The 288,358-nt window shown below is 39.9% G+C and overlaps 3 protein-coding genes, 3 long non-coding RNA genes and 1 other non-coding gene across 17 annotated transcripts; 4 read left to right on the plus strand and 3 right to left on the minus strand.

The window, feature by feature from the left end:
• The first annotated feature begins 778 nt into the window (after positions 1–778).
• Positions 779–4,273, plus strand: LOC125320286 (translation initiation factor IF-2-like). The gene is made up of 4 exons (XM_048292421.1): positions 779–831; positions 2,697–2,778; positions 3,397–4,077; positions 4,196–4,273. Exons 1-4 carry the CDS (start codon positions 779–781, stop codon positions 4,271–4,273), a joined length of 894 nt encoding a protein of 297 aa, XP_048148378.1.
• EPB41L4A (erythrocyte membrane protein band 4.1 like 4A) lies at positions 3,916–123,133 on the plus strand. Of its 2 annotated transcripts, XM_048292722.1 has the most exons (24): positions 3,916–3,934; positions 4,196–4,508; positions 51,054–51,158; positions 57,929–57,980; positions 59,066–59,144; positions 62,770–62,867; positions 65,369–65,489; positions 69,583–69,670; positions 71,744–71,832; positions 72,218–72,281; positions 83,032–83,123; positions 84,065–84,142; positions 85,392–85,504; positions 91,678–91,759; positions 96,031–96,114; positions 98,346–98,459; positions 100,840–100,887; positions 105,369–105,446; positions 109,807–109,926; positions 115,206–115,253; positions 115,848–115,916; positions 116,801–116,911; positions 117,936–118,017; positions 119,050–123,133. In XM_048292722.1, the coding sequence occupies exons 2-24, from the start codon at positions 4,410–4,412 to the stop codon at positions 119,176–119,178; spliced, it is 2,043 nt and encodes a 680-aa protein (XP_048148679.1). In that variant the 5' UTR covers positions 3,916–3,934; positions 4,196–4,409; the 3' UTR covers positions 119,179–123,133. The 2 variants fall into 2 exon arrangements, with proteins under 2 accessions (XP_048148679.1, XP_048148680.1); XM_048292723.1 differs by lacking the exons at positions 3,916–3,934; positions 100,840–100,887 and having other exon boundaries at positions 4,101–4,508.
• Positions 123,134–125,446: 2,313 nt separating this feature from the next.
• On the minus strand, positions 125,447–127,792 carry LOC125320414. The gene is made up of 4 exons (XR_007201101.1): positions 127,489–127,792; positions 127,330–127,400; positions 126,466–126,583; positions 125,447–125,812 (listed from the first exon to the last, which is right to left on the minus strand). It is a non-coding gene; the product is annotated as an uncharacterized LOC125320414 (long non-coding RNA).
• On the minus strand, positions 127,048–127,180 carry LOC125320591. Its single transcript, XR_007201210.1, has one exon. It is a non-coding gene; the product is annotated as a small nucleolar RNA SNORA13 (small nucleolar RNA).
• A 908-nt stretch (positions 127,793–128,700) lies between the features above and the next one.
• LOC125320415 lies at positions 128,701–154,056 on the plus strand. Of its 2 annotated transcripts, XR_007201103.1 has the most exons (4): positions 128,701–131,366; positions 142,414–142,604; positions 150,047–150,316; positions 150,618–154,056. It is a non-coding gene; the product is annotated as an uncharacterized LOC125320415 (long non-coding RNA). The 2 variants fall into 2 exon arrangements; XR_007201102.1 differs by lacking the exon at positions 128,701–131,366 and having other exon boundaries at positions 131,435–142,604.
• A 78,743-nt stretch (positions 154,057–232,799) lies between these two features.
• On the minus strand, positions 232,800–240,834 carry LOC125319780. The gene is made up of 6 exons (XR_007200891.1): positions 240,526–240,834; positions 239,417–239,575; positions 238,430–238,696; positions 237,024–237,232; positions 235,690–235,773; positions 232,800–233,163 (listed from the first exon to the last, which is right to left on the minus strand). It is a non-coding gene; the product is annotated as an uncharacterized LOC125319780 (long non-coding RNA).
• Positions 240,835–240,847: 13 nt separating this feature from the next.
• LOC125319779 (neuronal regeneration related protein) lies at positions 240,848–260,964 on the plus strand. Of its 9 annotated transcripts, XR_007200889.1 has the most exons (8): positions 240,848–241,101; positions 242,572–242,634; positions 243,245–243,355; positions 246,569–246,673; positions 252,895–253,007; positions 253,537–253,696; positions 255,821–255,898; positions 259,299–260,964. XR_007200889.1 is itself a non-coding variant. In XM_048291339.1 (7 exons), the coding sequence occupies exons 4-7, from the start codon at positions 243,299–243,301 to the stop codon at positions 259,413–259,415; spliced, it is 357 nt and encodes a 118-aa protein (XP_048147296.1). In that variant the 5' UTR covers positions 240,910–240,949; positions 241,054–241,101; positions 242,572–242,634; positions 243,245–243,298; the 3' UTR covers positions 259,416–260,964. The 9 variants fall into 9 exon arrangements, 4 of the variants coding, with proteins under 4 accessions (XP_048147297.1, XP_048147298.1, XP_048147296.1 ...); XR_007200890.1 differs by lacking the exon at positions 246,569–246,673 and having other exon boundaries at positions 240,849–241,101; XM_048291339.1 differs by lacking the exons at positions 252,895–253,007; positions 253,537–253,696 and having other exon boundaries at positions 240,910–240,949; positions 241,054–241,101.
• The last annotated feature ends 27,394 nt before the right edge of the window (positions 260,965–288,358 follow it).

The following is a 288,358-nucleotide window of genomic DNA, read 5'->3' on the forward strand; positions in this document are numbered from 1 at the left end:
ATCTTACTTTAAGGACTCTAAATATATTGTGTAGAGCATAACGTCAGCATTTTTTCAGGAAATGTTAAACTGATGAATATCTAAATAAATTTCCTTCCACAATGTTTTTGACCATAGATTCTAATGATGCAGTGGGTGCATACATGTCTAATGTGTAGTAGTAACATGGAATCCAGACAAATCAGTAGTTGACAGCATCCTTGAATGTGTTTTAAGTAAAGCCTTCATTAGTAAAATGAGAAATGTCAATTCATGCACCATTGTAACATACTCAAACTCTTGCCTCTGAATGCTGTAAAATGCTACGTGGAAAGTATTCTTTTTCCACTGCATGCTTTGATCCTCTTTTGGGTGGAAGAAAAGTAGAGTTCCTAATAGCATGTTGAAGCTCTGCAGAACCCCCGTCGCTGAGGACAGTTGTGTATGGGCAGGTGGGCAGTGCCAAACCAGAGCAGGGCAGTGCTGCTGAAGGAGTTGCACCTTATTTTTCCTGAAAAGACCACAGACCCTACTGTACAATAACTATTGTACAGTTGTCTCAGTAAGAATTTTTTCTTTAATGGAAGATACATTCAGCGTTGTACATGTAGGCCAAAGAGTATGTGCCGTTTCTCTCTGTTTTCATTTTAATCTTTTTGCATTAGATCTCAGTGCTTTTTCTCTGCTCATTGTTTGAGCAGAGAACTGAGTCCAGGAAACTTGTCTTTACATGCAAAGAAAGATGAAGAGCTTGTTTTGTGCTTCCCTTAAACTTCTCACTCATTCCCTGGAAGCCCACATGGATAAGATGCAGGAATTGCATCCCTACATATCCATGAAAAATAGTGATAGGTAAATTATAGTGATAACAGCTAAAACAATTCATCATGACTCTTGTTACATGATCAACTTCCGGACAGCAAATGTTTGTGAACAAAACTGTGTAAAAATGAGGGAGAAAGCAGATATGCCGCCCTGAGTCCTTTGAGGAGTCTAATTGCTGGTACGTTAGAATATGGATATGGGTCACTTCATGTATAGGAGTCTGTGGAGAACTAAAAGAGAGAATTGGGTTGTGAGCTGTAAAACCTGCCTGCAGAGGCACATGGCAGCACAAAGGAGCACACGGCGGCACACAGAGGTTTGTCTCCACCGGACCCTGGGGGGAGGAGGTGTCACACAGCAGAGCCTGCCGGGAGCTGACGGACGGGTGAACAGCGAGTGATCACCCCACAGAAGGACATTTGGAAAGTGTGCTGTTGATGTAGCAACACGGGATAGGTCACGCCACATAAGGAGATACTGTGCCTTAGAAAAGTGTACAAAACCAACTCACTCCTTTGAATAAACGATTCAGGCTCCCTGCCCATCTGGATCTGAGATTCAATCGACGACAGGAGTCCTGATGGTACCATGTCTTGTTTACACAACCTCATTGAAAATACTGCATTAAAGCTAAAACCGAACATTTTAATGAGGGTGTTCTGCATGACAGAGGCTGCAGTGAATTCTGCTGGGTACTTCATCAAACAGGCAATAGACAAAAATGCCTTTATGCCCTAGTCCTGTACTTACATGCCTGACTTAAACGTGTCCATAAGTGTTTGTGTGATGAGGGCTTATGTCAACAAATTTCGCTCTGTGGTGCTTGACCTGTGTTTTTTCTTGTAAAGAGAAGTTAAAAGGAACTCAGTTTCCTAATGGATTTGGAAAACAGATGGCTATCTCAGGATCTTCACGAGATGTGAGCTGGTCTTGATACTTGAAATACTGAGGCAGGGCTGGTCTTCTGTAACATGGAGCTCCAATGAAAGATTGGGCCCTACATTTTTGGCCCCTAGCTGTTTTGATTTCCTGAGATTCTGAGGGCTCATAACGGTTCATAGTGTAGATCCCATCTATTCCATCCCCTCTTCCTCTGCTCCCCTGACTGATTTTCTCACTTCTTAAGTTCAGAATCCCCTCCCAGGCTTTCAGCTCAAGTAGCAGGTTCTGGTACTGTTGCTTTATCAAGTGCTTAGCTGTAGGCAGTAGCTGGCTAGGGAGACGAGTTCATAAGTTAACTTCTCTGTGTTCTAAATACTAGCATCAGCTGAACATGAGTGCATATTTTATATTTTCCCCATGGGCCAATCAGCTAATATACAGCAGCACAAAATGGATCTTCAAAAAGAGAAGACCTGAAAGAGTTCACTTGGACAGCTTATAGACAACATATAACCCAGACTAGTATTGACTAAATTGCTCAGCTTTGGGATTGTGATTGTAGCTATATGAACACTTAAAAATTATAATTAAAGATTTTGAAGCAGTTTTGGGTTCACTGAGCCCTCCCTTCCACTTGATTAACCAGTGATTTATGCATATATAATGACTTTAACTGACTTGGGGGGTAATTTATGTCACAATGTGCATGATACATGGATCTAAACAGACTAAAGAGAGGGGAAAAAGGAACCATCTGTTCTCTAAAAAATTGTCTGCTGTCAGAGGGGCTCAAGAACTGTTTGAAAAATGTGTTTAGAAAGCCATGAATAAATTTCCTAAATTTTCCGTGCTTTCTGGATGGCATTCTCATTGGGTATATATTGCCCAGGAAAAAAGGTTAGGAACTCGAATTTTTAAACTTTTGCTAGTTTTCATAAGTCTTTCATATGTTTTTCGAAAGGCTTTATTTTTATGAACGTATACAGTGGGTTTTGCCCTGATCTTCACAGTGCTCATGGAGTATTGCTTTTGCAGCTACAGGATGGATATGGAGATCCCAACACCCCAAAGTCCAAGTTCAAACATGAAAATGTGAGTGGCATTTCTTGGGAGCAGCAGGGTTTTATTTAGGACAGGTGTTTAAACGCAGACTTACCTACATACCCAGTAGAGTTTGTCAATATAATCTCCTTGTGCCCCACTCTTATGCTACATGCACAAGTTAACAACTATAAGAAAAACACTTCTGCAAATTCTTAAATTTACACATGCAAACTTTGTATGTTCTCCAGTAGGACTACTCATGCATGCAGACTTAAGTAAATGCACAGGCACTACTTGTGGGAATGGGGCTTAACTTGTGGGATCCCCCTTCTACCCGAGAAGGAAAAATCCTGGAATATAGATATATGCAGCAATGAAAGCGCAGAGGTGGATTGGTGTGTGCTGCAGAAAATATAGACAGCAACTGCAAAGGCAGTTGGAGGTTCTTCTGTGTTCCTCCTTTTCTTTGTTGGTTGGGTTTTGGTTTCGATTTTTTAAATTGATGTAAAAAAAAATTATTTGTTTTTAATACTACAGAGCTGTTGCTTTGTAAGTTGAATACACCTGTAGCTAGCTCAGGTGCATCATGGAGAATACACTTCCGACCAAGGACACTTTCAAAAATTCAACCTCTGTTCGACCCTTCACTCATGGTGTCTCCTGAAGCGCTTCTCCTTCAAGCACAGAGACAAAACCCGCTCCCCGACTTGTGGCCCGCCGGAGCGGAGGCGGCGCAACCCGCAGGGGTCAGTGCTGCTGCGGAGACCGGGGCCGCGGCCGCCGGGACGGGCAGCTATGGCCGGAGGCGACGGGGACAGCCAAGGGGCGCGGGCCGGGGCAGGGATCATAGCCCCCGCCCCACGGCAGAGCTGCGGGAGAGGGCAGCGACGGCCCGGCTCCGGACCTGGAATGCCGGCGGGGTCCCGTGCGACGATGCGTGCCGGTGCCGGTGCCGGGCAGGTGCCGTCCGCCACTCTCCGCCCCAAAGGAGCCCCGGGGGAGCCCTGCCCGGCGGCCGGCAGGAGGCGGCCGGCGCTGCCCGGCCGCTGGGTCTCTCTTCTCTCCATCCCCCCGCCCCCGACGGGGAGGAGGCGAGCGCTGCCGGCGCCCCCCCCGCACGGCCGCGGGCAGCCGGAGGACGGCAGCCCCGCGCCGGCCGGGCACTGTCGCCGCCCCGCTCCCCCCGCAGGGTCCGTGGCCGGAGGTAATGCGCTGGCCGGGCGGGGACCACCCTCACGGCCCGGCTGCGGCAGCGTAGAGCGCTCCCGCGGCCCCTCTCCTGCACACAAAGGGGAGGCGCGGAATCGTGCGCGGACGGGGAGGAGGACGGGGCGGGTGGGCGGCTCGGTACCTCCCCGGGGCGGCAGCGGCGGTGGAGCCGCCGTGACAGCCGGGCGCGGGCGAGGGCTGTGGGCTGGGATCCTTCCTAAAAAAGCTGCTGGTCTTTTCTCCCCCTTTCCCGCAGAGAGCGCCCGGCAGCCCCGTCCAGGCTGTTCCGCGGATGGCGGCGGACCGCCCCGCGGTGCTGGGCGCTGCGCCCTAGCAGCGGCCGGGCTCCATCCGCGCAGCCGGGGCGCGGAGCCGGGCGCGGCCCAGACCCGGCTGCGCCTCAGCCCCTCTCTGCCGCCACCCGGGGCTCTTCTCGCCTACCCGCCCCGTCCCCGGCCATCGCAGCAGGCATGGGCTGTTTCTGCGCGGTCCCGGAGGAATTTTACTGCGAAGTTTTGCTCCTGGACGAGTCCAAGCTGACCCTAACCACGCAGCAGCAGGGCATCAAGGTACGGACGCCGGCGGGGCTGCAGAATGCGATGCGGGAGAGCCCGCAGGGCTGCCCGGCGGCGGCTGCTTCCCGACTGCGCTGCGGTAGCTGGGAAGGGAGCGGCGGCAGGAAAAAGGGGTTTCGGGAGGCGAAGGAATAACGTCGTAACTTTGCTTACGGTCGCGCAAAGGACAGATGGATCGGGGTGACACGCGCTTGTGGGGCAGATGTGGCTTTGGGAGGCTTTACATCGAGATAGTGACTTAAAGCGAGCAGGTGCCGACCACCCCGTGGCACTCGGGACGCTCGGCGCAGAGGTATTGTTCTGTACCTGCCGCAAAAAAAAAAAAAAAAAAAAAAAAAAAAGGGAAGGAGAAGGCGGCTGTGTGCACGGGGTGTTGCGCACCCGTGTTGAGTCACTGCCCGCTCCCTCTGCCTTGGGCCGTGCCCGCCCTGGGACGCGCTCTCCCGGGAAAAGGCCGGCGGCAGCTTGTGCGGGGCGGGCGGGCAGCAGCTCCCGAGCGCAGGGGGTGAAGGTCCAGCCGTGTCCCCAGCCCGGTGTCCCGTCGCCTGGCTGGTGGGAACAGCTCCTGCGCCGCTGGAGCACGCTCGGCGCGGATGAACTCCTCAAAGTAGTCATCTGCCAAGCACTAATGAGCCCTGACAGAGCATGCGAAAACTGAGATTTTTCTAAAGGCCCTTAACTTGGTCCTGTTTTGTTAAGCCTAATGACAGCGAATGGCATGTCGCAGACACTTGAAGTCCTTGTTCGAAGAGCCGGGAACTTGAATTTATTGGCAACATAAGAACATGGTTTCAGTGTTGAATCAGAAAAAAGAAAGAAAAAGAAAAAAGAAATCACAACGAAAGAAAGAAATTAGTCCTTTTAAAATTTATTGTTGGAAAGGGCTGTATGTTTTAGCTTGAATGATTAAAGTTTGGTGAAGCAACTGGGAAATGAGAACCTGAAGGAGGGTAGCGAGGAGAGTGAGTTTACATTTAACAATGTGTTTTTTAACTGTAATCAGTGGTATTACCAGGTCTGCATGTATTGAGAATTGTCAAGCTTTGCTGAATCAACTGCCTGCAGATCGACTCATAAATCCATGCTTAGCACAGAGGAGTAAGCAAATCATAGTGACGCTGGAATTCAGTATCTGTGTAGGGTCTTTGAAGTCTAAGTTTAGACACTTCCGAAAAACCTTACCTTTCTATGTGCAGATGTATGTATGTATGTATGTATGTACATCATGCATGCATATGTGCTTTTGTGCAGTAAATGTGCAGTCACAGAAGTAGTGTGTCAAAAGAGTAATCTGCAAAGATAGTCCTATGGTTAGTCTAATAAATCTAAACCCTGAAAGTGAAGGGTTTGTGCAGTGTCTAATAAAAAGTAATGTCCCATGGGGGACATTAACTCAGCAAAACTCAGAAAGAGTCTGAAGATGTAACTTCTTTCCAAGAACGCATGACTTGCAGTGTTGGGAGCTGTCTTTTTTAACATGAGGGTGTGGTTTCCTGCCATTCTTAATGTGATCTGAATGTGGTATAATGCTGAACATTTCATCCCTTCCACCTGCTCCTTCTGTGTCTTTAACCTAACTACAGAGCAGTTGTGGAATCAGCTGGAAAAGTGTGTGGATCTGAGAAGAAAAATAGTAGTTCGTTAACATTTTAGCATAGGCACTCACACTGCACAGCAGGAAACCTTAGGGAAGCCAGAATCTCCCTTTTTGTAGCAGCCTGTTTTCTGTGTTTCCTTAAGATTAAGTTTGTACACGGTGAAGCCACACCCCAGTGCTGTAGCTCCATGAGCCTTTGAAATTCCAAAGAGAAGAACTGCAGAGTTCTCTCCTGGTCAGTGGTTTCCACCATGGTGCTGTCCCTTGCCTTTGTATCTGCACAAGTATTTGTGCACCTCATGTCCAGCTGAAGGGTAACCACTGATTTGCCTTTTGTGGGTGAGTCTTCAGCTGGATCTGTGTCCTGGTCCACTTCACATCTGGAGGATGGCAGAAATGGCTTTTTCAACTGAGTCCTGGCTTCTGTTATTTTAAACTGCCCAGGGGACATTTGTGTTGGTATTATTCTACAGCTTTCCAGGGAAGTTACATTATTAATTCTTAGTGAAACAGAACATAAAATTTGTCATGTCCTGTCATGTTCCGTCATTTGGCACTTTAACCTTGAAATATAAATGTTTTGTTTTAAATCTTTTAAAATGTATGCACATGAATGCAGAGACTTGTATTTTTAATTTTTTTTTTTTAATAGTGGCTCAGCTTTGGCACCTAAGTGTAGTTTGTAGAAGTTCGTATGTGTTTTATTTTAAAACAAACATTTCTTTAGAACTACAGATTCTGGATGGGATCTTCCTTTCGTCATCTTCACTTTCAATTTGGTTCAGAGCTACACGGGAAACAAGCTTTTGGTACTCTTTAACAGGTTTTGAATTGTTACGGGAGCAGGGTTTTTAAATGGTTATACAAGCAACTTTGTTCCCTTGTTTTCCCTGAGTGGATGCATGTCTGTTAGAAATAAAAATCACAGACATGCATCCACTCAGGGAAAACAAGGGAACAAAGTTGCTTGTATAACCATTTAAAAACCCTGCTCCCGTAACAATCTTTTTGCTATCTATGTATATTAGTGGATATCGTCCCATTTGCTTTGGAGGGTGGAAGGCAGTGCCCCGTAGGAGTCTGAGGCAAGTTTGTTTCTTCAGGGAATTTGAATTGAAGTAGATACTTGTGTCCAGAGAGTTTTGAAGATGCATTGCTTAGTTTGTAGTGGTTATTTCTGGGTTGCTATGCTTGGCAGCAATTCTACACATCAAAACATGACATTTAAAAATTACAGTTTCATTAAGGCATTCTTCATACTGCAGTGGTCTTCAAATTGTACTTCCCATTAAAACAATGAGCAGAGGTGACAAGGCTGAGACTTTGAGTGCAATTTAGGGGTGCTTTTCTCTGTGGACTTCAAAGAGCTTGTTAGGGAAAGGAAAGGATTCGTTTTCTTCTGGCTCCCAAGTGGGGAAGCTGAGATGGAAAGAAATCAAGGTTGTACAACAAGGAAACCCCTTCCCTATTAGGCTGGTAGCAACTGACCATTCTGCTATAGGCCATGCTGTCTGGAGAGGTTTGTGAGGATCTCCTCCTCGTAGTTCCTCAGACTGACTTTTGCTTCTCAGGTTTTTTCCTGTTTTTTTTTTTTTACTGTTATCAGCACTGTGTTGCTGTTCTTGCCTTTCTGTCTTCATGGTTTAAGGACAGAGCACTCTGAGCTCTATGAAAATGTGGAAGCTTGCTCTCCAGCACTGAGGCTTACAGCAGGCTGATAATAGTTAGATAATCAGGAGAGGCCATCAGGTGTCTCATATCTTAATTTTTATGTTTCCTTATAGTACATTAACAGTTAGAGATATTTTGGAGTGTACATGCGTTGAGGTAATAAAGATGGCAGTTGTTAGTCCCAGCAATTTTGGGATGGAAGAGGCTATTCACCAGGTTCTGGTACAGTTTGTCTAGTCAAGGTATATGGCATCAGATGGGGACTGCTTTTCCTCTTATGAAGATGTTCAAGTTTCCAGTTAGGAAATGAGATTTTGCTAAAAAATAGGTAAGAATCAGCTGCCAACCGAAAAATAATCACTTTTCCATGACTGGTACTTTGTCTTCTCTTTACACAGGCTAAACAATAACTTAGGCATTTTTATGGTACAGTACAAGTTGTAGCTTATTTGTTGGTGTCACAAGACATGTCAGTGGTCTTTTGATGTGCTACCTGACTGGTTGTGGGCATTACATATTCTGGCTCTGTTGAGAATTGGGCTAACTGGCCTTGTAAACAAAGGTGTGCCTTATTGCACAGATTTTTTTTCGGAGGTTAAAGAAAACCTGTGTGGGCCTTTAAAAAATAAAGACTTGAAACCTATTTGTGATCAGCTGTTTCGGAAAGAGTGCTCATCTTGTAATGTGTGTGCTACAGAAACCTAAGAATCTTTTTTTTCCTCTTCAAAACAGTATTTAAGGCAAATATTTGTGGGGTTTTTTTTCCTGAAGAAGCTGAAAATATTATGAAGCATCTGTACGTTATGTTTGCATCTCTTTGGTTGGAATAAAGATCTCAAAAAAAAATGTTAGCTACTTCTGCAGTGAAGAAGCTCTCTAATTATTAGTCTTAAGCCATCTGGTCACTGCACTTTTGAAGTATTCCTTGAAATTCCTCTCTGATCACAGATTTTATGTTCTGTTTAGATTCACATGTGTGATGGGCCAACATGTATTTCATTAGGAGAGAAGTGATGAACAGAAAAGATATACAAGGTCTTCCTGGGAGAAGTATATGTTCTGTAATTTCATTTTATTAAGTGGTACCATTTAATAGTGATATTCTGGCCACCATACCACCTACTTGATGATTTACTGAGAATTTAGAAAAAGAATGGTTTAAAAAACCCAAAACTTGCCTCAAAGAAAAAATGCAAACCTGAAATAGAGAGTTACAGATATTAGGAACTGTGTTAAATGACTGGATATGTAAAAAACATGAGTGGGTTCATCAAAATATGATATGTATTGTTAAGATACTTAAGGATACTAATTGACAGAAGGATTCAGTGTGATCTATAGGTAAGTAAACACACCATTTCTTAGAAAGTTTTCTGGGGATTAGTCTGGTATTTTTTTTTTTGTTGTTGTTTTTGTTTGGTTTGGTTTGGGTTTTTGTTCGGGTTTTTTGTTTGTTGGTTTTGGTTTTGGTTTTGTTTTCTTGCCTTTTTTTTTACTCCCCAGTGAACCTGAGCAGTTCCAGATTTTGTGTCTTTATAATGTATACAGAAAATGTGGGGTGCAGTTTTGGATCAAGCTATTTTAGCTCTAGGGACACCGAGGAGTCAGTCTGGGAATGATGGGGTTCTATTTTTTTCCCCCAGTGAAAATGCTTAATGAATGCATTTGTTAGCAGGAAATAGAATCCTATGAATAGAAAGGACTTACATTGTGTTAATTATTTTAACTGAGAATTGGCATTAAAAGTCAAATTGGTAGTCATTTGCTGTGAATATGGAATGTATTCTTTATGAAAGTGATTCCTGCTGGTTTACTCTTCTGCATTTTACGAGGAAAGGAAAGCATCTTTTTGTGAGAAATTTTAAAAATTTCCTAGTTACAGTACTTCAGAAATCTGAAAAACCTTTTTAAAGCTAGATTGCAGTTGCATTCCACCTATGGTAGTTTACCACCTACATTAATTACTAAACTGTAATATCAAAGTTCAAGCATATTTAATCATATTTTCCTCTGCCCTCTTTGGTATTGATTACTGAAGGCTTTCAATGCAGATTCTTCTAGATATTCAGCATATTGATTTGAAAAGAATAGTTAATAAAAAGTGAATTGATTAAGAGGATGCACCCTAAGTCTCATTTTAACCTTGTAATTTATTTTCTTAATAAAACAGAAATTTCTGTTACGTGTACATATTCTGCATAGCAGCAGGAAAACTAAAAAGGCAATATCATCAAGTTCCAAGTGTAAACAAGTACTTATCTTCTTCTGTAATGTTGTAGACACCATACATGTAGGGATTGTCTGTAGCAAAATCAACAAAAAAAAGTTAACAAAAAAGTAAAATATTGATAGTCCATAGCCCTCCCATATCAGAAAGATGCTGGTGCTTCTTAAATTTCTGTTATGGGTGTAAAATGGTCATCTGATTGCACACTGAGCACCAGATGGTTCATGTGAAATTTGCACTATTTAAGTCCTCTTAAAATGGACTGAAATAGTGCACAATTCTAGTTTAAAGAGAATGAAAGGAACAACAAGGCTTATGAACATTGCTATGAACTGCTCTGCAAAAATTACTGTCACAAATTTGAAACAGATTACTTATTTCACCAGTATCTTTACAGATGAGGCCAACAATTTTGAATACCCCACAGAATAACCATGAAATAAATTAACACTGAGACACTTTATTTTCCCTAGGTGCACTTAACTAAATTAATGAAACCAGCATGACAACATGAAGGAAATCCATTAACTTCTAAATGAAGTTACGTCTTAGTCAACCTGAGGTTTGAGCAATAATATTGTCAGAGGTGTCTGTTCTTCTGTTTTCATTGAGCAGTAATTTCATAATATGACCAGGGCAAATGTAAGCTGTGTGAGGCTGCTTTTTTTATTATACAGTTTTGGATTTATGTAACTTGGATTGAGCATTTCTTCTATGAGAGTATTTAGTATAGTTAAGTATAATCTCTTAATATGTTATTCATTTTAGTTCATGAAAATTCTGAAATAAAATTCAACTACAGAATTGCAATCCTTTCTCTCAAAAAAGAAAACTGCTAAAAAGTATCACATGATAAGAGGGCAACTCTTGAGGAGACTGAATTGAAAAGGTGCTTCAGAAAGAGAATGTCTTTAAAAGCTAAAATTTTATATCACTTCATGCTGTAAAAATACCTGTTTTCAAGATGATACTGATCACATATGAGAAAAAGAGAAATTATGTATTGGTTATGTTGCATCCTTACTAATATCCGTATTTTTGGTAGAAAGATGAGAGATTACTTGCCAGTCTTTTTTATCTTATGTTTTTAAAAAATTTATTTTCCAAAGGGGGATTAACTTTGTAATGATAGATCAGCTATATTACTTTCCTTTTTTCACAACTGAGATATTTGCAAGTAAATAATCACATTTCAGTATCTGGGTACAATTTGGCAGACTGTGTTTTTAAGTACACGTTTTAGATGCTGCTTTTTAAATCAGATCTTGTGCTTGCTGCATACCAATTTAATCGCAGAGTTTAAAATGAAGGTTGTCATTTCAGTATTGATTGAACTTTTGTTCCCACGTCTTCCGTTGCATCCTGAGTTGTGGATGGTTGAACACTGTAGGCACTAAGGTCAAAAGGACATGCTTGAGGTCAACCCGTGCTATTATTCAGAAGTGGAAAACCAATAGAAACATTGCAAAATGAGAGCTCTGCTCCTTTGGTTTTGCTGCAGCATGAAGAGGGGAACCTGCCTGTTTTGCCAAGAGGGAAACGTGCTTTATCTGCTCTCCTTGGCTTATGACCACAAACATTGATACCTTTAAAGGGAAGAGACCTTTTGTGAATGGTAATTCCAGCAGTACCTTTCCAGAGTCAGAAAAAAGACACCTCAGAACTTTCTTTGAATTGATAGTACAAATCATCTTTATTGCAAGTAAAAACCAAAATTTAATATACCGGCATAGGCATTTTTGATCATTCTGGATGGAAATCTCTATTGGGCTGAATGTACCATTAACCTATAGTATTAGGGGTGTTATGATAAAGTTTGGTTGCTGAAAGTCTCAGAGGTCTGTAACACCTCCTTTTAAAGAAGCCTTTCTTCTTGCCCCTCATGATTTCTTTTTAATTCTGTCTTGGTGTGAGGGAAGTGCATACAAATGGCAAACTCTCACTATCAGTTGGTTGTATTAGTTATGCTTAGTAAGAGGAATCCTTTATATTCAGTGAAATCCAACTGCACCTGCTTACATTTAAAATAAATAATGAAGTCGTTACAGTAATGGGTTACAGTTACTAATGTGAAGGAAAAGGGGATCTAATTTGTATGGGCCATGTACTTATTTATTTGTCAATATTTACGTGTTAAACTCTGCAGGGCTACAACTGGCTCTTCATAAAGCAGAGAAGAAGACAATATATCTTCCTGTAGTTCTTGAAGTTTTGGGTCTGTGGGCAAAATCTGTTTGTGGTTGAGTGAGCCAGTGTGATAATAAATGGCTCAGCACTTTAATACCTTTCCTGTGTTCTCGGGAAAGTGAGAACTGAATGCACTGAAGAGTAAATTCTCTGTCTGTGTGAGAGACAGAATGCCTTTTAGTAATGGAAAGGAAGGATCTTCTATATCTCAATTCCACAAAAAGAATTTGGAAGGCAGAAAAGGGCATTTTTTCTATATAATTAGTGGTAAAATTTGGCATAACTACTAATGTAGGCAAGCACGTGATTTAACACTTTGCAGAACTAAAGGCACTTGATAATCTTGTAGAATTGAGCCAGAAGAAGGATCATCCAGACAAAACCCACTGGATCTGGTTTTTGTGTTCCACATACTATATACTTCACTGAAAGTTCTCATTGAAGTCTGAGAATAGGTTATTTGTAGTGTTTTGGAAAATATTTTCTGTCTATAGTAATACTCTTTTGTGTATTAAATATTAAATATCTAGTTTATTTTATTATTTGTCTTTTAAATACATTAGATATGGGAAAAAAAGTACAGTTCTTGTTTTGGTTCATCGGTTTTATTCAGATTCTTAGTGTCACAGTGTGAAAGAGTTGTGACAAACTTCTTTCTTATTTGGTGGATGAATGGTAGCTGGAAGGAATTGTAATGGGGTTTTGTTCTTTTCCCCCCTTAGAATACCAGAGCAAGAGCTGTCTTTATAAGAGACTGCATTGAGAACCATAAGGGAAAGTTAATTTTCTTTTATGCTGTTTGTCCGCCACAGGAAACTGGTGGAACTAGCAGTTCAGAATTATAAAAGTGAGGAGGAATATGTAGGAGACTAATGAGGAGTGATTTCTGTACTGACTTGGGACTTGAAGCAAATTGTTCAATACCACTTGCAAAAAGAGGTAATCGTAATGCTGGTGTGACAGGTAACATGGAAGCAGATTCTCCACATCTCTCTCTCAGTGGTGCCTCAAACTGTCTGCAAAACTTGCTGTTTTGAAGTGAGTTTTGCTTTGTTTGTGTGGCCAACACCAGATACAGAAGAATGCTGCACTAGGCCCTGTCTCCGCTCTAATTCTGTGTTGGTGGTGTTTGCTGTGGTAGAGAAGGTGGCTGTTGTTTATAAAGTGGTGTAATCTCATCACAGCTCTTGGAGGGAAAGGAAGTCACGTGTCAGAACCCAGTGGGACTGGAAAGTCATGACTGCCAGTACATCTTCAGTATTTGTTCCCACTGAGGAACTGTGAGGTCCTCATTCCCCGTGGTTTTCTGTGGCTGTGGGAAGTGTGGGGGAGTGCAAGGAGCCTGTTTCAGCCTGACACACCCACGCTGTGTCACACAGAGCCCAGACCTCCCCCACAGGGGTCCTTTCAAGTGTGCTTCAGGCTGGCAGGCACTCTTTTGTCTGTGTGGTTGGTTTGTTTGTTTAATATGGCAGAACAAAAGAAAGCTGAATGTCAGAGTCTCCTAATTCTGATTGTCATAGCATGGCTGTAAGGGGTGAGTGATATGTATCAGGGTGCCTCGGAGGGGACCAGGCAGCAAATAATTCTGAAGGCTGTGCCTGGATCTCCCTTCAGAGGAAAATAGGACACCTCAGGAGGGATCATGGGAGAGAGGTAGCTTAACTTCAGTAGTGGTGATTGGGAGAAAAAGTTCCTGGGCAAATGAAGGAGAGATGCAAATGGACGGAATGGTTATGCTTGCAAAAACCTTTTCTTGTACCACAATTTGCTTTGTGAAAGAAGGAAAGAAAGCCACAAGAACTTGTAGAGGAGACTTTTGATGAGGTGTGTGAATATCCTGACTTGCTTTCAGCTTTTTAGGTTTAATTTGCATTGGCTGCTTTGGGTAAGGGGGGAGGGACTGGATTTAAAGGTGGTTTTAAATAATATTTTCAGTGTGGAATAAAGCTTTTAAGTTCAAAAGATCCAATCTTTTTCCTCTGTTTTGAACTGATGTCAGATTCTTCAGCCATATTCTTCCCTCTATTATTTTTTACTCTCTCAAAGTCCCTCAGCGGGACCCGCATGTTCCAAAACACGTGCCCATCCACCTTTTCTTTTGGTGCATAACACGCAAGTTGGCCAAACATTTCCATTCTCTTTTCAGTGTGTGTATTCTTCTTCTGGAACATAGCAAACTCTACAGCTGTGGGAATCATACCCACAAACAAAAGCTTCTGGTATCCTTCAAAGCTACTGCATTTATTCTGGATTATTTTGAGTAGTCTTTTGTTCTTCTTGACCAAACACATTTCTGTTGATAAATTATAGTGCCTTTAAAATCACCTCTGATTGAACTGTCTTTCTCCCAAAAAGGGGGAGTATTCTGGAGCTCCAGGCATTTACTAAGAAAATGTTCTTGGCCTTGAGGTTCCTTCATCTGTGTCTTCAGTGTTTCCAAAAGCCAATTCTCTTTTTTTCAGGCAGCCATTTAGTAATAATGTTTATTTTTATTTTTCTGTGAAAGCAATAGAGAGTTACCAAGGTCTTTCCTTGGTTTGAGAATGCTTGAAATTGTGTACCTGGTTTCAATTCCAGTGACGACTACCTGTATTTTGGTGTGCGTAGGCACCAACTTCAGTAGGAGCCAAACTGAAACCCAATTTTTCTGTGAGCAGGTTCAGTTAACAAATGAAAATTTACTGGAAAGAACAAGTGTTATATTTTGTATGAAGGTGATAGATGCTATTCACATAAAATAAACATACAAATTTTCTACCTTTTTAACAGAAGTCATATATTTTTCTTAGTCATCCTTGGCCTTTCATCAGTATTCAGATCCTGAGTCTGACTGTTTAGAGCATGAAAGCCGTGTTCGTTGCTTTCATGAATGACTCTTTATTCTGTTGTTTCTTTTTTCCTACTTTCCTGACAAACAAATATACAGAAATGGGTTTCATGAACTGTCTCCCGAAATCTTTGTTTGAAGAAAAATTGCAATGCAATCCATGTTTGTTTATGATGTCTGATGCTTTTTGAACAAGTGAACAAAAGTCAGAACAGATGATCAGAAAAAATAGCAGATTTACGTGTGTGTCTGTACAGAAATTGTGGGGGTCTTGGTGAAATGAAGATGTTTGGGGAGAGGAATCTCTAAAATGTCAAAGCCAAGATTTTAAAATTTTTCTTTACAGTTTTTGTGGTTTTGTGAAAGCTGAAAATTTCTCCTGTAGTATGGAGAAGCTCCAGAAGTAGGCAGAAGTCTTGCAGGAAAGCTTCATTCCAGCTTGACATCCTTTGTTGAGAGGAAGGCTTGACTGGGAGGGTGTTAAACCGCTTGCATTGACTTGGCTGACAATGAATCAAACCCAATTTTTGTTATAGATATATTTTCTTTTTCCTGTTGCTTAGTCTGTATCTGAGATCATGACAGATTCAATTTTCTTGATATTTACTTATTTATTTATTTATTCTAATTTTTTATTTTGTTCATGAGTTTTAGAACAGCATTGAAGCTCTGCAGTAGGGCAGGATACAGGAATATTTCTGTTGCTGGGTGGGACATACACACATAATGTACTTATAAAACCCTCCCTCCAAGAATATTAACCCAGAACTTTTCATAAACAAATAATGCCCCCAAAGAAACTTCAAAATAAAAAGGGTAAGTGATTGTTTCTTCAGTATTATTTAGTGCTACTGTGTGTCTTACCTTGAAGAGAGTTCAAACCAGACAGATTTTTTTGTGCCTGCCATACTAAGGTATAAGCCTTCACTTCAAAAATTACAAAAGTACAATCAGTGTACATCACAGCATTCACCTCTCTTTGAAAGTTATATAAATCTGTGCTCTGCCCATCTCCATGCTCAGCTGGAGGTGATTATACTGAGTGTGTTTGTATTTAATCCACCAGTGGATTCATGCAATTTTATTTAAAGTGGCAGTGCTTTTGCCTTTGCCTACAGTGGATTAAAGGTTCTTCATCTTAATACTCATTTTTTTCTACATATTCTAGCCACACAGAGCAGATGGACTTGGTATTATTATCTATTAGATGAAGAGCATCTAACAGGATGCTGCTTATTATCTTGTTTTTAAGCTCGCTGTGATTCATATTCCTTTTCTTGCATACAGAAGGAATATGGGATAAGAAAAATCACTTGAACTGAAGAAATTGCAGTGTAATTGAATTTTGAACATTGATTTCTGAGTGTACAGAAAATGAAGCGAAAGAATGTACTCGAGCAGCAAATTACAGGAGGTAGCAGAGTGTACAGTGCCTTTAAGAAGCAGGTGTTTGCTGTGGAGTTCACTGTGCATACAAATGTGCTCGCATTTTGAAGTTGGTTAGGAACCAGTACAGGGGAACAGGAAACCTGACTGGCCTAATACAGGCTTTTTCTATTCAGTACAGGCTTGAAAAAAGGGGAAAAATATAATAATGCAGGGAAAATCTGGGTTTTGTTTGCTTTTTAAAGTGTGAAGCATGAGGGGGGAACCAGAAGCATGATTTAAAGGAAATTGCAGTAGTCGTTTTTTTAAATATACACAAAGGAAGCTTTGCACCATTTTCAATCTGGAAGGAGGAACTGAACATTTAATTAAACAATGCCTTTGACTCAATTAGTTTATGCTCCAGCATTCTTAGTACTTATAGTTTTAGGTTATTTTTCAAGTGTACAGCTGTTTCCTCCTGCATAACATCTGGGAGGGAGGTACACTGTGGTTCCAGGAGCAGTGTGAATGGAAGAAGGTTTCTAGGCCCCTGAAAATTTTAGGCATCTCTAACTCAAAGCTGCAAAGGTAGCTCATCTGACAAAGGCCTAATGGGCAATTTCACAGTAAGTACTGTCCTTATCAAAATCTACCCATCATCTATTGAACCCCTTTGATTTTCCCATTAGGCCTGCCAGCCCATCGAGCCCCCAAACCTCAAGACTTTCTCTGCATGCAAAAATGGTCTTTCTGACTAACTGGATCTGCTTTCATGGGGAAAATAAAATACAATCCACCTGTAGTCTGTTTGAGTATGCATTATGATAGTGCTCATGTAACGTTACCCACTTGTGGGCAAGGGAATATGTTGGAGAAGGTTAAAACACCTTGAAACATATTTATGTATAGAATTATGCTAAAAATTAGCAGAAACAGGATTTTGGTGAAATAACAGACTTATTGAACCATGTCACAACAGATGACTGTTGTGATTTTTTTCCCCTTGATCTACTTCATTTAGATAGAAGGCTGAATCTGCTTAAAAGGACACATTATTTTAAACAAGGATTTGTTCTGGTTTTGGGCTCTTGTTTCAATGGGGTATTATATCCTCTAATGACACTTGTTTAAGCCAAAATAAGTCAAGTCAGTTGTTGGAGTTTGGTCATCTCACACACGTTCTGCTGCGGGGGGAAGAAAGAATATACTGTCCTGTGTTGAATTGTATCAAATTTCATTTAAGCTATAGTATATCAAAGCAAATAAAGTGCAGTTCAAACAGAAGAAAATAATGCATATTAAAAAGAAGAAATTGGAAGGATCTGACCTTGGTGAGGAAGAGCCTGTCAGTTTCAGCAGGGATTATAATGTATCACATAATCATAGGCAGGATTGCAACAAAAGACACGGGCATTGGAAGTTATTTTCAAAACTATTCAGGTGCTTGTATAAGAGTCTTTCAAAAGTCTTTTCTAAAGGTTGCACTGAGCACTCAGGCAACTCTGAAAATCTCTCAGGACTGAATTACTGGTTACAGAGTAAATATCAGGACAGCAGTATTACTTACATCGAGGCACCAAGTGTATGAGAGCTTGACCCAGGAGCTGAGACTGGGAAGCAGCATCTCAGCTTTATGAGCTGGCATTTTCTTACTCAATGCTAGAAACAGAAGATAGAGAATTTTATGCAGTTGAGCCTGTATTTTTAATAAACAAGCAACCTCAGATAATTATGTGTGGACTTAACAGTTTTAAGGAACAACTGCTGCTGAGACAAAGAAATGCTTGCCCCGTAGCAATTCTTCACACAGGAAGATATTAAAACTGTATTTCAAAAGGAAGGTTTAGCTGTCATAGAGTCATTTAGGTGGTGACATTGAGCTGAAGGTTCTGTGATTCAGGTGGGTGTGTTACCCTATCTGAAATTCAGGTCTCCAGAGGGACTACAGTATCTAAATATTTTACTTTGTGTGCAGTATTTGTGGACCCTGCTGATTCTTACAAGCTTGTATGGAAAGGTTTGGACATGTGATCAAGCTGGTAAGTGCTCAGTCTGGTAGCTGTCCATATGCATGAATATTTAGTAATTCATTTTATTTTAGATTGTGGTAAGAGGATTTAGTTGCATTACCTTTCATTTGCTGTTGGCTAAGAGCCTTCACTCGTGGTGGTGGTGGTTCAGGCTTACAAATCTTGAAAGGACTGATTTCTCTGGGAGGTTCAAATCTGCAGTGCTTCAGTCTGATTCTTATGGCAGATTTCACTTTGGTGTTTTTGTCAATGCAAAGTCTTGAATTTCTTTCTTGCTTTCATTTGAAATAAACTTTCTGTTGTCATGGTCGCAGAGAGGAACTCAAAAGCATGAACCCTGCTGACTCCTAAAACCAGTAAGCCTGCATATTTCTGTGAGGAAGCTCATAACTAAAGCAAGTGCTATATGCCTTTTTTTTTCCCCCCCAAGAAGGTAAAGTCATCGTTTCTCAATGGCCGGGATTGCTTCTGTATAACAGCAGGGACAGAAGGGAATTAGATGAGTAGGATATATAGTCAGTTTATAGTGAATTACATTACACAAGGGCATGGCCACAAATACGTGGCTGATTCTTTACAGGTTCTTTTTGTGTGATCTGTTTTTGAAAACCTCAGCTAAAGGAGCCCCCCAGGAGCTCAGCTGCAGCCCTTTGTTACTCTTGTAGTAGAAAGCTTTCCCTGACATCTCACCGGGTCATGTTTGTTTTCTGTTACGCTACTTTCATGTTTTCCTAACTTCGGTGGGTCTGTATACAGAGTACATTTGATCCTTAACCTTTTTTTCATGTGCTTTTTTATAGTATGTTAGGAGACTCGATGCTAGGAAATGCTGGAAACTTTGACTGAGCAGGGGCAGACACCCAGGCAATTGTCTGACAGCCAGGATGGGGGAGATTACCCGAGTATGGGTTATTAAGTTGTGGGCAGAATCTTCCACCACCATCTCATATTCATGTACCTAAGGAAAATATCGGGATTTGGGTTTGTTTTACCTCAGCTGTTTCTCTCACACTCAGTGTTCCTGGGTACCCCTAGGAACCTTCATCTTTGTTCCTGTAGTATGTCCTCACTGCTTTGCAGTTTCCTCTTGCTTTTCTTGAATAGCTCCTCTTGTTCTATTATTTCCTTCCTGGATGATAAGGAGAGAAGACTAACTTAATCTAAATATCCTTCTTAATCTCTCCTCACTTACTTCAATGTGTTTTTTCCTATACTGGTAAAAGAGAGAAATAAAGAGAACTCTCAGCAAATAGATGACAACATATACATTACTCTTTAAATTATTCAAAAGCAAATTTGAGCAGCAATTTCATCTATAGGTAGAAGGTTGCACGTGGATTCCCTTTCTCACTATGTGCAGCAAGTCAGTTAATGTCATTAGCACATTTTGAACATCTCATAACTTCATGCTTCTATATGGATACTCTTATCTGAGAGGTGGAGCTGCAGTGGTTCTTAGGCTGCTGCCTCCAAGGGTTATTGCTCTGTTGTGTTTTTCTGAGTCTCCATACAGAGAGGACTCAACCCTGTGACTCTGCAGTAGTCCCTCCCCTCAGCTTGTCCCTCCCCTGCTCCAAACCTCAACACCCTTTCCAAACGTGTATCAATATCTCTGTGCCTCCTGTTGGCTGTCCCTGGATCAACTTGCTTGGCAGAAGGTTGCCTGTTCCAAGGGAGTTTAAGCTTAGCCAGGATGGGATCCAGCAGAAACACAGAAGTGATATGAAACTGTCTTTTGAAGAAAATGACAGGGAGACTAGTAGCATTGGTCTGCTGGCCAAAGGTTTGAGATGGCTTATAAATGAGCTGAGTGCAGTTCTTGTGTCTAGCAGCCCTTGAAAGAATTTGGGCTTCATATCTCTGCACTTTAAAAAGGGGGAATGGGGAAATCCTTTTTTGTTTGTTTGGTTTGTTTCTTTATTTTGACTTTATGTTTTGGGAATCAGGGATTAGTAATTGTATTTTTTACAATCCATACCACAGGGAACTACAGTATTTTAGCATTCCTTTTTGTGTCTCATCTCTGTAAATCATGGTGACAGTAATAAAGCAGGAAGGGCAAGTAACATGAGGGGAAATAAGCACTGCAGTGTGAAATGTATATTTTACATTTTAATTAAAATTGATCTTCTCAGATATAGGTCCTTCTACCAGATACAAGTTCTCATACAGTTCTTTGTTAGAAGATCTGAGAGGACTCTGAAGACTGGAAATGTGTGAAGGCAAAATCTGGGATTTTATTTAAACTAAAAGAAAAAGGGTTGACTTAAAACAAACCCACAAAACAGAAGCAGAGCAAAAAAATATGCAAACAAACCTAACCTACCAGCTCTGCCAACTTCCTGGCCCCTCTCACTTTAAAAAATGCCTACAGCTATAGACAGATTTGTTTCTGCAGAATTAATTTTTAAATTTAAGTTTGCTGGCTTGATATACATCTCATATTCATAATTTCCACTACACTGTTGCATCCAGTGTCCCTTCCCATTTTTAAATGTTTATGCATTTACTTCCCAGAGGTAAACCCCATGATTTTAGAAAGATTTTAGAAAACTCATGGTTTCTAGAAGAGCCCTCTGCTTCGAGGTATCTAGCAACAGGACAAGAGGACAGCCTCAAGCTGTACCAAGGTTGGACATCAGGAAGAATTTCTTTATGGCAAGGTTGGTCAAGCATTGGAATGGGCTGTCCAGGGACGTGGTGGAGTCACCATCCCTGGAGGTGCTCAAGTAATGACTGGACAGGGCACTGAGTGGTACGATCTAGATTGGTCAGAGTTTAGACTTGATAATCTTGGAGATCTTTTCCAGTCTAAAAGATTTTGTGATTCCAGGAAGTTCCTTGAAGTGAACTCATTGCTATTTGGTCTAAGGCTTTGAAGAAGCCATTTGTAATGGCTTCTTATTAGATTAGTTCTGATCTTTCATATTTGAAAAGTGCTTTGGAGTCTTCGTGGTCATTTTGTTGTTCTGACAGTGAAGCATTAGACTGAAACTCGAAATGGTATTAACCATTCTTGCCAACTGCTATGCAAGCAGCAAAATTACAGAAACAGGACAAGGACATTGAATCAATATTTTCCTCTGTTGCTGGGTTCAGTTTTACTGAAGGACTGTAGAACTTTAGGGTAGAAGTTGGTGTTTGTCTCCAGTTTGGCACTCGGCTTGCTGAGATGCTTGATGTCAGGAACACCGTGTTTTGAGTTACACACCTGATGCATCTTCTGGGCAGGAGGAGTGCGATAGCAGCTCTGGTATTGCAGTTGAATTTTTGACTCTGCCCCCTTTTTTTAAGATCCAGAAATCCTGAGCGCAGTAGAAATAGGAATGACACAGAAGAGGAGATGTCCCTTCCCATTCATGCTTCTTCCAGTCTGGAATTGCTGGTATTTGTAAGAGTGTCTGTGGAGAGGGGTAGGGAAGGAGATGGGCTAAGCAGACCTTTGTAAAACTGTTAATGCTCAATGAAATTAAGAGGAAAAATATTTTTGATCAAGAGTGCTTCTGGGACTCTGTCCTGATTACAGCTGTGTGTTTCTCCTCTCCTGACTTGTCCCAGCCCTCTGTAAGATTGCCTGAGGTCTACTTTAATTTACTCCAGTTGGCAGTGGTCCCTGAGGATTTGTGTGCCACCTGGCTATGGCTACAACAGGGCTGGTCCCAGCCACTCCTCTTCCCCGCCCTACAAAGGCGCTGTGGGCAGGAGGGTGTGGGAGCTGGATCTCTTGGATCAAAGCCCACCAGGTTCCCTCCAAGCGAGGAGCCCCCAGTGGGGAACTTGCTGAGACTTTCCTGTTTAAGACGTATGAGGTGCCTGAGAAGGACTGAACCTGCTGACTTCCTGCAAAAACTCCTTTGTCCCCACAGTGAGACGTTTGAATGCTGCAGTGCAAGCCCTGTAATTTGAAAGACAGGCACATGGACCTCTGGCTGAAGTCAGGGGGTCTTATCAAGGACCTTCTTTAGAAGCCCTCTTAGAGCAACTCTGCAGTTTGTTAGTTCAAGATACTAATGTTTTGTCTCTGCATCTTTTGCAAAAATGTTACTTGGATGAGCAAAAGAGGACTAGTTCAAAGAAAATTTAGTTGCCTTAGTTAATTTACAAAAAATGAGTTTATTTTTCATCTTGCTGAAAAGAGTTTTATCATCCTGTTTCACTTAACAGGGTGCATATGAATAGTAAATGCAATAAATAATTATAGAATACAGTGTAACATGATAAAGTGAGGTCATAATTCATCCAACCTGTTAAGTTTTTCTTCTCACTCCTCTGCATGAGATATACTTTAATAATTGCTTTAAAATCTACCCTTCTTCCCTCACTCCCTTAATATATGCCATGTTTTGGGAGTTGTTATTAAAAATGTCTGTGCTGAAGTGTAGGAATTGATTCCTTGTCCACAGTAGAGCTGTTGTTTCTTTAAATAAAAACAAAAAGGCACATCCATGGATTATGTTCTATCCCCAATACATTTCTAGTGTTTCTTTCCTGCTTCATGCGTTTATTTAACCTTGTGATTTATAGCTGGTCTCAGTATTGACTTTCATCTTCATTGATGGGAGATTTAATGCAACAATGCTTACATTAGGAATTGGGATGTCATTGTAAGAGTTTACAAATAAAAATTGTTGCTCCAGTGCATTGTACCTGTTCTAAGAGCACTGCTTTTTATTACATGGGGAATTGTACTCTGCAGCTTTCTGAACAGGCTTATCATCCATCACAGAAGACGCATCCTGAAATGTGTAATATTATTTTGACATAATGTTGTCAGCAGAAAAAATATGTTTTTTTCTTTTTCCTATATTAACCTTTAACTTCACCTTCATGCTGCAGTAGCCTGTTGTCAGCAAGAACAAGTTCCACTTTAAAGTTCAGCAGACTAATTAGTTGCAAAAAAAAATTCATTATCTCTCCGGTTTACAGAACCTGAGCTGGTTTGAGGTTATAGTGAACCGGAGTATGTTAAATTGCATAACTGGAAATCTGAAACCTTGAGTAAATATTGATTGTGAAAATGAATTTTCAGGATTTTTGATCATCTGGACAGGTTCTGTGCAAATCACCTGCATAGTTTTGTAACTATTTTGCTTTGCTGAGTAGTTACTGGAAAGATTAGCCTTAAGTTGAATAAAAAAAATACACAGTGTAAAAATGCCTTTCAAAAATTTTTTTATATCCTTTATATAAAAGAGTATACAACACATAAAAATAGAAATGTAATTTATGCTGGTGTTTCTCTGTCTACCTGAAAAAGTAGTTGAAAAAACAGAGCCTTTTCCCAGGAGATTGATGGCTGAAAAGTGCAGTGTGCTAAAGAACTGCTGAGCTGCCATTCCTAAAAGTCTGCAAAAGGGTTTTGAACCCCTTATAAAACAGCCGAAGGTGCTCAGGTTTGTTGTGAGTTGGTTGGCAATGGGAAGAAAGTTACAGATGTGTTGTCCATGTGATGTACAGTATCAGTGACCTTTGCTGACTAAAATGATGTAAATTTGAAGAATTGGAATTGTATCTAATCACACAACTTAGTTAAATGTCACATTTTCTACTGATTTCAAAAGACTAAAGGTCACCTTTTGTCACTTTCTCCTTTGTTGAAAAAGACCTTTGATAACCTTGACAGGGGCCTGGAAAAAATGTGTGTGTGTGTGTAATTTTCTCAAGATATTTAGATAATTTAAAGACCGACATAAATGTTCTAGCAGAACTGCAATTGGTGGTAAAAGCTTCAAAACATTGGTGTTCAGTGGAATCTTTTCATTTTAGAGGATATTGTGCACACACATGTACCATAAAGTTCACTTCATGTTTCAGTATTTTTTGTCAAGAGACTTATTTAACATGTAAACTCAGTATTAACATAAAAAATCACAATTTAATATATTATGTGATCATATGAACTCACATTTTTAGTCACTTAAATCCTAAAAGTAGTATGTTGTTTCAGATTTCTAAGTTTATTTTTCTGAAAATGTAAGGCCAGGATTTTCAGGTATGGTTTCCTGGTGGCATATTTCCTATTTTATATAACTTTGTAGATTTCCATTGGCCATGCATTAAATTTATAAAATGTGGAGTTTGAAAATGTTCCAGGAAGTTTCGCCTGAACATGAGGAAGAACTTCCTTACTGTACAGTGACCGAGCACTGAACAGATTGTCCAGAGAGGCTGTGAAGTCTCCCTCACTGGGAATATTCCAGAACCTGGACACAATCCTGGGATGACCCTTCTTGAACAGGGAAGCTGGACCAGATGACCCCATTGTGGTTCCTTCCAACCCTACCCTTCTGTGATTCTGTGATTCCAGCTGTGCATTGTTAATATTGACCTGCATTTCCAGGGGTTTCTGCCTGTGACAGAAAGGGTATCTGGGAAATCAGGTCAGTGAAGACAGAGTTGGTTGTCCCAGTGACACAATAGCAGGGAGTAGAGAATCTCCCTGGAAGCAAAGAGCTCGTTTAATTTTGGTTTTCTGAATCATGTTTGCAGTGCATTGTCTGAGTAGGCCAGGTGTATTTTTGTGCTTTGTGTGTGGTGCTGTGTTTTGAGCTGAATTGGGGCCAGACTGGGAAGCCTTTGGATATGATCTGAATATTCCCAAAGTTTCCACTAGTACAATGTTTAGAAGTGGCTTTATAGCTGTTGTCTGGACTTTTAAGCAGTTTGTGGGCTTGTGAAGAAAATAGCAGTATTGCAGTTCTGGTTCATGACAGGTTTTGTGGAGCATCCCTGTGGAAATAATCTGTCTTGACAAGACTGCAGGGTGCCAGTTGTGGTTTCATAAAGCCAGGTATGCTTCTTGCAGTGCCACAAATGAATACAGAATTAGCCAGTTCTTAAAAGTGAATAAACAACAAATCTCAACAGCATGTCTGAGTCTGTTTCAGAGAATTTTGGAGATTATGCGTGGTTACCACCATGTTAGTAAGTTTCTGGCAGAACAATTAATTTTTTTCCTTTATCCCTACTTGGGCCAGCTGGGACTGCTGAAAAGCCTCTGTTTCGAGATCACTTCTCTCAATTACTCTGCCCTGTATTCTGCTTGTGAAATCCTAAGACTTCTTATGCTTTCACCTGTGTAACAGCAGCAAGCCTTGGAGTAGGCAGGGACTGCAGAAGGCATTGGATTTTTGCCTGGTAGGTGATAAATAGTGTGATAGGAATATAAAGCCAATCCAGGCTGTGTTCTATATACTTCACCTGCCTGGGAGTGTTCTGTAATTAGAATTACATGCAGTACCCAAGGGGAGATAAAAATCACGCTTTTAAAACCAGATATGGATAAACCTGCACAATAAATTGATGCCTGACAGCCAATTTTCTGAGCTTCTTAGCAGCACAATTTGATTGCCTTTTGGTTCCTATTTCATCCTTGCTCTCTTCTTACCTTTCCCCTTTTTTTCTGTTTTTATGAGGTGTTGTGAGTGTAGGGTTTTTTTGTTCTCTCTCTTTAGTTGCTTGTACGGGCTTGTTAGGTAAGCTCTTTCTCACCACGTTGTGCATGCTCAGGTGATGGTTCTGCAGAACCAACATCTCTCAGCTGGAGTCTCAGAAGATGGTGAGAGTAGGTGGATGGGGCACAGGGGGCATGGAAAGCTCGTGTGCTGCTTCCTGAAGGCAGATGTTTGTGCTGCCCTCCCTGTTAGGCAGGAGAAGGCAGAGCTGGAGAAGGTGTTTGTTTCACTCAGGGCACAGTATTTGCGGTGGGAAGAAGAAAGGAGCTGTGCTCTCTGTCCTTCTACTTCTTTCTACTCTTTTGCTCTGCCTCCATTTAATGCATTTTTGGCTTTCTCCTCCCTGAGTGGAGCTCCAGGGACACCCATCCTTCCAGTTACTACCTACCTTTTCTCTGTTTTGTAGCAGGAATAAAAGAGGCTTACTTTAAGAAAACAGATTATAAGGTTGAAATATTTCTTTTTTTTTTGTTGCCCAGCTGTGTTGAAAGCAGACCTTTACTGCTGTGTCTTATGTTGCTTATCAGTACATGAAGCCTAATGCACTACTGCTTTCACTACAGCTAGAGATGTTTTGGTCTCAGGCACGTGGCTTTGAAGCAAGAGTTCATTTTCTCTCTCACTCAGCCAGAGAGATCCAGAAGAAGGGTATTCTTCATCTGAGTCCTTTCAAAATTTGGAAGCAACTTAAAGCTAATGGCTGTTGACAAAGCCCCCTGTCCTAATGAATCCAAATAGTATTTGTACAGTTGGTTTCCATCCAGTTTGAAACAAAATCCATTCTCTTCCTGGGAGTTCTTCCTTCTCTTCACTTTTTCTTGAAAGGAAAAACTGAAGTGCAGTTTTAAAGTACCCATTATCTATTTTTGGTATAAATCACATCAGTTGTGACAAGTTAGGTTGCATCTGTGGCTTGCATACGGAAGTTAAAGTGTGACACTGGGGATCTCTGTGTGCTTTGTGTCTGACTTACAAAAATTACCATTAGCGTGAGTTTTTGGTTTCAGGTAGTACACAGACAAATAAATGTGAGTGGAATACAGACACCAAAACCTGTCAGAGAGGGTCAAGTCTGAGAATATCAGCTCAGAAATTGCATCTGTTTATTTCATCTAAGTAATTCAGTAATTCTTTACATTCTTTAAAAAACCAGCATCCATAAGAAGAAAAAGCAGTGACTTTTTTGGCAGATTGTGCCAATTGAAGCAAAACCCACCCATCATCTTGTGAAGGAAAAGGATTTTATTTCTGCTTTAAGTGCTAGTTTCAATGCAGCTTCAAATTTGGAGCAATCATTATGTAAAACTGCCCATACTTTAGCTCATTTTTACTGGCTTATACAGTTTCATAAACCTGCAGAGACAGATATGACAGAGAAGCCTGTCTGGCAAAAGCACAGCAAGAAAGCTGAGTGCTTAAAAATTGGCATTAATCTTCTTTTAGACAAAATACATTAGAATATTCCTTTATACCTGAAATGAAATTATTGCTTTCTTAAGCTGCTGTCATGTTTATTCTATTATTTTGCCCTTCACTTAAGGAATCCCAGAGCTTCAGGATTGCTATTGACATAGCAATTGCAGTTGAATATAGAAGTAATTTTTCCAACCTTTTCACACTGTACCTGCTTATTTGAGAGCACTTTTTATCCATGTGTTTGAATCCAGTACTGCTTTCTTGCTATAAACAAAAAGACTAATGAAGCGATGTATCTTCTCAGGAATAGACAATGGTCTCTGGTATCGAAGTGGGAGACGGGGAAAAAGTGGCCTAGTGTATTTACTGAGTAATCACCTCTACTTTGTCTGGTAGTATGCAATATATCTATAAGACAAAGCCCAACAGGTGGTATATGTTTAATGTAAAATTTAGCTTAAGCTTTCTCATGAGAGAACTATGGAAGTTTCTGTAGGTTTTGCTGCTGCCTGATACAGTGAGAAAATCTGAGTGCCACCAGAGGCAATACTTTAATTTAGAGGGAGTAAAGTTTTACCGGCCAGTAGTGTCTTTTCACCCCTCTGGACAGAAAAAGAAAAAAGAAATGAACTCCTCCACCACAAGAGTCTTTGGCTTCAGAACTGCACTGCCCTGAGCCATCCCCCTCCAACATGATAATTTGGATCCTTTGCATGGCTATTCAGGAGGATTATGGAGCGTTTCACTGGCAGTGAGCACTTCTGCTGGCAGTGCTCTGAACTGGAAAGATGAACATGTGAGTCAAGTATCCAGGCTTTGAAATATACATTCTTCTGATGTGTTTGGAGACAGCCACACATCCTTCACTGCAGCTGTGATTAGTCAGTACAGTGAATGCTTAATTTTGGGTGATACCCTGTTAGCAGTCTGGACCCAGAAATCATTCTGTCTTCCTTAGCGGGTGATAATTTAAGTATATGCAGTATTGCCTCTCTAGAAATTTGTGCTCAATTTTTTAAAAGGCAGTGATGAGAATGTAAGGTTTAAAATCAAGTCTTACTGTATCAGTAATCTGTTAGGTTGTTTGTTGTGTTTGTAATTTTTGTTATTGTCACTGTTAATTTTTTTTTTTAATGTTTACTGCAAATTTGTGTAGATATCTTTCATCCACTTCAGCTTACTCTGTCTTTTGTTCTTAAAAGCCCTCTGTCAGAGGCCATAGTGTTGATACTGGGAGGCACGGACCAAATCACCTTTATCTTTAGTGTCTTTCTGATAGACTGAATATTTCAACATTCTTTGACCCCTCCCAAATGACAAGATTTCCAGAGTTTATCTGTTTGTTTTTTAAAAATCCCCATCTGAACAAGTTTTAATTTCTTGAAGCACAGAACTAAAGAACTAGTTAAATTTCTTCAATTATGTGAAAGTATTGCCACCTTCCTACTGGGATACCTGGAACAGAAGTTCATGGGGTTGTTGTATTCTCTCCCTGCCCCTGCTTAATAACTGCATCACTGTGATCTCATGTTCACTTGCTTATTCCTGGTGATGCCTAAATTCCATTCAGAGCTGTAGCTTTTCAGGACACAAACCTTACTTCATAAAATTGGTTCAATCTTCTTGCTATAGATGATCTTGCCCTTTGCAGCTGTTAGAATGCATGTTTTCAGAGAGCTTGTCTTACCTAGAGATTCAGGTTATTTTCACCAATAACTGGCTTTTCTCATTACTTGTCACTTTAGTGATTTTTGGAATGTCTACAAATTTTTCTAGGGTGGGGTCTTATATCGAAGGTCATAGAAAAACTGTTGCAGAGCCTTCCTTTGAACCTGGAAGACAGTTCTCTACTAAAAATTGTACTTTAGGATCTATAATTCACAAAATTTTTATTTAATTTAAGTAATAGTTTGTTGGTATTTTTTTTAGCATTACTTTTAAACATTATTTAGGGTAGATTTACTTATAACTGCCAGACATTGAAGACATGTCCAGTAAAGTGTTGCAGTTATATCAGGCTCCAAATTTTGAGTGTGTGTGTGTGAAAAATAGACCCCTGTCATAACACAAACTTATTTTACACAAAGGAAGTTGTTGGTTTAAATTATTTTTTTTTTCCCAGACTGTGGTTAATTATCTTGAGGAAGGAAATTTTACATATGATATTTCTGCTGCTGGAGCTAAAATGTCATGAAACCTATAAACAGAGCTTTTCCCTGCCACCCTCTGGAAAAACGCAATTATGGAACATGATCATCAGGCTCTCAAAGGCTTATTCTGTAATCTATGTGCACAATGTCATTGTGTTTACATGGCAAGGTTTTTGTGGTGGGGTCTGCAGGGGTCGCCTCTGTTAGGGGAGCAGGGGAAAAGTGGAAAGGATGGAGTGGCTGCAAGGAGCAGTTGTGGATTGAGCACAACCCATGTTCCCCATCCTTCTGCACTGCTCAGGGAGGAGAAGGAATACAGGACTCAGAAATGAAGTGAAATTGAGCCTGGAAAGAAGAAATGGAAAGCGTTTTAAATTTTCCTGTTCTTTCTTGCCATCCTTCTTGTAACTGTCAGCAAATTAAATCGCCTGTCCCCAAGCTGGGTCTGTTTTGCCCATGACAGTAACTGATGAAACAATTTCTCTGTCCATATCTTGACCCACGAGCTTTTAGTCTTGTTTTCTGCCTTTGTCCATCTGAGGTGGGATAGGAGTAGCTGGGTGGGCATTTGGAAGCCAGCCAAGTCTACTCACTATAACAATAAATATACATGACACAAAATATTAGCGACACAAAATATTAGCATTCTGGTTTCCTTGAATTAGAACATGAATATGTTATTGTAAAGGGTTATGATAATGTTGTGCACATGCATGAAGAATGGTATTGGATAAATTGAAATATTAAGGCAATACTAAGTTATACTTGAGCTTGGCAATAGTCATGGTGGATGATTGCTCTCCTTCACCAGTTGTAGCACTGAGTTTTGCATTTAGTTTTTTTCTTTTACACTTTATGTACTACAAAAATATTTAGCTGTATTTTAAAAAGGTGCTAGTTATAAGAGGTATTTATGCTTGTTTTAGTAATCCTTTTTCAAATTTTGTTGCTTTTAATGCATTTTCAAAATACAATTCACCTTAGTTTGACTGCAGAAGGAGTAGATTTTTGACTCTTCTGATAATTTAATTTTTGAGGGTTTTATAAGGCAGTTTAGCCTTGGTGTAAAACACCTACTCATTTATGTTTTTTACTGTTGGTGCATATTAATACTATTCTTCCCTTAATGAAAATAAAAAAAAAAGAAGAAAGGAGGAAAACCTGCCAATATTAATGGAATAGCTTTGTAATTGTTTCTTACTGCGGGCTCCAGTCAGTGGATTTTGAAACAGTATGGGCGAAAGTAATGTTGGTCATGAATTTCTGATAGTTTATTTTGGTATGTGACCAACATGAAAGTTCCACAATTAAAGTGCGTATGTTGAGATATGTTCTGCTGCCAAATTGTTACTAATTATTTATAGTGAAAAAGACTACTTTTAGTATAACTGTGAGGATAGAGAGTACCAGGATGAAGACATCTCCAGGTCTCTCCAAGGGGTTTGAGGAACATGCAGTTGTGAACTTATTGCCTGCCCCCCAGAGCAGTATGTCTTATTTTTGTATTTTCTTTGATACCATGTATGTTGCATCTCAGGTTGGAGATTTTCTGTTCAAGTGCCTTTCTAGAGTGTGGGTTAGTGGAAGGAGACATAGTATTGTGGCTTTAGTTTCATACACTGGAGACTTTGTTTAAAATACTGTGGTGGTTAAAGGCCAGCAAATTTGGAATGAAACTGCCATTTACATAATGTTTACTTATTTCTCTGAGAAACAGAAAGTTTTTAATTGAAAAACACATTATTGTGTCCTGGAACCTCCAGTGGTGGTTGTTTTTTTTTTTTTTTATTTCAAAGAAATGAAATGTCTTAGGATCAATTTACCTGTCCTTCTGGGTGGATGATGTGAGCACTGGCTGAAGTTAAACCAAATTTTGCATACTATTAATGAGAATTTCTTTTTCTCTGCTTGCAACAAACTTGTCTGCTAGGACACCTCAGAACTTCCCATGCCAGAGGCTACTGGCAGGCACAGGTGCATGGCCATGGCCTTCTCAAGCTGGCAGCAGGTTTGCTGAAAATTCCTCAGCCTCAGGATAGCTCTGTGGGCTGCCAGTACCTGGCAGGATCTGGATGGGTGGACATGGGGGACTGGTTGATCCCAAGATGCACCCAACCTGAGATGATACTGTGTGGACTGGATTCCAAAGAATTTGGGAAGTCTGAGCGAGACAGTAGTGTTGTGTCACCACATGGATGAACAAACCAACAATGTTAATAATCCTTGTTAATGACAGTCTTCTGAATTCTTCAGCTGAGTTGGTTTGAAACACTTGAAATAAGTTCTTGTGTTTAAAATATGTTTTTCTTGTGGAACCTGCCCATGGAAAATGGTGTAACTAACAGGTGACCTTCTCATCCACAGCATAATTTCTTGATTGAGACATGATTCAGTTCTCCTGTTTTATAGAGGAATTGGACCAATGCCTAATGCAACAGCTTTAAATCAAGATTTGCTGGCACGTCTCTGTGGGGTCCAATTATCACAATATTCCTTTCCAAAACAGAGCCTGGGGCTGCAGTACCACAGTTTTGGGCTGGAATTTTGAGTTAATTTATTTTCTTTCAAACAGCTTCATAAAGATAACAGAATGAAGGACCAGTAGGATAAATATCTTTCCTTGCGCATTATTAACACAAATGTCTTGCATGCTAATTGATTGCACCTATTTAAATCAGTGTACAGGTGTAATCTGAAGAAGCCATCAATTATCTAGCTGCTTAGATAGTGGAGGTTATGAAATAGTATTTTGCCTTGGGAAACTATCTTGGTGTCTTGAGTCATGAAATTACGTAAGCTCAGAATGTTTTATTTCATTTTTCTGTATAAAACAGCAAAAGAAGTAGTATGTTAGAAAAGTTCCCTGAAAGGTATGTAAGTATAAAGTTTTAAGGAGTACACTGGCATGAAAGGAACTTTCCTTTAACATGCTAAACTTACACAGTTGTGGTGGTGCCTAGCACATGATTAGCTGAGCTAGGACTTTGCTTGTTATAACTAAGAAATCTCTTGCTTTTGAAACAACCAGCTCTTAATGAATTTGTGATTTAAAATTTCAATAATAATTAAATTACTTGCAACTGTTTTGGAGATGCCTTTTGAACTGTGAGATACTATATTAGTCTGCCTGACTTTTATAGGCAGATAGCACTTGTTTCTCCCTTGCTGGAAGAAAAGGAAAAAGAAAAAAAATACAGATTAAGATCCTTGGAATTTAGTATTCAATGCTGCATTTTTTCAGACACTGTCTTTCTCATTTCCATATATAAATGAAAGATGAAGAATAATCTTCAAGAGAAATGAATCTACAGATTCGGCTGTGAGATGCTTGAGTTACAAAGCTCTAGTAAGAAAATTGTCTATGTCTTTTAATTAAAAGTTGTGTGTAAGAAATATTTTCCTCTATCACCATAATGTTTCAAAAACATAGCAAATTTGACTCTGTGACATAGATGGCAGAAATTACATCAGTAAGTTCAGTGCTAAGTTCTGAGGTATCAGCTGTATGTAATGGCAAGGCTCTGTTTTAATTTTTGCCAGTTCATAAACAATAATTGCTGAAGACTGAAAGATTGATTTCCAGTTTCTGTTGGGACTGGGTTTCTTTCCTCATCTAGTTGGTAAATGTAAGCAAATTCAGTTTGGTATTGCCTTTCCCAGAGGAAAGTCAAAGGATTGTCCTGTTACGATAGAGGTGATTATAGCTGGCCCTATTTAAGCTGTCCAAAATTTTCTCTTTTCAACAGTAATAATTCATAGTAGTACATAGAGCTAAGTTGGTTGAATAAAACCATGAAAGACAAAAGTAAATGTAAGAATTGCAAAGTCAGTCATCTTATGTTATAGTTAATTCTGAGCTATCAGATCATGCTATGACCGAGATCGCTTTAAGTGGGTCACTGAGATGCTTGTGCCATTGTTTCAAAGTGGCCCTGTTAGCAGCACAGTAATTTATTGAAAATAGTCTGCTTGAACTAAGAGTCTTCTGTTAATAATTACTGAAAAGAACTCATGGCAAGTGCTGCTGGCCTAGAGTTTCTAACTATTCTCTTTAGAAAGTCCTCAGAGGCAGCATTTCTGGAAATTTTGCTATAGGTAAACAGAGCTGAATTGTGTCATTGACTCTATGTATAACCTATCTTCTGGCGTGTTTACTTTTAATGTTAAGCTGACTTGATGGTTAACACTAGAATATCTCACTGCAGTTAAGAGTTGTTAATATCTAAGAGATTTTTGTAACTTCTTTTAACTCCTGCTTTCCTTTTATAAAAACATAAGCGGTATAAAAATGAACATAAAGTATTTTTGTGGGAATAGTCATTGTGAGAGTGTCCACTATGAATTAATCATATGCTGTCACAATTACATAAAAATATTTTTCAGTTTGTGTATTTATACTTTCAAAGTATTTTCGAAGTTACAATGAGTAGCATTTGGCTAAACAATATTCTATTGTCTTGGAATAGTAAGTGTACTGTTTATAACCTATTCAGTAAAAAAGTACTGATAATGCCTTGTTGACTAGAGGTCTGTACAAGCTCTGTTAGGACTTGGGAGTTTTACTGACTACTTCCCATTTTCTCCCCCATTTTTATAGTTGTATCAATTATATACATTTCTTTTAATATTTTCTGCATGAGAAAGGTTTCTTACAACATCCTTGGAAGCCAGGGATATGGGCATCCTTACCCCAAACTACTATTTCTGTGTATTCACGCTGAAGTCTAATTTCAGGCAAGTGCAGATAAAGTGATGCAGCATTAATTGGCTCTCTTCTGTGGGCTGTGTTAAGTTGTGTGATAGGATCATTAAAGCTGGAAGGAACCTCTGGAGATCATGTAGTTTATCTTCCTTCCAAGTTAGAGCAGGAACTTTCCCAGAAGAGTTTTGAGTCTCTCTAATGGCAGAAGCTCCATAACCTGTGGGCAGCCTGTTTCTGCACTTACTCCCTCTCCAGTGAGGGATTTCCTTTGCTGCATCTTGAGGTCATTTCATTTTCTTACTGTGCCTCTTTCATGAGACTCTGGCTCTGTTGTTTCTTGCTGTAAATACATCCTCCCGTGACTCCTCTGCAATGTAGATAAGTTCTCCTGGATAGTTAAGTGTCCATGTGCTGCACCCCATTAGCCGCCTTTGTGGCCCTCTGCAGAACTTTATCCCAGTTTATCTCTGTATGGAACTTGGATGAACTCACATTTTTATAGAAAGGAGGCTTAATCAATGTGATACAACTCAGGTAACCAGGAGAGAGTGAGGAGTAGACATGGCTTTTCTCATGTCGGTCCATAAACAATATAAAAAAAGTTGCAGTTCATCCCTGTCTACATATGATGACTATAAATTAACAAGACTTTTGGTGCGTAACTTCTGATCCCAATTAGCCCAGAATTTTCCCAGGATGGTGGGAGTGTGAATGTGCCAGATTAACTGCAACTGATCTTAGCTTCTTTGGGTCTGGCTTCTGAGAGCAGGCAAAAATAGGTATTATAACGGCTATAAAATGACTTAGAAGGAAATATTTGCCCTCTTCACACTCCTAGAGGCAATGTATTCTGCTTGCTATTTTAAATGAGCGTCTGTTTCTCAAGTAAACTACTGAAATAACTGGACTCCAAAAATTGCCTTTTCCATAAAACAGAAATCTTAAACTTCCCAGTTTGTTTGTTGGGTCTTAAATTTGCACTTACTTTGGTAAATATTTTATATATATATACATATATATGTATATAACATTTTTATATAAAAATGTACATATAATAAAATATATAAGCCCTTCTGTGAAATACAGTTGTTCTGAATAGTATCTTGCTTGTGCAGTGAATGCAGGATTAGGACACAGTGAGTTGAGTGCTGTCAAAACAGCCATGTCACCAGTTGACTTGTCAAACAGTGAAATATTTGGAGCCTACTTATGCCACTTGGTTTTGACAGTGGAGTTGCACACCTTTTCTCCTTTGTAACAGATTTAAGAGCAAACATTACATAGGGGAATGTAGTAAGGCCTACAGTATTCTGCTGTTTGGTGAACCAACAATGTCTTTGACTTTCAACAGCTGTGCATCTAACTTATTCAAACATTTTCTTCAGTTTTGTCACCTGGAACAGTGCAGCCAACTGCTTTGTAACAGTTGTTTGAACATTGGGTGTTTACAGGTCTCGTGAATTGCTCTGTGAACCCAACTGAGGCTCTTCTACTTGTATCAGCTGAAGATACTGAAAGGTCTTGAGTCTCTAAGACTTGTTGCACTCATAAAATTAACCAGATGGAGATTGGTTTTTTTGCCACTGTTCAATGTGCAATGCACTTATGATCTCTAGAGAAAGAACTTAAAACTGGGTTTCATGACTAGGATTGTAATTTTTATTTTTTTGCTTCTAACTTGAATGAAGAGCTGCACAATGAATAGAAAATTCACTGATGTATATTTGAAGTGTAGGCTTCTTCAGTAGGATTCTGGTAATTAACCTGTTTTAGCTACTTGGATCTTGATATTGTGTGATGATATTAGGTTTAGGAATAAAATGCTGAAGTTTCCTTGGGCATATCTCAGCTGTATTGATTTTAGTGGATTTATGCAAAAAAATAAGAGGTAGATAAATACACAAGTAAGCATTTTTGTAACTAGCATTTAGTTTCTTGTAACAGAAAGGATGCATGATAACGCAAATATGGAGGTGAAAAATGGAAAAAAAATTGATGCTTACTGTGGGAATAAGTATAGAGAAGACTTTCCTATGAGATCAGGAAGAGCTTTAATACTACTAAAAATACTTGTGGACAAAAGGAGGTCAGTACAAATGTGCAAGCATCTCAGTTCTTGAATATTAACATACTTTTGCCTTCTTACCTTTAGTGCTAGGTGTAGTCTAGTTTCTGTAAAAACATGCAATGATTTTGTTCTTGCTAGTTGCTAGAGATTTTTTTAAACCAAGTTTTAGTCATGTAACAATAGACTAAAGTAGAGTGATACAGAGGGCATATATAAAGCATTACCTCAGGGATACAGTAATGAGAAACTGCCATCTCATCTCCAAACACTATTAGCCAGGTAATTTGACCTATGTGATAATTGTCCCCCTATCCAAGACAGAAGCTCCAGCATTGTTTGGGTTATTGCAGCTCTGAATGGGATAACAGATGAGTTCTCTTCATCTAGAAAAATAGTAATGTTATTTCTGCTTCAACCAACACCTCTGAATTCAGCAAAATGTGTTTCTTGGCAGCCTTCATGGACCATTCTCAATCTAGCTGGGCAAGTGGGGGTGATTTCACTTGCTTTCAATTGCCTGCCCTTGCTTTCAAATTTCACTTGCTTTCAATTGCCTGCCCTTGATTTTTCATGCTGTGCTGCCTCTGTGTCAAAATGTGACATCTTCAAATCCATCAACTGCCTTTCTTGAGGAAATGTCAGCAGCTTATTTCAGACATGATAATATTAAAATCCTGAGTTCAGCTTTGAGTCCCTCGCAACAAGAAAGTCACTGAGGTGCTGGAGCATGTCCAGAGAAGGGAAACTTCTCTGGGAGCTTGGAAAGGGTCTGGAGCACAAGTCTGATGAGAGGGGTTGTTTGGTCTGGAAGAAAGGAAACTCAGGGAAAGCCTTATTGCTCTACAACCACCTGAAAGGAGAGCACTGGTTGCTTGTCCCTTTAACAAGTGATAGGACAAGAGGAAGTGGCCTCAGTTAGTGCTGGGGAGTTTTATATTGGATAATAGGGAAAATTTCTTTATGGAGGGGGTTGTCAAACACTGAAACAGGCTGCCCAGGGAAGTGCTTAAGTCACCACCATGGAAATATTTAAAAGATGTGAACATGTAGCACCTAGGGACATGGTTTAGTGTCATGGATTTGGCACTGCTGGGTCAGTGGTTGGTCTCAATGATCATAAAGGTCTTTTCCAACTTAGACTTTTCTGTGATTCTCTAATGGAGTCAGCGTCACCTTTCTTCTCAGTGTTCCCAAGAGAAGTCTTTGCTCTTGTGGCAGGGAGTGACAGCTAGGTAACAGCTGAGTTCACAGAAGCTGTCAGACAACTGTAAAGGAGTGAGCAGTTTGACTGTAAAGAAGTGAGAACTACTTCACTCTGGAAGGAAGTGAGGGTGCGTAGGACCAGGCAAGCCTTCAGCATCCAACTTGTGTATTTTCTGTATTTTCTTAGTTATCCTGGATAATCTTTGGTCATCCTTCTATTAGTGAGGGTTTGCTGCCTGTTCTGTGGTTTTACTTTTATTAAAATTTATATTGGAATACAGGGAAGATACTGGGGTAGTGTTGTCCACTCATCCATGAAAGACCTCAGTCACTGACTTTGGTGGAGTGTTGCATGGCAGCAGGTCCAGGCTTTGCCTTAGAAGTGTCAAAGCCACTGACATTACTCCTCCTCAATTAACTGGATGAATGCCATGTGCATCACTGGCATAGTGTTGTAGTCCAGCCAGGCCCAATCTAGATGTGAGTCGTGTATTTTAACAGCATAACTGTGTCTGGGAGTTGGCCGATTTCCTGTTAAAATCTCATGTGTTTTGCATAACTGGATAAACCAAATGCCCTTGAGCTCTGTGTTGTGGCTGGGGTAACTGATCACTACTCCAGTGCAACTACTGCAATCTGGGGGACTTGTTCATTTTCATACTGATTGGATACCTGCCTAAAATTCCCAGCAGGTTTCTGACTGAGACATCAGCAGATTATGGCAAATCAAAATCAAATTTGATTTGTGAGGTTTAACTGAGAGATCTGTGCTATCCTGGTTCCTTTTCATTGAAACCAGATGACTTATGCTCCCAGGAGCAGCTGTGTAGGCTGGCATCCACCCTCTCTTCAGCAAAGGGATGGGGATGTCAAGCACTTTTGGCATCTTGGTGAGAGCTGCTGGATTTGTTATAACTGGGAAGTTGGGTGAGACTGTCCTTGAGGACATTTGTTATATGGGTATTTCAGATAGAGCTAATAGGGCAAATAAGTGAATGCCTTGGTCCTCAGTCATGCCTCAGACATTGTAGTACAACCTGGGGGCTGAGGAGCAGAGCCTGGGAGGAATAGTGCTGGGATGAATCTTTAATGTGGTAGATACTGGGCTGACACCTGTTAGGAAATAAAATGGTTGGTTAAGACTTTTATGGTGGAAAAGATTTGCTGAAACCTACTTTGACTTAGAGAGAACTGCACCTTTCAGTGGAGAGGGACAATCTTGCAGTTTTACTGTCTGTGTTCTTTTTATTAGCTACCTGGGATGAAGTTTCAATTCTCACCTTGGTTGGGAAGCATCAGTATTCTGGGGGATGCCTTAAATAATAAAACAGCCTCCTCCACTTCTAAACAAATACAGTTATTTAAAAAACATTTTACATGCATATTGTAACATGTATAGAAAGAGATATATATTCTAATATGGTTTTGGGTGTTGTCTCATGTAACAGTCCTGATGTGGTTGTTGTCAGCAGAGAAGTTTTGTGAGCAGGAGTTCATATCACCAGAAAAGAAAAGGATGCAAAAATTAAAACCTTATATTTTACAAGGAAGGGTGCTTAGTCACAATTAATTCTGGAAAATGAGAGTCACTGACTTCGCCACAGAACTTCAAGAAGCACTACTTTGGTATATCTCATTTAGCAGCCCATTGCCAAAGTGATGAGTATGGGCAAGGCTGAGGTCCACATGAAGCGTCAGACCTTAAAAATTTACAGAAATGGTGCCTCTTAACTAAAATGCAAGGGGAAGCCTAGGGGCTATTACTTTATTAATTTCTGCTAAATATGCTGCTGGCTTTACTCTAAGCAAGCCACATTATTTTATCCTCAACCAATCAGATCAAAACTGAAGGGTGTGAACCTCCTGACTTCAAACAAAAGTTTTGTTTTGTTTTTTTTTCTTTTACTTTTGAATTTCAGTGTGAACAGGATTTTGTCCAAATCACCCAATAAGCTATATTTATTGTAAACAATAGTAATGCTGCCAAAGTCTTGTATTCAACACAGATCAGAGATGAGTGATTTTGGCTTCAGGTTTTGAACACAACCAAATACATTTTGAGCAAGTTAAAAATCAAAGTAGTGATCTTCCATTTGAAATCTAATGGTCTAGTCTGCAGAACATGTCGTGACTTGCCTGCAGTGAAAGAATTGTGTTTGGCATATGCAGAATTTTAAAATAATTCACTTTAAAACATGATCGTTTGAGGCTCATCCAGTGCTCTGTGGCAGGGTACAGCTGTAACAGAACTGGAGATTCTCTGCTGGAGACTCCTGACAATACACCAGTGGCTTGCCTGCAAGCTCAGGATTTAAAGAGAGAAGTTTTTACAGTCAGCCTTCAGTTTCATAGTTTATTTTGCTTTTATTGCAATCATCAGTTTTTAACTCTGATATTTGGAGGTAGCTGGGACCACTGTGCTGTTTGGATCTAAAGAAAGGTGATTAAGCTCATGAGTAGCTCCACTTTTAGCAAATTTTAGGCTGAAGACTTAATATCTTATTTCTAACATTAATCTAAAATTCTCTGCCTTAGAATTCAGTAATAAATTTCCCATTTACTTAAATCTGAATGAATTATTTTCACATCACCAGTGGATTCTAAACAGATATTGTTGTCTTCTGGTAATAATCAACTCCTTTTTTTCCCTAATGTGAAATATGTTTGCGATTTCATGTCTATAGTCAGAAAGCTGTTTTAAAAGCTGTTTTCCTTCTTGCTTGAGATGTGTAAGTGGGGTCATAGAGTATAGCACATAGGAAAGGATGGCATGCCTGGGGCATTTCATTAACTAACCCCTTGAGTCTGATGCTGGAGATGCTGCAAGGATGCCTTTTTTTCAGCGGAGTCACAATACTTAGACTATGAGCATTAAGGGGTTAACTGCTTACATCTCTGCAACTTTTGTTACTGAACAGATATATTTGTTAGTTTTGTACTAAATGTAAAGAAAGAAGGATCTGGTTCTGCAAAATTATATGTGCTGTGTTTGTGTATAGATCTTTATGCTATGCGTATCGCTAATCCGCCTATCAGCTGGTAGTAAAGAAATTAATCCAAATTTGCACACGAATATAATTGCTTTATATTCTCCTTCATGGAGATGTATTGTAGAGATGCTAATTAAGGTGGGTGGGGGTTATTTTTTCATTATATGGAACATTCTTGTTAACATAGCTAAACAGCAACCGGATACAAAAATGTAACTCTCATATATATAAGTATCTATCATACATATCATATTATACCACGTTTAAGATGTTCAGTTTCTTGAATGTTCCATATCAAAGAATAAAAACCTTCTGCAGGAATAGGTTTCAAACCAAGGTATAGCAGTTACTTGGTTTGTAGCCTTATGTTAAAAACATCTTTCTCCAACAACCTTGATACGTTAAACATCTCTTAAAAATAAAGAGATTGTGGTAATTTTATTGATGAGTACGTGAACAGGTAAATTGTGTTTTCTGGTTTGTGCAGTTTTCCCATATCATATACAGGCACTTCAAAATATGCTACCCATTTTAGGGATCCAATGAAGACTAAGTAGTGAGAAAGTAGTGTCCTTGCCTGAATCACTGTGATTAACATTGAGTTACTACTTGAGAGGTTTACTTGCTAAAAGGGAAAAAGAATGGAGGTCACAGGGAAAGAAAATCTCACTAAAATATGCCACAGTTTCCCTTAAAACCACACAGAATATTTTGTGCATTACCTTTTCATAGGGAAATAGGTGTGTTATCACTAAAGTTCCTTGCCCAAGAACTTGTTCAGAGTAATACTGACTTTTTAATTTTATCTCTGAGGAAATAGCTGTAAATTCAGTGTGAGAAGCTTGTGGGACTTTCCTGAAAGGAAGGTGCAAGGGAGAGGGTTGTTAGCCCTACTGGAGTTGGTTGTTCTGTTTGTAGGTTTTCTACTCACCAGCTTTCAAACTTGGCAAAGAATTATTTCACAAAGTTTTGTTCAAATCAGTTTAGGTATTTCCAAGAGTGAAACAAGGAGAAAAAGGGCTGTCAAACAAAAAGAAAACCGGACAACTTTTGTCTGAGGAACAAAAAGAGGTCTTTGCTCTTGGAGCAAAGAGCTTCATTTATTATTGCTGTCAGCATGGTCACTATGCCAGAGGTGTGTTGTTCTCTGTTTTTTTTAAGATATGCCTACAATAAGCCCATTTAAGATGCTGGAATCTCTCTCTCAGGAGAGATTTCCTCAGACTTTATCAGTGAAGTCCCATAAAGATGCTATCTCACACCGGCCCTATCAGGTTCTGGTGTTTCTGATGCTTGAGTTTGGGCACCAAAACTGAAAACAATTTTCTTGCATTTGGAGCCGTCGAATGTGTCTCTGCGTTACCTGTCCCACAATACAAGAGTGTGGAGAAATTTCCTGTCTTGATTCACGTGGGGTCAAGGGCAAAGTTGGCAGGAGAGAGTGAAGAAATGATTTGGAGGTGGGTCAAAGTAGTGGAGTAAGGATTCAGTGCAATACACAGGAGCCAGTGGGGGTGTCTGGCTGGGGGAAGCAGCACTGTCTGTGACAGGGGGTATGAGCAGGGAGGATGCTGTTAGTGCTCTGTGGAATGAGGCAGCATGCGGGAAAGGGCAAGGAACTGGGAAGTGCTTCGGGAAGGCACACAATAACCCCTGGATTACACGACGGGTAGATCTAATTAAGGAGCATAGGATTGGCAGCCAGGGATGAGCAATGATGCCAGGGAGAAGACAGTGATAGTCCTGTGTGAATTGCGGGGGGAAGGTGAAACAATTCATGGTGACACTGCCACATACACACAAAAGAATGAATTAATGGTTTGCAGGTTCCGTCGATGCTTTCAATTTAAATGTGTGTCACTATTTTAACTTAACACTTCTGTTTTGTTTTTATTTATGTGCAGGGGTATCATTCTACAAAAAAACCCCCCTCTGGCTTGGATTGTGTTTTATCTGAATATGCAGGGCTGGAATCTGCAGTGATTCGGGAACTGACTGACAGCTGAATGATTTGGGAATTGATTGACAGCTGAATGGGGCACTCTTGCTGTGAGTGTGGGTGTGAGGGGCCAGGCAGCACTAGTCAGAGGGTGACAAGGAGCTGGGAGCAGTGATGGATACTTCCTTTTCATCCCCCTCTGCTGCCGCGGCTCCCTGAGCGTCCTTCCTTTCCCATGCAGGGGCTTTTATGTTGTTTTTTTTATCTTCAGTCAAGCCTGTTAAAGTTGAATGCAGCCTAGCACCAGTGAAATGGTAATATGAGCCCATGAAGTGTGTGGCACTGGATAGCATCTCTTCAGGACAGCCAGAAACTCTAGAAGGGGAAGGAGAGAATGCAGGTGTATAAAGTTCCCCATTAGCAGCCATTATGCCCTGCTAATGGGTAGCTTATTCTTGTCCTGGTGGAAACATGTTGACTGTTTTTTTTTTTGTTTGTTTGTTTGTTTTGTTTTTTTTTTTTTTTGTGGGTGGCATTTGCCAACGAGGATATCTGGAAAACTATTTTTAGAACAAAAATACTTGCAGTTTATCCTCCATTGCTCTAATGGGGAATGTCTATAAAACAAAAAATGAAGACATTTTTAAAAAGTCAATCTTCAATTTTATTTTTTATATGAAATTCCAGATGTTTATTATGAGACATTTCAATGAAAATTAAGTCTCCAGTAGAATGAAATCAGTTTTCTGAGAAGCACCATGGCAAAGATGTACAGAAAATGTACGTACATTTTTCAGGGTAATACATGTATTCCTTTGCCTTCTGTCTGTCAGCAGTGCAGAAGTAAGTAACTTGGTGGTGTCAGCCCAAATGAGAAACTGAACTTCATCAAACTGGAAATAAAACTTTTAAATATTAAAAATGATCAAATGTTTGGAAAAAGCTTTTTGGGATGTGAGTGGCTCTGTGTTGGGGCAGGACTCCCACAGGTTTGTGGTGGAAGAGGAAAGTTCCAAAGATCCTTGTGCTTTGAAAGGCTTGTTGAATGGAGAGAGCTACTATTTTTGTTTTTTGTCTTTCTTCCCTGAGTCTCTTAGTGGCTCTTTCTATGCCAGAGCTAGGGAGAAAAAGTGTCTCTGTCCTTTCAAGAAATATATCCTCTCTTTGTCTTTTCCATTAGTTTTGCATCTGAGAAGATTCCACTGTTTCTCTTGTAACTTCTGCTCTTGTAATATCTCTTGACTGATAATAAGACAGTTCAATTAGCAGAATCAAATGATAAACAAAATCATGCTAACACCACTGCTTTTGAAGAAGGAAAACATAAATTATTACATTTTTTTTTTAAATTGAGCTTGATAGAGGCTTCTAAGGGTGAACTGACTTGAAGATGAAGATTTAAGCCTCTATGTTGCATTTGTTGTAGCCCTTACTCTTGAACATGGGGATTTGGAAATACAGGGTTAAAATTTAAATTGAGAGTTTACTTGGGAATATCCATCAAAAGTTGCTGACTTCATGACCAGAATATTGAAAAGACTTCAAGAAATGAAGTGCAGACTAAAGGAGGGGAAATAGAAAATGGAGGGGATGACACAGGTAAAGCCAGAGAGTAGCAGAAATAACTATCCTAAGAAAAGCAGAAGCAACTTGAAGGCAAAGAGGTTAACAAGGCTGAGAGTGGGTGGTAAGCAGGGCACCAAATTTGGGCTTTGCTGAGGTAGAGAGAGCATGAGAAGGCGGTTTGGTTTTTGCTCAGTCTAGTGGAGCTCTGTACAAACAAGCTTCTGCAGGTATGCTCAGCTCTGACAGTACAGCTATTCATTCTGAATGAAAAAACATCAAAATAAAGGATTGGCAAGAAGTACACTGACCTTTCCTCCTTCCCATTCTTCTTGCTCCTAAAACTTCCCAAACAACACAAAAAACCTGCTCACCATTCTACCAGCTAATAGTTTGGGCCAACTTCTTGTAACAAGACAATAACTTCATTACTTCTTTGTTTAACAGCTGCAGTAATAGTAAAATCCCTGAGCAGTTTGACAGAGTGAGTGTCTAGTCTTTAACTGTCAACATTTTCTCTTTCTGAAAGCCTTTTAGAGTTCAACTCTTCACTGACACTCCCTTGTCAGCCTTGCACTTAAAGCAATTAAGCAAAGCAAGTGACATATTTAAAGTCCCTGTGCTCTAAAACTGCTGTGCATAATGAGTTTAATATATGCTCCATGAAAAAGCATGCAACACCTAATTTAAAAGAGGTGTTTAAAATGATGGCTATAGGAAAAGATAGAGATATTAGAATAGAGGCTTTGGTACCTCAAGTGCCTCCCTTCGGCACAAAGGCAGAAATCACAAATAGGAGGAATAGAACCAAACATACCAGGACTAGATGTCTGACACAAAATAGATTATACCTATGTATTTATTCCTCAACTGATATTTTGTATGTACGTTGACAAAACTAGCATGAGGAATATTGCCATAAAGAGCATAAGAAATACAGGAAGACAAATAAGGCAAAAGAACTGAAAAGGGGAGAAAACAGAAATCAAGAATGCCAAAATGACCAACAGCAAAAATGGACTTTAAAAATTGCAGCAAGATTATATGAGAAAGGTTTCAAGAAAGACTTCAATGACTGGAAAAAGATTTGCAGAAACTATGTCATGAAAATTACCTAGAAAACAGGGGGTGCTTACTTTATTTAGAATGAATGTGCCAAAAATAAGTACAGCATCCTTTCTCTGCCAGGGCAATACTTCCACCAAGTGCTCTACCATGGGTTGCTCACTTCCCTCTCCTGACAAGAAGGTACACCAGGTCACACATCTGAGTGTGAAGAGCATCTTCAAAAAGTGGAAAAACAATAGTAACTTACATCTTCACCATTCCCAATGGGTGGTTGTATGCTGTATTTTCAAATTTCTTTAGTATTGTCATAGTTCCTTTCTTAGGTGTAGAATTATTCAAAGTACATGAGAATGATGGAAATGCTCATTGGTATTCAATTCTTCAGAAAAGATCTTTTCTGGGAAAACTTGAAATGCATTATTGTTGATATCTTAACTCATCTGTCATACGGTGAATGTAGATGCTAATGAACTGGATAATGTTACTATTAGGGGATAGATTAGTGAATAGATTTTAAAATAAAATTTATACGGCTAGAATTCCTCCACACAGAACTAGTTGCTGCCATTTTGTACATTACAGAGGAGAGATCAAATTTAAAGCACTAGTAAGTATTTAATTAAATTCCCAAAATTTAGTTGTCTTCCCATTACTTATTTGCTTGCTCTGCTTGCTCTGCTTGCTCTTTGTTGTCTTCAGTGGACTTTGATTCCTGCTTAGAGCATTCCTTTTAATGTGAGTGCAGATACAAATTGCATTGCTATACCATGTAAATATAAATATACTTGCTTATATCTTCTCCCCAAAAAGGACCCCACTGAACTGAATTAATTTCCCATAAGCCAAACATTTTTAAAGCATCATTTCTTTAACTTTTTTTCTTCTATATTTCAGAGTCAAGTAAATCAGTTTACATCTATCTGTGACAGTGCCTCAAAGTGCACTCCAGCCAGTAGTTACAAGGGGAGATGGTTAACTGGCTGGAGCCCACGCTCCTAGGAATGTATCCCTCTCTTAAGGAGTTTGCTCCTAAGCATATAAATTTGCGACAGATACAATAATTGCAAAACCAGGAAAATATGGTGCATCTTCAGATATTTTTTCTAGAATAGCATTTTATGACTGGAATGCAATGGATTGACCACTAGTGAAAGCTAAACTAGTCTACAGATATCTTAATATACAGCATTTAGAATTCAGTGTCATCTGTTGTATGCAGGCAGGTCAGACACTGTGTCAAGTTCTTGGGAACAGTGATAAGGAGGTCTGTGCCTGTGTCCATAAATCTGGGGAATTCTCAGACAAAAACCTCTGAAAAGAGGTTGGCATGTCTGCTGCCAGTGAAATACAAGCAGAGAGGCAGGGATGGATTAGTACATTTTGGATGGTTCATTTTAATAGTGTATACTTAGGGCAGCCTGTGTTGTTTCATTTGTAATTGTTAAATTCTTAGTTCCTGAAAGTATTTATTTCTGTTCTATGATTGTGCTGGGGAATGCCTTGCATGTATAAAATAACACTAATGTAAATTCTTCTCTGGACATGCATTCTGGAAATTAAGGTTAAGCTGTTTTGTCTAGGTGAATATTTGTAAATGTTTATTAGCATTTTTAATTTAAAGATTTTCCTCTGCTTGAACATGTGGTATGCAAATTGAGGCCTGGGTGGCTGACTGCCTTGGGGTAAAGGGGTCCTTATTCTGTGTTGTTAAAAACCAAGATCTTTGATTTCAGAGCTTCATGCCTTGCTGCTTTTGTCAGGGGAAGATGATGAAAAACTGCAGTAGTGTCTAGTCTTTTCTGAGCTTGAGGTAAGGGGCAAGAATAGGCCAAAAAGAAAAGTGAGAAAATGCTGTTTGGATACACATGTTTCTGCTCTGTATCTGTTCACTCTCATGTGTGATTGTGTGCTGCCTTTGTGCATAATTTTAATCTCTCCTTAGTAACCTTTACCTAGGGCAAATACTGCAGTTTGGTCTCTGAGGAGGCTGCATTGCAGGGGGACTCTCTGATGGGGGAAGGCATCTCAAAAGGCAAATGTTATATTCAACCAAAGTTCTAAGGGTTTTTTTTTTGGGCAAAGGCTCATGAATTCTTCTGCATCTTCCTTATTTTTTGGGGGGGTTGTAGGAGGTAGAGTGTGTGGATTGGATTACTTTCAGGAGAAAAGCTTCATGATGTCTGTTCGAACTAAAAGGGACAATGCATTACACTCTATTCTAATAACAAGAGGCTTCACTACCCTATAGCACTTTTCCTTCAAGAAAGGGACTAGCATCCTACTGGGGCAGAGATTTTGTCTTTAAATTCAGTTAACGTCAGTAGGTAGTTCTGATTTGGCCTCCACTGCTCTGTACAGCACAAGAGAGAAAATTAAAAAATACCCAACAAGAAAAACCTCATTGGAGCAAAAAAGCGGTGAGCTGTGTGAAAGATAAGAATTTCTGGTGTCTAAATATAGAGTAATATGAATATGTTAAAACACAGTACTCTGTGTACTGCTTTTAAAAGAATCATTTCTATTTGATTAAGAAAACTACAATTAAATCAGCTTTCTCCTGAATGGTCTGGCTGTCATTTTCTTTAGCCAGTATAAACCTGCCTTTCTGGTTTATGAAGCCACAGTGCTAACATGTAAAGCAAGATGTTATGACTCATTGAAACAATTCTTTGTTCTCTCTTGAAAGCATTGCTGATGGTGTTTTCAAATGTACTTGGGTTTACCCCTAAGAATGCAAACCTTTCGCAAGTCTGAGCTTAATGCAAGGCAGATTATGTAACTTTTGCAATGCCATATGATGTGAATGTAATACTTTCAGCGTCTTTGACAGTTTTGGTTTCCAGCTTTGCTGAATTTTCCTGTAATTTTACCAGGGGAAATAAGATGGCTTCTCTTAGTTTGCAAAACTTTGTACAAATGCAGTAAAAATGTGTTTCAGGACTGAGAGGTAGTTACTAAGGGATTCATCAGCAAAACTGCTTTCTTGACTCATCTTGAAGACGCAAATTACTTGCATGAAACCCTGAAATCATGTGGCTAAAAATGAGAACTTCAATTGAAAATGAGGCTGTGGTGGTTTCTCCAAGGGTCAGTGTTTTACCTGGACAGTGCTCTCCAGTGTTGGGAAAATACGAGGTTAAGGAAGGTGAGGTTAGAAGGATGTGAGGATAGATAGGTCCTGGCTCACATCCTGGATGTTCCCTTGCAAAGCACTTCTTTGTGTTCATGCAGGCTTTGCTGAAAGATGTGAGAGGGATTGGCAAAGAGGGCTGTGGAGACTACAGCATGCTGAAGGTAACCGAAGCACTGAGCACCTTGTTGATGTAGAGGTGGAGAGCCCCCAGCCATTGTAAGCTGGATGGTTTTGCTCAGTCTTTCCTCACAGCCAGACCACCTGTTTCTGCAGGACCTGCAATTGCTGAAGTGTTAACTGAGCTGTGTCAAAAGAGAATAGATTAACAAGCATTTATGTTTTCTCTCTGCCTAGCAGTATAAGTAAAAAGAAGTTAAAAAGCCTTTTATCTCTGAAAGGAAAGAAAGGAGGCTTTAATTTCAACCAAAACAGGTCTGAAATGTACGTATTTCTTGGGGATGACACACCAGCTTTAGTGTCCATGGAAGGAAAGCTGTCCCAAAAACTCTTTGTGCAGTCCTCAGCTGAATGAAGCAGAAGACTTCCAGCCAAGAAGGGTAGTTGTATTCTAAACTGGTGCAGAGTCATGTAAGTTGAACTCCTGTAAGGCTTAAGCTTCTTTGATTACTCCCAGGATTGTGTACTATTATTGTAAGATGCCTGAATGGAAATTGACAACTTCGTCTTGGTGGCTCAATCAGTATTTCTTAGTGCTGTTAATAAAATCAGCTGACACTGTGAATAACGATACTGGTCAGACAAGGAGTGGAAAGCTCATTGAAAGCAAACAGATTTGAACTTCACACAATCACAGAAGGTGAGCAAGGCTTGGGTGGGCACCACGCGATGTGTCCTGTGAACCATGGTGCAGGCAACTCTTTTTATACCTTCTGCAAGGGTTTACTGACCTCACTGTGGTTAACTGTGTCAAAAGCCATTGACTCTGAGTGGCTGATGGTGGAGATCCTTTAGTCTAAAACGTTCTCTGAATGTTTAGTACCCAGCTGGAAGTGTTGCCATCATTTATCTGCAAAGGTTGTTTGGAGTCAGGACTGCTTGTTTATTTTGAACTTTCCTCGTGTCTGTTTCTGAAGATGCCTGTTCAGTCCTAGGTTCCCAAGACATTGCTGTACTGCTTAAATGATAATGGAAACAGCTACAATGGTGAAGGTATTTGCCTTACATGACATAGAAACATAGAACATTCCAGTTGGAAGGGTCCCATCAGGATCATCAAGTCCAATATATGAATGATGAGATAACGATGTCCATTTTAGTGGGATGTCTCCTCTGCTTCTTTTGAATAACAACTAATCTAAAAATAAAACGAGCAAGGACAATTACATTTCAGTCTTAAATCCCCACTGTCTAGTAATCAAACCTGTATTTTAAGTATTTTTAAGGTGTGTTTTGTTTTGTTCCATCTTTTTGCTGCAGTGCTCCTGATGGTCACTCTATAGCTTGTCTTGCCTTGTTCTCACAACCTAAGTTCAGTTTCTTGTTGATGAAACTGATGATAAAATCACTGTATTGCTCTGTTTTATCCAACTTGATAAATTGAGATTTAGTGACTTTCTGCTTAGCTTAATCATGTTTCCCTCCAGATTGCCCTCTGTTTTGTGGCTGATCATTAAGGCTCACTGTACACGCTGAGGGAATATGTAATTGCAGTCGCTTGATGTAAACAACCACTGTGATGGATTTAGACAAAGAGAACCTTTCAAGTACAACTCCTGCTTTAAGCAAATATATAGTAAATCTGGTGAATAGCATGGATATGCAATTTCCAGCCTACCAGAGATGTTTACCTTGTCATGGCTTGCTTAGTGTGTGAGTGGCTACCTGAAATTGTTTTATTGTCCCTGCTCATGGGATTACTTATGAATCCTGACCAAATGCACCTGCCGAAAAAAAAATAGATCTTCACCATTGTGATGTGATTGATATTTCACCAGAAAAGATAAATTAAAGGATTTTTAAATCAGTATTATTTGCCATTTTGATTTTGAAATTATTTGCTCATAGACTAGAAAGTGAAACAGCACAAACAATATCCCACTAGAAAGTGAAATAGCACAAACAATATCCCACAGCTTCCACTTTCTGTTTCTTTTCTCTGTGGTGATTTTACTACAATCTAGTAGTTTACAAAATATGAAGCAGCTAAGCAAAACCTAATTGTGAGTTATGTCTGTATTTGCTTGTGGAATTTAGGACTGTAATAGTCAAAGGCTCTGACTGATTCTGAGGGGAGATCATTCTGTGTAATTATTCTCCATCTTCCTCATCTGTTTGTTGTTCACTGCCAGGCGAACCGACAAATACGAGGCATTCAGGTGGAAGTGAGCTTTTTATAGAGCATTCTCAACAGCACTGTTGTTTGCAATATTGTCCCCAGCATTGTTTGCAAATACTGTCGTAGATACTTAATGAAGTGCTATTCAAGAAAACAGCGGGATTATTTCAATTCAGGGTGTTGGACTGCTCCCCCTTCTACTATCAAAAATATTTTACAACAAGTAAAACCTAACCTTCTTTACAAAGATTAGTAACAGAGAAGTTAATGATGTATAATTTAGGTCTTAAGGGCAGTTTTGCCTCCTGATCTCCATTGTCAGAGTTTGAGTGACAGGTCTGTACTGGAAGGGTGAGTGTGATTTGAAAAATGCTATGTTCACCAGAACTGTGGAATTTTTGTTTGTTTTTTTTGTTTTTCTTTTGGTATTGTGTAACTACTACCTTACCAGCTTCCTAATAGTATTTTACAGAATTATTGTTTAAATGTGTAAAATATTTTCATCTGTACTGCTGAATTGTTAAAGGCACTGGGAACTTCCTCAATTTTTTTTTAGACAAAGCTAATTGAATGCATGAATGCCACTGCATATAGCTGACAAAGGCAGAGCATCTTTGTGAATAGGCTCTGTAAATTCTTTCCCACAGAAGTCAACGAAAGGGTCGGTTGTCCTGGGCTACGTATTTCGTCACTTAAACCTGGTGGAAATAGATTACTTTGGACTGCGCTACTGTGACCGAAGTCATCAAACGGTGAGTAAAAGACACAGCAGATTGGATTTGCCATGTATAAAATTTACCTTGTTGTGCTGTTTGCCTGTAAAGCATTAGATTGTCATATTTCCCCTAACTTTCACTGTTTCCTGGCTCAGGTTTCCAGTAATAATTTCTTTTGTTTGTTTGCAATAAATAGCTATTGGAATAGCTATTAATGTCTTAGATAGGAACAGAATCAAACACTAAATGTTGTTGAAAACTAAATCAAGAAAGTAAAAAGAGTAAAAACGTATTCTATGCAAGTAGGATTGATATTTTTTTCCTCTCTAATACTGTGCCCTGCAGCCAGTGCCTGGTGCTCTGTGCCCTTCAGCCTCACTTGGCCCTGCAGTGCCTGGGAAGAAGTGTCCCTGAGTGCATCACAGTGCAAGCTTCACTTGCAATGCTCCTGAGCACCTGGTTCAGAGTGTGTTGGGCCATGCCATTTTCACTCTGCCTGAACCATCTCTGTGCCCCTGAGCCCATGCTCTCTAGAGCCTCTGAGACAGGGACTCACCCACACATCTGAGGCTTTTTCTACTGGGAGATTACCATCCTAAACAGACAAGAAGAAGGAAGCCAGGCTGAGATGTTTCAGCCAAAGCAGGCAGTCTCTTGCAGCGCTGGAGCAGCCCCTCCAAAGGCTTGTGCCGGATTGCTGCTGGCAGAGGTGAGGAGCAGGGAGTGCTCAGCAAGAGGAACCAGTGCTGTATTCACAGGGTGGTCTTCATATTACCTTAAAATTATGAAGGTAATATTGCCTGGCCTATGGCTAAGTTAAGTCAAACCTTTACAGTTTTGAAGCTAGTGTTTTGTGATGATAGCACTGCACAAGACCCTGTTTCATCTAAATACAGTAATAACTTATTGAATTGGCTAAATATTTGCCAATTTCTTCTGTTAAACAGAAGTTGATCATGTAAAGACTGAATTCAGAACAGTGTTAAGCAGAAGGTTACTGATTGCTACTGAGAGCTACAGACTGCCCCACTTGCTGTATCTTAATTTCTGTGCTGTAGTCCAAACATTTATGAATTCAGTTCCTTGATAAGCTTCTAACCAAGTTTCATTCCATGAAGATGAAAGCCAGATTCAGCTGTGAACCAAAGGTAGACTGCTAAAAACTGTAGTTTTAGTTTCCTGAGGAATTTGAGGTGTGAATGAAGAGCAGGTAGGTATTTTTTGCTCTCCAAAGTGTTTTCCTTTTTCCTGTGGTTGCAAATAAAGTAAAAATGGCTGTTTGTGGGAATATTTCCAGAAGCATACACAGGGTGTATTTAGTGGTATATATGACAATATGTATATAAAAAGGATTGCATCTCTATTGTGAAAGGGACACATAAAAGCACATTTTAGTGCACATCCTTTTGTTCTACTTTTTCTCTCATGTGGTGCTCCAGTGTTGTAAATTTAATGTTAGCTTTAGGCTTTATCCTCTGGCTAGCCCAAGGTCAGGAAGCTACCATGATTCTTGATTTTTCCCATGGATTAAGAAGGTGTTTATCCCACTTCTGTCATTCACCTGCTCTTGCACCAACACTGGACTTGCCATGTGGATACGGGCCCTCAGCTGCATGCCAGCCTATGGAGTGCACCTGCCCTGCCATGTAGATGCTGCCACAGTGACTGGCCAAGTTTGTGCTGCTGCCTTTGCACCTGGGCCATTTTGTAACCAGCTGTTGTGAAAAAGCCTGTTCCTGTTGTTTGGCTGTGTCACAATAACGAAAAGTTGATGCTCTTTCATCTAAAAAGTTCATAAATGAGCCAAACAATGCTACTGTGTGTAGTTTTATGTGTTTTGTGATGTGTGGTTTTATGCTGCTAGCTTGCTATTTTTAGTGAAATCTTATAAGCTCATAAGAATGGACAATATAATGGAAAGTTTTCATGCACCAAACAATACCTTGTGCTTTAGCTGTAAACATATATTTAGTTGCATGCTGACTATGGCTAGAACTCTTGGGGCTGTTGTGGGAATTAGCCCTGTAATGGCTGGCAAGAAGCCTGGATTTAAATTTTGGATTGGATATTTTTTGGATCGACCACAGTAGATTTCCTAAGGGAAGAGGAAAAAGGTTACCTTGCTAATTAGTTTTAAAACCTGAGTTAGTCTCAGAGGAGAAAAGTATTTGGGGGTTGGGCTACCTATTAATACATTGCTTGTGGTAGGGAAAGTTTTATTTGTACTGTCAGGTTTTTTTGTCACACTATATATTTAACTGAATGATGAATAAAGCAGCATAGACAAAACTTACGTATTTTAAAGAACACAAACCAGTCACAAAAGAAACATTTTTATTATTAAGGGTTTGAAAAGGCTTGTTTAGTTATTTTCCCCATTACTTTTGCAAGCCTGAGCACTTCCAGGTGGTCTTTTAAGTGCTGTGTTGGTGAGGTACCTCTTCTGTGGGTGGTATCATAATTATTTTAGTACTACCAGTAGGGCTCTAATGAGTGAACAAGGTTTCACTGTGCTACGTAGTGTATATGAATGTGTAGCATTAAAATGGTCTCTTCCTGAACAGCCAACAAACTAATTAGCCTGTGAGAAGAGCTGGATGCAGCAAACAGATTGACAGAACTGGGTGGCACTGGCAGGGCCACGAACAGTAGGATGAAGCATAAACTGGATGGCCCTGTCTCCAGGGTAGTTATTTGGTCATATTACACAAATTTCGCTTTACTGACATTCCAGGTATCCCCAAACTCTCCGCAGTAAAAGGAAAGTATTCAATTTGAAGAATTATGCTCTGGAAGATTACAAGTTGCTGCCAGAATAGCTTTACCTATATTTATTTAGTGCTCTGAACAAGACAGGTCTCCAAAAGAACAATAAAATGTACCTTCTAATAATTAGTTAAAATACAACATTTAATAATGAATTTAAAATTCTGTGATATAAAACTACACCCCAGTGAACAGATGGGTTCAACTAATGCTGTGGGTTTTCAGTAGTGTTTCCTAATCTCTTAGTGCCTTTGTTGACAAACTACATGGTACTTCTTTTCATGCAGTATTTGAGTACCTTTAAAAGAACGACCAATTTTCTTGGAATGACACTGAATCTCTTACTGTGCTTCATCATGTAGCCTTCACCTGAGCCTTTTGCATTGCTGCAGAGTGCTGGTACCCAAATTACTGTAAGCTGACACCAGATACTGTCCTCGTGATTCTCAATGTGAATCATCAGCTGGCTCTTGCTGGATTTGTGTCTTCTGCCTCATCTGCCAGGACTTTGTGCCCCATCTGGTATTTTCTGATGAGACACGATCACCAGAATATGTGCAGCAGAAGCTAGGGGTAGGTTAGGAAACTGTCCAGCCTCACAGAATCACAGAGTTGTTAGGGTTGGAAGGGACCTCTGGAGATCACCCAGAGCAATCCCCTGCCAAGGCAGAGTCACCTGGAGCAGGTGGCACAGGAACACATCCAGGTGGATTTGGACTGTTGCCAGAGATGGACACTCCACACTCTCCCTGGGCATCTGTTCCCATGTTCTGCCACCCTCAATGTAAAGAAGTTCTTCCTCACTGAGGTGGAACTTGTGTTTTAGTTTTGGCCATAGCTCCTTGTCCTATCACTGGCACCACTAAAAAGAGTCTGGCATCATCCTCTTGGCACCTACCTTGGAGATATTTATGGGAATTACTGAGATCCCCTCTCAGTTTTCTCTTCTCCAGCTTAAATAGGCCCAGCTCTCACTTCTCCTCCTAAAAGAGAGGCTCCAGACCCCTCATCATCTCTGTGACCTTTCGCTGGACCCTCTCCAGTAGCTCCTTGTCTGTCTTGCATGAAGCAGCCCAGAACTGGACAAAGTTTTCCAGATGTGGCCTCCCTGGGGATGAGCAGAGGAGCAAGATCACCTCCCTCGACCTGCTGGCTACACTCTTCCGACTACAGTCTCTCATTTCTTTAGTATTTGGGCAAAACGGTGGCCCAGGGATATATTTCTCCAGGGGCTGGGTAAACTGGTGCTGGGAGGGCTGTCCTGCCACTCTCACTGCTGGTTCCTGCTGTGCTCCAGCTTCCAGGGGTTTTCCATGTGGTCCCTTTGCTACTGCCTTATGGCTTTGCCAGAGGTCTGTAGGACAGCCAAGCTAGTTACTGTTCTGGAAGAGGTCAGTATTTTCTTGAGGTACTCAAAAGGCAGAATGGAGATAGCAATTTTAATACATGATATGTCAGGAGAAGCTGAGCAGAATTTGATGAGGGAAAGGGTACTTCTGAAACCTAAAGGGTGTTCCCTTGTCAAATGCCAAAAGAATGGTGCTATATACCAAAAATTGTACAGCATGCTGTGATGTAAATATTCTTTTCTCACCTGAAAATGCTTATTTGAGCTATCATAATCAGTGTGTACCACATACTGATACCCTCTTAGGGCTCTAAGAGGAGAAATAAAAATACAGAAGGACATATCATGCTATTCATTCATACTGCACCATGCCCCCACCCTGTAGGTGTGTTTTCTCCTCTGCTACGAGGAAGCTCTGTTTGAGCACACAAACCTGAGAACACAGCAGGTAGGAGGTAACCCATGGCAAAATAGGGAATTAATCTCATACAATGTAGAGCATATTTTGTCCTCAAGATCTTAGAAAAACAGTCGAATTGTACTTAGCTTGTGTTTTGTTGAATGGATTTTTGTTCTTTTTATGGATTTTTACACTCATCCCCAAGCACGGTACACTAAATTATCTAGGAAGAAAGAGAACTGTTGTGCGTGTTAAATTAGATGACATAACCAGTGGAAAGAATATGGAGAATGATAAAGTTGAGTAGAAACAAGAAATTTTAAAGGAATATTAACGGATAAAAAACAACAGACACAAAGGTGATGGTCAGGTGAGTTACAGGTAGTAAGAATACACTTTTAGAGTGCAGCAAGATCAGTACACTGATGATATGATGCTAAATATAATCTATATAATTTCAGATTCTAATAATGAAGACAGAAGCATTAAATACATACTTTTAGGTAGGAATTACTTGAAAATTTTTACATTTCTTATATAATAGCGATGTCCTGAACTCAGCAGATTGATGTTCTTTGCTCTGAACATTTGCAGGAAAAAACTGACACAACAATTCCAATTCTTAGTGTTGTCTTAGGTTGTGGGAAAACCTCGATAACTGGAGACTATAATTGAAAAATGATACATTTTCTTTTCAAAATTGTATTTCTTTTGTAAATGTGAACAAAAACTGACACATGTGGCACGATAGCTACAGGTTTGTAAGAATCTAATTAAGACAGTCCAGCATTTATTTTGAAGTTGATAGATCTTTCTGCACCAGAGACTTCATTGATTAATACCACAGCAAACATTTCAACCAAGTTAATATTTGTTTCAAGTAGGTTTATGGAATTTGACCCACGTTTAACCCTATGCAGATACAAAAAATTAAGATTCCAGATTTGTGGTAAAGTGCTTGCAGGCACTTAAAAGGGCTAAATATGAAATACTGCATAGAGCTTGGATGGATGCTGCTTACAAATCTGGCTTGTATGGGAGCCAGATTTGTCGAAGTACAAAGGACAAAAGAGCCCATTTATTCTTTATAATGTAAAACATCTTTTTTTTTTTTTAAACGTCATTTCTACCTAAAATTTAAAAGGCAGTTATTTTCTTTAATGACATTGTAACTTTTAAATCAGTCATAGTAATAAATAAAAAATTATTAAAGTCACACTAAATGTATTTGTAAAGAACAAATAGTAAACTAGTCACTTTAGTAATTGGATAGTTTCATTGGTTAGGACTATTCAAAAATGATTAATTTTTTTCCCATTTCTTCTGTAAATGTTAAATACTTCTTTTAGATTCACAACATTAATCCCTTGCAGGTAAGTGGGTAGGTGCTGGGTCCTCCACTTCTCGGCAGCAGGGGTGAGCCGCTTGTAAGCCTGTGCAGGGGAGATACAGGTGGGGAAGCACTGGGGAATGTCACAGTGGCTGCCAGGAGATGAAAAGGGTGAAGGTGGTGTGTCGGAGCTGCCTTGGCATTTCCGACTGTGGGGTTTGTTGTCAGCAACTGCTGTGCAAGTGCACTGGATTAATGAGACACTCGTTTTTTTGTTCCACTTCTCCCAGCACTGCAGCCTATCAGCCTGGAAGTGTAACTATACGTGACACTTTATCCATCTATACAAGCATTTAACAAGTATCTACTACGCATTACTAAGTATGTGTGCGTAGGTGTGCCCACAGGGCTGTGGTGTTGGGGTTCTTGGATCTGTAAATGTTCTCATCTTCATTGTTTAACTTTGGCTTGAAAAATGCCTTTTCATTATCCATGAAATTCCATTCATCTTTGGCTTGCAAATAAAATGTTAGAAATCTCCTGCTCCTCCCCCCACCTCTTGCATTCTTCAGGAAAATTTTGGCAGCCTTTGAAATAATAAATAGTTTCATGGTGATTTTAAGTGTGGGTTTGTGTCATGGCCACAATGCTAAATACTCACTGGAGAAATGAAAAGGCAGATGAGATTCTTGTCTCTTCACCACCACGCTGAAGTGTTTGATCTCACCTGTGCTGAGCTCAAGACCTGTGGCACCCACAGAAAAGAATATTTTCTCATGCTAGCTGATATTTATTTTTACTAGCATAAGTAGCAGCACACTCTCTTCCAGAGATGAGAGTGCAGTTCCTCCTCTCAGCTCAGTATGAGGGAAGAAGAAAAGCTTAAGTGATATGAATAACCAATTTTTCTGTGTTCATTTTCCAAGTTAAGTAACTGATCTCCATAATTATCTGTCTTGCAGTACTGGCTGGATCCTGCCAAGACCCTTGCTGAACATAAAGAATTGATAAACAGTATGTATTTAATTTGAACTTCAAAGACATATCTGAAGATGAAGTAACAATGTTCCATCTATACAGTCTGCACATTATTTCTATTCTAGTCACAGCAGATTGATAGTTCTTAACAAGTTTGTTATTGTAGTTCTTAATGGTATTAAAATTTTACACATAGATTGCACATGGTATCATTTGGTACTATTCTGTGTGGTTATTGTCCAGAGATTTCTGTGTGCTTGAATTTTGTTTTAGGCTAATAAGTGGTGCTATTCTTAATTCGTATAATTAATTCTATAAGAGCTGTGATGCCTCTATCACGCTTAGCATACCACAACCAACTAGGATTCCCTTCTGCTTCTTAAAGTAAAAGCAGTGCCTCCTAATGATAATAGATTTTCTTCTATTACTGTCAGTTTTCAGATATTGCAGATGCTAGATCTGTTATATTTATTACAATTAAAGAATGGGATTTGGACATGTTTAAAAAAAAGATGTAGAAGTGGAGCATGCATGAAATAAATATAGCTGTAAGGATTTTGGTACTGAGTTATCTGAATAACAGAAGAGTAATATGTTTAAAAGGTGTATTAGAGGACCTTTTCCAAGTATTTCTAAATTTAACATAATTAAAGATGCTCCGTAAGATACTTGGAAGTGTGGAAGGAATTACTATTCAGTATTATTAGTTATGACAGACAATCACATTTCAGGCACAATTACATTTTTCAGATAGCTTCAGTGGAAAAAATATTTAAACATCAAAATCAAGCAGCAAAAAAAAACTATCTTGGGGAAGTAACAATTTAGCAATGAAGGCTAAAGTGAAATTTTCAAAATAAGAAAAAATTCCAAGTAGACAAGATGTGAATAATTAAAAGATTAAAAAAAATTATAAAAATCCTTTTTTTTTCTGCTTATGTGTAATGAGTGTAGATGTATGGACTTCCGGTGTGGATGTTACATTTTTTTCAGAAAATTTCAAGTTTCATAAAATGTTAATATAGACTTCTTAGTAGCTGTCCTGTAGTCAGCTAGTAACAATTCATACCAATTAGCAGTTCATGATTACTCACTTCTACACTAAATTTTTTTTCCCACAGCTGGACCACCATACACTCTGTATTTTGGCATAAAATTTTATGCAGAGGATCCATGTAAACTTAAGGAAGAAATAACAAGGTACAGTATTTCATAAAAGTGTAGTTTGTTGATCTCAGGCTAGCAATATATTTCATCCAGGTGCATATTGTTATGGTGTGTCTGGATTGGGTTTGTTTTTGCTTGAACATTGGTGTGTAGGAAGAAAATCGTGATTAACTTCACAGTGGTTAGTAGTGACAACTGTTTGGAAGCCCAAGAAGAAAAGATGTTCTCTGATGCATCAAAAATCAAAGGGCCTTGATGTGCATTTTTGGGGGTGGGTTTTTATTTTCTTATTTTCACTAATGCATTGTTACAGCTGAATTTATATTGTGCTATAACCAAGTTTATAGTTTACTTGGATATCAGATATAAATACAGGGAATTTTCTTCTTTACTGGCCATAGTTTAAATTCCAGAACTGCTTTTCTAGGGGATTTCTTTTGGTCTTGCTAAAAATATGTGAAGGAAATTGAAGAGTTGCATGCCTCTGATTCTTTTACCTAAGCTTGTCCTCTGCAAGGTATGAGGATGCACACAGTACCACATGCTTGCACACAGACACACACATGGTTATCTGAACTCTCTCACAGTTTCGGGGTTTTCTGTTTGTTTTATTTATTAAATGTCTTGGACAATTAGTTTTAGGTTCAAAAGGAAATTTGAGAATTTGGGTAGGTAGGCAGACAAAATTAGTGTGCTGGCTTGCATTAACAGATGCCAAAATACTTCTTTTGATGTCCTAAGAATGTGACACATGAGGATTCGTTAGAATGCATGCAAGCTTTTCATTTTCCTTAATCAAAGATTGCAGCACAGCCAGAATATTTTTCTTGTTCCAGAGTGAGAAAATTCTTTTGTTTCCATACTGGCACAACAGGAATGAAAGTATCCAACACAACAAGACCCAGGCTAGGCTGGTAAAAATAATAAATGCTGTGAATTGGCAGGTGAAAGAGCATAAGCTGGCAGCAATGGAATGCCCCTGTACTATGCAAATTTGGTGCAGTTTTCCTGCACTTTCCAAGCAAAGCTTTAAATCCTGCTCACAGGGAAAGACAGGTGTCCCTGGGAAAGGGAACTTTGGCCACAGAACCTGTTGTGACTGCCTCCCGGGAGGCAGGGGGCTAAATTTTCACAACTTCTCCCCTTGCCCTGTGATAAGGCCAGTCAGTGATCTGCACTGCTGATCAGGTGTGTGAATCCAGTCAAGAAATGTTGCAGTGTAATTAGGAAGCCTCTGTTCGTGACTTCACAGTGCTTGGTCATGTAGAACTGTCACCTTAGATGGTACAAAGGGAGGGCCAAGGGATATGATAGTATTGTGAGTCTGCTCTGAAACATATTGAATAGTCAAATACCTTCAACATCTATGAACACTTATTCCCAAAGGCTCTTAAATCTTGGAGGGAAGGTTGTGGGTTTTTTTTTTTTTTTTTTTTTTGTTGTTCAGGAAAATAACAGTAATAATAGTAATAGTAATAATAATAATATTATTATTAATAATAATAATGATTCTCCTTAGAATCATTTGGGTTGGAAGGGACCCTTAAAGGTCCTTCCACTTAGGAGGCATTAAAGGCCCTCTTTTTATTTATTATAATAATAATAAAAATAATAATAATTTTCTGCCTAAGTGTGTAATTCCAGTGATGTGTTAACTGCCTTGTGCTAACCGATGGGTTTCTTTGGAGTATGTATTTATTACTTTAATGGACATGAGAGCTAACTCTGTTGTTATTAGATTCTGACGATCTGTGCCATTACATGATTACTCTTTGCAAATAATGAAAACCTGTCAAATTTGTAATTGCTTTGCAGCAGAATCTGTCTGGCTTGTAGGCAAAAGCTAACACTGTGGTGTTTGCTGGATGTGTTTGCCAGAGAAAACTCGCAATTAGGCACTCTAATATATGCATGACAAACATGACAGCACACAAGATGAGAGTGCTTTAGCTATAGGTATGGACAAAAGGCCTGGTTTTGCAAGGAGTTCAGCGGCTTCAGTGGGAATTGAGATTGTTCACCTTACAGGAGTCACTTTAGCAATAAACAGTGCAGGATGCAGGTGTATTTTGAAGTTTCCTCTGCTACTTTATTTTGAGACTACAGAACTACAGCTACCTGCTCCATGGATAATATATTTATAGCATCCTCTCCTTCTAAGCTCTGCTTTGTAGAGGTGGAGAAATGCTAACAGAAGTATGGGTGTGCATCAGAAATGCATTTCATGTCAGAAAGATGATGTTGTGTATTCCACAGAAGATGTAAAATCATCTTTGTCATTATCATAATTCATACAGGGAAGATTTGTCTAGGTATGACTGCAGGCATAAACTGGAAGCAGGACTCAGGTACTGCTTAGAGTGAAGGAACACTGAGTGTCTGTGCTTCGTGTTGCCCAATGATATTCCCAGAAAATTCTTTGGCAAATGCCCTGTTGCTTTAAGGTAGAGAACATTAACCCTTTTTTAGACGATGGACATTTCTACTACAATATCTGTCACAGCACAAATTCTGGGGAATCATTAATCAGAAAAAACATGGATATCTTTATTCAGAGGCTCACGTGATAAAGTCTAGAAAATCTGGTTGGACCTTAAGTTTTCCGAGTCAGCTATCATGTAACCTGAAGTTTGTAAACTTCCCTGAAATCAGTGTAGGTGCACTTTGAGCTTACAGATCATTCCAAGGTGCTTTCATAAATAACTTGTACTAACACAGAATAAATTATTTGCAGTGTAGCTGAATAGGTCTATGTAGATAAAATTGAACTAGTGAATAATGAAAAAGCTATGTGTTTGTATGGAAGACCTTTTTTTTTCTGTAAAAGTTACCTTCTCTGTATTTTTTCCTTTTGTAGGAAATCAGTGCAAGAAATTCACTTAGGATTATGTGAAACACTGCATAAATCTGTTGTAATGAAACCAGACAAAATCCAAACAGTGTTTAAAAGATTTCTTATAAATCATTATGGGAAGTTGCAAAACTGCAGGTCCTTTATATAATGGCTTGTTATCTTGTCTTTTCCATCTGCTTTGGGCATATTGATTCATTCTAAGTGGTCTCAGCTTTACCAAGTGTTGAAGCAGGTTATGACTTTGAAAATTACATTTTCATCCCTGCTATTGCTATTCCAAGCAGGAGAGCACCCTGTGGTATGACAGATACAGTTAATTGCTGATGGCACACCCCTCCATCTTCTTCATGGACTCCATCAAAGCTACCTGCTGCATTGTAGTCGATCCTCTGGTATGTGCAGAGGAAATATTTGCGTAAAGAAGCATCCAATACCCAGTTCTCTTTTGCTCTGATCCAGTGATGAGGTCAAACTTTTGCCCATTGATAGGTTTCTTTTTCCATTTTCTGATTCCTTTCCCCACTTCCTGACTGCTCTATGAAAGTCAAAAGAGCGAAATGACATTTTAGGGAGATAATGGATTGTATCTGCACAACATAAGCAGATTGGAAAAGCAGGGAGTGATCCTTTACCTAGGTTCTTTCACTGGATTAATCTTAGTTGTTATTTCAGGGTCAATAGGGGAAGTAATTTAGAGAGGAATACAGGCTCTTACTGTCACACAGTTGTGGTACAATAAACTGCATGATTTTGAAGTATTAATTGGACTTGAAATAACAACTTTATTTTCTCTCTGTGTTTTAGGTATCAGTTTTTCTTGCAGGTAAAGCAAGATGTTCTACAGGGCCGTTTGCCTTGTCCAATCAACACTGCAGCACAGCTGGGAGCATACATAATTCAGTGTAAGTTCTCCTGGCCCACTGAGAGCTTATTTCTTTCCATCTTGCATTGTGATTATTAAGTGGTGACTGAAGGCATCATTAACACTTTATGCATTCATTTCAAAACAGAACAAAAGTAGTGTCACTGTTTCACTTCAAGAGCTGTAAATAAATGACCATTTTGAACAAATAGTGCAGGAGCAATATGAAGTTAATGTAAAGAGGAAACTTCAAATTCAGTCTGAAGACTCTGCTAAACATTCTTTACCTTGCTAGAGAATATTTTATCATGTACTCAAGACTTTATGGCTTGGATTACAGGTAGAGTATGACAAAACCTTCATCAGGAAATCTACAGATTTCAAAAGGTATTGGCAGCCTCCAATCACAGTCTGCCAAATTAAAGATTATTTCAAAAATAACATTATGTCAATATGACTGCATGTTTGCTTGGAGGGAGGATATGATCTGACCTGAAGTGAAGAATTTTCACTTTTTTTAGCATTTGTCTACATTCACCCATCAGTACAGATCTTTTCAGAAGTGGATGCCATATCCTGCATATGTAATAGAACTAGCAATCAATTAGAAAGGAGCTGCTGTCTACTGGAGCTGTTATTCTTTTTCCATTACAGATCAAGATCTATATTCAAACACAATTGGTAACCAAAAATTGTGTGAAGAGCCATGCTGGGACCTCCATCTGTAATTTCTTCTGTGTTAAATTTAGGTTGTCTAAAGTGATATGTATCAAGGAAAGATTATTTGTATTATTGGTGTTACAAGTGTGACTCAACAACACTTAATATAACATTAAAAATAGTCCTCCTTTTATATCCATTTTAGAATGACAAGGCAGAATAACTTGTGTGTGAAATGGGAATGGGCATAATACAGGATTTCATGGGGGATCATATGTGTATCTGAAAAGCTAAAATTTCAGGCAGTATTTATTTGTGTACAATTATTTCTGACTTAATTTTGCCATCTAAGAAATATGACGTCATCCTCTGAAAAATTTTTTGCAATGCACATTTCACTTTGCTGGCACACATGCCTTCCCTGAAAAAAATACTGCAAGGGTGAAGCAGGAAAATATGCAATGATGGTAGCATTTTCATTTTATTATGAGAAATGAGTAAAAAGAGTAAATTCATGCCCTTTAGTAATTTTGTAAGGTGGTGAGAGTGTTGTTTTGGTGTAGTGTCCTGTTCCTGTAATTCTAATCTCAAATACTCTCTTGGAAAACAATGAGGAAGTTTATGGGATAGAGAAGAGTTAAAGCACAGCCAGGGTTACATACAGTGGGTTAAAGTTAGTCCAGGCACGAGCAAGCATACATTCCCATTGGCTCTATAAAAAGCTTTATCCTTGTGTTTATGGCTTGCAGTTGTTCAAAGTATGTAAAGACACCTGAGAAATGCCTGTGTCAGACACTGAACACATAATTTTTATGGAGGTTTTCCAGTGAAACTTCTCAACGTCCCTACTGAGCAGATCATTGTCTTTTTCTAGCAATGTCGTTTCAACATTTTGGAAAGAAACATCAGTAATTAGAAGAGTCTTTTCCTTCTTGGCTCTCGAAGCCTTCTTTTTGCTATGTTTTTGGCTTAGTGGGCATTGGATAGAAAGCTCCTGTGAAGTCTTTCTCAGAGAAACCCAGCCTACAGATATTACCCAGGGTTATAAAAAAAATTGAAATATGAACTTTTGCAGCATTTCTCAGATAGATGCAATTACAGTTAAGATCAGTAGATCTGAGTTCTGGCCAAGATGCATATTTATTTTCTAATTATGTTACGACGTATTAACAGACATGACTAATGTATACAAATTCAGGGTTGCTTCAGAGAAAATTACATTGGCTCTTCATCATGTTCTTTTCTTTAGGAAAAAGTCTTTTGAAAGTTATTTTTACTTGAAAACTGAATTTGATGTTCAGGGAATACACTGATATTTTATTGAAAAAGGAAAGCTTGTGATTCTTCATGAGAAACACCATTAGTAGACCTTCCCTTTAGGAGTCTCAAGATACTTACCTGCATTTGTATTTGCAGAAGTTTATGTTAAAGTCCCAGCAATAATACGGATCAGTTCTACTGGTAGTATTGCAGTTTATCATGAGAGCACAGATATTACAAAACTAGACTTTTCTTCTACACTTGTTTGCCTATGTTGCCAAATAATTGATGTAATTGAATTTAAACTTTGCTGGCTCGGTCAAAATTTTATCTGGCCTGTAGAAGGATTAGGTTTCCTGTCAAGGCTTCTAGTTCTTTCTAGCTATAACCCCCTATATATCTTTTAAAATATGCGAAGACAATTTTTTCTTGGTTTTATGTGTGCTGATGTGAATAGTTCTGTATTCTCTTCCTTTTTTCCTTTTTTTTCTTATCTGACTGACAATTAAATTGGCCGTCAGCTGGAAAGGGGTGGCTGGGCACCAGTAGGTGGATTATATAACATGTTTTTTGGTTGAGAAAAGGCACAAGTGACCTTTTCCTTCTCCTTGCATCCTCTAGCTGAGCTGGGGGACTATGACCCATACAAGCACACTGCAGGCTATGTCTCCGAGTACCGCTTCGTTCCCGACCAGAAGGAAGAGCTGGAGGATGCCATAGAGCGGATACACAAGACTCTGATGTAAGAATTCAGTACTCTTGGGAACTTGGCAGGTAATACCAGACTCAGGGATGCTTGGTAGGCAGGGAGGAACAGCTTGTGGTGCAGAGTGGAGGTTTCTAGACTTGGGGAAAGCACTCAGGGAATCCAGTTATACTTCTCAGAAGCAGAAAAGATTTTACATAATTGAAGCTGTTCTTTTAGGAACTAAGTAGGACAATAACTGGAAATGTGAGGTTTGTCAGAGCTAGATATGGGTGTTTCAGAACCAGTAGTTTTAATAAAACATATGCCAGAAATTCAACCATACGTAGAGCCAAAATAAACATTTACTTGCTTATCTCCAAGTTCATGTTCCTGGTAAGTGTAAAGAAGCTTGTTCTAACAAATCCAAGTTAAGTACAATTGTGATATAACCATTTGAGAAGATGAGAGCAGTAAGGAACCTTTCATGAGTGTCTTCATCGTATTCTTTGTCAAAGTAATGCAAAGACAATCAGTTACCCATCTTGTAGCAGATCTAAATTTCTTGATTCTCTTGCTGTAATGAAGCCACAGTCTGGATAAAGGTTAAGTAATTTTTGCCTGTAGCGTTGTGTGTTAATGTTATATGTGTCTTGTTTAATGAGAATAGGTATTAACTCAGGATCACAGCTGTTCTCTCTGAAAAGTTCTCCAGTAATTGGAGTCTGTGCCAGCTGCCACATTGACCTGAGCTTTTGCTTCCAGAGAAGAGAGCCTGTTGTCAATAATTATTTCTGTGTGGTTGCATGACAGCTTTATACTAATTGATACATTTCAGAGAACTTGCTACAGGTAGTTCTATGAAATAAAAAAGTATTGTTTTTTTCATTCCAGAGAGAGGAAACTGAGTCACAGATAGTTAGTTTGGTTCAACATCACAGAATTGGTTTGTGAGAAATGAGAGTTGCGATGAATTGCTGTGAACTAAGCAGCCTTCATTTCTCTCTCTCAAGTTTCTGTAGTCATTAGTGTAGTAAATCAGATTAGTTCCCATTTGCCTCAAAAGGTTTGCAGCCTTGACAATGAAATTCAGAAGCCAGTGGTTGTGAAGGGGAGTGATCACTGTCATAACACGTATTGATCCAGAGCTCTAGTACTGTTTTGCTGCTTGGCTGCAGTTGGGTGTCAGGGATTTAGCAGCATCAGAACAGAGAGGAAAGCCAAGGTGTATTCATTGCTACTTCAGCCCAGCTGTTACCATCAACACTGCCAGCTTTCACTTCTGCACAAGTGACCACAGTCTCTTTAGTTAAGAAGTTTGAAGCTGTAGTGGCTGAGGGCATCCCAAATTGTCTCACCAACTAGAAACATTTTAGGGACAGGTTTGTGATATGGTTTGGAAGAATTGTTTTATTTTTTCTGGATCCCAGCATGGAAACACAGGGCTTTTTTTTTTTTTTTTTCCCAGCACAGCTGTGGCACTGCATATACCTTCCTTCTCCTGGTTATGTCCAGAAAAACTGGTTTTTGTTGCATATTTTCTTTCAGTTTTTTTTACACATCACAATAGCTATTTAGGGATTCAGTAAGGATGTGGTTTTCTGAGAGAGTTTATAAATCAAGGAAGGTGAGGGAAGAAGGTGGAGGGGATTTCTGGCTGCATGGAGTCTCTGCAGCCTGCCTATTGTAATTGTTGTCGCATCTATAACCAGCATGACAGCCCCAAGGTCAGAGAGCAGTGTGAGGTGACCTGATGTTGTCATGCACATCTGGAGGATCAAGCAGTGACTTTGGGGCTCACACATAAGAAAGCAAACACTTGGTGCTGGAGGAGAGACAGAATCCCTCAGTGCAGACAGGAGAGCTGGTGTTGCACTGCTGACAGTGCCCATTTCAGACTGTGGGAGATCTATCACTGACCGGTGCTTGGAAAGTCAGCTGCTGCTGTGTTTTGAATCAACATTTCATGCTGTCAGTAGGGCACAAGCAAAGTGTAGCTTTTGATGTTGTTTAGGGCCTCAAGTGGCACTCAGGTGCCCTTTGTCCATCCAAAGGAGTGTGTGTGTGTCAGCTGCATGGCTGTCACTTTGCCAGTGGCAAAGACTGCTTTAGTTTTGGGATGTGTGATGCTGAGGAGAGTTTGTATTTTCACACACGATGAAAATGAAACACCCTTTGTATTAATGGGAATTCTTTCAGTCCCCGAGAGTCCTTCATCCCTTCACATTCTGGCTTCTCCCTCTGCTTTTGGGAGGACTTCTTTCTCTGGCTTCCATCTGCTTCCTTCAGAAGCTCCAGCTCACATCTTTGCTTCCTTCAATATTTTTGCAAATTCAGTTTCTAATACATGATGCATTACTGTGAAAGTATTTCTAAAAACACACTGAAACATTTATTTGACATTGGTCCTTCCAGAGGCAGGTGAGAACCGAAGAATTCAAGTGCATCAGCATTTTTCTAAGCATGGTCAGTAAGGAAAGACTAACAGCAGCACTTAAATTGGTGTTGTATTCTAGCACTAATTCAGTAATGGGGTAATCCACTTTGCTCAGGACTGGTATTTAGCCTGCTTGGGAACTCAGTGAGACAATACAGCCCCTGTGAACATTTTGCTGACATTTCCAAGAGCCACTTGCAAGACTTTAAATTACAAATCAAGCTGCAGAGTAAATTCTTACAGCAAAAGTGTATAAAAGACATGACAGATGTGACATTACTGATGTGCCGAATATCCAGTGTTCTGCGTGTTCTGAATACAGATAATGAATGACACATCTACTGGGATTTGAAGAGAGGGATTTCTCTTACAAGCTTCAGGTCTGCTGCTTTTTCAGGAGTCCTTGGAGAGAAGACCACCTGAAACAGTGGCAGTGCTGCTACATGGATAAGATGAGCTGAAGCAGTCCATCTGCCAGATACAAAGAAGGCATTTTAAATACCTTTGAATACCTTTAAATACCTATTGCATTCATGCTAGCACTGCTGTTCCACGTCTTTGACCTTGGAAGTGCTTTTTACTTTGTCAGTTATAACTCAAAGTTGGGAAAACCTGGATGGTAGCTTTTAGGCTAGAGAGAACAGAGACAAGAATCAAGAATTTGCATCTTGCAGGACTTTTACAGATCTTTGGTCAAAATGTTGAATGTAGAATGCTCTACTTCACACCTTGAATTTGAAAGGCAGCACATCCAGTGAAGTATTTCCCCAAGAAAACCAACAGGATGGAGCAGGATATGCATCTTTTTGAGCTGATATTTTTACAAGACATGTTGTACTGTCCCAATAACAGTCCAGTTGCTTTCAGAGAATTATTGAAAAGAAGTGAAAATGAAAATGCAGCTTCAACTATTTCAAGCTTACAGAAGAGTATCTTGCTCTTGTATCAATGACAGATATTAAGGGAAGAGCAAACTAAATTCTGAGGACAAGGCTTTGAATTTATTTAGTTGTTTTGTTCTTCTTGAAAATAAATCCATTGTCACTAATGTCAAATATGTTCCTACTAGCCAGGATTGTTCCTTCACTAGTTTTCCCCAGTTGTTTCCTGCCAGTGGTACTTTTTAACTGATGGATTGATATCTGTAGCTAGGAAGGCAGGCTGAATCTTTGAAATGGCTAATCTCATGAAACAGAATCCAAACGTTGTTTTCAATGTAGCAGACTTGGGAACTACCAGTTGGTGTGACCTACCATAAGCAAGATTTTATGAAGAAAGTAATAGTTTGTCTGAAGTTATGAACCTTGCTTTCACAAATTTGTAGCTTCAGCACTGCTATGGGGAAATAGTACCCCAGTCAGTCCTACTGTTCTTGCTTTGTTAATAATCATGTAGTTATTGGGGAAAAAAGTTATTTTGCATATTGAAGCCTAAAAATGAAATGTCTGAAGTGTGTTTGTGACAGCAAGGAAAAGGTTAGCCACTGTATTACGCAAATATTATATATATAAAATAGCATAAGGTCTGTGGTAGGAGACCACTAGAGATCTAGTCTTACTTGGAATAAGAAGTTCAGTGTTGAAAATACAATGACAGTCTAAAAAACTGGTAAGAAGGGCTTCATATGTGTCCAGAAAACTGTATTTGTTAATATGGTCTATTTTTATATGTTGATTGGAATTGCAAGGTTCTTACAAATAATTGTGTTTACAGGGGCCAAGTTCCTGCTGAGGCAGAAGTTAACTACTTAGGTTTGGCCAAATCTCTGGAAATGTATGGAGTGGATCTCCATCCTGTTTATGTAAGTGGTAATCGTGAAAAACAATTACTGCACCAATGTGTGAAACAGTATTTATACAGTTTTGTTGCCACAGGATAACTGGAAAGGGAACACTACTCAAGAAATGCAAAGGAACACATATTTACAGATGGAGAGGATTCGGTCATTCATACACACAAAAGCCTAATGATTTTCAGATTAAATGCTGTGATTGTGTTACGCCTATAAAAACCAATCAGTTATACTCTGGATAAAAACAATTCAGATAGAAAAGAAGTAATTTGTGCAAGTGTCAGGAGACATGAGTGAGGGTTATTGCCTTTGTCTTTGACAGAAGAATTTGCACATTATTTTTGTTTAAAGAAAGAGTGTGTCCTGAAACCTTTTTAACACCATTGCAAAAATCAGGGTGGAGTAGCAGTAGCATGTCTGGCTTTTTAAAATATTTGTTGTGAAGGTTTTAGTAAAGATTCCATTTTTTCCCATGTTGTATCATGCAGCATTGCAAGTTGTCTGTATTGCCTCTGAAAACCCCTCTATTTCTTTTGTCTGTCAGCATGTATGTTGGGGTTGGATCCAAGTCAACACCTGGAGGCTATATGCTCCTGGTGGAAACATCATTCTATCTTGTTTGAATTATTCTGCTTGTGGCAGGTTTTTTTTGGTTTTTTTTGAATGAAAGAAAATCAGGAGTTCAAATGGGGAGTTCTTGTATAGATAGTTCACTGAGTTAGATGTCAGTACTTTGTAAAATTACTTGAAAGAAAATAAAGAAATCAAGATGCTACCTAAAGATTAAGTATCTATTTCCTGCTGAAAAATGTGTAGCCTGCAATATAAAGCACCTTTTAGTGCACCCTGTGGCTTAATTGTATTCATATCCCAGGCTTTGTTCCCCTCCCACCCATAGAAAGCTGGGGAGTTACCGGAACAAGATTCAACATGATCCAACAAAATCATGTTAAATTAGTACAGCCTGGAATTTTTTTTTGCCTCATAGCTTGCTTTTGTTGTGCAATAAAATCCCTGCCTGGGTAACCTGTGAACATCATTGTTCCTACTTAGATTACAACAGCAGCAGAAGCCCTCAGTTGAGACTGAAGCGGCACACATGACGAGATGTAGCTCTTTTCCTCCTTTGGTCATATTAAAAGTAAAGTTGCCTTTAGCAGTTGATTCACTGAGGAGCACAGGCAGAGCTTGGCAGGTTGACCTTGTCAGCCCTGTAATCACACAGGACACTTTCCCAGCATCTCAAGTCAGTCCCGCTCACAGTTGATAATTCTGCTGCTCATGCTCTGCTGGTTTAGAGCTTGTAGGGCTCTTCCTCATTGCCTCAAGTAGGTAGGTGAATGAGCTTTTCCAGCTGACTTTCTTTTAACCTCATGCAGGAGGGTTTGCACTCCTTCAGCTGTAAGCTGCTTCTGGTTTTGGTTACTGACTGTAAACTGGGGAGGTTGGGGCCTTCTGCCACTCAGCAGTGGAGTTTTCACCCTGTTTTCTACCAGTGCAGTTTGAGATTTGTATCCTGACTTCAGGAATAAGTTTCCTTTGGAGGAGCTGGTGCATGTGGATGTTCCCTGCATGTGATTGCCCTTGCTGAACAACAAAAAAGCTTGATTCTCCCAAAGGAGCTACTTCACTTGGAGGCAGCAGCTGCTGACACTATTTTAGCAGGGGGAAGGCAGCTGCATGGTTATATTATAGCTCAGAAAATCGCTATTTACTTTCAGCTGAAAGTTGGGATATCTGTTGCATTCATGCCTGAATAAGGAGTTCAGTTTCTAAATTTGGCCATTTGCCAAATAGCAAAAATTAATTCAGTAAGAAAACAACAAAAAAGGTATTTTTATTTTTCACAATGGCATGAAATTCCCATTCTTTCCCTCACTGCCATACTTTCTTGCCTCTTTGCCCCCAGAACTACAAATTTTTCTACAGCAGTTTTCATCAGGTAGATCAAGTACTATTTTCCCATTTGTACGGATTGTGAAACAGTATATTCAAGTCACCAGGATTAATTCCTCACTGAACCTCACTGCTACTGTGATTCTACTTGCAACTGTGTGAATGACACAGATTTTTATTTTCTAGGGTGAAAACAAATCTGAATACTTTTTAGGATTAACACCTGTAGGAGTTGTTGTCTACAAGAACAAAAAACAAGTAGGAAAGTATTTCTGGTATGTATTATTTAAATGTGCAGTCTGTGCTAAAACAATAACAATGTTGTATGGAAAAGTATGATTTGTGTTATCTATTTGAAAGGTTAATTATGGCAATATTAAAAAAGTATACACAGAATTCCTAATATTTCTCTGGATTATGCAGATTTTTTATTCTTTGATAATCCAAGTATTGAAAACAGTAGATCACCTTTACCATACTCGTGCTGAAATGTTTACATATCACTAATTTTCTGCTGACATCTAGGGCATACCTGAAATATAAATCTACCTGTGTTTTTTTTTTGGTCTTTGTGTGTAAGCATATACAACTTTATATTTTATAATGGATGAAATGAAAGGCTAATGAACTGCTGTCTTTCTTTTTTTCTCAATATTACAGGCCTAGAATTACAAAAGTTCACTTCAAGGAAACTCAATTTGAACTTCGAGTCCTGGGAAAAGATGTAAGTTTTGAACTAAGCCTGAAAAGATAGAAAAAATAATCTCAGGTCTAATGAAGTTGGAAATTTAGTGTGTCTGTCAAAGTCTTATTGGTTTTATTGAAATTTATTGTAAGAAATAAAATGTAGGTGAAAGGAACCTCACAAAGCTGTCAGGCACAAAACAGGCAGCCACAAGCAGCTTGAAACCCATTTATCAGAGTTTAACATCACTGTGCTCTTACACCATTTGAGAGAAAGCAGTGTTGGTTCCAGTGGGGCAAGGACAGCAGGCTGATAGCAAAAGAAGAGGATTTAAGATATAGTAAGTAAAGAAAGAAAGAAAAAGATATTTATCCCCTACAAAGCATGTGGAGTAGGGAGAGGAAGAGACTGTTGAGAACGTAGGAAAAAATAATAAAATGTAATAAAAAATGTAGTTGCAGTCAGTTCGTGGTTTTCACTGTCTGGTTTTGTTATAAGTTTAGTTTGCGGAATTATTTTTCGAAAATACTTTGTATGTCTTTTTGGAACATGAAAGTTTATAGTTTCATAAGGACTGATAGTTTATAGTTTTAAATAGTATTAACCCGCTGGCAGTAATCCCCTTTACTGTTTATCTATGTGTCTTTGTTCATCTATGTAATGGTTGATAGTCTCATCCATGATTTTTCCATGAGGATATTTGTGTTGCTCCTGTCATGGACAGCATTTCTTGTGTCTTTGCAGATGTATTGGCAAATCTTTCTTTTGTTACTCCCAAATGGCTTGTTTATATTTGGTGTGGTAATCTATGGGAATTTCATTTCTGAAGGTGCGTTTGTTGAAATAGGAGAGTTGTTTGAAGGCTGGGGTAAGGTTGGGAAAACTTTTCACCATGTTTCATGTAAAGGGTGAGTGACAGTTCATGTATAAACAAGTCTGAGTTTGACTTGGAGTGAATTGCTTGGAAGTGGAGCTGATGCCACATTTCTACAGTTTTTGTTTTAACCGTGTGGAATTGCAAAGGCTTAACATGCTGAGTAGAAAACCTGGAAGGTTTTGGAAAACTTGAGGCTGTGAATGTAGATGACTGGTGAACTCTTACGATCATAAGACAAACATTTTGACAGAACTTGGTAGTTTCAAGCCTCAACAGGTATTTCTAGGAAATTGTTGAAGAGAACAGTAAGTACAGGGGTGTGTACCTTCATTAAATTCGCCTTTGCAACTAATACTAGTCTGAAGTATTTCTACAGCACTTCATATCCTAACAAGATCAGGAAAGGCCAAAAAAATCTTCTTTTGCCCTTTTTTAGCAGTCTGGGGTTACTTTGAACAAAATTATGTATTGGAATAAGCAGACAGTAAACTCAGTCTCTGGATTAAAGTTGCCATAACAATTTATGCTGTTTTACACTCAGAGGAGGAAAAGCTCATCATTGTATTTGTATGAATGTATGTTCCAGAACTCTCAAAAAATTTGATTCACAAATTTATTTTATTCTTGTTTATTTGGAATAAATGCTATAGCTTCGTCCTCCCATGTGACACATGAATATAAATAAATTATATTATTACATGTGGCACTGAATAAATACAGGAGAATAAATATGCCATTTTCACTCCATCCTGGAATATCACTTTATAGCCCAGGGAATTAAAACTTTTGTTGTATCCGATGTGGTATACCAAGTCTGAAATGTTTTGCTTGTTTCCAGTCAGCCATAGGGAGCTCCAGAAGAAATTCAGGAGAAGTAGAAATAATGGGGACTGCCTCATGTCTTTAAATTGAACTTTGTGGCATAAAGGGAAGGAGCTAGCACCATGTAATGAAGCAGATTGCTTATGAGTGAACCAAGTGCTTTGTGTGAATCATGTTTTCCATATGTTGTAAAAACTCTCTGCAGGGTGGGTTTTGATCATCGTTTCCACACACACCAGCTACCCTTATTCACACCGACTGTCACCTTTCACTGCTCATAAAGAGGACGCTGTTGGTACCTTTAGTACCAGCGAAGTGGTACTAAAGGCTCTTCCCCTGGATGGAGTTACTTGTGGTAACTTCTTTATTGTTTCTTGCTGAGATTGGTGTGAAATTTTTTCAACCGTGCCAGAAGAATCTGTGTATTTCCCACTAGAGGGGTGGAAATGGACATACTGATCTTCTTGACAGATGACAGTCTAAATGTCCAAGTCCATGTCTTTAGGCTAGCTAAACCCCACATGGTCGTGTGTCTATGTCAGCCAAACCTATGGCTGCTCATTTTCTTGTTTACATTGCTTCACTTTTCATAAACTTGATGCTTACTGAGCAGAAGATGTTTATTGCTTAGTGTCTCATAATAAAGTAAGTTGCTTTGGTCTTTCTGTTTTGTAGTGTAACCTCTTGTACTTTTTCATATCCCTTCCATGAGAATAATTCCTGTATATTTAGCTGCCTCATATTTTTTCCTGCATGCCTGTCGCTATTGTGTACGAGCATGACCATCAGTATTTTGGTTCTATCTTCCACTACTTTGCTTGTATTATATGTTTTCCCCCAAAGGCCATTGCTGTTGCCTCTTCATGAACAAAATACTGCCTTTAATATTTGGCCATCCATGGACGAGTGAGACTGAAGCTCTTTTTCAATGGTGTTAATCATTAAATCAATATTTCATTGTCCCCTGTGTGAATCCATGCTGTGAATTCTGAGCTATAAACTTGTTAGGTTTTCTCTGGCACCTCTAAGTATCAGCATGAAATTTGGAACCCCTCCCCTGCAGGAGGAGGGTTCACATTCCCTGAACGTGACAAAAACTTGAAAAGAATTTTTGAAGATTAAAGAAGTTTATTTCTGAGAAAACTGAGAAATCCATCTAATGCCTGTGCAGCGTTCCTGGTAGCATGTCTGTTGAGCAACCTTGCTGGAAACAATCCAGTAACACGTGGCTGCCAAAGCCCTCCCCTCACCACCAGCAAAACAGAGCTTGATCACAATGGATGCACTATGTGGAAGTGAGCAGTGGAAGGGGTGCCCAGCATACCTCCTGTGTTTCCCCATGTGAGGAGCATGGCCTGCTTCCTAGATTTCTCTCTCAGCTAGGGACATGAAAGGAAAAAGAGAAAAACACGCTTTGATAGACTGTGTAGGCTGGGAATGTAAATGTAATAATAGGTAGGAGTGAGAGATGTGGAGATTTTTTGCCTGTAGGTACCAAGTACTTTTGTGCTGCTCCCTGCAAACCAGTGCTCTTTTGTGTAACTGCACCTTTTACTTTAGTTGCTCTGTGTCTGAACATGCACGTGAATGATTTCATTCCTTAGCAGGGTTTATGCAAACCTTCTGTTCTTCCTACTTTTCCTGTTCCACAAAACAGAAGGAATTCAATGTGCATGTCATAGGTTAGCAAGCATAGTCCCGGAGATGATGTCCTTGCTAAGGGGTGCTTACAGCTTCCTCTATGACCTGACAGAACCTATCAGCTGGCCAGTTTGAATATGGACAATTCTTTAAGCCACTTAAAGTTGTGACCCCCTCTGTGATCCACACTTAAGAATAGACAAACTCCCCCCCAAGCTCTGTCTCGTTTCCAGTGCTGGCACAGGTGGCTGCGGGCCCAAGTGGGGGCCAGCGGGCCCGGCCAGGCCCTGCTTGGGCCAGGCCGGGCCGGGCCACAGCTCCACACAGCTGCAAGGCCGAGGTGAGATTAACCCTTTTATTGCTGTGAAGAGCTGGAAACCTGAGGGAAGAGAAAGAGGAGATGCTTAAAGCTGAAATTCTGTTGTGAAGCTATGATATATCAGAGCACCCATTGTAATTCCATGAAGATATGGGGGGTGGAGTGTTCAGCTCGTAAGCAAAAGCACCTGAGCTGAGATAGGCAGATGCTGACGCTGCTGTAATTTCATGAGAAGTTTGGACAGGGAGAGATGGAAGCGATGAAGACTTTTGCTCCAAATGGGAAAGGAGAAACCTCAGTTCCTAGAGATGCTCCCAGAGATAGTCCTAACGATGAAGATGAGGAAGACCCTTTGCTCCCAAGGAAGGAGAAGGGCCTCTGTTTTTTGTTTCTGAACAGCTCAACCTTAAAATTGTACCCCAAAAAACTTCCAAGAGTGGACCCTCGAAAGCAGTTGCAGGAAAAGCTGAAAGTTGGGGGAAGGGACTCACATGCAGGCAGAGAGGGTCCTCTTCCTAAATGGACTGAACAATATTTGGAAGTGGGCAGCTGTCTCGTTGTGATAATGTTTTCATAGCACGAGCAAGAAGAGACTTTCTAAATGGACTGAACAAGGTTATTATGGAAGTGGTAAACAGACTGAACATCTTAAGGGTTGTCTTTTTACATTGTCAGTGGGAGAAGGGAGGGAGGTGGGGGGAGGAGGAGAGTTCTGAAGGTGTGGTATAATTTTTTTTCCCCTTCTTTTAGGTCTGTTAATAAACTTCTTTATATTCTTTCAAGTTTGGTGCCTGCTTTGCGTTTCTCCTAATTCTCATCTCACAGAAGATAAACAGTAATGAGTATCTTGGACCAAACCACTACACTAAATTGGTGTTTCTGCCCAGTTACAAACCCAACCCGCAGCAATGCAAAACACTTGCTTTCCTCATTTTTGCTGAGAGAGAAAGATCTTTTTAAATTTTGAAATTTTTATTTCAAGAGATCTTGAAATTTTCAAGTTAGACCATACTCCCAAACTGTGCAGTTAAAATTTATTTACATATTTTCATGCCTTCCTCTGCAGTCTTCCATATTCAGATGAAGAGGCCTTCCTCAGCTAAATTCACAAGCGAAACTGGTAATGACTCTTCAGGAGCAATACCAACCACTGGTGCAGGTCCAAAGTACATAATACTCCTAATTTTGGGTGGCTGAAACTTTTTTAAATACAATATTTTTTTGTTTTTTTAAATAGTCCAGAAAATACTGTAAATATGCTTTGTCTTTTTAATCTGCTTTTTGTAAGTGCCAGAAGTCTGAAAAATAATTATGTTAATAAGGTACTTCTTCTCCTATCAAATGCTGTATTCCATCTTGAGTTACAAGTTCCAGCCAGGAACCTCTAATTTGATTTATTGTTCCTGCAGTTTCTTGGAAAGACTGAACAGGGTTTGAAGGTATGTTACTCTCAGTCTTAAGTCCAATTTATCTTACATGTAATTTCCAATCAAAAATAGCATTTTGATCTTTCTTATGGTTTAAGAATTGCAAATGACTTTTGTATTATTTGCATTTGCACCCACTTAAGTCAGAGTGATAGTAGAGGGTGGAGGTGAGCAAGCACAGTGATATTAATATGTCATATTAAACAGTTTTGGCTTGTTTTGGTTGCTTGGGGGTTTTCTTGTCTTTTCTTAAGCACTTTCTGAGCCACCATAGAAGGACTGTAAGATTGGTTCAAGGCCTGCATAAAATAAAATTCACTGACACTAAGGTGATACTGTCAGCTTTTTTCCCCCTAATTCTTCCTTAGTATTTTTGAATAGCTGTAGTATAAAGCTGAGATATGTTTGTTTCAATCTTGACATGCAAACTAGCACAGCTTTATCAATTTTAGCTCCCAACTTGGTATGATGCTTTTAAAGATTGACCTTGAGTAACCAGTAATAGTACATTGTTTGTTACATAAGCTGTTATTTGTCTGCATTCTGTCAATATATAAAGAGCGAATATTTCCTATCAGAATTAACAGCTGATGGTACCCAAGTATGTGCCTAACCTGGCAAAGAAAAATGTTCTGAAGTAGTAGCTTCAGAGCCAGTGTTAATAATTCTGTTCCATATGCAGGTGTAGTATGTATACATGCAGTGTGCCCTGTAATGGGGCAAGATCTCTCCTTACGTTACATTAACACTCACTGTGACTAGGAGGAGTGGTGTGTGTGCTGGCAGGGTTCCTACTGTGATTTTGGGGTTTTCTTCTTCATTTTCTGAGCCTGCATTGCTGGGAGCCTGTTGGGGTCCCTCCCCTGCCGTGTAGCCCTGGGAGAGGCACCCTGAGAGCACAGACACGGGGCTTCCCTGTCCCTGCTCAGCCTCGTTCCCATTGGTTGGTTTGTGTTCCCTGCGCGGGCAGAAGGACCCTTGGTCCCGTGACTGGGACAGTTCCTCGGCAGAGCCCCGGCCATGCGGCTGGAGAAATAAACATCTCTCTGAAACAGCTATCAAGAATCTGTCTGTCCATATATATTTCCTTTCCACGGGACTCCTGGTTTGATATATGCGTGTTGCAGTATCCCCACTGCAACAGGAGCCCATATATCTCTTGTAAATTAGGGTAGCTAAAGCCTGCTCTGAATCAGTGGTTCTCGAATAATTTTTGCTCTGTGGGTCCTCCCTGGAATGGGTGTAAATCTACTGAGAGTGGCCTTTTATCTTGGGAGTAATCCACGAACTCCAAGAACAAGGGATCTTCTGGCCTCCAGAGGGAAGAGCTGTCATTTTAAGTGTGCATTTTCTCTTCCAGGTCGAGCTGAGCTTGCCCTGCCTGGGAACAGAGCTAGCTGGGTGCAAAGCAGCTCTGAGCCTGAAAGCTGTGTAATCAGGCTGGCGTGGCAAAGCAAGCAGGGAGCTGTTTGCCAAGCACTCCTGGACTACTGGACTCCAGAGGTGTTTTGTGCTTAGGCAGAGCAATGACCCCTCTGACTCCTTTGAAGGGTTTTGTAACACGCTTTCAATCTTTCAGGTGGGTGTGGGTGTAACGGTGTAGCACTGTACCAATTCCCAGCTCTCTAGTGGAGAACTTAAAGGCCCTGCCAGATCAGTCTTCTGGCTGGTCTGGGAGGCAGCATAAAACAGGGAAGGGCTTCAGTGTCCGTCTGTGTCTCTGCCGGTAGTGTAGACAAGCTATCTGCATGCACTGTGCTAGTCTCTCTCTCCTCCTGTGGGTAAAAGTGGTGGTGAGGTTCCAGCAGTATGAATTGTAGCATGTTTTGGAGACTGCAGGACAAGTTTTAAAAGCACCTAAAAGGAGAGGGATATTTAATGCTCATCCTGACATTTTTCAGTGTGTGCCTTTGTCAGGGTTAGGAGGAGGCAGTCCCACAGCTCGACAGCTGGTTATTGCTGCAAAGGGTCCTTTTGCAGCCTCTGGTCCCATCGTCCTGCCCCTCCCTTGCTCCTGCCAGTCACAGATGGGATTGAAAATAACCATACAAAAATAAGTGGTTTTCTGTACTTGTCTGGTGAGCAAAATGAGCTTCCTGAAAGAACAGCCAAACACCAAGATGGTTCTAGAGGAGAGAGATCTCCAGAGTGTGCAGAGAGCTGGGACTGCTCTGGAAACAGTTCATGACTTACAGTGCCTTACCTTCAGTGTGCCGGGCAGTCTGAAAGCAGCAGGATGAGTAGCCAGAAGAAGCTTGTGAAGCACCAAACAGCACTGAATGAGTTTGGAATTGTCATTTCCTATAAACTATCAGTAAAATTACAATAGGTCTTTGTTTCTTTTGGTTCAAATATATGAGAATAATAAGGAAACCCCCTGGCTAATACTAACTACCTGTAGGAAATTGCAATGTTCAAAATGCTAAAAATGTTGTCTTTTATTGGAAACAAAAGGTTTAACATGTAATGTCATCCTTGCTTTAGCTATACAAATCAATTCATTCCCTTGGGCCAGAAAGGTTAAACCAGAAAGATATTGCTGTTTCCAGTACTGCTTACTTTTTATATATGCATTTATAAATTTTCAGGGTAATCACAGTACTCTTGCAAGCCTTAAATAGTCCTAAAAAGAACAGGAGGAAGTCCTAAACCTGTCTGTTCTGTAAGCAGTGTCTGTCATACTGGACTTAGTTGCAGTAAGTTACAGAATCCTTCCCAGATAAGATGAGAAATGGTGGAAGAACTATGAATTATTTCCTGTTTGATGAGGATGAGTGTTTTAGGCTTTTTTTCCTCTCTCTTTAGTAAGACTTAATTGTGCTATTGAGTTGTTGCAAGCATCAGTTTTGAGGCCATAGTTTTCAGACATGTGGTTTTCCTTCAAATTCAAATAAATAAACTTGGGTGTGTTATCAGAAGGCTTGTTGGTCTGTCCCATGATTTTACGGCAATTGTTTCATTTTCCAGATCTGAGTTCCATAACTTTTTAGTAAATTGGATCTATAGGGTTATTTGCCCCCACCCCACCTTTTTTCTTCCCCCTCCCTGAGTGCCTTTGATTGCTGAATACTAAGTTTAGATGTTTCAGCATCATCATTTTTCTTACCAGTTAGGGTGAACTTCCTTCTACCTCAGAAAATAATGCCTTCATATGATGGAATCAGTAATTTTTGCTGGTCAGATCTTTCTATCATGTGGCAGTGTAAATATTTTGTCCCTCTTATAGTCACTTACTTATTTTCATGTGTTTTCATGCTGTTTGTTCTGTGTATGGGAAAGTTCTGAAACTGTAACTTAAAGAAGAAAAAACAGGCAAACAGAACTTTTTCCCCAGCAGGAATCTTTCACTGAATGCCAGTGGCATTCAAACTGGTCTAACAGTAAGATATGGCAGAAACACCTTATTTAAAAAATTCTCTTTAAAAAAAAAATTTAAAAATCATATCTGGTGTCTCTCTGCCCCTCCCTTCCCACATCCAAGAAAGTCCTTCCTTTGAGATTATGCAATTAAATAAATTTAAGTATGACAGAGAATTCTTCGCCTAAAAGTAGGAATGGACAAAGAAAGGAGCAAGACCCTGCATATGAAAAGTGACTCATTGAGTTTTTCCCTAACAGAAGCTAAATTGATTCATCATATTGCATAGTTTGCAATTCTACAGTCCAGTTTGATATTATTCTTTCAAAGATGACTATAATTGTGTGGGTTTATATGAAATTATATTAGATGACAGTCTCATATAGAAATTGTAATGTAAATCAAATAATGAAATCCAAAGCTACTTTTCTGCTATGTGCAAAATAAGCAAATGTAAAGTACCACTATACATGTCTTCTTTGAAAGTTTTAAAATATAAAAATGCATTATGATCTTTCAATGGGTAGACTCTTGTTTCTAGTCATCAGGGGAGAAAGAGCGATGTTTTTACTCTGGAAGACTCCAAGAAAAATTGATTTTTCTCCTTGACTATTTTCAAGGTTTTTCAGGAAGCCTTTACTTTTCATGAATTAAACTTATTTTTGCTGTAAGTTAAACCACTTGTGAATCTTGCAGTGAGATGATGATTCCTATCAAACCTGACATTGTATTTTAAGGGACTTTGGGACTATATTTATGCTATCAATGTACTACAAAGTCTTTTTACGATATACACAGCAGTATCAGATGAATCCTAGGTTTCTGCATTCTTGGTGGCCATATGTCTTACTGTACCACATGTGTTGTTCTCTCTTGCCCTGGAGAATAAAATGTGCTTTTGATGGAAGACTGGAGGATGATTTTAATTCCTTGCCTATTCCATGGGACTATTTCGGCCAGACATTTAACTGAAATAAGGCATGTGATAAAATAAGCTCATGTGTATGTTTTCAATACTTTTTTTTTTTTTTTTTTTGTTCAGGGAATGAAATCTCTCTTACTCTAACCACAGGTGTAAAATTCTGTCATTTTTACTGTTGTTTTTTTCAAGGTGAAGAAAAAGCTGCTTGAGGAGATAATTTGTGGTTTTGTGAGGCTGCCTGACAGCTGTTAATAGAGATATAACTGGGTTTTTGTTACAGGTGAAATTTTGAATTCTAGAGAACATGCAGAATTAATTATCAGTTTACAAGGTGCTTGCAGATAATAATTAATAATAATGAATGAGGAGGGGTAGAAACTTGCCTGAGCTCTTTACTTGTGTACGCATGGCGCTGGAGAAGTGGAATTAATGCAAGGGCGTACATAGATTGCTTGAAATTAGCTGCTGAGGGTGGTGTGAACCACACCCCCTTTGTAACTCACATGTTGGTGAAATGTTGGTTAGACTCAGTTTTGTTACAGGGGGTGTCAAGCCACGCTGAGCTCTCACACTGACATCACTGGGACTACTCATTCTTTGTGTGAATCACAGCTGAAACACCAAGCACTTGAGTTCACCAAGTGACAGATAGATGGAAGGGTATTTTTTGTGAAGATATTTGAGTGTTTACCTTGTTGAAAACAAGCAGTGCGATGTGTCTGTTGCTTCTCCTTGTCTGTTGGAAGTATGTTACAGTTTGTATGTGTCCCACTTCTCTTTTCTCTGCCAGTTTCCAGAAGTGAGCTTTCAAGCTTTGAATATTCTGTTGTTGTTGTTGTTGTCTTTCTCAAGAGATTTTAAGGTGAATTTTATGACTTCTACCTTTTTCCTAGTGTTTTGAATTATTCTGAGGTTAGCTTTTATTTAAAAAAAACACCCTTCCTTTCTTCTGTTTTTTTCTTCCCCAGGTTTACCTTGGTCCTTCTCTGCATGTATGTTTTGTGCTTTTTCTGTGTCATTGCTTCATATTAGTTTATAACAGATCTTGAGTTTCTTTTTTTCTTTCACTTATTCTTGCCTTTTTAAAATACTGTTAACCAGAATATTTTTGACTGACATCTGACCTGCAGTTTCAGAAAACATCAGAAAAATAATTTTTGAAAAAAAAACCTTGTGTGTTTTATTTAGGAAAAAAGCTGATGTCTATGAGCAAGAATGAAGGAACAGAAGTGTTTCAAGAATCTCTTTTCTCTGTTTTTTCAAAAGGAAGAATTCTGCAGGATTATAGAACCTGCTTTTCTTCATGCTGATTTCTTTTCTCACATGGACTGGCAATGGGATGGTTGGTTCTTGTGTTCAGTAAATGCGATTCACTTCCATGCCGGGATCCCTCATAAGAATATTCGTTTTGTTTTCTCTTCAGTGCAATGAAACGTCCTTCTTTTTTGAAGCACGCAACAAGGTTACATGCAAACATCTCTGGAAATGCTGTGTAGAGCATCATACATTTTTCAGGTGAGTGATGCAGAAGTTAAGCTGTGTTTTCCATAGGGCCACCACCCTGAGCAGGAGCCTTGTTGTATCTGCAGAGAGGTGTAACAAAGGCTTGCTGCCTGGAAACACATTTTTGCTCGTGGTTACGGAATGCTTTTAAAAGCCAACACTTTAGAGTGATGTGAAACAATGTTTTTAAAATTGGGTAGTTTGGTGGTTTCTTTTTGAATGTCTTAGCATTCTTTTCTAAACAGTACTTCAGGTTGCATACAGTAGGTTTTAACAGAAATATTCACAAAAGTATATGGCAGGATTTAAGTTGCCATATAGGTTTTGATGTATTTAACCATCAGTTTTTCTGTAGCAGCATTGGCTTGAGTGAGGCCTTTGGAATTCAGACATTGATATTTTCTACAGTGCACAGAATTATTATTTTTTTCTAATAGAAATTCATTGAATTTCTGTAACATTTGGCTTACTTACTGAGGTGTATAAAATCTTCCCAGTACTGCACATCTCAAAGCACTTGAATTTACTGTTGCAAAAAGCACCAAGAGAAATGTGCTAGGGTGTCCAGTTGGGAACTGGTGGATGGAATTCTCAGGGCTGCCTTTAGCAGTGCTGTAAATGAGTGACCTGAGAATCCCTCCTGCAGTCTCACTGCTGTGGCTTGGTGGGTTTGCCTTCTCCCAAAATTAAGTGAAAGACTGCTGGTGCCAGCAGTTTACAGTTGACTCTGAATTAGAGAGGTGTGTAGTCAAAATAGGAGGGGACAAACAGGTGACTTTGGGACACTTTCAACCCCATAAGAGTCTGTCCAGAGGTAGGGATGAAGAGGAATGAGCAGAAAAAAAAAAATCCTTTTTTGAGCCCCCATTTGCGTTCTTTTTTCTTGACTTGGGAAGGGGACTATCATTCAGACATCTATGCTACTTTGTTGTTTTATTTTTCAAACTGCACAGGGTGCCAGAGAATGAATCAAACTCTCTGTCAAGAAAAGTCAGCAAGTTTGGATCCATAGGTTATAAACATCGGTACAGGTGAATTTTTTTTTTATTGTTTTAACTTCATTTAATTCCTTCTTTATTCCTTCTTTTTTCCTCTTTCCTTCCAATGAAAGAAAACCCCACCTAGTATAGTTCTGAAGACAAAGGCCATTTTAACAGACTCTTCTTGGGAGTCTGGCAGTTTTGGGACAAATATAAATTTTTTATCCTTCTCCAGATCACCAGAATTGGTTGAGGCCTGCCATACCCTGTAGTCAAAGTGGGACCAACTTTGGCAATTCTTTAAATCCCTATCTCCTTGTAAGTCCTGAAATTATGTTCATGTCCTAAAGGGGTTTTTCTGACAACTGGGGAGTACCAAAATGAGGGTGTATCTTTTCTGACTTGAATAGGTGACAACACTGGATGAATGCTCAAGGCTCTAAGCCTTGAAAGATGCTGTAAACTTGAAATTAAGGGTGGATAAGGAGCACTGTTTCCACTGCCATGCAAGAAACAAATGGATCATAATGAGTAAGGTTGATAATCATTAGCTAGGGAGATCTTTATTACTTTGCCTGTTTCATAATCCAGATTATTTGAGTTATCACACTCTCTAGAATGATCTGGATTCTCCATGCTGTGGATAACAGGGAAATTATTGCCCTGCCTCTGTTATGAACACTATATTCTGCTTAGTCATAGGAAGAGGAACATTAAAGTGAGAATAAAATAATTTATTTAAACTTAATAATTTACTTCAATTGTGCAGGGAAGAAAAGCCTAATGAGAATTCGGACTTCTACTCAATTTGTTGCCATCTGGGGCTGTGCTAGTGAGACTTCCTTATAACAGTTTGTTTTAGGTTGTCATTCTACATGCCAGAGGAGTAGCCCCTCACTGACTGGAACTGAATAATATTAAATATGTGTGAACAATATTAAATAAGTTTTCCTGGGAGGAAAACTTACAGAAAAAGTTCAGGAAGAAATAATATTACTTTAGAAAGTCATATGTCAGAATAGTCTAGGTTAGAAAAGGTCATGCTATCTTAAGCTATTCCTAAGAAACCAGCATTTTGTTTCAGTGGCTTATCTCCACTTGAAAATGCCAAATATAGGAGTGGTTGGCACAATCTTTTGATGATTTTGCCAGTGACTGATTCAAAACAGAATTCAGGGTAGTGCTACTCAACAGGAGAACCAGAGGTGGGATGACAAGTTAATAGCATTTTTTTTCAGTCTATCAATCCTCTTTGATAACTTTTCAAAGTGTTTTCTCATGATTTTATTGTGTTTTGAAGTGGCAAAACATCTTTGCGAATGACCAGAGACCCTTCTGTGCAGCTTCCGCGGCCTGACCAGAGCATTGAAAGGAGTCGCAGCAAGACTTACCCCAAAAGAACACAACAGACAGGTAGGTCCTTCTGTGCTGACCTGGGGGGAGATGTCTTCTTTTCTTTGGTTCATCTTGTCATCATAAGGTGACTCAGAACTGCTGCAGTGTCCTCGAGGATCTCTCAGAATGGATTCTGTGTTTTGCCTGAGGTCAGTATTTATATCTAAGCTTTACAGGATATAAAACCTCCAGCTTTCCAGATAAAATAAAAGAGTTGCTGTCGATTAAAGAGGATAAAACCCCATGTGTGTAGGTCTAAGGTAAAGGTTGAAAGGGAAGTTTGAAAACAGGCTGTGAGAACTTGTTTTTTTCTCAGGAGTTCTCTTTCTTGCAGACAAATTTTATACCTATATGTCTTGGTTAGTATCTCATTGTTTGGGCTATTTGACCCAAGGTGTCACTTACGCACATCCTCTTCCCATTTCAAGGGCAGTATCCCTTTATTTTGATATTAAGTGGAACAGAAGTTAGTGCCATGCAGTTTTAACATGCTTCAGATGTGTGAGCTGGAAATCTATTCTGCATGCAGAAGCTGTTGTGGCAAGCTGGAAGTTTTTACAGGTGTTAGAGGGAGTAGGATTAAGCATGGATCACAGAAGTCATGGCCTGAATAGTAGTAGATGCTTCCCGAAATTTGGTAATAGAGATGGCAAGCTCCAGGTCCGCGTATGATTACGTGGGTATTGCTTAGCTTCATCTGTGACAGAAGGCACACACAGCTTAGTCAAACTTGCATGTGGAGTTAAGTGTGTGTGTGTGTGTGTTTGCTATTTGTCTGGGCTTTAAAATGTAAACAGTATTTCTCTTTTATCATGGTTTAATATGCCACTATAAAATTTGAGAACCTATTTTTAAAAAGAGAGTAGATATCTTCCTCTGGAAACCTCCAGTGTTTATCCTGAATGCTGTATTTTGTCTCTTGACTCGGAAACAAAGCTGGTGTGCTCTGCCTTTTAGCTGCGGTGGCTCTTGAAATGTAAGATGATTAAAAGCATAGCCTTGGAAAATAGAGGCAGTTTACAAAATTTTTAAAAATTTATTTTTTTTATTTTATTTAGTGTAAAAAGAGAAGAATTACTTTGCTTTCTTATTCTGATGTATTTCACTGTGTCTGCAGTTTTAAGTGGGTGTCTGAGAGGACAAGAAGCTATTCACCCTTGAACCTAATGATTTAAACTTTTTTGTTCAGCTGGACTGTCCTGTTCTTAGGGCAGTAGTTCAAGCCAAACAGCGTTTCCTGCCTCATTAGTCCCTGGTTCTGTTTGTGGAAATTTGTGTGGCTATTTGTCAACTAAAACTCGGCTCTTAGTTGAAAATAATGTTTGCCTTAGTCCAGGCAGTGAAAGTCAGTGTGTGTTGCTGCAAGGCTGTGCATGTGTTGTGTTTGCTCATTTTGATTTCAGTCTCTTTGGCTGGAAGCGTGAGGAAAAACTGAAACCTTCCTGTATCCTCTCCTGCTGATGTAATGTGATGCAGAATTCTCTGGGCAAAATGTGTTTGTTATTTTGGTGGCTTTAAACACTTTGTCTCACTTTAAAATAAAATGGCTGTTTTTTCACCATTTTACTTACGTGTAGTTGTGTAATCGCTATCATCTGTTTTCTTTTTTAATTCAACTTAATTGATTACCCATGTGTTCCAAGTGTGCAGTCATATTCCACTGGGGCAAATGTATTAACTCAGATGATACTAATGTTAAATGAATTTGTTTCATTTCCCGCTCAAAATAGGGGCTAAGGGAAGAGAGCTATGTCTTTCAAATGCCATCTTCCCCTATGAATAAGCATATTTTCTCCTCTTTCTTTTTCCTCTTATTTTGTCTTTGGCTATTCACAGTGATAAACTTTGAATATTCTTTCTCCGTTTAAACAGGCTTTCAGAAGCTGAATGAGGACTCATGCTGCTTCTCCTCCCTGTCTCAGACAACATGTGATAGTCTATTGCATAAAATAAATCTACCTCTTGTCACCTAAAATTGTTCTTAGATATAACAAAGTGCATTTCACACAAAAATCAAGACTATTTGGCATATTTTAAGCATCATTTGCTTCAATGTATTATGTAGATTTTATTTTGTAGAATATTTTTGTCTTGGAAATTAACCTGATAGACTAATACGTTTTATGAGTTATGTAAAAGTTTCCCTGACTAAAATGTTTGAGAAAATCAAATGACATTTCTTCTTAAAATAAATATTCCTTTTGCATGACATTATGCAGATGGTCATCATTGATATCTAGTCCTTTGTTCTTCATTTTCTGTTTGTAGTATGATGTAATAAGATTAAATATGACTTGTCCAACATTTTAAACAGGGTGATTTTAGTTTGCATGTATTATATCTTAAGGTATTTTCTGTCAAATACACTTTAGTTAGGATTCAGCTGAACAGAGTCTTATAATTTAATTTTTTTTGAATGAAAGTCAGGTTTCCATTTACTTTCCCCAAATCCAACAGCAGCTCACAAATAGCTCATATGAAATAACTTCCTTCCACCTTCTCTGAGTTCAGCATCTTTCCTCACCTGCTTCTTTCCCTTTCTATCTTTTCTTAAGACTGAGAAGTGAAATGTATTCAAGGCTTCATTTTTGCAGCCACTGCAGTTAGCCATTCTGATTTTGTTTTATCTTTTTTTATTTTTTTAATCTATTGGTACCAGTGATGGTACCAGCCACAGCAGTGGTTTTGGGGACAGTTAGAACGAGTGCATGACCGCAGCATATAAAATTGGCATTGCCTCCATCAGATAAGTGTGTGTGAAGTGCTAAAACCTCTAACCTCTGACATAGTATTAAAATCCTTTCCCTTGTTTCTTCTTTTTGTATACGTGTGCTGGTGTTATAAACATAGTATGTGCTTTTTATATTCTTTTTCTGTCACCTGAAGGCAGAGGTTAGTTATCTCTAGCAGAGCTGAGCAATAATGTTTCTTTGTCTTATTGGTCCATTAAAGTATGCTAAAGTCCTTAGGACTGCAGACACTTGGTGATCTCTGGGTTAAGAGCTGGAGCAGGTGCCCGGACAATCTGTTTTCAGTAAAAATATTTGTGGTTTAACAGAGAGATTGAAGGAGATGATACTGCGAACAGAGAGAAACTGTTTTTCATGTATAAAAGCCACTGCCATTGATTGCTTCCCCTGATAGGATGCACAGCTCAGACCTTTTGGCTTTAACATGGCAGATTATTTTCCTAGAATACAGATAGCAGTGGTTTAAAATGCAGTAACCTGCATTTTGTCACTTGTTTGATACATTTAATATCTTGTTTGTTCTAGGGCTAGTGGACAAATCCTATCAGGAAACTTTAATGGCTATGATTTGATATTAGATTTAGGCTGTGTTTTTATATTGGTGCATGGGGGTTTTTTTTGCTGTGTGTTTAGGCTGGTATTCAAGTTGGGGCTCATTTAGAGAAAGGGCTTTTTTTGTTTTGTTCTGTCAAACCTTGTGAGTGAGATAAGTGTTACGTGTTTCATTTGCTTATTCCTCCTGTTTCAGCTAATAGAGAATTACAGTTGCATTTTGCTCTGGATTCAAATAATAAACTCAAACATGGAACAGGATCTCTTACTATTCTGTCTTACTCTCTTAGGGCCAGACCGATAATGTTCAGCTTTTGCTACATAGGGTGAAAGTATTCATTATTCTTTTGGCTGAATGCTGGATGTGAAAATCTCCTTGAGAACATCCTCTCAGGACAAACACTGATGTGACCAGACCTGTTGCTGTGGGTCTGAGTTTGTTCAGCGGTGGAAAACACATTGCTTAGGGTTTGTTGTTGTTTGGTAGCTGAGGACTTGGTTTGTCCCTGCCTTGCACACTGGGTAATTGAATAAACCAGGGCAAAATAAGTGCTGCCATTCTGATTTAGAAGCCAGGTGGAGAACTGGGTGTGGGTATTACAATTACAGTACTGTCTGTGTTGTGGTAATCCCTAAGCAATCACATTTTGCCACAGGTGCCTGTCACTACCCTGCTTCTCCAGCCTCAGCCATGGTTGAACTCTTGGTCTGGCCCAGTCAAAGTCTTCTCCCAGAAAATTGTGAGATTGGGTTTGAAAGTTAGAATTTTGAGAAAATTTATCTTGAGGTGATTTTAGCTATTTCCAAACTCATTTACTTTGAGCTTTATACTTTAAAGTTTACTTAAAATCCAATGTTTTGTAAAAGGATGGGTGTGACTGCTTCCGCATTTCAGTCATGGGGCGTGAGATGAACAAACTCTTGAGGCTACAGACTTAGAAACTAGTAAGAAAAACAACCATTATCACAGAGTAGGCTGTGCTGGTGTAGACATATGGAAGTCCATTCATTTTTGTAGGCTCTTAGTAGCCCAGGATGCAAAGCATGAGCTCTTACTGTATGTTTTCCATTTGATCACGCTATCTGCTACTCTCATGACTTGGTTTAAATACAAACTCTACTTCCAGATAACGTCAGTTAAGTGGCTTTACCTGATAACAAACAGGCACGACAAGCTAACTACCTTCCCAGGCTGATATGGTTTTGGACACTTGAGTTTTTAAAAATGTAATAGTTGGCTTGAATTGAATGCACAAATCAGCATCAAGATGGCTGTAAAAGGGAATTAAGTGCGTGCATTCACCTCGTTGGAAAAGTTCAGTGCAGTGCAGTGAATGCTGAGAGTAACTTATCCAGCCAAATGTAAACAACCAGGGAAGCCTTCCACGAATGAGATGTTCAAGATTTCTGGCTGTCTAAGGTACTTTTGAGAAGCCTATTGCCTCGGCATGCAAGAAACAGTGATACAGCTGAGTTTTTGCAATGGGGTTAGTGTTTGGACAGTTTTTTTGGAGTCTACTCTTTTATATCAGTTAATTATATTATACAGAGGTATAAGTTGGTAGAACAGTACTGTAGTCAGTAAAAGAAACACCAGGTGGAACATAGTAGGAGACAATAATTACAGTTTATGTAAGTGTGGACAGAAAGCTCTTGATTGACCCACGATGGCCTGACACCCAGAGGTGACTGGGTGCCTGCAGAATGGTAAGGATATTACCAAACACAGCAAAGGATCAGTTCTGGAGGTATCTGTTTCTTTTATCTCATTTGTCCCTTGGTTATTTTTCTGGCAGTTGTTTCACTGCTATGATATGTTTTGGAGCACAAGTTTTTATTGCTCCATTAAGTTACAAGCACTTTATGAGGCTTAATCAAAAGCTACCTCACAGAGGAGTATGTTAAATACTGAGATTAATTCCTTTGTTTGAAAATGTGATATATTTGCTGATTTCTGCAGAAGACTAGCAGATCTAACCTGTAAGAGAACCAGTTGATGAGCAGACAAAATGCTTTAGAAAAATATCTCAAATGTTTGTGTTGAGGTAGGGTCCAGAGACTTTGTATGCCAAAGGGGTGGTATAGGAAGTTGAGGGAGATTGTGAAGAAATCCTTTCTCTGAGGCTAGGGAGAAAACTTATCATGTAAAATCTTTTCACAGCTTAAATTAAGACATCCCATTTTTGTTTTGGCCAGTGAAAATGTCTTGGGGTTTGTACCACTACATTAAACAACACTGTGATGCTGTTGCTTGTGTCCAGAGGACATAGTATTGTAATCTTCAATCTATTTCATTATCTTCAATGAACATGCTCAGAATCCTGTCCAGAGGAGGTCTGCATCAAAAATGATATTGTTTTGTTTTTCTACTTGACATCTGTTTCTGTAGATGGTAACAGTTCTGTAAGAAATGTCTGAAACTGCCAATTAGGTGGAAAGACAATGTGTGAACTGAAGGAGGATTACAGATTAATATTAACAGCATAGCATGGGAACTAAAATCATAGCACCAGCAGGAACCAAACTGTATTCTCCCCACACCTTTATTCTCATTCTTGACTGAGCAGGGAATTTCCTTCTGTTGACAGTGACAGAGTATTCCTTTGAGAACAACAGCTTCAGACTTTTCTGTTTTATGTGGAAGAGTAATGAATGTGCTTCATGTTTAACTTTATTTATTTATTTATTGTGTCCTGGTACAACTAGAAATAAGGATAAAGCACAAAAGTGAGGTCCTCACACACCCTTAACAAGAAGAGCATGCACCAGATATCTTGTGTGTCATTTTATCTCTCATGCTCCCCTGTGTTCAGGAGGTGATTATGCTGAATAGGTGTGCAAACATTTGTGCTACAGGACTCATCTGTTTCGGGCTTTTTTTTCCTTCAGGTTCTAAGAACATAAGCCAGATTACAACAAATGGGGAAAATGAAGGAACTACCAAAATTATTGCACCTTCTCCAGTGAAAAGGTATGTGGACCCACAGTTTCCTTACAGCTTTTAAGAGGTTGTACAATGCATTGGATAGAGGAACATGTTTAGTAATCATTAGTACCAGTTTATCCTGCCCTTGAGTTCAGGACCATCTGATCTTCTGCTGACAAAGGTCAGAGAGTGTTTCCAAGTAATTTGTTTTATAAAACCCTGCTCTTCCAATCAATGTGGAACAGGGATTTCAGGTGACACATGGTTTGAAAACCCGTAAATCAGCAAAAGTTAATGGGAAGGCAGACAGTCTCAGGTTTAAATAGGAAAAAAAACCAGGTAATGACCCAAAGGGCACTGGGCAGGATAGTCCTGTGAAGTCCTGTTAGTCTCTCCCCTGGGAGCTGTGGGCTGGCTGTCAGAGCCCTCAGGGCATGGGCCTTCTGTCTCTGAACAGGGCAAGCTTGAGGTGTGTGGGCAGAGAGAAGCTGGGCATGGGCTCTCTCCCAGCAGGTTTGTTAATCTTGCAGTGATTTCCCATTATACTGTTCAATTTGTAATAAAAATCAGGAGTTTTTGTTCCTGATCTGTAGGAGTAGTGAATTGCTAGGGCTCTTCTGGACTTGTGTGGTCTGCTGTGTCTGATTTATCAGTGCTGAAGTGCGCATCTCTGGTTATTAAGTATATCTGAAAGGAAGAGGTAAGGCTCATATTCAGAAAGGGATTTATATCTCCACCCCTAATTTTAGGTGGAATTTTTGTGCCTGAATCAGAAAAAGAGTGATCTGACAAAAGAATGAATCAAAAACGCAGCACTTAACTTTCGTTTAGTTGTCTGGATATCTGTCTCTGCATGCTTGGCAATCCTGACAGCTGGGGTTATTTGTCTTAACTGAGTAACTCTTAACTGGACTTATGTATGCATTGAAGCTGTGGGCTTCACCTACTAGGCATCTGGACTGAGGTCTGAAAAAGGATCTAAAAGATTTACTGCAAATGCTTGGTGGATAGTGTTCTCTATTGCCTAATATTTGGAGCAGTTGACCTCCAAAAGAAAAGCTGAGTTAAATTGCTTTCTCATTTTGAGGGAAATTGAATGCACTATTCTAGTCCTTAGAAAATAATGCTAATCATGTGTTAAAAGAAAGTTTATGATTTTGCCACTTGGTCATGCTGAAGCTAAACCTTTAAGTAGAAAACAATACAGAGGTAAAAAAATACATGAAGGGAGGACACAAAGAGGATGGATTCAGGCTCTTTCCAGTGGTTCCCAGTGACAGCACCTGGTGGGCACGCACTAAAACACAGCAGGTTCCCTCTGAATGTCAGGAAACAATTTTTCCCTGTGCAGATGACTGAGTACCGGCACAGTCAGGTTGTGCAGAAATGTGGTGGAGTCTCCATCCTTAGAGATAATTCCACAGCTGTCTGGGAATAGTCCTTGGCAGCTGAATCTGGGTCACCCTGCTGAAACAGGCAGCTGGACCAGATGACATCCAGAGGACACTGACAACCCCACCATTGTGTTGTTCTGTGATTTGTTAGGAGAGAGAAAGATACAAAGCAAAAGGTACCATTATTCCATAGTTCAGAGATCATAATTTTGGGGGGGCAGACAGAATTTGTGACAGAATTTTTAGCAACGAGCTGTTAAAAAGAAATGGATAGGCAGGTTTAAGAGGAAGAACCAAAATAAGTGGCTCTCAGTATGAGAGCTTCAAGGTTTCTGAGTTTAGTTTCTTACCCTGACAGTTTAAAAGCAGTTCACAGGCAGGTTCTTACTAAGTCATGTTTTAGACAGTCTTAGTCATTTCCAGGAAAAAAAAAAAAGGTGTTGGAAGTTGTTTTTCTGTTTAGGATTTGATTTGGTTTTCTCTGTGTCTCTGTCTGCACATGTAAAACATCTTTTGGGTCTGCCAGGCTTTGTATATGTGAGAGGCAGCGCACAAAATTTATGCAGCATTTACAGTTCAGAAGTTTGCTCCATCCTGTGTAATTCTTGCATTAGTTGTCAGTGATGCTGGCAGAGCATCTTTCAGTAGTGTTCACGAGCTGAGTTTTCATATTTAACATCTCATCCACAGTTGAGATCTATAGTTAATTACTTATGATAAGTGGTATAAATTCAAATCATAACCCCCCCCCCCCCCCCCCCCAATGACAGTAATCTCACATGAAATTCAGATACTTAAAATGAACTCGGTACCTTTTGCAACTGCATTCCTGGAGATGCTGCTGGTATTTGAAGAGCTGCCACACTCTAGCTTTCTGTCCGTAACGTGTGTGTCCGCTCCAAATGAATAATCACTTGGGAATTTAATGCAGTAAATTCACCTCCCAGGTACTTTATCTCTTGAAGATTTGAAAACAGTATTCACATTTCTCTAAGTTCAACCAAGGTATTGTTCAGTAGTTCATGCTGTGCAAATCAATTCCTTTGTGCAATATGGGACAGATATATATTTATCTGAGTTACTTGCTCACTCTGTAGTAAGCACATATTTTTAAGCCTGGGAATAGATTGCATGCACCTATGAGTCAATAATTAATGGGTGCAATATTAAGAAAATGATTTACCTGATAAAGTGTAATTTAATTTCTTTTCTTGCTGACTTACTGTAGCTTTGCATTTTGTTCACTCTGTGAGAATTAAATGATTAACTCAGTGACCTGTAATATCCAAAGGCTGAGGTTAAAAGTGGATTAGTGAGTTAAGTAGCCACGATTCCTTCATAAAGCTGGGTCTGTCACCTCCTGCTCTGGGAAAAGAACTCCCAGCTTACATCCCCCTCTCTGTAAGCAACTGTAAAGCTTTTATTTTTTCTTCCCGAGTAGCACTTTATAACTATATGATGTATTAATGATTGTATGGGGTTGCTGTCAGTAATACTTCTTGACAACCTGAGTGGAAATCAGTGTGGCTGCCTCATTCTATCTCAGGTGAACTGCTTGTCCATGGAGGAAGAGAGCTCTAGGGATGGTGCTGCAGGAAAAGCTCTGCTGAGCAACTGACAAGGACAGGAGTGTGCTTCAGCTAAAAGCCACTTCCCAGCATTTGAAGTGGCAGTTATCTGGGAGCTTTAATGGGTCAGAAGCTGTAAAACCTGACACTGTGGGAATGATAGGAATAAAGGAAGAATTGGAGCATCCTGCTTTTTTCCCCCCATCCCTGTACGTATGGTGGGAGACTGGTTACAAACACTGATACAGCTCTCAAGCCAGGTGACTCTCCTGGTTTGCCTTGCAGCAGTCAGTGAAGTCAGCTCTTTCACAAAAACATCTTCCTGGTGAAAATAAAACCCAAGGCTCTACTGGGGATGGTATGAGAAGGATATGCTGCCCTGTGAACCTATGAACCTGTGATCTGTCATACTTTGAATAGTTTTCATCACCCCTGCCTTTGTTGCTCCCATTTTAAAGTAGGTACTGTACACCTGGAAAAATGGTAGGGAAATACGATAAGGATAATCTGAGGTATGTGGTGACTCCCATGCTGGGAGAGATTAAGCAGTCTGTGGTTCTTTCCCTTGGGAAAGAGATTAGACAGTTATAAATGTGTAAAAAAATATTAAGGGGTGGAGTTTTTTCTTAGGGAGCCATTGTTCATAGGTGTTTGTTTTTCTTTATTTCTTTCTATAATCACAGAAACAGTCAGGAACAAGGGATGGAAGTTTTGAACCAGGTGGAAGTCTTAAAATAAAATTAAGTAATTGTTTATGTCATAGCCAGATACTGAAACATACTCCTACCAGGCACTATTTATGACAAAAATTTTAAAATATTCAAGAAGTATTTAAGTAAATCAATGGAAGAAAGTTTCATTAAGAGCTATGTAAAATAAAAAGGAGGTAAAGCCTCTGGTTCAATAATCTGTTAACTGCATATTATGGAAGATTATGAGATCATATTGTATGTTTGCCCTATTGTTAGACTTCTTGCGTAAGTATCTGTTCTTGTTTATTTGGAGACAGGATTGACTGTTTTTCTGACTCAGTGCTGCCACAATTATGAGCTTGCAGAGATGATTTTTTTTTCCTTTTTTCTTTTTTTTTTCCCTCTTTTTTTTTTTCCTTCTCTCCCCCTCCCCTTATGATTGCTCTTTTTAGGAGAAATTTTTCAACATAGCAGGTCTTCACCCTCTTTTGTATAATAAATAAGTAACTATATGCCAGGGTGGGTCTCTGTAATGTGTGTATGCCTTTAAAATTAAATTTTTAGTGTTCAGGATAAAAGAAAATGTGATCTGTGTACAATGGGTTTTTAAGAATAAACAAATAAATAAATAAATGTATGTATATATCTATACTCTTATTTAGCTTTAAAAACATGAAAAATGAAAACAGTCCAGAAACACAAAGAAGTAAAACAAGTGCTCCATGGGAGGAAAATGGCCCCCAGAGGTAAGGCAAGACTTGATGTCTCAGGTATTGTGCAATGGTAAATACCATGCCACAGCAGTAGGTTGAAGGATATTCATATAATATATTATTGTGTTATTTTATTCATAATATAGGTGTATTGCATGTGTGCAGATAGGTTCTTTCATGGATAAATAAACAGTTAAAAATTAGGAAAGTATGTGTAGGAGGAGGTAGCCAGTGAATGAATGTCAGCAGTGGCTTTCTACAGAGATCTGCTCATAGACCTCTGATATTTAGTATATTTGTCAAAGAACTTGAAAAGGGGTAATAAAGTTTGGTGATGATACAAAATTGTTTAGGATAGTGAGAAATTTGTCTGTGAAGGGTGGCAGAAAGACCCCTAAAGTGTGACTGACGGGTAGATCCTATTGAGTCAAAAAATGTGAAGAGAGGTACATGAGGACAAAAAAAATAACCCTAAATTTCTGATTAATATGTAGTGCTGTGGAATTCTGATGGATAACGAAGAAAACATCAGCTGTGTAGCAGTCAGAAAAACAATTAGCAATTATTAGTAATAATAATTAGTAATAATTATAAGAGAACAGCATTATGTCATTATGTAACTTGGTGGATCACATATGTGCTCCATGAATTTTGGGAGCAGTTCTGATGTCCTTATCTCAGGAAAAGGAATAGGCTTTGAGAGGGGCAGCAAAAGTAATCAAAGATGTGAAAGGCTCTGCAGTAAATCTGACAGGGAACAAGGGCATAGGCCAGACAGGATCCTCCCTTCAGTCAGTAAAAGAGGCAATTTCAGGGGTTAACATCTAGAAAACACAAGTTGTACTGAGAAAAGAGAAAGTGATCAGGACTGTATTCTTCCAGCAAAAGAGCTGAGGATCTCCAGGTGAAGCTATTGAAGGTGGTTTAAAAATGTTGAGAAAGGCAGTGAGTAGTGACTCACCATGAGTGGGAGACTTGTGGTCCTCCTTTGCAAGGGGTGCTGCAAGCTGATGAATTCCTGGGGGAAGCTGGGTGAGTCATGAAACAAAAATTCTGAAGAGCTTCTGAAGGCAGAGGTGCAGCAGCAGGCTCAGCAAGCCTCCTGGACTGGGAATGGTATGGGACTCAGGGAGCACTGGGAAGCTGTCTTCAGGGTTTTGCTTCCTGTAGGTGGTTGTTTACAGCTGACGTTGGAAACGGGCTACTGAACCAGACAGCATGTAAAGTGTAATCCAGAATGGTCCTGCTTTTCTGTGACAATTCAGATCTATACATGTGTCGTTTGGGGCACCCTGATGATTTACCCCTTGTGCTCCTCCTCTAAACAGAGTAGTTTTCAGAGTAAAGACAGAACAGTGAGCAAATACTCTCTTTCTAAGACAGACGTTTCTTTGGTTATTTTTAGAGAAGTGGTGTCATCTTGTCACTTTATGGCTCCAGTGTTTAAATTGCTCTCAGGACAGCAGAAAGTTTAACCTTTCAGGAGCTAAAGAACACTAGGATTGAGTTTTTGCAAATCTATTCATTCTAAAGCACTCTGCAGTTTTAGACACATAAGCAGGCTGGATGTTGCAGAGAGGTTTTCACAGCTCTTAATAATAATTCTCATTGCGATGAGCTGTGGGAACTTTTCACCTGTGCAGAGCAGTGCTGTAATCAGCTGTCTGCAGAAGTAGATGAAGAATGGATTAAATTTGAAGGCCAGAGGCTTTTAGGAAAGCAGAAGGAAAGCTGAAACTTGGAGCACCTCCACACCATTGGCAGAGGTTTGCATGGATGAACAGAAGAGAAATGGAGGTAGAATTGCTTCATGTTCCCAAGCATCAGCTCTGTGATGAAGACATATGTCATGACATGACAAGGAACATGGCAAGTTTTCAACACTTACATCCATGGAAAACATGAAGAATGCCTAGCTCTGGGTTGGATACGCCATACTAAAGCATGGAAGTTTTATTACGGTAAAAGAATAAACTAAAATCTCTGTTTTGTAGGCTTAGAGTTGTTGGCTTAAAAATGCTGAGGCCTCTCTCCTACATTTTTAAGGTTTAGTGTGAAAAATGTATTGCTAAAAAGCAGTACCATCTGCATTTACATAACACACACATTAACACCCACAAAAGGATGTATAGCCAAATACTCACCTGTGCGTGTGTGTGTGCATGCATGAATATTTTCATTTTTGTATGCTGAATCTCAGTTAGCTGGCCTAACTGTCGTGGAAATTTTAAAGCTGATTCTTTGCTCTTCCTTTTTAACCTTAGTGGACTGTATAATTCTGCCAGTGACCGCAATAAATCACCAAAGTTTCCTTACTCTCGCCGAAGGAACCCATCTGGTGGCAGTGAGAATGAGTCTGGGCAGCCAGTTCGGAGGAGGTAAGAGCCTCAGGGTTAATTACTGTCAGCTTCTCAGTGTAGAAACTTGGGCTCCTGCATGCTCGATGTCCAGCTTGTGCAGGCACAGCTGTGTCCTGGGAAAGGGGGTATTCCAGGGGCCAGTTGTTAGTAAAAAAATACACCTGAGCAAGAATACCACAGCTGTTTTTGGAAAGAAAGCTTTGATCAGGTTGTTTGCTTGTGTGCTGTTGTGGGAAAATGATGTTAAAAATGTGAGAAGTTGCATTATTGGCACGTGCAAGATTCCTTTGGTTACTGGAGCTCTTTTTGCCTGGTGAATGAAAGCACTGATGGATTTGTTTGCTTGACAATGAGCTTCCAATGCAGTGTTATAAGTACATTTCTTTGCTTTAACTGCCCCAAGGATTAAACAAATGAGCCATATAGCTGTCTTTGACAGTCCTGTATGTGAGCCATTTTGCATTAGAGAGGACACCAGCAAAAATACAACTATGTGACACATTCAGTTGGTACAAGCTGAATTGAGTGACTTAGAGAAGTAAAATAGAATGGATGGAGGTTCTGTGCTGCATGTCCTTGAGCGTGTCCAAAAAGAAAATTACAGGGGCAGCTCTGACGTGATGGAGTATTGAGAGATTGTGTGTTACCTGGGACAATTTGTCCTGCTGAGAAGCTGCTTTCATCGCTGGAGCACCCTGCCTGGTGCTGTGATTTGTTATGAAGTATAAACAGACACAGATACCGTGCCATATTCATTGCAGTCTTCTAAAACTGCCTTAGGAGCCAGCACATGAGAGTTACATCTCTTTCTGACAGCTCTGGAATAATTACCTGTTTGGCCTTCAAAGCCAGAGTTGCAAAGGGGTCTCTGACAATGCAGCTATATTGATGAGGAAATCTAGTTTGATGTGGAGCTTTTATCCTTCTCAGGTTTCTGAACTGTTTCAGACCTTTTATCTGCCATTAGCTGTCTGGGATAGGAGAGAAGAAACTAAGAAACTCACCCATGGTGCCTGCTTAGTGACCTCAAATAAATGAGTGTAACTCTTGGGCAATGGAGTTGTGTTTATTTGCTCTGTTGGATAGAGCCCTCATAGACGTTAACAGCAATGTGTTTCCTGAATGGGTTTTGTCATATTTTAACCTCAGCCCAGCCCCAGGCAGCCCCTCACTCACTCCCCCACCAGCAGGATCAGGGGAAGAATCAGAAGGGTAAGAGGTAAAAAACTCATGGGCTGAGATGCAGACAGTTCAATAGGGAAAGCCAAAGCTGTGCACACAAGCAAAGCAACACAAGGAATGAATTCACTGCTTCCCATGGTTGGGCAGGTGTTCAGCCATCCCCAGCAAGGCAGGGCCCCATCACACTGATGGTGACTTGGGAGGTCAAACCCCATCAGTCCAACATCCCCTCCTCCCTCCTTCTTCCCCCCGCTTTATACACTGAGCCTGATGTCACAAGGTCTGGAATATCCCTTCGGTCAGCTGGGGTCACCTGTCCTGCCTGTGTCCCCTCCCAGCCTCCCACGTACCCCCAGTCTCCTCCCCAGCGTGGCCTTGGCTCAGTGCAATCCCCGCTCAGCAGTAACAAAAGCATGTCTATATCATCAACCCTGTGTTCAGCACAACCCCAAAACACAGCCCCAAACCTGCCACTGGGAAGAAAACTAACTCTACTGCAGACAAACCCAGCACAGGTTTTCTGATGCATTGCTAGCTTAGTTGTCAGAAGGACTTGTTTGGCTTTGTAAAAACAAAAACTAGAGACGTGCAATGCAAAGCTCTCTCATATCAAGAAAAGAAAAGTGTTTGTGCACTGTGCAGTAGGAAATCTGGGATTTGCATTGGGCTGATCTAGTCAGTGGACAGACAGTCATGCCAATACCAAGTTTTCTCTTGGGCTACCACATGAACAAAATTTTTTTAGAAGTTTTATCTTGAATGTGAGACTGTGAAGACTAACAGTAGGTAGGTTCTAACTTAATTATGCCTTCCTGAGTCTTGGTTTTATTCATGCACTTTCCTTTTCCAACTGTTAATAACAATAGCTGTGTTGCTTATGCACTCTTTACTGGAGTTAAGAGGAAACCACCAGGCTCTGGTGTGTTGCAAACAGTAGGAAACTCTAAAGGCCAGCATGCTATGCTTAATTTTGCAAGTCAGGGGTTTGCAATGAGAGCTTGAATGGAATCATGCCTTCACAACTTACTGTAAAGGTGTCCTGAAAGGTTTAAAACAAGCATATGCCCTATTTTCTCTACCTGAGATCATATTGAAAAAAAAATTTATCAAAAAACTACAACACTTTGTAAAGTTTTAAGGTTTTTTTAAGGGTAGTTTTGTGTATTTGTATTAAGTGACTCAATGATATTTCATTAAAACTTCCTTAATGTCACAGGAAAAATCAAAACAGTGGTGAAGATTCAGATTTAAAGCAAAGGAGAAGGTAAATATACGATCTATAGCAGGTATGAAATGATAGTGACGATACTGGTCATATTTTGGTTCACTGCATCCCCTCCTTTCCTTCCTTCTCCCTAATTTTCTTAAATGTATGAAAGGTTTGTTATGTTATGACCATTTAATTTTTTATTTCTTATCTTTTGCTAAAATGCTCTGTGGCACAGCCTCATCACAGCACAGAGTTTGCAGCACATTGTTACTATCTCATGTTAGAAGCAGCTTGTGAAAGTTTCCTGAGGGCTTATCTGCAACTTGAAAGTCAATTGCAGAGGTTTTAGCTTTTGGAGTCTGAATCTGCAGAATTGTTTTTACTTCTCCAGCCTCCCTACCCACTTTTAATTAAACTGTTTTGCAAGCAAGTGTTCTATCATCTGAGATGAATTGTCCTGCAAGAGGTAAGTGCAAAGCCATCTGTAACTCCTGGTGGTCCTCTTGCTGTCTTGCACATTTTTTGTTGATTTTTTCTTAAGCTTCTTCCCTGCCCCCCACCCCCATCTGCCATTTCACACGTGACTGGTTGTCACATTTCAAATAAAATGCAGGTGTGAATTTGGGTGTGCCCTTCAACAGCTTCAGTTTTTGACAAATTTTTGCCACATCTGCCTGTCATGACTCTGTTCAGTGCTTCTCCTCTCTCCTGTGTTCCTGCTTGCACTGCTGGAATGAGAGAGTGTAGTGCATTTCAATGCCAGAGGCTCCTGGAGCTTGGGAAGGAGAGGAGGCACTCCCAGGATCTGAATCACTGCTGCAGCACGGGAAAGGAGCTCTGGCAGAGATACAAACATCTCAGGGACAATCACAGGAAGCCAGAGAAAGTGCTCACATACTTTGTACTTATTATAAGATAACAGAATATTTTTTGGAAGAATGTTAGCGTTACAAGTTGCCAGCGGTAGTCCTGTGATAGATGTCCAGCACATAAAACTGAGAAGATTTAGTTAGGCATCTCAGTTGGAAAGCCTCAGTGCTCAGAAGGGACCTCCTCCCAAAGGCTGTGCACAGGTTTGTTACTGTACATTGCAAAAGACCTTCTCCACTTCCTCACAATTTGGCTATTCTCCTCTCATTTTAATCAGAAAAAGACTGTGCCAGGCTGTGAGCTTTCCTCAGCTCTCCAAGCCCTCTCCTAGACAATATTGGTTGTATCTCTTGTAAAACTGACTATGACTTCTTTCCTGCTCCTTATGCCAGACCATATAGGTATTCTACCCGCAAAATATCAAATATATTGCATGACAAAGAAAACGGGAATAAAGGACAAAAGGTACCCTAAAATTGTCAGAGATCAGGATGATCTCATGTGTTCTTGCACCTGATTTAGGAAATTATCTTTTTTCCACACCATTTTTGGTATTTCATTCAGTTCAGTAAAAACTGATATTTAATATTCAGTGAAAGTTAATATTCTGACAAAAAGCATGAGCTGCTGCCACTCAGCTGACAGCTCAGGAGCCCTTCTGTGTCCCCACAAGTGCTTTCCTGACAGGGAACACAAGGTAATTTGATGTGCAGTATCCAAAAGGTGGATCAGATTTCCATTCCTGAAAAGTTAGAGAAAGGCTTGTCTTGAGTTTGATCACATTGGATGTTTTATCTTGTACTTTGCCTGCCACTCTGTGATTTTTGGCTGTTTTGGTACCTTATGAGATAAATTACTTAAATCACAGTAAGAAAATTCTTGTCATAGTGAAAAATGTAGAAGAAAAGTGTCATGCTAATGACCTGGAACTGTGAAAGAACAGTGTTGCTCAAATGACTTACTAAGGTTGATGTTAGTGGAATATTTATTAAACATCTGATAAGACTGGGGTGGGGAAAGGTATACTTTTGGCTGTGTAAGGTCTGCTGCAGTTCTAGAGCATTTATTGCTCTTAACTCTTCCATTGTGCTCTAGTGAATTTTTTTGACACCATCTTTTAATCTTCCTTCTTCCTTTGGGGTTACAGTTTTTGATAGTAACACACATATTTTTATCCTCACTTTGAGCTTCACCCAGAAAGGTGTATTTTTAGCTGGCAATCCGGCTTTAAATTATGAACATGAAGTTTGCGGATGGGGAGAGGCTTCTTCTCTGGGGGAAATTTCACTTTTCCAAATTTATTCCCTTCAGGCAAGCTGGGTTGAATTGATTTTCTTAGACTTTAGCTGTCCTGTTATTCTAAGACATATTTGTTTGAATGGGAGCTATTTGAGCTAATGATTTCCTAATTTAGGAGGGGAGAACGGATTCCATAGACTGAAGCATTTAAAAGCTCAGGAATTTGATGAAGGCAACCATAATTCACTGGTATTATGGAGAATTTAATGAGGCTCTGAGGTGTGTCAGAGTGACATCTGCAACAGTGTCCTGGTTATGCAGTCATAATCCTGTAGGAAGCAGAGTAATGTGTCCCTCACCAGACAGTGCAGTTCCATGCTGCATCTGTTCTGTTCCTTAGGAACAATCTTCTCTCATCCTGTTTGGGCTCTTCCTCCTAAGCCATTAGAACATGCAGTGAGTAGGTGCTGGTCAGCAACTTCCTACCTTGTCGTGAAATGCTTCTCCTTACACCTAAGCAACTGCTTTCTCTCCTTGGCTTGTTTGAGGTGTAGCTTAACACATCTGTCCTCTTACAAATGTCAGCTATCAAAAAGAGCAAAAGAAAAGCTGGGAGGCATACAAAAATATGTATCTCTACCAGCATCATCAGGAGTTATCCTCTTTAGCTCTTATGTCATGGCCAGAGACCTCAGAAAAAAAAGTTCTGTTCTCCATTGCAGCAAAACCATCACTGATTCTGACTCCAGGCAACCTAAATCCTTGTAGACCAGCTCCTGTTAATATCAGTCAGCCTTCTGCATTAATCAGCTGGGCTGTCAGTATAGCAGAGAAACACATCTGTCTTTGGGGGCATTCATGGAATCACAGAAGTGTTCAGGTTGGGAAGGACCTTTTCCAGATCATCAAATCTAACCATTCCAAGACCATCCTCACACTAAAGAATGAATGGTCCAAATCAGGTTTTGATGAGAGTGGCAGTCTTTAGGACCTAGCTGTCACCAAAACTATGGGAAAAACAAAAACCCTCTAACACTATATTTGAAGTGACAGAGAATCAGGCATTACTTTATTTCTGGCCAGGATGTGCCATGGAAAATATTCCATACACACATAAGTTTTACTAGATTTTTCCTAACACGTATACAGCCCAAAACCCATAGAAATCCATTGGTTTATTGTTCATTGGTCCCAAGTTGCGTAGTTCTTAGTATCTGGCCTCCTATGGGATCTGGATTTCTTCACCTCTGATGTTAATAAGGTCCTCACTCCTTGGTTTCCTTGTCAGTCTTTTCCGGACCAGTGTCTCCAACCGTGCCGGGGGCAATGTCTGGGGTAGATGTTCATTGATGTTTGCTGATGGTCGTTATCTTTCTGGATATCTTTAGGGCTACTCCCAGTCTGTTGAGACGTTAAGCTTATCTCCGTTGAGTGGTGCAAAGTCCCCCTAAAAAGCTCTTAGACTTGCCTTCCCCAAGGCAAAGGTAAACCAAGCCTGACTAGAGAAATAAAATTAAAAAGTTTTAAAAGTTACATTATTTCCAACATAGTCAGTGGTACAGTGACAGAGTCCTGGTTTCTAGGACCAAAGTCCTGATAGTTGGTCTGTCTGCTCCAAAATCCAATCATGGGTTTAAGGGTCTCCGGTAGTAGAGAAGAGTTTGCCTGTAGGTAGTTGAGCCGCCTTCTTCCATAAAGAGCAGCAGAATCCCAGTGTTACTGGTATTTCTTCCATGCTGGCTAACATTCCCTTCAGACAAGCTGGGTTCAGCTGATTTTCCTAGATTTTAGCTGTCCTGTTACTCTAAGACATTTTTGTTTGAATGGGAGATGAGATATGTGAGCTAATGATTTCCTAATTTAGGAGAGAGAGGAGAACAGACTCCATAGACTGAGGACTTACGAACTTACAGGATGGAAGTTGAGGTGAATAGAAAATACAGATCTGTGAGCATTTTGTTTTGCTTGCAATCCCAAAATTCTGTATAATTTCTGTTGGGCGTACCACAATGTACAAGAAGAAAAGAGCCAGAATACATGCAGATTAGAGATGATACATTTCACACCTCCAAGAAACACATTGATGTGGCATACACAAAAAGAATGCTGAATTATAAAATGAAATAATTTTTAAAAAATAAAACAAATGAAACAATGAAATTATTCGAAATGAAAATAGCACTCACCTTATACTACACTGTGGGTGCACTACTTTTGAAGCAGTTCTTCCCAATCAATTAATGAGAAAAAGATAATATGACTTGCAGGTGTAGACAAGCCCTCCAGAGTCTTTTAATTCTGATTTCTGAGAATGAAAAACATCTGAGTGATGTTTTTGCAGTGTTGTTCCTTCCTCGTTTAGCACTGCAATAATTTTGGTGATAGTAGATAAATTAATTTTGAGATGTTGCTTTTCTTTTCTCCAGGTCACGGTCCCGCTGTAACACCAGCAGTGGCAGTGAATCTGAAAATTCCAACAGAGAGCATCGGAAGAAGAGAAACAGGTGACAATCTATTAAATATTTTAGACAGGGAGACATGAAACACAGACAAGTGGAGATGGACTTTTCTCTGATAAACCTAGTAAGAAGGGATCTAACATGTTTTATGTGTATAGAGTCCTCCTGAGGCAGTGTAAGACCCTTTTCTAAATAAGAAGAGTGATGATTGCCAGAATACATCATTATAGTTGTATGCAATGAATGCCTGCCCTCCTGTTGCTTAGGAAGAGCTCAGTAATGAACCACATGGTCAAATACAGGGCACACTTAAAAAAACTTGCAATATAAATGCAAATAAAGGGGATAATACCTTGATAACAATATTCTCAGCATATACTTCAATACCTCACAAATTCAAGTGCAGACTTTTTTAAGCAGAAAATAAGCTTTTGAGAAGTAAAAACATTTTTAATGGCTATGAATTTCAGTGCTGTTTTTAAATCCATGCATTTAATGATATTACTGTTTTGTTTTCCAAAATGTCAGGTGTGGTCCCAAACCCAAAATGTGTACAGCATCAAGTTTTAATAGGACAGCAGTAGTTCATATCAAGTGATGCTAACAAGTCCTGTATTATATATCCTATTTTTCTTGTTGCTGATATGAAAAAGATGGCATAATTACTGAATTCCTATAAATTCCCTTTAAAGCTGTATCTTTCATGTTGCACTGGAGATAACAGCATCCATATATAATTTAATAATATTCAAATATATTCAAAAATATATTTTAGAAAATACATTTTTAAAAGCACATAGAATTTCTTCATATTGCATAAACACAGTGCAAGAGAAATGCAACTGGTCAAAAGAGGAACTGTTTTAAGGCAAATTTTCTAAATTGCTGCCTCCATGAGCTTCCATCATTTCTTCATGTCTACTTTGCAGTGATAAATTATTTCCAGATCTCTGGAAGCTCTTGGAAATAATCATATTCTAGGTAGTGCTGTGGGAGTATACAGTGTAATTACGTTTTAACCATGACTTGCAGTAGTTAAAGAAATACTAAAAAATCATTGTGACACTCGCATAGGATGGCATAAAGCGTATGTGAGACATAAAATTTCTTTGAAGCTTACCTAAATTAGAGTGCAGTGTAGTAAGATACTTGGTTAACAATAACCTAGTGTGCATGGAAGGTTTGTTTTCCAGCTGAAGTTGAAATGACATGCCGAGTGTAGTTTCAGTGATCAGCAGTAAGTGGTATTTTGTATCCCTTTCTCCTAGAAGACTCTTGCCAGGTTTTTTCCCGCGTGTGAAAATCCTTGTGCAGGGAGCTCCACAAGCAAATGAAAGAAATTAGAGACTGACCACAAGAATGTTTTTAAGAACTCCTGGCAATATAAAGACTGAATTGTGAGAAGGAATAAGTACTGCTTATCATTTTTTTGAAGGATAAAAGGGCCTTTACCAACCCTTCCTCACTTCATGGAAAGAAATTACAAAATAAGAAGAAAAAAAAAAGAATTTTTTGAGTTGTTTCTAAGTTTTTCACATTTTCAGAAATCTAAGATACAGCAAAAATGTTAATGTTTCAGCATCTCTTTTTCTGAGGTGATTACTTGAAATCAGGCCAGATAAAAAGTCATTATCAGTGTTAGAGTAAACAGGTACTAAATGAGCTGGAAGTCTAAGACTTGTTCCTTGTGAGCAGGTGCAGGAAAACACCAGTCATAATGAATTTCTGTGTTTTGTTAGCAGCCACAGCAGGAACATAACAAGCTGAAAGGTCAGAGGCACTGAGTAGCTTTCCTGTTATCAGAGCTGAGCCAGCCCTAGCAGGGTTAAATAGGACATTAAAATGAGGCTTGCAACTGCTGTTGCTCAAGTTTATGCTGTTGCATAGAATAATATAATTTATTTTCCAGTACAATAACCAGGTCCCTGACACAAGCAGAAACAAAATTGTTTTGTTTTATTGGAATGAGTGAATACTCACATTAACCAAAGAAATCTTCTTCTGATCATAGTAGAGTAGAATATACTGTTCACAAGACAAGAGATCACTGTGAATTATTTGCCAGGAGAAAACAAATTATCAGAGAAAACCAGATGTAGATGAGAAAAAACCCCAGAAATGTAGATTAGAGCTTCTGAAGGTACAACACTAGAAAAATCTCAGGGAAAATCTTCTTACTGGATCTCAGTCTTTGGGGTTTCACTCCATCATATAAATGTTTTCTCCTAAGCAGATGATCATATGAAAGTTGAAAAACCTGTGATGAGCATTTTTCAATCACAGAAGAAATGCATTTGCTTTTTCAATCCTGTGGTCAAAATTTATTGTGTAGACAAAAATGTATTAAAGGAGCAGACAGTGTGTACTGAAGCATAGTTTCCTTCCTGGCTACACTGAGCAGATCCATCTGATTAGAATCAGAGTGACTGAATGGTTGAGGCTGTCAGGGACCTCTGGATGTCATCTGGTCCAACCACTGCTCCAGCAGGGCCACCAAGAGCTGTCATTCCCATACAGCTTTTCAGTATCTCCAAGGACGGAGACGCCACCACCTCTCTGGAAAACCTGTGCCAGTGCTCGGTGAAAAGAATGAAAGGAAAGTTGTAATGGGCTTTCAGTTCAAGGGCAGCAGTTTTTATTCAAAAGTACCTTTAAATAGAAATTTAGGATTTGAGTTAAACTTTCAGCTTTTCATTTTCTTTTTTTTTTTTGTCATTTCTGTCACCAAAAAGCTAAAAAATTTGCCCAAAAGTTCCTAGAATTGAACATTGCATTCAAATAATGTATTTCATGTGAGCATGCTTTGCAGCTGCAAAATGGATGTTTTGTTTCTTCATATCTCCATCTAGTAGAGTTCTGCTGTGCTGCAACAGGACTTTGAGTGGGCTGACACTGCTTGCTTTAATAGCTGCAATGCTACTTTATATATTTAGATTTTTGGTATTTTTGTACAAGTGACTGCCATGTGTGGGAGGCAGTTGGTGGTGTCTATACCATATGGGATGATTGCTGTTTGCACAAATTGGATTATTTGGGATGAAAATCACAACTCATTACTTGTTGCTGTGTGAGTTCTTCTACTAAATCCTTAGGTAGAAGTTTGTTAATACCTGTCAGCAGATTACAGATTTAAAAACATTTGCGTAGAAATCAAAACCTGAGGTTGCAGTCTTCTCCAGATGCTTCCTACCATTTCGTAGAGCTGTGGCTGTTTACAGTAGTTGGGGATCCAGCTCAAAATTCATTATGCATGTGAGAGAAGATCTGATCAAAGGAAAAGCAGAAGCCTGTGTAGCTGGTTTAGCCTGATACAATTCAAAACTCAAAGAGAAAAGTACATCTGAAGTGAGGAGCAACAACAACATACTTTGCATTTTCTACATCTCCAGTGTAATCCCTTTATCTCTGTTTGCTTCTTTGTTTGTTTTACCTGTGAGTCTTCCCCTCTGGTTTCTCCAGTATGCCAGTCATACCATCTGATCAGACAGTCCACACTCAAGGTGGTATTTTCCAGGGATGTTTTGAAATCCCTGCTGAATTTTAAGTTCACTGCTGTGACCAAGCATATCCTTTTGCTCCACCACCTTAGCACTTCATCCCAGCAGTCATTTGTGCAACCTCAAAACTGTGGGAAGCATCTGTGGAACTTTGGTCAAACACTGCCTGGCTGCCTGGATGGTTGTGGCATTGTGAAATTATTGCAGCCTGCTAACAAATATGCTGAGTTGATAGGATTTCGATGTTTGGCTCCATCTGTAATGCATTCCAATAATGAATTCATAGATTTTAAAGAAACCAAATTAAAAAAAGAAGAAATAAAAGGCATAGCATGTCATTTAGATGCACATAAGCCATGACAGGGAGCAAAGCCTCAGGGGATGGTGCAGAAGGAGTGCCATGGAGATCTGCATGCATCCTGAGATTTGTTGCAGGTTAGGACGAAGGGAGCACTTCTTCTGAGTGGGGACTCACCAAGGGGATTTTCCCCTGGATCCTAGGAAGGTGCATGCTGGAATAAAGTACTTGTGAAAGTTGTAGTAGTAGAACCTTGTATTATGATGTGGGTCTCCTATTTGCTGCAGATGAGGTAGACTGGAATATGTAAACAAGGAAAGAAATCCAGATGTTTGGCTTGGGCTGGGAAGAAGAATTCAAGTTGTGGACATGGATTGTTACATTTTTAGTTCATGCTGTTTCTAAATAACAAATCAGCAAGTTTTCTTTTATAGAGTTCTTACTTTAATGTAGTTTAGGAGCATTTGTTAAAATTTGGCAAAGATGAAAGGTTAAGTACAGCATTGCAGGACCTGGATTTTTGTGGGGGGGGAAAAAGAAATATCCCACTGCTTCTCAGAGCATCCTGCATCAGAGCCTTCAGACTAAACTCCTGGTACTTGCTTTGCAGATTACGGCAAGAGAATGAAATGGTTGACTCGGCTCCTCAGTGGGAAGCTGTGCTGCGGCGGCAGAAGGGGAAAACCCAGGCAGATCCAAACTACCGGCGATCCAGGCACAGATCTCGATCGTATGTAACCTTCATATCCTTTGATGTGTAAACTAAGGCTGTTGAATCATGTTAAAAAGCAGGAGGAGTGTCTCCAGTGTGGTGGTGGCCCTCAGCTGCTGAGGAGCAGAGATTTTCACATGGCATACTTCCACATTACCAGATTGGTCTTTGTGGTCAAACTGCCTTTGTTTAGTGATTTGAATTTCAGGGCACAAATAACGCAAACAGAACTTTGTAACAAAGCTGCTAAGGAACTCCGTCCGTCACCTGGGAAGAAGTCCTGGGTGGTTCAGTGGCTCATTGAGCATTGGTTCTGTAATGAGTACAGTTATTCCTCTTTTCTGGGCTGCAAGTCTGTGGAAGCATTCAGATTTTATGTGATAGCTGCAAACACTTTTATGAAATACATGCATACTAGTTTAATCATATAATATCTGCAGTGGTGTTTCAGATGAGAGCAGCTGCTTGTGTTTCCAAGTCAAATTATCCCTGACAAGCAGCAGTCAGTGATATATTGCATCCCAATGCCAGGATTTCCATGATGGAGCCCTACTGCCAGGCACTGCTGTTCCTGCTGATAGCTTGTTCCAACATAGTGAAGTTATCAGCTCTTGAAATTAATTTTCTCAAGCTAATGAAAATGTTGGTTTCCTTTAATTTACATTTTTCTTCTAATGGCATGTTTTTTGGGCCATAGACACACTGTTTGGTGTCACTGAAAACACAGTCAGCATTGACGTTTCCAGCATTAAAATCTGCTTGAGTTCTGTTCTCGGTTGCCTGTGTTGCTAGGACTCATTGCTGTCTCCAGTTTCATAGTGCAGAGTTTTAATTCTTTATGAGGGATAGAATTTGCCTTTAAAGGTCCAAATATTGGAATTTGTACTTTAACAGGCTTTGTACAGACTTGTTCACTTTCAGCTGCACAAAAGTCATGTGTTATTAGATGTAATTGTACAATGATATGTTACTAAAAATCAGGACTATTAAAGCTCACTTGCATGGAATGCAGAAAATACAGTTGATTAAATTTGATTTCTGTTTGTTTTATTATATACAGAAAGTGCTGTAAAATAGGAAATGTACTCAGCTAATAATGGTTAGATTAAATTTGTAGCCAGGTTTTCTTTTTTACCCATCGGCCAGGTAAATCTCATTGTTTGGACAGCACGGGTTCCCTCTTGTGGTTAACTTAACTTATGGAATGGCTTTGATTTTCCAGCACAGTGACATTCTGAGTTGTGTTTCATTTAAACTACTATTAGCAAAAAATCATCAATGTGAAGCACCTTACTTAACAAGGAAAGGTCCTGGAAGAAGAAAAGAAATGAAGAAATCCTGAAGACTTTGGAAGGCTTCTCATTTCCTTTTGCTATTGTTTCAATTATTCATGTATTTCCCCTTTTTATCACACTCTCCAGTTAAAAAAAAACCCCACAAAAACAAACAAACAAACCCACAATGAAATAAACCCAAACCTCCTAAGTATGGCAGAGATCCTTCACATGTGCAGATAGGAACTAAAAAAATAAAATGAGAATTTCTTTCAAAGCATTTTGAAAAAAGATTAGTAAAAGGCATTTAACTGTTAACCTGTCATACATTGTAAGAGAATTTATTTAATTTAGTTTGGCTCAGCTGTTTGTTTACTTGACTGGATACAGGTCAGAGGAAAAGGACACATAATTCCATAGGTTATGGTTATTTTGGTTATAAATGTTGTCATATGGCCATTTAAAAACTGATACAAAACTTTAAATTTAGTAGAACAGGTAATTCTTTCACAGTAAGTCCATTATTGCACTCATTGTAACTAGAGCTTCCCTTTGGATATGTGAAGTGGTGGCTGAAATGTTTGTTACTGTGCCTGGCACAGTGCATTTCATTTGTTTAATAATTAGTAATATTAATCATTTGTGGTGGCAAGGTGGTGTCTCCTTGGTCTTGGGAATAAAAGTATTTGACAGGAATTTGACCTTTCTTTCTCCTCAAGGAGAATGCAGAGAGCTCCCAATTCTAGTTCCACAGGATTTATTTTCAAGAGTTCATGTAAAACATCTGTGTAGCCAAAGGGCTTTTTCTAATTAAGAAGAATGGTCATAAAATTCCATGGCTATTTAAATTTACCATTTGTGACTCAAACTGAAATATTAATAAGGGTGCAGATGCAGGCACAAAAAATAATGTAGACCTTATTAATGTGTAGAGCTGTTCCAGCTTGTGCAAACGAAAAAAAAATAAACAAAAAAACCCCATGAGATTCATCACTTACTGGGAATTCCCATTAGGTTTCTTGTGCATTAGAGAAAATGATCAGCATGCAAATTGTCCAGAAGGTATTGATTCAGATACTGAGATAGGACAATCTGAGTCCTATATATCAAAACTGTGAGTTCTAAGACAATTCACAGTAAAAAGATGAAAACAAAGTGAAAGGGGGATTGTGATCTGACTTTAAAGATTTAACAGAAGAATTGCTTTGTTGTGGACTCTTAAGAACCATACAAACATGAATTTCCTATGTGGTACATGCAATACCTACATTTCATCTTACATTTCACCTTTCTTTTTGTAAGCTTTCTGTCAGTTTGATTTCAAAGGAAGCAGGAACAGGCCTTTGGAAAGAAAATGCTTCAATTAAGTTATTTTATCTGTATCATATTTCTTTATATTCTTTGATGGGGAGCTAACCTGAATAAATGCTGTAAGGTTATCCCAGTATGGTAACGCTTCTTAAACAGATGGAAAATAACTAATTGCAGGATGTGAAGTCTAAAAGAAGTTTGCTCTGAGGAATCATTGTATTTTGCCTTTTTTTTCTTTTTTTTTTTTTCCATGCAATGCCATACTGCTTAACTGGTATTGTACCGTAAAGTCTTTATTATTAGTGTAATTGCAGGGATGGAAAGAGGAGAAATGGCAGAGATCACAGAGCGAAATACCTGGAGCTGGTCGCAGAAAGCAGGAGGCACACTTTCTAGAAAGTGGAGAAATGAAGATGTCTTCTTATTTAACCACTCTCTTTCCATGCTGCCCTACAAATTAATATTTCTTACTGTCAGTGAGGCTTCACATGATGCTTCATGATACTTGAGACTTAAGGCCAGGTCCTGAACTGCTGTATTTCCATGAATAAGTAAAAGCCATCAAATGGGTCAGTGGTGCGCACATACCCTGCTTTGTGCGGGTCCTGGGTTAGGGAGCGACCTTGGGGCTTTGCTTCCTCGGGCAAACTAGTGCTTGTAAGCATTACAAAGCCTCCCTGGAGAAACTGGCATTTTCCAAGCGGCTTTCACATACCCCACTGCCTGATTATTCAGCCTCAGAAGAGGATGCCTATCTTTCCAGCCCCAGGGTGAATGCAGGGTTTGCAGCTGCTATTTTGTGAACAGAAAGCTTCATGGAAGCAGAAATCAGTTCAAAACTGAGGGGTGAAAAATGCTGTTAAATGCTACTGCATTTACTGCATCAGGGAGTTAAAAGCAGTGTGGACAGATATAATAAAGAGAAGTAAATGCAAGAAGGAAGAAGGAGAGATAGAAGTGAAAATCAGAGAAAATTAAATGCATTATAATAAATAGAAAAAAAAAAGCTTTAAAAGACTCTGGACATGGAGAACAAATGGACTGTAAACCACTCGTGCTGTAGCTGTTGCCATCATGAGAACCTGAGGAGCTGGAAGGGACAGCAGTTTGTCAAGTATAGGAATTGTCTTGCCTGGAAAGCCTTGGAGCCTGACGAGGTTATGGATTAGTTCATTTTAGCCCTACTAGGGAAACACAAATGCTAGGTTGATTTTCACCCTTTGGTCTTTCTCTGGTGTTTATAAACCAGTGAACTAGTATCTCCTAGTACTTCTGCTCATCCCAAAACATTCTGCTTTTACATCAGCTGTACAGTGTTTACTGCAATATAGATATCTCTGAACATTATTCCTAGGCTGAACTCTGGAAATAAGCCAAACATGGTAGTGGTGAAATAAGAAAACAGTCAAACTGTTCATGCTAGAGAGCAGTTTGGAATTATTTCTGATACATCTCTGTCTCTAGGCAGGGGAGAGCCCATTTAGAGGTGCCAAACTGCAGATGTCTGCTGTCCTCCTTGATCTCCATCTAAATTTGGATTATATCCCTCTGAAAGCATCTTTGAATATGATAAGCCTTTTTGTTTAAGGGAAAAAAAGATCAGACTGTATGACCCGATGATGTAAGACTTAATATTTGAGAAACTGTGGCAGTATTTATGTGTGCTGGATGTGTCTGAAAGTTGCATCCCTCACATCTTAGATGGTGTGGAACAGTCTAGCTGTTGACACTGAGCTTATATAATGACAATGAAAAGAGTTATCTGATCTCTCCCTGCAAATGTAGTCCCTGCCACTGTCTAAAATCTTTACTTAATCTTTTACTCTGTATGGGTTTGGGTGAATTCTAGATGCAGCTTTAACAACAGCAGTGGTTTTGCACTAACCTTGCAAAAGAGAAGGAAAGGAAAAGAACAGTAAAAAGAATGGAGTTCCAGTTAGAAACATATATTCTGTGATTTAGTAGAAAATGGAAGACATGCCCCTCAGGCTTGCTTTGCTACATCACTGTGACTGCAACAGGGAAATTACCGTTTTTGGTAAGCTCTTTGTGTGTGAATTAAATAGCTGGTAAAATATTTAGGTGCATAAGTAGGCATAGTTGCTGGTTTGATTAGCTTGTTGGTGTGGGGTTTTTTTTGTACTGGACACCAAAAACAAATAAATAGAGCAGAAACTCTTCTTGGAAATGATCAGAGAGAGGCTGCACTGTGATTGCAGTGGAGCCACAAGTCTTCACTGGTGTCCCCTGGGAATGGCTCAGGTTACTGACGTGTCAGCCTGCTGTGGCCTGTCCCTCCTCCTGCCCACAAAGGGCTCTGTGGGCCACAGGACATTTCCAAGGGCCTTTTTCAGAAGCGTTATTCCAAAATGTGTTGTCCTTGGAGGGGTAAGTGTTGGCAGCGACTGGGCAGTGATTTGGCTTGGGGAATTCTGCTGTTGTTTGTATTTTACATACACTCTTGCTGAAGGCTGGTGGAACTGGAATTGTGATTGAGAGCCTGTCGTTCAAGAAATGACTTTTCAGTTGAAATAAAGCGATGAAGTTTAATGCATTTTCTGAGATAACAAACCTTAAAATTGAAGTCACCAGTGGATAACATTTATCATGATTTCTGTGCAGGGTCTGTGCTGTTAGAAGTTATTTGAACAGCAACATGTCAGATCATGGTTTTCACAGCTCAGCCTTTGTTGTGTTTGTTGATATTTATAGGAGAAGCCCAGATGTACAAGCCAAAGAAGAACTGTGGAAACATATTCAGTAAGTATGGTCCTTGTAGGGTCTGAGATGCTTGGTTTGCCCTTAATGTAGTTATTCAAATCCCCTCCACTGTGGCAGTTCACTGATTTAGTTACAGTAAATTATGTCTATGTTAATGACCTGCTGTGTGTAGAAGATACTGCAGGTCACTGAGTGCACTGAATAAAGATGACCACTCTATGTAAATGAATTAATAAAGAACAATACATAATTTTAGAGATTTATTCCTGTGTGGCTTCCAAAATGTCAATAGCACTTTTTGGACGACACCCCATTACCCCTTAGGAAGATATTTAGCAATTCCAAAGCATATTCAGTGTTTAGCACACATATTGCTCATTATATTGTGAAGCAACAAGATCAGATTTGCAGAGAGGTGAGAGGAAGGTGGAACAGGATGCGACATGCAGTTGAAGCAATCAAGGTGAAGTTACACTTATTTCAAAATAGGTTTCCTATTTTGATGTCAAGGTAGCTTCAGGGCTGACAACTGCTTGTTTTAGTAAATCTTTTCAGCCCAATATAATAAAAATAAAAACATTTTTGCACTTCACAGTTACTGTTACAGTTTTTACTTTTCCTCATCCTTTATAGGAAGGAGCTTGTGGATCCATCTGGCCTATCTGAGGAGCAATTGAAAGAAATTCCATACACTAAAGTAGAGTGAGTTTATGTCAGAATTTTTTTTTTTGTAAATATAAAAGTCCACTTTTCTTACTTTACTCTGACCTCTGTCTTACTGAAATAGGAACAGATTTACACATAATCTCTAAGCTCATATCTATTCCAAATACTCACCTAGGATGGTGTTAGGTGGGGATACTTAATAATCTTAAAATCTAGTATTTTTCCTTTTCAAAAATACGAAAAAAAAATCATCTTCATCTCTCCTGATCTCTCCCACACACTCATGTACCTGTCTGTATGTTCTGTATGTCTCCCTATGGTAGCCATGAATCTTTTTTATAAACTGCAGAACCAGAGAGAAGTGAACGCAGACAAGAAAACCCATTTTTTCCTAAATATTTTTTGTTTTAAATATTCTGATCATCCAAGGCACTCTTTGACCTCCGCAATCCCTTCCCTGGCTTGTCATGGGCAGCTGCCAGGGCATAGCTATTTCCTTGAGAACAACATCCATTTCACTGTGATAATAGCCCACGTGGGATTCCATGTGTCAGTGCAAGCAGCTGAATGCGGTAAAAATGGGATCCTGGGTTGCATTATAATGTACTTCCACAACACAACACACTAGGCAGAAAAGGCTGAGTTTAAGGACGTATAAATTAATGCATTCTTTATTAAAGTTTCATTCTCAAATATGGGCATGCCAGTTTGTGACCTCTGCTCTCCTAAAGCATTGAATTCCAAATACAGACTTTTAAAAAGAAGTACCAGCCCTTTAAATTCAGCCAGTGCAAGAAGCCATCTGTTACACTTCGGTAAGGAATGGGAGGACCTCTCTGTCTGCAGCTGAATTTATGTTTTGTGCCGAAGATCTGGTTTACCAGCCCAACCCCCTGTTGTGAATTCTGTGTCTCTCTTAGGACTCAAGGCGACCCCATCCGCATCCGGCACTCGCACTCCCCTCGCAGCTACCGGCAGTACCGGCGGTCCCAGTGCTCTGATGGGGAGAGATCTGTCCTGTCTGAAGTGAAGTATGTGAAGCTGGTTATTAGCACTGGACTAATGGACTAATTAGCACTAGTCTAGTGCAGCCCAAAAGTTGTTTAGAGAGGTGAAGAAGAGGTGGTAAGAAGCAGCATAAATGTGGCTTGTTGGTGGCACGGGGTTCAGGCAACCCCCTAAATGGCATGTCTTCAGAGCTAAACATGAATGAAACAACTCCAAAACCTTTTATGGTCTGTTTCTAGCCACAGTGGCTTTCTTGATCCATTTGGAAGCAGGAAAAACTGAAAAGGCTGAAATAAACCTGTATTGGTCTTTAGTGGTAGGTCATAAAGTTGCCTAGGGGTTGCTGTCCAGATACCTTCATCCTTGATAGAGTTAAGATGTTATCTGTGTTAGCTTTGTAATTTGTTTCATGGGAACTCTAGTACAGCCCCCTTCATCAATGGGTGGATCAGTCTTTCCTAGAAGACTGAAGAGTACTTATGAATGGAAAAGCAACAGCCCCATTCAGTTGCATGAAGGCCTTAAAAATATGAAACTGTCTTCCAGTCCCCACCTGGAAGGCTAGTTTTAGCTGGGTAGCACCCTGAAGGAGGTGTGGCACACCCATGATTTCAGGTGAGACTTGTCTTTGCCATGAGGGTGGTGATGTTGCCCAGAGAAGCTGTGGCTGCCCCATCCCTGGAAGTATCCAAGGCCAGATTGGACAGGGCTTGGAGCAACCTGGGATAGTGGAAGGTGTCCCTGCCCATGGCAGGGGTGGAACTGGATGATCTTTAAGGTCTCTTCCAAACTGAACCATTCTGTGATTCAATGATGTTGCATCCGTTTGGGCTGCTTCTGAAGACCATGAGAAGACAGGGATGGGATGGGCTATGCCCTGGAGCTGCCCACAGAGGATCAGCATGACAGCTTTCAGATGTCTAAAGTCAGGTGATAAAAGCCTTTCATATCTATAGAACTGTCTGTGTCAGTTTCATTGTTCTTCCTCTGCACAGTTATAGTTTACTTCATTAAAGCAATATCCATTTTGTGATATCATAATTCCAGTGTCAAAACTGATCTGGTCCCTCCACTGCCTGTTACACGATCTTCAGACGGGAAAGGTCCCAGCATCCAGCTAACTCAACAGGTTAGTGATTGTACATCCTTTGCAATTTTCCTTTTTTTGGAGGGAGAAGTGGGGCTCTAGTGCTTTATTTAAGATGGTTTTTGTTTTTCAGTGAAAAATAAAGATGAGATTTTTTTCAGCAGCAGTGTGAGTTGAATTTTTGTACTTTACTTACACTTTGTATTCCAAAATATATGTACTTCTGTAGCATATGCCACCTGCTTCTGCTGCTGGAGAACTCTTTCCCAGTCTGATGCATCCTTAAGATGCATCTCTGCTCCTCACAGAAGGAAAAGTGACTTTCACAACTTCTTAAAATATGCAGGTGTGCTTGTTGTAATCACATAATTTATTCACCTCGTTTAGAGGTTGCCATATGAGTTTTGTTGCTTGGGCTTGAAACACTGCTTTTCTTTTGCTTTTTCTTTTTTCCCCCCACAAATACTGAATATTATTTTAGGATATTGACATCTAAAAAGGACAGAACTTGTCCTTTCTTAATCTAACTTAATTACTGTCTTTCATCATATATTACACTACCATATCTCTTAGTTTTGATAGTTTTATTGAGCTCAAAATGTAAGAAGCAAAGTCTATTCAAAAGCAATTGAGGTCTTCTGTACAAGCACCCAAAAGGAGAACCAAAACATGGAAGGGAGAATTCCAGATACTTCACTTACCATACCATTAATGTTAAAATGTTCAGTGTCTACAAAGACCTCTCTTCTCCCTCAGCCCCAGGCTCCCTCATAACAGTGGCCATTAATTCCTTGTGTTTGTTTGCAGTGTTTTGCTAAATATCAAATAATTAATCATGGCATTTCCTGAATAGGCAATAGCACAAAGGGGCAGCAGCTGGCAGGAGGTGAGAGGGGGAAAAAAGGTCTGTTCGATCAAATAAATGTAGAGACTTTAATATTCCTGGTGTGTGTATATATATGTATACATAAATTGCTATACCCATAGCCTAAGTCTTTCACAGCAACAGTTAGCAAAATACAGTGTTTAAATTCTGCTCTGTCTTTTCAACAACGTTTAATTTGTTCTTTTCAGAGGCAGAATGGATCTAAAGACAGCCTAATAGAAGAACGACCTCCGCTATCCACCAATAATTTTGATGGAAAATCCACCACTAAGATTGTAAAAACTGTACAGGTGTCACGCTTCAAGGTGGAGACTTGACTGATGAATTGAAGATGGCGAATGGATTTTGGTCTTTGGAAAGTGAGAATTTGTTTATGTGTGCAAGAGAAGGAACTTAAGTCAACATGGTGGTCATTCCTTCAGGATGCCTGGAAGTCCAGCCTGCTTGTGGGAAGACCAAGCAATGGTTTTATCACCAACACCATTCTAGTGGTGTGACTGATTGAGGACAAGCTGCCTGATAGACAACCAAAACCAAAAGTCTTTGCAAAACTGAAAGATCAGCAGTTACATTTCCAAAAAAATGAACATCAACAACAACAACAACAAATTGCTGCAACAAAACAGGCTTCGTGGTCTGCTCTGTAACTGAATAGCCTTGTTCCAAGAAGTGACTGTTAACTGACATGATCAGGACCAGATGCTTCAAGATAAGTAAAACAGTCATATTTTTTTGGTCAATTGTGCAATACAGTGTGATATGGGGAAATTATCTTCACAATTTATATGGGGATCAACTTATGTCCTGAGACATAAGGACAGATAGCTCTTACAAGGTTTATTTTAGCCTAGCATAATAAGGATGCTCGTGTTGTTGATAAAAATTCTGACTCAACCCATTTTAGTTCAAAAACAATAGACGCTGTAACATGCTGTAGCAGTGAGTTCCAGAGGTGATACAGACTTACTTTGCTTTGGGCAGGTTTAAGTCTTCTAAATATTGAATGTCCTTTTGTGTAGAGGGACTATTTAAATGAACATTCTGTACCACAGAAACACATTTACCAACTTACAGTAAAGCACACTGGAAACTGGGCAATATAAACTAACCCACTGTATTAAGACTGCTTAGCAAGGCACTTCAGTGCTGGTTAAATGAAACTTGTGGAGTAGTATTTAAGACAGCTAGCAAATAGCTTTTTTTTCCTTTTTAACTAGATAGCAAAATCTGCCTTAATCTCTTTTCATGTAAAATAATCTGACACTTTTCTCTGAGCCATTTCTACTATATTAAAATGACAAAGGCAGTATCTCGGGTTTGATAACTATAATTTTTTTTTCTATTGTCATGGTAGGAATACTAAGTTTTAATGATGCTGCACATTGAGTGGGTTATCTTCTAATATATGTCTGAAGTGATGCCTGGCTCTTCTCTTGTCCTATCACTTACAAATACCTGAAAGTCACTTCTCTGCCTCCCATTTGTCCACAGTCAGCACATGGATGAGCCTTCAGGTGTTGCTGACTTGCTCAGGAGCTTAGCAAAGTCTTTGTGTTGTGGAAGTAATTTTTGCTAAGTGTAATTGTTGAACTAAATATTGAATTTGTGAAACAGCATTGTAAACAGCTGTAGCAGCTCACGTGCCTTTCTACTTCTGTCCTCTCTACACTCAACCCCCACAACCCACAGAGATTTGCAGTGATCCTGTGTCTTCCAGTCCAAGCAACACCAGGGAATTGCAGCCCTGTCAGAAGGGCAACACTGCTTGAGAACTGGAGTTAGCATGAGGTGTCTAAGTTACACTTGACAAGAGGCATGGGATTACTAATACACATTTTAACTGACTAAAATGGTAAGCAAAACTTTGTACGATGTGTTTTATTTTCCACTTAATTTTTTGATTTTTCATTGTTTCATTATTTGAGGTGGTCAGGTGGATGTTACTAGCCAGAGTGGCAGCCATATAGTTTGTGTATTCCTATCACAGTGTAGAAAGGTCTGTAGGATGGGAAATGCTGCATCCACGGATGGCAGAGTCACTTAATAAATACTTTTCTTTGGTCATTTACTTGGGACAGCTCTGCTTCTACAGTCTCAGTGAACAAATCTAAGGAAAGGAAGGAGTAAGAACCCCTCTGTAGTAAAAGTTCAGTTTTCATAGAGGTTCTTCAGAATTTTTTGAATTTACTACAGATTTAATTCTAGGACATTGTTGGGCATGGCTTAAAGTATTTGTTCAGTTTTCTAAGTTTGTTAAATGGTTTCATTGTCATTGCTCCAATTTAAAGTGATCCTTTAGGATCTGTTTATGACCTTGTGTAGTACTGTCACAAACAACAGTTAAAAAAAAAGCCCAAACAAAACAAAAAAAAGGAAAAAAAAATCCAAAACCATAACAAAACCTCCAACCAACCCCTAGGAAAAGTCACTATGGCAAAATGGCTTAACCGAGAGCATCACAATCTTTTGAAAGACAACCGAAATATGACAAACTACACAAGAACTAGTCTGCAATGAAAGCTGCTCCTTGTTTCTTTGAGAAGGTGTTCCACCTTGGAGTATTACTCACTTGCTTGTAGTTTGCTGCTTTCTAAATCGTTACCATTAGTCTGCTATCCTTACTCAGCCACAGGCAAGTAGCACATATCTACTACTGCAGGAGGATTTGTGTTATTATTTGAGAATTATCTGTACCTGGTGTACCTATCTTGCCAATCTTTAAATACTGATCAAGAAGGTTTATATTCAACCTCATGTTTTCCTGTATGCTGTCATCTTCCTGTGGGCTCTTGTGTGTTATTGCTGGATACCATCAGCCATATGTGTGGTATTTTACTTACTGCACTACATCAGAAAATAGGCTTCTGTCTAGTCTAATAGTGAAAGGTTTCAATTCTCAAGTCACTGGAGAGTTGTTTCATAATCAAGCCAACTTTTTTGCATTTAAATGAGAAATCTACAGAGAGAGCCCTGGATTTGAGTTAGTGGTCTTCTCTCCAATGAGCCTATGTAGGAAGCAGGTTTTTAATGAGTTTGATGTTTGCCTGGGCCACTACAATACAGTTTTGTATCCACAGAATACTAAAGATCTAATGCCGCTATTACACATTTTCCAAATGTTTTGTTGTGCCAAAACAAGGCAAAACTTCTGACAAGGATATCACTAACAGTTAATAATACAGAAAAGCAAATTTCTTTCATATATGTGATCCTCCTTTCCCTTCAAGCTTCTTTTCCTCAATCATTTGAGGAAAAACACCTTTTTATGATCTATTTTTGTGAGAGACACACAAGTGATCAATCACTGAAAGCACTTACTGTGTCACACCTATGCTTTCTAGACCTAAATCAGTCCTACATGTCTAAGTGACCGGCCCCTTACAGCTCTGAGCTACACCTTGCCCTCTCCACTGTTGCTACCCTTCCCCAGCTCTCCTGGGGCATTCACTGCCTAGAGGCAGTTGCATTTTCAGATCTGGAGTCTGGATGTCAGTCTAAAATACTTGTATATCCTGATGAGTCAGGCAAAAGGCATGAGATGCATAACTGTGTCAAGAAAAGTTTACCCTGGGGTTGAATGCCATACAGACCCGAGCTCAGTTGGACAAAGGACTGGTATTTGAGGCATTCTCATCCTAATTCTCCTGAACTGATCTCAGGCCAACAATTTTAACTCTGTACCTCTGCCTTTACCTCTTCTGAGACTTCCATAAGTGCTAAGCATTGATATGTTATAGAATTCTCACTAATTAGCCACAATTACAATGTAATTGTACAACCTTTTGCAAAACATGTATTTTATACAATAGAGGGCTTGCTAACCACAGCACAAAAGCATTTTTGTATATCCTGTACTGGTTCCCTTGCTTAGTTGGCTGGTTTCTTTCATTCGGAACCAGCCTTTGACTTGCTGTTTTCTACGCTGCACCTATTACAAGTATCACTAACTCTGCAATTTGTATTCTAATCAAGCTCATGATATTGATGATGTTGGTTGAAAAGTCATTTAAGTTGCCAAATCCATTCCCTTTATACAGGTGAATACTGAACTGAAGAGATAGCATGTTTTCTTTTGGGAAGATTTGTTTAATTCAAAACTCCCTAGAAAGGTGTTTGAAAACATACACGAACATATGATACATTTGTTCTGTGTACATTAAGTATTCACGAAGCAACTGTGTGCTTTATTTTAAATTGAGTTTGATAGATGGCTGTGTCAATACTTGTGTCCAGGTTATTTAAAAGTCAAGTAAAACTTGAATTTTTAGGGCATTCCATGGTTGCCTGTGTGTCTTATTTACATTACACTAAGGAGCAAAGCCTTCATAAACAGAGATTCATTCGACACCACCATCTGGTAAAAACAGGTGTAGTACCAATTAAAATCCACTTGAGGATACAGCTTCTCCAGATTAAGTATTTTAACTTGTACCAGGAAGTTGTCAGTGTAAGCTTTGTATTTCCAGTGCACATCTATACCAGTTTCCTTTCTCACCTAAAAATCACCAGAGAGCAAGAGCAGACTGTGTAAGCTGTCATACCAAACACAGATAGAGCCAGTGTGGCAGACACTCTCTCCTTAATGTGTCTGGTTTTATTCCTGTATTTGTTCTCCCACCTTGGCTGGACACCAAGTGCCCACCAAGCTGCTCTATCACTCCCCTTCTTAACAGGATGGGGGAGGGAAGTAGATGGAAAAAATCCTTGTGAGTCAAAATAAAAGAGTTTAATAAAGCAGAAGCAAAAGGAAAAAAAAAAACCAAACCAACAAACTCCAAAAGATTTACTTCTCTACTTCCCATGAGCACAGGATGTCCACCCCATTCCTGCGAAGCAGGGTTCAGTACACAGAGCAGGTTGTTCCAGAATATGAATTCCTTACCCTTTCTCTTCAGTTTTTATTGCGGAGCAGATTTAGTCTGATGTTTTTTTCCAGGGTGCAATTCAGCTAGCCAGTCACACAAAATAAAAGGCAGTCCTGGGGTTTAACACCATACTTCCCATTTACCAGCACTATCATGTAAGTAATCTGTGACCCTTGCACCCACCTATTGCTCCCTCTACCTCACTTTTCCCTTCTTCTACCCCACTATAACACCTGTATTACACATTAAAGCTTGGGGTTCTACATGTTTATTTAGTTGGAAGGTAATTAACATTTTAGATACCAATCATCAAATCCTGGCACTAGCTGTCACTTTTGATTTTTTTAAGTTTTAAAAAGCTACTCCTGTCAGTCTTACACTTCAAGAACAAAGCCCATGAGCAAAACTCCTGAACAGATGGTATCTTCAGGGAATGTAATCCCTAATAAAAACCTTAAACTTTCAAGTACATTCCACAATTACATGTTGGATTACTAAAAATTAGTTACGCTTGTCAAAATCTCCTTCTCTCTTGACAAACCAAAAACAACTTTACACTTAGTATTAGTAACATGTTTACATTCAGTACTGAAAAATCAGACATTGCAACATACACAATTTAAGCATTTGTTCTTCTGATAAAATTGATTTAAAGCAGTAATTCCAATTATCTCAACAGTTTTTCACTCCAAGTTAAGCTGAAGTACCACATGATGTAGCTGGTCAAGGTGATAATAAATCAAGCTTGCCGGTCTCCATGATGGAAAGACACCTTTCCTGCTATTTTTCAATCCAGCTTTGCTGAATTCCTACTTCTAAAATTTCTACTTTTGCTCCCCGCAATCCAAATCTTAGCCAACCCTATCTTCAAATACTACAGGAGACCATGGTCTAAGTCATCACATCCCAACCACTCAGCAGCTCCTATGCTTTGTTTCATCCAAAGGGTTGCACTCCAAAGGGTTGCAACAATAACAGAGGAAGTCAAAACTGCCAAACAGAAGGAACTGCTACTAAAGCTTGGGAAAGATAGAAATTCTGAGAACAGAAACATAAATCTTTTATTTTTTGTCTACATAAACATTACCAATCACTGCCACAATGCAGTTAAATGCACTTTGCTTTACTACATGGAGACTTAATAGTCCATCTTTTAAACAATTTTTTTTCTTAGGGAGGAGTGTTTGCTTAGACAGCCATTGCTCTCAGGCTGGTTCTAACAGTTCCTAAGAAAAAAAATAAACACACAAGGTGAGACTGGACACATGTAGCACACAGCTCTTTTCAGTAACATTCTCTAAATCCCCAAGACTAATACAAAATTACAAAAATGAGCTTCCCCTCATCCCTTGGGAAAAAAGTAAAAAGGTAAAATTTGCAAATCTAATTTTTAAGAGATATTTTTGTTGCAAGATTGTGATGATGCGAGGTTTTTTATTGTATCTTTATATGTTCTCTGTACCCCGATGGTTCATCCCTACCTTCCCCACTCCTACTCCCAGTAGGTTTGCCCCAGACCCAAGCTGCTCCCGACACAAGATTTTTTTTTTTTTTTTTGCAAGAGAGGCTCTTTGCCCACCTAAGCAAGAATTCAGATAGTAACTATAAGCTGGTGGCAGCAGTAACACTTTCTGGCTGGTGGGAATCAATAGAAAGTTTTGCAGTACTAACTCATGCATACAGTATGACTGTGCACTAGAAAACACTGTGAAAACAGTAAGCCAATAATACACAAGATTTAGTAATTTTATGTTGGAAAACAAACAGCAGCCCTGTTGCTGGACACATTACTAATAATTGATTACACATACATTTCTCTTCCCAGTGTCCCAATAGGTTCTTACAAAGAGTGTCCACCTTAGTCTCCAGCCCTGCAGAAGTCCCCAGTGTCTGTGGTGCTGAAGGTGAGGATGGATTTCACACACTCATCTCCTACCAGCAGCAGTGGTAAAGGATTCAGTGCACCTGTGTTGCTCATGCAGATTTTCACATTTCATTGATGAAACTTTCTGATGTTAAGAGCAAGAGCATCACGGCCAGCTTGAAGGAGTTTCATCACTTCACTGAGGATCAGTTATATTTTTTCCTGAAAAAAACCCAACCCAAACAAAAACTACAGTGATGTAGTACTGGATCATTCTTACACCAGATTTCCAGTACTGACCTAAAAGTTCCTGGCTGCAAAGATTTGGACTCCCTGTTACACTGTTGGGTATGTAGGTTACACAAATCACAGTCTCAGTGACAAAGAAAGATTTGATAATGCATGCAATTTTTATTAATGACTGGTTTGTACTAATGAATTTTGGGCTGACTTGCACTTCTCAACTTTTCAATGTGTTTGCTTTTCCAAGACTTCACAATGAAGCAGTATGCAGCATGTGAGATTCCAACCTTTCATGTTTTGCTAGTCTTTTAACATCTTCAGTCCTTGTATTCTAAACAGCTCCACAATATCACACCCCTAAAAGCAAACATGAAAAAGCATGTCCTTGTCTTGGACACATTGGCAGCCACATACTGATTTAACGAGCCACTCACACCAAACTTTTTATTTTATAGCTTCCACTTTGCTCTTGTTGATAAGAATACAGTCACCAGGCTGATCTCACTCCTACTCTTTCAGTTCCAATTTCTGCTCTGAAGTCACTGTGCCAAACTTCCTTCTCAGCAGAAAGCCAGCTTCACTCTAAGAGCAGGCCACAGGGCCAAGTTGCACAAGGAATTATTGTTACTCACAGCTGTGCAATCAGCACTTCGTGGCTTCTTCCCACATGCCCTTCTCATGCTCGGAGGCTTTCAGCATACAGGACTATCTCTGGGAGATCCTGAACTTCCAGCAAAACACACTAGAAACCTGTAAAAAGCATTCCGCAAATTAAGCATTCCGGCAGGAATCTGACAATATCAAAGTACACTTTATACTTTCAAAAGTGCATCAAGGAAAGTCCAGCAAAAGAGTAGACAACATATTATTCAGTACTGAATAACAAATCCACAAATCTACAAAAAGAAAACACATTTTTTCCCCTTCGAGAACATTTTAATCTTTCCTATACCTAAGTATTAAGTTGCAAATATCTTTTTACCATAAAAAAACTAGAAGCCACTGCGGTAAACTTGAAAATTATATACTAATTACTTGCAGATGTAATGCAAAAATCATGACAGACAGGACACCTAAACAATGGTAAAAGTGGCCATTATAACTTTAGCTTTTCCTCTTCTAGTAACTATCAGATTCTTCACTTTAAAAGACTGAAGTATAAAATTTCCTACGTAGCTGCTCAACTATACAGTTTCTACAGGTTGTTTGGGGTTTTTTGTCCTTGCAAAAACAGAGAGGAGGAAGGTACACGACCAGCTCCCTAAACCAGTTTGAGCAAGAATTCCTGTTTGCCTTTTTTGACACCACATTCATTCTGGACCGGAATGAATGGGCAACACAAAGGCCAAACTTAAGTATGGGAGCTCCTTACCTCTGCAAAATTAAGTTCACAGCCTATGAAAAAGAACAATTAATCAGTTGAAAAATATTTCAAAATTCACAACTAAATAATATTTTATACAGAGCAAACACTTAATAAGAAAAGCCAAGAATACCATGTTCTTGGGACACCTTTTGGTCATGTTGGTGCATGCTCCGGCCACCGACCGACTTCTATCACTTTCGTCTGAAAAAAAAAAAAAAAAAAAGGAGAAAACACATCCGGAAGAGCAACAGAAATACACGAACCGTACAAGGAGTCTAAAAAGACGTACTTGAGGTAAGTGCTCCATTTCCGAAGACAAACAGCCCCAACCACCACAACCTTACACCACTCCTTCCTCACAAGCCCAGCTGCTGCCCCGGCGGCCCCGCTGCTCCCGGCGTGCCTCTCGCGGGGTGAACCATCCCTCCCGAAATGGAGGGGGACAAGCCGTGCGCCGCCTCCTCCTGCCGCAGCACAGGGCCACGAACTGAGTCTGCCGCATACGTGACGCTACAGACTCGAACTTCCAAGTAGAAGGAGTCCTGAGCAGGCGACTCCGCCCGGGAAAGGCGCTGGCGTGCAGAGCAGCACCGGCTCTGTCCCCTGTCCGAACGCGGCGATGGAGGCGCCCCAAGGAGGGACACGAGGCTGTCACCACCCGCTGCTGGCGCATGCGCAGTGCCGCGCCCGCCGTGGCGTGTGGGGGCTGTGAAGGGGAAGCTGTGCGTGTTTCCTGTTCCTTGTGGAACGTCCCGGGGTTTCCCGGGCCCTTGGGAAAGCTCCCGGTGTTCCTTGTGCCCTCGCGGCGAGGGGGCTGTGGCGGGGAAGTTCCTGGAGTTCCCTGTGTCTTTACGGGGGCAGATCATGGTGACGTGACTGCACGTAAACACCATCGTGTCGTGTACCGCTCGTTCGTGATCGCGATGTCTTCAGGTTGAATTGTCTGTCGCCAGGCTGAAGGCCCCTCGCGTGTTGTAAACATAACCGGTGCCGGGAGATAACTTAGACAGTAGAAGTCGCTTAATAAAGAAAAAGGCTGTGTTTCAAGAATTGCGCAAGATTACATCACAGAAATGAATGTGCATTAGGTGGGCGGAGAATATGTGTTAGCGGGCTTCATGTAAGTTTCGCTGTGTAAAAGCTGTGACCTTTTACCCTTTGGTGTGCTTGATTTCTGGAAACCTTCACTTTGCTCCCTTGCAGAATAAGCAATGTTTCTTTTTTAAACCTGATTCTGTCTCTGTATTTAGAGTGCCAAAATGGGCCACATCCATCCCAGCAGTGTCCTGCTGCTTGCTCTCGCCGGAAGCACGTGGAGAGAGGAACCAGCCTCAGTTCACACTTCAAGTTGCAATAGACCTCGATAACTAAGGCTTGAACGCTGGCAGGAGCTCAACTTTGAGTGCACAGTTTCCACATTTCCTGACCCTGCAAGTGACGGCTTTCACACATTTGAAATCCTGCGAGAAGGGGGAACTAGAGCAGGCAGGTACACCAGGAGGATAAACCATGTCTAGGGAAGAGCAGGATGAGGCTGGTGCCGGCTGTAGAGAAACCTGTACAGCTCTCCTACCACCTTGCTCTGCTTCTTGGAGCCGCTGTGGTCTGCTCACTTCTTTTGTCTCCTCCTTACCTAGGAATATGAGAGAGAGCACTTAAACAGTGTCCAGAAGGCAGAGTTGCCACGTCACTTCTGCAGAACAGCCTGGAGTGTGATGTCTTAGCTGAATTACAGGAGGTCATGAAAAGGCTGCCTAATGCCCAGATGAAGAGGCATGTTTCATTGCAGCCCAGACATTTAGGAGCAATAAATAAAAGAAAAAGTTAAGGGGCAAGCAGATGTCACCACTTAGAGTTTCTGGTGAAGTCTACATATTTCCAGCCGTGCACCATTAGTTTGCTTTACAGAAATTAGTTTTTGTGTCATTATTCTTAGGCATGTCTAAAACAGACAGGGTATATTAGTGCTGTGTTTATAGCAAAACCTAAAATAATGTCAACATTATTTTAAGCAGATTCACCTGCAATAGCTTTGGCTTGTCATTTAAAATTCTGTTTTCCACATGAGGAAGATTGTCTTAGGCATTGCCTCAAGCCAAACTTAATGCATGCATAAAGGTCAGCACTTTGGGTAAAGTGATACTTATAATTCACAAGTAGTGGTCTTGGAGGGACACTGATGAGATCGTTGCTGACAGTCAAGCTATTAAATCAGTGGAGATCTGTTACTCCCTGTTGCTAATACAGTCAAGTGTTGATTTTCAGCTCAGTGACAGCTGCCTGGACAGAAGTTTAAGTCAAATGTAACTAGGTTTTGATTAAGTGAACAGTATAGTGAAGAAAAAGCTTTAAATGTCTGTGACATTTATTATTTATGCCTGGGGATACAGGAGAACTTGAACAGCTAAGTGAGAAAATGTTCCATCTACAGAACACTAATTGACTATATGAAAAACTTGGTCACTTCAGGTATCCCCAGAAGTTGTTACTGAGTCACAGGGTCACAGAATGGTCTGGGTTGGAAGGTACCTGCTAGTCCAAACTCCCTGCTGTGGGTGAGGGCATCTTTCACTAGACCAGGTTGCACAAAGCTGCTCCATCCAACCTGGCTTTGAAGACTTCCAGTAATGGGAGCATCCACAGCTTCTCTGGGCAATCTGACTCAGGATCTCACCATCCACAGAGTAAAGAATTTCTTCCTTATGTCCAATCTAAATCTCTCCTCTTTTAGTTTCAAGCCATTATTCATTGTTCTGTCACTACAAGCCCTGGTAAAAAGCCTGTCTATATCTTTCTTATAAGCCCCCTTTAAGTATTGAAAGGCTGCTGTAAATTCTCCCTGTAGCCTTCTCTTCTCCAGGCTGAACAACACCAAGTCTTATGAAGCCACCCCTCAAGCCTGTCGAGGTCTCTCTGAATAGAATCCCTTCCCTCAAGCCTTTCAATTTGGTGTCATCTGTAAACTTGCTGAAGCAATCATATACCATAAGAAAAGAGTGATCAAAGCTTTTCAAGTCATAAACATAGGTTAGGGACATTGGTCACACATCCTGTGTTACTACTGAACAACTTTCAAGACAGTAAAAATAATCAGTGAAACAATTTACAAAGGACAGATGACACTGCAGCACTGGATTTATTTTCTTTTTCAAACTGATTCCTTTAGTCCTATCAGTGTTAGAATTTTTGTGAAAGTGGCGACATAATTCAAACTGGAATGACTTCATGTGACCTCTTTTCTAGATAATCACAGTGAATCTGAATTCCTAATCTCTAAATCTGTGAGAATTTTATTTGTTATAAATGCCTGCACAAAACCAGGACATGCTAAATTGAAGGTATAACTAAGAATTATCTTAAGAGTTATCTACTAGATAAGAACAACCTCTTGAGGTGGAAACAGATGCCACATTTATATAGTGAGAGGTTTAACAGATGGTTAAAGTGTGAGTCCTGCTTTGCCAGGTCAGGACACTTCTGTCCCAGCACTTGGCCTTGTTGTTCAGATCCTTTACTGTAAATTTTGCATGGTTAGCAGATGTGAATTAGCTGCTCTGATACAAAGCCCTCTTGTAGCTTTGTGGCCTCTTACAGGGAATCTGAGCTAAACCACTGTCCAGTAGCATGCAGTGGTTGATGTATTCCAGTTTGTCAACTTAGCCACAGGGCACAAGAGGAGAACTTTGACCCTACAGTGATTAAGAAAGAAAAGCTGAATCTACCTGGTGAAAGACGTAACATACTCAGCCTTTTTGTCTTTGAAGTTAATGGTGAGATACTACTTTCTCTTTTGTTTCCTAAACATGCGGTCAATGATTTAATATTTCAATATTTCAATAGTTCAGTGTCAGCGGTATTTTTTAAGCCAAATTGTCAAAGGGCTAAAGAATATTTAGTTTTTGAAGGTTGTCTGAAAAGTCATTTGGCTGGCTAAAAGTGCTGTGTGCACTACTTGTCATCCTGCCAAACGGAGAAAGCATGGGAGGGAGCAGTGATAATGTCTACACTCACTAGTATATATATTCTTCTCTGCAATTTTCTATCTATTAAACCAGCTTGCAAGTGGCACTGCAAACTCCCAGCAGCAAGGTACCTGTGTCTCTGAGTGCTTGTGGACAGCATTTGTGTTTTCAAGCTCCATTGAGCTGCTTAGAACTCAGCACTGAGGTGAGTCTGCTGTTACCAGCTATCTGAGCTGAGATTTTCCCTTTCTGTTAAAATATTCCTGGGCACTTCCTGAGCATGCACAAAAGGCCTTTTCTTATATTTTGTCAGACCTGAGAATACTTCTGACAAGTTAGTACTGAAAGAGCCTATTTAGGCTTTAAATGGCATTGCCTTTAGTTCTAAAAAGTACTGCATATCAGCAATGATCTCTTTATTGAGTCTTACTTCTTATTTTCAAAGTATAATTCAACAGCTGGCAACTGACATACTCAGAAGAGGGCTCCCCACACCACCACTCTCCAGAAAATATAATGTCAAATTGAGTTAGTTTTTTATAAATTCACCATTATGTGCAAGGGAGAGTAAAGTTCAGTATTCAGTCTCACTCTGCAAGTGCAGTGAGCATAGTTCTGGCTCGTCATCCTTTTCAGTAGTCATTGATTTGCTGTGAATGCTAATAAGCAGTCAAAATCTGAATCTGCTGTAAACATCTTGTTTTGTTCCACTCTGTCTGGGTGTGTCCTTAGTTTTCCTGAGTGAATTCCAACACTAACTTGTAAGGCTAAAATTCTCTGTTGTGCTTTCTTTAGCAAGAAAACCAGTTCCTGCCCTTCCTGGCTTGTGGCCTCATTTCTGTTCCCAACATCAATTAACTTCTCCATGAGTTTTGTCAGTGCTGGTATTTGTGGCAGCATGCCACAAAACCGGTCACTGAAACGGTCAGACTCCTGAAAACACGTGATTTGCCTTCAGGCACACTAAAATGTGCAATAGAAGATAATAAAATAAACAAAAATAGTTAAACATAGCCTGAGAAGAGTCAAGAAAGATTAAACATATGCACTTCAGTTTGAGATATACGTTGCAGAGAAAGCTTGCAGATCCAGCTATTCTTTGCTTCCTTTTCTTCATAAAGATTAAGGGGCTGCTGTGTGTACAAAGTTATAGTGGTGTTACAGGAAATCCTAACACAAGACAACAGAGTATCTGGAGGGAGCATCGTGTGTAAAAGCTGAAATATCTCTAAAGTGATTTGTGAGCAGTGAGGCATTAGTGTGGCATTGTTCCTGCCGGCCTGTCTTAAGGCACTTTTAAAGTCAGGCTTTCTGCGTGCCCTCGCTGAACCCCAACCGAAGTTGCAGGCTGTGATTTGCTTGGCTTTTTATCCGCTTTATTTCTCGGCGTCTTGTTTTCCTGCAACCCACCAGAGGTCAGTGTAATTCCAAGAATGGCGAGGAATAGGGCCGGGACAGTAATGCCAAGTTTCTGCCAGTTGCTGGGATTGTAGGAGTGTAGCAGCGATCTGTCAGCAGTGTACCTTGTCTTTTGTCAGTACCAGCTGAACTGGGGAAAGGGTATGAAGCCGGCAATAAGTCTGCGTGAAGTCACCTTAGATGGTGAGCTTGTCTGAGGCAGACAAGCCTCCAAGCATGAAGCTGGCTATATCTTTCAAAGAGTGTTAATGTCAATTAGCAGCTTTTCAGATATTCTGGAGAGCCAAAGAATGGCCTAATCTTATTAAGCTCTTGTCTCAGTGGCTCCTTCCCTTCCTTTTCTAACCACACTTGTTCACTGAATAAAGGTCCTCACCGGACTGCAATGACATGTCAGTTTCCTTCAAAAGTTATAATATTAATGGGATACATCTTGGGACTCCTAGTAAATTTTTTTTCTCCTTTACTTTTTATTTTTTGTTACTGAATTTGTTTGCCACTGTATTTCCCTATTCAGCTGATTTGTGCAAGCTGTTTGGAAGTTCCTCTCAGCTTCTGTTGGTAGCCTTACTTGCTAAGTATGTTTAATTATAAAACCCACTACAATACTGGCACACTAAGAATTTTGTTAAACGTGTAAGAATTTTTTTCTGTTCAGAAATTTTTGTAGCCACTCAGTATCACAGGTCTCTTCATCTAGTTCATTGCATTTGAAGCTGGTTTGCCAGAGTGAGGGGCATTTCCTACCTGTTCTGTGATTTTTATCACTACTAACAAGACAATAGGCTAAGTTTTCCTGGACATAAAAAAATGTTTTGAGCAAATGTCTTTTCCCTGGTGATACGAATCCCCTGATTGCCTCTTTATTTTGTAGTATTTCTAGGACTGAGTATTTGGTAGAAATAAGTACTCAGGCTCAGGTAAATCAGTTAGTAAAGCAGATTTTTGTGCACTCTGAGCATCCCCAAAAGATGACTCATTTACTAATGTGTGAATCTGGGCATCAGTGACAAATAACAGACTGCTCCCTTAAATATGCTTTTAGAATAACATGTTTCCATTATTGCTTAAATAATTCTTGCAGTTGTTGAAAAAGCCACAGAAAGTCAGTATGGGAATTCCTTGGTTGCCAGCAGCATATATCTATTTACTCTTGAATGAAGAGAAAAACTTGAAAATGTGCAGGAAAATGAGACATTAGTCCTTGGCAGTGTCCACAGTTCTGCTCAGCAGTCTGATATGAGCTGCTCAGCTGCTTTGTGGGGATGGTAGGTGAACCTGCCCCAGATTCTGATTGTGAGAATTTGTCCTTTGTTAAGTCAAAGGATTTTAATCTTTGAGTAGATGGACTGATTCTTTTCAAAGCAAGATGTTTTTGTTTGTGTGTTGGCACTATCTTGCACTGTATATGGTAAATACACTACACTTGTTTTGGAAAAGTTAACTCTAATTCCTGATACATTCAAATATTCTAGAAATAGCTTTTATTTTCAAAACATTAGTTAGTGTAAACATACGCTGCCTCATTTTTACCATCATTGTTAAGGCTTTGAACTGTTTATTTATTGTTAAGAAGCTCAGACAAGGTGGGCACAGAGTAAAAATGGTAACCGCTTGTTTCTCTAAATTACCACCGTGTAGCAGTGGTAGTGCTGGTAGTTTTTTAGGGTGGTTTGTAAAAGAAATTTTCTTCTTTCCCCTAGAAGTTCAGTCTTATTATGGCACTTTTCACATTATCCAGGAGTAGTGTGTTCAGTTAATTTGACACTGGGCACTTTTGAATATGACTTCTAGGTTTTGTTTGAATCATTTTTTCAGGTTCTTGGAGCAAGGTTCTTTTCCTGTGGAAATGGGCAGAACAATAGTGAGAAAGATTATGGTATCCTTGCTTTTCTTCATGGTGTGTTCTCTTTGCAGAGTCTCTTGGATAGGTTCTGGACTCCCTCCTTGTTCCCTATTCTTTAATTTTTAATGGAAAGGAGTGGAACAGATCCAGCAACATTTGCTGTACAGAAAAGGGCTTGTTTATTCTTGTCCACATAATCAGGAGATGTCACCTGGGTACTCAAATTACCTATACATTTTCTTGGTAAATACGTTCCGTCTGCAACTCCTCTGGCTTTGTAAGAATGGAGCCCGTGGCTGTGTTGCAGAGTGATGCATCACTGTTCTGGCTTTTTATTCTGTATAGGTTTAGGAAGTTGTAACAATTCCCTGTGTGCTGACTGTGTTGCCAGTATTTCTCACTCTGAAAAGGGTGCTAGCATATCATTATGGTAAGAGCTGCTGTCTGTATACAAATGACGTATCTTGAAAATCACCGTGTCTCTGGGTCACTGGGAAGCAGGGGAACTGGAAGGAGAGAGATGTGCTGACAAACACATAAAGTTTCTGGTGAGAGGAGTGTTTAAAGATGTGTTTAAAAAAGTTAACAACTGACATCTTTCATCTGGCCTTTTCTGTAGTGTTCTGACATTTCTCTTCTGTGACCTTGCTAGAAGTTCCTAGTCCTAATGTACTTAGGAATTACCTAATTTGGACTAATAAAGAAAGAAGTGGTGCCCTTTTAAATCCAGAATATTATGATACATATCTATGTTTGCCTGATGACCACTTTTTCTAGCCAGTGAGCAGTGTTGTTTCACCTAATGGTGGCAGTGGGCCCTACTTATCCACTAACCAGAAAAGCAGTTATGAATATAGTACAGTTCTCTTCTGCTTAAATGGTAGACGTGAGGCTTCCTAGAAACATGGAATAATCAGTGGCAAATCTTGAGGGATCCTTCGAAGGGAGGCAGCTAGGTACAAGGTGAAGATGATGTAACAGTTTATGTACCTTGTGACTTGCTTCCATGGAGCCCTTAGGAAAGAGAGCATCTGGAAGGATCCTGCAGGCTGGAAAAATTGCCTTGGCTTGCTGCAAACTGACCACAGAACTGGAAATTAGTTCAGTCCATGCACTTTTCTGCCTTCTTTCTCCATCCCCTTCTTCTGCCATGCACCTCATCTTTTGCATGGTTCAGTGTGTTTTAATATATCCTTTCTAAGTAGGATGAAAATTTTAGGAGATTTTTCTTTTGAAACGACAGCATGGTGTGATTCAGAGAATGAAATAGTTGTGAGACTGTGCTCATAGTTGGGAAATAATGCTGTCTGCTGGTGGTAATATACAGAATTAATGTTATTTTACACTAATGCTGTTCATTAACCCTCGACATTGTAGTTTCACTGGAAAATGTGTTGACTTGACATAGGCTAAGATAATCAGAGCTTTTCTTTCATTCTGTGATTGTGCACATCCTCTTTAATTAGGAAATTGCAGAGTAGAAGATCCTTTCAGGCTGCAGTATAAAAAATGTCAGTATTAATCTACAATATTTGTCCCATTCACTATGAGCAATTATGAGTGATGAATTATAAATGATAAATTATACACTGTGGTATTCATTTGTACTGCAACATGAATAGGTTTTCAATTCTTGTCCTGTGCATAAGAAAACCCCCGTAGCTTTATTCACCATGAAAATGGGGTACAAGTTTTCACTTCTCTTTGAGAGCTGTTGGCTTTCACTTAGTCTAGAAGAGCTGCTGGTCACAGGTGTCCATTTCATAGGAGAAGTTTGTGTTCAGGGTCCACTGAGGACATGCCCAGCTGCAATGGCAGGCGTACACATTGATTGCAGACCAGGCTGAGCCAGCTGAGGCACTGGATACCTCACATACCTGTTCCTCCTTGCAGACTGCCTTCTCGTTGGGGTAAATGCAATGCCGAACTATGGAAGAGATAGAGTAAGACTTTGGTAGTGGGCTTTCTATTGACCCTTATAGCTAGCACTTGCTCAGAATGCTGGGGTTTTTTTCTGATGCTTGTTCTGAAGTATTGAACTCACCCTTTGCAGGCCAGAGAAAGATAGACTTCAAAGCCAAGGCAACATGGCATCGCTGTAGTATACTCAGGATTTCGAAGCCTATATTCCCCTACGGATCTGATCCCAGAGCAGCCAAGTCCTGGTTCTGCACTGCAATGTACCTGTACATATGACTCGATATGGCCATGAAGTTGGAAGCCTCTCAGAGCACCCTGATATCCATTTGGAGACAGTTTTCAAACATAGATGTCACTATTTCACTGTGCTCGTTGTCTATTTATTACTGTGTAGTGCTGGCTTTGTGTACCAATATTTACTTACTGTTTCACTCAGACTTCTAAATGGAAGACTCTGATGCTACCTGGTTGGGTTCAAATTTGTCATTTAGATGCCTGGAATAAATGCAGATTTCCAAATTCAATTTATAATTCCCTAGTGTTAACCATCTCAACTAGTTAAAATCCAGAATACGTGCAGCTGCTCTGGAAGTTTGCCTTTAGACTGGCAACCAGTACTATTTTGTCCAAAATTTCATTTACTTAGAACTTAAAATCTCTTCTCTGTTTCAGGAAGTGACTACAGGAAAGGCCTTTGTTTCTCAACAGATCTGCTCACTAGATTCAGGAGGATAGGATAAACAAGCATTAACCAGGTTTTCCTCCTGTTAACCTTAGAGTTCACTCAACTAAAAGGAGTACACTGAGTCTTCTTTTTGTATATTCTTCATGAAGTTGCTTACTGAATGCCAACTTTTGTGTGTCCTTTGAAAACAATGGATTTCCCTGTTCCTGCTGAATGTTCTCACAATCGTATGCAAACAGGAATTAACTTATCTTGGCTTTCAAATCCCATGCTAAATTCAAGCTTGTCAGAAATTACTTAATTTCATTTGAACATACTGATATGAAGGTTCCAGAAGAATAACAAATGCAGAATGCCCAAAAGACCTGCCTAAGAGACATCACTATAACAAAAAAACCCCAACCAAACAAGTTTTTTGCTTTAATATGGAGGTAGAGAATACAAATTGGAGTGTCTTAGTTACAACTGACACACTTCAGCTATGAATGTTTTTACCAGCCACAGGTGCCAGTTGTGCTTCTTTGTGACATGTTTGAAGACCACATGTTGCCTTAGCATACTTCTCAGGTTCCTCCTGCAGTATTCAGTCTGTCATCCTGGCAGTTGTGAACCCATGATCTCCTTTCTTCCTACCACCAGAGTTTGGCACACGTGTCACTAGGAGCGGTCTGAGAGGAGCATATGGTATTGCTGCAACTGAGGAGGGATTCCTTGTGGAAGTATGAGTGCTGGAAGTTTTACGTCACCTGGAAGCTTTTTTTTCTTAACAATTGTTATTTTTGCTTTATTGAAATGGACATGTCTGTCCATAAGCAGGCACCTTGCCATTGCAACAGATGGGTAGGAACATAAGTAGCCAGGAGAATAGATCTGTATACCTTTCAAATGTGTAATAGTCTGATTCTCAGAAAGCTGTCACTCTAGTTCTTCGTAGGGAACTTCCTTGGCATATGGCGATAAGGGAGATAGTCTATTATTACTCAATTACTTAAAAAACCCCAAACTATCAAATGTAATGTGCTGTGTTTCTTTCTCTAATGAATAGGAAGTAGAATGTCTGGAGATGACAAAAAGCTTCAGGTTTCTCTGTTTATGTGAAGAAGAGATTCTAAAGACAACATGGCTTGAAACCTCTATCTGTGTGTTCTAGTATGTGGTGAACACTAGTTGGTAGTCCTGTATTCCATGAAGTGTTTACAACGCAGAAGCAGACAATAGGTAACTGGTGCTCAAGCAATCAAGCAGCTGGAACACAGGCATAGCTAACACAGAGAATGGATATTACAGTGCCTATAGTATGTTTTGTTCATTCCTGGTTAGTATTACAGATTTTATGCTTAAAATAAAATTTTTTGAAGAAACTTTCCTCCTATAGGTCTGGTGAAAACTACTTGCTTTTTATAAGCAAAAGCTGTCACTGAAAGAAATAACACAGACAGCTCAGGTGTTAGCTGTTGTGTTTGGCAGCACATTAACCAGCTGGCAGCTGGATGTTAGCAGCTGTATGTTCTATTTCTTGCCTTTGTGCGGGTGTTGTCTGAAGGTTGAGAACAAAGGACACAACCCTAAGAAGCCTGCTTCTTAGTTCTGCTACCCACAGAACAGCTTGTAATACTTACACTGTCAGATAAGGAGAAAATCAATATTTTCAAACCAGAAATTGATCCAATGAGAAAAGTAAAATAGGATCTTTCCTCAAGATTGATGGTTTATGGGGCTGGTCAGATCTACGTGGGGAACATTAGAGAACATTAAAACAGACCAATTAATAATATTCAATCATAACACACTAGAACTTTCTTTAGTGTTATAGCGGAATAGGAGGTTGGGTGTGAGTCTTGGCTTTCTATTTCCATGCACATGTAGAGGAAGGTATGACCTTCACTCAAGCAGACGCCTGCAAGGTGTTGTTAAATGGGGCCATTAAGACATGAACAATAATGGGGTTTGAGCAGTGTGCAGCATTGCAGAACCCAGCTGCACGAGGGTTTATTTGTGCGACAGACTGCACAGAGCTCCACACTGCTGCAATTGCAGTTACCCCTGGAAAGTCTGCCGTGGTCACCTCCAGGAAAACTTAGATAGCAGGGTAGAGATGCCACTGCCCATTGCACGCAGCCCCAGAAGTGAGTATTAGATAATTCACTTGCCCTTGAAAGGGAGGCATCAGAGTGTGTGTGTGTGGGCCCTGCAAACTGATAAGCATTGATGCTGAAGCCTAGCCAAACATGTTCTCCGGCACAGCCTAATGCTCGTGCTGGAGATGCTTTTCCAAATTCTAAATTGCTCATGGAAAGCCTTTCCTATTTTTGAATCTAATCTCCTTTTTCATTCTTTACAGATGAATTAAGTAACATGCAGGGTCCAAATTGCAATCACTTGTTATGTCTAGACTTTTTTCATATATCCCAGTATATACCTCTTCATTTCCAGTAGTGCTCAGAAGACCACTCAGTAGACTCAGAAAAGAATGGAGCCCTGAATAAAATCCTTAAAATTTCATTTCCTACTTTGAGAACTTGTCTTCTGAAAACCTGATCTGTAGTGAAGAGCTAGTGAAAACAGATTATCTGAATTCCTGCAGGGTAACAGTGCCATTAATGATATGCTTAAGGTTAAATGCATATAAATACAAGATCTGGGCCTAAGAAAGTAAGTGATTTGAAAATAGAGAGATACAATTAATTCTGGATTTTAAAGGTAAACTGAGAACGTGTCCACATACTTTTACATCCTTTATATTGCTGTTACATAGCTGTTTAAAAATTGAAAGCAAAAGCAGGTTCCAGTTTGCTTGGGAGTGAAAAGCACTTAGATACAAGACAAGTTTGTTACTGAAAGAAAAATTAAATAATCAGATATGGATTTTAAAGTAAAGAATAAAATAGCTTCTAAAGAAGAAATATAAGCTATGTGACTGCTAGAGTGATTGCATAATGCAGGCAAAAAAGCTGTTTTCTGACCATCTCCAGAAAAATGCACTTGAAAACATATAGGGCCAGGTCATCATTTTATTAGTTTTTGAGCATTTTTCCTCTCTCTCTCTGAGTGTTGTTGTTTTTGTTTGTTTGGTTGGTTGGTTTGGCTTGGTTTGTTTCTGTAGAGCAATGCATCTGAGGTAACATTGAAGCCATAACTCAAGGAATTTTAGAGGGATAGCTGTATTTTAGGCCTAGGTTAAAAAGAAGTCAGAGAAAGCACTGTTTCTAGTCGAAGAATATTTTTAAACTTTTGTCACTCTGCCTATGGAATAACTCCACTGAACTCAGATTCAAAGCTGCAGATTTGCACAAATGTTAAGTCATCTCAGAAACTAGGTATTTGTTTTATTGTAATATCTGAACCTAGAAAGATAAACAGTTACGTTAAATAGGGACCACAGCAGGTTAGGATTGCAGAAAACTTAATTTATTCAGCTCAAAAAACAAGGACTAGCCACTTAAAATTCCATGTGATTAAGGTGACTCATTCTTGGCAGTATCATACTACACCAGAATGGAAAATCATCTTGATTTGTAATACTAAAGAGAAGCTCATATATACCATAATAAGATGAGAATGAGTATATGAGAAGGACTGATGTGTATTGGTTCAAGTTTATTGAAAATTTGGACACATGTTTTTGCTTGCTCTGAAATAATCTGGGAGAATTTCAGAAACACTTGCTATGCTGTATCATTAACCAAACAATATTTTTGCGTCACAAAATGGTGTCCTTGCATGTGCCTTTTTATGCAATGTCATTCCATCATGGTGTGTTTTGATTTAAGTGAATCATTGCACAACTTCGCAAATGGACCTGTGATCTAAGAAGAGGAAAAACACACAACTCTATGAAATTAATTTTACTGGAGAAGTACCTTCTTGGTCATATAGGTTAACAGATGGTAGAGATGCTGAAGATGATATGGAGGGCATAATATTAATATATATCTATTTGGGCAGGTTCATAGTGTGGAGGAGTAATGGAGTTTTTCCCTTAAGTGGTGGAATCCTTAAAACTGAGATTCTTCCTCCTTTTTGTTTTTTATCTCTATGCAAACACCTACCGGTTTGAATGTATTTTTAAAGTAGCTTGTGAAATGATTTTATTTGTTTTATTTTAATGTAGGATTTACTGTATTCAGAGTGGAAGAAAATAAAATTAAAAACGTGCAGAGCCAGACCTCTTCACTTTCATGCTGAAGACAGCCTTTATTTAGACAGGATTTCCAAACAGTAATGGTGCCAAGGCTTGCTGACTTTTTTGCTGCAGGTCACTATGGTTCATGGAATTATTTTCACAAAATGGAGCTAGTGGGACTGTTCACTGAAGTTTAGTGGTTTGTGTGCTTTGCTGTATAGATAAGACACCAAAATCAAGCCTTTGTTTAAAGGAGGATAGTCACCATGTGTTTATCTCATTAAGGTCTTGATAGAAAAGGTCACTTGCAGGAAGTAGGTTAGGTCTGTGGTAAACGGTGGCACTACAGGTAATGAATATTACAAGTATACTTGTAATTCCCTGGATTTGTAATATTGGTAAGCACATCCTTGAAATTTTTTTAAATAAAAATGTGTAATTCCATAAAATACAAATGGATCGTTACATTGTGGAAAAGAGAATATCATTCTTGTTTGGACCTGTCATACTTGTATAGTGCTGCAATACTAAGGGGCTTTTCAGGGAAAACCTACATAGAGACTGGCCCATGCTCCATTCTATGTCTCCTACATACATATTTATGTGAATGCAGGATTAGTAATCTGTTTGACCCCCTACAATTCATCTGGTGACTGTAATCATGATAATGTGCAGTTCATGTATTAATTTACCCCTATGAGATTTATTCCAGATTTTGAAGCCTCTAAACACAACGAATGATTACAGGAAAAAGAGAGCATGACAAGAAAATGTTTCCTTCACTTTTCTAAAAACTAGTTATGTAGGAGCCTTTTTTCTCAAAAATAGCCTATGTTCATGAGCCATTATTAATGTCATTTAATCCAGTATTTGTTCTAGCCTTGGATTTTTTAAGCAAAGATTTGCCTTAAAACTGCAATGTTTAGTATATTTGACAACTGTAATATTTTAAAAGACTAAAAATATAAAATCCATAACTTTTTAGAAAAGGTAGCTTATATAGTTTATTGATGGCTTTACAATTTCTCTAGTACAGTGATTTGAATATATGATACACAAGAAAAAATGCTATAAGAGAAAAGAATTGAAGATGCTATACAGCATTGTCGTATTTTAGTGTTCACAATTCCTATTTTTATACATATGGTGCGTGTAGTATATAGAAGTAAGATGACATGAGGAATTACATAAGACCTCAGCTGGTGTTTTTTTAGTAATATTTAGTAGTATTCCTAATACCTTTTTCTTTCTTTCCCCAGGAATGACTATTGATACAAATGTGTATGCGATAGAGGAACAACTGACAACTGGGCTTGCCTTTAAAATACTAGAATTGGCTGTTCAGGACTCAACTGCCCTCTGTGTTTTCTTCATACTGTTTTCTTTTGTTGAGATCCATCAGCACAGTTCTGAACTGGGGTTTCATCTAACTCTTGTGACTTTGACTCATGTGAGTGAATCAGCCATTCTAAACATCACTTGAGGAATCCTGTGTATAGACTACCAAGCAAAGTCCTTCTGTGGTACAAATGTGATGTGACAAACATACTTTTTTATCTTAGATTCTAACATCTTAACATCTCTGGGAGAAGGAAAAAAGACAACAACAGAAGCTGGTTAAATGTACTTAAAGATGCGTTCTTTCACAAGTAACTGATAGGCAATAGTCAAATGAATTTCTCAGGCAAACACTCTGAAACACTTGAAATCAGCATTTCTCTGCAACAGATTGAAGTAGTTCCTGGTGACAGTCTTTTGCAAGTAAATATTATTAGCACAAGGTGACAGAAAACAGATTGCCTATGCAGGTACAGAAAGCAAAGGAGCAGGGCTATGCACAAGACCTTTGTCAGAGAGGAAAATGTTACTGACAAATAGAGGGCAGGAATATTCACACATGAGCTGTGTTTTCAGTAACTTAGTGGGATGAGAAGTTTTAGTACAATCAGTGGGATATGTGAAGTAATGCTCCAGAGCAGTGAACAGAGTACTTTTCTGGGAAGAGCTGCTGATGTTCTTCACCTTGCAGATCCTCTAAAAAGCACTCTGGTAGATGTGCCTTTTATTCTTAGCCATAGGGTGTTGAGACCAGGCCTGGGTTTCATAGTTAGAAATAATGCATAAAACCTCAGATTGAAAACCAGTGACCATGGCCAGTCTTTTCAAATGTGAACTCCGTAAACTCAGATGAAAAGCTCTGTTCCTGGGATTTGATGTAGCATGTCGCTGATGCTTAAATGTGGGCAGCTCTAAAGCTCATGCTGAGCTTCAAAAATTGGCGACAAGCAGAATAAACACCTGAAGCTGAAATACTGGTTGTGAGTGCAATTTTTATGCACAGACACAAAAAAGGTGAATACATTTCCTCTGACTACACTTAAAATTGCCTGGAACCTGGGGCAGCTTTGGCCTGCAGATCATATAGCTTCATTACCATGACTCTGAGCCTAAGTTAATAAGCTGTGCTGAGCAAGCTTGTATCTCTGCACCTGTCTCCAGAACTCCTTGAAGCAGTAGAAAAAGATATGCGTCCTTTGGGAAAAGCTGAATACTTCTTTTGTGATAATTGCAAATGCTGCCTTTTAAACCGGCCCTATTAATTCTAAGGAGGTTTTCAAATTGGTGAACCTGGAAAATGGAGCTTGTGTAAGAAGAATTTATCCTGAAAAAGAAATCCAGCTCATTTATTTATGTGGTAATGCTCCTTGCTTCATTTCTTTTAATCTTGTCATCCTCAAAAGTTGGGGTTTTTTTGAATACAAAGGTATCCCCAAACCATAATTTTATTTAAACTAGTTTCCATGTGATGACATCACAGTCACTGGGAGGTACTTCACCATAAATTTTTTCTTTCCATCTAACACTCCACTCATCTGAGAAACTTGCTCTTTCTACTGCTGGTCATTCAGATAGTGATACTTTGAAGTTAACAGGAGTTTGAGTTCCTCTGCAATTTTAATGATTAAACCTACTAAATGTGGAGACACTTCAGTTGCAAGCAAAACTTGTTCATATTTGAAATAAATTTGACTAGCCTCACTTACAGTAATGTAATGTTTTGTAAGCATAGGCTTTCAGTATGTGCCCCTATTGCTAGCAGTCAGGAGTTTAAATTGAAATAATTACCGTCACACTACCATTGTGGAGTCTGTTGTAGTGCACACTCAGGTATTTTGTAAAATGAATGTAATAGGCATGTATTTTCTCTTCTCTTTACTAGAGATCTTGCTTGATAAGCTCAAATAAAAAGCAGAGTACATCTGAATCATACTTTGGTACTACTTCAAACCTGCTATTCATGAGTAAAGAAAAGTTGTCATGGAAACTTGAACTGTGAGATGCAAGACAATAATTTTATTCAAATCCTTTATTCAATGAATATGTTCTCTTGCTGGTAATTAAGTGTGAATTACTTACAGTTTTCTTGTATTTTTCTGTTATTTGAAATAAGTTGCTAAGCAATTTCTATTAATGTAATTTCTAAGTGCTTCTTTGCACATATTTAATATATGACATTGAAAAGGTTTATTAGTTTTGGTTGAAAAAAGTCACATGGTAAGGTGTGTTACTTTTCCCTATGCATCAGGTATGTTTCCCTTTCAAAATATCCTTTTTTTTCTTAAGTTCGTATTTTTGATCTGAATACTTCTAATTTTTGGATATTCACTTAACAGACCATCTTCAGGGAGACATTCCTGTCTGTGCACCCATTTATTATAATAGTTGTTGAATATAAAAAGACAAAAGGGATTGAATTTGTCAGTTGGGCATACTTAAGTAAGCTTTCTTGGAGAACCTTTTCCCAGGCTGATTGATTAATTAGGAAGCAATTTATCTGACAGTATATTACCTTAGTGCTTTAAACAGGATCTATGCAGTGAAACACATTTCTGTCATGAGAAATTTGTCATGTAGAATACTGTACATTTGGGAGTAGTCATTAAGTTAGGATTTATTTTTTCCCTAGTCTATTTAAAAATTGTAACCAATTTTTACAGTATATTTTGTTGATACTTTTTTTCCAGGTAGGTGTAAAAATTGTTCTGTTATATGAACAAGTAGGTGTACAGGTGGCTGTTTTTATAAAGACTGAAGCTGAAATACAGCCACGTATTTCTTGGAAATTGGTGCAATGTGAATAATTCAGGCTGCTTGGTTTTGTAGTGTGTTTTCATGATGACCATAGTAATTTGCTTGATGTTATATTTAAAAATTTTAACTTTTTTCCCCTAACGGTTAGTAAGTGTTAAATATACTGGGCTGACACTCATGGAAACTACATTTGTCTATGAATTCAGTTTTAATCTAGGCTGCAGAGCTTCTCCAAATGAATTTCTTCAAACTGAACTGCTCTCATGGGCAAGTTTCATGGGCAAGTTACATTTAAGAGTGGAAAAATTCCTGTTTCTTCTCCACAGGCCTCTGCAGTCACCTCTGTGTTCTGACTTTTTATGTGACTTTGTGCTCATTTACCCCCCCGATTCATACTGCTTTTTCTTCCTCTGTATCTGCTAATTTACATGAATTTTTGAAATGTTTTTCCACTACGGCTGTTCCTTGATGTTGACATTGAGTGTACCAAGTCACTGGTGTTAAGTGTGGTGTAAATTAATGCTGCTCTGAAGAAGTGTGGCTGACAAGTAGCTGGGTGGCCCAGTAGCCTGACTGCCTTTTCAGCAGTTTCAAAATCCTGGGAGATGGGTTGATTTTAGTAGCTCCCGCTCCTGTATAAGGTATTCTGGAAGTAGGACTCAGGTCCAATAGAAAGATTTTGCCAATACAGTGTTCATGAGTTTAGCGGAGTAAAAAGATTTTCCTAACAGAGCTGCAACTTTATATACACATTTACTAATGTATACTAGTAGAAGCCTTGTGATTTTGTTGTTGTTTTGGTTTGGGTTTTTTTCTCAATGAAGTGTATCTCTAACATTTTTTAACAGTATGACACTGACCAGAATTTTTGGACATGTGGTTGCAGGGCTAACAGCATCGTGCCTGAAGAATTGAACTTCAAGTGATGGAAATGGAGATGCTGATTTATAAGCAAAAGTTAATGGCAAGGACTGTCTTTTCTCTCCTTGATATGCCTTTCAGTGATACAGGCTTTATCTACATAGATGAACCACTGTATGTTGACTTTTTTCCTGCTCTAAGATTGAGACAAATAGTTGTGTAGTTTCAGTTGATATAGACATGAATAGAACTTGCCTTCTTATGTAAAAATCTTGTCTATCCTTCATTTTGTGGCTGTGCTTTCTTACCACAGCAAGATCTGGCTTGACTTCAGAATCATACAAGTAATTGCTTATTGATTCTCTCTAATCTTCTGGCAAGTGATCTGTGAAACTACTAGTTCAATCCCTACCTTATTGTAAGCTTTGTCAAAATCACTATTTGTGCTTAGACAGACTTTGAAAAAACATTGTCTGAAAAAGATCTTATCCAGACAACATTTCAGATCCTGAAAACTCTCATAGCGCAAACAAAATAAATAATTTTCCTTTTTCAGAACCTGATGTTTAAGAGACCTTGCTTAGAAGACAAGTAGTTTATGCTTAAGAAAAGGTAGTGTAAAGTGAGTTAAAGAAAATTACCTTCTTCAGAGGCTTTGCTTTACTTGTTTAGAAGATTAGCAACCTGTTTAAATAGGCTACATAAAAACTCTGTTTAGTAAGAAGAATCCGGTGCACTTGTAAGGAAGAAAGGAAGAATTAGTTCTCCACTGTTTCTTAGTTACTTGTAGAACTTATTTGTGCAAGAAGAGAACAACTTTATGAAATATCTTGAAATAAATACTTTGTCTTCTGTAGATAGGAGTACTCAATAGGACACCAGTTCTTCTTATAGAAGATAGAAATTACCATAGTGAGCCATATGTACAGTTACCTGAGCAGACCAAAACAAATGTTCCATGGTGTTCCATGTTCCACAGTTTCAAACTGCTAGCAAAAATCTGTGTCCAATTTACTGGTGTTTATTCAGAGAAAAATAGCATTTCAGAGTAACAGTAGCAAAACATCATCTTTAAACTACTGTGAAGTCCAATGCTTGATCTAGTTTCTAACTTGAGGCTATTTTGGAACTAACCGTTGTTTTATGCATGCTGTGAGGGGTTGGAGGCTTGAGGTTAGAAGGCCCTTTTGAAATAACAAGACTTCCCTATTTCATGGCTTAAGTGTTTGTGATATTAGATTTGGACATCTACATTTATTCTGCTCATCAGACAACCTCTGTAGAGGTATTATATTTAACATTTGTTTAATAATCTTTTTAAAGGAGTGATAGCATAGATTTTATTTCAGCTGGGCTGTACACAAAACCAAGGTTTTGGCCTGTTTGGAACCTGTGTCCCTATAGAGACAAATATTAAGTACTAGCAGCACAGTGAGTAAGATGGACATTGTGTGTGAAAGATGGGCTTCATTAGCCAGGATTCATCTTCCAGTGATTATTCACTTTATGCACTTGTGAGGCCGCACCTGGAGTACTGTATCCCGTTTTGGGACCCCAGTACAGGAAAGTTCTTGCCTTTCACTCAGGTGAGTGAGCAAGTGAGGTCAGCAGTAGGTGCTTTGAGCACATAACATATTCTGACCGTGGGCGGGGGGTTTGTTTGGCTCAATTTTCAGAAGACTTAATTCTTCAGCTGCAAAATGAGGGCTCTTTACAAGATGAAACCCCACTGCTTCCAGGGGTGTGAGCTTGAAGGACAAAAGGCAACACTCCCAACTTGCAGCAGAAGAGATTCTAAGTAGATATAGGGCAAAAAACTGTTAATTGTGGGAGTGATTAAGTACTGGCACAGGTGCCCCATGAAGATGTTGAATGTTGATCCCTGGAGATTTTTCATTGAAGGCCAGACACTGAGCAACCTAATCCAACTTGGAGGCTCCTTGGAGATCTGCTTTGGGTAAGAGGTTGGACCAGACAATATGCAGGGACAACTTAAGTGATTCCATTTAAATAAAGGATAAATTTGAACAAGATGAGGAGACAGACATATAAAAAAATTCCCAAGTGCTATTCACTTTCTATGGATTTTGTGTTTTTAAAGTCTTTTTCTTGTATTTGTTAGTGGTGAAGATCAAGTGATTTAAGCAGTACTTTGGATAAAACCTAATTCCATCAATAATGGATGTCTTTGAAGAAAAGCTAATTTATTTTCTTTTTTCTATAAGTAGATAGAATATATTGAAGTAAAATTTTAAGTGCATCAGTGTAATATTTTATGTCTTGTCATCTGTTTATTGCATTTCAGATCATCCATTGCAATTATCACAACATCTGAGTCTGGGAACATTAGTGATAAACAATTAAACTTATTAGTTAGCTAGCTCTAAAAATAGACTTCATTCTCTATCTTTATCGGTCATCAACACCTGTGATGGAATTCTAGTTTCATTTCCCCCTTCAAGTGCAGAAGCCATGAAAGTACCCAGAAAAGTAAGATACAGAGAAGAAAGTTTATCATAAAAAATAAAAGCTGGAAAGTGTAAGACAATTGTGTTCCATGCACCATCTACAGTAATTATATCCTTGGCTCTCCCCTCCTGTAAGAAAGGAAAAAGCTCTTTTGCTGACACTAAACAGGTGGCCAACCCACAATGTGTGGAGATAAGATCGATGGAGAGGAATCAAAGGATCATTTTGATAATGACAATTGTATTTATTTTTAAACAAAGATGTTTAGTTTCAAACAGGTCAGGTAGGAGTCAATAATGGGCAATGCAGAAAACTAAAATAACTTTCTAGCTTTTTCTGTAAAGTTCTTTTAATTATGTTTGATTTATTTTTTCTTTGATTTTGGACCCTGAATTTATTTACAACACAGTCTCATGTGGAGGTGTGTTGAAGAGAGAAAGCTTTTGGTCTTTTGGATGGACTATAAAACATGCTGTCTTGTTCATTTCCTCCCTGCTTTTCTTTTGTACAAAGCTTCCAGCTGTTTCCAAGTAATGATTAGGTGTTGGTTATAGTGAGAGAGATGGAAAAGTCAGATAATTCAAGAAAAGGTATGAGTAGGGTTAAGTTATAGAATGCCACCCATCTCCTGAGAGGTGGGGAAAAAGGAGAAAGAGAATGGGAGAAAAGTAAAACACCTGATTAAAATTGTTCCATGGGCAACTATGGTGTTTCTTTTTTCTATCCATTTCCAGATCTAGACCCTACAATTACTTGAGAATTAAATAATTTAGCAATTATTTAAATAACAAATTATGTAAAGCTTAATTAACCATAATACACCCATCAGAAACACGAACAAATGTAGAACAGCAGGGAATAGATCTACCCACACAAATTCTCTTTCCTCCCGAAAGACCTAGCACAGATAATTGCCTTCCTTTTGGTCCAAGTGACTAGAAAACATTTGGGGCTTTTAAGGATATTCCAGTGAGGAAAAAAGACCAAGCAGTGAGCTGAGTTAGTTTGTTCTGGTTTGTTTTTTTGCAATAACACAGAAAATTTGGATTCTTTTTGAGCAGAGGAGTAATCAAATAATATCCTCCTCATACAAATAATATCCTCGTCATAGTCTTTTTGTTTACGACCATCCCTGGTTTTGTACCTCTTTCTATGCCCAAGCAAATCTGATTTTTTTTGTCTTTATCTATTAGCATCTCACTCTTTTTCTAACTTAAGTGCCCAGCATCCATTCAAACTTCAAATAAAACCATATAAAATCCCTTTTACCTATAGCAACAGAATTCCTTTCCCTCTTTGGTGAGGGGAGATGTCTGAACCAGGTTCAATGAGATTTAATTCAGTGTCTAACAATACCCACTGCATTCGTCTAAAAAATCCCAGGCAGGTTTTATTGAAAGATGAAGATGTCCTGGAGCTTAGGCCATAGAAGAAAATGCCTGCCATAAGTTCCTTTCTTTTATTTTTCAGAGTTCCAGGTGGACCAGCACCTTTGGCAGATGCATTAACACTATCCCATGTGGAAAGAGTCATTTTTCCAAATCGGCAGCTCTCACACTATTCAGATTTGAGCTTATGCTGTTAAAAGTCACCTAGTATCCAACAGATAACTTACTAAGGTCAAAGAGTGTCAGTAACCACACACTCTCAGGAAGTGGTATGATTGAAAATCAAATCCACTGCTACCTTTTCAAGTCTGGAAGAGGAAACCTCATTAAGATCACACTGCAGTACAATAAGGTGAGTAAGATGTGGATAGCAACAGAGAGATCTAAACTCAAAATCTGTGTCCTAGGACCATGAGCAGACTTAGATGGGAAGGAGCTGCCTTGGCTATTGCAGCAATATGATTGATTCTCTTAACCACCTGGGAAACTAGCTAATGTATTTTTAACAAGATAAAGAAACATAAAAATGTGAGAAGGTATTATTGTTAAGTGGGAGTAGAATTCAATTGAATAGGTGAATTTTTTACAGGGGGGCTGGAGCAGCAAGTGTGAGTCCCAGTGTTGAAGTCATATTGTCATCCCCTTTTTCCCAGGTTTCCCCTCCTGGGGATCACCACCTTTATGGCAAACATCTGGGTGATGACCAGCGAAGCAACTGCCCATCACAGCAGCAATATAAAATTTGATCCACATTCGACTCATATTCCAGTTTGTGAGCTGCAGTGATCACCCGTTGAAGCAGCTGTACTTGGTCTTAAAATCCCTACCCACACCAGATGAGGTGGCTGAGCAGATACAGGATGATGAAGCAGGGTTGCAGCGGAATAATAGTTTGCAACAACACTGAGTTGAGCTGTCAGAAAGTCATACAAATTCTATCAAATATCTGGAAAGATGAAGTGGAAGCCTGCCAAGACATAACCTGTCTAGGGCTTGGAGAATTCAAATGATTTGGTTTTACAAACCTGCATAGCCACTACACAGGTTTTTGTGAATTTCACCAAAACTGGAAATAAATGATTTTGTCATTGCCTTCATCCATGTGGAAACATTCTATATCACGGGAAATGTTCTTTGAGAATGCAGCACTGATGGGGCCTGTATTAAAAATGTGCTTTAAATCAAATGGGAGAGCAAAAAGGAATGAAATACAGATTGTAAAGAAAGCAGGTGTCATTTGATGTGATCTAGTTCAAACTTGTAGTTGTCTCACCCTTGTACAAAGATTTAGCAGAAGCCTTCAGGATTAATACAAACCAAAATGCTGAGATATTTTTATTGTCTTAATAATCTTCTTTCTGAGTGATGGTTGAGACCCTCAGAATACATAAATCAAAATATTTATACTGTATTCATGCCTGCTATATAGCTATCTAATTACTATTTTTACACAGCTTTGGTGACTATGAGTAAAAGTTGACTAAAACCAATACTGTTTTGTTGATGTTGTGTTTGATTTTGCTGTTGTTGTTTTGATTTGGTTTTGGTGTGGTGGGTTTTTTAAGATGCTTGCTGTTTCAAGAGTCATTTCAGTCTATATCCCAGTAAAAAAAACCAGCAAATCCACACTGTAGGTTTGTGATCAGTGTACTAGAAACAAAAGTCAGGAGCATAGATGTTGGAAAGGCATCCTTTATTATGTGTACATTTCTTTGAGATAATTTAGGGGATATTTAGATATTTGCCTGCAAACCAGCCCCTCCAGTATTCTAAGATAGGTCCAACAGTAGGAATATGGGTATCTGAGCTCTTACCCAGGCTCTGTTTTGGTTTTAGCTGATCTAGATGCAGCAGTTTCCATCAGAAATCTTGTAAGAGGTTGTCCTGTACTACAGCTGTTAGCACCCCAAATTCTTACCAGATCAAATCAAAGTTCTGGATGTGAGCTGCTGCTGCTGAAGGGGGACACACTGCTTTTTTGCCACTATTGCTTGGTGGCAGCAGAGAGTCATCACTTTTTAAACTGCGACATTTGTCATCTAACATTGACAATATCCATGAGTCAGGGTGTTTAGCACAGCACGTGCACACTACAGTGTCCCATGGGTTCTTGAGATGACCCCCTTACGGCTTGCCAACTCATGGTTTTAGGCAGACCAAGTCCTGAGCTATGCAAACAAGCCCTACACCTCTCTCTCTATATATTGCACATATTTCTCCTTTTATTTCTGGAGTTAGATCTAAGGAAATCAGTATGCTTAGCTCACCTCAGAGCACAGTGGGGCATTGCTTAAACTCACTGATGTCTTGCACATAAATAGTGAACGAAGGTCAGATAAACTTAATGTATGAATGCAAATGCCCCTGTTGAAGCAAAGAACAAGCAAAGAACAAGCAACCCAGGCTTGATAATTTATCTAGTGCAGCATTTTTGCTGATAGCACAGCTCTGTCTCTGCAGTGTGTTGTCATCAGTTCCTTTGTCCATACAATCATTATTAACATTATAAAAGCCCCATGAGGCCCCAGTCCTCAGCACTTTACCAATGCCACTCTACGGTCAAGAGCCCTGTCCTGGAGAGCAGTCTAGGTCTGTGGGGTACAGTACTTCCTTTGTCTAGATTCTATAGCACAGCAGATCCAAGAAGATTCACATGTGCCTCTGTGAGAGGAGAAGGCTTGGACTGGTCACAGCCAGTCTTGTGTGCTTTTTATTCCTCTTATTTGCCTTCTCTGTTTTAACTTGTTTTATAGGTGCAACTGAATTCTCAAGCAAGATTGAATTTTTATGCCTGAAATTGTTTGTTATACATTTATACTGAAGTAATACATCTACATACTGCTGTTGTAAAAAGCATTGTTTTGTGTTGTACAGAAATTTGTGAACTTGCTTTATTGGCTCTTGTCAATGCCACAATAAAATCCATCTGTACTTGGAGCAAAGAGATAATGCTTGGCTGAATACAGGAATATTCCTCTTTGTAAATTCTTACTCTCTTTCCATGAATTAAGAATTATTCTTTACCCCTGTCTGTTATCTTGTCTTCATGGTCTGGATAAGTTTTTGGAATGTAAGAATTCAGTCAACATTAACTTTGTTCCTCTGCTTTGCTCAGTTTAAAACTGTTTCTGTGACAACAGGAAATTAATTTTTTGAAGAAAAGTATTGGTCTCTTGAGGTTTCCTAGAAGACCTAATGTTGTTATCTTCCATAAAATGACAACAAATACAGTCAATTATTTTGTTGAACCTTTCTGTACTGCAATTCTGTTCATATATGTATAGTTACTGTCTAATTGGATATGCACTTGTCTTGCAGATAGTTGGTTTCAGACAGACCAAACAGTGCATTGCTATGTCCACAAACGAAGTGTTAATGTTTTGCTTTATACCAGACTTACTTCATGTCAGGATGTATATCAATAAACAGCTAGTCATATATACATGTATAAAAAATTGCAGAAATTAAACTCTTTCACACATTTACAAGGGGAGGGGATGAAGTCTCACATGATTTCTGGTACGTCATGTTGAGCAGCAGCTAACACTGCAGCATCCATGGTACACTTAATTTCTTTGTCTCTACAGTTGACCCTGCCCTAGATGAGAGAAAGTTGATCACAGAGGAGAAAATGGGGCCACAGTCTATTTCTTAAGTACAACTCTGCAGTGAAAAGGATAGGATTTTCTGTACATGGTTTATGTTGGTGTTTGAGTTGCTGAAGTACTGACAGCACTATCTATAATTCAGTGATAAAAACTGTAACACTATACACATGAATGGCTGCTGTTCAAATACCAGGACGTCCTCAGGCTAGACCACTGATATCAAGAAATATTTTTATCCCCATCCGACAGATTCTGAAATCGAAGACGGGAGTGACTGTATCGCCTCAAATCACACTGCAATTTAGAAAGCACCCATGAGTGTTTAATATATGTTATATAATAGTCTGTATAATTTAGCACATGTATTTAATATGTATTAAACATTCACTGATAGTTTCTAACTTGCTGTGTGATTCACAACTGTGTGAATCCCTTCTTTGGTTTCTGAATATATAAATAATAAACCCTTCTGGTTATATTTTAATATTTTGTTCTTCTGTTATTTTTTTTTGTATTCTGCCCTCTGGCTGTTCTTTCCATGCACCTGGTAGCTGCCATGTTTTAAAAAGTTCCTTCTTTAGCTCCATCAACCTATCTGCTGTGGGCACTAAGGAAACAAAAATCTGCTAGGAGAATTTCTGAAAATCTTCTGTAAGTTGTACTTGAAATTAAAGTACCTTTAGACTTGATCTATGAATTGAGTAAAACATTTTAATCTGTAAATTAATCAAAAGCCTATGGTCTCTGGCAATTCTGTGTGGCTAATATTTTATTCTGGGTTTTATAACCATATAACAAAGAAGCCACTAAAACCGAACATCTAGCAAAATGATCTGGTACTCATTCTTTCTGAAAGAATTATACCACAAATGTAAACAGATCAGAGGATATTTAATTATTTAGGTTTAGATTTCAGGTGGGACATATCCAAAGTATAATGTGAAGACAAGAATAAATTCTTTGCACCTATGAAAAGACAGGCTGCGGAGTCAGGCATAACACATTTATTTACCATGCAGAGAGAGAATATTTGCTTCTAACTCATTTATAAAATTCTTCCCTCCAGCGAGATGGAAGTAATTTTGTGGTCAGTGGGATCTGTCGGATGTCCTTTCCTAGTTTAAGTGTTAGATATTGTACGTGAGGCATGCAGTCCTGTGTGTAATGTACTCCATCTGTTACAAGACTGAAAGGCACATTTGGTGCACGCGCCTGCCAAATGAACTGCTGTGAGCTGCCAAAAGTGTAAGATGTTAAAAGGGAGAGAAGGTTGAATTTCCTGATTGTCTAATGCCTGAGAATGTAGCAACTGGAAAATAATTTCTAGTATGGCATACAGTGGAAGAATACAAAATTATTTATATTCTACTGTCTTTGGTGTTTCCAGTCATTTCCCTACCTTCCACCCTTGTCCACAGTTGTCTCTCTCAGCAGTGAGCGGAGGTTTACTGCCACTGGGCATTACTCAGTCTCTCCCTGAGGTGCACAATCAGGCATCCTGTTTTTCCCTTGGAATCTCCTTGCCTTCTGTTTCAAAAATATCACTTCTCTGTTAGAAGTCATGGCTACCCAACAGAGCTGGGATTTTTTAAGCCTAGGAACCAGACCAATGAGAAGATTCTGGGTGCATGATGCATCCAGTTAAAGCAGGGGAAACTTGAAACAGCTCCAAACTTCCTACCCTGTTAAGGTAGAAAGTGTGCCCACAGTCACAGAAGAATGCATCTCTGTGCTTTTCCTCAATTTCCTCCTGCCCTGTGCAAGTGTGGCTTGAAGTAGACAGGAGGATATGACACTTGGACAACTGCAGGCCGCTGGTGCATCACCACGGTGTGTTTCCCCTGCTCAGCTCAGAGCTCTGTTCTTGCTACTCCTCAGCTTTCCTCTGCAGAGGAGTTAGTCCTTGGCCAGTGGGGGAGTGAAGAAGATAACTGAAGGATTTCGGGGCATGACTTGGTCTCAGTTTCCTCCCGTGGCCTGTAGGATGTAAAAGATGCTCCCCTTCTCACCCTAGCAACAAGGAGAGGGCTGTGGAAGACTTTCAGCCTCTGATTGTGCTGTCTGGGTGCTGTCTGTATCAGCACTGTGCAGGACTGACATCATAATGCTCAAATTAAAAAAAGTTAGACTGACATAAAGCCCCATGTCCCCATAGTCTGTGGAAAAGAGGTCTAAAGCTTGAGTGAAAACCTGTTTCTGTCTAGTGGTGGGGCCGTACACATAGTGAGTTTGTGTATGGTGTAAGGGACAGATCATTTGCAAATCTGAATATCTGATATTTAGAGTGCTTTGCTATTTGATTCCCTGAGGATCATGTTTGTGAACAGAGGACATATGGTGATGGATAATAGATGCAAAAGGACAAAACACACTGATGTCAGCAAAACAGCAGCAAGGAGTGAGTAGGTGTACAATGAAATCTGCAACAGCCAGATCATCTCTCTTTCCTGCGCTCTCCGTGTCTTCCATGAATAAAAGATAAGTCTATCAAGGCTACTGTCTAGACTGCATACTGGAGCAATTTCTGCTGAAACAATGGGACCACAAAACAGATTGCATTGAAACTTGAAGGTTTTAACAGGTTTTAAATTCTGGTTTCCCTTTCGAGAATGTTTACTTTTGGGATATTCTGCTTGAATGGTTAGTTCTTGGATGTGTTGAAAGGGTTGAGGTTTCCTTTTGCCTGTGCAAACAAAGCTGAAAGCTCTGATTTAGACAGAACTATTGTGTGCATTAATTTAATTGAGCAAACACAATCAGCTATAATGAAAGAAAAGTATTTCTGTGCTGTACTGCAGGCGGGTGTTGCACTTCTCAGGGATGGATTATGATGTTGATGGGATCTGCCCTAACACAGTTTGGTATTGTCTTTCTTTTTTGCTGCTCCTCATGGGATTCGTGTTGGTAAAAAAACCCCCAACCAACAGTACAAAACCAAGAAAAAGTAATGGTGCATAAAATATAATAACAGGGCAGAACTACATCTGACCCAGAATTCTTTCTAGATGGTCAGTGAGGTCACTTGTGAATAATGGTGGCAAAGCACAGGGAATGATACAGCTTAATAGGCCAGATTTTTTTTGTATGTGGTCCAGTACAAACTAAATTTCAGGTACCAGTTCTGTCCCTGAGTATTCAGTTTGCTGCGTGGCTGGTAACAGGTAGTTTCACGTGGGTCTTGCCTCTTGACTGCTTCTGGATGGAAGGCACATCATGGGAAAAGACTGCAGCATTACAGCAGCTCCCTGCTGCTTGGAAAGCTGCACAGCAGCTGTTGAAACTTGGTATAATTTAAGGTCGGCAGGAATGCTGGTCCACCTTGGGCAAAGAACTAGAATGGCTCCAGGGCTGGCTGCCCCTCTCTAGCTCAAGTCCTGTGAGACACAGAGTATGAGTAATCCCAAGGATCCAGAGACAACAGTAGCTGTTTGAGGATTATAGGTACATCTATTTGGTATCTAGTGATGAAACCAACTTTTATACCCTAGCCAAGAAATGTGAGGCCATGGTGTTATTAGCTGCTCCTCTTCTCACAGATTTGTGCATGAGTGGGAGAAGCAGGATGACACATGCAGGTGTCTCACATAAGGACCTAACAGCAAAAATGACGGAGAGAGCAAAGGAGGAATTTTTCCAGTTGATAAAACAGGGTGTCATTCACATAGGTTCAGACAGTGGCTGAAAGCACAATTAGTTTCATAAAACCAAGGTAAAAACTTGTCTGAACCCAAAATTTTAATGAAATCCATGAAATGTAAGCTCACAGGTATAGTGTGAGAATTAGTCTAAATTTCATGTTGTACAAGTATTTTTCAGATTAAGCACAAGATATCAGGTTTGAACTGATTGCATAGTCTCAGCTCTTAAAAGGTTTATTCAAGACTCCCAGGGGATTCAGCAGGAGCTAACCCTCTGGTTATTAGGATCCTGGACCCAGATGCCAAGATTTATGCATTGAAATAACTGCAATTTCCTCAGTAACCATGTGGTGTGGGAGAGATCTTTCAGGATATGCTGCCTGGGGACAAGAATTATTAATACTACAGTAAGCAATGGTGCAATATTCTGCAGCACATCACAAATAAAATAACTCCCAGACTTTGAAATGAAGTGGATTTCACTGTAAACTGGAAGAAATTAGTTACATTTACCTACCTAATCAGTGACAGATGAGTTGAAGGTGGAAGAAAAGAGGAGACAACTGTATAAATGGCAAGGCTTCCTCAGTTGCAACTTGCTGAAAACTGAACCTGTACACAAACTTCTTTGCAGCTGACTAGGATAAATAGATAGATATCTCATTTTTTCCAGTGCAGTTTATCTGCTGAGATGTAGAAGGGTGTATATTTCTTGGATTCAGAAGGCACTGAGAAGAGTGGGAAGAGGAAAACCTTGGGAAGTTAAGAATTAGGTGCCCCTAATTTCTAGAAGCACTTCTAGAAATTCTGAGATTAATAAACAATCCATGATCATGGCCTTTGCAGGACTGTAGGGTGATAGGTGATTTAAGTACTGAGTAGCCTCAGAAGAGTTAATTCCAGAAAAAAAAGAGACAAGTGAAGGAAAGCTAGAAGCAGAAAGTGATTGCAAACCGTTTGATTAACACCCCTTTGTAAAGTCATTTCTGTGTAGAGATGGTAGCTGACCTTAAGCCACTGGGAGCCACTGGCTGAGTGAGAAGGAGGCTCATCCGGTCAGCACTGGCTGTTCAGTAGTTGGGTTCCTGCAGCCCATCCCCTTTCCCCCAGGATGATGAGCTCATAGCAGATACTCTTCCACTTGGCCGTGTGCCACAGACTGAAGTGGATTTGGAATGTGATCTGTATTACCAACAAGCTTGTGCTATACTGAGGCAGTTCTTGGTATATTGCTTTTGCTGTAATGTTTCTCAAATAATTATGATTTAATTGTGATACAGTCATTCAGGCTAACCTGTGGCTACATTATCTCATGCTTTTTTGTGGGCAGATTTTACTCAGCCTGTTTGGCAACTGTCTCAGGAACAGGCCATGTTAAAATTCTTCTTCCATTTGTCCGTGCACATTATTTTCCTGTCTGATAGTGTAACGTTACACATGGTTCTCAAAAGGTCACGCCAGCCTTTTTGCCCTGTACTTTCTGTAATTCTACCTGCTTCCATCTCAAGCAGCACTGAGGCATACATACCCCCCATTGCACCTAACCACATACTTCAGTGTGCCTGAAAAATGAAAACATTTCCTTCCCTGACGGTAAATAACTTTTCTCTTTGTAAGTGGTGTTGTACATTCTGCATGCAAAATGCAGACCGAAAGAACAGCTGAGATGCGATGAAGAGAGAGAAAAATGCAAAATAAATTATCTTGTTGTGGCCTAGTAAAGTTCTTTGCACACTATAGAAAGCTGCAGGTGTGACTGTCCTGGGGCAGGGTGTGGGCTGTCCTGATACGTATGTGGCAGACACAAACACGGTCACACTCCTGTTTTCACGCTCAGACTGCAGCAAGGATTGTAGCAGCACATCATAAAAAAAGAGTAAAATTTAAGTGTAGCAATTTGTGATAAGTAGTAATCACGGCTGGCTACCTTTGTAAGAAGAAGAAAGACAAGATTTATTCAAGCTGTGGTTACAGTTGTGTAGGTACTCAAATACATCTACAGATGTTTGCTACCCACTAGGAAAGCTGTTGTTAAGAGTGGGATTGTCGAAATTAGGCTGCAAGAGGCATTTTGTGTAGAGATTACTGCTGCCAACTTAGTGGAGTACATGCTGAGTGGTTCTTAAAATGCCTTTCAATCGATATTACAATTGTAATGCAGGCACACATTTATAAGTGTATATGAAATAAAATTCTGTAAGTCAACAAGAACAAATGAATAATGCAGGTGCAGATTAGAGACTTTGTTGAAGCAATAACCTCTGACAATCTAGGTGGCATCAGAAAAGCCACAAATGGCAAGGTAGAAACCAATGATTTTATATTGACTGCAGTGGTAAGTAATGGAAGGAAATCTTCCTGTCTTTCCCCCACATTAATTTTCACCCTAGATTAAATTTTGTTCCCTGCTATTCTGACTATTTAAATTATTATCCTCCAGCAAGGTCACCTGACACAGCTATAGATTTACTATGTGCAATAAGGTTCAAGGACAGGCAGTATACATCATAGCAGCATCTCCTGCTCTAATCCCAGTGCAACTGTGGGTTGCAAATCAGAAAAAAGTAGATGAGGAGGAGATGTACTGTCATTTGCTATGACCCACAGCTTTTAGGAAACCTTGTTTAACAAAATTTCCAGGTACTGCATTAATTTTCTAGAACAGTTTTTTCAAATGTGTTGCTCCCTTCACCCCAGACGAAGTGTTTCCAGAGACATGATACTCTTTCCCCAAATTCAGCTAACACATAATGGGAAAAAAAAAAAAGATACTGTTTTATAATAGATTAAAACCATAACAAAAACAGTCCTTGGGTTTTTTTAAAATTTGTCTCAAGGCCTCAGGAGATGGATAGAAGAATATTGCCATAACTGTGACTTTTGTGAGTTTTTTTGTCCTTTGACTAGAAAAGAGGCTTCTACCAGCCTCACTGAGTCACATATTTTCACTTTGACTGAGAGGAAAAATTTTCAGAAATCAGGTAACATGTCAGAACCTCAGCCTAAGTCACTGTAATAGGCCCAGGCATTTGTCTTGAGCTTCAAGAAAATGCAAGATTCATTTTCAGTGAATGCAATAAGCCTGTGTCTTTGATCTTAGATGTGGCCACCAACTGCTGAGTGCTTTCCTTCCTGTGTTTGGGGGGGTTTTTTGGTTTGTTTGTTTGTTGGGGTTTTGTTTGTTTTTGTTTTGTTTTGTTTTAATTTGTTAATTTATTCTTTTAGGATTTTAGGATTCCCCGGCTCTCTCTTTTATTCTTCCTGTCATCCTGGTTTTGGCATTTCTCAGGCTCTCTACTGGAAGAGGAATTTATAATGACAGAAAGAGTAGAAGAGGACTATCTACGATTAAACTTCACTTTTAATTGCTAATCAGCATTAGAAAAACCAGCAATATATTTTCAGATTGGTGGAACTGAATCTTATTATTTGTATTTTTTTGTCATTTAGAAGTTCACGGAAGTCCCAAGCAGTACTGCAACCTAAGTATACAAGACAGTAAATAAACCTAGAGCATGTCAGGAACATCCCTCAGGACTTTACAAGTAAATTCAATCTACTCACATCAGACACATCCAACTAGAATAAATAAACATTGGAGGGAACAGGGAGAGTCTTCATAGTAGAAACATTTTAATAACTATTTGAGAAGCACAGCAAAAGGTTTTTGACTTAGAAGAGAGAGATTTGAGGAGAAAATGACTCATATGTGATGTATAGGAGCATGAAGGGATAGTCTGAAGTGAACTGAACAGGAAAAGAGAAACCTGATTCTCCAGCTACTTTTTCTTAGGCATGTTAGTAGGCAGTGTGGAGGAGAAGAGGAAAGGCCAACATAGAAATAGGGTTGTGTTAGTTGCAGGGGTCTACACCACGGGGGGCAGCCACTGTAAGTGACGTCTGTAAGTGACGTCTGGAAATGTGTGAAGATGTGGAGAAGGAGGAAGAGAAGCATGAATATAGAAGTGAGGATCAAGAAGCAAACCATGGAAGAGCAGAAACGGCAATAAGGTAGGAAAATGTGCCAAAGGTTGAGTAAGACAAATGGCCAGGAGGAGGCAAGAAAAGCTTGCTTGGAATAGAGAGGAAGAACAGGAGGGATGGTGGGAATAGTGCTGTGAGAAAGAGAACAAGGAACTACAACAGGCATGAGGTGAGGAAGAAGAAGATGCAATAAAGAAGGGAAGTGATAGTGCAAGCCACTAGGAGGAAGAAGGAAGAGGCAAAGTTGCACAAGTATGGTGGAACAATGGAGAAGTGATGCCAAACCAGCACTGAATCACTTGGGGAAGAATCAATAGCACAGAAAATAACCACTGAAAACAGGAGGTGAAGTGTCTGCCAGAAGGAAGGCTGGGCATGCAGCTCATGAGTGAGCCAGTGAGGTGCTGAGCATCAGGTTCATCAACAATTTAGAGCAGAGGAACAGCTGGCTGCTGTGCCTGTGGCTGACCCTGTGAGTTTGATAGCTGCCAGGCAAAAAGTGGGCTATTGGCAAGCCTCTCATCAATGCTTGTATGAACAAAGACAGAATGTGGCTGTGTGTAAATACTTTTAAGGATGAGGGCTAAACTGATCTGATTTTGTTGTTAGGAATGGGTGATGTGTGGGCCAGGAGTCTGGCCTGATTGATACCATGGGGAAAATCAAGGAAGGAGAATGCAGAACCGTCTTTTCAGCTGTTTCCAAGTCCCTAGTGTCAGGAGTTCCTGGTGTGTGGGGTAGGCAGGTTGGTAGTAGAGCACTATTCTGCTATTCAAAATCTCTAGAAGGTATCTGTATCCAGTTCTGCTCTCTTTTACTCCTTTGCCGAGTTTCTCTCAAGGTGAAACTGAAGAGCCCAAAGTGGATACCACATTTTCTGGTATCCAAAGTGGTTTAGCTTTCAGTAGCAGTGCAGTGTGAGGAACTGGTTCAAAAGATTTGGCTGAGGCAATGGTTATTTAGACATAGCCCCAACTTTAAATTAGCCTGCAAAGTATTTGCACTTACTTATCAGCACAAGGCATCAAATCAGGGATTAATTTATCTTAATCAGATTATTTATGGAGACTTGATTAGAAAGGGTGGCTGAAAAATGCAAAAAATAGGTTTGAAATGTCATAACATGAACCTAATATACTTCTGAATTTTTCCATGAGACAATGCAGTATTTGTAGATTATATTTAAATTATTAAAAACATAGTTTTCCACTTCACAAGCAAGACAGTTTTTACAGGAACCTTCCCATTTAATGTGATTAGACAGAATGCATTTGTTAAGAGCTCCAAACAGTTCACTGTAGTACAATGTGAATTGGTAACAAACAAAAACAAAACAGAAGTGTTATTCCACAATTTATCCAAGATATTCTAGCTCCTGGGCTTTAATTTTTTGTAGAAAAGGAGTAAGACAGTACTTGTGCCATCATTTTTGTGTGATTTTTTTTTCCCTGTTTGTTAGTGGTTATTTCCTGAAGTGTATTACTTACACAGTACCACCAAAACACATGAGCATGCCAGCTCCTATGCTGAAGGATGTGTCATTTGACCAAAACAGATATAGTCATAATGTTTTGCATCTCAAAATCCACATTTCTGTCTGCCTACCTCTGCTTAGTTACTTGATTTACCACACACATTTTTAATGCTTGCATGACTGTAGTATCTGGCCAGCCTGCAAACGGATGATATTCTACATTTCTTTGTCATTTTGGACCCAAAATAGATCAGGCCCTGTAACTATAGTGATGATCAGTGTTGAACAACATGCCAGCTTGATTACAGCATGCATACATGGATATTTCATACTGCTTTTCACAGCAAAAGCCAGTTCCAGCAGGAAATGTCTTGCCTCCCTTCCAGGCACTCGTCCCAAGAGCCCTCAGAAGCAGTCTAGATTTGCCATCAGGATGGGCTGCAAGGGGATCCACTGGGTAAATTTTTCTGTTACTGACCCTGAGTCCTAAGCTGCTGATGAGTGCAGTGTCACAATGTGCCCTGTCAGGCACCTTTGGGATGCTCCACTGCCATGGCATGCCAGGGCTTCACACAGCTTCCCTGTCACTGACCACTGAAGGACACCACATCCTCCTCAGCACAACCCAGGACCTCACTGTGTTGGAATTTCAGCTTCAAACACAAGTGAAGGTCACCAGTGACAGAAAGCCTCACAGAATCTGGCACCTACTAGGCGATCTGAAGAAAATTGAATTTCAACACCTTCCCAGTAAAAGTGTTTTCATGCTGTAAGATTCACCCTTAGTGCTTTTGCAGCTGCCTACTTGGAAATGGTAGATGAGAGATCAGTTAAGGCACTGGCCCTGAAAATGTTTCATGATCCAAAATTCCCACTCAGGTAATTTCTGTGAAGTTTTTTCTAGTCAGGTATGTGTTGGCCCAGAGCCTGAGATGACAGAGATTGTCCTTTCTTGAGGGCCGAGTTACATTTGAGAGAGGAAGGCTGAGCAACCGCTATGGCTTTCACACTTCTAGAGGGTGAGCAATGTTTGAGCAATGGCTCTCAGCCTCTAACATTAACAGTTGATAGCCATGAATTAATTTGAAAATTCTGATTTGTGTCCATTCACTGTGCCTTTAACAAAATCAAACCCATTGTGCCAAGTAGGATTGTGCATAAATAAATAACTAACTCATAGCAGCTGTGAAGTCAGTGCTTGCCAGAACTGTATATAGCAGTTCCCAGAGACCACTGGGAAGTTGTAGAGGAAAAACAATTTTAAAATAACATTTTAAAGTACGATTTTTAATCAAACTAATAATTTACAGTGTAACTTCATCTGCGGTCTTGTTAAAGTAGAATAAATGTGGAATAAATGGAATATTGACATCAAGCAAATATATAATGGGATTGATGAGAAATACACTCTTCTCCACACTATCCATCTTCTAAACACTAAAGATTTAGGGGGAAGTGATTCAGACATCATCCTGCTCCTTGAAATTTAATACAAATTCATTTCCACCCAATTCCTGATTTATAACATGAAGGATAGTGAATCATGGGATTGTGAGCCTTGCTAAAGCAAGAGAAACTATTGGCTTCTGAGTATTGTGTGCTTAATCTTTTGAAGAAGTGAAAAGTATGCAATAGTAAATGCATTAAATTCCCATTGCAATTACCAGTTTAGGGACTTTTTTTTCTTTTTTGATGCTCATTGTTTAGCAGCTCCCATTGTGACACTACTGACTGGACACTACTGACTGGACACCCAAGAACTTCGTGCTTGATATACCTGTTGTAGCGGGTTGAGTTTGAAACCGGGCGGAAACACCAATTAAATGTAGTGGTTTTGATTCAAAATATTCATTATTTACTTATCTTCCTTCTGTGAGATAAGAATTAGGAGAAAAGCAAAGCAGGCACAAACCTTAAACAGTTGCAGTACAATGAAAGAGCTTTATTACTAACAGAATTAAAAGTAAAGAGAAAACAACAAAACAAAATTAAAGTAAATCCCCCCCCCCCCCCCCTCTTTCCAGCACTTCTCTCCTTTTATCCAGCTCACACAAGGGATAACAGAACATGGGATGTTAGTCAGTGTTGCAGTTCTTGAAAAGTCTCTCTCTTATGCTTAAGGAAAAAAGGGTTTTCCTCCAGTTGCACGTGGTTCCCAAACTGCCACCAATAGCAGACCCGCCCGGAAACAAACAGTCTGCTGTGTGTAGAACATCTCTCCCATGAAGAATTTCACAGTTCTTTCACACTACAGAACATGGGCCATCACATGGGGTTATTCATCTTTTTAAGGATAAGTTATTTTGGCCTGCACACAGAGGCTTTTCTTCGCCACAAGTCTCTAACAGCCTCTTACTACTTCTATATAGCCTGGCATAGGCACTCTTCACAAACTTCATAGGCACACGTTGATTCTCCACCCCCCCCCCCCCCCCCCCATGTTCTTCAAATGGATTAAAGAGACAAACAGTTTGTGGTATTACAGTTTCTTACCACGGCATGCAAGAAGGTTTCTTTTAAGCTGCGCGCCAGAATCGCGGCACCGCCCTCTTTTCTCCCGCCGCCATGCTCAGCTCCGTCCCACGGGACTCACTTCTCTTTCTCTCTGACTCCGAAGCCGCCATGTTGAAGAGTGCTCCCGTTCAGGCTTTACGGTGGGGAAAGCCTCGCTCCCTCTGTGCTGCTGGCTGCGTGGTGTCCTCTTCAGTTCAGCACGGAGTGTGCTGGCTGCAGACAGGAGGCTCTGCCGGCTCCCGCTGGCTCCGCCGGCTCCGCATGGAGAGGAGAGGGACCCGCCTGTCCCCAGAAGCCGCGCTGGATGGGTTTAGCTGTGAGCAGTCCATGGCTGGTTTTAGCTGCCTGCGGCTCTGGGACAGTCCCCCTCAGTGACCCAGGGTCCGTGCCGCAGCGATGGGAAAGGGGGAAAGGGGCAGTGGCCCCGGCCCGGCCCAGCGGGGCCGGGAGGCTCGGAGCCCCCCCACCTTCCAGCAGGCGAGCTCCGACCAAAAGGGGAAGTCCCGCCTTTCCGTGCGGTTTAAATATGTAAATTGTGAGAAGCGTAATTGGTCTTAAAGACTGTCCATCAACTCAGGGTCAACCCAACACACCTGTCTATTCTGAAAATCTGTCCCCAGTTATGGGAGCCAAGAAATTTTGAAAGTCTGTCCGTTTTCTTAGTTGTTAAACTCAAAATTGAACATGGAATAATAAAAGAGTCACAGATTTCCTTAAAAATATAGGCGAGTCCTGAGGAGGCCACCAAGGTGATCAGAGAGCAACTCTCCTGTGAGAAAAGGCTGAGAGAATTGGGATTGTTCAGCCTGGAGAAGAGAAGGCTTCGGCCTTCCAGTACCTGAGGAGAGCCTACAAGAAGGATGGAGAAGGACTATTCATGAGGACATGTAATGACAGGGCAGGGGGGAATGGCTTCAAACTGAAAGAGAGTAGGTTTAGATCAGATATTAGGAGGAAGCTCTGCTCTCAGAGTGGTGAGGCCCTAGCACAGGTTGTCCAGGGAAGTTATGGCTGCCCCATCTCCAGAGGTGCTCAAGTCCAGGTTGGAAGGGGCCCTGAGCAAACTGGTCTTTGTGGAAGGTGTTGCGGTCAATGTCAGGGAAGCTGTAACTGGAAGATCTTTAAGGTCCCTTTAAACCCAAACCATTCTATGAATCTATGACCACTCCACCCAGTTCCAGACCCTCATACCTGTTGTGTGAAGTACCAAACCTATTTGCTAACTGCCATTCCTCAGGAGGAGCAGAGCCCTCCCTCTTGTGTGGGCAGTGACCAGCTTCCAGCCTTCATATTCAACAGACTCTTGACTTACTGCTGGAAATGGCACAGAGTCCACCTGCACCTCTGCTGCCATGGTGGGATGAGACTCCTGAGCCTGCAGGATCTCTGAGAAGATCCCACCAACGTCTCCCTTATTCTCGTCAGTGCTGCACAGCCTGCTCCTGTCCTCACATGGAAAACTGGTGAGAGACAATTTGATTTTAAACAACATAATTTGATTTATTTGATAAAAAGAAGATAATTTGATTTCCAAAAGTAACTGGTGAATCTGAGTTGTGGGTTCAAACCTTGTGTGCCCCACACTTGATAATTTTAAAGAGAGTTTTTCAGACATTGAAGTCTTCTTAATCTAAACTTGATACACGAAATATGTATTCAAATTTGAAAATCTCTACCCATTAATTAGGCAAGGAATATACACGATGCTCATGGAATGGCAAAATATTGAAACAATCTGGGCCGATTTTCTTAAAGAGGAAAGCAATTCTAAATTGTACTACTAATTTCAAATAAATTTACAATCCAGATGATATAGCCATTAAAATGTGATTTTAATGTAGCAATCTTACTGTGATATCTGAAACCAAGAAAGTAAATTGTTTTGCAAAGAGACAGGTCTCACAGTATATGAAATGAGTGACAAAGTAGGGGTCCTAGGCTGGTACATGAAGCTACTGGACTTCTTGGAAAGGACTAATAACAGGTAAATGACCCCATGTTTTCTGCTTTTCTTGGTAGCATACAAATTAATTGAATACAAAAAATATTTTGATTCATTGCATTAAATTATCCCATGAGTTATAATTATGCATTTCCTGATTATAATTGTACAGCTCCTCAGAGTAGCTGATGTGATGGAGAACAGAACTGACCTTTAGTTTCTGATTTAAAGTCCTGGTTTTAGGATGAGTGGAAGATCTGTGTCTGAATTAATTATTATATTAGTAATAAGATAAGCTATAGATTTCCTTTTCATTAGCACTACAGAACATTAGTTATTCAGTACACTCCATTATGTGTAGTAGTCATTCCTTAGTGACTAATTACAGGGGTGATTCGTGTGATATTTGAAATGCTGATCTCACTGTTCATCATTGCCATGAAATGTGGATAATTTCATGTACAGCCTGTATGATGGTACTGAATGCTGTGTGAGGTAAACATGTCACAGGCTGATATTTTCTGATCCTCTTTTTGACAGTGTCTTTGAAATATTTCTTTGTGAGTTATTACTGTCATTGATTATCAGTGAATATTCCTCAACTCTTTTATTTTAGTTCACTAATTTATATGAGTAATTTGTGGACCTGAGGGAAGACAACATTTTTCCATAAAAAGCTGTAATGACTGATGGAAATTTGAGAGACAGGGAGTAAGAATCCAGTTGGTGGATAGTTGTAATAGCCAGTGTACACATTAGAAAACTAAGTTCTCATTTTTGGAGATCCTGGTCTGTGTTTTTTTCCAGAACTTAATTCTGAAAGACCAAACTTCTGGCCAGACCTCATGGTGTTAGTGCACTTTTTATCCTTTCTGGAGCCAACAAAAATATTTAGTGTATCGTAAAAGGGTGTTGTAAACTACTTATTTTAGGAGCTGTGTATCTTAATCTTGGCAAGTGACATTAAAATATGCCAGTAGACACCTACTGAATGTGCTGCTGTTAGATACACATGCTGTTATCAGCTTCCTCTTGGCTGGCCACAGTTTTGAACAAGCTGTTGGTGTGTGTTGGGTGTGATTTGTTGGTGCCTGCTAAACTCAGCACCTCGGGACTGAGATGGGGAGCATCCGTGGGCCTTGATGGACCTCACTGGTAGTGAATTCAGCAGAGGCTTTTCTGAGTCACTTGTACACAGATGCTGAGCTGGACAAGAAGCTCCCATTAAACTGCCTGCCTCAGACCTGAGGTGTCTCCAAGATTTACTCAGCAGTGTGGTTAGACAGAGGTCACAAAGCTTGAATGTTTTGACTGAAGTTCTGCTGATGATTTATTTCAGAGATCTAAATCCTTTCCTGAGTCTGAGTCATAGGCTTGGATCTGTAACATGAAAGCTGAGAGCAGACTGCTGCATCTTTAGGGGAGCAAGGGTCTGGACTGACACTCATTGTCAGATTCATGGCTTGTCAGTCTCTGATGGGAAGGGTTACATATCAGCTTTGTACTAACTCCCTGTTCGATGGACTAAAATGTTGAACAGGTCTGCAGCAGATCCTCCTCTCCCCTCCTCCCCACCCATGAAGATGAATTTCACCCACAGGGATTGGGAGCTCACAGAGAAACAGCAATGGCATTACTCATTTTCGGATGTGAGCTAAGACCAACATCTCTCCTGTGTTACACAAGGAAAGAAGGCTATTTCCAGTGAATCAGAGAATGAATTAAATGCCATGGGTATAAACAAAGTTAATAATCATGTAAAGGAAGGCAAACATTTTATACCTTTAAGACAACAAATAGAGAGAAATTAGTGAGGAACTTGTCATCTACACTCTCTTCTGCTGTTCTTTTTTTTTTTTTTTGTTAGTTTAAGCAGTGACATTTACTCACAAGTTTATACCAAATGAATACATGGTATTCATGAGTCATTGATCTTAGTGTGGTATTGGGAATAAAAGCATAATTCTTATCAACACCAGTCTTCAAGTAAGAAAAGGCACTAGCCAAGCTAGATGGCTTCAGTTGTCTTTGAGCAAGTAATAACAGGAAAAATGATAATGCAGAACTTAATTAAGCAAATATGAGAAAAGGTGTACAAGAATAAACACACATCATAGACATCTGCTATTTTGTAATTGCTATGCAACACCAAACACCTGGTCAGAGGGCTGAAGATCAGACTACAACATGTATCTCATTTTGTGAAAAACATGTGAAAGAATGAAATGGGAGAAAAAGAGAGAGCTCTTGTACACAAATCTTGCACAGTCTGTATAAGACAGGATGTTTGCAAGACCCTTAGAGTGGTCAGAAAGGCAAGGCTTCATTATTCACTATCTCTCATGTCAGTGGCATATGGCATGTCTGGAGTATTCTGCCTGTGGTCACGCTTGCGAGCACCACCCCACAGCTTCCCATCATCTTTATGGTGGTCTGCAAAACCCCCTCTCTGTGTAGTTCATGACCCTGAGCTAGTGGGCTTTGGGTGGAAAGAGCCAAAGTGAAAGAAAAGGTGAAACTTTCCACACCTTGGTCTTCCTTGCTTTGTAGAATTGCAGTCACAGGGAACTGGGATCCTATGGCTTTATCTCTGTCATGCTTTGTGAGTGGTGCCAGAAAAAACTGAACAGCATCAGGACTGACTTCTCTTCCTAATCCACGCCACTGCTGCACTGTCTGCCCACAGGTAGGCTGTGGGGAGCCTGTCAGCTCTAAGGCGCATATTAAGATATGCAGCGACCAACCAAGATTTTGGACATACCTGGGCATGTGGTGTGTTTCATAAAGTGGCCACTGGCTGTACTTTCTGTCTGTATGAATTCTGCATTTGGTCTTGAACCTTGCCTCGGGACACCCCTAACATATGCAGGGTACATATAACGTTTGTGCCTGCTGGTGGAACGTAAGGGCTATTGCCACGGAGCAGCAGATAAAAATGTATAAATAAATAATAACATGTGTAAATATTTTCATTTGAGACTAGCATGTTCTTCATGAAGGATACTTAAAATCCTGCACCATTTTTTTCTGTCCCATTAGTAATACAGTGGAAGAGATCAGAATCTAATATGAAAAGTCCACATGATTTTTTGTGCTTTAGATGATCTACAGATCTTTTGTGGTATGAAAGGACTATTTTTACTTTCTTTTTGTTTTTTTCTTTTTTATTATAGTGTTCTTTACTGACTTTATCTTGGCCCAGGATCAGTGTTTTTAGGACATGCAGAATTATATACTTATGGAACTTAAGTACTAAAGATGTACAATTTGTTCTTTAAAATTTGGCTCCCCTTGTAGTCTTCACTTATAAACCTAGATAAATAAAAGAACACATGCCTGGCTGAAATGCACAATCCTTGCAGTTCTGAGTAATTGCTTCCTCATTGGAGTCCTCCTTCAACACTCCCCCCTCTGGTTTTGTTTCAAGTCTGTGAAGACATTTTTGCCTGCTTTCATGTTTGACAGAAGATTGAAGACAATTGCTAGATAAACTTGGTCACCACTCTAGGGGCTATAAGACCAATAGCTACCCACCCTTCTGCAGGATGCCAAGGCAAGGACTTGACTAGAATAAATCGTGTTCCCGTTAAGCCTAATCTTTTATGTGGAACATTTTCGATAAGTCAGTAGGAAAAAAAAGTTTTTTGCATTTTAAATAACACGCTCAAAGTACCCTGGCCAAGAATCCAGGGAGCAATTTGTTTAATGCCAAATGGCAGGCTTGTGCAGGTAGGCTAGCATGCTTACCAGAGGAGGAAAATGCTGAAGCAATAGTTACAAGCATTGCCAGCAGTGGGATATGTCAGCACTGGCACTATTTTTGGAGGCAGATATACGGCATCTATCAAAGTTTTCCAAGAGATGTGAATCAGTCTTGCCAACTATCAGAGAACAGGGTCAATTGCTTTCTTACAGTTTTGATTTATTAACTTCTACCCTGAAGCTTAAAAATCTGAACAAGCAGCATATTCATGTTGTGTATGTATCTTCCATGCAGTAATTAATACATATCCTACTCACATTTGAATATGCTTATTCTAAAGTACTGCCTTCAAAAGGTAATGTTCTGGTCATGCCAAAAGAATTTTGCGTGGATGACAACTTCAGAAATGCACACAACCTATCCAATTTTATCTGAAAGGTGATTTTTAAAACATAGAAGTCTAAGGAATTTAGCAAGAAAAGATTGAACTTTAGCCTGTGTTTGTTTACATAAGGAGTGCTTTCCTGAAATGTAGACATCTGTATGTTGTATGTTAGCACTAGAGCTATAAAGGCAAAGATTTGCAGGTTACACGTATAGCATAGCCACTGTGGCCTCCCACTCACCTGCCTCCAGGGGAAACAAGCTATTATTCAGAAAAAATGTTGTTTTTCCAGTAAGGTCTTTTGCCAGTACAGCTATGTTGGGTAGGGCTTCATCTTCCTACCTTCACAGTCTTCCCAAACAAATTCCTTGTAGTGTAAACCTAGATGAGTATTGTAGTTTTATTTGTAATACCTGCACTTGGAGGTGCATCATTTCCTTGTGTCAGATTTGACAGTGTTAAGGAAACTTTGCTGTCTGAGCATGCAGGGGCTGCTCTGTCAGCCACACTGGAACCACCTGCTTGGGACTGCAGTGTTGGCCCCAGGGAGGTGATGAATTCCCTGCTTGGCTCCCTGCACACCACACACTCACACAGTCAGACCAGTTTCCTTACTGACTTGAATTCAGGTTTCCCACAGCAGAGTCTCAGATCCCTGGGTCCTTATAATAATGTAATCATTGGGCAACAACAGAATAAGAGTTCGAGCTGGTGCCAAAGAGGAGGAGGAGGGACCCCCAATGAACGGACCCCGTGGCTTTTATACTCTGACACTCTGCACGGGGACATCTGGGGTCTCCCTGCCCAGTCCTTGGCTCCTGCAGTGTCCCTCACCTGGCTGTGCCAGAGGTCCCTGTGCATTTGTTATGCAAAAGGTTGGCAGTTCATGGACGCTTGCCTCGGGCTCTGCCACCCAGACCTCAATCTGCACAGTGAGATACCTGCACTAAATACATTCCTCAACATCTGAGACATTCTTCCTCCTAGTTTCCTAGCAAATACCCGTCCCTGAGTATGACCTTTTGGCTCAAATTGCCTGCTGAAATGTTTCATTCAAACGGTTTCCTCTCTTTAGCCTCTTCATCTAGTAAGTTACAAATTTTCTGAAAGACTCCTGCCACAGATAGTATTATATTGTGAAGAGAAACTGCCTAAAATATTTTATTAATATAATATGACTCATAATTTGCTTGATATTGCACTGGTTGCTATACAATTGCCTGCTAGAATGAATTCTTGGCTGTTTCTAATAGTCTGTTTCATCATTACTAGCCATGGCACTTACTTGAACTTTGCCTGTGTGCTGAGGTTGGCACCATAGCATGGAAATCCAGGGTGGGAGATGAAATAAAACCCTTTGGTAAACCTCTGAAGAATGGTAGGAGTGAGGCTTTTCTGCCGAGTACGTTATACATAAGGTTCTTTTTCAGGTAGGGAACCAGTCCAAGTTGTTGTCTCAAGCTGAAGTTGCCCATGCAGCCTTTTAGGAGACTCCCCAAGAAATCTTTGGTAAACATCGGCTTTCCTTGGCAAGTTCTGGAAGCAGTTTGTTAGTCTAGGAATTGTTCCAAGTGCACACTGTGGCCTTTCAAAGGTGAGGAGGAAGACAAGGGTAGATGAAGAGCTCTGCACCAATTTGTTCAGCAATATAGATGTACTGTGTACTGGGTTTGTCTAAGGAAGACAGGAGCACAGAACTTTCATTGCCTTGATTCTGATTCCTAGCAGTGTTTCATCTCTCCTGAGGAAGGTATTTGTGTTCACTCACTTGCAGACTCAGCACAGGCCCAGCATGGCTGTGCTGGTAGGGTAGGCCCCGGTGAAAATGGCGCTTTGACCTCCCACTTTTTGTTCAGTGAGTGACATCCTGGATGTACGTGCTGGTAGCACATGCCAGTCGACTTGCTGAGTAGACGTGTGAAGCCTGCTTTGGGTGGAGGTGGCAAAATCAGCTCTCTGATCCTGGTTCTCCTGGCCTGAACTACGAGCTCTCCAATGTTGAGCTGGTCTGCAAGGCAAAAGATTTTGTTTTGCCTAATCTGCTAAAAAACGTGTGAACAGGCTTTGATCAGGAGAGAGGCTGGAACTGGAAGGTAGTGTGGACCTGAGGAAGTTTATCTACAGTTTCACTTGCTGTGCTTCCTGGTTGGTAACATTTTGGTAAAGACAGGTATTAAAATATAAAATGATGCGGAAAAGTAAGTTTAAACAAGGTTGGAGAATATTTGTGTAGAAAATGTTAACTACATTAAAAGAAAAAAAAAATCAGTTTTGGCAAGTTCTCTGGAGATCATCTAGTCCAATCTCATACCCAAGCTGGATCAAGTTACTCAAGGTCTAGTTCGGCTGAGGAAAAGACATCTCCAAGGATGGAGTATCTTCTTAGGGCACCTGTGCTGGTGCCTAACCTCTCCCACATTTTCTCCTGAAATCTAGTCAGAATTGTTTTTGCTGCAAACTACTGGGAGTGCTGGCTCTTTTCTCCTCACTGTGCGTCAGAGAGGAGCCTGTCTTCATATTTCGTATAATCCTTTCTATTTCAGTCATGAATATTGTCTGTACACAGCTACTCTAGTTTAGTTAGTTGTTCCCAGGATGCAGGTTAGGAGTTAGGCATCGCCAACAGCACAATTGCCTACTGTGGCTGTGGTTTTTCTACAGCTTTTGCAATTGAATGGATGACAGAATCAGAGCTCAATAGAATTCAACTTAGTTTGTGCTGTCCCCAGCTCATGCAGGCTGATCTTAATTCAGGCTGTGACTCTGGTGTCACATGTTTAATGTTTCTATAAGGCAAATACAGTTTCATTGCTCCAGTAGTGAGGTGACCTATTTGAAGTCTAATTTGAAGAATTATTTTAGGCTAATACTACACTGTAGGAAATGATTGTGTGCCCTTTTGCTATTTCCAGCTCCATTCTCCATGCTGGTGGAGCTCAGTAAGACCTCCATATCTGGGCAGGAATGGGGCAGGCGTGGGAACTGTCTGTTTTGTTCAGCATTTTCTTTGCAAAACCTACAGGAAGCCAAGGCAGTCTGTCTGCAAGGCTTCTTATTACATATTATGTTGTGTGGTTTCCCTATGGAAAATATATGGCTGGAAGGAATGTCTTGTGTTGAACTGCCAGAATGTGAAGAATTTGGGAATCTGGTTTTCTTACATAGCTCTGTACTCACTCTTCAAAAGAAAAACTATAGAAAGGAAAGGCTCTTTGTCATATCCTGGGGTTATTATCTCCTTTATTCACTATTTACTGTGGGAGGTTGTGACAGCCTTATGCTATTCTAAAGGTTATTTTAGTCTGGCAAAAAGATGGAAGAAGAGGGAAAAAACAGGCAAGGGAGGAAGGTAGTGAGTGGTCATACCAAGGGAAATTTACTGCTAGATTTTAGTAGAAAGAAGCAAAGAGAGCAAATCGAAGGATGACACGGTTTCATCCTGTTTATTGGCAAGAGTTTTGTTAGCAGTGTAACCATCCCATGGAAACCTCCAGCAGTGAGAGGTAAATAGTGATGCTGAGAAGAAATTTTGATGTACATGACTCATTTTGCTCTGTTGCTTGTGGTAGTTCCTAATGGTATTCCTGTCAGATTTCAGCGATCTCTAGTACCTGCTGCTTTTGTTAGGGTTACAAGACTATATCTTAACATTGTAGTATTTTCTAATATTCTAGGAGTAATTTTTCATGAGAAAGGAATTGCTGTAGTGTCTGAATGTCAAAATGAAAACTTCCATGTAAATAGATTCTATTTTATAAATTTTTTTAAATTTGTAAAATCACGAGATACATCTCAGAAAAGATGACATTTTCATTCTTTGATAACGTAATACTGTACATGGAGGCCACAAAGGATTGAAGGGAAAACCACTGAAATAATTAGTCTCCCAATTAAATTAGCTTTATGATTCTGAAATGAACATTTTTGACTTGGTTTACACTCTGAATTCCTCTGCAAATCCTTAATTTTTTACCCCAGGAAACTAAAAGCGTCTGACAAGAGCATGACTGACATTTACAAACAATAAATAATATGGTTTTAAAATACAGTCTCCAAGGAAAGTACATACTTGAATTAGTAGGATATTAGAATTCTTTCCCAGTGGTTCTGTTCTTTGGCAAGATATTTTCTTGGATGCTGGGAACTACCAATTACAGATGGACTGAAACAGTCAAAGAGGGAACATTTGAAGTGATTTTTACACATTGCTGTAAGACACTCTTCTGTTTCAAATTAGTAAGATCTAAAACATCGTGGTAACAGATGTCAGTCTCTGAAGGTAAACATCTCAGGATGGAAATCTCTCTGTGTGTCTCCTACTCTGCATACATAATATTAACAACATGCAAACGTATCTTGTCATTCTAAGAAAAGTTTTCACCTACATTGAATAGCTGGCTTAGTTAGACAAAAGTTAATAATCTTAAGAGCGTTAATAATCTTCTTGTGCCCGACTGGAGTAAATACTAAGGACCTATGAATATGTATGATAGTCAAAAGAATCATTCCTTATCTTTTTTGTTTTGTTATCCATATTCATTTTAAGAGAGGAACATGACTTATCCTTTGGACAAAAGCTTCTCATTTTTGCATGAAAACCTAGGTTTCACAAATGTGGGCCATGATAACAGGATCAGGGGAAGTGAGTGCTGGAAGATGTACGCATTAAAATAAATAGGTTTTACTCTTGATGTGTGTTGCAGACAGGAGAACTTTCAAAGGTTCAAAGGGTATTGATAGATTATTGGAGAATATTACTTCTGTTTCAACAACACACAATATACTGCTTTTATAAATGAGCTGTCTTTCTTAATTTATCCTTAACATTGAAAATGATCCCTTTATCCCCCTGCCAAATCTGATCTATTTTGTGTGTAGTATCACATAAAAATATTTTGAATTTCCAAAAAAACTTGTACTCCCCTCAGGTAAGGTGAGTATAGTGCCTGGTAGTGGCATTTAATAGTGATTAAAATGGTAAGTGATTAAACTCATCACAAGATGAAACTTCTCATTTGCCAATTAGAAATTAATCAGAAGTGTTAATCAGACCCATGATCTTAATTTTCTCTATTCTGGAAATTTAGGACAGATCTTGCATTTTCTAAAGATGAAGAAAGAACCTGGAAAACGTGACACAGAAGAATACATGGATTCTTTCTTCTGTTTTTGGTTGGTTGTTTTTTTTTTTTTCTCCACATAAATATTTTAAATACAGCAGTTTTATCATTTACTTTGAACAACGCCAAAATATTTGAGAAGAATGACTGTCTCAATATTGAGGCTTAGGAAGTTAACTTCAGACAGTGACCTGAAAAGCTTATGTAGAATCACAAACCTTTATTTCATTTGCACTCATGGCAGGATTCATCTCTGAAAACTGCCTAAGAGGAGTAAAGTAGTTTTGAGGAGTCTCCATAGCTAGTTTGCATAGATGATTTGCTGTTTTCAGCCCAGGTGTTTAGCTGGTGCGTGGAATCCTGAGGGAACAAGAGGGTGAGTTACACACTTTTTAAAATTAGAACAAGATGTTCAAGTTTTATGTGTCTGGATACAGAAAAAACAGGAGGAAGTAATAAAATTTCTTCCATGAAGTAGCATTCGTTCTTAGGGTTTTCTTTCTCTGAATACCTGTTTGTACTTTTTTGACATGTTGTCCACCTTTTATCTCTTCTAATACTAGAAGCACTGCACTGGGAACTGAGTCCCCCCACCTCTTTCCCTGTCCTCTCCAGCTGCACATAAGTATCTTTGAGTCATCCCAGCAGGAATCTGGCTGTATCGTGCATCCTGTTGCCCTCTCCTCCATTCCTGTGATGATCCCTTCAGAGACATGCTCACATTTTTCACCCTGGCAGACAGCCCGCTCTCCCACTCTGTCAGTTGGCTTTTTGAATGGCCCATAAAATTCTTCTAAGGAGTCATGTAAACCCACTTCTTTTGCTGGTCATATGGAATTCCTACCCTGCATTTTTTCTCCTCTCTGCATATCATTCTATGATTTGGCCCAATTTAGCATACATTTCTGTCTATAATCCTTATGCCACCTTCTATTTTTGTTATTTCTTCTTCTCCACTCTTTTTTGGGAAGAGCTGCTTCATAGTTCTTATTTTCTGTTTTCCCTTAGTGCAGCCAATCCCTTCCTTGGGAATATCTTTGCTCTGGTAGTTTTCTTCCTCCCTTTCTTGTGTCCTCACATTCTTCCACAAGCAACCCATCTGAAACAGGGTATTCTTCTGCTACTCTTCTGTGTGAGGTACCTCTCAGTCTTGGGCTATCTACCCACTTTCTGTTCCATCACAATGGAGCAGATGACCAATCTCTATCAAATGCCATCATTCTCTACAGCTGCATTTAAGTCTGGGGTCTCATCATTACTTGCCTTCATTAGGCCAAACCTTGCACAACAATGGTTTGTGCCAGGTAGGCCTCTGCAGGGAGACATTCCTCTGCCTCTGCACCTTCTCATTTATGTCATGCCAAGCCTTTGGTCATTTCCATCTGCCTCTCTCTGTGTTTTATCACTGACAACATTTTCCATTTCACTGGCCTTAAAAGAGAAAGAGCAATATCTCTCAACATGTCTGTTATGGTCTTTGCTTTATTAGTGTGATGGGTTGACCCTGAGTCTGGATGCCAGGCACCCATCAAAGCCACTCTGTCACTCCCCTCCACAGCTGGACAGGGGAGAGAAAATATGAAAGGCTTATGAGTTGAGATAACAGCAGAGAGATCACTCAATGATTACCATCAGAAGCAAAACAGACTCAACTTGGGGAAATTAGTTGAATTTATTACCAACAAAAATCAGAGCAGGATAAGAAGTAAAAAATCCATTAAAAACAGCTTCCCCCCACCCCTCCCTGCCTTCCGGACTCTACCTCCTCTCCCAGAGGGAATGGGGGTTATGGTCAGTTCATCACACTTTGTTCCTGCTGCTGCTCATGGAGAGGAGTTCATCCCCTGCTCCAGTGTGGATTCCCTCTCATAGGAGACAGTTCCCCATTGACTGCTCCAATGGAAGTCCTTCCCATGAACTTCATGAACTGCTCTAACAAGGGTGCCTTTCCACAGGCAGTGCTTCAGGAACAGCCTGCCCCAGCTTGGGTTCCCCACAGAGTCACAAGTCCTTCCAGGAAATCTGCTCCAGTGTGGGTTCCTCTCTCCACAGGGCCTCAGGTCTTCCCATGGCATCACAGCCTTTTTTGGGCATCCTCCTGCTCCAGCTGGGATCCTGCATGTGCTGCAGGTGGATCTCTGCATCCCCATGGATCTCCATGGGCTGTGGGAACACAGGGGCTTCACCGTGGGCTGCACCACGGGCTGCAAGGGAATCTCAGCTCTGGCACCTGGAGCACCTCCTGCTCCTCCTTCAGCATTGACCTGGGTGTCTGCGGAGCTGTTCCTCTCACATGTTCTCACCCTGTTCTCTGAGCACAATTACATCTGCGCAATAACTCTTTTCATTCTCAAATCTGTTATCACAGAGGCATCGCCGCCTTTTCTGATGGGTTCGGCCTTGGCCAGTGACAGATCCATCCTGGAGCCGGCTGGCACTGGCTGTGTTGGCCATAGCGGGAGCCTCTGGTGGCTTCTCGCAGGAACCACCCCATAACCCACCATTATGAAAACCTGGCCACACAAACCCAATACAGCTAGTCCCTTTTCATGAAGTGGAGGATGAATGTCATAATTATGAAAGTTACACTTCTTTCCTCCTGCATACTGAAAGTGGCTGAATTCCTGCTTTAAAGGTGAAATTTGTTGATGTTAACTGTGGAAAATCAAGCTGTACAATTTGTTGGCAACCTCTGCAAAATGGAAAAGAAGTGTACAGGATTATATGCAAAAGTCAGTTACTAACATCTGCTTCAATGCTGTATTGTAGGGGAACAGAAGGAGAAGGATGGATTCAGAAAGATCCACAGCTAGGTAGTACTAATTAATATGACTCCTCTGCTAGGGAACTGTTCCTCTACTCAGGACACTGCCATTAGAATTAGAAAGAATTTTTGAGAAACAGCAGGTTTTGTCATCAGCAATATCTGAATGTTATCAAATGTAAACACCTGTAACCATTAAAGCATCAAAACTTCAAAGAGAATGAACAGGACAGTTGACAGTTTTCAGGAAGTTCCAGTTTCTGCCCTTTAGCTACCAAAAAAGTTCATATTTTTGGGGAGGCACATCCATATTCAGCATCTGACAACCAGTCATAGCTCCCAGTGACAGGATACTGCTTTGTCCTCTCTGAATCTGGATGAAAGAGATTGTGTACTAGGCCAGACAGAAACTGGTGATCCAGAAATACTGTTTTCACCACAAATTTATATATTTATATCTGGTTTGATGAAAGCCAAAGGCCCAGATTTTCACACAGTCGCTGTGAATTGAAAGCAACTTCAAAATAATTTCAGGTTTCAGTTCTCACAATGCTGTTTCTGAATTTTAAAGCACATAATCCAAAATGACCACCCTCAGAAGGCAGGTAAAGTAGCTATTTTTTCCTGTTAAGAGTTAGAACTCAGCTGCATGATTTCTTTCAATTGATCAGTTCTACAGTTGCTTAATAATAGCTGCACTGGAACAAGCTCCCCAGGGCAGTGGCCACAGCAGCAGCCTGTCTGAGCTCAACAATCCTTTGGACAACACTTTCAGGCACATGGTGTGATTCTTGGGGGTGTCCTGCACAGGGCCAGGAGCTGGACCCGATGATCCTGATGGGTCCCTTTGAACTCAGCTTTTTCTATGATTCCATTATTCTACAAACTGTTAAACTGCATTCTGACTACCAAGAAACGGAATTTTTTGCACTCCTTTTATTGAAAATCATGCAGTTTATGGCTTCAAACTTCTCTCGTTTCAGTTCTATTGCAGTGAGACATGTGGCTCTCCTTGTAGGAAGTGAAGAATTTTCAGTTTTATGACTGAATGTGAAAATTGTTATCACTCTCCATTTTGCCTTTTTTCTTCTTGTCTTGCTGAGCAGTCTGCTCCTGCTGCTGCAGGGAGTTCTCTTGTAGCAACCTTGTGTTTGACCTTACAGCAAAGGTTACTCATGCCAACTAGGAATTCTTCTGTGGATGGCACTTTTTCTGACTGTTCAAGCTGTTAATTAATTTTGCTTCGTAAATCATCACTGAAGCAGGTCACAAAGATTCCTGCACTGATCAGAGAGGGGGTGTACATTTGCTAGTGAGTAAGCAGAATGATAAAGTCTCTGAGCCCCTAGTGCTACTCATGGGAAGGAGAAGCAGTGTTGCAGGATGAGGTGTTGACCTTGGTGACTGGCCATAATTTTCAGATCACATTTCTAGCAAATCATGTGCTTGCTCCTTCCTTCCCTTTTCTAGCATTTCCATCCCCTTTGTCCAGGGAAGAAATTCAGACATTTGCTGGATTGCTACACAAGGACTTTCACATTTATTTTCTTCTCTTCTGTGAGATTTTTCCCTTGGAATACAATTTGGAGAGGAATTTAGAGGAGAGAGGGCTGCTGTGGAGCAAGGTGCTAATTGGTGTGGGCATTGATGACAGGGTTAGGTCTTTTTAGTGAGGTTTCTGGTTTGTTCATCCACAGAGAGATACAGAAATTCTCTTAGATTCATGGATGATACAGATGGAAAAGTCATATTCGGTCATCTGGTTCATCCATCTCAGAGCACAGGGTTATTCAGCAGGACATATGTTTCTAATATTTTGTCCAACCTATTTTTATAGGCTGGGTGATGAATCATGGGGCTTACACTATCCCCAGGACCAGTATTCTACATCTAATCAAATTTCAATGCTGGGAAGATTTTTTTCTGTTTTAGGTTTTCAATTTGTTCATTTTATTTTGTTACACTTGCTTATCTCTTCTAAACACTTCCTCTTGCTTTTCATATTTGAGTTCTTCATCTGTATCTTTGCTCTGATCAGATCATGGTATTTTAAGCAGGGCAAGTTGTTGAAGCCTATCTATTTTTGCTTGGCACGTTGCCTTATAAAACCCTCTATTCATTAATGTATCATTTAACCTTCAGACTTAAACGTTTATTTTGGAAAGTTCAGCCATATCTGAAGACTGTATGAGGCAAAAATACCTATGCTCCCTTCCGTGTTAATATAAGCAATATAGTCATTCAGTTGAAGTTCTGCATGCCCATGTTTTGAAGCAGGGCTGGGAGATTTGGCAGGAAGGGTGGCTGCTTACAACCAAAATGTGTCTCTTGACATCACTGAAAAAATGTATTTTAGACAAATGATGAGTCCAAAAAAAGAAGTCATCTCTCAGGAGTGCAGTGGGAACTTGTCAGAGCCTGGCTGTTGGCTTTTGAGTGTGGAAGACCCTCTGTCCAGCCGTGGCTGCTGCGGGATGAGGGGACTGTGACTGTGCCGGCTCAGGGCTGAGAAAGCCACCTTGCCTGAGGACATGGGGCAATCTGCCTGGTGCTGGCACAAAGCTGACACCAGGGAAGCAGGAGAGGAAAGGAAGAATAATAATAGACCCAAAGGGAAAGAAAGGGAGAAAGATATGTCCAAGCTGGGGAGGTGAGAGCAGTCAAGGAAAACAGTACAGACTAGGCATAGGAAGGAGTACAAGAGTCCCTGTCGTATGGTTCCCTGCAGAACTGGGCATATGATGATGGGTAGGAAGGCATGTATTTCTGTATCCTATGGAGATAAGCACCTGTATTTTCAGTCCTAGTTTTACAGACTTAGTTTTTAGTTCCAGGCTCTTTTTTTTTTTGCCTGACCAGACCCGTAAGTAACTTAATTCCCATCTGTCACCTCCTGTCCCATGTTCTCCTGAACACCTTTCTACCCAAAGGCAGCTTCCTGTTTTCTCCACCTCCTAGATCCCCATCTCCCAGATCCTCATCTCCCCATCTTGCACTCCACTTCCTTTCCACAGCAACCAATGGTATATGTTAACAAATTTAGGGCTGTATTCTTTTATTAGGTACTATGAAGCGCAGTGAAATATCCAGGATGACTGATTTGTATATAATGATAGGAACCATCTCTACTGTTGTTTCAGTAGCTATGAACATAGCATGAAGAATCTCTCAACAGAAATACCATCTAACCCTTCTCATTTCAATGGCCATTTCAGTATTATATTTAATAGTTGTTCTGAGTTTTGATAAGAATAAAGTTTTTATCAAACTATGTAAACAAATATTCTCTTGACCTAGGTGAGATGAAGGAAAAAATAAACATTGCTTTATGCTTTAAGAGGGTAAGCTAGTTTTACCTCCAGGGATTTTCCTTCAGTAAGAGGCTAAAAGGCTGCCATCTATTAAGGGCAATGTTGTGAATTACAATATTGGAGTAACTTTTGCTGCATTGAACATTACTAGGCTACTAATACAGCAGTATGAATTTGCATTTATTAGTCTCCTTGCTGTCAGTATCAAAGCTGCTTTTTAAGATCATGGCTTAAGAACTGAGATCACTGGAAATTCATCTACTGTGTCATAAAGAAATCTTTTATTACTGAACTAGGGATGTTTATGCTACTGCAGTAGGGATGGCATGTAGGGAAATGTACTTGGTGCTCTGGAATTTTTAATGGTTTATCATCTACTTCCTAATGTATGAAATTATTCTTCTGTTTGATTTCTTTCCGATACTTGTATTCTTTGATTCCTTTGCATGCAGTCATTTCAAGGAACAAATATTGCTGACATCACCACTGAAAGTAAAGATAAACCAATTTCTGCTGGTTACCCAGTTCCTGCTGGTTACCCAGTTCCCAAACCTATTGTATCTTCTTGAGTATGACTTACTTTGTTTTCTGAATACAAGCGGGATCCGTTGTCTTGTTAATGAATGAATAGAAGACCTCTCCTTTGCAGAAAATAGTGTATTTAACCAGATATGTTTCAGGATTTAGTGGGCCAGGATTTAATTTGACCTATCACTAAGCTATTTGTGATTGTGTCAAATACAAGGTGTACATTTTAAAAAGAAGCTCTACATAGTTATCTGGTGTTAAGGAGTAACTTGAATCCTTTAGAATACTAGAAAGCATTCTGTTCAAGATCTACTCATAGTAAAATTATATTAAGAAAATTGTTATTGAAAAAAGGATAGGTTTCTTTTCATAGTCTATTTGAAAACAATGTATTTTTATATTGAACTTTCAAAACCACATTTGCAAAAAAAATTGGTTATACTGCCAGATATCTTTGTGAATTTCTTTTGCTATTGTGGTAGACCTATGTAGCTACCATTACATTAGTGTTGAAGATTTAAATAAATTTAAAAATGGGATTAATTAGTTGTTTGATATTTATGAGAACTAAATAAACTAGTTCTTGGAAATTACAAGCAGATAAACTTCCTTCACCTCTATTTACCCTTGAAGGAAGCATTGCAGTTAATTATCTCTGTCACATATACACCAACACACATGTACTGAAGCGATTCAATTGTATGTATAAAGAAAAAAGAGACTTCTACTTGTAGACAGAATTTAGAGTGGCAATTCTTTCTTCCTCATGCAGCCCAGCAATCTCTGTAGCATGGGAATGCCAGCCCTCCTTGTTTTGAGTCCTTACTGTGGGAAGGATGCTGAAAGCTGTGTCCTGAGGAATGAAGTGGACACAGTGCATGAGTGAATTACTCATTACCAAGTACACAAAGATTCCCTTGAAAGACTGCAGCGTCTTGAAGTAAACTGCCCTTTATGGTCCTCCTGTGCACTTCATCTTAGGTAAAGTAATGACATAAAAGCCACCATCTAATGCTAATTACACAGGCTGAGTCATTGCAACTGCACAATCCTATGCACTTGTTTTCCCTCCCTGTTCGCCCTGCTTGTGACTTGTTTGATGTATAGAACAAGTACCTCTGGACAAAGACTGTCTGCTCTGGTTATTTCATTAACTAATGCAGTATGGTTCAGTCTTCATTTGGGAGGCTGGTGAGCACTGGGATGCTACTGGTAAACTAAAAAGAGAACATTAATTACAGAGGAGGGACTTTGCATGTAAGAAATCTCTCAAAAGAATATGCCACTGCCAACATGACTGCATTAGACTTCAGAATGTGTGATCTGGGATAGGCCCTGGTAAAGTAATTAGCAGCAGCATTGGAAAGTATGATTTGGCTAAGGAGCTGGTCAGGGATTAATAGACACCTGCAAACGTCTCTGGTGATTTGTATATGCCTTTGTAGATTTTATTTTCTTGCCTCTAAAACATTAAGTCTGTCCACAATGAACTTGTTCTATCACTACATCTTTCTTCATGAACAGAAAGGAGAAACCAGCAGGAAAAGCACTTGTGTAATTGAAGGGTTAAGCAGGAATTACATCATGCCTTTTTGAGATGTGGTGGTCTCTCATTCCCATAGAAAGACAGCAGACCCTTGGGCTGGCTGCAGTGCACATGACTAAGTCTCCAAATCTGGATTTCCAGAGTGCAGTTTAAGAGAGGATGACCTGGTTGTATATCACCTGTCAGAGGGGATAAGCAGGTCAGTGTAGAAGCCAAGACTGGAGAAAAGAATGTAGAAGGCTCTGAAGGCCATTAAAAGACATTCACAGAAGAGGCAAGAGTGGTCAGGTAAGGAACTGGTCAGACTGAAGAAGCTTGAGAGCTGCTACTGACCCTAAGGTTTGGGACCACAAAAGCTACTTGATGGATATACTTGAGTTCTTGGTAGGAAGAACAGGTGGAACAGTAAGGTGACTATTCAGTTCCTTTGTTCATCCAGAACTTGTAATGAATCTTTAATGTTGGTTCTTCAGTCTGAAAATCTTGCAAAGGTTAAGGTGACTGTAGTGGAGCTAGAGAAAAACGTAGGCAGTCAATTCAAAACTGCACTCCTATAAGCCCTCCTTGTTGGTCTCTTTCTTGTTGTTCTCCCCCCGTCAGACTTTGCCTCTTTACAGGTACACAGGAGCCTCAGATTGCCATGGCAGAGGAACTCGGTGCCCAGCTCATACCTACTCATAAATACCACTGGTTTAGCTTTTGAATGAACCAGTGTGCCTAAACCTCCTGAGATCCTGGTCCCAGAGCTGCTTGAGAACACATTTCTGCACAGATCACTGCCCAAAGGTCTTTACCACAGATGGCAACACACATGAGACCTGCCCTGTTTCTAACCAGATCTGTCCAGAAATTCAGTCCTAACAGAGGCAGACGCGGACACTTCTTGACTGATTTACTGCATTCACTGACGAGAAATTGATCACTGATGTTTGGACATGTCTATGCCTGGAAAGACTGCATAAGATCACTAAATTTGATCCTAATATCTCCAACAGCAAAGGAAGAATGAGTTGGGAAGACATTCAGTGTCATAAGTACTGTGCCTCTGGACCCAGGAGGAAGTGCATCCTAGCAGACTTATGCTGTTTTGTTAAAAGTGCTGTATTATTGGTACAATGCTAGTCAACTTTTGGTGATCTCAAAAAATGTGGCATTTAACAGATTCGTTTATTTGTAATCAAGATATGGATAAACCAAACCACCTAGTCACTGACTAATAAGAAAAGAAGTAGTATTTTTTTAGTCTGTTACCTCAGGTTTCCTGCCATATTCTCCAGCTGCTACTTAAAAAATTTTGCTTGTGTTATTACCAAATTGCATATTTTAAAAAGTCATCATGCAAAAGCTGGCTGATTAAAAGCAAGTTACTCATCCAACTCATTACAGCTTTCATGAGTATCTATCTCATAGCAGCCGGAAGAGTTATTTTGCTATAATGGCATTTTCATTAAATCTTCTATTTCAATTTCTGTTTATCAAGCCTCATTTCTCCAAGGATTAGTTGTCTTACAAATGTATCCAGTATTCTTTTGATTTTGTCAACCAATTTCTTTGAGGGAGGAGGTGTAGTCTGAAAACTGTACTAATGACCATCAACTTGTCGCTTTAAAATTCATATTTAATTTCTGAGTTTTCACTGCAGAATGCAATGTTTTCATTTGCATTCTTCCTGATCAAAAGAACCTCCCTTTTGTACCTGATTTGCCAGAGCAATTAATTCTCTCTAACACATTGCTATTTGACTTTTGTTTTGCTATTTGATTTTCTTTCTTCTCCTATCTGTGGTTATGAAAACCTGCCATGGTTCTGAAAGAAAGAATATTAAAATGTTGTTTTGAAATTAAATATTCAAAGCTTCCATGCTTTTTCCTTTTGGATGAAAAAGAACCCACAGATCTCCGTGCCATCCCTGACATGTGAATTGTGGAAGATTCAATCCAGTTTGGGGACTTCAGAAGAATTTTGAAACCTCAGTTACAACTGACACTTCTCTTTTCCGTAAGTATTCACTATCAATGGAGTGGATGAACAGAAAATTTTCTTGCTGCAGCTCCAGAATAAGTTCTTAGTATCAGTAAAGTGAGTTATTTTTAGAAAATTAAACCCATATTTTCAGCCTTGTGTTTTGAGCAAAAATGCAATAATCTTTCCAGAGAAAGATGGCACAATGCTGTCAAAATGGTATTAAACTTTGACATATGTAGTGTGTTCACATTCAGTGTTATCAAGATTGGACACAGTAGAAGTAATCTCAACAAATTAAAATAATACCATTTAGTTTGTTCTGTAAATCTTTGATCAACACACAACAGGCTTATCTGCAAACAAATCTAGTCTTATTTTAGCATAGCACTGGGATGGATTGTTTGAAGTGAGTGGGGGTTACAACTTCAGTAACATTATTCACCTTCCTTTCTAACTTTTCCAAATAAGATTTTTTCCATAAACCTAAATCAATTTGAGAATCTGTGATGGACTATTTTCAGCTGGAAAATAGCACTCTGTACCTCTGATACAATCAGATAACTGCAATCCAGAGGTAAAATAATAATCTCCAAGAAGCAGGCCTAGACAGAACAAACATCCTGATGGCAACAGGGGAATTATTTTCACTCCCAAATACTTTGTTTTACAGATTATTAGGAAAGGCAGTTGTCATCTAGCATTCATGTGGAAACTAGAAATCCATTGTTATGAAGGGGATCTACCTTTCCTCTTAAAACAACACTGGATACAAGTGCTCCAATTTTGAGTTTTGTAAGCAAGCTAAGAAGAGGGTAAGAAAATCAGTCTTCCACCACTGTGGAGCTTCTTACATTTTGGGTTCCCATCGTGCACAGTACAAACAAGACAAAGACACAGAAACAGCTCATTTAAATAATTTTGCCACTTCTATTAAAAAAAACCCCAAAAACGAAACTGTGTTCATTCTTTGTCTGTTGAGTCTCCCCTACAATGGCAGACCTGTTCATCAGTCCTTTTCCAGTTCCAACAAACTGCAGGACACAGTGGAAGTGCTAGAATAGCTTAGGTCTTTGCACTCAAGGTGGGAGAAACCACAAACAGCTGTGCAAAACTGTGCTACTTCCTTTCAGCTGTGAAAGCTGAGTCCTTGGCCACTCAGTTTTCTCTGTCCCGGAGCACATCATCACTAGAGATATGCCAGGAGATCTTCTGTATTACTGAGAGAGTTATAAAGGAGTATGTAGCTCTAGCAAGGGTAAAACACTCTGTCCTTTCAACTCAGTCCAGACAAAGGCACTGGTGTCAGAAGGAGCTTTTGAACTTCTGGTACCAATAGTTTCTCACATTATCAGTCATATGTACCCTCTGGTTACTTAACAAAATGGATACAGGATGAAAACAAGACCCACCTTCTATTCACTCAGCGGCAGACTTGTTATCACAGGATGTATTTGTCATCTCTAGGGCACTGGCTATGGCTTCTCACTGACCATGGCTGTGATCCCAGACCACAGCAAATTGCAAGCATATTCCAATAAACATAATGCAACAAATGAAAAACTGGTGGAAGAGACAAGGCAGTTGGCCATAATTTCCGGTAAAAAAGTGTTACAGACTTTGATAAAGATACATCAAGTATGAAATGGATGAAATCAGCCAATTTTCTTTGCAGCAAAAATCACTATGATAATTTTACACTGACTGGTTATTTTGTTTTCTGTTGGTTATGTTCTATTCACTTCCTTTTGAAAGTAACAGTTGTGTATGGTAGTGTTTCCAGCTGTTTCATGGGATTAGTAATCATAAATAGACCTTGATAGTGATGTTTTAAAACTGTAATATGCTTAATCAATAAAACAGGGGTAGGCTCAAAAGAGAAAGAGGCAGAACTTCTATAGCAGCTGAACAGGTACTAGATTACCCATTTCTGAAGCAAAAATTGGTTTTCTCATACAAATCAATGTAAAAGTATCTATTTACCTTTTCCTAAAAATAACCAGGACACAGAAAAGCACAGGCAATATGCTAAGCATGGAGTTAAATAGTGAAGCTAGTCCTTAATCACCCCAGGAAAAATAGGACAGAGACTGAGATGGAAACTCTTATGGTCATTTACATTTTTAGTACTTTAGAGATATCAGTCTGTTATTAGGTAGTGCAAAATAATAAATATGTTGTTAGTCATTAAAATGAATGAAACCCATTCAGATCAGGTATGCCACAAAATGCAACTACTTCAGGTAAACTTGGTTAGATAAAAATTTTTTAGAACTTCCTAGTCTCTTCTGCAAAAACTTCCAAGACTTCTTTTTGTTGTTTTCCTTTTTTTGTTGTTGCTGTTGGATTTTTTGTGTGCATGTGCATGAAGTCAACCTACATCTATTACTATAAAATGTAATAATTGTTGCCCATAAAGGGAACAAGGAATCCTATATTCAAAGCTGGGGCTGCTTTTCTTCACTGAAACAAACTTTCCAAGCATCAGACTAATTTAATCATACCTCAGTTCACTCTTTCTTTCTATTATACTTGAACATGCAACTCATGAAAAATTTTTAGACAATGAGGTTCCAGTGTGAAGGAAAAGTGGATTTTTTTTTTTTTTTTTTTAATTTTGATGTTTTCAAATGGATCCCCAAATCCAGATAACCTGCTGCTCAGAAGAAAATGATACCCCATATCCCAGACCAGCAAAATAAACAAAATTCTTCTGTCTGAAGACTGCATCCTAAACCTCTCCCATTCACAACTTCCTTATCATCTTTTTACAGCGGCACTGGGACCATTTTGTCTGAAATGCATTTTGCCTGTGACTTAGAGCTAGTTCTGGGTTTATATCTACCAGATCAATCCACAGAATGCCATGCCTATGGATATGCTGTGGTTACATGGGAATTGCTGTTTCAGAGCCTGCTACAGGCACATGCAGAAGAAGGAATAATTTTTGTGGGAAAGCTGAAACCTCAGACCCTTGCTACATTATCTGAAGTGCAGCAGTGATTCTGAAGCCTCTGTGATGACCCCCAGCCCCTCCTCTGCAAGACAAAGCAATCAGACAGTGCTTGGTTCTCCCGCTCTATGTCCTGGACACGGCCCTGCTCTCCCCCAAAGTGAGTTGGCAAAATTCAGTTTTCTCTTCCCTGCTGAGGGGTCTTATGATGGCTTTGTTTTAATGCAACTCGGAATTTGTGTACAAGAGCACAAGAGAGTTAGGAGGATCTATCTGCTCTCTCTTAACTAAGCTGAGGTAGAATGAAGTACTAACTCTGTCTTGAAGTGGCATCACTTCCACCTGCAGAAGATCTCAGGGTCTCTGAGCTACAGAAAAAAAGCAGCAAGAAGTTTATTTAGTTATTAAGTAATAGGGCTCAAGTTACTTTGGAATTAGAAAAAAAGTGAGAATGAAAAAGAAAACAAGAGAAGATAAAATCATTATTAAAAAGCCCTTTATTTGGAATGGTAGTATTCCAGACAGAAGGTGTTTCTTCTTGCTATCTCTTGTGATTTTAAATATTAGTCTTGCATCATGTTTTTCTTATGGAGCAAGTTGCTGAGGTCAATGCAACATTTTTTCATAAGGCATTCTTTAAGGAAGTAGATGTAGAAGGTGCATGAATGAAGTAGATGTAGAAGGTGCGTGAATGAAGTTTAGGAATTGTCAGCCAATACCTTTACCGCCTGAAAAAAATCGTTCTGTGGAAGATTATTTTGTTTTCTCAGGGAACCCAAGTCTTCAGATGACAAGTCAAAACTGAGATAGGGCATTTATTGTTTCAAAATGAAGCATTACTATCTGTGTTTGGGGAACCACTTAGAAACTGCCAGCTAGAGGGAATAATGGAAAACACTTTTCCTTTGGGTTATTTTAACCAAAGTAGGCTCCAAAGACTTCTTATCTTCCTAGACTTCCTGTGCAAATTTTATTCACACAGGAAGTGCAGTCACATGTCAAATTACTTTTACCACTGAAAGATGTATAAAGAGCAATTTTATTTCAGTTTGTATTTCCTTATTCCTTCCATGAGATATTTATTGAGTACTTCTGGGGCACAGTCTTCCCGGGGCATTGCCAATTGATGTCAATGTAATGACACCATAAGTGCTACTATTTTTCTGTTTCAGGGCATTTCTTCCTCTAACAGCAAAAGACGTATAAATTTATTTGTTTTGACTGTGAAACACTAGGATTTTGCCTTGTAATCAAAGCACTGCAGTAACTGTGATCTGAAGTGATGTGCCCTTTTTTATTTAAAACAAAATTTGGGCAAATTGGTGTTGTCATAAGCAGAGGCTAAAAAGGAATTACAGTTTATCTCACTACAATGATATCAAACACTGCAAAAACCCCCAGCTTTTAAAGGATATCCTTCAGTGAAGTGTTTGTAAAGGGGTGGTCTCTATGTTTGTGCTGTCTGCTGGTTTTCAGCAAGATGCCACTTTGTTTTCCACTGTTCAGTGTGGATGAGTCACAGTGGAAAAGATTAAATTAGTTGATTTACTTCTTCATGCACTGCTTGTTGTGCCTTACTTTAAAACATTCAACATGCTTCAATAAACAACATGCTACTATGACTTTCAAAGTGCAGAATGTGCGCTTTGCATGTGTTACAGTTCAGACATATTTTCTTTTCACATTAGCAGGTACTTAAAAAATGAAAAGAGTATTCTATTCTCTTATTGAACCAGATGTTGCTGTAACTTCTTAGGGCTTCATGAGCAAGCATTCAGGATTTCACTATAAAGGCTCTAATTATTCCATCTGCTCTTACACTTACATAACCTTCATTTGTAATTAAAATCTATTCCTGTCTTAATTGTGGACTTGATTTTCGTAACTGGCGATATCAGTGCAAATGCCATTTTATGCACTCATAGCCACATGGTGCTAAAGCTATACATACATACATGACTAAGCACTCATAACCGCAAATCAGAAGAAGCTTGGTATGATGGTTTTTTTTCTTATAACTTCAAGACAACCTTATAAAAATCTCTCTGTGAATCCTTTTCCTATATTCTGATAATATATCTGCAATTGCTGGCTTCCAAGTTTCACTGGACACCATACTAATGTAGCTTTGATGTAAATTCCTCAAAAATATTCATGGTGAGAAGAAAAGTGTACCTCATAATTCAAGCTGTATTTTCTCTGTCCCCTCAAAGATGTAGAGTGTAATTTGGAAAACAACTGTTTAGAGTGTAGATTAATCAGTTAATCACTCATCCAAAAGTTTAATCATTTTAGTTCATTCACTCCTGACAAGATCACATGTGGGATGGCTAACACCTGAACATGGAATATGTCACTTAGACAGCACTTCTGTTTCCTTGGTGACAGAGTTGACTAAAAAAGGGCTTAATGTCATGAAGTACCTTGATGGACTGTCAAGTGTCTCATGATAATTGTAATAATTCATGTGATGTAGAGCTGGGACAAGAGGTCTTCTGAAAGAACACGGGATTGTCAAACCTTCCTGCTGTTGTGCACAACTGCACAGCCATAGATGCTTTTTCAATTTGTCCCTTGGCCCATGGCAAAATTTGACATGCATTTGCTCTTTTTATGTTTGCAAAGATTATTTGTGCAGAGGCAGCTGGTACAAGAACATTGTTTTACAGAATTCCCCTGATTTTTTTATAATAGCTGCAGTACTTCAGTCAGCCTGTGTGCCAGTACAGGCCTTATTTAGAATGAAAAAAGGGTCAGAAAGTAGCAAACTTTCTGGAATAGCCTTTGTAGGACAATATACGGGAATAGTGGGAAAGGAAACCCTTATCTTTTTTTTCCCTTATCAGCTCTATAATGCAAACATTTCTTGAGCTTCCTTCCAGATTTCTCCATCATCCCCTGCAGAAGTTACACAGCTGTGCCACCCTGCTTTTGGTCACACTAGCATTCAGTAGGCAAAGACGTTGATCTTATAGAAGAAGAACACTGTCCTTCAGCCTGCAAGTTCAGCTGCCAGCCTACCACTCCTACCTATGCTATTACACTTCTGCCAGGTGGTCTTTTTTTATTGGTAAAATACCAGGTGTTATTAGAGGGTAAATGAAGTTTTTTAAAATGTAGGAGAGGGCAAGTACTAAAGGGAGAAATGTCTTAGGTGAAGTAAATAAGAGCTCTGCCTCTCTAAAGAGGTAAATGGAAAATGTGTGCCCCACCTTGACACCTCGGTACCTCCACATTTGTGAGTCTGGCTCTGTAATCAAGGACTTTGGACTTGTTTCCCCGGTGGTTCCTGCATTTCTTGTGATAAGGAGAATACAGGTATAACCATTGATGCTCCCGGTGGCCCACAGCAGCCAGAAAGGGCCATTCTCTTGAGCCATTTTCCATCTCAACCAGTAATGGTTACTAATTAGTGGCTATTAATGCTCACCATTGTTGAGTAAAACACTGCTAGCACTTGCAGTTGACATTCCAAAGCAAAGGACATGTACTTATTTGGACTGCCTAGCTTTGGAAAACAGTAACGAAGTGTGACTGAAGGAGTTACTTCCCTTCTTTGCTCATCTTTGCACTTAAGGACCAGGAGGAGTTTTTAATATGTAAGTTTTTCAGCTATTGTTCATAGATTCAGATCTGAGGGAGTATGATCTCCTCCTCCCTCTGCCTCCAGGGAACTAGTTATATTGACTACAATAATGTATGTCCTTCTGAAATGAGGATGTGGCTGTGCTGTGTACCTGGGAACCACAGCATGTGGCTGCTTTGTCCTGTGTCCAGCCGTTGTGTCTGAGTGGGCAGTGGATGGTCAGGTCATGTGTGGGAGCCCAAATCCCCTCTGCTCTACAGTCATGCCCTCAGAGAAAGCTGATGGGGTTATACCAGCTGATAGTTTATATAAGCCCTTTATAAGAAAAAGTTGACTGATGTAACCAATGACTAACGCAACACAGTTTGGATTCCAAAGTGAGTTGGGTTGGGCAGCAGCTATGAAGCCATCTGTTTCTTTTGTCTTAAGTTGAAAAAAACCCACCTTCCCACAAAGTTTTCATCGCTTGAGGAATCTTGAGATCATTGATGAAAAGGCTAATAGTTTTCCACTTGTTTCTAAAAAACATCCAGCTGCTCAGGCTGCTGGAACACCCATGAGCCTTGTGAAATAGCTCTGAGATGATAGATATATCAGCCTACACCTCCTGCAAGGACAGACTACATGTGCCAGAACTGTGACTGCTCTCTGTGGCTGGATGGCACAAAAAGGAGTAATTCTGAAAGTTTTGTGACTCACAGGAACTGTACTGTGAGCATCTTTCTGAAGCTGTGTTGCTGCAACATTTTCTTCTGTTGCAGTGCTGTGTGCTGGCCTGTGTTTTCTGTCCCCTGTTTGCATCAGAGCATGACCTGTGACTCAGCTGTGGAAAATCTATTTTTAGAGAAAAAACTGAGAGAGATTTAGCAGCAAATTCTTCACAAATGAAAAAGTTTTTATTTCAAGTAGCCCAGTTCTGCACAGCCGAGGAAAATTATCTAGAAGATATATGACATGAACCACTGCCTTCTTCAATCTTACAAAGGCTTCCAGGGAAACATAAAGTAAACAGCAGGTGTCTATTTCATAAATAAAACAAATATGTTAGAAAAACCCTCCAGCTACTCTGGCACATTGCTCTATATGCAACCACTAAGAAACTTCTTCAAACACAAAAATGCAGTCATAGCTTTGACCCTAACACCAGAATAACGATGCAAATGAACAGAGCCTCCTTCAGTCACTGAAGAGTCCTCAAGACAACAGATTTGTTTCTGGCTTCTGCTACAGTCTGTTGTTGCTTCCTAACAATTCTTTCTTTTTTTCAGACTGAAGCTGTTTATGAAAATACTGCAATATTGAATAAGAACACTGTTGAGAGTTTGCAACATTGTATTTGGAACATGTACTTTTGAGAAGACCGGAAAAAAAAGAAAGAAACAATACCAAAAATAGGTATTAATTTTCTGAAGGATCTTTGCCCTGAAGCTGTGTTGTTTCTATACCCAGAGATGAATGAAACTGCCAAGAAGCCAGAAGTACAATTTGAATTTTTTGGTAACACCAGGAAATTTTCAGCTTCTCCTTCAAAAGTTTGCTCTGCTTCTCCAGTAATTATAACATTTCAGAGGGGGGAAACAGAGTTAAAAATAGAGTGAAAATCTCAGTGGGGGAAAAAATGATAATTTTATCACTCTTTCTTCAAGAGCTCTGTAGTACTTTCATCAAGTTCTTTGTAATATCAGCCAACATTCTGACTTTATTTTTAGACTGGACTTAGAAAAGCTACAGTCTAAGGCAAAAATGAATATGTAGTAAATGAGTTTCAGTTTTCCGTTCCTTCAATTGCTGTGGGTGGCTATGTATGCACTTTGGTTCACATTTTTCTGTTCTGTGAATACTTCCTCACAGCCACATTTATGGTGGCAGAAAGAAGTGCCATGCTAGTGGTAGGATGTGAATTAGACAGCTTCTTGAGGTACCTCCTAGTCCTGTTTTTCTGCATTTGTATGATTTTTACAGTTCTGCAGCACTTTGCCTCCTAGGATGGTGGCCAAGACTAATGAGACTTGGTCCTTGCCTTCTTTCAGACAGACAGTGGAGAAGAATAGAGTCCCCCTGTCCTAGCTAGTGTTGAAGATGAATCAGAGCACTGCCCCAGACAGCTTGTGTTAAGTCCCCTGCTACTGAATCAGTCGTGCTTCTGGCAAAATTGAAGGTTTCTTTGGCTACATCACACAATACAGATGATAGCTTGTTGGACAGAGTCTTCTTGGCAAATTGTTCCACCCAAGTAGGTCAGCAAATCAAACTGCTGCAGTGTGTCCAGACAAAAAGCAAGCCTTGGGTGTCTCCTGATATGGGAGCAGGCAGTCAGGAAGCCCCTTTCTATCCATTAGCTCCTGCTGCTTTGCTTATCTCAGGAATATGCTTTAAACTTCAAACTATTTCTTGTCAAGCAGCACTGCTTGACAGAGTTTTTATGTAAGCTCTTATGCTTTTTCTGTCACAGTATAAATGCTAGGAGTTAAGTTTTAATAACTATGTTTTCTTGCATCAAGCATAGTCTACTTCTGCCATCAGAGTCACATCCATTTTCTTTTCCAAAGCTTCCTCCACTCTGAGCTTTTGATGTATCTTCTGCATTCATCTCCTTCATTATCCTTTTCTTTTGAATTTAAGCTTTATTAAAGGGCGCTAACAAGAGTGTTATAATTAAGCTGCAGATTGCTACAGGAGAAAGAGAAGTCAAACATGCTTTTTTCATATTCTGTCTGCCACTCTGAGCCAGCTTAGAATAACAACAAATTTAACTGATTATCACATGGCAGCTACTTTACCTTTTTTTGTGCTTGGATACATTTACTCATGTTAGACTTATCTCCAGGTGGGATGTTTTTGTCCAAGTAACACACAAAGGCCAAGATTGTTTGATAACACTGAGAGGGAATGATCATCATCCCATCCAGTCTGTGGCTGAGGTGAAGATATGTGTCCTTGCAAAGGGGAAATCAGCTTCACCCATACCATGCCTGAGGGCTGGGGCTGTGGATAAGCAGAATGTGGAATGCCTGCTGAAGTGACATTTCCAGCCCTCTGTGTTAAAGCACAGGGTCACTCAGTGACTACTTTGTGGCCAGTATTTTGGTCTGCAGTGGGTCTGTAGCCTCTCTGCTGGTGTCACCCCTGATATTTGAAACACTTCAAATGGATAATTGAAGTTTTGTGGCTCCTCTCTTGGCTAACTTCTCCTGTCTTCCTGTGTGGATTTTGCTGGAAACAAGAGTTCACACTGCCTGTCAGTAGAGGTGATTTCTGTTTTCCTTCTCCAGTATTAAGAAAAAGTGTTAGGATGCTCAAAAATCTTAGAAATTTAGTGCAGAATAGAAACTTCAGCTCATCATAAAATGTATACATTAACCTCCTCATTGCAAACAGCTTCTTCCACAGCTACTCTTCCAGGCCCACAGTAGGACTGTAAATACCCTGCTGAAGAGATTAGCAGCTAACTTCTAACCAGGCATCTTTCACTGGCAGGGAAGGCAGATGTGTGCATGTCGGGCTCTGAGCCCATCTCCCGTCACAGGCAATCACTGGTGAGTGTTAAGTCTTTACTGCCTCTTACCTAAATAATGCATGGCCAGATTTTTTCCATTGTTTGTTTGTTTCCAGTCTAGCCGTGGCTGTAGAATCCTTAAGAATAAGACCACACATGATATTGTGGTGTTTTTCTTCTACCTCTCTTGAGTGTTTGAAGCAAACAGAGTCGTATTACTGCCATCCCCCCAGAGCACCTCAGGAGCATTATGAGTCAGATTCCTTCATGCTGCTATCCAGCAGGATCAAATTTTTGCAACAACTCAGCAGAAAAACACCAACTGTGCCTGTTCAGCTGGACTGCTCAGTGTGTCGGGAAGGCAGAGCCAAGGTTTCACTCTGACCTTACACAACTGCTTCTGTGGGGAATACAAGCGATAAGCAGGCTTTTATTTTCAGACTGTGCATTTATTTTCACATCCATTAAACCAGGCTGTAGTCATTCAAGGGTTTAAATGTGATTCTTTTCTTCTGTTGGCAAATAGTCCTGTTGTATCTAATGTGTTAATTATGTGCACGGTCTGACTGGTGCTTAGGTGTGTGCTGTTGGTGGGACAATGACACTGCTAATAAGCAATAAAATATTAATTTAACTGGAAAGACCTGAAGTGAGAGTGCTGTGACATAACCTGACAGAGCCATGAAGTGGTAAAATGACAGTTTTGCTGATGGGAACTAAATGAGCAGTATTAATTCCTCTTCTTTATGAGCTTTTAAATCAGATTTTAAGTGGATGATCATAACTAAGTTCATTCAACCTGCTCAAGGTTGAATGTCCAACATTTCCAGATTTGAATTTTTTCAGTACATGTTAAGTTCTTTTGTTTTAGCTCAGTTTCAGTGTTTCAATGTCAGCAGTTTATTCATCAGCCTGACTAGGAACTAAATCAATTCAGGTTTAAATTAAATAGTGTCACTCATATTGTTTGAGACAGGCTGGCCTAGTGATTACTACAGTGAGAAAAGAAAATCATTTTGTTATGTGTGATAATTCACTGACATTATGTTCCACACTGGTAGGGAAAGATTAATGCTAAGAATGGCCAGTCAAAAAATCAACATTCTTTCTTGGAAACTGACTTTCCACAAAAGGATTTTACTGTTTGGAAGATATTTTCTGCTGAAAGATTTCTGTTTTACAGTTTAAGTATAAAAAGCCAAAGGAACAAAGCCAGTTTTCAACACAGAAAACCTGAGCAAAATTTTTCATTCTGCATAGTTTCAATGGAATAAAGAACTTCAAGAAATTATGACTAAATTAAAACCTTCACACAAGATATTATTCCCTTGACATGGCCCCCTGCTCCCATCATTTAATGGATGTTTTGACTAGCCCTGCTTTTGAGGAGCTTTTTGAGCAAATTGGAGGGGAAAAGAATCAAAAAAGGAAGTAATATCAATATTCCTTCCAGATTTATAGGTGTTATGTACTGTACTTTGTAAACCTTTTATTTAGTGTCCATTTTATGTAAATCTTTAGCTCCTATTTTCTCAGTCTGCACAGAAAAAGCTAAAGAAGCTACAGGCACCAGAGATTTTGAACAAATATTTTCTTAAGACCTTGCTTTCAGTAGGACACTAAAGTCTGTCTGTGGGAGACATACCTTCTCTCCATGAAATGTAAAACTCTGAAGTTGTGTAAAAGTTGGAGAACACAAATAAAGGTAAAGAAGCTTTAATTCTTACAGTAATTTTGCTAGGGTGTATCTTTTAGAAATCACTCTCTGGGAAAACCTACCATGCATACATCTGTACAACCTGCCAAGAGCTGGTAGCCTCTCCTTACCTATCCTAAGAATGTCTCTAAATATTAATTTTGTATTTAAATTGATAGGATTGTTTTCACCCTCAGTAGCATGAATCCAAATCAATGACCTACAGAGCTCTCTGCTTTCTGACCTGTCAGCAGCAGGGTAAGTTTAGACTTTGTCCAGGTGTTGCCTCCATCATGTTTCATTCACAATGTTAGACACCTCTGAACGTAAAATATGATTCAGACAGTTAATAAATGGGTATTCTGGGAAGGCTTGTTTAGCAAGGTGAACAATGGAGTAGCAATTGTCCCAAAAATTGTCCCTGGTTGACACCGTGCTTTAATGTTGTTGTCTGGATATTCCTTGGAGAATCAAGAAAGTGCCAAATAAGTGCTCTTTTTTTTTTTTTTTCCCCCAGAATGAGAGCTAGCCAGTCTGAAGGAATTCTCAGAATCAGGGCAGCCACCAGCTAATTAACTTGTACAGTAACCATTGCTCAACGCATGCAAGTGAAGGTGCTTATTGTACATAGCCTAGGTGGTCGTCTCACACTCACTGTGCTTGACTTGTTCATAGCCACTACCATACACTCACCTTTAAAAACTGAGAAATTCACCATGGCAACAGAGAGGTCCCACCAGGTTTTGCCATAATCACAGGGTCTTCTGTTTTTTGTGGCTGATGTTCCCCCTTCTCATTGGCCACTAGGAGCAGGTGAGTAAATACAACGAAGCCCTGGATTCAGGTTAGCCCACAAAAAAACAAGAATGAGAAGTGCAGGATCTGAAGGTATAGGAGTCATGGCTCTTCTCTGTTTAAAGGAGATAGATTTTCTTCAGAAAGGTTCTTCCAACCGCAGTACATTTGGCCTTGGTGCACAAGCCCAGACTCTGGCTGTCAGAGAGCAGTGCTGGAGCTTCTGACCTGAAGTTAGTTTCAGGATTAGGTGTTTGAAAATGGGATATTGTGTGAGAGTGCTGCAGATACAGGAATGGGGGTAGAAAATGGGTAGGGTGGGGTCAGACGAATGAAAAACCTTGTTAGATCTTGTCTCTGAGCTGCACTGATGAAGCTGCTTCTTGCTTAAGCCCCACCAAAGACACACCTCAGTGCAGGTATCTTAATATTTAGATATCTTTCTGCATAAGTAATAGCGAGGCAGAGCTTTGAAAGATGCGCACTGTTTTGCTTCAAATTAGAAAGTGGTGATTAGAGGCTTGGGATTAGATGTTTCATCCTTTTGTAAATTTCTCTCCAGTTGTTTACCCTGCGGCCAGGGGGTTGAGTGGGAGGGAAAGTACACACAAATTAGGTGTAAAACACTCAGTGCAATGAACTGGGAGCCTACATCCTGTTTTTTAAAGTGTCTAGGCATTTGGGAACTTACATCTAGACTCAGCATTCTGAAGATTTTATATTCTGTCTGCCACTAGTATGATTTGTGAACCTATTTAGCTAGATTAAATACAGATTGCATGACTGATTATTTATATATATTTTTTCTCTCACTCTCTTCTCTGCCCACCCCCCCATTAAAGACGGTGTCGTAAAGTTGACAAAATCAACTTTGGTTGTACTGTGAATCCTATTTAATCCTAGAAAACAAATTAAAATAGTCACTGTCAGATGTTTTGATAAGGCTTTCCATGCTGAATGACTAGAGACAATTAAACCCAATTGCTTCATTTTAATGGCTATCCTTTGTTAAACCTCACCTAAATCTGCTGTGGCAGTGTTTGGGAACTACTCTTTCATTATATTTGATTAGGCATGCGGTCAATAACAGCACAATATCTTTTAAAGAAAAAGCTACACTCTGATTATGACTGGTTTGACTGACACTGATGAACAGCATTTATACAGCATGGCTCTGCCTGGCCTGATATTAGCATAAGAACATTAGGCAAAACCCTGTTAGAATGCTAACATATATTTAAAAGCTACTAAGTTGAACTTCTTATGTACATACAAATACATCCACTTTACATCATCATCTGTACCTACTGCTCCATTTGCCATGGTAATTTGTTCGTTTATACCTGGTTTGTTCAGCTTCAAGCCATAATTTTTGCAAGGTATTGTAGCTACTACATAAAAATGACAGGAAGTGGGATCAGTTTGCCTGGAAGACACTGCTTGGCTTGGAACAGGCTGTACTCAGCGTTCTCCTCTGAATAACTGGACATCAGCTCTCTTAAGACTTTTGTCAGGCTCTAGATGACTAACCCTTCTTCACAGCCAGGCACTGCTTCAAAAGAACCCTCAACCCATTATTTCACATTGTTTCTGAAGGGGTTCATGTCCAAAGAATGGAAATAGGGTGACTCTGGAGTCAAGTGAGGAAAGCTGGTAGTGATTCATGAAGCTGACAAAATTCAGATTTCCCCAGTCTGAAGAAAAATTCAGCTGGACTCAGATCCACTACATGAGTCAAATACAATTGTGTCCAAAATGCTATTTCTTAACTGAATTTATTGCTTATGGGCAAAAACTACACCTTAAGCTTTAGAGGCTGTGTAAGCAATGCAAACTCCCTTGCACGAGAAAAATAGATTTCTGCCTTTCAACTGTCTGAACTTTTCTCATTGGTATATCTAGACAATGGAGGTAAACATGAGAGTAATATTAAATATGTTCACCCATCCTGTTAACGACTTGTTTGCTGACATAAAAGACCTTTCCCTTACTTCTGCATGGTTGCATTATGATCAGCTCAAGAAAAGATGGCTGGGCTGTTGACTTTATTTGAAACGACATTTTCAACGTACCAGAATGTCTCACCCCAGTCTTGTAGACAAAATTATTCCTCAGTCAGGATTCTCATGAGTGTGTCTGGTTTTGCACCTTTTTTTTCTGCATCTGTGCAGCTCCAGATGCATTGAGTTGTAGTAACCAAGCAGAGCATGGTAGCAAGGCTCTAGTCCAAGAGGAAATGATGCAGAGTTTTTGGCTTAAAGATGGAGGGAGGCATGTCTTGCCACTGTTGCTATTGATGTGCTCCTGTGCAGTAGCTGGCCTGACACACACATGCTCCCTATTGGCCCGTTATTGAGAAGAAAAACAAGTTCAGTTTTCTGAATAGCTCCGTGACCCTTGTTCTCCAGTTCTGGTCTCTTTGAGTCGAGCTTCAGGTGACTGCTTGGTGTATACATGAGGTCAGTGCAGTACTGAGGTGATGATTCTGCCTAAGAACCATGATTCTGATGGTGCTCTAATCTAAATGATGTGTTCCTGGTAGACTCTACCATGTCAAAAAGTGTCCAGTGAATCACAGAATCATAGAATGGCCTGGATTGAAGGGACCTGAGAGGTCATCTGGCTCCAACCCTTCCTGCCATGGCCAGGGACATCTTCCACTATCCCAGGTTGCTCCAAGCCTCATCTGACCTTGACCACTTCTAAAGATGGGGCAGCCACAGCTTCTCTGGGCAACCTGTGCCAGTGCCTCAGCACCCCCACAGTAAAGACATTCCTCCTAATATCTGATCTGAACCTGCTCTTTCAGTTTTAAGCCATTCCCCCTTGTCCTGTCACTCCATGCTCTCATAAATAATCCCTCTCCATCTTTCTTGTAGGCTCCCTTCACGTACTGGAAGGCCACAATCAGGTCACCCCAAAGCCTTCTCTTCTCCAGGCTGAACAATCCCAATTCTCTCAGCCTTTCCTCATAGGAGAGGCTCTTCCTCCCTTTGATCACCTTGGTGGCCTCCTCTAGACTCACTCCAACAGCTCCATGTCCTTCCTGTGCTGGGAATGTTTTGTTGTAACTTATGGCAGTGAAATCCTTCAGTCTGAGTAAACGTGTCACAAATACTGTATTTTTTTTCAGTGCACTCAAGTTCTCAATTTTTTTTTTTTATTCTACTGCATATATGGTATCGCAGGGGGTCCGATGCTGGTCAGCACCGGTGTGCCGCGGCCTTCCTAGAGAGAGGGTCCTGCCAAGAACAGCTCTTCCAGGGGCAGTAGCCGGCCTCCCGGGGCAGCAGGGGATTCCAGCAAGTGTAGCAATTGATTTCTCAGCTACAAGTGATTCCAGCTCTTGTGATTCAGCTCTTTGTGAAATCACCCAAGGTGAACTCGGGGACAGAGAGACGGGAGCCTCGTATGGCAATTCCACAGAGGCAGCTTTTATTGTCCAGCAGCCCCCGTGAAGGGAAGGCCAGGGACAAGGGCTCCCTGCCTGGGGCAGAAACAGGGGCTTTTATGGGAAAGGCAGGGGGTGGGGTAGAAACCAGTGAGCCAACTGGGCACAGGCTACCATCATCTAGAAACAAGGCATGCTAGGGGTGGTTCACTTTGTCACCGTGACCTGAGGAAGGTTGCTTATCTCTGGGGAGAGTCTTTTTGGCCTCAGGCCTCTCTCCTCCAAGGGAGTGCAGAGGGCTCTTGTGCCAAGGGCTCACAGCCCTCCACTATATGGTATTGTTGAATTTGTACTGATCTCCCCCATAGAGACTGTTGGATATGGAGTTTTGAGAACTAAACGTTTTTGGGAAAAAAAGAGAAATTGTGTGCAGTAATTTTACCCAGCTACAGCAGTTAAAAGAGTGCATTTGTAATTTTATACATATAAAGAATCTGATTCTGTATATGTAAAATCACAATCTATTATATGTCATAGCAAAATTAGCTTTTGTTGTGTAATTGTTACCTATGTAAATATTTTAGTGCAAACCTTCTGAAGAGTTTAGAAATACGGCCGACCTCAGGCAGAAATAAAAATTATTCTTATCCTATGTAAAAAAAAGACTGCATTAGTATCATCTGCTATAATAAACTTGGATTGCTGCTGCATTTCAAGAGCTGCTGCTGGGAAGCTCAAGCCAGGCAAGAATGGTATGAGGAAAAGAGATAGTTGATGCTACAGCTGCCCTCTGACTTAATGCACTTCTTCTCATTCACTTCCCTCAGAGTATGGCTCCTGGATGGCATACAACACGAAAAAAAGAAAAAAAGGGGGATGGTTTGGGTTACACTAGCATTTACCACTCTTATGTCACACACAGACAATGGGGACACAGAGAAGTGATACTTGAGAGCTGTCAGATGCAGATAGGAAGGCAGTGCTGTGAAACAGCTTTTCTTTTGGCAACATAAAGCAGTGTAGTCAACAGAGACTTGTGGAGTAGTTTAGGGACCATCTCACTATTGTTCCAGTTGTTGACACTTCTCGGTACTGTTACACTGTGGTGGAGAATGGTAATTTGTTTCTTATGACATAATAATGTCTCCTGTGAAGGGAGGCTGAGAGAGTTGGGGCTGTTTAGCCTGGAGAAGGCTCTGGCAAGAACTTAGAGTCCCTTCTAGTACATGAAGTGAGTCTACATAAAGGCTGGAGGTTTAGATTAGTTATTAGGAAGTACTTCTTTATTATAAGGGTGTTCAGGCACTGGAACAGGTTATCCAGAGAGACCATGAACTCCCCATCTCTGGAGATGCTCAAGCCCAGGTTGGATAGAACTCTGAGAAACCTGTTATAGTGGAAGGTGTCCCTGCCCTTAAAGATGATCTTTAAGGTCCCTTCAACCCAAACCATTCTATGACTCCATAATTTTTCTCTGCAGGAAAGGGCTCTCAGCCTTCACACAGCTCACCAGGCACAAAAACAAGTAGATACAAGTACTGCCCACTTAATATTTTTGCAAGAATTTGACAGCAGGTCTCTAAAAAGCTTTTGTCAAAATAGAAGTTCAACCTCCAGAGCTATCTGCCAGCACCTTTGATCCTGTTAATCACGCGGCAGATAACGTACAGCACTTAATCTACTGTACAAATGATTGTACTGAAGAACTGCAGTCACCCTCACCCTGCTGGTCCTCTTTTGTGGATCATCAGTGGCTTCAAATCAACGCAAAGCAAATAATCTAAGAGGGCAAAATACTTGACATGTTATTTAAAGACCCAGAGGGCAGCTACTGTCAGGGTTCATTACGGATGGCCCAGTCATATTTCCATGTAAGAGCCAAAATTCCAGTAAATATGATGGAACACTAAGAAAGTCAATTTGACTGAACAAGAGACTCTGTTCTAATGGAGGGGCAACAGAGGTAAGAAAGAGGAACTATGGACTCTTTGTGGACTAGTGCTATTGTGATAACTTGAAGGAAAAGAGAGCAGGAAAGGGAAATTGTAGGGGGAAAGAGAGACTTAGTAAATGAGAGAATGAAAGAATTCAAACCTAGGCTGGCCAGGGACTTTGTTGAAGAAACATAGAGGAAGACTGGAAAAAAATATGCTAGAGAGAATAAGTATCTTTTGAAAAGTGAGTTACAACTCTGAAGGCAGAGGAACCCTGACAAACCCTAAAAAGGAAACTGAAAGTGCATCATAGAGAACAGTTGGTAGTGGTTTTCTACTGACAGCTGTACAGGTTACATTCTAGCTCATCATCAACTTCCCATTAAACTTCTCCCGTTTTTCCTACCAAGCTTTACATACAAAGAATGTTCTCTTTGCTTTAAACCATACATTCCCGAAACTATGATCCTTTTGTGTCCTAATGTTAAAACTTGAATGGCTTTTCTTTTCAACTTGAGCAGCATCAGCAAGATTTTCACCTCTGTTTCCAATGACTTTCAATAAAAATAGAAGCATTATTTATCTGTCACTGTTCTTTGACAGATGATACTTCTTTGTCTGATTTTTTGGGGGTTTATTTTGCTCTTGGAACCAGCACCAGGAGCAGCATTGACCTGCAGCCTCTGGGGAAAAGCCATGCCAGACCCTGGGTGTTTATGCCTAAGTACAATCTCCATCAACCTAAACAATCCTTTAAAGTGGGTCTGTGGTGAAACCAGGTGAGAGCCTTGGGTGGAAAGTCTGGATCCACAAGAGAATGCATTTAAGGATCAAGTATTCATAGTTTCAGCCCAGAGGAATCAGGAGTCCTGCAGGCATAGCACTCAAAATCTTAGATATGCACCAGTAGTTCTTCCAGGAAAACTTGTTTCCACAGCAATTTAATTTCCATCTGCTTTCTGGGCCTGGTAGTTTGTATTACATTGGCTGCTGGCTGGTGACCATGTATTGCCAATCTTTGGTCACCTATGTGAGAGTGACAGTACAGTAAATGTCCCACAGTAATTTCATGAGTTAAGTAGCACATTTTCACTATCACATGCAAAAGGGGTACTACCCATTTTTGATCCAATTCATGAAGTGACCTTCTCCATTCTTAGCACCCCAATCTGAAAAAAATACCACAAATTGTTTCCGAGTTGCGCAGCTAAACTTGTTGAACTTGAATTTTCATTACTTCCCAAATACCCACAGGAGCAACAGTTTAGCAGAGCGAGCTTAGCAGCATAACAAATGACCAAATTAATTCCTGAACAAGGTACAACACTTTCTGAAGAGCTACACTGAAAGTGAAATTATTTTAAGAGTGAAAAGCAGATAACACCCTCACCCCCCCAACAAACCAGCTTCTCTGTTCATGGGTGACATTTTTAATCTATGCTCACTTTTTTTTATTGTTTTCACTGTTACCCTTTCCACTATATAGAAATCAATTTTGGTTGTTAGACTGCAGTCTCCAATCCAAATGTTTACTTGCATTTCATAGTGCCTCATTGCCGTAGGTATTCATGTTGTTGTCCACATCCTAGTTTTGTTAATCCTTACCCAGTTACTGCAAAGTAGATATCCCCTTGCACTACTGAAGTTTAAAATGGCTTCACAATTGTTTTCAAATGCTTGTAAAGAAAGGAATAATGGAAAATTTCTTGGCTGCCCTTTTCTAAAACTTTCTGTGGCAAGACTTAGCTCAGGGCAAATTTATCTGTTGAATCTTGAAAATGGATGTTAAATGGAGAAGTTGACAGGCCATGAACTGCACAGTTTGACTTAAACTGTCTGTAATTTCATATATTTTTTCAGTGTGCAGGGTGTCTTGTTCTCTTTTCTCCCTAACCCAAAATGACAGGTCTGCTACATATCCGTATGCTAAGTGCCTTAATGGATTTAGACAGCCCCATTCTGATTTTTAAGATGCAGGCATTAGATGGTTCTTGGAAGCAGGTGCTGCATATGGGTTGAGTTCTGTTTCTCTGTCTCTCTGCTGTTTATGTTTCCATCTCTGCTATTGATTAACAATGAGGGGGTTTGAATGACACCAGGGCAGCGTTGCAGCCGCACTGCCATGGAGACTGGTTTCATACTCACCTGTGTCTCCCTCAGGGCTCTGAAAAGAAGGGAGAGACATATGTTTATATAGCCATTAAGCCAATATTTACTTTCAGTTATTTTGCAATCTACTCACTTACAGACTTTCCTTCAGGTTAATCTCTGTGCCACCTGTCTTTCCTTATATTCTCACAATACTCTGGTGTTTCTTCCTGCTATGAAGGGGTCAGTGACAGAAACAGGAGATCTGGAGAGTCTGAGAAAGTCCTTTCAGCACCCATTTCTGCTCTCCATTTTCTTTGCTTATGATATCCCTAAGTGATCAAGAGCAGACACTAGTGAATAATCCCAGCCTAGCATGCAGCTGATCCCACCACACCGCTAGTATTTCCTAATACCCCTGAGTAGGGAATGTGAGAGAATGCCCAGCTGTGTGCTACAAGGTGCCGCTTGGCCTGGCAGGTACTCTGTGATGCACAGAGGTCTGAACTCTGAAAAGCACCTGCTTTAACACATCTCAAACCCACGCCTGCACTTGCACCTGCCTAAAAAAGGGTAGGAAAGGTGCCGGGTGGCATGGGAGGTGTGGCTGCAGGTTTATATTGGACAGGTGCTGATGTGAGGGCTCCATATGTTACCTCACTGCCCAGCAAATGAGATGCCTTGCAGCAGTCCTCCTGCACCTGAGGTGTGCAAGCAGATGGCCTGATGGCACTGCAAGGCACTATTGACAGCATTTGTCCTTTCCCAGTCATCAAGACTGGAGCAAGGACACAGTTTGATCCACAGCACTGTTTGATCACTGCCCATCACTGAGAATCCTCCACTTCTGCGTCCATTGAATTTCACTGTTTTGAGTTGCTGTCCTCAGAAGTAGCTAAATCAGGAATTAATTTTGCCCCTCCTTTTAAATTTATGAATATTTCTGTAGGAAAACCCTGTCACAGCACCTACAAATTGAATTATACATATTAAGATTCTCTAATACTTAAAATTGACATCCTGACTGTTCAGTCTTGTCATTTAACATTTCTGAAGTGAAAATAGATGGAAGTGAAAATAGGCATGAGTGAAAATAAATGTGTTTACAACATTTCTACAGAAATAATTTACTTGTAATACAGAGATGAAGTAAACTACTGAAGCAATGATTAGGGCAGTGTATATAGCAAATGTGTAACGGAGGTATATGGAAAATATGAACTTTTGTTAGCAGAGAGATAATAGAATAAAACCTTTTTCAACTACCTTCCTTGTTCAGTAATTCTTTGCTTTCCATTTTTTATCAAGGACAATGAAACAGCTGAAAAGCAGCATGTAACAAAGGTGCCAAGTCCTAAGGGTAGTTGAGGGAAGCCTTGCAGAACCTGTGGGGTTCACAGTGAAGTTGCCGTGTCAAATGTTTTTATTTGGTGCATTTTTTAGGACCGTTTGTGAGAACTCACACTAATCAGCAAGCTAACAGGGTTCCAGTAAAATTTCAAATGAGGGGTAATATTGTTTGGAATGGCATTTTATAAATTAATATACAGAAATTTTACCATTTCATCAAGACTTATGGAAAGTAAACTCTTAAAGTACTGACACCAGAGGAGAAAGAGCTAATGGATTTGTCAGTATGTCCTTTGGTATAATATCCTTATACAGCTGCTCTTACTGCCTACTGTATTAACTGGAATATTTTTAGCAGGAGACCAACACACCCAATCATTTCCCTTCCCCATCCACCACTGTTCTGGGCACACATACATCACTGTGATGGAACCCAGGAAATGGAAAAGACTTGGAGAAATATGTGCTGTTTCCCAGTTTTGGCTCATAGCCATTTCACTGCAGCATTATTGATGAGTACAGGCTTTAGAAGGAGACTATTAGAGACAATGAAGAATTAAGAGTTATGGTCATAGGATACTCCAAAAGAGTTATTTTAACACCTTTTCCCCCCTCAGCTGTAGATGTAAAACAACTTGGTTTCGTTGTTAAAGCACGTCTCAAAATATGCTGGACTCAATCAGAGATAGGAGTGAGAAGCATGTATTCAGATCTGGTGGGGAAGGTATCAATTTTTTTTAAAGCCCCAAAAAATAATGTAGAAAATGGTATCTTCCAAGTGCTTGTTGAAACAAGAAAACCACATGCATACCACATTAAAATGAGGTTGAATTTTGTCATTTATATCCAAAAAAAAGTTGAATGAAAAAATGTTTCAGAAAAAACACCCTGGTATGTGCAGCAGTCTTTTACAAGCTCTGCATCCTTCTGCAGGCTGCCTGATTATTCTTTAGAGTAGCCAACAATCATTTGGAAAAGTAACATTTCTCCCTATGAAGTTCATTCCTGGAAAAGACATGATAAGAAGATTCAGCTTTCTGTTATTTTTGTAGGCCTATCTTTTAGTTTAAAAGTGGGGATCAGGGCCGAGCTCTCACTGTATGCTGCTATATGCAGTGAAAAGTGCTGATAGGTACGCATGCCATGGATCAGGGTCCAGTTATACTATGTAATCCTGAAAAGAATATCCTTGACATCTATCAGGGCTTGAACATGAGAGCCCAGAGACAGCTTGGACTGAAGGTGATGCTCCCTGGGAGAACCTTGCTGAACTTTTGTGTTGGCTAGAATGAGACAGCTGCAGACTAAACAGGTAACACTGTGATTTGTATGATGATTCTTAGGCTTGCATTTGCAAGCAAGACAACTGAGAAATATCGTAACAAGGGACAACAGAATGGGTTTGCAACACTGAGAAATGCGGAAGATCAGACAAAGGGATTGGTCTGCAAGAATATCAGAGTCTCACAAATGGAAACAGGAGACAAAACACTGAGACAAAACAAGATTTCAAGAAGATGGCTGACTTTTCACAAAGATTTCTGACAGATAAATGAGGGTGGGTGTAAGGTTTCAAGGAAAACCTTGAAAGCAATGCATGCCTTGTGTGTAGGGTCTGCCCTAGGCAGTGGAGATGAGAAATTGATTAATCTGATATTAAAGCACACACCTATGTTTGGTCAGATTGATTGCTTTCTACAGTCTTTCTAGAGACCAGGACTTCACTGACTAGCACAGGTGTGGGCATACCTAGCTCACAGGCAGAGACATGCATCAATGATGACTAAAGACCCATGAACCCCACTCTAGTCACCTCTTGTGTATGTAAGAAGATCCTGTTCTAAAATCAGCTTCTACAGGCATTTTGCAGACTCATTGTCATGCACACTGCAAAGAGGGAGAGCAGGTAATATACGCCAGATCTGTTGGAATTTGCTCACACTAGAATACATTTAGTTCTTTACTGTCCATCTGCTCTGTACTTGGGAGGCCTCACCTTGAGTCCTGGGGGCAGTTTGGGGCACCACAATATAAAAAAGGCATTAAGCTGTCAGAGAGTGTCCAAAGGATGGTGAAGGGCTTCAAGGGGAAGCCGTATGGGGAGTGGTCAAGGGCACTTGGTCCGTTCAGTCTGCAGAAGAGGAGACCAAAGGGAGACCTCACTGGGGTCTGCAAATTCCTTGTGATGGGAAGAGGACGGGCAGATACTAGTCTCTTCTTTGTGGCGACCACTGACAGGACCCAAGGGAATGGCCTAAAGTTCTGCGAGGAGAGGTTTATGCTGGATATCAGGAAAAGGTTTTTCTCCCAGAGGGTGTTTGGGTATTGGAACAGGCTCCCCAGGGCAGTGGTCACAGCACCAGCCTGACAGAGTTCAAGAAGCATTTGGACAATATTCTCAGGCACATGGTGTGAATCTTGGGGTGCTCTGTGCAGGGCCAGGAGTTGAACTCGATGATCCTGATGAGTCCCTTTGAACTCAGCTGATTCTATGAATAAAGTGTGTGGCATCCAGGGATCCAGACTGTCATCTGTGTTAAGTGGAGCTCATCCATCTGGCTTTTATTGAGTTCAAGCTTTCTCTTGCATCTTCTCTGGCACATCAGTTTTGCTAGGTGAAGACAGAAAGAACATAGGAGAATGACTATTTGCATGCACACAGTCCTCTGTGTATCATATGTGTAGTTAGTTTGTACAAATTAGTGGCTTTATTTTCTAGGGTGCTTAATAACAACAGCTGAGTGAGAACTTTCAAGTGTCCAATTCATTTGGAAATCAAGTCACTCATTTGTGTTGCTAAGTATAATTTAAGGCCTTCTATTTTAAAATATTCACACTTCCTTTTAAATGCCACTGAAAGAGAATAGTGTGACAATGTTCTAACTGACATAGCTGCTCTACTGCTGTCCTCAGTGCACTAGATCAGTGCAGAAAACAGCCCAGTGCCTTCAAAATACACAGAAAAGGGGAGTAGACCTCATGCTCATGATTCAGATGTTTGGTTTCAGGTGTCAGACTTCAGTCTGTTCAGGATTTTATATCAGGCCCACTGAAATGATATTAGCTCATCCAAGTAGTATCTGCTCATTCATGTCTTACAGAAGAATTGGACTCTTGTGTGTTTAACTGGATTGACATCTGACCAAGACACCTCTTTCATGGGTGAAATGGGAACTGAGTTCTCTCAGAGCACTTAAGTGGAACTTTTTCCGTACAAAACACAGGTTTACTTTCTTTTGTAATTTACTACTTCTGGCATTCATGTGGGCCTGTGAAGTTCAAGTGTGTTAGGTTAATCTCAGCGAATTTATTTTTGTCTGGTTCTGCCCTGAGCAAATGGTGACATTAGACATAACAATAACACACAGTGCTGTGCCTCCAACAGAGGGTAAACACAATCTGTGTAATTCATTTATGAGGAATAGTAATGGGAAGCTACCCAGTACCAGCGAAATCGAGGTCAGGACAATTTCAAGGTCCTGCGGTGCTCCAAGACTACAGCAGATACTTTTGCACACAGTATTGATAAAGACCACTCATTTAAAGTTGCATCATAATGCTCTTATGTAACCATCTTATGGTACTTCATTGTAGGGGTAGACCCACAGAAAATCTTTCTGTCAAAGGGCAAGTAAAAACATCAGAGTCTTGCCTTTTGTTGTTGATTTTTAAAAATTACTTAGCCCGTGGACTACATATGTCTGCAAGTTTATTACTTAAAAGGAAATAGTTTTAGATAGCAATATTTTTTAGCTTTCTGATACAGCAACTCTTAAGCGATGCATCTAAGGGATTCATAAAAGCCAGTTAAGGACAGCAAAGTTATTGTCAGTAGTGTTATGTCTTTAGGAGAACCACACATGGAAGAAAGCTTGACAGTTACAAAAAAAGGGACTTGTATTTGTATCCTTACCTAGCACAAAAATGATGGATAATAATAATGCATGAATTATAGGTGTGTGTGGGGCAAACACAAATTTGACCAGTGATTTGTGTATATTTGGTGACAAACCAATTCCCAAACTAAACAAACACACATGGACAGTGTATAAAAATGTATAACACCCTGTCAGATTCTGTGATAATAGGTAGCATTATCATGACAATGAGTCCTTCAGTGCCAGGCTCAGAGAGTTAACTGCAGAAATCCTTATTCAGTCCTTCCCCGGGCAAAATTCCATTTGCTCAGCAGGAGTTTGTCTGGGTATATAGTTTGGGATTTGACAGGCAATATTTATGAGTTATACAGGAAAACTAGCTGAAATGGCAATCTTTCCAGCCCTTCCTAATGGAGGGGGTTTTTTTTCAATCACCTGGAGGATTTTCTATAATCCCTCCAAGTCCTTAATACCAGTTTTACAATTATGTCTTCTATTAAATGATGGAAATTTCTTTCATTTTACCACCTCAACCAGGTGCCTTAATGAGCTCTGCAGGGAAGTTCACACAAGTTACAACAGGAGATGGAAGCACAACCACTGCTCTAGGCACAGAACAGCTGCTTACAGATGGTTTGTGGTGAAGAACCACTCCCAAAACCTGAGGAGACTGCATGTCCACGGCAAGGTTATTCCAAGTAGAACACTGCCCCTATTCTTTCATGTCTCCCTCAATATGCCTTGCCTGCCTCCTCAGCAAGGATGGGAAGGTGGCACAGACACTTCATCTGCTGTTGGTGGGGCTGAGGTGCCTGAATTTGTGATCTGTACTTAAAGCCTGTTTTAGAAACGATAGAGTAGGAGATTTTCTCTTGCAGTTTTCTACTGCCTACTACAAGGGACAGAAGACAGTTTCCTTCCTAGAATATGCCTGCATGTTTTTATGAGGTTGTTTTCTTATTAAGGGGTTTAAGGATATTTTAGTCTAGAAAGGTATGTACAGTTTTATTATAGTTTGAGAAAAAAAGCTGTTTCTTTCTTTATCATAAAAATCATGGAGCAGTATTTTTAATACCCTACCTGCAAACTGCTGAATATTTTCCCCTTTTCTGTGGCTACTGCAATAGATCACATCTTCTGAAGACATAATCTTTTTCTCAATTAAATATTTGCTTTTCTTTGTTATGTGCATAGACAAACTGAACTATGGTCTGACATGTAGTCTGTGGTTCAGGTATTTTGTATTTAGAAGTACATAGCAACAGTACAGAAGAGAGTGCTTAATGCAGTTCATTTTCATACTGCTTTATTCCAAAAAGTTATTGTGGTATAAAATGTCACTTTTTATTTGGAACAACTCACAATCCACTGCAAGATATATTACTGTCCATGTGGCAATAGGAAGAATGGTGTAGGCAGGTATTTTTTCCAGCATCTGTCTGGCATGGAGCTTGGTGCTTCTGTCTGGCTTGATGAAAGGACTGGGTGATCTTACCTGACTTACACAAACTGCATCAGCTTGCTAGTAAAAGATGCTATCTCTCCCATAAAGCAGAACATTATAATAGGTATACACATGTATGTCTTCTACATAACAGATGTATCATCTATTATATAATAGACATGCACACAAATATCTATTATAAAATTGCTTGTAAACTTGCCTTAGTGAGCCTTCTATTTTATGGACAATAGCAGGAGGTGTCATAACAGCAACTTTCTGCATTTTTATTCCAATCAATGGTGCTATGGAAGGAGCTTAAATAATTTTTACAAAGCGCTTAAGAACAGGAGATAACCAAGAGTTGTGTCAAAGTTATGGCTACAACAAAGTCCCCAAGAAGTCAGGTACACAATATACTGGTTCACCATCAAGGATGCCACCACTTGGAGCTGCCTCCCAGGGGAATCCATCCCCATCTCCATGACAGAAAGCCTATTTTTCAGATATATACCTGGCAGCAACATATTTTCAAGGCTTTCCCTGCACTATCTTCTCTGGTGGAAAGGAGAGGAGCAAGACTAAATATTAGTACTGCTTGTTCTGCTGGTAATAATTTTGTGAGGAATCAATACATTTACAGGCCTGCTTTTCTCTGACTCCCTGGCAACCCAGAGCATTAGTATTAGAGAGAAAAGTTACAAGAAGTTCTGGAACAAGGGATTACTCCATTTAGTGCTTTTTGGTGCTTTTGTATTTTTCTTTTTTCTTCATACTTTTATCTGGATCTTTTGGGAGAAAATGAAGGGACCTTTGCCTGTACTCTGTGGCTGTTTTACTAAGGGAGTAATTTTTACAGCTATACACTATGAGTTCATGCTTTCTATCTGAAGGATCCTCGGGAAATTTCTCACTTTGATCCTGTTTGAACAATTAACTTTTTAACTACTGTGATATTATCTTCATCTGACATTCCCCATCTCTTAAGCATGTCTGGGAATTCACTGTGATAGAGAGCAGTCATTGCACCATATATTAATTTGGGAATGTGAGGAGTATCTCTGAGATGAAAGAACAGACCCACGACCCCCATACTTAGATTCTGTACCTTTGCTTTACTCCCAGTGAACAGCTGCAGCGCAATCACATGGTAGTGCAATCTTGTATAGTGGACTCTGAGCTACTGCACTTTTGGAAAGAGCTTTTTCTTTTTGATGATCTCTTTGTATCTTTCTCAACTTTGATTCTGAGGTTCTGTGCTGGTTTTGGCTGGTGTAGAGTTAGTTTTCTTCCCAGTGGCAGGTATGGGGCTGTGTTTTGGATTTGTGCTGAACACAGGGTTGATAATGCAGAGATGTTTTTGTTACTGCTGAGCAGGGATTGCACTGGGCCAAGGCTTTTCCTGCTTTTCTTACTGCCACACTGGGGAAAGGGCTGGGAGTACCTGGGAACCTGCGAAAAGACACAGCCAGGACAGGTGACCCCCAACTGACTAAAGGGATATTCCAGACCTTGCGGCATCAGGCTCAGTGTATAAAGTGGGGGGAAGAATAAGGAGGAAGGGGGGGATGTTTGGAGTAATGGAGTTTGTCTTCTGAAGTGACATTAGTGTGATCAGGCCCTGCTTTACTGGGGATGGCTGAAACGCTTGCCCAGCCACAGGAAGCAGTGAATTCATTCCTTGTTTTGCTTTGCTTGTGTGTGTGGCTTTTGCTTTCCCTATAAAACTGTCTGTATCTCAACCCATGAATTTTGTAATTTTTGCCTTTCTAATTCTCTTCCCAGTCCTGCTCATGGGGGAGCATCTCTGTGGGGCTTGACTGCTGGCTGGGGTTAAACCACAACAAAACAAATTTGAGAGGGGAATATGGTTATCAATTGAAATGTGATTCATTATTTGCAGCTGTTTTGTTCTTGGACATCTGCATTAGGGCAGGACTCAACATAAGGCTTTCTACCAGCATCTGAATTCCCTGAATGCAATTATCCTCCCTGTAAAACTGAAACAGAACTGGTCCCTGAGGCTGTATCCTGCCACACCTAGGATTCCCCTAGAAAAGATCCAATTCTCCTTGGACCTCACAAGTCCAGTTGTCATTAAACAAAGGTTTAGCAGTAATGGACAGTGTTGTTGACAATATCAGTAGTAATATAGAGAAAACTGAACACCTGGGAACGATTTGGCTAAATCAGAGCTGAAGTTTATTGCTGCCTGGGGAATTGTTTCTGCCTGGGGATTTAGAGGTACACTGCCTCTCCTTAGGGGATAGCTGGTAGACAGCACATACCACAATAACTGCATTTACCTGTCTTCAAGATATTTAGGCTAGCTCTGCCCCCTAGTTCTGTTAAATTTACACCAAGCTGAGACCATCATGGTCCTGTCACTCCATTTTCTTGAACACCATGTACATTTTGATTACCAAGGCTCTATCTGAACCACTGGCTGAACTGATCTAAGCACAAGAACTGAACTAACCAAAGCACAAAGTCCCCTCTACAAATATCCTTATTAGGTCAAGCTGTTGATAAAAATCTTTGTTCAGAATGCATGACTTCTGATAAGCCTAGCTTTCTGACCTAGCCTGAGAGAGTGAAGACTATTTTTTTCTTCAGCAAAACAAGAGGCAAGCATTCAAACCTTCACTATTTCTCTCTAGTCTTGTGCTCCTGAAAGCCACATTTTTCTTATTATTCAAAGGGGAGAAACCCACAGTTGTTATAGTACTACAAACTAACATTAAATACAACCATTCCACAGAAGTTCAGACACTGGTTTTTCCTGGGATGTCATTTAATAGAGGGAAAGAAGGGAAGAAATAGCAGAATTTATGCAAGAATGTAGATGTCAGTGACTGTGTGTCACTGTATGATGGAAGATTGGCAAAAATATAGTCCAAATGGTCTCTTCTTCCCTTGATTGTGTCTCCAGTAATAATGAAATGATCCAGAACTCCCTTACAGATGATCTCATTGTCAGCTTCTTTTACACCCGGTTACAAAATTAGCTTGAAGAGGAGAATGCAAAGGATGTTCTTATGGATGTGTGGAGTTGCTCATAAATTCTCTACTGAGATTCATGATTTAAAAAGTGTGACATACAAAGTAATGAATGATTGAAGGTGAGTAAGAAAGAGCTGGCAGGTCTGCAGTGCATCAAAATTTAAAGCCTAATGGGGTATCCTGCAGCAAGGATTCATGATAACCATGCTGGATTCCAGGCTCCGTTGCTTAAGCTGACATTCTGCTCTGGCAGCAACCCTATTGCAATCTGTAACTCTTTGCTGAGAAATTGTTTTCCATTGAGTACTGAATCAGGCAGTACCATGTCAGTATTGCAGATAAGAGCATGTACTGGCAATATATTTTACAGACCACTGCCCCCTTTCTTCTCAGATACTTTTTATGGACTATGACCAAAAAAAGCCCCCCCCAAAAATAAAAAAAAACAAACAAAAAACCCCCAGCCACATCCCCCAAACAACAACAACAAAAACCCCACAAAAAAACCAACAGAACCAACCAACCAAACAGTCAAACAAACAAAACCCAAACAAACCAAACAGAACAAACAAAAAAAGCACCACCACCAAAAACCCAGCCCCAACCTCACTAGAATTGTTCAAGCTTATAATTGGTGTTGCATTCCCTGGTCTGCCTATTCATGTGGTGACTGTGTGGTGCCATGTACATTAAGCTCCACAATTAGGAATTTGACATGGGCAAAAGTCAAATACAGCTTATGGACAATAGTCTTTGAAAGTTATGTGCCCTCTTATTACCTCCTGCTTGGTATAACAATGAAATAAAAGTGAGGAACAAGGGCCCAGCAGCAGAGAACAAGGGCCCAGCAGCAGAGAACAACTCTGACAACCTCTTATTTGCAGCAAGAGTTGGTAAAGCACAATGAGATGAATCCCCTGCACAATTGCTGTATATAGAATAGAAAATTATGTATTTGTATCTACTGGAAGGTAAGTTCAATGGTAGATGTCTGTTCACTTGACAGTCTTAAAAAGAAATAGTCTCTCCACCACAGAGAAGTTTTGAACAGACTGGTGTAATGTAGTTCTTACACTCAGGTATGAGAATATCTATGAGCCTTACACTCTAACTTAGGTCTAACAAGATCAAAAGCATTCTCCCCTCTGTTGTATTGCTCATTTTTAGGACTTTTCATTGCACTCTATCACCAGAACACAATTTTTTCCGTTAAAACCACTGCCTGAAATTTGCATGTGGTTTCACATTAATTGGAGGTTATCAAAGTGTCCCTGAAGACATCTAGAAGTCTTCTGACTGGGTGGAAGTCATCTTTGGGTGTTTTCTTAGGCACCTGTACATTTCAGAAAAGGTGGGAAATGCTTTACTTGGATGCATTTCTGAGTTGGAAAGAGTCTCAGCATATTCAGAGGTCATAGCTCGATTATGATTTTTCCCTAATGAACCAAGACTGCAGGGAGAGGAGCAGATAAAGTGAGTTTTTCCCCAGTGCAGCAGCTGGCATGCATCCCCTGTGGTGTAACCCACACTGGGCCTCCAGCTAGGAAGATTGAGAGTACTGTTATGAACTCCCTGTCAGCCACCCCACTCTGCCAAAAGACAGTACGAGCTGGATGCCACAGACAATTTGATCCCCTGTCTGAAAGACTTAAGAGGGCAGAATTCCGGTGAGAGAATTAACACTTAGCTAAGGTTTCAGGTGAGCAACACTGTTTCAGTAGCAATTTTGGCTGCAAGAATCCCTGCAACTGCTCTTTAAAAAAATACCTGCAGGACCTCATCTCCTCATGGTTCTCTCTGGGTGTGCAAACCTGTCTGTGGAGTTTCAGGGCTAGCACTTCTTGCTGCAGAGGTGAAAGATGCTGCTGCTTCCAGGGCAGAGACGGTGTCCACTGCAGCTGCCATTAGGGCTGCTTGCTTATGGTAGTCAAGCCCTTTTTTTCTTTTTTTTATGATTGGAGTTATGAATCCAGTTGTTTCTTTTGCACAAGCAAATAAGGTGTAAAAACTTGTCAGCATACACTGTTGTGTTGTATTCATTTCATCTACTGTGCCTCCCTGACAAAAAGGTCAGTGAAATACGGCATATGCCCTTTCTTGAAATCAAATACACAGAAGCTTTTTGTAGCAGAGAGAGAACAGACTGGAAGAGAAGAATGCTGCTTGACCAGCCTTGCATGGAGACCCTCCTTTCCTAGCTCATCTGCTCTCTGTCTCTCCCTACACTCACATATTCAAGATTCGCCATGTGTTTAATCTCAGCTTTCATAGCAGTGCCTTTCACTAGTATTAAACCACATGCAGTCAGACCTGAGTGCTGGTGAAATGACATTATTAGGAGTGCAGGGTACTGATGGTGTGCTACAGATCAGCACTTCTCTGAGTTACATTTCTCCCCTCTTCCCCCCGGTACCAGAGCACTGCATCCAGCTCTGGGGCTCCTGGTACAAGGATGACACAGACCTGTTAGAGCAGCTCCACAGGAGGGACACAGGTGACAGAGGTCTGAAACAGCTCTGCTATGAAAACAGGCTGAGATAGTGGGTTGTTCAACCTGGAGAAGGGAACGCTCCTGAAAGTCATTAACGTGCCCTTCAAAAACACTGAAGGGCATATAAGAAAGACAGAAAAATGTTTTACCATGGTCTCTAGTGATAGGACAAGGGGTCATGGTTTTAACCTAAAAGAGTGTAGCCTTACTTCAGATATAAGTAAGAAATTCTTTACTGTGAGGTTGATGAGGCCCTGGCACAGGTTGCCCAGAACAGCTGTGGATGTCCCATCCCTGGAAGTATAAGGCAAGGCTGAACAGGCTGTTAAGCAACCTGGCCTGGAGGAAGATGTCCCTGGCTATGAAAGGGGGATTAGATTAGGTTGGAGGTTGGAGATGTCTTCCAACACATATCATTCTGTGAGTCTATGGCAGGAATACATGAAAAAACCGAATGTATAAATGACATTCTTTGTGCCTTCAGAGCAGTTTAATAAGAAAAAGTACATTTTAATTCTTAGAACTGTCTTTGCATCATACTAGGGAGAAGCATTCACTGCACTATTTTTTTTTCATGCAAATCTGAAGGTGGTTTCATTCTATTGGTATTAATCCTTTTGGGAACACTAAGATCCTGTTGGTTTAATCTCTGGCTGATTCCGCTAATACAGTAGAGAAAGAAGGTCTCTGTTATTTTAATTTCTTCCCATTAGAGTTATTTTAGATCTTCTTGAAATGATAAATCTGTCTGAATTTTAATACACATTATTCTGTGGTCAATTGTTAAGGAGATTCAGATCTGACAGAGACACTCAAATCCCTTCCTAGAGAGAAAGGCTAAAGAGTAAAATACTGCACTTTTAAAAGTAAAGCCAGTTTGTTTTTAATTACTCAACAGTCTATAATAACACTACTGATTAGATCTTACTACTCAGGAGCAGGTTTTTATCATTTTTGGTTTTAAGGATACTTAATTTTCCCCCATGAATAACTAGCTTTGTGAACCAGGAACTCAATCTTCATCTTTCTAAGGGAATGTTTTCAATTTCTCTGTAAACGCTGAAAATAAAATGCTACCCCATAACAACCCACAACATAAAACATAATGACCCAGGAGAAACTGGGAGTGCTTTTGATTCAATTTCTGAAAGCCAGTCAGATCCAGCAGCCATCACTCAATGTTTTACTCTGTTTTAATGTTTTACTCATGGTTCAGTGTTTCTTCCCTTTGCCAATTCCCCCTTCCTTCTGCAAATACTGGGCTGAAAGGCCAAACTGCTACTAACGCTGCAGAGACAAATCCATACAAACACAAAAAGACCTGTCACAACAGATTTCAAATAGCAATTTTTAAAAATCCTGTAAAAAGTGCATTATGTAATGACCAAATTCCACATTTTAGATGCATTTTAGAGTGAGATAAATTATCAGATTCTGTGTTGCAGTGTGATTTTGTCTCCCAATCTGATAGCAGGTAGAGATTACTGTACATCAAAGTACATTGTATAACAAGACTCCCACTGAATTGGAATGAGAACAAGCTGCCATGCTTTATTAATGTTGCTGCTGAGACTAAAATAGAAGTATAAAAGCAAGATTCTACCCCAAGTGCTCAGTTTACCCTGGCAAGCAACACGCCAGAAGGGTTGCTCAGCCTATGGGTTCAGTGGAGGAATATTTAAACTTCAGCTCATTCTTCTCAAACATGCTACAGGGGCTGCTGCAGCTAAATAATGAGCAAAACGTTTCTGCTTTCAGTTGCACTTACACAGCACTTCCTCTCTTTCCCAGGACTTGTCAGGCTGTATCTGGAAGCAGAATGTGACCCCAGGATTTGCTCTGTGGAAGTTTTGCAGGTCTCCACCTTAGGGCAGAAACAGATACTATTTCTGGTACTTGCTAGTTACAATCCAGTGGCATCCATACCAAGCACGGTTGTGCTACTTCAGCTGGCAAAACCAGGGCATGTTGTGTTTTTTCAGTTTGCATGACAGAGTTTACAACTGAGAATTGTTTTGTCAAGCTAAGCACAACAGAGGCATAGATGAGCAACTGTAAAAAGTTGACAAAAGTAAGAAATCGGTCTGCAAAAACTACTTTAAATACTTTGTGTTTATGCTCAAGATTATCAGTAAAAATATACAGGTGGGCCAAATCCTTGTCCCGCTGAAATAAACTAGTATGCTAATAAAAAATCACCTGTGACTTTTATCAAGACAACTTTATCAATATTTACTTGATAAAGATGTACACCAGAGAAATTTTCAAGGCATCCAACACTCCTTTCTTCCTTTCATTAAATTACTTAGCCTAGCAACTGTTTTAGTGATTCTTTCTAGATAGGGTCTGGCAAGATGAAAGCAGCAGTAAGTGCATCAAGAAGACTAATAACAGCAAATGTACAACAGCATACCAGAAAACCTGCACAGCCAAACAAGATGCTAGCTCGAAAATTCTTTGCAAATATTACAAAACTTTGCCCACTCAGGCAAGGAACATGAAATAAAAATGATTCTGCAGAAGTATAAGATATAAACAGCTTTTATAAACAGAAGTGGTTGTTCATTTTGGTGGGTTTTTTTTTTCATTTTGTAAAGCTTTGAGGACATTGACTTTTTTGGAAATTATGACAGGGAACTGAAGAAAAATAAAAGTTCTATTGCTTTGCTGTAGACCTTTGCAATGTGTTTGATTTCCTTGATTTATAATAAGAAATTTTTAATAAGGTCTTTTGTTTCTTTTTAAAATATGCAAACTATTTGTCTTTTTGCCTCTTTTCAGCAAATGTAATGTCCTCGTTAAAGAGTGCAGTGATTGCAATTGCTGCCACCTTCCTGTGTAATCAAATGCGTAGTAGTGGTGGCTGTCATTACTCATGGAGAACAGCAGTTATTACAATTCGCATTTCATGTCACGTGAAACAAAAATATATTTATTAATTTATGTTAAACACAAATGCTCTCTAGCACTCTTTTATCAGTCCAGTCGAGAATTATGTGTTCCTAATATCCTGAAGCAAATGCTTCAGTCTAGTTTGGATCCAGCAGTTCGAGTGCAGAGTGACATCAGGATCAGAGCTCAGGCACCATCAGCCATGGGCAGCTCTCCTGAATGTCTGGCAGCCTCAAGAGACAAGTAGATTACAGTAGAGTTTGGACATCTGGACATCGTTTCTGTTTAGAAAAACAATAAACTTTCTGGAGCACCTCTCTGTATAACAGACATCATTCTTCCGGTATTTGAATCGTGCCTCTTCATCTCCACTTTTTGCCAAAGAGTATCCTGAATATTTCAGTTTGCCTCAGAAATGGAACTGATGCTAAGCATTAAACACAAAAATCATATTCAAGCAGTGAGCTGCATCCTTTATTGAACACAGATGGTAATTTTCCTAGGGGCAATACTAACACTGAGATTAAATCCTCACTCCTATACAATCTCTTCTACATTATATCAATTATTGGGATTCATCAGCAGCCTGGCCTCATGATGGAGAATATTAAGCTCTTGCAAGCAATGGTTCAGCTTAGGCACTTGATGTCTCAGGAAGATATTTTGTTCTCCCAGGAGCATTTAAACAAAGGAAACTCAAGGAGTTTAAGCAGGAGCCTGGCAACAGTACCCTCATATATGCAACTGCTCTCATTAAGCTCGTCTTGGGCTTAATTGCTAACCCAAATAACACTGGATTTTAAACAATTCAAGTATTTTCAAACAGCTACAAGTAATTAATTTGGCTGCATGAGAGTGACTTATGTGGGCACTTCTAAGACTTTGGAAGACCAGTAAGTATATAAGAGATGTTCCTAAGACCAAACAATTACAATTATTAGTACAGTACCATAAACAGATGGTAGAAGTCCACCCCTCACTGATACTCAGGCTGGAATAATGCTGATGGGGAATCAAAATAATGGGGATCTTCTGGGTAGGAAAGATTGATATAAAGTAAATATTCAGCTGTGTGCTGGACATTTTGTCCAGAAGCATCCTGTGAGAGACAGGGTCAAAAGCTTTTCTGAAATCCAGAAAGATGACATCAACTGTCTTCTCTTCATCAGCTAGATGGGTTACCTTGTTATAAAAAGAATAAGGTTGGATAAGCAGGAATTTCCTCTTATGAAGCTGTGGTGGCAGTGACTGCATTGTCCTTCAGGTGTTTTTTAATACCTCCCAGAATAATATTCTCCATAACTTTGCAAGGCACTGAAGTGAGACTGACAGGCCTGTATTTCCAGGGTCCTCCTCCTTGTTGTTCTTGAAAGTTGGGACACTGTTTGCCAGACTACAGTTGAGACTGTAGTTATACTTTTCAACTATAAAATACAATATGCAGGGGTTTTTTTGCTTACCCTTTCCTCATATTTATGGGATAAATGAATGTGCTACAAAAATATCTCTTTTTGGAATGATCAGATGCTCCAATTTGAACCATGCTGAGACAAGAGCATGGAAGGGTATAATGTAACTCTGTTGATGTTGGGGCAGGATACTGGGATGCAACATATGAACGCCATATAATCTGTGAGCATGAGTTTGGGATGGCTGTAAAAAGGGCAGTGGACATATGATCACCTGATACTGTTCTTGTTAAAAACTGGCCGTTTCAGTCTTTGCTCTCAACCTACTCAATGTGTTTCAGAAAGTGCAAACTGCATCTCCTTGTCCTGTACAGACAAAATGCAGACTCAGCGGTGGGACCTACCTGAAGTGCTTCCACAGGGAGAGTATTTTCTCATGGATTCAGTAACTCTCTGTCTAGACAAAGTGGCACTGAGAATATGCCGAATATGTATCTCTCCAACAATCTTAACTGTCTCCTCTTCAGTGAGACATGCACTCTTTCTGAGCAGCTCTGGCAACAAATCAGCCTCACAACACAGAAGCAGGGTGTTGGCACCACAAGCATCTCTGGCTTTTCCCAACACCTGCTAGGAGCCTGTTTGCCATCAGACCTTGTCCTTGAATTGATTCTGAACAGGTCTGTATTTCTCTGTCACTTAGTGCCAGTCAGAAGGTTGATGCCTGTCTTCCAGAAGGACATCTCAACATTAATTTGAAATGGCTTAGGGAGTACTTGCTTGTGTCATGCACAGGAAAGGGGGAAGGATGCCTGCTTAGATGCTCTTCCACTGTGAAATACAGATTATCAGTGTGAATGAAAAATGCTGAAAATATGCATTCCTTTTATTGCACGGATGAAGTCTTGTGGCTCTCTTGATGTACACAGGCTCAGTTGCCCCACTGTCTCTGGGGTAACTGTTCCTTTCCAAGGGGTCTCTCATGACAGGGAGGTGGACAGTGCTGGGGTGCTTTATTCTGTTTCCCCCAACATGCAACCAGCAGATCTGAATTACAACTAAGGCTTTCCTCAGGTCCTTGCTAAGACCTGTTGGCCTGGATCAGTCTCAGACACATCCCTCTTCTTCCTAGGAACTGCAAAACGGCTTTCTGCCCCTGAGAAATGCCTCTGCTCTGGAGTAGCCTGCAGGTGGTGGTGGCCTCTTACTCAATCGGAAATCAGTTTGAAGTTCTTTCATGCACATCTTTAAATGTGAGTGTCCTGAGTGAGGAACACATTTTAACACCGTGTCCCAGGAAAGGCCTCCAGAACAAAAAATTCTCCTGTAAAGTGTGGTGACTTCTGAGATGCTTTTACCCTTTTACTCACTTCTTTTCTCTTGCCTGTCTTCCTTTCACCCCACCTTCTGCACACCTGGCTGCTAAAACCAGACACACATAAGCACAGATATGTTTAATGCTGTCTAGACAAGCACCCTATTAGGCTGGGCTGGGGCAGCCGTTGCCATAGTGATGAACAAATATGGTTTTGTAGCTGAAAATGAGGTGGCAGGAGATTCATACTTTCTTCACAATATAGTGGCAATGTCAGAGTGAAATTGCAGCATGAGAAAACAACTCTGTGTTAACTATTAGCAGAAGAGTAATAAATAGGAAGTGATGTGCTGGTTAAGGGCTAGACTCCTCTATTCACTATGAAGGTGAAAAATTGAGTTTTGAAATAGCCTCAAAACTGCTCCAGAATGCAATGAAGGTCACTACATGTTTGCAATATTTCAGTTTTTGTTTGGTATAAAGCATGACTTTATATCTTACAGTGTTTTAACTTTAACATTTGAAGTTCATGCTGAAGTCTTAACTTAACAGGTGGAAGTTCTCCACTGTTAGAGAGGCCCAGAAAATTCTTTCTAGTTTTTGCAACATTTCTCACTAAAGCAGCATTGCCAGGGAATTGCTGGGGCAGGCTCAGGGAGAAACCACGAGATTTTTCTCACTGCTACAAAGATTCAAGGGAAAAAAACTTTCTCTTTTTCATTATATTGCATAATACAAAGTCAAAACCACCTCTCACTTCACTTACTGGGTATAGTGGTTTTAGGTCAAACATTGGACATTATAATCTTGGAGGTCTTTTCCAACCTTAATGGTCCTGTGATTCTGTGATTAAGGTTGAAAAAGACCCTGAAGGTCATTGGGTCCAACCATTAACCCAGCACTCCAAGTCCATTGTTAAACCAAATCTCTAATTACCACATCTACATGTGTTCTTGAACACTTCCAGAGATAGTGCTCACTTCCAGTCCCCTGAGACCCCTCTGGTTAGCCAGGACTTCTGGAGAATAATGGAAAGTGGCTCGGAGAGCACTTCCACCAGCTCCCTCAGTACTATTGGGCATGTTGAAGTGGAGCAGCAGGTCACTGACTGTTTCCTCCTGGGTTATGGGGACTCTCTTGCTTCCCAAGAGAACAAGGGCCAGCACCTACAGGTACTCTTCAGCTACTTGTGGAGTATTCATCTGCCTCTTCATCCTGGTTGGATGGTCTATAACAGACTCTCAGGGTATCTGCCTTGTTGGCCCTAAGAATTCAACCTTAATCGTTACCATCATAAAGCCCTTGCCAGTCAAAACACTCCCTCACACACAGGGCTTCCTCACTGCCTCTCTTCCTTGCCTGTCCCCTTTGAAGGGTTTGCAACCATCCACCCGCAGCACTCTGGTCACCTGAGTCACGCCACCACAGTTCCATGTATGCCATTCCTTCTGCACAGCTTTCACAGTTTCCATTTGAGGGCTGCCAAGGGGAAGGGGAAGTGTTCTCAAAGCAGCAGCACAACATGACAGTGCTCACTTCCTAGCTGCCCCTGCCATAGTGGTGCCTGGGACACAGCTCTGCTGCAGCCCTTCCATGCCTCACACCCCCTCTTCCTCCACACATGGTGGCATGGGGCCCATTATAAACCCTTTTTGATTGTAAAGGAAGCCAAGAACAATGCTCACATGGCCTGCTTCCTACAAAAAACTGGTTTTATTTTCTTCTGAAGTTCCTGAAATATGTTTAATTGAAAAGTATTGCAACAGAATTGTGCTCGGAGGTAATAAAGCTAGGAAGTGCCATTTCAGATGGTATTATGGCATGCTTATGAGTCCTTTTTCCCTTATCCCTTTTGCATAGTTTTTATGTCAGACTATTTGATACAGCTAAGCTGTGTATTTTAATGTATAGTTAATGTACACAAGCCTGTGAGCTGTGAGATGTGGAGAAAATATTTTCCTAAAAGAACAAGTTGAAACAAATATTAAATTACCACATTTATTCTAAGTCCCAAATTTTTCATCCATAGAATGTAACTTTTCTCCATTTCAAAGACAGGCAGATGTGGGCTTACAGATTTCTGTTAGCAAAAATACACACAGAAGCCCAGATGTCTTAAACTTTTCTTACTGAGGTGTATGCTTGACCTCAACGCTGCTTCTTTTCTTCAAAAGAAGCTGACAATTTCTAGAAGACTCACTTCAAAAGGGGAATCACAGTGGTTATAAATCATCTGAAGATTCCAGGGAACAGAATGACAAATAGACCAGTCATAATTTTCTCTAAAAATGTTTTATAGCTAAAAGATTTAAAATTAGCAAAAATAGTGAAGATTCTTATTAGTACAAGTTGATAAAACCCTACTATCTTCCCAGTCACAAATCTAGTTGCATTAATGTTTGGTTGCTGACTGGGGTGAATTACATAGCAAGTTAATGGTTGGACTCGATCTTAGAGAGCTTTTCCAACTTTAATAACTGTATGATTCTATAATTCCAGAGATTATTTTTTCCATCCATCAGGTGGCTTGTAGGTAGAGTGAGCTCTGTAGAAAGTAGGGTACCTGACTTTAGTACAGACAGCATTTTTGCCAGCATACCCTAAATCAGGTTCCTAAGGAGTACAACTTGTATCCCTGCAAGAACTTTTGCAACAGGACAGCTGAATGTGTGAAGCCCATCTGTTGCCACAGCACTGCTGCTGAGGAGTGAGCGCTTTCTTGGGCTCCTTACCAAGGAAATGACCTGGCTAAGGCTTGCTGCTTTGGCCCACGTCTCAAAACTGGATATGCAGAGAGAACCGAGACTCAGCTCTCCTGCTCAGACACACTGCAGCATGGTTAGGCAAAGTAGGAAGTTAAGGACAGTTTTTTTCAGGAGTATGTAAATAAATTATTGTTAGTGTTTCTACTGAGCTGTAAAACCCCAGGTAGGTGACATACATGATGTATGTCTCATTTGTAGCTACTTACTCTCTGGAGTAACAACGCTGAGCATTTCCAAAAACATATTCAGTCTGTATAAACAACTCTGAAAATCGTCTTTCTATTCCTCCTTTTTAGAGGTGAACAAAGCTATCTATTGTTGTTCATTTAGCACAATTTGAGTTTTATTTTTCTTCTAGACAAGGTCCAGAAAGATCAGTTCTCCATCCTGACATTAAAACCAGAGTCTGACTCTTCTGCAGTTTGATATTTTTGTTGTTGAACTCCACAGTCTTAGAGCAACACAAATAACTTAAAGTTCTCAAATTGACTAAAAATGCCTACAAATCACATAGCTTTCAGATAACATGAGTTAGAATAAACTGAGTGATATAATTTATGGCATGCTGTAATATTGCTTGACAAAATATTTTTTCATTTTTCTGTTGATAGAAGTGTGAGTTCTCCTGCTGCTGCCACACTGGAATTCTTATTCTGACATCACTGGTTTCCTTTGCCCATTGTAAAATGTATAATGATGTCTTAGGCCTGAGTAAAAAATCAAATAAGAAGTTCCCATACACTTAGTAGTGTATGGGAAGAGGATCAAGACAATGGACATGAGCTGAAATGTGTGGTTCAGATTGGATTAAAGAAAAAAAATTTCCTATGAGGGCAGTCAACCAGTGGTAGACCTTATGCAGAGGCTAGGTAGTGTCCGTCCTTGCAGAGTTTCAAGCCCTGACTGGAAAAAACTCTTTGCAAACCTGTGTGGCGTCAGATGTTGACACTTCTTTGAGCAGAAGGATGGAGTAGAGATCTCCTGAGATCTTTTCCAGCCTGAATTACTTTGCACTTATGGGATCAGATACAAAAACAGTGAGAGAGGTTGCCACAATTTCATAAACACGAAGGAGTAATCTGTTACCAGCGAACACATCCCCTCTCCCTGCCAGGCTGGCAAGATAAATGTTTAATTAGAGGTGCCTCACACCGTGCCCTGATGGAATGAAGGTGCCATCCAGATATGAAGTAAAACAGTTTGCTGGGCCATGACCATTCTGTCATGAACAGACACACGACACCCTTGTGAGTACAAGCACACCTTGGTCATTATACTACAGACAAGAAACATAGAGGCAAGGGAAAGTTTCTGATGAAATTAAGACTTGCAGAAAGTCAGACCTTGTTGAAACTTGGACTTGTGAATTATAACTTGGAGGTGGAACTACAGACCACCAAACCTAAGGAGTGGAGAAAGCCAGAAGTTCACTCCAGGCAAGAGGTGAACTGCTGTGGTAGACACTGTCTGAAGCCTTCAGGTCTTTTCAAAACCAAATAAACAGCAAAATAGGTTGGAATTCAATGAGCCAGATCTGCAGAAGTGCAGTAAGGTGACCATTTCAGGATAAGGCAGTCACTTGGCTCATAAATACTGTGAAGTATTGAGAGCCACCATGGTTACCTCAAATTCAAGGTACAGCTGCTCTTCCTGTAAAATCCTTCAAACCACTCTGAGATAAGAATAATGACCCCTTCATTAGTTGGGCACAGAGATACCACTCTACCTTTCAGGTTGCAGGACTTCCACGGTACGAGGTGTGAATTTGAGCTAAGCAAATGTGTGAACAGTGTGAATTTGCAGCTGAGCACCTGCCATTCTCAGGCAGCTGGAGGGCAGACACCTCGAGTTGTTTTGCTGGTGGCCTTTTTGCTAAAAGCTTCATTAAAAGCCCCAGTGAGTTCAGCTCATGCTGAATCAAGCTGCGTAGTGGGTGTCACTGTAATGAAAAGTACTGCAGGTCAAAGCACCCAGTGCTTTTCTCACAACCATATACTTAAATGCAGATTAAACGTGGAATGTGAGGGATGCATCTGTGATAAATCAGTCTGTACTTGGTCAGTATGAGCTTTGATGTGTTTCAGAAAAATATGCTCTTGTGATATGTTATATGGTTACAATGTAAGGAGAAAAATCAGATGGAAAAGCTGAGTTCAGTTAATTTGTTTAAAAAGAAAAGTATTATGATATTCTTTACTGTTTCTTTTTTCACCACTATATTTTCTTAGATGTGCAATATTGAAAATAAAAATTGACATTTTGGCATTTGATTATTTGGTTGGTTTGTTAAAATGCAATTTTGCAACTTTTAAAAATATTAACCAGAACTTCTGAGCAATCCTAAAAAGAACTTGTCTCTCATAAAAATGTAACTATACTGTTACTACTTTCAAGCTGAACTTAGAAAATACACAGATTGCAACTCACTTTTAACTGGTGATCTAAAGTAATTAAATTAAAATTTTTATATTGCAATAGGTCTGAAGTTTAAATGTTCTTTATAAATCTGTTACTTAACATGCTATTTCTTTTGGTCATCCTGAAGATGTTTAACATGGTTGTTAAACACACAAAATGAGATTTTAATTTATACAATCTATCTTTAAATTGCTGCTGTGTGGGAGTACAAATTCTGAACTTCACCATCAGCAATTTACAAGGCAACAGACTATGATAGGCAAATTCAGAGTTATGACTTTACTACAGGATCAAGTAGCAGAATCTGAACAGCTATAGAAAGCACTTATTAAAAAAAAAATTAGCCACAAAGTGAAAAAAAACCCATACAACCGTATGTATCCTCTGTTTAATTTAAAGTTTGAAACCAATTTCTTTATTGTGATAATACAATTTTTGTGATATATAGTCGAGTAAAAGAAAAGGACAACAAGACAGGATACATATTGAAAGATGATGCAAAAGCAAAAGGCACAGGGTTGTATGTCCCTTCATAGAGCTGACAATGTCACAGCACTGACCTGAAGGGACTTTGTCAATTTATCTGCAATGATTTTTAGTCCACCACCTTCTTACTGTGTCAGGAAATAAGAATTCCAGTTATCCCTGAGTGCAAGCACTGGGTGAAATAATATCAATTATGAGCTAAGCTGATCAACCAAGTCTTTCACACAAAGTAGTTAACCTTTTGTCAGATGATAGTCTGGATAGATCGAAGAAGAGTAACCTACTGGAGACCTCCATAACCTATAATTAAATATTGCACTTTGCTGCTTGGTTGATTTTTTCCTTCCTTCTCTCTTTCTTTACCTTCCTTGCCTTTCAAATTGCCTTTTTCTTTTTTCCCCAGGAGCAAGAAATTTCATTTAAAATACATTTTTTTGGCCTTAGATAAAATATGCCCAAATGCAGATGAGCAGTTAATTTCTTCTAGGCCAAGAAAAAGGACACATGTATGTTCTTATCCATCTGTACTGAATTGCTCAGGAGGAACCTCCTGTGTTTCTGTCTGTTCCCATTCTCCATGGTGCTGTCACTGGGCACCACTGGAAAGAGCCGTCCTTCATCCTCCTTGCACCCTCCCTGAGGGTGTTTATATACATTGGTGGGATGCCAAACTGCGGTCCCTCCCACAGGAGACAGTACTCCATGACCTCCCACAGGAGTCCATCCCACAGGCAACAGTTCTCTGCAATGTGGGTCACTCTTCCATAAGGCACAGTCCGTCAAGCACAGCCCACTCCAGTGTAGGTCCCTCATGGGGTCACAAGTCCTGCCAGGAAACCTGCTCCAGCATGGAATGCTCTCTCCATGGGTGTGCAGCTCCCTGCCAGGAGCCTGCTCTGGCACAGTTTTCCCACAGGTTGACAGTCCTCTCTCAGGCATCCCCCTGCTCCAGTCTGGGCTCCTCCAGGGGCTGCAGGGGTACAGAGGCTTCACCACAGGCTGTGGGGGAACCTCGGCTCTGGCGCCTGGAGCAGCTCCTGCCCCTCCTTCTCCACTGCCCCGCGTGTCTGCAGAGCTGTTCCTCTTGTGTGCTCTCACCCCTCCCTTCTCTGGCTGCAATTGCATCTGCACAATAGCTTTTATTTTTCTTATTTTTAAATATGTTATCACAGAAGTATTACCACCACTTTTGATGGGTTTGGCCTTAACCAGTGACAGATCCATCTTGAAGCCAGCTGGCAGTGGCTCTACCAGACATGGGGGAAGCTTCCAGCATCTTCTCAGGGAAGACACCCTGTATCCACCCCACTACCAAAACCTGGCGATGCAAACCCAATACACTCCCACTCTCGTTTTAGCAGAGGAGCTTGTCCTGCTCAGCACAATCCTTCAAGGAGAGGCCAGTGACAGCCATGCCCACTTCCTCCAGCAGCTCTCTGCTGCTTCAGGTCCCTGTGTGCTGCCTCTGTCCCTTCAGTGGCAGCACAGGAATCAAGATCTTTTAGAGAACCCGGGAAAATCCTCAACAAAGAACTTCCACTCTTAATTGCCAGCTTGCATCTCTATGGTTCTGCCTTTGTTTTTAAAATATCAATTATGATTAAAGCCAGGCATTTACAAAACGAGGAAGAAAGCACAGCTTCATGGAGTCCACAGCTGCACTGAAAATTCTGCAGTCAACGTCTTGAAGGAGATTAGTAATTATTTTTCTTGACAAGCCTGATGCTGACTACACTACCCTTGTTCTTGATTCTTATGTGCAGTCTCTGACCCAAGATGGATTTCCCCAAAAAAGGTTGGAAATAAATTTGAAAATATGTTTTTGAGATTTAGTAGTTTGAAGGGAAATATGGTTTTCATTTGGGAGAAAGTCTAATATTTTTTAAGTTGTGTTTTTTTTTTAAGGGCTTAGTTTTCAAATCTGTTTCATATTAGTTGTTCATAAAAATAACACTCAGAATAACTTTAAAATTCTGGAACTCATCACTATTGCTGCTGGAGAGAGTTCTCTGAGTACACATTTTTGCAAATGATGCAAACTCTGTAATGTGATCATAGAGTGTTCATAAGGACAGAACATTAGTCAGACATGGTTTGTATGAATGATTGAGTAGAGCCAAAGGAGGAAATCTAACATCATTAACACAGATCATTTAACTTGAATCTTTCCTACTGCTTGTCAAATATTATTCCATAGTTCTGAGTCTGTTCCTTTGCATTTCTGCCCTAAACTTTCTTATAAAGGTGTTTTGGGGTTTTTTTAAAGGTGGAATTTCCCCTCAGCTGTGTAAGTTGTTTTTACAGTGGTAATCAATAAACTGTGAGCACTCATCAGAGCTCAGCTTTGCTTCTAGAACAATCCTACAAAATGGTAAAGCACACTTGTGGGTTAAAAAGGACAATCATGAACAAAGCTCTTTTTTAACAGTGCCAGATACAAACCAAGAAAGCTTCCACTAAAAGCCACTTAAAATGCATTACTAACATCCTAACAGCAAGCAACCATTGCCATCTGCAGAGGTGAGTACACTCTGGATTGTAACATGCAGCTGCCAAGTCCTCCATCTGCACATGGTTTAAATACTTCAGTTGCAGATGTTCAAGAGGGGGAAGTTCTAGTTTTAAGAATAGCTAACCACAATTTCCCTGGATTAAAAAAAAAAAAAAGTGTGTCATTAAAAACAAGGCAGTAGATTGAAGGAAGCAGACACTGTATGTTTATGGCTGTGTTATAACCTAAGAACAAAAGAGTGATTGCAGCCTTTTGGTCTCAGATCAAAACTCCATTGAACCCAAACAAAGTTGGGATGACAATGCCCATGCAAAAAAGCATGTCTGACACTCTACATGGATATATCTGGCAGGTACCAGGCGGGGTAACTACCTCTCCAGGAAAGAACTGGATTTTCGTTTATCAGTGTAAAATACAGCATAACTGAACTAATCTGATAAATCTAGGAAGGAGTCTGTAATTTGGAACTCTTTTTCATTTTATTAATTCTTTTTAAATGCACAATTTCTTTTTTATGACATGCTGGAATTGCTGAATCCCAGGCTTCAGCAAAACGGTAAAATACAAAGTGTTTTGTGAACACACACACATACATGTCTTTAAGAAAGAAGCTCTGTTCACCAATTTAAAAGGGATCTTTTAACTTTTTCTTCTAACTTTAACCTTTTACTGCCTGTTCTTTGGCTACTGTTATGAGAAATACCAGAAAAAAGAGAGAATTATTTATTGGATGAAGGATAATGGACTGAAGCTTAGTCTCTTCCAAATGAATGGGAGATGTGTTGTTGGTGAACAGAGTCACGACCTTTTTCAGATACACCCTGCAGGCAGAAAGAGGAAAAGTAAATGATGATACAATTTGTGAGAGACACCACAGTGCAATGCTTTGAAAAAAACTGAAAAAAGGAGAATTTTGAGGCAATCAGATTCTGACCATCTCTTTCTGTAAGTGAGGAATTTATAAGTCATTTTGGTTAAAGCGAAAGTTTTGGGGTTTTTTGGTTTTAAGCCCACAAAGCTAGCCAAAAAATTGCAATTAATTCCATACCTATCACTTCCACAACTTCACATTTTCTTGGTATATGTCCTGAAACACTCTAAAGGAAATGTTACAGCCTATTACCCAGGATTAAGGGTTCCCTGAGATGTGACAATTTAACTTTTTCCCTAGATATAATTGGGTTTATTGACTGACCTTTTTCCCCTTTTTATATTCCCCAAACACAAATATTTATCTTTCTGTCTGACCCACACTCTGTCCCTTTTATGATTACTTTCAAGAACCCTGCTGGGTCCAGGTCTGGATGCAGAAATCTAAGGGATATTTGTTTTCTAATACAATCAACAGTTGTTTTTGTAATATAGCTTGCCCAGATCATCAACACTGTCAGCATCACTGGCAGTGTGAACCTGAGTGGCTTTGTACTCAATCTAGAACAAATTTTCCTTGGCTGAATTTATTTACTTACATTGTGGTGAAAAAAAATCATCAAAATCCAGACATTAGAAAATAAGCTGACAGAATTGATTTAAATCAAACTATCTTCTACTCCTGCTTTTCCAGAATTGGTGAACTAGCAACAATTGATTGTCTGGTCTTGCATCCCAGACAAATTATATTTAACCTTAAACTCTGCTTTATAACCAAACTTAAGGTGACTTAAACTCTTGAAGTGTTAACTAAGGTAATGTTGCAGGTTCTCACTAAATTGCTGAGAATAATTGAATGCATGGCCCATAATAGAAAAACTGTAGTGTGCATTTTTAATTGAACTAATTCTCATGAATTTAAATTAAGCATACTGCGTTTAGTTAATCGACTTGAGTTGAAAGGCTTGTCTCTTGAACCATTGCTTGGAACAGCAATTAACACATCTTCTGTGCAGTCACTAGTGTGAGTAAATGCTGCTTCAAGAGTGAGGGTTTAGGAGTTGCACTTACACTCATGTTTCTTAAACAGTCCAAGCATGGCAACATTGCAAGTATATATATATATATGTGTGTGTGTGTGTGTATTTATATATATATATATACATATATATATATATGCACACACATGTATATATTTATGTGTGTGTGTGTGCACCTGTGTAAACACACACACACACATACAAATCAGAATGACATTCACAAAATCTGTCAATGTATTTAGGAGAGGTCTCATGTTGGTTTGAGCAAAGTACACACATGGGCTAACTGCTTTGGATGTAATTTGGTTGGTAGTTATCAACAACAAATCCATTGATCTGTATTTTAACTTTTCTTCTGAAGTCTGATAGTGTCTAAGATTTTCTCCCCTGTCTGTTCTCCATCTCTCTCTCCAGGGAGCACATGCCAATTCTTTATCCCAGTTGGCAGAACTAGTGCTCCCCAGTCACTCTTAGTCAGAATTAAATGTTTTCCCACTGTTTTCCACACCATAGTACCTGAGTTTGCAAGGAGTCTAGCCCATAGTGTAATTTTTTCCCCCAGGTTTCTGAATCTTTCTATCTTGTTCAAGTAACTTATCATAATTTCCTTACAATTAGGCATTGTTCCATGCTCCAGCAAACTCCAGTTAATGGTGTCTCTGTAACACTCAGGCAATACAGTGGCAATGTCATACAACAAAGCTAGCCATGTTCTTGAGACTGACCACCCTTTAGGGTCTTTAGGGAACTCAGGAGATTCCCTGTTCCCTGCATGCAGATACTGCTTTAAATATTTTGGCAATCAGGCAGCACAACTTGAAGGACTTACTTCAGTTTATAGAAAAATACGAGGTCAAGGTCAAGCCAAATCCTAAACATTTAGTTATGCAGTCGTTCATTAATATGCAAAGTTTCTTCAAAATCTAATCTACTGGCCATAAATAGGTCTTTTGATGTACCAGTGCTTAGTGTTTTGGCACAAATATTTGTATTGTTGGACCTGATAACAAATACATCAGTGTCCCAGCAGTAACATGCATATGCTCTGAAAAGCTGAGTTAGACCAACAGGTTCTAGGTTTAGTTACACAATTCACTAATTCAGATAATTGTTCATTCCTGCATTTTGGGTCTGACTCTACAAAAGGAACCCTAACTCCCTGTAAAACCCATGGGAACCCTGATTGGAGAATCATTATGCTGTTTTACTCCATAAAGAATTGGGAGATAACCAATTGACATGTCAGGGAGGTGATACAAAACAAGACATAACATTTTTGTCCTTATAGTACAAATAGACAAAATTTTTAAGAGACAATGGACCACAATTGAACTAGGATCCCGGAAGAGCACATGCAGGGTAAGAGCACCCAGCAGGCAAGCCAATATAGTCACTCTTTTCTGCTTCTTGTTTTGCAAGTTCAAAGAAGGACTTTACCTGAACTCTTAGGCACCTGCTGGTACTGTGGCCGTGTTTTCCAAATGCACAACTGCAAAGTTGGGAATCATGAACTAGTAGAGACTGGAATAAAATAAAGACAGTATCAGTATCTTTTCCATGCCTTCAACAACATCTCTTTGAGCCATTTACTGTTGCTTGTGGAGCTCTGCTCACTTCACTGTGTCTCAGGACTGAAATTTGCTCAATTTTTTCAACTTTTTTCTCTCTAAAGACCCTGAATCATACTGCTTTTTCTCCTATAATACTCTTAAATTATTTTTCTGTCTGGTCTAAGGGGAAAACTCACTTTATTTCAGCCCATAGCAAAGTTCCCTTGAATTTTAGTGGATATAGAATTTCACTTTAATTTCTATATGCTTAACCTTTGCAAGGTAGTTAACTCTACACATGTAGGTAGCTTCACTGCACTCAAGGAAACAAATATAACTGTGCAGGCCTTGCCACGATTTTCCTTCCTTTGTTATATTATTTAAGTGTTCTGCATATTTTAGATCACATCTTCCTGTCAAGTGTCCAGTGTCAGTCATCACTGCAGAGGAACTACAACAGGTTAAAACAATAATTTATTGTGGAGGTGTGAAGAACTTCAGATTAGTAAATGTGAACCTGTTCATATGGCAATTGATGGGTGGTCCTTCCGTCCAAGCTGTCCTCTGATGGGCACCAGTAAAAAATCCTGAACATTTGGTTTATTTAATGACAAGCTAATCTTATTTGGAAATTTTCCAGACAACTTGGCTTCTTTATTTATTTATGCATAGCTCATTTTTTTAGTAATAAAAATAAATGAAAACAAAACTCTCATAAATTTGGAGATAATGCATGAAAAAGTAACCCACTGAATCCAGCTCCCAGAAAACTAAGCTGAGAATACAACCCACAGTTTTTGTCTTCTTAAAAAGTCAGCTAATGGATAGTCTTCCCCTCTAACTTCCATCTCAGTGCCACAAAAAACATCACACATAATTTCTCATACCTAGTTTATAATCTACATTGCCCCCTTTATGGTTTTTAAAATCCCTTTAAGTTTTTTATGCACTTTCTTCCCTGAATTTATTTGTTGATGAATAGAACTTAAGAATGAGAATAGCAAAGTGACTGAAGAATTTGAAAGAAAGAAAAGCTGTCAATATATGTTCTGTCTTTATGTCTACACGGTGAGTTTCTTTGTGGTGCTTTTAGGACTTAGCCATGAAAGTAATGGAGTGATGCAGATATCATTAATGGAAGCTGCATACTCACAAAAGCCACAAGAAAATGTAACTGATTTTGGGGGTTTGGATGGGTTTACAGTGAGTCGTGTGCATGACCTGGCTCCAGCTGCCGAGCTATCACCTTCACCCAGCATCTTGTGCACCTTCTAACCACCTTCCTTCTTCAGGTGCTCCAGGCAATCCCAAACCCATTCATCACAGGACCAAGCAGCTCTCAACCACCTTTAGCAGGCTTGAGTCTGATGGATTTCCAGGCCAGAGTCTTGTCAGTTTTGTGTGTTGTGCCCAACGTCAGAATTGGATGGCTGAAGGACAGAGGTGAGAAGATGATTGGGAATTGTGGCCCACAGTGTAGGTTACAGTTTCTCTGTCAGAATTAGAAAGGACAACTTCAGAGTGATTTTCTGGTGACTATTTTAGGTCTACTCATTGCAAGCTATGGAGTTTCTCAGCTGCTTTGTAACAGTAAATCTTTGTTCTGCTGCTTTTACCTTTTCCTCAGCCACAGCGGCCTGCTCTGCTCTGTCCACTTTGCAGGCCCGTTTTAGGCTATTTGTATAACAATAATACTTTGTAGGTCAGGTCTCTATCCATTTTAGGGATTATAAATCAGAATAAAGATAGAAATAAAGAGAAAAGGAATCAAAGGGAATTGTCACAGATGAGAGGTAGTAAAAGGAACAAACTTTTTCTCCCTATAGATAACTGACTGCAGAACAAAGTCAGACTGGTTTTGGTAACCACAGGGTGTAACAGTCAGGCTTGAGGTTAAACCTGTTTTCCTGAGGACAGCAGGACAATCTACCTGAGTGTCACATTTGTAATAATGAAGTTTTAGAGAAGTCATTAAAGACTAAAGAGCATTGGAATGTTGGTACCGGACTCCCAGCCAGGCTAAAGGCCAGAACTGCAGGTGCAAAAAGATTTCCACTACATCACAACATAGCATTTTAGAAAGGGCAATACTTTTCCCTAATAGGCTGCTCACCTATTGGGTGTTTCTCAGCATCCTAATGCTCTTGCCACTTTGAAAAAGACCTAATCAAAAAAACTTACTTCTTGACTAATCATTTCAGTAAAGTGTTTTTTCAAAGATACTTTAGTTCAATATTAGCATTTTGCTTGAATTGGTTCTTAACCTCTCTCGGTTTCTACCTCATTGTCTGGGGTCCATGTTAGGCTTCTGTATTCCTAAATTTGGAAGTGTAATTGCATTTCCAAAATCCTTCCTGTCTCACAATGGGGCCAAACTGTCTCCTTCTACTCTCCCATGCAGGCTCTTGCCCTCTGATTCCTCTTAACAGTTAAATCTTGGCTTCCAGTTTCCATCAGAGCTGCTAAGGGAAGCTGGCTAAGGAAAAGGAAATTGCAGACAATACAGCCAAACTAGAGAGTGCAGACTTGGAGCAGATCCTAGCAACATAGCCTGTTAAAGGCAGCAAACAGGTATAACTTTTTACATACAGCCAAGTACACACAGCACAGCAAACCAGGTTGCTTACCTGGGCTACGAAACCAGGTCATCGGGAAGAAAATGGAGGCTAAAAGGGCTCAGAAGGATGTTTACACCTATCCACAACCATTCTTGGTGGTTCCAGAAGGAATTTTAGGATGTGGGTAGGTTCTCAAATGGGGTGCAGAGGATGGACTACAGATAGACTGTGGAAGTTGGGCACAGGTGGTGTTGAGGTGGCAGGGGACAGAGAAAGACATGACAACTCTAGCTGGGAGCTTATATCTCTCTTCTCCACAACATATCAGGAAATGATCTGCAGAGGGTCCAGGTGAATAGAATTTACAAGTTAAATTGGGGTCTAGGTGATGAGAAATTTTAAATTAAGCTGTATTAGAAATTTTGGGCTAGAGTACTTATTGACTGTAATAAATTTTCTGCTATAAGAGTCATAATATAAAATGTTATCTTTATTCCGCTAAGAATAAAAAACTTCAATTGCAACTATGATTTAATGCAACCATTACTCTTCCAAGGATCCCTAAAAGAATCTGTTAATCCCCTCCTCCATGTTGGAGGACAGCATTGTCCACTTCAGCCTCCTGGGGGCTTCACCAGCACACGCTTCCCACCTCCCACAGTTAGGTCTTTGGTGTCTGCCTTCATTCCACAGTGCCAAATCTCTACAAGTGGTGAATCCCTGACATTCACTTGCTAGGACATACATTCTACAGGTTAGAAGATGCACCAAAATCGAAGGGAACTCCCAGCTCGTACCTGAGCATGTGCCATGAGGGCCTGCTACTTGCACTGGAGCCATATTTGTTATTCAGAAAAAAACCCCTAAACAATCAAATCACTCTCTCAAAATAAAGTTTAAACATTCAGGCTCTGATGTCTTTCAGTCTTAACAGCCGATGGGTGAAATCTGTGGGGGAGGTAGGCAGCTGAACAGACATGAGCAGTAGTAACTGTGTTTTTGAGGCAAATGATCTGATCCTAATGTACTAAACTTAGAATTGTTATCACAGCTTACCAGGGGTTTAAATATCAGGGGCTACTTTTGTCCCATATTTCTCCCTTCCAGCTGCTGAATTTTCCTTAAGCTGGCAGGCCTGCAAACCATGTCCAGAGATGTAGTAGCTGTTCAGGAAGGTGCAGAGACGTGCTACCTTGCACTCAACAAATGGAAATCCTATGTGGACCACAGAAAAATTAATTTTCATGGGGAGTTAAATACTGGTGGGTTTGAAAAACGAGGTTGGTTGCTTATAACCTAGTCCTGGTAGAGAAGGCTTAAGCTTCTATTAGCCTGCATTATGAATGATTTCATAACATCTTAATCACTCCTGCCCTGGACATTAACTCTGAGGAAGACATCTTCACACGCTGCAGCTTCTTATCACCTGTTTCTCTGGTTTTTTGGCAGTATGTCCCTGTACAGCATTTGAGGGAGAGACACTGTGGAGCAGCGCACCGCCCCTGTGTCCCTCCATCGCTCCGCTGTCCCTTCACCGCACCGTTTCCACGGTGCCTGCACAGCGGGAGCCTTCGCGGAGTCTTAGTGTCGCGCCGTCGCACACCGCTCGTCTGCTCCTGTCCCCCGTCCCCCGTGCCCCGTCCCTGCTGCGCTGGGGAGCGCTGAGCACGCTCAGCCATGAGGCGCGTCCCCGCTGCTGCAAACCCCGTGCGACCCCTCGGTGACAGCCCCGGCCGCGCTGCGGGGCCACCCCGCGCTGCCCCCGCGCCCCGCCCCGCGGCCCCGCCCGCACCTGCGGACACCGCCCGCGCCCCCCGGCCCCGCGGGACCGCGCTGCCCAGCCGTGTCACGGCGCTCCCAGTCCTCCCCGCCCACCATCTTCTCCCCTCCCAGACAGGCACGGCCGAGGCGAAGCGGCGGACGGGCGGCTGCCTCCGTCTCCCTCCCCTTCTCCTCAGATGCCCTTTGCAGGGTTATTATTACAGTTCGTGGCTGCGCTCTGCCTGCCCCCCCTCGCCGCCCGCCCCTGCGCGCTGCGCAGCGCGCTGGCCGCGCTCCCCGCCCGGGCTGGCCGCCGCCCAGGGGTGCGGGATCCCCGCGGCCCGGAGCCAGCGCGCTCCGCTCCCCGCGCCCGCCCCGCCGCGTCCCGCACCCGCTCCCCGCACCATCGCCCCGCTCCTGCTCCCCGCACCATCGCCCCGCATCCGGCGCTGCCCCGGCGGGGCTCGGCCGGCGGGCGCTGCCCGGTGGCTCCCAGACAGCGGGGGAACGCGGGGCTGCGGATTATTGCAGACTAAGCAGTCTGGCGCTGCAGCATCGTGCGGGGGGAGGCGGGCGGGCAGGGGGAGTGTGTGTGCGTGCGTGTGTGTGTGTGTGTGTGTAAAGGGAGGATGGAGCTGGCAGCTGGCCAGCTACCATCAGAATTAGCTCATTGTTCAATATAACCGGCGCTGGCAAGCAAAACCCAGCCCGAGAGAGGGAATGGGGGGGAGGGAGGGAGGGAGGGGGGGAGAGAGAGAGAGACTTTCCCCCAGCTACCCCCACCCCTTTTTTCTTTTTTTTTTTCTCCGAGGCTGCACTTTGGGAGAGGTGCAGTCATTCTTACCCACACCCCCTACCCTCTCTCCACTCCCCCAACTATAAATTCCCTTCTGTAGCATGCTGCCCTTTTGTAATCCACATTTGTGTTTCAGATCATGTAGAAAGGACAGAAAGTGAGCAGGGAGCGGGGGCTTTTGTCTGTAAGTATATGCAATTCCAATCCACAGAATTTTATTTTTTTTAATTAATCCCCTTTCTCTCTCTCCCTCCCTCTCCCCCCTTTCCGCTTTCTTCTCTCTGTGTTTCTCTGTTTCTTTTCATTTCTTTTTGATTTCTTTTTGTCCTTAGCCGGACTTTGCTGCAGCTTGGCTTTCCCCTCTCGGGGCACATTTCCAAACAGGCTTTTTTAAGGAAAATGAGAAAACGTGCAGTATTTGTATCTAACTCTTTGTGCTTTAAGGCTGGATTTCTAGGCTGAGGATTTTTCTGCACACATGCAAGGGGAGATGAGAAGTGATTTTCTAAATTTTTTCCCTTTTCTGGGTTTTGCACTCTGTAAACACCAAAATGCATTTTTGAATCTAATGTGCTTGGCTTTGTTAGCATGCATGCAAGGCTCTAGGATAGGTTTATCATCTCCTTTCTTCTCCCTTGTAAAACGAATCTCCCTCTTCTCCACCCTGACACTGGATTCCTCTCAGGCTGCTGGGGTTTATTTTTAGAAAGCAGTCATTCTTGCAACAGCCTTCTGCATTTTTGCATGTGCAGCAGATAAATTTTGGGTGGTTCTTTTGAGAAAAAAAACAAAAACCAAAAAAAAACCAAAACAAACCATATTTTGCTGAATGTGTAGTGACGTGCTGCTTTTTTCAAATGTTTTTGTGTACGTTTATAGATATATGAGTTTGCAGTGTTAAATCCAATATGTATGTGTTTGTGTAAACATATGACTCATACCTAATTGTATTTCATACATACATGCTATAGGTAAGAAATATGTAATCAATAGAAGAGAACTTTAATTTTTCTTGCTATAAGAAAGCTGATAAAGGAGGTTTGCTACCAATTCAGTCCATTAAGAGAGTGATAATTTAAAGTAAATGAGGTAGGACCTACTCTCCTTTTTTTTCTCTCCCTGTTTAAAATAGGGGGTGTGTATGGAATAGAGAGAGGGAGAAAACTGGAGGTTATGTAATGCAGTGCCATTTCCAAAAATACCTACTCTCTGGGCCATTACATTGTGTTATACTTGTTCCTTGACTGCAAAAACCCACACTTAGTAGTATGCCTGGGAACAATGGACCACAAATTACAGTAAACATAGAGTGACAGATTTTTGTCCTCTTGACAGATTTTTACCTGTGTTAACCATTACGTATGGGGCTCTTCAGAAATGTACCCAGTGCTAAGAATAGCATAGGGTTCTGCAAATCCAGGTACCAGGGATTCCTTTGTCCTATATTTAAGCCTACAGACCACTGAAGTGCAGAGATGCATGATATATAAGCATATGTGTGGTTAGAATAATTTGCATGACTTTAATCTTAACCACTAAAGCTTATACTTGGTTCACCCACTGTTATGCTGACAAAAACATACCTTTCAAATATCACAACAGTTGGAATGACTTTTTTTTTTTTCATTTTTAATTTTTTTAAAATTGTTTTCAGATTGTTCTCCTTGTGCTACTTGAGAGAAACTGCAATCCCAAGACTTAATAGAACCTAAAAATGGTAAGAATTAGTTGCTTTAGCAGAGTATCAATAATTTTTTGTTTCAATACAAACCTTATTTACCTCTTCCCAATACTCATTTATAAATAGGACCTTTATACAACATATTTTTGAGGCTATGGGGATTTGCCATACAATAACTGATGTACTCTGAAAAGCTCCTTATGTTGAATCTTATATTTTCTTGCATTTTTTGAATAAAAATCTGAAATCCCTCTCTGTGCAGTAAGGCTTATTTAATTGAAACAAGAAATATTTAAGTTATTGTGAAAAATACACGTCATAACACAGGTAGCAATGTATGCAGACAAAACAATATCCAGTAATGCCAACACTGACACCTTTCTCCCAGAAAGAAGGAATAGGTCATTGCACTTTGTAAGTGAAACAGATTTAATGTTAGTCTGTCAGGGAAGTACATAAGGTGTAAACTAAATTTTCTTATTAGGTTAACCTTCTGAAAACACTACCATTCTTTGTGATCTGTTCTAGAAAAAGTGTCTAGGCCTCAAACCTGACTGAACTTACAGGCACTTGTTTGGAATGTGTTTAATGAACAATAACCTGTTTCCTTTAGTGCTAATTGTGTTTGTATTTTTATTGATTAAAGCCCATTTGTTATACTTTGAGATACCACTGCTGACAAACTCCTGATTTTAAGGATATGCATATAAATATGGTGTTCTCTGAGAAGGACTGTCTCAGAATCAGCAGGACAAAGGTAACAGGTTTTTTTCAGAAAAAGTGCTCAAAGTAGGCAGATTTAGTTTAGATGGTTTGTTATCCTATAGCATTCTTAGTTGAGGATGCAGCTATCACTGAAGCATATCTAAATACATGTACTGACAAAAATGTGATGTATTTTGGGTGCTACATGATAAAATCATGATCAAACCTCAGTTAGTATTGAGCAATGCTTTAAGTAGCATTGCATAAGGTATACATCAGCATAGAATATTTTCCCCAGTGTGAGGTTTTGAGGGACATACTCTTACGAAGATTGGTTAAGTTAATTGTATAAATATTATCCCTGTCTGGTTCTTTGGGGTTGTTTTGATATGGGGGAGGAGGGATGATCAAAGAATGATTAAAATAAGCAAATACATACTCTGTTATAAAGGCTTTGGTTTTGGTTTTGGCTCCTTGTTTTATATCATTCCTATCTGCAAAAATAAACTTTCAAATTCTGGAGTTTTAGTCTATTCTGGAACCTACTTTCATCAAAGTGCTTTGCTCATCTGTGTATAAATGAATAGATGGGGGTGGGGAATTAAAAGGGAAATGATTCACTTAAACTGTGAATAGAAATCATGTTAAAATACATGTTGTTCACACAACTGTGGAATATTGGATAAGGCAACTGTTTTCCTACCAACACCAAGGTGACAATCAGCCCACATTTTAGATGTTATGCAGGCTGCTATGTGCAATATATGCCTATCTATGGAACAAAAGATTATTTTAAGTTTAGTTAGGCATAAAATAGCCACTGATTTCTACCAGCAGATGGTTCTATAAATCTAGCAAGGTTCCTGTAGTAGTCAATGAAATCAGTTTTGTAAAGCCAGTCTCTGGGCCAGAACATAAAATACAACTTAGAGCTATCCAAATGCAAAAAACCCTGCTGTTACTCACCTGTCTGGTCCCATTGTTTGCTTTGCAGTGTAACATAAATACAAACCTCATTTAGCTATTTTTAAAAGTTCCACTTCTTTTTTGTGATCAGAATTAAACTGTATGATTAGGTTTTACCCCAGCTTGCAAGGTTGTTTAAGATGTGATACTTGGCAGAATCTCTTCTCCTACCACCACCCTTTTTTCCCCTTTCTTTCACTCCTGGCACACTAATACTGAATGTAATACTAAGTCAGACCAGTGACACTTTCCTTGCAGTAGTGGACACACTTGTCTTTGCCATATTCTTGGATTAACTGCAAGTATCTCTAACCATTCTAATTTGCAGGAAATACTCTTCTTTGCTTATCAACACTTTCTACACACTGCAATACATGACAATAAAAGTTCTTATTTTGTTTTTAATATCACAGTATATGCAAAGGCTCTATCTTGCTCTCACTGACCAGTGAAAATTTAGCTATCATGTTTCACTAGACTGAGATAGACCTTAAAAAATGGTGGAAAATAACTTTCTTATTCCTTTGCCTGTCTGAAAGTTCATTAATTATTTAGCTAGGCTTACAGTAAAATTTGAAGTGACTAGAATAAGTGAGAACAAACGAATTCTTGGTTTAACTTCACTGTCTTACCCTTAGTTTCTTAATGTTCTTTTCTCATAAAATGTTTTAAACAGTAAAAGCAAGTTATTTAACACATTAGTTTTCAGTGCTTCTTCTCCTTTTCCTGGACTTGGAATTAGAATTACCTGGTTAATTAATCAATCTTTCTTGCACCTGTTTAATAATAATATCCTCAATTTTAAGAGAAACAGAAAAGCAGAAGACTGCACTTTTTATTATTCTTATCATTTTAACTCATAGAAATTTTGAGCCATCTTACACGAGAACATTTGCCATTTGGGGATCTGTCCTTACTTCTGCATAATGTATTTCCTTAAGTGTCTACTTGAAGGAGGAAAGAGCGTTTTATATTTATGTGCAATGTATAAAATCCTGAGGTGAATTAAGTGCTCTTTTAATTTGAAATGCTAGAACTTCTGTATACTACCTTAATGGCAAGTGCTGAGTGTCATGAAATATAAACTAAAATTTAGTGCTAACCAGGGGGGAAAAAGGTTCTAACTAAAAAAGAATTTAAAAAAATAATTTGTTTTAAATTTTTTTCTGCCCCATCCAATCATTGAAAGTGATCCAATCGTTTAAATAAAGGAACTTGTTAGAAGAGTGGGAGTAAGGAAGTCTTAATTACGGTTTTCTGTGACCTCAAAGAAGGCTCCTACCAAAACCAGGAAAGGATTGGGGTTTGTGTTGTTTGTTTGTGTTTGTTATGGTAAATATTGGTTTTTAAAGAAAGAAACCAGACTATCATTTTAGACAGTTAGAGAAGTGGTCTGTTTATTTGCTTCCAAAGCCCTCAGCTGTGTCCTTTTCTCCTTCTTGTGCATTGTAGGTTAAGTTCTGAGAGCTCACAGAGCAGGTGCTTGAGGAATTCAACCTAACAATAAAAAATGTGTATATCAGTAAACAGATCCTTAATAATTTAATTTTGACTTTTCTTAAAGTACACAAAAGATAGTCTAGAGCCAATCATTAATTTGCTCCTGGCTTACCAAAATGAGACAGCTTTCTTGTCAGCCTGTCTTACTGGTGTGGAATCTCTAGGCTGGCTGTTGTACAGTATAGCTGTGTCATCCCAGAGCAAAAAGGCTCTGGAAATAGGTCATTTGGGCTGAATGCTTCCTGTAGTGCATCCTTGCCTGAACTGCATCAGTTCTGAGGTTATTCTGTCGTTTACATTCCCTGCATTTTATAGTCTTACTGTGGGAAAAAGAGAAACAGGGGATGATGATGTTTAAGGGTGAAAACAGTTTGGAGAAAAGCCCTTCTTTGTTAAGTCAGAGGGAAAGAAATGATAGCCTGCATTTGGTTGAAAAGAATCACCATCCCATTTAGTTTTTTGTTTGTGTGGGGCGTTTTTTTTAGTTTGTAAAGAAATTATAATATCATTTACATTAGGTGAAGATATTTATGAAGCAAATTTTATGTTTAAGATGTCGTCCCAGTTTAGCCATTACTAACCTTTTTCCGGGGAGTTACATGCAGGTGTCTTTACACATTCTGTAATTTTCTGTGCTCCTGGGCTGGAACAGGTCTGCATAATTTTAGGATTATTTGTGGAGAATGGAGCCTAGAATTGGTCTGGCAGAGGCAGGCATTATTTGGAACCTTTTATATGCTCTGAGGGGAAAAAAAAGGCAAGGTATTGAAATGAGACATTATGTCCAACCTATTACTAGGCACAAACTGGACAAAAGCAGCTCTTGGTCTGGCATGAGAAAACTCATACCTGGTTGATAATTACCAAGCCTGGTACTGGAACTGGAATTGGAGTCTCCTTTATGGTAAGTCAGAGCCACACAGAACCTGCAGGACTGTCAGATCCTCTTCTGTTCGTGTATAGCATGGGCATAATTTGGTCAAGAGAAGTAATTGTGAGGGATGAAAGCTAAGCAGTTTTGGCCATATGAATGTGTATATTGTGCTTTTTTATTATGCTTATGTAATGTGCGTCTCATACATTGTGTGTAGTTTATGCAGTGCTGCTTGATTGATGAAAACTCAGGGAGAATTAAAATTTCCAGCTTACAAAGTTTATAAGCAGAAACACAAACAAGTTTTTGGAATACTTCTGTCAAGCCACCTGTTCAGCTGAGCAGAAAACAAACATGTACTTGATTATGAGTAGAAAAGTAGAGCTTAAAAAAAAAGTAATTTTTGCCCAGAGGTATAGATACTGTGGATATTTCAGTGGTACAGCTCATATGCACATGAAAAGACAAAAGCTTTTATATACTTGTTTCTACTCAGTCAGAAATATGCTCTGGGTGCTAAAATTTTGTTACTCTGCCCCTGTATACTCTATCAGAACAGAACTGTGTTGACACGTGGAATGGAGATTTATGCAATACTAGGTCCAGGAAAGATTTTTACTAAATTTTTTCTCAAAGGCTGAAATTTTGGAAAATCAGAAATAAGAATATACATCTAGTAACACTACAGATGTGACATTGGTTTTTAAGGCTTGGGATCTAAAGCCATAATTAACAACATTTTTAGTTTTTTTCTAACTTTGGTATACTGCTGCTTCATACTTGAGTTCTGATTCTTGTATATGGCTAAAGAGATGGGAAAAGGATGACAGTTAATAGTTCTAGAACAACTTCAGAAACATAATTCAGTTGGCATCATTTACTGGAAGAGGATATTTTAATAAAAATAGTTTTAACTCTTTGTATTTTGGTTTTATTTCAAGTATTTATTCACCTCATTAAACCATATTGATTGAGGGCACAATCTCAAAAGGTGCAAAAAATATTATTTTCATATGTTTAATGTAGAATGATAGTATGAATCATTACTGACTGTTATATGTAATTCAATTTGAACTTCTGGTCTGGAAAATTCACAGTAGCAGGACTGAATGAATCCCTGTGTACATGTTGCTGGGAGCATTCCTGATGTTTCCTTGTGTAAATACTGCATTAAAACAAACAAACAAGCAAAAACAACCCACCCTCAGAATTAGTAGGATTTTCTCATCCTGCAGGAAGAACTGTCTCTGGAATAATTTTGTTAACAGTAACCTGATTGTCTCTCTACTAGCTTGGCATACTTATGTGGGAGCCAGTTGAAAAAAGTTATAAGAAATTTGTGTGTCCTCACTGGAGGTGGTAAAAGCCTTGACTTAATACACACATTATCAGAAAGAACCTCTGGCCTCTTCCAGCACTGATATTTAGAAGGTGCACATTGACACCACAGAGCTACTTAGAAAGGTCAAGTTAGAGAGGAACAAATCTTCCTTCTTTGCTTTAAAATGGCTGTGTATCTGTGATAAATCTCCATCATGAAAGCGTATGAGTTTACACAGCTCCTTAGATGAGTCCCAGAACCCACAGATATTTTATTACTTTTAGCCTCCAGAACATACATGATACATTTTGTGCTTTTGTATCTGGAGTAGCACTTAGCTGCATTACTGCCTGCCTAGTAGAGCCTGGTAATAGGCTTCAGGTAAATGTACCACGCTGCTTTCAAGCACTTGTTAACAATCAGCTGCCCTCATTACATCTCTTTTAATGAGGTAAGTGAGTAGTGGTTCTACAATGTGGTTCTCCCTCCCGTTTCCAAGAGTATGGCTGGGGCTTTTTAATACTTGCCTGTAAAATGGTGCTTGGGCAAGGGGCTGGCAACTCCGGAGGGGAAAGGAGGGCTCTTGTGGCTGGGCTCAATTCTCTGCCACTGGAAAGCAGTTGGCAGAGGCAGTGAGCTTGCCTCCACTTGGGGAACAGCATCTCTGGTAGGATTTCTGCTCATCTTTTTGGTATGTGAGAGAAAAGCTCTTGTAGTCCAAAGCAGTCTCTTGAGCCTTCTGTAAGTTACAGTGTTCAGGCCATTAATTTAGAAATTGTATAGGAAATTTTGAAAAACAAACACTTTTTTGGGAGACTTCTTGGTGTATACATTTTGTGTACCCCAAGACTGGAGGGCCAGGTTTGAGAGGGCACACAGGAGAAGCATTTTTCTGGTCTGTCTCTGTTCTTATTCTTAAGGATTTACTTACTGGCCACTGTTCTTGCTGGTCTTTCCCTTAAGATCAAAACTCAGTAGAGTGAGGACACTGCACTAAATAGGCTTTTTGGTCAGCCTCTGACCATGCTCTTTTTCTTCCTCTGTAGCTCAAGTAACTTGTCCATGTTAGGTATGAAACTACTGAAAAACCACTATGCATCCTTTGGTCCAGAATTTTTGCTGCCATGACGTGTGTTCACCTGAGTTTATAACAAGAGATTTGCTTATGTGCCTCTTGTTCTGCAGTTACCATTAGATGTAGATGCAAATAGTTACCAATTAAGTTCTACCTTATTGTACTTGAAGAGCAAATTACAAACTCCTATGTAATTAACTGAGAACTTGAGTATTATTTTAATTCTCAGCCCTGTTGTTGTTTTTCTGTGTGTTGCATGTTAAGTAAAGCAACAAAAAAATACTGTAGTACAGAGGCAAAAAAAAATAAATATGTGGGGTTGTACTGGGTTCTGAGTTTGGTTTTCTGATGGCTGATTTGCTTCTTTTGATTTCTGTGATGTTTTGCAGTTTCAGAGAACATACACAAAAATTTACTGGAGGAACAAAGTAATTTGCAGCCATTTTATTGCTTAATGAAACTTTCCACATAATACATTTGTTTCTTATTTTTTCTGAAATAAATGCATTCTTTCTCTTTCAAGGAGTGCAATACTGTGGTAATGAGTATCTTTGTAAAAATCATTAATTCATTAAGAAGCTGGAGGAGCATTTATGACAGTGTTCACAATGTACTGTTAGATTTTTCCCTCTTAGTCTTTGTGTATGCATGGTAAATATTAACAATGCTTTGCAATTATTTTTGTGTATTAATGAAGTAAAAAAGCAGCATGACAACACTTGTAGCACACAAGCTGTATTGATCCTAACTGGTGCAGAAAAGTGAAAATTGATCTCTCTTCCTAAAAATTGCATTACGGTCAGGTGGTGTGGATTCCTCCCCAGGCAAAGTTAGAAAGTTTTTTCTCTAACTAACCTCATTCAATCACATATGTTAGAAGACAGCTGAAGTTTCTGTAGAGGGCTTCTTACTGGGTAAAGAAGTGGGCAGAAGTCTTATACGTAAGTACACACATATAAAAGATGTAACCTGTGTATGGATGAGGGCAGGAGTGAGCCCCTTGAAGCAGCTGGTGCAGATAAGCCAAGGTAGGAGACTGCATAGGAGCAGACACTTCAGTGTAACCTCAAGAATAGATGCTTTAAGAAGAAAAAAGGAAACAACAGATGAAGATGGGTTTACAGGGGGAGATTTTCCATTAAAATCTAAAAAAACTACCTCCAAGGTCACTTCCTTATGTTGTGTAGGGAAGGAGCAAATAACATCCTATTCTGTGAAATTGACAGAAATTGCAGAAGAGATGCCAAAGGACTATAAAAATCCCCAAATACCTAATGAATAAACTTTATAATTCATGTGCAGTGTGGAGAGGGGGATGCAAGGAAAAGCATACTTGTCTCATTTAGGCCTTTTCATCTCTATGTGGTTGTGAGTTTGAGTCATCAGATAGGGAGGAATAAAAAGCAGCAATGATATCTTCCCCATGAAAAGGCAAAGACATCAAAGGATGCTGATGCAGAGAAGTCAAAGGCAAATTCAGGTGTACAGTTGTCCTGCCATGTTCTGCTGATATGCTGCCAAGTATTAATTATCATTGCAATGGCAGGTAAAGTCTCACAAAAGGGTGAGCCACTTGGAGCAATCCCAGCTGGAGAATCGTGATGTAATTCTTCATCAGTTCTCTCAAACCATTTATCTAACTTTCTTTACTGTGTGGAGTTAACCAAGTGAAAGAAATGTAAATTATTGTTTTTCCCCACTGATTTTTTAATGTTCATGGCACTGATGTGGAAAACAGGGATGACAGAAAAATCTGCTGCCCTGACAGGATACTGAAAACATGAAGTCAGGTTATTTGGGATGACTGTTGCCGCACCTCAAGCAGAGGATCAGATTCGTGATGCAGAGACATTCAAGCAAACAAGTTCACAAAATTGTTGAGCCTCCCATCTGCTAAATCACATGTTCACAGAATTTTTAAATTATTAAGCTAAGGTAATGAAGTTTCACTTTAACTTGGCCAAGTTTTGGTTTCTGCTGTTTCAGTAGGAAAAGCTTCCTCAGTGAGCCTCTTCCAGAGTCAGCCTATCACAATAGCAGCATCCTGTTCGATCATGAGTACAGCTTCTTAAATATAACAAAGGCTCATCAAAACTTCAAGGACTCATTGAAATAAGGAGTAATGATGAGTACTCTTCATGTAGCCTTGTCATTGCTCTCTCCAGAAGACCTGGAAAATAAAAGCTGACTGATAGAATACTGCTGCCCAACTAAACTCTTAAAAAGCAGCAACCATTCAGCTGACAGCTGCTATATGTATTAAATCTTGTGTTCTAGGTTAGCAACACAGTGGACATTTGTATTTTATACTTTCATAATATTCCCCTCACAGTCTTAAAAATAAATTGCTACAGATGGGAGCATTAGTTTACCCCTTGCACTGAAGCAAAGGCTTTAATCCTTGCGCAAGCTTTCCCTCCAGTTTGGTTTAAAAAGAATTAGTGAGGTTTTCATTCACAAGATTACTTATTTAGTGTTTGAGCAGTGGTGCAGTGAGGTTGTTTATGCATTTGGATTGTGATTGTGGGATGTTGGTTAGAAAGAAAATATTTTATTGCAGTGGGAGGCATTTGGGGGAATTGAGAAGTGCATGGTAGGATGTGCTGTGAAAAGTACATCGACAGCTCAAAGTAGCTGGTAACTAAGAAATTTTAAAGAAATGTGGGTACAGAAATGAAGAGCAGTGTTCCTTTTTGGCTATACAGCCCACTCTCAGGAGGAGGGTGGCCTCTCTCCCTCTCTGTTCTGGATTAGGCACGCACAGGGCACTTAGTCCTCACAGCTGCACAATGTCATTTTAGTGCTGTTAAATGAGAGAACAAACATGCCTTTTTCTTTCTTTCTTTTCCACACACACCTCTTATCATTCTACTGCATTGTTTCTCAGCATGTTGCCATCTGTGTCTGCTATTACACTGCTAATCCATATAGTAAATATTTTTCTTATAGTTTTCTTTATTTTTCCTTTCCTAGGTAGGCTACTGCAGAATTACTGGAGATGGTCACCTTTATTTGGAATTAGGATCTAGAGTACTTGTCATCATTTCCTTTTTGTTTTCATTTCCCTCTGCCTCAAAATTGATTTGTAAGACAAATAAGTTATCTGAAGTTCTCTAAAAGGTGGTTGTTGATTTCCTCAGAGCAGTTGGTCCTCAATAAACTTTTAGTTAAGAAATGAAGAGTGCAGTTGAATACAACTTAAGTCCTGAGCAAGACTCGATTGCAGGAATTTAGTTGTGGTTCACATGGGGGAAAAAAGATATAAAAAGTAATTCCAAGGGCTTTCTCAATTCTTTCTTAACTATAAAAACCTTGGGAATGCTTAACAGGAGTATGATCATTTTAGTAAGTTTAGCATGCCATAAATCTGAGGGTTTTTTCCTCTTGATGGATTTTTCTGAATGTTTGAAAGATGCTCTTAATGAATAGGAATGAAGAGTGGGTACCAAATCAATTTTAGCATTTTGATGTGACTGATAGAGTATGTTTCATTCAGCTCTGTTAAAATTATTCTATGTATCTGTTTTAAGGCTGGGCAAAATATTGTGCTCCCCTACCATTGTTCTTTAAGAAGGCATGGCTTGCAATGAAAAAAAAATGGAATTGGAATTTTGAATGTTGGTAAAATGGAGGAAGAGCAAAAGAGTTTCTCAGCCTATTGGGAAAAGGACTAAAGAAGACTCTGCTGGTTTTGAATCCTCCTGGTTTTGAAAAAAAAAAGCCCCAAACCAAAACAACACAAAACCCCATCAGTTGTTCTGGAATCTGAGAGAGCTGGTACATAGACTAGGCATTTCTTTTCCTCCACTTTTGCTCTTTCTTCAATATTAAATTTTATTATTTGTGTCTTTTCAGGAGACTGGAGGCTACTAAACTGAACACATACGCATAGAGGACCCATAATTCCCAGTTTTCAAGTTGTCAGTGTTTCAGGCAGAACTGCATGTTGCTGTATAGCAGTGTCTCAGGTAGCTCTTCCCAGATGTCATAGTTCATGGATGAAGCTTCCTAGCTTAACTGTCTGGCTAATGAATATCCAATACTGAGGCTATCAGTGTGAGTCAGCATTACGCAGACTTGCACTGACTGCAGTTTTCAATCCATCCTAAAGCTCAGTAATTCTGTTCTGAATTCTGATACTTTGGTTATTTAAGCCAAGCCTGCACTTGTGTAACAGTCACACAGGAAGTACTAAGAAATGAAAATTTGGTGTTTATGAATGGAAGCATTTATTTAGGAATATTTGCTTCATGCTAACAGCTGGAATGTTGTAACCCTTACATCCTACTCCATAATGGAGCATTGCTTTCCTCTCTCTGTAGCTCATCTTGCAACATTTATATCAGTAATTTTGAGCGGCTGTCGTTGAATTAATGTTCTATATGTTTTTCTAACACCCTAGTTATCAGTATATTTGAACTTCTAAGTAGTTTCTGCAGTTATAAAGCACAGCAAGACATCATGGTTTGCTTTTTGTCTCTTTTTTCCCCCTTGTAGTGAATTACAGTAAATCTTAAGTGGACTTCTCTATGCCAGCATCTTTTTTTCCATTCCAGAATCTTCCTCCATTTGGCCAGGATCTAAGCCATGATTCTCCAGCCCTTCACCATTGCTCCCAAGGCAGAGATTTAAAGTCCTTTGTCCATTCAGGACTCTGGTACAGTCATAGCAGAACAGTCACTTCTGTGTGTCTTCTATGTGAAACAGGTCTACGTGATTATTATCTACCAATATGGGCCACAGTATTTGTTTTTGAAGAAGAAAAAAGGATATGAATGGATTTTTTTTTCTTTACAGAGAATTACTGTGAAAGAGTTTGGGGATTGTGCAGGTTATTTTTTGGGTGGTGGTAGGTTTTGGTGTTTGTTTTTTTTAACCCTGGAGCAGAGTTGTGAGCTCATGTTAAAATTTACACCTTTTCCGTCCTGCTTCATTCCCAAAATCCACCCTCAAACTGCAATTCCTCCAAGTTTTTATGAATTTAATGTGAGGTTTCCTGTCTTTTTCATTTAACTTCAGGTGCTTATTTTATTCCTATTAGTTTATTAATAGGGATAACACGGCCTGTAGGCAAACCTAAATACATCTCAGGCTCCATGGAAAATATAGAAGGTTGTATTCATGATAATGACTAATACTGTGTTCTGATGCTTATGCCATCCTCCTATATACATTTTGTATACTTTGCTGGTGTGAACAGCATGTCCTGTGGTAGAGCTGAACTCCTGTTGCTATTTCCCACCTCGAGTTTTCACACAGAAAGTATGACTACACAATAAAATCAAGACATAACTGCAGAATGGGTAACTGGTGATTATAAATAGCAACAGAAGAGCTCAGAGGTTACTTGGTATCTTTCATTCAAGTGTTTCAAATATTCAGCGTGAACATTAACTGAATTCACAGGGTGCCCTATGCTATGCATTGGTTATTTTATGTCAAACGCAGCCAGAGAGCTGAACTGGCTTGTCTGAGACCTCAGATATGAAAAAAACCCCACCAATCTGTTCCTTTAATCAGTAGAAAGCACAGTGGTTGATACTGCAGAAAAGCATGGGACAATGTACAAAGCAGGCACTGCCTTGAGCTTTGTGTTTTAAATTTCCCTCCTCTGTGTCCTGCATTACAGAAGAGCTTAGTATTTTCTATTGGGAAGATGATTTAAAGAATTTTCCAATAATTTCTCCAGGATAGAACTAGTCCAGTTGTGACACCTAATAGTCAACATGCACCTCCACAGAAATGAAAACTTTCCTCATGTTTCAATATATGCGCAGTAGCAAGCCGGTGAGTGAAACTGGTCCATCACTTACTTAACTGACAATGAAAGTTTTGATTCCCAAAGTGCAAACAAATTTGAATGGTGTAATTTATAAAGGCTAGCTCAAAACACTAACAGTTTGACATCCAGGTGTCATGCAGAAAGAGTTCAATTCACCAAACACCAAGGGCCCAGGAGACAGACCCAGCAGGAATTAAATTTAAGGATTTCAGCATTGTGTGTAACTTGTGCCTCACCACTTCAGCATTTCAGAGACTGAGATGAAGAGATATTCTGATCTTCATCTTGAAGCTGAGAGGCATTAGCTTGATATTTATTCACTTTAACCTCCACTGTAGTCAGTGCCCAGCTCTAGATCTTACCCATTCTACACAGAAGAATTTTCCTGTAGACATTGTAGGCCAGCACCTTAACCATTAAATCCTGCTGCCAGCTATTTTCTTGTATGTGTTTTATAATGTGTTGAAAATTTTTTAATGTGGAAAACACAGGGTGCTAACACAGAATTATAATTGTTTCAATGATCTTACAAAGTTATACATTCTAGTTCACCACTCATTGTGAAAGGATATCAAATGTGTGTTGCTCTTGTCACCTGCAGTCATCAGCAAAGATAATGAACTTCATTAAACAGCCCTTTGCCAGTGACCTCTGGCAGAAGGGAATGGACATGTTTTCTCACAATATCCTCAGCAAGTTCATTATCACAGACATCCTCTTATAAAGAATTTATCAGAGATATTAAAAAAAAATGCTCTTATTTATTTTTTCTTAAAGCGCCTGTTGAATGCAGATAAACATATAACAATATAGTTGGAATTCTCTAGGGACAGATGTTGTCATGGGTATAAAAAAATATGCACTAAACATTAAACACTCTGGGCTAAGCTCTACTGACATCAGACTTGTTTCAGTCATGCTGTCTGTCACATGAACACCACTGCATTTAATGAATCTCTCTTTGTTAGTAAGATCTTGTATATATTTATGTCACTGCAGATTTATCAGCCAAGTTCAATGATTTGGTTAAGCCAGAAGATCTTTCCAACCAGCCGTGGGGATGGGGAATTTCCAAAGGTAAAGTTATTTGTGTAATTTCTTTCATGCAATAGTTTGCTAAGATGAAAGTTTTCAGAAAAAAGAATTTAAAACTTGAAAGTTCAATGTATTTTATTTTACAACCACTTCAAGAAAGTAGCCAGGTCTCATGATTTCATCACGTATCTCATGTTACTCTGTTTTTCTTAAAGCCTTGGCTCCTTGCACCATGCAGTTAACTGAAGATTTCAGCTTTCATTTTATAATCATGTTTTTAGCCTTCGGGTTTGCAGAAAACATGGACTCTTGCTGGCTGCACACCAGAAGGAAAACATACTAATTTTCAAGGGCCCATATTTCTTAAGCCTGTCTCATAATTTTACAAGCCTGACATCTGAGTTCTGAATGCTTAATTTTGGCAATGCTTTCCTAGCAATGCAGATGAAAAAGTCAATGATAATGCAGCAGGAGGAACTAGGTGTTGCTTATCTTTTATTAAGTACCTTGCTTGTGCCTTACCTGGCATGAGTAACAAGCATACAAAGCAAGGTAGTTTTCATCTGAGTTTGACAAGAAGTACCACAACATAAAGGCAGAAGATGTGGCTCATTAGACAGAATTAATAAGATTTCATTCTGTTACCATTACTGGTTTAAGAAATGTGAATCTGGACATTAAATTTGAGTAGCGAAAGATAACAGATTACGCAGAACTACAGGATGTACATGTTTTATTCTCATATTCCCTTTCAATTACTGGCTCAAGCAGGTAAGTAAAGAAGAGAACACATGGAAAATCATTTTGATTAAGTTTCAGTTATTAGCTAGGCTTCTGCTCCCTGTTAACAAAACTCTGCTGTTATTCCGTCTGGATAACATTATACTTTCCTGTACACTTTTTCCTCTACAAGGGAACTTCTAAAGTTTATAGGTGGGCTATTTGCAGGCTCATGTGCCAGCCTGCCAGTCTCTAAACTAGCATATGTGGCAGTACTGCCATTCTTAGCATTCACAGTATTCCAACAGTTCAGCCGAGACGACTGGTAGCAGTGCCAGAGCATGATGAATGGGCTCTATAGGGTCATACTTACACCAGATGAATTTGCTAATTTTATGAATCAGCTGTGTGTTAACTAGATTATTTTTATTCAAAATGTTAAGTTAGGAGTTTTCAGTAAGTTGTCATTCATCATCAAATGAAGTTTCTCCTGAAGAACAGGAATGAAGCTATGCACTATGTGCAGCATAGCAACAATGCTGCATTATATTGGATTTATGAATAGCTGTGGGTTTATGCTGTACTTAGCTTAAAATAAAAGTTTCTCAGAAGGGATAACAGTTTCTCAACTAGCCAAAACATATTATAAATCTTTTTCCCCTTTAAAGTTACTGGATTCTTGTTTTTAAAATACAGTGTTTTTTTCCTAGCCTTTATGTAATTCTTCAGAAGATTTTTTGGCATATGCTGGTACAATGACCAGTTTTTAGAACTAGCTCCAAACTTTATTTCACAATTGACCTTCAAAAGCAACTTCAGGATCAGTTGCACACAGTCCAGCTTCCAGCAGCGTATCATCTTTAACAGAAACTATACATCTTTGGAATTTTTTTCATTTGTACTATTAAATTAATTAGGATAAATTGGTGAAAAAAACTGCAGAAAGTTTTCAGTCCTCCAGCTGAGCAGTTTTATCTACTCAATGCTAAACAGCTTGAACTGCTGAAAGAATAAAGTAAAATTAATAGATTTTTAAAAACTATTATTTGAGATAAAAGTGGTTTGTTGGTTTGGTTTTTTTTAAATTTATTTTCATGCAACCAACAAATATAAAAGGCTTCAGTTCTTAATGACAGTTTATTTCCAGACCTTGAAGGGTCACGAGGGACTTTATATCTCATGATTGTATGGCAGGATTTCAGGACTGAGGTTGTTTTCACAGCTGAAAAGGAACTGCCCGACACAATGCTTTTGGAAATTTGCCCAGACCTTTGGTCTATGTGGTGTGCCTGTTTGCATGTGTAAGTTTCTAGTTTTCCCTTCATATCCTGTAATGATACACAAGTAGAAAATTTAGTACAACAAAAATAAGTAAAAATATTATCATGAGGATGGAATTTTCTAGAGTCCTGTGAGGAAATATGTTTGTACAGTCACTAAAAATTAAAAGTTATTTTCTCATTTTGAAATGCTTGCAAAATACCCATATAGGCTCTAGCAAATGTACATTACAACTCCTTATCCTTCTGCATACGTCCTGGCCAAATTCTGCTCTTTTCCTCCACTTCTTGATGCCCCAAAGGAACAGGCCACCAGTTGTCTCCAGGAAGGGATTTTCTCTGTGCTCAGACTGAAAACTGCACCTGTGTGCAGTGCAGGACCCCATGGGGAGTTCGCCTACTTAAAAGCAGAATTTATCCTGTAAACTGTGATAAATGAAGGGGGAGAGCCATGGGATTGCTTCAGTCCCAGCACAAGCAAATGTAGCAAGTATGAACATCCCAGTGAAAATTCTGGGTTTAAGGAGCCAAGAAAGGAAAAATTGCTGAAAATGGCATTTTATTGGTCATTGGGAAACTGCCATGTGTTTAATTCCTAATTCAGAAATTCACAACCCTCACATCAGAAAAAAAAAATGAACTTGGAGAAGATAACTTTAATTTCTTATACAAAGAGAAGCATTATGCTTATGTGACAAACATATCCTAAACAATATGAGCAATAAAACACCGTTACAATTCTTACCTTTTAAACACAAAAGACATAGACTTTTTTTCTCCTTAAGATACATTACTAGCTCAACAAATTATTTTTGTTTCAGATCTCATAGTGACATATCATCAGCAGAGTACTTTAGGCACGTGCTTAGCCTTTAGGCTTCTTTCTGAGGCCTAAAATGAACACATATTTAAATGCTGTTTAAAAACTTTGCTGAATAGGCACAGTTAATATGTATGGTTAGCAAAGATCTGAGGCAGCTGGCTTATATGGCACACCACTTCCTTACCTGCCCAGAACAAGAAAGACACTGCAGTGTTTCGTGTGTGCTCTTTTTGATGGATTAATATAAGGAACTGACTTACTAGTGTACGTAAGTTAAACAGTAAGGTTTTTTAAAAATGAGAGGTCTAAGCTGGAAAAAGTTTTCTTAATATTAAAATGATCTTTCATAAACAAGATGCACTTTTATGTTGGCTCTTCTGCATTTTTTGCTGCTAGGACACATTCATTCATGCCCAAGTGAAATGTTTTTCCCAGGTGCTGCAAGAACTGCCTGGTTTTCAAACAACCCCCTTGTTCTCTGTGGCATCAGTATTTACAGGCTATTCAGTCATGTTTAGTAGATGAACTAAAGCTGGGGAACTATGGAAAGCTTAGGATGGGAGAAGGGAGCACCCCACCAAACAGAAGCACAGCTAATATCACTTTTTCCTCTCCACAGGGAAATCTCCCCATCTCGAAGGAAGTGAATCGCAAGAAAAGTGAGGTGGAGCGCCTGGCTCCAGCAAGTGGCTATGGACAACATTTCACCAAAATCAATTACCTCTACGCTTTCTAAACATTATTTCTCCATTCATATTACACATGGTGTATGGGTTTGATGAGGTCATGGTGTCATGTATTGGAAATTGTTTCTGTGTAAATCATCAAGTGTAAGAAGAAACTATGGGACTCTGAGCCTTGCTTTAGAGAATAACAGTGGATAAACGTGTACCATAAAAAAATAGTTTTTAACATTCTAACTCAAGCGAAAGCTCTCAGAATTTCACACTGTGAATCCATGTTTACAAACATTACAGGTGGGCCCTCAGGCCTGGTTCTACCACAGCAATGTCTTTCACTGCTCAAACTCCACAGCTCACACACAACTGGTAAACCACTCTCTCCATTTCCACCAACCCAAACTGCTTCTTGCAGAGGCTGAGAGTCCCCTTTTTTTTCATTTAGATGTAACAAGCCTAGTAGTTTATTTTCATTGATTGTCTATATATCTCTATATTTTATCCATGTACTCTTTTGATGTATAGAAGTAGTATGAAACTCATGGTTTCCTTGTGGTAAGTGATCGTGATGCTGCCACGGGATTTGAGACACTGATGAATGGTGCTATTTTGGACTTTAAATATGCTCCTTGGCAAGGTAGCTCTGATGGAGTTATTTTTTATTTCCATGTTCTGAGAAGGTGTTGGTACTTTGTTTTTCTGAATGTTGTTCTTTAGACTGGACTGACTTGTTTACTTGTGTCTTCAGTGTGGCTTTCTTATTCAGTGCTGTAGGTGAGTAACTACTTATAGTGTACAAGTGAGGAACTGATTCCCTATCAGTGTCCACTCACAAACATGCAGTTATAGTGGGAGCAATCACAAAACTGTAATTTTCGTAAAATCTCCTTTCTGACTCCTATCCACCTTATGGAGAAAGATGAGCAATAATTTTCCACCAACTTCTCAAAATCTCTTGATTTTTGTCTTTTTTTCTTACAAGCCTTTTTAAAAGAAGGGACAAGTTTTAATGTCCTCTTCAAATCCATAAACTAGGGGATATAGTAAGAAAAATACAGCAAATTTCTGGGAAGAGAAGTCCTAAAGGGGAAAGTGTACATTTCCACACTACTATCTACGTGGACTTTACATTTTTGTTCTTGCTCCCAAACTACTATCAATACAAAATAACACAAACCACAAAACTAAGCAGTATCATCTACTCATGGAGTGTTGTTGTGTTAGACACAGTCTGAAAGCCCACCTTAATTTTTTATATAATTCTGTCTTTTAGCTCTTCCTTTTACAGGGCAGGCCTTGTTCTGAACTGTCTTAGCTTCTGACTGTTAAATACCAATGCATGCACTGCACTTCTAGATTTCTTTCCTTTCCCTACCTTCTGTATCCCTTTCCTTGTACACTTTATTTTCCAATAGAATAGATATGTCTGCTGTGCTGTATATAGAGCAAGAAGTAATATTCAGCAGTTGTGGCATTTATGTATAGTTGCAGTTGTGTACTGCTGAAAATGCAGGCTTTTGTAACAATGTGATCTTTAATAATGCAAGTACCCAATGTATTTTAGCTATTTTAGTAGGATTTGTTCAATAAATATGCAAGCTCTAAGGGTAGCTGTGATGTGTCTCTTTCCTTATTACAATAAGGGGAGGGTTCCTTTCACTGATTGTTTTCACCTGTTCTTTTCCTGAATCCTGAGGTTTGTTTCAGGAATATCTGGTGAAGTAAAAGGTGACTCCTTTTTCTACTTGCTAAACAATAGCTATCAAGATAACCTAAATGCCAGACCTGGATCTGGGAAATGATAGCTTGCTGGACAATGGCAGTCACATACTTGGCTTCCCAGACTGCTGAGTGGCTGGGTCAGATGTGACACTCAATGCCATTTTTAGTAGCCCCAGGAGAACACTCTGGGGCTGTGCATGGCAAATACAATACATTTCATTTTCCAGCTCTGGTAAACTGAATTAAAAGGTAATTTTCCTTGTGTGGGTAATACAGTTTAAAATAGTGTTGATACAGTCCTCTCTTAAAAACACTTTTATTGGTGGAAAAGTAACACACGCATTGGTAAGTTTTAGAACATATATTGGTTTCATTATAGTATAGATATAGCAAAGATCATTTAATATATACTGTGATTAATAGTAGCTTCCTGAATAAGCCAAGATGGCATACACTTCTGCATCAGCAATAGTGGCTGTGGCATATGTGTAGTATCAGCTTCATAAGATTGAAAAAAAAGGACAAAAAGTTATAGTGATCATGCCTTAAAGAAAAAAAAAAAAAAGCATATGGCCATTTTAAAGAATGCCCCTAGGATTTAATATATGTATTTTCACCTTCAGAATGAACTATTAAATTATATGAATTAAATCATTGGACGAAAAAAGTGCAGTGTATATGTCTCACAGTCAGTTGTTGCAAAACACCATGACCAGCCACTTTTTTACCTGCCTAATTAAATAATAATTTCTGAAATAGACTAGTGAGAGTATTTTGAAAGCATTATGGTCAAATAAATTGATTCAGGAAACACTGGTTCCAACTTCAAACCTTTTTATAACATATCATGGAGTATCTGGAAAATCAATATTCATCCCTCAGCAAAACAAACAAAAAATAAAACCCAAAAGATTCTGCAAAATAGCAATAGTAATGAACACTTGCTTTCATAAAGCATTCTCAGCTATGCAGATAAAATCACAAATAAGGAACTGTTTCTACCACTTAGCATCACATTTTAAATGAAAAGTAGGGCAAAATGGCATCAATTAAATTAATTATCAATTATCAATTAAATTCCAATACTAAAAAACCTGCATCATTAATTACCAAATGCAGGAAACATAAATCCTTACACCTTGGAGTTTGTGCCACCAACAGTGTCCTGAGGAGGTGTGTTAAAAAATCTGATTCGTATTAATAACTATATTCATTAGAAGTTAGCTAAATTCCGTCTGCATGCATATAAAACATATGAAAAAGAATCATAAAAAATTTAAATCAATAATACTTTAGTGCCAGACTCCAATTAAATTTCCACTATTAAAGCTGTACTACCATATAACAAAAGATAAAAAATAAAATCAATATTCCACATAAGAAGTTCAAAAAGAAAAAGGAAATTTAAATAGAATGAAATGAGCCCAGATTTGTCTCAGTAGCATCATGTTCTTGTGAGTGAAAAAAAGAACATGAGTATAACCAGCAAGCCAAGTGAGGTAATGGTTTAGCACCAGTCAGCAGTGGCAAGGATACAGCTGAAGTAAGACATCATCCTTGGGCACCCCAGCTCAGAGAACATGGGTACACAGTGGCAAGAGGCCAGGGAAAAGCAGCAGGAGTGGTGTGAGTGATGGCAGAGACTGTGGCTGATGAGGACTGACTGAAACAAACAACTTGGTTTAGTCCAAAGTGAAGCTGAAGAGTTGCTTTTCATAGGGGTAGAGAAAGACAGACCTCAGTGTCATAAACCAGGTTGTGGTAATACCTCAGTATTTGGAAAATACTGTCAAAGGTTGAAGGCTAGGAAGGGGGTCAAGGGGTGGCCAAGGGAGAGGCTATCACAGAGACACCTTTCAGATCATGTTGGCTCTGTTACTATTTGTATCACCTGTAACTCAAAGCCAGATGATATCGTGAAGTAAAAAGAGTCCAGAATCAGAAATTTCTGTCTTTCTGTAGCTTCCTGAAAACTTCTCTGTCAAACACAGCGTGGCCCCACACACTTCCAGAACTATTCACACAAGATTTCATTTCCCACTCACTTACTACAGGCTGAGTCCAAGAGGCCCATGACCCTCTAAAAGCACAAGACCCCTTTTTGTGGCCCCTCACGTCCCTATTTACTAAGGTTCATTTAGAGTTCTGGCAAAATAAGAGGCAGAAATGCAGGAGCTTTGGGCTTTGCTGCTGCAGCCATGAGAACATAGGTAACTTACATTCTAGTGCAGAGAAAAGAAAGACCAGGAGGAAAAAGAGAGGGGGAAAAAAGAAAGAAAGAAACATGGAGAGAAATATAGCAAGCAATTAAGGGGAAATAAGAAATTCAGAACTTGAGCTTGTCCAAAGCCTGTCTGAACTAGAGCTCCAGAGATGCAAGGTTTGTGGAGAGAAACCACAAGTGTCGCATTCCAGTTTGGAACAGCTATTTTCCTTCACAGATACAGAGCTCTGAAATGCCCTGTTGAAAACATGCAGGAATCAATCCTGGCTTTAAGAGACAGTTGTTAATGGGGTTTTTTTCACCCATTTTGTGAGCGAGAAGCTGCAGGAGAGGGGACAGGCTGGCAGCCCCACTGGTAAAAGACATAGCAGGACAAGAGACCCTTGGCAAACTGTGTCAGGGGCAGGGTGCAGGCTTATCCCAGCTTGGGTCTTGAGACTCCAGAACTTCCTCTGCTGCCACACTTAGAGCCTGTGTCCTAGTCCTGGGCTAAGTAGGGGAACATGGTATAACAGAGCATACACACTGTAGTTTGCATCACCCTGAAGAAATAGCCCAGTATTTGGATATTCAAATGCTACCTGCTTATGCTGAAAAAAAAAAAAAAAAAAGAGAGAGAGAAGAAAATAAAAGAGGAAAAAAGAGAAGAAAATACATCCTGCATTTATAGTTCAACTGCTATGTAAACATAACCTAGAATCTTCAGCTATCCTACTAGCACACTGACAATCCTGTCTGCCTACACCTATCCATCTGAACTATTTTGTAAGTGCATCCAGAGCTACCATCTGTCTCTCAGGGTATGGCCAGAGCACAAAGTGCTGTGTAGGCTGGTGTAAATTATCTCAGGAAGCAGAGTAACTGCAAAATCAGCACTGCCTGGAAAAAAAAAAAAAGTCAGTCAAGCATGCTCATGCTCTTTGTGTATTCATTTCTGTCTTGCCATCCCTCGTGCTGCCTGAGCACCTTAGCTTGATCCCGCCAGTCAATTTGCAACATTTCAGAGCAGCTTAACTCTATTGCTGCTCTGAGAGTTCTGAATTGGTGTTTTAAGTTGTGGGTTTAAAGATTTCACCCTGTATGTTACTTGGTGTGTGCTGCCTTTCAGAGCTCTCAGATTCTTGTGACTCATCTAATATTTTCCAGCTGCTGATTCCAGAGGAAGAGATGTGACCCAACAGCTGATGTTTTATACAATGAAAGAGTATCCTGTTTGCACAGCACTGTTTCAAATTCGTATTGCACGTGTCCAAAGTTAAACCCATTAATCTGTCCAGATAGATAATCCTATTATTGGGAAATTTATTTTGTGTAACTTAGAACAGATCCTGAAGGTTCCAAAAACTCACAGCACCTGGGACTTCTATTTTCCAGGACATATCCTCTGGATGAAAGTGCTGAGCAGGTTTCTTGTGCATTTTTTAGTGTATTCTCAGGTAGGTTTTTGCAGTCTCAAGACTCTAGTTCATCTCAACAGACCCCCATTAACAAATATAAAAGTGCAGAAAGATCTTTGTGGTATAATTTCTCGGCTCAACACTGCATCTTCCCCAAAGCTTCTTTTCTTAGCTGCACATTTAACTGTGTGTTCCTAATAAAACTCTCTGTACCCATCCACTCAAGACTTACCACAGACCATCCAGCTTTATGCAACAAAATTACTGGACAGCAAGCCCTAAAGGCTGCTACATTTTCAACTAGGCTGCCACAGGTTTTACAGCTACATCTAGACTTGTTTTCCCACCCGTTATGCAATCAGTCTCCTCGCTGACTGTAGTGGCAGCTGCTGGAGTTAAGTGTGTCAGCAGGCTGCCAGGGCAGCTCTGCTCTGGAGGCTTTGCTCCCCCGTGAGTCATCTTGGCTTGGTCACTTTTTCCCCACTGCTGCCGCTCGCTCGGAGGTGAGTTTCTGCCCATGAGTCATCAGCGTGGCTGTAGAGCCTCGTCTGCTGAAGTCCCCTGGGAGACTCAGGAGTCGTAATGTTTCCGGCACAGACTCCTCTCAGCCGATCAAAACCACCTGTAGCCTCTAATAAATTCTCAGTCCGTTTGCCTTCTGTTCAAGTCCGACAAATTCTCGGTGTTTCCTTGGTAGCCCACCCAAGCTGGCAGCGCTGTTCACAGGAAGGTTGCATGAGGACAGGACTGCATGTGGCAAAAACACGCTTCAAAAAAAAAAAAAGGGACGGGGGCGGGGAGGGTACAAAAAAAGGATGCCTGAATACTGTGTTTGTAAATAAACAGCAGTAAGTTATCAGTAAGTTAACCGTAGCAGCAGGAAACATTTCTGTCAGATTCTGGAAAGCCAGCCATGGCAGGAAATTGTTACCTAAAGTGCAAAACTGCTACTATTTAAAAGTGTACTTTGATCAACAAAGGGAGAAAAGATTCATTTCATGCTTTTCACTCTGAAATACATCAATATGAGCAATTTGAGGTAGCTCTTTTCAGTGGGGAACCTCAAGTTAGCAGACTTGCAATTTGCTGTAACTTAAAGCTCACAGCATCGGCAGATCACACATGAGAGCAGAGGAAGACACTGGGCATTGTTTCCCAAGTTTCATCTGCTGCTTGTCCTGTTACTGAAGGATCTGAACCTCTGAAGTCAGAAGAGAGGAGCTGGATATTAGCAAGGGGGTGCACAGCTGGGCACTCCACCTCCCACCTTGCCAGAGCCCCAGTGCTCTCTGGAGCTCTCTGCTCCACTTTCCTTTGGCCAAAGGGTCACAAAGAAGTAAGTTTCAGCTAGAGAAGCCCAAGTGTAGCTGCTGTTAGTCAAGAAACCCATCTTCAGCCCCCAGTTGTATTTGATAATCCATGAAAATACAGTACACATGTCCAGAAGCTGGGGAGAAGCTTACTGAAGAGAAATGGGAGAAGTGGGATGGATTACCCCAGTCCCTGAAAGCAAGGTGGTCGAAGAAGGAAGGAAGGGAATGACTCCCTGTGATAGAAAAAAGGTATCTTGATCAAATCCTTTTCTATGGTTAATAGTATCTATCCTAATTTCCAATACGTTCAGTATAGGGAGAATCCAAAAACATTGTGTGCCTAAACCGCATGCCAAACCCAGGGATTTTGAAACAGCAAACCATCCATCTGATCTCACACAGTGGTAAATGCTGAGCTATTCCACTGGAATTGCCAGGCTGAATAAACAAGATCAAAATCAGGTTCATGGGGATGACCCAAAACTTCTGATGCACTTGTGAAGCAGACATTCCAGCTGGGTGAGGGAAACTGTGGAGCTCAGCTCCTGTAGCCCAGAGAGTGTCACTGACATTGTCTTACAGACAGGCACAGTTTGAGCAGAAGAGCATAATTCTGCTTGGAGTAGGCAAATCTCCATCAGGTGAGCTCTGCCCATGCACACCACCCCTGCCCTTCCACCCACCCTGGGATGCCAAAAGGCAAACCTCAGGTTTTCTCTCCTTTCAGGGGTGCTTGGCTGCTCCTGCTCAGAAACTGAAGCTCTCCATGCATTTTAAGAAAGTCCACCGCTCTAATTGTGGACAGGTTTCCTTTATCAAGGTGATTGTGCTGTGATGTTCCCTCCTGAGGGACTGAACTGCTCTGATATGGAGGGATGACATAAGCCAGAGCTCACCTTCTGCTGGGAAGCTTTGGGACCCATCTAAACAACACTTTATCAGCTATAAGGCATTTTTTGGATAGTGAATAATTTTGTACTGATTTAGGTATTACAGCCCACAGAAAGGAGTCAGAACACAGGTTCCCTGAAAACTCCAGACGCTCTAATGGGCTTTGCATTGCTCTAATCTGCTTGAAAGGTGAAGACAACCTGGAACTGGCATCAAGAATGGGTCTTGTCCTGCTGGGCCATAAGGAAGCCGCAACGTGGACACAACTCTCTTCTCTTGCATTAATTCCTGTGCTGCAAAGCCAATATCCTTTTATTTTACACTTCTACCTATTGTTGTTTGTAAACATGAATCTCAGAAATGTGAGCAGCCATTCAAGGGACAGATTATGATGGAAAAACATCTTGTTTGTGGACAGTGCACTAATGTTCTGTTCAGTGGCAGGTAAGGCAAGGTTTGTTCCTGCTTCTGAAAACCATACAACTTTGTGTATGTTTCAGATTGGTACAGGTTGACCCACTTCAGAAAGCTGGGCTTCCTTGCACTTCTTGGAACCACACATGTAGTACTGAACATGTTCCTGCACAGCCCATCAGCAAACCATCCCCATAAGCATAAACTCTCTTTTGAGAGTTATCAAGGAAATTGATTTTTGAAGCCTGAGAGGGCAATTACCTGTGTCCTTTATTTTTATCCCTTTGGAGAAGAATATAACGTTTTCTGGTTAACCTTAAAGTCTTGAACCCTAGACAACATTATGTAATGTGTTATATTAGGGATATCATGCAAAACTAAGAGAAATAGTTCTCCAGAGGCTTCTCAGCAATAAAAAGCTATAAGGGGTAGGCAGACATTATCATTTCAGAACAGCTAATTTCAATACTGTTTACCTATATAAGAGCTTTCAATAATTTCTGACTCTATAATGAACAGAACTATCTATATTCAGGGTGGTAGGTATATCTGAGAACAAAACAAATATTTAAATTAGATCATATTGCTACATTTTATGTAGATAAATTTTAGCACTGATATTTTTAAAGTAAACTACCAGAAGTAGGCTGGTGAACATCACACTCTCCTGCATTTCAGGCAACCCCTCTGGAGCAATGGAGACAGCAGGCCAGAGTTTTGCTGCATTATAAATAACCAGCTTTGGCCTGGCTCTCTTGCAGATTATGGAAGTTCAGCGTGGAAGAGGAAAGCGGATTAGGGGCCTCATGTTGCCTATTTCTGAGCCAGGAGGTTGCTTTTACAGTACAGGCAGGAGGCAAAGGAGTAGGACATGAACAGCTGCTGTCCCCTGGGAGTGGGCGGATAAGTGAATGGCACATCTCCCCACTTCCTGCACAGCACAAAGCTGCTCCTGTACTATAGAGCAGATCTTTTTGGCTAGTTTGGCATCTTAGAGGGCACAATCTAGCATGCTGTGCCCTCAGTATGTCAGTATGTCAAAGTAACTCAAGGCCAGAGTACATATCTTTTATTTGAGCCTGAGAGAGTGGTGGCTTATGAACTGCCTCTGGGCAGCAATCGGTTCTTACCATATTTTGGAGGTGTGTATTCATGGCTAATTTGGACTGCACCACTAACCTTTGATCTGGCAGGTCTCAACTAGTATTTCCCCAAAGTACACCACTTCCATGCCAAGCCTGTGCCACTGACTGATTTTCTGTTTCATTCGTGTTTCCAGAATGATATGTGAGTGCTACTGAAAAGAAAGCAAATAAAAAGGAAGCAGTAGGTGAGGGAAACTACTTTATCCAATGCACTCAGGACTCTCTTATCTTCTACTGGTTGCTAAAAATATTTTTTTTCCCTGCTAGGAAACAAAAATACATATATCAATTTCTTGGACCATGGAATTTGCAGGAGTATGCACCTCACGTTGCCTATCTGAACAGTCATGGATGTCCAGTGCTGTGCTATTTTCTTGATTTACTGCTGATTCTCCGGCACTCATATGAAAAAGTAGAGAGAAAATCTAATAGTGTATGAGCTGTGTGTCCCAGCTTGATACCAACCCACACTGGGCTCTCACAAAACTTATTGCTCTAATAAAAGCAAGCAAGCATTTGTAAAACCAAAGCTGAAATCCCTGATGGAGAAAGGTTAATGGCACCAGAAAAGCCTGTTCCTCAGGGCCAGCACACCTGTGCTGCTGGGTGCAGAAAAGCCAGGAGGATGCATGGCAGCTGCAGGAGGTTCCCCTAGGAACAGCAGAAGTCCTTAAAAGAGGTGCTATCTCTAAGTCCTTCTAAGCCACAGCCCCTGATACACCAGCTGCTTTTGAAAAAGTAGCTTTAAATTATCCCTCTCTTCTTTTTACAGGTAAGAGGAAATAATACTGATAATTAGGTTTTGTAATGTGAGAGGGTGCAGAAATCCCTGAGATCAAGTTAAAAATGTTCCTTACAAACAGCCCAAAGACCAGTGTGTGACACTAAAAAAAATGGGAAACTAGTCATGTTCACTGATTTCTTATGAAAACTACTTCAAGTCACTCTGTGCCAGATCTAAAAAAAAACCCCAACCAATTACAACAACAATAAAAACAACAACAACAACAACAACAGGAAGAGAAAAAAAATAATAAACCAACTATGGGTTCCATGTTGGAGCATACTTTTGGCACTCCAAGTGTGTAACCTACCCCCTTCCTTGCCCATTTTCAAGACCACTCCTCTATAAAACACTACCTTCTCCCTTCCCAGAAGTGCTGCAGGGACAACCCAGTCACTGTGAAACACTAAATGCATGGTGGTCTGATGTATGGAAGGATGAAAGATGCATGCACTGGTTGTCATTATTCCTTTCTACACACTGTTACTACACTGGCTCAAAAGACTGGTCGCTGACACTTCAGGACTCTACAAATGTGAAACACCTGCTATAGCTAACAGCCTCAACACACAGGCTTTCCCTCAGTTATGTTCCTGTACTCTAGTGGCAACATTATCTGGCCTCAACAATAGTTGTTGCTTGTCCCTGTGTGTTCAGCCCCGATTTACTTGTGAGGAACATTTATATGTTTGCTGTATCCATTTCAGGTTTTGTTGTTCAGTTGAGTCTACTCTTGATATAAGTTATTGAGTTTAAGTTACTCATGGCTTTCCAAAAATACCATCATGGTTTTAGTAATAATAGTGACTATTGGTATTCAAAACTCAAATTACACTGAGTAATGTAACCAAGTTTTTCTAGGCCTTTGTAGTTTGCTGTCCTGGTTTGAGGTCACACCAAGATATTTGCTTTGATGAGTTGCTTACTAAGGCCATAAGGGTCTTCTCACTGCTGATCATAAGGTATGGGATTTGGCCATTATTTTATCCTGTGTCGAGGAATATATTCCTTTAAATCATTTGGATAGTCTCATCCTCCTCTAGAGTTAGCAATGCCTGGTAACAGAAATTTCCAAATCCTTCTCTACACCATGGGGTGTTGTGCATAGGTCTGTACTTTCATCTGTGCAAGATAAGAGAAGTTGGCCTTAGCCATTTAAATTAATTGATCACAAAGGTTTTAAGACAAAACACCAAAAGTTTGAAAGTTTGAAACAAAACTAATGACATTATACAAACCATTTTTTTTAGCAGTCAGCAAGGATTTGATGAGAACAAAATTGCATCCAATTCCGTTTCCTTTATGGGAGGTTATAATGAGGTTAAAGGCTTGTGAATAAACAATACAAACCATAAATCTTGTCTCTCATTATGTTTTTGATATTGGCTGATGTGATCTTGTTATAAATAAACTAGGCAAACCAAGACTGGATGAAATATATTTGCGTGGGAGCAAAACTGGAGAACTGTACCAGAAAAGTGCTCAGCCATTTACTACAAAAACACAGTTGTGAATTAAGTCCTTATCTTTGTCCAAATCAATATTTCCAGTAACTAGGATATTGAACTAGGAAGAAACCCAATTGAAATCTAGATACTGAGGTAAAAGTACAGTCAGTGCCAGTGGTGAAAACCAGGAACACTTGAAATTTTCATAAAAAATTGATATTTTTTCTTTTTAAAGGGAGTGTTGTTCAAGAAGAGGGCAATGTCGCCCAGCGCTTAGACAGTCAAATTCTTGGGTAGTACTTCTGTAGAAAACTATCTGGGGTTTATAACAGATCTGAAGCTAGGAAGGGTTAATCTGCTGCTGTTGCCAGAAAAGCTAACACTCTACCAGATTATACAAACTGAGGCATTAACATACAGGGCTCATGCAGAACTCATTCCACTCCTGTCAGCATTTGCAAAACCTCAGATGAACAGCTGTATCTGGTTTTGGGCAAGGCACTTCCTGCAAGATGGGGAGAAGCTGGCGGGTGTCCAGGAGAGAGCAGTGAGAGTAGCCAGAGGTCTAGAAAATGTGCTCAGTGAGGAAAGACTCCATGAAATAGGACTGTGTAATTTAACATGAGGGGAACACAACAAAAAAGGCAGCTGCAAAGCAGAAGAGGAAAAATTTTGTTTCCTCATCCATGAGAGTCAGAGCAGGATGCAAAGAGCCTAAATCAGGGTAGGGAGGGTCAGGTTTAATGTTTGAAAGTGGTTTCCGAACAGCTTGGCCTCTGCTGCAGGACATCTTGGAAAGAAAAACTGTAAATTTTCCAAGATGTGAAAAACCTCACAACTATGCAGGTTGTTCATACTGCTGAAGAAGGCTCAAGGTCTTAGAGACCTTTCCAGGCAAGCATGGCCAAGGGGGAGGCATGTAAGGCGGCTCGGAGGGTGGTGGTGGTGGTGTTCCTCTGGACTTGGTGGAAATGTCCTGCCCCACAAAATGTGCTGCCTTCAAGCCCCCCTCCCCCTTGCCTCTCACTCTTCGTTGTCTCAAACCAGGTCTTGCAGGCTGGTTGCAATAGCAATCTCCCAATACCAGGAATGCAACACCGTGTTAGTAAACCAAAGGCTTCAGTGCTTTATACTTCCAGTATATTTATCCTTTCATTTCTCTTTCTGTACCCTACTTAAAATATTTAATGTATGTTTAAGGGCGCTGGTTTCCATGGGTATAAGCAGACCAATACATAAAACTCTGAACTTTGACTGTCTTCTTGTCACACTCTGATGAAGCTGTGCTAAAACTACTGGTTTCATGGCTGCTTGTAATCTAATAGGCAGCAGAAGCAGCAATTGCAGGTTTTAGCCCCTGGCCTAATGACCCTACTCTTTAATTGAATATATGATGCACTTACCACAGGAAATGTGAGGAGGAAGACAAACAGTGAGTGAAACACAAGTCTCACTTCATACAGTTTCTATTATTTCTGCCACCTACAGTATTTATATTGTTCCAGAAATTACTTTAAATTTTCACTATATCTCACTGCCTTAAGGAAACAATTAAAAACAGGGAGATTGGTTTCTTTCAAGACACCTACTCAGATAATAAGCCAGTTTTTCCCCTCAAATCATCCCTCCCATTGATGTGGTGCCAAGAGGAGAAGGCAGTTCCCCACCTTCACCCTTCAGACAAGACCACCAGCTGCTGTTTCCAAGAGAGGTGAGCATGGACCAAACTGCAGCTCACAGTGCTGGTTTGAGTATGACAAGGTCACCTGCTCCAAGTGCCCTCTGGTCCACTCTGCTCAACCAGCTTACAGAGATGCCCAGGGAAAGCCAGAGTTTAATTTATTTCTAATTATTTCTGCCTCATGAGGTGATTCAGTAGCTTGCAACTGGAACATGGGCATGGGCTGGGTGTTTATGACCTCAGTGGATGGATCACTGGGTAGTTTTCTACTGTGAGGCTGCTGAGGGGTCCCACGGATAACTTAGGTGTCCCCACCAGCTGCCAAAACCCTGTACTAGACCAATTTATAGACACTGTAAACCCAGACACATGCAATTTATGCATAAAAACTATGCTTCAGTTGAAGCTAGAGGTCTTACCTACTTGACTATTGGAAATAACCTTCACCTTTCTGAAATCTATCAGGTAGCACAGGCTGGACAAAAAACTGCTGGACAAGCCGCCCATTGAAGTATTCCCCTTGAGGACGAAATACAGGAGTAGATTTGTATCTGCAAACCTGCTCCTAACTCACACAGCATGACACTTCACAGGCTAAGGATTGTTTTTCTGGGCTCAGCTGGTAACATCCAAGCTGCCTGAAGCTTTGCCAAGGCACACATAACCACCAGGATAATTATCTGTTAAATGTTAGGTCACCCCTCAGAAGTGCGCCTGTAACACCTATATTCTACCCATTAACTCTGGCACATCATCTGCTTAACATCATTATCATCAGGAGGATTATAGTACTTCATGTACATTTAAAAGGCAATAATTTATTATGCATTGTACTGAATATGGAAGTGAAAAGCTGTTTCTGGGGCTCACTCTTGCTTAACTCTGAAGACTGATACTATAGCAAGTTTATGGGGTCAGTCAGAACCAAACAGTCAATAGATGTGAAACTGTATATTCAAATGTACAATTGTACAATGAAATGAAATAAAAGATATTCTTTATACTAGTAAAGAAATAAAAAGAAGTTCTCTTTTTTGCAAACAACTTCTAAGGAAAATTTGACATGAAGAATTACTTGTGGTTTTTATATTACATGACAGAAATTTATGTCAATTACTTAGCTTTTCCCGGTTTTGTGGATTTTGAAGTGCTTAGATTACTTTGTGCATTTTTCCTCATTTTTGAATGAACACAGCTGTTACTAAATTTCATTAAAGAAAGCTTTGCATGCACTCTTTTTCAGAGGTGAAGCCAAGAATTTAGGAAGGCTTACAGTGATGACTTTCATGCAGATAAGAGGACCACCATCAAACACTGTCTCTTTCAATTTTAACTTCATGTGTTCAGTGACTTTTGCTATTGGAGATTAAATGAAAGGCCTAATGTAGCAAAAAAAATTTTTTCCTACCAACCTGCTTTTGTACAGCTATCAAATGCTTCTGCATCTGGGCACTCTAAGAGATGGGGAACTCAACTGATTAGGCCTCAGATCTGATTTAGTACCTGCACACTAACATTAAACTAAACTTACTGGCTTCTGCTGCAACGTGAATGAATTGCTTAAAAAAGCAATTTGTAATTATGAAGGGAATTCCCTAAATTCTCATATGGTTCATCTTCATGAATGCTCCAATAGCCTGAAGGTATTTTATCCCAACAACCTGGAATACAAAATAAGATTATAAGAGAAACATTCCATCTGGTATTTCCTTTGCAATAGACAGCAGTAACTATATTGGGGTTTAGAACAATTCTTTTGAGTTTAATCTGAATTGACAAGATCTGAAAGAATGTCTGACTGGTTTCCTTCACCTGCAGCTTAGATCACTTCATACACTGTTGTAGCCAACAGCTGTTTAGAATATCTCAGCTTCAAGTTTTCCTAGCAATTACACCCAAGTCACAGCAAAGGACAAAATGAGTATTATTTTTATTTCTGCAGTTAATAGATTATTTGCCTTCCTTTGTTCAATGCCAGTCTGTTTACACTGTGTAAAGATAGAAAGAGTTTGCAAGAGAGAAATTTGAGGGAGAAGGTGAGCAAGGTATGGAGGAAGTAGATCTCTCTTGAATTTCTAACAGGCTTTTCTTTAACTTCAGCCCGCTGCTCATCATAGGAATATAATTAGCCTGGTGTTTAAAGTTATCTCAGTCTAAATGTGCAATTGTTCAGCAAGATGGCAAAGGCAAAGGTCAATTATAACTAGTGTAATTTATTGCAGAATAGGTTCTTGCTCCCTAGTTGCATTTGTGGGAGTGCTTTTATTCTAAGGCCACTGCCAAATTCGACCCTCTTCTGCAAATCATTTTGAGTCTGCTGAGAGCTCAGGAAGAAATGGAAGGAGGGAAATGCATGCAGTCCTGCAATGGTCTGTCTCTCAAAACTTGCCTCTGGGGAGCTTCTGAAGCAAGGCCATAACATATGGCATGTGTGACAATTTATCAGATTGTGTCATTCACAGGGCCTGGACTGCATACTTCACAAAGCAATAATATTCCCAGAGGGTGATTCGCACCAAAGTAATAATTTTTGGTTTTTAACTGAGTGTCTGTGCTGCACATTGCCTTCACATTTATGCTCACTCACATCTCCGCTACACAACTGTTAGCAATGACAATTTTAAGAGGATGGGGGAGGTCACCTCCAGCTGAGAAGCACATATCTCACGATACTATTCCACTAGATTGAAGATACATATTTATAGTCTGCCAGGGACATAACTTGGAGTTAATGTAGCAACCTGGGCTTTTGCCCATGAACTTTAGGCAGTTTATCGACTACCTTTCCCATCTGAGTTCAGAGAAAGGCAAAGGCTGCTTTAAACTTCTACCATAGGTAAACATAAAGTGAAATTATTAGGACAGCCTCAGAACTGCAGCACTGTAATTCTGCTGCACTGTGGTGATGTAGGAGAGCAGTTAGTGTGCAAGCACAGAGTACCTTTTCAAAGTTGTAAAATGAACCAAAGAGGGTATTTTGGTTTTGTTTTGTTCTGGATTTTTTCCCAGAATACTCAAAAATTCAAGTCGGTACTTTTCTAATTATTATCTCTCTGTTTTCATTCCAAATCTCAGCATCTCTTAAGCTAACATTTCAAATAATTTGGAGATATTTTTCCAAAACCTAAGAACACCCCAGTATCCATACACTATTGTGTGAACTGTTTCTCCTCCACCCAGAAATCTAAGTCAATGACAAATAAAACCTGAGCATTAGACAAACCCTAACCTTAAAAGAGAAAACACAAAAGAAATACCAATACCTACCCAAAACTTTTTGTTCCTTTTTTTGTTCTTTTTCTCTACATCAAGACCATTGCTCTTTGAATCACACACTTCTCTTGCAATTCAATTAATTATAATTAACTGGCTTGTTACTGCGCTCTTCTACACAATGTACAAATGCGTGGGACAGAAATCAGCCAGCAAAGAACAAATCCAATGGTCAGGTAAGGCAAGAATAAAAGTGCAGAGGAAAGGAGAGGTTTGTCTTCCAGCCAGTGTGCTAATGGGAGAGTAGGCAGAACGCTGTTCCCTTGGCTTTGCTGGGACTATTCATGTGCATAAATGCATACATGCCTTCATGTTTTGACAGTCTGAGATTTTTAAAAGGAGATCAAAGAAACTGTGGGAGGGAGTGGAGAGGAGGTTTAAAATTCTCATATTCATTCAAGTGTGTTGTTGCCTCTGAGCTTATTCTGGCTCAGTGCTGCAGATCAATCACTTCGCCGTGTGGCAGGTTGGAGTGGGAAACATACACACACATGCACTTGTGTACACACACATGCACACACAGAGCTCTGTAGGGGCCAAATGTGCATTATACAGTGATATAATAGAGACACTTCACACAGGCAACATGTGCTGAATAGCAAGACAAAAAGCAGCCCCTCTTATCTACCCAGGTTGGCAGAACTGGCTGTGACTGAAGAGCAGTGGTGTCCATAGTGGAGGAAGACAAGAGTGGAGCAATTCCTTTCTTTTTGTTTCCATTCTTTTTCCCTTTCTCCATGTTCCCGTTCTTCTAGGGGTTGTGATAATTCTTGACACCTCCCTGTTTTCTCCTGTGGTTTTACCACATATGGGACTTTTACATCTGGTATACATATTTCCTATTCTTTGTTGTGTCTGCTGACCAGTTGTGATTTGTGCTTCCACCCTCAGCCTCCTGTTACTCCCTTGTGCCTATATCTTCACAGCCTCCACCATAATCTTCTGCCACCTTTTGAGGACCTCTGAGGTCTCTCAAAATAAGAGACCTCTTGAGGACCTCTTCCACAGAGTAGGATGATCCCAAAGTTGCATTATCAGAGACCTCACTTCAAGCCCCAAAATTTGTTCAGTGCATAAATATTTGGAAGATTTTAAAGACAACTCCAGAGTACTTAATTCCTAAATGTAAATATGGATGTGTAGCAAGTACAGGGACATGTAGGTAGTACTGCCTTTCACTGTCTTCAGCAGGGTTTCTATTGTGACCGGAAGCATGCCTCCATCGTATCAGTAGTCTTTAGCCAGATCTCTATGGGAAGCAGGACACAACCTTCTTATGTAATAATAAATACTGTAAAACACAAAAAACCCCCTCTGCCTGACCTTCAAACACTTTCCAAGAAATAGTTTAAGCATTTTCCAAATAAGGCAACAGTTATGTAGGATGTTGTCCAGCTTGGCAAGGATGTGAGAAAGAGATGCCAAAAGCCCAATGTCATTTGCCAGCCTCAAGAGTACAGTGTCTATCTGCAAGTTTCTACTTGGTAAATCAGAGACAAGTATTAGCTCCTCGTCTACCAGTATCCATTAACATATTCTGAAATGAAAGCTAAGCAAAAGTCAGAGGTTTTGAATAATAGAGTTGGAAGAATTGCTCCAGCCTTTTGTCTCACTTGTAGCATGTTTGCCTAGCCACAGAGATGTTTTCTTCCTAGATTTTTTTCAAATCTTCTTGAGTTATGATGGGAAAATAAAAGTAGATGACTGCAAGAATATGTAATTTGAGGAGTAACAGCCCTCCTTGCTGTCTTGATGTTCCAAAAGAAGTACGCATGGCTCATTTCAAGTTTTATTTGTTTTCAGGTTTTCCTATCTACAAAGTCATGCAATATGATTTAGAGGTGGGTGCATTCCAAGTACTCTGCTAGTAAAGGACCCTAATACTTCAGGGCATTCTGGTTGATAGTATTTTTCCAAATCAAAAATACCACAGTTAGTTATGTAAGCATATATATTTAAAAACAGGAGAGCAAGTTTTGCTATCAGAGAGACTTTTTTCCCTACTTCTAAAAGCAAACTAATCATAGTACATTTAGGATGACCACAAGTAGTCAAAAGCACATGGAAATTTTTGTTTAACATCTCATTTGAAAATTAGGCATGCTCCCACACGAAGTTCTCAATCAGTCCTTGAAAAAAACTCTCTTGAACATATGAGACAGCTATTGGTTGCTCATTATGGAGCAATTTGATTGTACTACGAACCTGCTGCACAGCTGACGCATTTTCAAATTTCACAAAATATCAAACCAAAGAGATCAGGAGCTGAGTTCTGCAATGCCTCAAGTGTCCTGGTCACAGTCCTGTGAAACACTGGCTCACCTCTTCAATTTAAAGTAACCAGTTCCACTGCAGACTCTTCGCTTTCAGAAAGTCAGGTAGTATAGCTCTGCTGCTGTAGTGTTTGCCAGATAAAGGTCCCGTCTATGGAAAAACTGGCTTCAGGTAGCTTTCCCCGTAAACAGACCTTAGGTCAAAGAGAAAATAAAAGGGGGAAAAGTAATGTTGCTACCTGAAGATTTGTTATCTAACTAAATAACTACTAATCTAAAAAGCGCATCTAGGACTACCACATTTTCAATGTCTTTGCATATGTGTTTTTTCATGCTTGGAAGGTACGTCTAGGGGCAATCGTGGATTTTGTTCTTCTGGGCGGGAGATCAGACTGTCTGGTTCGAGCCCAAGCTACAGATGCCCAGGACACTTGGGCAAACATCTTGCATGCACATTATGTAGCTCCTAGCAGACAAACTGCAACGATGTTGTAAGTGAGGGAAGACACTAAAACTACAAAGTAACCATTTTCGGTGGCTTGTTCACTGCTGCAGCTTGTTTTACCTACTTCTTCTCCAACAGCTCAAGGTTAACAAAACCAAACTCCTCAAAATTGTATTAAATGCACAGAAAGTAAAAACTATCAGAAATACCATCACTAGAAACAGTCACTGTATTTAATGTGTAGAGGACAGACAATATAAGGAGCAACATCACACTCTGCCACACAGCCCACACTTGGTGTTGAGGAGGAAGGGCAGAAAATAAAGGTAATGTACGATGAATTTTGCAGTCAGTACAAGCAGCCTAATAACACACAAAATAGGAACAGACTTGAGTCTCACCCATCCTGCTGACTCCACTTTTACTGAATGTTTTACTAGTTCAAAGGGCTGCTGTATAAACTTCTTGTGTTTTGGTTTAAGCCAGACATAAATCAGAAGTGTTAACCTAGAACAATTATGACACTTACTGGCCATATGTTAACATAATCTGTTACTTAACCTGAAATTTTAACCAGTTGAATAGCATCCTCTACTATTATTAAAATATATTTTATACCATTGCAGAAAGTCAGATGTTTACACACCAATGTAGATGAGAAGGTGGTGAAACTTACGTATCGTGTTAGTCACCCGTTCTGTTTTTTAAAGTGTTTATTTAAACAGACAACTTCTGTTGGTACTGTAACAATTGTATGGAGTTTATAAAGTCAAATACACAATATTATGGCTGCAAAAAACTTCTCCAGGTAGACGATTTAAAATGCTTCAGGTTGTTTCCATAGCTGAGGGCCACATTCTTACTTGTGATACACAGTGTGAATAAGGATGAAAGAACCTCCCTCTGCAGGAAAATAGGGTGTCTGAGAGACACTATTCAAAAATCTCAAAATCTGCCTGAAGTCCTATTTAGGACAAATACTCTGCTGGTGAAAAATACAGAAGATCAACTAAAATAAATAAAGAAAATATTTCAAGGTCAGTTTTGTATCAGTTAAGTTGTGCTGAAATAGAATTTATTATCTTTGTTCTTAAGTTTTTGGAAAAAACCAGAATGCAGTATCTGTTTGCAGGTAAACAAAAAAACCCCCTGCTTTTCATGTCAATACAATATTGCAAAATGTTAAGTGTTATCTCAGTAATATCTGGCTTAGAATGCACTAGAGGGTAAAGAGAATATTTCTGCTTACTAACAAGGTAATATTTGAACTGATTATCCAGTAACTACTGCTGATAAACCTGGGTCAAATGTAGGCTGATTTATTTCTTATCCAATACTAGCACTAAGAAATATCCCCAGTTTTAACCCTGAGGTATCGCTTAAGTTGGAGCAACATATTTGACCTATTTTTGTGTTTTCTATAAATTAGTATTTTGCAATCTGATTTTTTTTTCTTTTGTATTTGTAGTTACATATATGCTTCTCTCTGATAACAGTGAGGCCTCTAGGTTTTCAGCTTCCGTAAGGCACCTACAAAACAGGCATTGTAAAGCCTTTAACAAACAAGGCAATTTAAGGGGCTGGGGTCACACTCCCTTCAAGTCTGGCAGAGACTGATCAAGAGCTGCACAAACAGACATGCTGCAGTGAGTTTAGACTGCCTAAATTGGTAGTGTAAGTGCTTAAGCCTCTGAAAAAGCCTGTCACTTCCAAAGGCACCTGAAAATTCATTTGTGTCGGTTCCTTGATAACTAAACCCATTCTCTCATGCTTTGCTTTGGCATCCTTTAACCTGCAGATACACTTGGAAAGTAGTCAGGTGCTGGGTCAATTAAAGGATAAGACATTGCTCCAGATTATTAGATACAACTTGTAGGACCTAAGGTCTCAGTTCCCAGCAAGAATCCTCTCACATCTACATGAAGACCTTCATTCCTTCCCTCCTGTGCCACAAGCTAATACTTCCATAGAAAGTTAGAGCAGCCTAGTGATAGAAACAATTTAGCAGGGTTGACGAGATTCTGGGATGACCCAGGACTGTTTGCACATTTTGTATTGGGCAAGAGCAGCCCAAAGGGCAGCACAGATTGACCTGAGGAAGGTCAAGAAAGCAAGCCAGGTTGGAGAGCAGCACAGTCTCTGCAGCATAGCTACAGCACTGTGGCACTGACTGGTACTGAGTGCCTTCTTCTGAACAAAACAAAATTATCCCAGATAAACAGCTTTTTTGCAACCAGAGTAAGTGTTTGTGGCTTCTCTTCTGTAGTGCCACAGTAGAAGGGAGAGGACAGGAAGGGACCAGGGATGAAAATCTTTGTATTTCAACTTATCCCCAAAACCAGAAGCTTTGCAATAGGGAGTGTGGAGTAATCAGCTTCTGGCAGCTTTCTCACAGGAACAGTGGTGGCACCTTCACTGTCCTGTTGCAGTGCCCAACATGTCCAGCCTGTGCTGTGTGAGGACACTCCATGCAGGCAGTGTGGACAGGGCTGGCCCCATCTGTACGTAGCTTCAATATCTTCACTGTGCATTTAGACAGGATGTCCTCCCTTGACTGGCACCCAGGAACAGACAGCTGTGTGTTGCTGTCACTTGCTGAGCCAAGCTACAAATATTAGCTAAGCCAAAACACCAAGCAAAAGAGACAAATGAACTTGAGCAGCAAGGCCTCAGGAGCAGAAGGCAGGGTCCTACACATGGAAGAGTACAAATCTCCTTTGTATACTGGTGAATTTCACTGTAATGGTGGAACTCAAACTTGTTCACCCATGTGAGATGTCCCAAAACTGTAAATAAAATATGAGGTTGGATCTGGAATCCCATGTCAGTAGGCTGCAATACCTAATCTCATTAGCCTTTGGAGCAAGGCTCCTTAGCTCAAGATCAGACCAAGGCTGACAGGGTTATGACCTTTCAGGGACATAATTACCTGGCAGCATCTAATGGCTTTTTGTGATGCCTTCTGCTCTGGCCACCAGACATGTCCTAACTCAAAAATGGCAGAGCAGATAGAAAAACCCTATAACAGTCGGTATCAGGAGGGCAGCCAAGTGTCACCAATTTAGTTTCCATAAGACAAGAAAAAAGGAGGTTCCACTGAAGATACAGAAGTAAACAATTTAGAATCAGGAGGAGAAATTTAATTACATGCTGAACCAAATAATAAACAGAGTACCTTCTCGCTCATTCTATCAGAAAAACAAGGAAAAGAGGTTAGGTGGATAAAAAGTAATTAAAAAATATCTAACATGTTCTTCATAAATGAGATGTTATTTGCTGTTAAATTAACCAGAATTAGAGTTAATACAGAATAGATTTATCGTTCATGTCAGAATTCATGACTGCAAGGGTTGTGCTGGGAACAAATTTTTCCTCTTGGCATAAACTGTATAATTGGATTTGTGAAGGTACTACATGTGTTCTTGAAGCTCATAATCTGATCAAAGTTAAAGCCACTGCTTAGCTTTGCAAGGTTTGTGCTTTTCTATACCTATCTATTTTCTACTAATTAGAACATTAAATTTGAGGGTGAAGACAAGGGAGAAATGTTGCAAGGTTGCACAAAGCAAATTTATTGTATAATTTCTGCCTTTATCGTACAAATGGAGAATACATCACATTACAGTACTATGAAGCTAGGGCAGAATATTTGACTTGATAAGATGAAATTATTTTTTCACCATGTGTGAGTGGTTACTAGAATAGCCAATCAATCTCTGCACTAATTCTTTCTGTGATTCAGAAAAGACACTGGATAATTTTCTGCAGTGAGTAGATTAAAGGGAAGACTAACATGTACACTATGTGTTCAAGACTTATGATCTGATGCCTTTCTGGCTAACATTTGCATTGCTGTTATGAATTGACTTCTTATTTGCCACCTTGACTTCCCTGTTAAATAAATCCTGTCTTAGAATTGCCTTCGGTCAAAAGCAAGTCTTTGGAGGGGGCTAAAAGGAAAAATCAAAGTTAAGCTTTGACTCAAGGAAGTATCTCCTAGGTCTGTTCTACATGAGAAACTATTTGAACACATTGCCATCATGCCACCTGCAGACCTGCAGGAGCAGTACAGATGGTTACAGTGTCTTTATGGAGATGGTGTCAGCTTATGGTGGTGTGCTCACATGCTTGCTGGCATTGGCAGAAGCATTTCATTATGTACAGTACAGGCATTCCACTGTCTCTACCAAGGGAATGTAAGAAGAAATCTGATGTAGGAACAGCCAAGGAAGAAAGCCAAGTTACAGTGAGACAGCTCAAAGTGTTGCTCACATAAAACATGCCAGAGAAGCTCTTTCACTCATCATCTATAGAACAGTCGCATTAAGAAGACCTAGAATGGCAGAGGAGAAAGAGTGTGCCTGTGACTGAAGTTCTCAACTGCTCCAATGCCCTTTCTGATTGTGACTCCTGAGAGTAAGATGTGCAAACATCTAGTTTTGGTATTTAATGTAATGTTTGTATTCTGCTGTGCCTCAAACATTCATCATCAAACATCTGTTTGCAAAGGTGTTGATAGCTCTGAGGCCTGTGGGAAGCCAAGGCCCATTCCAGAAAACAAAATCCTCCTCCAAAAACAACTGAAGGAGCCATGATCTTAGCTATTGTATAACACACTCTCACCAACAAACTCTGCTCTGGAAGAGCAGTCTCCATTCCTCCTGGGTAGCACAGGCAGAACTGGGCCTACAGACTCAGCTGTGTGCGAGGTGATCACAGGCTCCTTTTGCTTAGCAAAAGAGAGCAGTTTTTGGAGCACAGAGAGGAAAAAGAGGTTCCCTCTCATCTGAACACTCACTGAAATGTCATAATCACAAGGGCAGATTGAATTTTCAGTCAGCTTAATTTTTTTCCTGGCTTTTTCAATTTTTTTCCCAGAGGAACTGAACAGCAGGAAATGCTTTCATTGAAGAATCCCATGGCCTAGAAGTTTATTCAATCTTATTGTGATAGGATGATGTGGTGATGCAGTGTTTTTGTATGTTCTTTGTACCCTAATGATTCGTCCCTACCTTCCCCACTTCTACTCCCAGTTGGCCTGTCCCAGATTCAAGCCACGCCCCCCCCCCCCCCCCGGTGCTCCCAAAATTGTTATCCCCTCCCCTTGTTCCGGCACCTTCCCTGTCAATCGCCCAAACCCTGCCCGAAGTTCCGTACTCTTCTGTGCCTGTCACCCAAGCCCTCCCTAATTACCCTTATATGGTCCCCATCAATCCCCCGAGACCCTGCCCCGTCGGATACCTCCCCTCTTGGAAATCCCCTAAACCTGGATGCTCCATTGGGGCATGTGACCCCTCTCCCTCCAGCCACCAAGACCATTGGACCAGATGTGAGTCCTTCCATCCAGCGTCCCTCCCTCCTAATCCGTTTATTGGTCCCCCTGTTACTCTCCCTGTTCAACCCCCCTTTATAAGGTGTAGCAACAACTGCACCTGTTGCTTGTACACCGTGGATCGCCTGCAATAAACTTGGATTACCTCCCAGTGGCAAGCCTCCCTGTTACTTTTTATCTTTCCCTTCGTTGAAGGCTGCTGACTGCCACAGTGCCTGGAGCCTTCGCTCCCGTGGGTAGAGCAGAGGCTTCAGAGGAGCAGTTTTAAGCTCTGTGCCTCCGGCTGCTCCCCACTCCTGCCTCACACCGCTGGAGCTAGCCTGGGCAGTGGACAGCAGCGGACAGCAGCAGTCACTGCGACAGAATGACGAACCCATTCATGCAGAAAATAGCAAAAGGAGGTGCTATCACCCCACCTCAGTTAGCCTGTGTCCTGAGTAGATGTGGGAAGACTTCTGTCTGGATTTCTGTATCCTCAGTGAAAGAGACATGCTGAAGTGGGTGGCAATCATTTGGTCTTATCGTTCTAGTCCCCTGAAAAATAAGAAGGAGGGTTCTACATTAGGTTGATCTGACACTCACTGTCACCGTGTTGCAGAGCTCCAGTCCACCTGGCATTGCTTGTCCACAAGTTCCCCAGGGCACAATTTCCTTGAAGATGAGTGTTCCAGCAGGAGCAACCTTGCTGTCTGCACACCTGCCTTCCTCCCCCAGGGCTCTAGTTCTATTGCTGCAACAGTGGCCTCATTTTCTTCTTATCAGGAATTTTAGTGCCTATCTCCCTACCTCATCTAATTCCTGGCTTTCTTATTCTATCAAATACAGCAAACTTCATCTGTAACCCATGAACAGTTTTAGTCTTTTGATTTTTCCTTCATCCATCAGTTCAATCCAGAACATTCTGTCTACTTCCAGTATTTTCTCCTTTACACCAGTTAATAAGTAAACGATCCTTTTAAAATTTATTTTAGATATCCACATAGGAACCTTCAAATTTAGTTAAGAGAACCACCAGCAGCCTGTATAATGATCTGCAAAAAATTCTGAAAGTAGTAAGAATAGATAAATAAACATTTAAGGACACAGTATAAAAAAACAGGGATCAAAATGACCATAAATCCTGCCAGCATTTTCAGTTCTGCAGTTATCATAACATTACTGTATTTATGACAGTCAACCTGGCAGTGGGGATTTTGGAAGTGACACTGGGATCATGCATATGTTTGTGTACACAGATGCACTGCATTGAATTTGCCCATGGTCCAAGCAGAAGTGAGAGAACACAGAGACAGGAGAAGTTTTGCCAACTTCAATCTACTTAAAGTCTGTATCTCCAGCAGTGTCAGTGCTGAGCGCTTTGTCCTGGGCTGGCTACCCTTGACCTGTGCAAGTTTCATGCACCCAAATCTGGCTGGTAATTCTTATCTCTTCCTGGCATCAACAAACCTGGGCTTCTGCTATTTTGGTAGTGCTCCATATGCTGCAGTCACACCTGACTGCCATGCAGACATTCTATAGGCACCAAAGAGCCTTTGAACACCAGGCTTGTGTACTGCTGCCACCACATGTGAGCTCCATATGCTGTTTTCCAGTACCTTGTTATACCCTCATGGTCATGGCAAATGAATCCTTCCATTATGGTGAAAAAGCAATGTGTGAAACTAGAAAAACAACCAGATGAAATGCTGGGATGATACAGCTATTTGAAAGCAGGAGTTAATTTGGCTGTTGAAGTATAAGAATTTGATAGGTAAAGAGTGTATTAGAAGTATCACGTCTTTGCCTTTATCCCAAAAATAGTTAGCAATTAGCAAACTTATTTATGTTTTTCAATGCAGCAAGTTTTTTCTGGTTTTTTGGGGGTTTGGTGGGGGTTTTTTGGTTTGGTTTGGTTTTGGTTTGGGGTTTTTTTTGTGGGGTTTTTTTTTTTTTTTGGTAGGTTTTTTTTTTTGGTAGGTTTTTTTTTCAGATGAAGAGTAATATATTTCTGGGTTTTGCAACTCTTCTTTGGCATAGCAATGGGAACCCAAGTTCAAAGGTCTTTACTATGGGCTACAAGACTCACTATGCAAAGTTCAAGCCTGTGTATGTTCACATCAAACTGCTTTACAAAGAAATACACACAAACAAAGTCTCATTTATGTTACCTTTAAATGTGAGAATGGGAGTGAAAACTAAGTATTTGGTAAAAAGGGAGCCACATTTGAACTGCATGAAAGAGGTAAAATAGTATCCTGTTCTGAGGATATGAACACACACACAGAGCCCTTACCAAACCTCTACAAAATACCAAAACTTGCTGTTCTTCTTACAAAACTGCATGGAACAAAAAAGGATTTTTTGACTTCCTGCCCTTTCTTGGGCAGTGTTTTAATGGTCTGAAAGACCAACCTTCACTGATCGTATAGAGAAAACAAAATAGTCATGTGTTCTTTCCTGTTAAGCCAGTTAGGCACATGCAGTATATAAGTGGACTCAAATCACCAACAGTCAAAATCAGAGATGAGAAAATTACTCAGTGAATGTTAGTGCTTTTTAAAGCCATTAGGTAGCATCAAGATGAGCCGAGTGTTTTCTAAACTACAATGAGGGCCTCTTCACATTGGAGGAGTTCAACCTAGAAAATAGCAAACACTTAGGCTATGAAGAAACATTGCAAAGTATATATCAGCGTAATTACTGCTGTTTGTCAGAGTCACAATTAAATGTGAAAAAACCCCAACCCTCTCAAAAGAATGGGAACATAAACAAATAAAAGGTAGAGAAAGATGTGTAAGGTTTCTAGTGGTCCTTACCACATTTCAGGCAAAATGCATAAAAGATTTCACTATCTTAGCATGTAATTGAGTAGGCAAGTAAATTGATTATTACCTGGAAAAGGGTCAGGTCAAAAAACAAGTGAATTGGGGAGAAGAAGAGAGAGAACTAGAAAATTGTTTGAAGAGCATGTCTTTAGCATCCCTGAATGATTCAGAATAACCATTTCACATGCTATCTGTTTAATTAACTATCCAGCCTATTAAAGCTATTGCAGCAAATTGGACTCTGTTCTAGTGAAAAATTGCTCTTACCATGAAAATGTTCTTTTTTTATTTTCAAGTTGAAATCTCTCCTGGTGAAACTTGTACTCATTGTCCCTTGTCTTGTCCTTGTGAAGAGACAAGTTCTGTCCTCTTTGTAGCTAGCTTTTAAATATTGGAAAACTGAGGTGACATGGCCTAAGTCTTGTCTTCTCTAGAGTGAGAAGAGCTGTTCCTCATAGCGCAGGTTCTCTGCCCGGTTCAAAATCTGGGAACTTTATGCTGTCATCTGCTGAAAGCTGTTGTTGAAGTAACTTGAAGCAAGTACACCTTCAAGATGAGTGAATCTTCAGGACTTACTGAAAACTTAACCAAGACATTAAAATGTTATGTAAATGTCATTGTCTAGCTGTGCTCTGCACTAGTGCAGCCACCTTAGATATTGTGCGCAGTTTGGGGCACCACAGCATAAGAAACTTATTAAACTATTAGAGAGTGTCCAAAGGAGAGAAGTGAAAATGGTGAAGGGCCTTGAGAGGAAAGAGGTGAGGAGCAGTTGAGGGCACTTGGTCTGTTCAGCCTAGAGAAGAGGAGACTGAGAGGAGACCTCATTGGGATCTGCAACTTCCTCGTGAGGGGAAGGGGAAGACACTGATCTCTTCTCTGTGGTGACCAGTGACAGGACTGGAGGGAATGGCCTGAATTTGTGTCAGAGGAGGTTTAGCTTGGCTATCAGGAAAAGGTTCTTCTCTCAGAGGGTGTTTGGGCACTGGAACAGGCTCCCCAGGGCAGCAATCACAGCACCAAGCCTGAAAGAGCTCAACAAGCTTTTGGACAATGTTTCATGATGTGACTCTTGGGAATGGTGCTATACAGGGCTGGGAGTTGGACTCAGTGATCCTCCTGGGTCCCTTCCAGCTCAGCTTACTCTGTGATTCTGTGATTCTGTAATTTTTCATCCACAGTAATAAGAAATTCTTTATTGTATTTACAGTGTATCCATGGATACCCTGTGTATACTGATAAAGTGATTTGTGCAAGTCAACAACTGTTATTTGTAAACTCCAAAGCTGATAAGGTGTTTTGTTTTAATCCCAGCCAGCAACTAATACTGCACAGCTGCTGGCTCACTCCCACCCCTGGTAAGATTGGGAGGAGAATCACAAAAAACACATGGCCTGAGATAAGAACAGATTAATAGCTGAAAAAAAGTAAATCAATAGTAATATAATAGTAGTGAGAGGTGAGAAAGAGAACTAAAACCCAAGGGAGACAAGTGATGCACAATAGAGTTGCTCACCACACACTGACTGATGCCCAGGCTGTCCACATGCAGCAATCACTCCCTGCCAGCCAGCTCCCCCAGTTTATATACTGGGCATGACATTCTGTGGTATGGAATAGCCCTTTGGCTGCACTGGATTACCTGTCCCAACGCTCCCTCCCAGCTTCTTGCCACAGCTCCTCACTGGCAGAGCATGAGGCACTGCAAAGTCTTTGATTTAAGATAAGCACTGCTCAGCAACAACCAAAATATCAGTGTGTTATCAGTATTACTCCCACACTGAATCCAAAATACAGCACTAACAGCTGCTGGGAAAAAAATTCACTCTATTCCAGCTGAAACTAGGACAGCA

This window comes from Corvus hawaiiensis, chromosome Z (assembly GCF_020740725.1).
Source record: "Corvus hawaiiensis isolate bCorHaw1 chromosome Z, bCorHaw1.pri.cur, whole genome shotgun sequence".
Lineage (NCBI taxonomy): Eukaryota > Metazoa > Chordata > Aves > Passeriformes > Corvidae > Corvus > Corvus hawaiiensis.

Excerpts from the sequence above, each read along its gene's own strand:
- LOC125320286 (XM_048292421.1), top strand. The coding sequence starts at position 779 with ATGGATAAGATGCAGGAATTGCATCCCTACATATCCATGAAAAATAGT. Across the intron at positions 832-2,696 it reads TCCATGAAAAATAGTGATAG|TGCTCATGGAGTATTGCTTT; the intron begins GTAAATTATAGT and ends TGATCTTCACAG. Across the intron at positions 4,078-4,195 it reads CGGGGCGGGTGGGCGGCTCG|AGAGCGCCCGGCAGCCCCGT; the intron begins GTACCTCCCCGG and ends CCTTTCCCGCAG.
- EPB41L4A (XM_048292722.1), top strand. The coding sequence starts at position 4,410 with ATGGGCTGTTTCTGCGCGGTCCCGGAGGAATTTTACTGCGAAGTTTTG. Across the intron at positions 57,981-59,065 it reads ACATAAAGAATTGATAAACA|CTGGACCACCATACACTCTG; the intron begins GTATGTATTTAA and ends TTTTTCCCACAG. Across the intron at positions 71,833-72,217 it reads CAAGTAGGAAAGTATTTCTG|GCCTAGAATTACAAAAGTTC; the intron begins GTATGTATTATT and ends TCAATATTACAG.
- LOC125319779 (XM_048291339.1), top strand. The coding sequence starts at position 243,299 with ATGCATATAAATATGGTGTTCTCTGAGAAGGACTGTCTCAGAATCAGC. Across the intron at positions 243,356-246,568 it reads TCAGAATCAGCAGGACAAAG|GCACAAACTGGACAAAAGCA; the intron begins GTAACAGGTTTT and ends ACCTATTACTAG. Across the intron at positions 255,899-259,298 it reads GGGATGGGGAATTTCCAAAG|GGAAATCTCCCCATCTCGAA; the intron begins GTAAAGTTATTT and ends TCCTCTCCACAG.